The sequence below is a fragment of the Castor canadensis genome, chromosome 4 (genome assembly GCF_047511655.1).
Source record: "Castor canadensis chromosome 4, mCasCan1.hap1v2, whole genome shotgun sequence".
NCBI classification, from domain to species: domain Eukaryota; kingdom Metazoa; phylum Chordata; class Mammalia; order Rodentia; family Castoridae; genus Castor; species Castor canadensis.
Window position 1 is genome coordinate 105,086,244 of NC_133389.1, and position 288,358 is coordinate 105,374,601.

The 288,358-nt window shown below is 37.5% G+C and overlaps 3 long non-coding RNA genes, 1 other non-coding gene and 3 pseudogenes across 5 annotated transcripts in view; 3 read left to right on the plus strand and 4 right to left on the minus strand.

Annotated features, from left to right (window-relative positions):
• Positions 1–7,007: 7,007 nt before the first annotated feature.
• LOC109681096 (uncharacterized) lies at positions 7,008–37,294 on the minus strand. Its single transcript, XR_012447199.1, has 7 exons — positions 37,182–37,294; positions 36,927–36,983; positions 34,026–34,164; positions 29,805–31,049; positions 18,026–25,523; positions 13,530–13,666; positions 7,008–11,363 (listed from the first exon to the last, which is right to left on the minus strand). It is a non-coding gene; the product is annotated as an uncharacterized lncRNA (long non-coding RNA).
• Positions 24,701–24,810, plus strand: LOC141422839 (U6 spliceosomal RNA). The gene has a single exon (XR_012447559.1). It is a non-coding gene; the product is annotated as a U6 spliceosomal RNA (small nuclear RNA).
• Positions 37,295–75,348: 38,054 nt separating the features above from the next.
• LOC141422565 (uncharacterized) lies at positions 75,349–209,303 on the plus strand. Of its 2 annotated transcripts, XR_012447200.1 has the most exons (12): positions 75,349–76,277; positions 79,071–79,254; positions 137,847–137,907; positions 147,452–147,537; positions 154,750–154,925; positions 155,640–155,781; positions 160,034–160,098; positions 163,337–163,551; positions 165,246–165,276; positions 184,513–184,844; positions 185,867–187,754; positions 208,633–209,303. It is a non-coding gene; the product is annotated as an uncharacterized lncRNA (long non-coding RNA). The 2 variants fall into 2 exon arrangements; XR_012447201.1 differs by lacking the exons at positions 75,349–76,277; positions 79,071–79,254; positions 137,847–137,907 and adding an exon at positions 146,175–147,316.
• On the plus strand, positions 86,840–88,262 carry LOC141422374 (GSK3B-interacting protein pseudogene; annotated as a pseudogene).
• Positions 209,304–218,055: 8,752 nt separating the features above from the next.
• Positions 218,056–219,079, minus strand: LOC109677841 (peptidyl-prolyl cis-trans isomerase FKBP1A pseudogene; annotated as a pseudogene).
• Positions 219,080–254,915: 35,836 nt separating this feature from the next.
• On the minus strand, positions 254,916–255,609 carry LOC109677843 (gem-associated protein 8 pseudogene; annotated as a pseudogene).
• Positions 255,610–284,860: 29,251 nt separating this feature from the next.
• LOC109677842 (uncharacterized) overlaps positions 284,861–288,358 on the minus strand; it is a 5,733-nt gene continuing 2,235 nt past the window's right edge. Inside the window, exons 2-3 of the long non-coding RNA XR_002211636.2 lie at positions 286,221–286,307; positions 284,861–285,386 (exon numbers count right to left, since the gene is read on the minus strand). This is a non-coding gene — a long non-coding RNA (uncharacterized lncRNA). The remainder of the gene's footprint in view (positions 285,387–286,220; positions 286,308–288,358) is intronic.

Here is a 288,358-nt window from a genome sequence, read left to right on the forward strand (position 1 = left end):
ACTGGGTTGTGGGCACCAGAGGGAGCAGAAGCGCCAAGGTGGAAACCCTGAGAGATCAAGTTGGTGGTGGAAGTGGTGGTGGTGGTGGTCGTGGTGGTGGTGGTCGTGGTGGTGGTGATCTTGGTGGTGGTGGTCTTGGTGGTGGTGGTCTTGGTGGTGGTGGTAGAAATGGTGGTGGTAGAAGTGGTGGTGGTGGTGGTTTTGGTGGTGCTGGTTGTGGTGGAGGTAGTAGTGGTTGTTGAGGTGGTGCTCGCCACTCTGTTTACCCCCAAAGCACACATAGGTTGTGAAGAAGAAAGATTGGCTGGACCAGTGGTGGTGAGTGTGGCTGGACTAGTGATCATGGGGGTACTGGTAACTAAAGCAGTTGTCTGCATTAAACCATGGGCTGGCATGTGTAGGAAATTAGGGGGTCTAATGAGCCCACTTTGGGGCTTCATGGTCAGGTTGGTGGTTTTCATCACGGAGGGGGTTTTGTGTTGAGCAGAGGCTGGACCCGTGGTGGTGAGTGTGGCTGGACTAGTGATCATGGGGGTACTGGTAACTAAAGCAGTTGTCTGCATTAAACAGTGGGCTGGCATGTGTAGGAAATTAGGGGGTCTAATGAGCCCACTTTGGGGCTTGATGGTCAGGGTGTTGGTTTTGGTCATGGAGGCGGTTTTGTGTTGAGCAGAGGCTGGACCCGTGGTGAGTGTGGCTGGACTAGTGATCATGGGGGTACCAGTAACTAAAGCAGTTGTCTGCATTAAACGGGCTGGCATGTGTAGGAAATTAGGGGGTCTAATGAGCCCACTTTGGGGCTTGATGGTCAGGGTGGTGGTTTTGGTCATGGAGGCGGTTTTGTGTTGAGCAGAGGCTGGACCCGTGGTGAGTATGGCTGGACTAGTGATCATGGGGGTACTGGTAACTAAAGCAGTTGTCTGCATTAAACGGGCTGGCATGTGTAGGAAAGTAGGGGGTCTAATGAGCCCACTTTGGGGCTTGATGGTCAGGGTGGTGGTTTTGGTCATGGAGGCGGTTTTGTGTTGAGCAGAGGCTGGACCCGTGGTGAGTGTGGCTGGACTAGTGATCATGGGGGTACTGGTAACTAAAGCAGTTGTCTGCATTAAACCGTGGGCTGGCATGTGTAGGAAAGTAGGGGGCCTAATGAGCCCACTTTGGGGCTTGATGGGCAGGGTGTTGGTTTTGGTCATGGAGAGGATTTTGTGGTGAGAAGAGGCTGGGAATGTGCCCACCTGTGTGGAAAGAAAGGGGTTTTTTCCCTGGCTTTTAGTTGAGGTCACCCAGAGGCTGTTTGTCATGGAAATTGCAGAGGTCCGGCCAGGACCGGTAGGGCAGGAATGGTTGGTAGGCATGCTGCCAAGGGCCTTTGGGTTTTGAGTGGGGGCAGGCCAGAGGAGACCTTGTAGTTTGGATGATACTGCAACTTGAGGGCATGGAGGGGATGACGTATCCATGGGTACAACTGGGGATAAAGTAGGTGCCTGCCCCACAGAAGTTGCTGAAAATATAGGGGGGCCTTGTAGTTTCACTGAAACTGAAGCTTGAAGGGGTGGAGGGGATGATGTATCCATAGGTACAACTGGGGAAGAAGTAGGTGCCCTCCCCACAGAAGCTGCTGAAGATGTTCCTGCAAAGGTCACTGAATGTGACGAACTAAGAACAGCTGGAAGACCAGTTGCCTTTGGAGGTGCGGGAGCTGCAGTAGTAACCACACCAACCACCACTGGAAAGGATGGTGGGGCCTGTAGATTCTGCACCTTTTTCAAGTGCCCAACCAGTGGGATAGTGCTTAGGCCTGAGGTGGGGACAGAGGCTGGCAAGGAAGCTGGTCTTTTGGTGGTCAGGGTCAATGTGTGGCTGGGTGGCTTGGCAGGTGCAGGAGTTCCAGTGCTAACTCCATCGGCAGGTCCTGGTAAGGACAGTGCACAGCCAGAGTTCGGTATGGTCTTTGGGCTGACCAGCACTGGGGTAGCACCTGGGCCTGGTGCAGGCGTTGTAGTGCTAACTACATCGGCAGTTCCTGGTAAGGACAGTGCACAGTCAGGGTTCGGCATGGTCTTTGGGCTGACCAGCACTGGGGTAGCACCTGGGCCTGGTGCAGGCGTTGTAGTGCTAACTACATCGGCAGTTCCTGGTAAGGATGGTGTGCAGTCAGGGATCTCCACAGTCTTCGGACTGGCCAGCAGCAGGGTAGCACCTGGGCCTTGTGCAGGTGTGGGGAGCGAGGATGGCAAGGAAGTTGGCCCTGCTATAGGCAGGGTCAATGTGTGGCCGGGTGGCTTGGCAGGTGCAGGGGTTGCAGTATTAACTACATCATCAGTTCCTTGTAAGGACAGTGCACAGTCAGGGTTCGGCATGGTCTTTGGGTTGACCAGCACTGGGGTAGCACCTGGGCCTGGTGCAGGGGATGTAGTGCTAACTACATCAGCAGTTCCTGGTAAGGATGGTGTGCAGTCAGGGATCTCCACGGTCTTCGGACTGGCCAGCAGCGGGGTAGCACCTGGGCCTTGTGCAGGTGTGGGGAGGGAGGGTGGCAAGGAAGCTGGCCCTGTTGCAGTTAGGGTGAAAGTGAGGCAAGGCTCCTTAGTGACACAGTTAGAGGCCACATCAGTCTTGTCCTCCAGAGCCTTGCTAAACCACTCAAATCTGGCCTTCTTCTCTCTATGGACTTCAGGAGTGATAGGATAGGCAAGCAGGGGAGGTAAAGGGCAGGTCAGTGGGTCCCCACACCGCTTGCGTTTCCTGCTCCCAGAGCTGCCAGGTGGGGGTAGTGACATAGAGGACTTGTGTTCCTTCTTTGTGATGTCATCTGTAGCCCTTTGTCCATGGGACTCTGGCTGCTGGCAGTGGGAGGAAGCTGGTCTAGAGAAGAGGGGTGATGTGTGCCCCCTCCTCTTCCACAGCTGGGAGATGCCTCCAGTGGAGCTGTAGGAGCTCATGATTGCATTGCGCTTGGGCACTAGGATGCCACACGTGAACTTGCTTGGCGGGGAGCACCTAGAACACGTGCGTGCCCGCTTACTTAAGGGGTCATCAGAGGTCTCAGAAGCGAGACTTCTCTTCAGGGGTACAGGTTTCTGCACAAGACTAGCAGAAGACCCATCAGCCGGGAGGGGTTCAGATGTTGACGGGCTGCTCCCACTACTCTCATGGCCCTTTCTCTTGCTTTTCTGGCCATCTCTAAGTATTTGGGACTCTTCCTCCACCCTACTTTGCATTGTCTCTTTGAGAGTGGTGTCCTCTGCACCTGGCTGCTGGGCATTTCTTGCTGGGCAGGCCAGCGTGGAGTTGGTCATCTGCCCTGCTCCTCCTTTCTGCACTATCCCTTTATTCGAGCCTTTCAGGGGACTCACTGTGGTCTCCTTTTCACTTGGCTCCTGGACATTTCTTTCCCTGGAGGCCAGTGTCCAGCAGACCATCTGACATGGCACTCGAGGTGGCCTTTGGTTGTTACTGCTGGGGCAAATCTGCTTGGTCGCTGGGTTGCAGACCATCCTGCAGTTTCCCGCAGGGAACATGGGCCCTTGGGGGTGACTGATCCCGCAAGGGGTGAGCATACCCTGCTTGAGCCGGTACCGTCTTCCAGGTGCTTCCAGGAACCCTGGCATGAAATCCCCAGAATGGCAGGAGCAAGGTCTCCTATGAACTAGAAGAGGGGCGGGGAGTGAGGGGTGGTTGGGCTGGAGGAGCTGGACCAGGGAGGGGTGTGAGGGGCTGGCAGGCGGTGGCCGGGTCCGTCCTGGGTGGGGAGCATGAGGGCCCCGGCTTACCCTTGTATCTGTACATATCAGCAGTTCAGCAAGGTAGTTCTCCTGGAGCAGTGTCACGGACGGTCGCTCTACCTGTTTTGGTTTTCAGGGAACTTGTCCTAGGAGACTAGTAACATTCCATGACATAACAATTGCGGGTTCCAAATGCACGCACACGCCCAGACTTTGACAACATAATCCTTCTCTTACATTTGGCCTTTGTCCAACATAATTCATTCAAACCAATTGTGCAACTAAAACCTGTAACTAACACCTTTCAGGAACTGAAGGTAAACCCTTGTTCTCAGATCCTTTTCTATTGAAAGCCAAACAAAACCAAAAAAGGGGTGTGGGATGAGGGAACAAGGTAGAAAAAGAGAGCTGTAGTATCCCTTTGCTCACAGAAAGAGTCCAAAACTTGGAAATAAAGCAATAAAGCAAAGGGGAAGGTAACATGCTCTTTCAGCAGCACAATTAGGCGTTATTAAAAAAAAAAAAAAGGGCCTAGTCAATGATTGAGTCATTCTCTGGATGGAAGAGTGTTGTTCAATAAATAGTGCTTTCTATAATGATGGAAATATTCGTATCTCTGCTGTGCAATAAAGAAGCCAAACCAAAAGCATCTAGTGAGCACTTAACAAATGGCTAATATGACAGGGAAACTGAATCTTTAATTCCATCCCATTTTAGTTGATTTAAATTTAAATTTAAATAACACAAGTATCTTGTGCCTACTATGGATAATATACCTCCAGAAGAATGTACCTATGATTAATTTATGCATTTCGATCAGATTTGTGCACTGAAATTGCATGTTAATTTGTAAGCATTTGCCTGGTAGAAAGAATCTGAAAAGTTACATTTTTTATTTAACAATTATATTTAAACTGAAAAGATTAGCAAATAAAATTTAAACCAGAAATTATTCTTACTACGGTACTTGTCACCAAATGATTTTTTATTCCTCTTTCCCAAATTCCTTATTTGTTTCATCAAAATAATGTATATCAAGTAAAAAACACCAGTTCCCCAAAGGAAACACTGATTTCAAGTATATTTTATAATTTACTCATGTTGACAAGAGCATCATACTATCAAAGTTTCTGATTTGTAGGTAAAACAAACCTGCACAATATTATGATGTCTATATGGCACAGTGTGGGAATGTCAAGAATTTCCCACTCAGGTTTGTAAAATCTAACAAAAGAAGCAGATAGGTGAATCTAGACAAAAAATTAAATAAACCTAACTTTGAAAACAGTGATGTAAACGTTTTCTACAGGATCAAGCGCAATTTGGATGGGAGTATATATGTGTCTAGTACATACACAAAACATTTTAACAAATGTATAGAAAAAATGAATATAAGTTCCCATTTTTGTCAAGTCTTTACAACTTGACAAAAATACAGCTGAGCTAACAATAAATACAAATTTATAGAACAACAGAGTGGTAAGAGATTCTCCTGTTTCCGTTTTTGTTTTCTTGTTTAGGCATTTGGGAATGTCTTTTATGGTGATGTACTGATTGCAAATCCAAAGGAGTTATTTACTTCACTGTATAAATTCATTAAATATTATTGTAAAAATTAAGAAATTTAATGCTAATTAAATTAACATTAGCATTAAAAATTTAATGCTAATGTCTACCTACACCATTACAAGTGAGTAAATTATTAAGAAAAGGATTCTGAAAATTCTTAGGAAATGTGTTTTTCAGACCATCAACTTTGGTAATATTATCTATTTTAGACTTTCAATGGATTGTTTGGATTGTGTCCTCTCACTTAAAATTCCAGATACCAGCCAAAAAAATGTATTTTATTAGTTTTTTTCACAGACCTCTTTCCCCCAAACACCAAGTCATGTCACAGAAAAAAACCCGCTTTTTAATATTTCCACATAAATGAGCTAAATAGAAGTGGGGGAGCTTTTAAGAACTTTAGAGCTTAATAGAACATGTGTTTGCTTATAGAACAGCAGTTAAGAAAGGTACGTTTCGAAGTAGAGTTGTAATATCCTCATACAGGATGCACTATGGCAAGGAATAACATAAAAACAGTTACTGCAGCCAGGATTCTTGTGCAAAATTTGCTTCTCCACAAGATTTACTAATAAAAAATTCTGCATTCTAAACAGCTAAAATATCAAACAAAAATAACCCACCTTTTTTTGGGTGGGGGCAGGGAAAGGTCAGAACGATCAATTAAAAAGAAAAAATTTTTTGAAAATTTTCCCTAATTTAAAAAGGAAGGATCTGAGCATCAGTATATCTCCAGCTCTCCTTAGCTAGAAGCTGACTAACTTCTGAATATTTTCTAACACAATGCTGGGAACAATAATGAATTGTTGAACATGCTTTCTCTGGTGTGGAATTAAAAGTATATATTCCTAGGTTCAAGGCTGCTGAACTCAAGGGAAAAGTTTTGGGAAGAACACGGTATCTCAAAAACTGAAATGAGAGAACAAAGTGCACTGGAGGAAGTGTGAGTACTACTTCCTGGTGGAACATGAGACTTGCTTGCAGAATAAAAGGCAAGAGAGGTCAGCTGCCTGTAGCGAATCCAGATGATGATGGTGCATTGTATCTTAAGAGAAACTGGAAGCTATTAATTTTTTTGATTTTATGTAATGGAATATTATGATCATTTCAGCAGAATTTTTTTTTTTTTTAAAAATTCCTTTTTTTATTTATTTTTTTGCAGTACTGGGGTTTGAACTCAGGGCTTTCCACTTGCTAGGCAGGTGCTCTACCATTTGAGCCATGCCTCCAGCTTCAGCAGAATTTTAAAGATTGAAGTGGACAGTCCACATCAGAGTAAACAATTTCACTGGTAACCATGTACAAGCAAATTAAAACAATGTGAAATGGCTTTTGCCAGTCATGTGGAGAAAGATCATTGTAGAGGAAATCACGTAAAATGTCAATCTGTAAGCAAATGCCTTATGAATACAGTATGCCAAGTTTGTGGGGTGATCTCTCTACCATTATATGTCACTGGGTTATCTCAATTGTTATGAAGTTCTAAAGTGCAGAATCAACACACTTGATACAATAGCGGCTACTATTTGGGATTAGCAGCCCCAGGGACATTTTTTCCTACAACTGTGCTTACATTTACAATAAGGACACAGCCCTGTTATATTTGTCCAGCCATATTTCAGGAGAAAGTTTATGAAGCATTGAAGCCTATGAAATTTAGGATTATGCAAGTAAGATAGTTGAGAAGAAGAAATGTTGTTAATAAGCATCTGCTGAAATCAAGGGAAAAAACTTTATTAATTTGAAAATAGATTACACCTCTTTAAGCTCATTTTTCTTTAGAAACTGGCAATTATAAATAGTATCCATATTGTATGTTTTTTATGATTATAATGAGGTACTATACAGAACTGCAAACATACAATATATGTAGTAAGTAAATATCACTCCTAATATAATGTTATTAGAGTTATGTCCTCAAGAAAAAGATGAACAATAGAAGGCAGAAGTAAACTTTAAAGAATTAAAAAAGTTATCCATAATGGATTTAATTCAATATTAATTATCAATTAATAAATATCAATTAATTTAATTCAAATGGAAAATGAGGTAAGTTTGGCATAGAAACAGAATAAGAAGAGCAGATAAGTTAGTGTATTGGGTTCATTCAGGAATTAATGAAGCCCTGAAGAATAAGCAATCCTCTTTCTAGCTAGGGGTATTCTACTGGACTAGAACTGAGTTGGGCCATGAATGGATCAACACCAGCTTGATACTAGACTTTTCAAAGTGATGTTTAGAATTTTCAGAATATTGAAGACTCACACAGAGCAATAGAATGAAAGTACCTATGGTCTAGCTGGGAGAGGAAAATATGATTCCTAATCATTGTCTTTAATAAAAATTAACCCCGAATAACATTCTTATCTATCTATCACTGTGCACTTTGTCCTGAGGAATCAGAGGGAAATCGCCACTCTTGCAAATCTTACCATTTTTGTTGATTTGTGGTATCTATGTGTCTACCACATACTCTCTAAGGAAACTATTTGCTATTACAATATGTTTTGTGTGAAAATTTTATTGAAAAAATCAATTTTGCTTATAAAACACTTAATTCCAAAACTTTCTTCAAAGTATGTAACTTTCTGAATATATAAAATGCTAAATAATAAACACAAGCCATCTTCAAAACAAAGACTAAAATTCAGTAAGAAATATAGTCTCAGCGGGGAAGGGGGGCAGGAAGGAGAAATGACCCAAAGAATGTATGCACATGTGAATACATGAATAAAAAAAAAAGAAATATAGTCTCTATCATTTTCTTCACTGTCCCTTGGTCAATATAATTTTTAACATATCATCATTCACTTGACTTCATTCTTCCACAATATTGCTGAGGAATGATTCCCAAGGGTGAAGGCTCTTAAGAGGGCCATGGAAGATTCATTTGGTGGACCTTTTCAAATAACATAGCCTTCCATAACACACCTCTTCCATCACCTTTCCAAGATCCCTATCGAGAGAGCCTGTCTGAGCCTCTGTTATGAATATTAATGGTTTGCTAACATGAAAAATATGAGACTCAAAGTGGCATTTAGAAAAAAATCAGTGAAGTCTGATCCAAACCCAAACTGATAGCCAATACCTGTTTGTTATGACCTAACTTCCAAGAGTCTCAATTTTCTGTCAGTAGAGGGGGAATAATATTTCTCTATTGCAAGTAGTCATTTAGCACATTCAACAAAATCTCAGCATCACTTTTGGGGTAGAGTTGTCTTTTTAGAATAAAAGAACAGCAGCAGCAACAACACAGGGTTTAGATTTCCTTCTGTGTCTTCACTTTATCCATTCAAGGAGCTTCACCTACTACATCTAAGTTTTAAGTTAAACATTTATCTACTATAAAACAACAGGAAGGGCCAAGCTCTTTGCTCCCTCCACCGAGAAGTAGTGAGTATACACAGAGATGAGATCTGCAATAACCTGTTGGTATTGTAAAGAAAGCTTTACTGGTTTTTTATGGAAATAAATGCAAGCCAGTTTTATCTGTCATGGATGATTTTCTTGAAGTAATGCTTTGAAATAGTCCTTTTCAGGTGAGTTCAGAGAAAAGCACCTAACAAATACTGGGGTTCAAACTGCAGCTGTAATCCCTGGAACAGTGGAAAGTGAAAGATCTTCAAGCAGACTTCCATCAGCTCATTATGTTTTCTTACATGTTGTGACAGAGATTTTATGTAAATACATGCAAAGAACATTCACACTTCATTAACTGACAAATTGTTATGTAAATGTGGAGTCCATCATACCTAATGGCAGCTGTGACACGCTGAGAAAGCACATGGCTTATCAGCATGACAGCAGTTTAGTCCTGCCTACACCCCTGTCCCACACCCATGATTTAAATTAATTCCACATTTTTAAGCACTTTTTCTAAAATGACTGCAAAATCGCATGGACTGAACTTGACTTCATGAAAAAATATTAATTCTAATTAAAATATTTTCAGTACATTTATTTATTTGGTTCAAAAATGAGTATTCTATTCAGCATTTCAGTGAGTTGCTTAACAAAAACCAATCCATTTTTCTAGATTTTGTAAGAATTGAGATCTGAACTACAGACTGTTTTCAGCAAATATCCAAATGGGCAATTGCTTGCTTTTCCCTGGATTTACCAAATCATGTTTTTTGTGTATTTGTTTAAAGTGCATATCAAAGAAGACATTACTATCGTAAGTTGAGAGGAGACAATCCTTAATTAAGCTTGGAAATAACCATACCTGTCTAGGATACAGTCTAGCTATTTGACCACTCAGTATTCCATATGCTGGGAACAAATGCATTTGAATTAGTGAAGGTAATCACCAATGTGGTGAAGGACTAGTGTCTTGTGTTTAAACAATATCCAACTGCTGGCTAAGCCAATGTCTGAAATACATCACAAGGCAGCATTACTTTTGCTGCAGCTACTTTTTACCTCCTATTGTGAATGAGCATTCCTCCATAGCATGCTAGATGTAGCCAGTATCCACACGTGTCATTAGGATGTTTGGTTCATTTTCACAATAGATGACCTTATCAAAAAAATTTTTTGGTACTGGGGCTTGAACACAGGGCCTACATCTTGAGCCACTCCTCCACCAGCACATTTTTGTTGAGATTGGGTCTTGAGAACTATTCTCCTGGACTGGCTTCAAACTGCAGTCCTCCTGATCTCTGCCTCCTGAGTTGCTAGGATCATAGGCGTGAGCCACTTGCTCCAAGCTCAATTTTTTCATTGTAATCTTCAAAATGTTGGGTGTTGTTTTTAAACTTTTCTTTCCTGCTAAGTCAAATATATGAAGCTCATACTTTTATCTTCTACTTTTTTAGTTTTTGCTGATTTACTTAATCACAATGATCAAATATTATACGGCATTATTTTCTTATGGTTAATAAGGTTCGGGAACATCACTTTAACTAGATAGCTAAAATTTTAATAAAATACTATGATTAATTTCAAATTACCATTCTATGTCTGCAAGTTACATTTATTCCCTCACAGCATTCTGTTTTTCCTTTTGATTATACCTATTTTCATAATTTCTCTATGGATTGTTGTTTACAATAGATGTAAGAACAAGTTTTTTCTGTTAATCAGTGAATAAGTCAACAGAGATTAAAATTCTCAAGCATATATCTCCAGTCATGCTCAAATAAGGTTTTATACATTAGTGTGGAAGTGGGAAGAGAAAAAGAGAAGAATGGGCACGAGGTGTGTGTGTGTGTGTGCATAGCGATGAGATTGCTGTTTTTGTTAATATGCAGGAAGAGAAGGACTTGTTAGTCTGTCAAATTTCTGACATAAACAATCAAAGTTAATCATAAATCATTCACAACTCATAAACCACTCAATTGGAAAATGACATATAAAAACTCTGAATTGTTTTTAAAAAGTCAAAACACAATTACTACCAATTAGCATAAACTTAACCACTTTCAAGATATTTCAAGCCAATACTATAAGCAATGAACTTATAATTATCAACTGTTTTTTGTTTTCTTTTTCTTTTCTGAATCCCACCAGCACTATCATGTTGTGAGCGACTATTAAGAAAAAGTCACAATTCCGAGATAGGTGCCACTGCAATAAGCATTAAAGAAAGAATTCTAATTAACGCTGCAATATTCTGCTTACGTAAATAAATTTACTGAATATGTATGTGTGTGCATATACAAAATGTAGTGAATATAGTTTTTTAAGTGCATTCATATTTTTACATGTAGCTTTTGAACATTAATAAACAATGCTAGAAATCTTAGAATCCTGCCTACTGGTCTGTAAACAAAATTCCTAAATGGCGACACATAGTATTGCATTGAAATATTGAATCGACTGAAGAATATTGAATGTCCGTTCATCTGTTCAACTTCCTGTTTTTGTTATCTGGATATATTTGAATTGATTTGAAGAATCTCTTGATTCAGTCCAAAAAAATCACTTCTTCATTGTGAATAAAATCCAGAGTCTGAATTTCATTTCTGTTGACTGAGTCTGGAGTTGGCATTTGACTTCCATTAAGATAGAAAATTTCAATTGTTTCAGAACTTCCAACTAACAGCATAGGGGACCTGTTGGTAGGTTCTGGAATAGAAGACAGAGACAGAAACATGAGTTAAATGGGAGAATCACTTTTGTTTTTGTCACAGTCTATGAGTCATTAAATGCTATTCCTTTACTTTTAAATTAAAAAACAATTTCTTGCCCCAAATCCTTTGTAATAAATCATACAGTTGTTTCACTAGGTAATTTAGCTTATTCTTGGGGAAAATATGTTTCACTGAACACTTGTCTTCCTTATTCCCTTAGTCATAATGTGTTGTCTAAAGGTGATATAATGCTATTTACTTTCATTGGTGATAAGTAAAGGAGGTGCGGTGAGTTGTTTTTCTTGCAATGATGATGGATCTCAACTGACCATCTCCATATGGATTTCCAGGTTTCCCCTGTGAGCAAGGGCATGCTTTTTTGAAGTGAATGTATAAGGTTAGAAATAGATTCTCTAGGGTAGAACATACAGAGCTCAAACTCATAGAAGGTGTGCAACCTGTGACCTTGGCTTTATTGGCTCCTTGAGCGACTCAAAGAGCCAAGCCATCACACATTCTCTTAGTCTCTACATTATGAATCACTTCCTACCACATTCCTTCCTTAGAATCAGGAAGGGAAGAATGTAGATGTAAAAGAAACTTGTTCAATTCCATGTTTTTGAATAGTGCAGCTTTGCTGATGACTTTATATATAAACATGAATAAGTTGCCCAGATTTTAATTATTATATTTAATTATAATAACACATCCCATATAAAACCTGGTGTTGACTCTGGCTGTACAAATATGTTCAGAGAAGTTTTTCTGCTAATTAGAGAAGAGGAATATTGGAAATCCTCAATCCTCTTTTTTTTCATGAACCCCATTCAACATACCAATAAATCCCTTTGACTCTGATGTCAAACATAACAGGAATACTACAACTTCTTACTAACTACTGCTACCATACCATGTTTCACACTGCCATCATCTCACGTAGATTAGTCTAATGATCTTCTAACTGACATCCTTACTTCCATTTGTGCTCTGCTCCTTGTTAGTGTCTCCCACCACAATAGCCATAATTATGCCATTACATCATAGGGCAGATCAGGCCAGTCCTCCCCTCAGTCCCTCTATGGGCTCTCACTCCAATTGGGATAAAAGCCAAAGCCTGTGTAAAGATCTGTAGCTCTCTAAGGGGTATTCTCATTATAACTTTAGCTTAACTTGCTTCATGTTCTCATTACTCTTACCCTTGTTCATCTCACTCCAGAAACACTGTTCTCCTTATGGTTTTTTGAACAAGTAAAACAAGGTGCCACCTTCGAGGTCCCTCCTTCTGGTTTCACCCAGAAGAAGGAGGTATCAGACTGGTTGATTGCACACATCATTCAGGTCACTAATCAGATATCATTTTTCTGGTAAGGACTTCTCTTACCACTGGGTCTTCAAAAATTTTCAAGTCCCTGCACTGTTTACACATCTTTACCATTTTTTGCCTTTTATCACCTCAAAGTATTATATATTATATACGTATATGTATATATTTCTCATTATTTATCTACATCTCTTGCTACATTGTTAACATCTAGGAAAAAGCTAAGAGCCCAGTCATCAATCAATACAAAATCTCTGAATAAGTAAAAATGGTTCATGAAACTCTTACACAGAATGGTTCTTCAGAAACATTCTCTGAATTCTAACAAATTAAAAATTTAAATCATGAAGGGAATCTAGCAAATGACTTAGTATCCAGAAATTTTTCTAAATGTGGTAAAAATTCAACTAATGTTGAATATTGCAAGCTAAGTCAAAACAAATGCAAACACACTGACTATTGTAATTAAATAAACCTAAAGTTTCAAAGCACTGTTATTTAGTGGTCCTTATCATTTCGGTGGGAGTAGGGATATCATGTTCCTCATGTTTCCATCAGGTAGAAGAGCTCTCCAGTGGAGATGGTTTTGAATCGTCCCTCACAAACTTAAAACACCATGTCTAGAATGCATCCCAATGAATTCTAGTTTCCCAATGAAACTCTTATCCCTCCAAAAAGTACCTCAACCAAGCTATTGGATTCTGTAAGAAACTTCTACCTTCAAGAAGACACAAAGCATTTTGGCTTAATGAAATCAACAAAAACAGCAATGCAAACAACAACAAAGAAACAAACAAATGGCCTCAATGAGATCATAGGTCTAGCCCAACATTTTCTTACCAATGGATGCAAGAGACTATCTTGGACTGTCCGGGTGAGTATAAACCAACAAAGAAACCTCAAAACTGTTGAGATAGGTCTGGAAGCATGGCTAGATCACCTGCATGGCAAACAGGAGGCAATGTGTTCAAAGCCCACTACAGAAAAAAGCATTATAAGACCACTTCCACAAAAACAAACTCTCTTAGAAGCACCAGTAGAATTGTACAGCCTTTATGCTTAATGCAACCTTGTCATCTGACTGCATCTGGGCCAAGTTAGGCAGTTGGCTTCCACCCTGCATTTTTCAATCTATCATGAGACTATATTAAACTTCCCCTTGCCAATCCCTCATCCAGAGGTTCACTATGCCTCTCTTCTATGCTCCTAGCTTTGTCATTTTGCAGGTGACCTTGGCACTTTTGAACCTGTGAGATCATAAATTTCTCACTTAGAGAACAGTCTCGGAAGGTTATGTTATCAGGTTAACAAATATACAATGACACTAATGACAGTGCTTAATGTCTTCACCTGATAATGAAAGGAACCTTCAGTGTCAGTGCCTCTCACTCAGAATGAACAACTTTTGAAAGTTCCTTTGCTGCAAAGCTTTCTATGAAGTGCACATTTAGACAATCTTTCTTAGCTAGCTAGGAGTCAGTAAGCTTAAGAAAACCGTAACATTCTTTGGAGAGACGCTGGACTGTGAAGAAGTTCTAAGATTCCCCTGAGACTGTTCAAAGTGCAAAATGCTTATTTGACAAAATTAATTGATTTTTGTAGCTGGGTTTTACAATGAATTGGATAATTATTGCAATGAAAAATATACATTCCATTAACTTGCAAAGACTCAAAGAAGCAGACCACCAGGAAAGAGAAAGTCAAATGATTCATAATCTGTCATAATTTGATTTAATAATAGTGACTAAAAATTCACATGAATTTCAGATTTAGGTTTTGGGGAGAATGATGATGCCATTAAAATAAACAGGAAGGAAAGAAAGCCAAGTCAGTTTTAAGGGAAGGTGATGAGTTCAATACTGGCAAAACTGCCCAGTGCTTAAAAGTATTTCACAATCTTACTTTGATATTGAAAAACTCACTCTAGTAAACTATGGAAAAACCTGAATCTGCCATAACCATAACCAATTTAATCAGTTTTCTATTTACACCTTCCTAGTGAAATACTGGTTCATTGTTTTAAGGGATATTCCAATTTTAAATGTTATAATTGAAAAACAATGAAATGCATTCTCAGGAAGAAGATTGAAAACTCATTTTTATAAGAACAAAAATCAATAATATCATGCCATGAAAATGAAAGTAAAGACATCTTATTTTACTAATTAGCAGCACAATTTCCCTATTTCTTAGACAGATGGCTCGGCAGACCAAGAAGCTATGTCATTTATTATCTGAAGGCTTCCCTTGACATCTGGTTAAGCATTCAATAAATGAATGAAGCTTGGATGAATATTTCAATACGAACTTGCCAATGATTTTAGGGGTATTTCTCCGATATTCTAATTTTAAAAAGTATATCTTTCAATGAGTATAATGAAATAATATACTCGGATTATAATTAGGAAAATGATTAAATAAATTTAATTCATAACAAGTAAATTTCAGAGAATAATTCACTGAAATTTTAGGTTACTGAATGAGTATTTCAATTAGCAGAAACTCCAGGAATGGCTGATTCATTTTAGTTACAGAGTGACGGTCAATGGCTACTATAGAATCTCCCAGGCACCTTTTTGTTGTCAGCCGGAGCTCCTTTACTTATAGGAACACATTTCCCCAACTCATACATATTCACCTATGAGCTATTATACTTGGTAATATCTGAGTGTAAAATGACACAGATATTTTGACTTAATTGAAAATTGTTTCTAAGTAACCCTACTCATAAGATAGTTCATGTTCAAAATATTGGTCCTTAGAGAAGGCACATTTAATTTGGCTTCAAAAAAAAAAAATACTGCCACCTCATTTACATATTCATTTATTTATTCAACAACTATTTATAGAGCTTGAGTAGTGGCTGTCAGGCTCGCCTCTAGAAGTTACAGACAAAAGCAGTTTACAAAACTAACAAAATTTCTGCTTCCATACAGCTTACATTTTTAGTTGGCAATGCAGACAATAAGCAAAGTAAGCAAGCATTACTTCATACTGTTTAGCAGGGACAAATTCTATGAAGATAAGGAAAAGCATTAAGTATGTGGATGAGGCTGCTCTTTAGATAATCTAGTCCAATTCAGAATGAATTTAAGAGTAGAAACAAAAGAGTTTGAGGGAAATAGTGGTGTCAAGGATGACTCCGGTGGTTTGGCATGAAAAATTGTATGAAAGAAGGTGATATTGACCAACACAGGGAATACTGAAGAAAGAACATGGTTATGGGAGATAATAAAGAGACCATTTGGGAACCTACAGAATTTGGCATTTCTGTTAAATACTCAAAGGGAGATATTGAACATACAGTTGAATCTGAGTCTAGGGTTTAGCAGAGAGATCAGAATGGCTGATAAAAATTTAGAAGTCTCAGTCTCTTAATATATTTCAAAGCCGTGGAACAGGGTGTGTTTTAAAGACATGATATACAACAATTGGACCTACAGAATCAACAAGGAAAAAGAAGATAGAAGACTGAGTTCTGAATCATGCAAAGTTACTGGCAAAATGAGGAGAGTGGCAACAAAATAACCGGAGGAAAATGCAAAGTATGGTCTGGGCAAAAGTCCAAGAAAGTGGTGCTTGATTAAAAAAGGTATTCAAAGAGTAGAGAACTATCAGTTGTGTGCTGAGGTCAGTAACTTACTAACTAGGCGAATAGACGTCACTGGTGAAATTGCCAGTGGGTGTAGGTGAGTAGAATTATGTACAACCCATGGAAGTGGGATCAAGACAGAAGGGGAAAAAATGGGAGAAGAATACATCCTTCATGAGGATTTTTATTCTGGAAAGGGAAAAATGATGTGGTGGTTGGGAAAAAATGGAGTTGAAGAAAGTTGTTTTACATCATTTTTACTACATCTGAATGCTGAGGGGAAAGATCTAGAGAAAAGAAGGCATTAGTGATTTCAAAGAATAAAGATAATGGCATGAGACTAATCTTTAAACAGTGAGAGAAGTTGCAATTTGTATGAAATGGCAGGATTGATCTTTGGTAAGAGAAAACTTAGTTTGCTCTTCAATTCTAGTAAAAGGAAGGTAAAACGGTTAGTTCTAGATTCATAGACTGGTGAATTAATGAACTTGGAGTGAGAAAGTTCTGTTTTAATTGCTTGTATTTTCTCAGGGAAATGAAGTAAGATCAGCCTTAGAATAAGGAGGAGGAAGAGAGATATATGAAGACTCATCTAAAAAAGGAAGCAAAGAAAGGTCATTTAATCTATCTCACTCTTTCTAACAGGGCTGCCAAAAGAAGTAAATACACAACTTATATTTAAGATCACAATTTTCTACACTGTTGTAAGAAAGTCAGGTTAAGTAGTATAAGTACCCAATGATGATATATCAAACTTCTCCCTATATTACCAGATGTAGTCTTTGTAACTGAATTATGTATCGTTCTAAAATCCAAGGAGTATTAAGATATAATTTATCTAGTAACATGGTCAGGATTATATTTCATGGAAGGCACAGACAGTATGTGCACTATGTGACTGCTACTGCAAATGAAAACACTTAAACATATTTACGAATGAAATCAAGGCCACAGATTTTCCCTTCTCAGGACTACAAGGACTCTAGGCAGCTTGACTAAAAGGAATATGCAGAATGCCAGTCATTCCAGCCAGGGAAAACATGGATGCCAGGGGGAGGTGGGACCAAGGGGCTTTATCTAACTGTCACCACTCCATATTTTTTCAATCTCTGTTGGTTACAATTGATAAGATTCTCTGAAATATATTTTCTTATAAGAAAAAACAGCTATTCTGTCTACTTCTCAGGTTTTAAGCTGTTTCCCCCTCAAGATTTCAATAGCTATATGCTTCTACGTTTTTCCTCATAAATAAGGGAATAAATGTTATTTACATATGTGTATTTTGCCTCATCTATTTAATCACTTGCAATACCTATAAAATTTAAATGTGACTCACTTAATTTCATTTCTCATAAGATTTTTCTAATTTCAAGATAAGGAAAGAGACTCAAGTTTAGAGCATGATATAATTTCCTGAACATCCTAAACTGAGGATTTATTTACTAGTTTGGTAGCTATTCTACAAAAGTCATAAAGGATAAAGACTCTAAGTCTCCCCCAAAGTACATATGCCACCATGTGAATATAAACACAAAAGTTCAAGTGTATGTACAGGGCTGGCACTACCTAACTCTCCAGTATACCGGTCTCAAAGATTATAATTTAAATCCAAGCCCTAGTAAATTACAAAGGATTATGCTATGAGTCTTTGGCGTTTCTAAGTTAATTCATCTGTAAGAAGTCTGTAAATTCCAAATATGGGAATAAATGAAAATCCAAATGTGAACGAACAAAGGGAATTTACCGTCTCTATTTCTATGGGTTCTGTATCCATGGATGCAACCAACTGCAGACTGAAAATAATCAAGGAAAAAATTGCAGTGTAAAAATGACTTACATAGTATTTACTTTGTATTAGGTACTATCTAGAGATAATTCAGAGCATATGGGAAGATATATATGGGTTATGTGCAAATAGCATACCATTTTTATATGTGGTACTTTGGGTTTGCAAGGAGCATCTGGGAACCAATGCCCCAGGGTTTGTAGTCAGGGCTTGCTATAGTAAGACAGACAGTCACCATCACTTGAATTGGGCAGTGACTCAAGGGCAAACAGGGCAATGCAAAAGTTTTATAGTGGAACAAAGAAAAAGATCAGGGTATGCCCTTCATCCCTGACTGGAGGTAAGCCAGAGGCAAATTACAAAGCTAAGTGTTTGGTTAGGGAGGCATATTTGGCTTTCCCTACTTTAAGTTGGAAATGGAACAACTAGGGAGACTGGCAATTTTTGGTCACGTTCTGGCCATTTTGGGTTGACTGCTGCAGATGTTGTTACCTTTCTGGTCTGGTTGGTGCACATGTTATGGGTCACAGTTCTGTTTTCATATGTACTCTAGCTATTGCCTGTGTTCTCAATCAGTCTCTCCCACGTCTACTGTATAACTTCATATCTCTGTCATACTTACAAGGATGCTGGGCACACAATCGGCTTGATAAATATTTGTTCATTTGTTTTTTTTCCAAGACATAGTTAAATGGATTGAGATTCACAATTTTCAAAACGTTTGTACTGTGTATGAAAGACTTATTTTGAATTAGAAGCTTACTGTATTTTATGGAGTAAATCCTATGCTATAGTAGAAGTCATAAACTTGAGAAGTACTGAGATAGCTAAGGTATTAAGTATTATTATATGCAAAATCAGACCCTAGACTTCATGGGATTTATGAGCAAGTTAGAGGAGCAAGATAGCAGCAGCGATTTGAGTACAAGTTCCAAACATCTATACAACAGGCATCTCTAAGCAGTGCATGATTGATACCTATTCATTGTGATGGCTTGAGGACATGAACCAGAGTTCTCAGGGCACAAGTTCTTCCTGTAGACATATAGAGAAGACTTCAGAAAAGAAGAATCAATACTTATGTTGAAAATACTCTGGCTTGAGTGTCACTTCCTTTTTGATCTTTTATTGGAATCATAATTGGACAAGAAAGTATGAGGCCTATCTGATTGGTTCTTGAGCAATTTAAAATAACACTGTCCATGTCTACCTCTTGCCTTCAAGCAGCTGATCCGGCCATAAGCCAGCTGACTGGCTCATGTCAGAAAACTAAAGTATAGAAATGAGGAACTCATTTTCAGCCACTCCCATTTGCCAACATGCTGTTGTCTCCTCAGCTCCTAACTTGTTCACTCATCTCCATACACTCTTTTCCTGATACTACCCGGTACAACCTTGGCTCTGTTCTCATTGGATCAACACCTGAGCGCTTATCTGCTTGTAGTCCCTAAAAGAATAATCCAGCCTATGCCTGATAGTCCCTGGAACTTTTTCTACACCCACGTGGTCCAAGTACAGCCTGGATTGCTTCTTGCCCCAAAAGAGAAAAATTGGAAAAAAAAAAAAAAAGGACTGGGGCCATGATATATGCAACAGGTTGTCATTTGTGACTCTTCCTGTTGTGTCTTGCTTTGGGCCACAAAGCACACAAAAACATAGGTAGCAAAGGCAGTTATGGTCTAAGAGGAGGTATTAGACTATCCATGTGAGACTTACAAAGCAAGTGTGCCAATCTAGTTTTACCATCAGCACAACATTCATAACTAGGCTGTATGAGTAGATGAAGAATCCATGAAAGGGGTTGTAGAGATAGGCGAGTATGAATTTTGGGAAGAGTCATCTTGTGATATGACTAGCCTATCAGCATTTTTATAGGGATTTGGGAACTGTGCTCTCCCCCCATTTCTAAGGCCAAGGAAGCGGGGAGGTGGATACCTCAAAAGAGCATTCAAAGACCTTAGTATGTATTCCCTTGAGTTTAAGGATACAGAGTTGGTACCTGAGGTTGGGGGTGAGAGGATCTGGGAGCCACAGGAGGCTTGCTGCTCTGACAGAAAATAAGGAAAGGGAACTCTGATGGCAACGATGACCTGTACTTCTAAGCAGGACAAATCAAGATGAATTTCTCATTGTCCAGAAATGGACACCATAGGAAGGGAGCCATTTTAGGTTTCTTAACAGGAATTCTATCCAGTAGGGCTGCCTAGAGGGGTATGGTACCCTTAACAAAGAAATACTTAGAAAATTTTTAAGTAGCCAGATAAACAAAATAAGATCCCTGTTTCCCAGCAGAAACATTCCATGAAAACATAGATCTGCATTTGTTGCTCTGAATGGTTTAAAAACTCAGATTTGTAGTGTTTCTATGTTTTGAAGCATGATTCCATGGTTCCTGACTCCCAGTATGGCCAATTTCAGATTGCCAATGTGACATCCTGAACAGAGTTGGAAAAAGATGTGCAGTACAACACCATCATAGAGTATGCTCACCATGCGGATACACTAGACATAAATAACCTCAGGACAAGAACAGAGACAATAGTCAAATAATTAAAAAGTAACGAGTACTTATTACCTTTGAGTTTATTTAATTATAAGTTCATATATAATTTGATTTTTAGTGATGGCTGGATTTAACAACCCCATTGCAAAATTCCTGGTAATTTAGCCATCAGCTCTTATGAGTCAGTACAGGCAAATTTCAGCGGTACCACTGTACATTCCCAAAAGGCAAATTATCGCCAGACCAGTCCACTAAGACCACCCTTCTGCTCACTTGGCCTCCTTCCTCTACTCTATCCCCTACCTATGGAGGCATCAGATTTAGCCTAGTGAGCAAGGAAAAGGAACAGAACAAAACAGGGAATAAAGAAGTGAGCCAAGGTGGAGGGGCTCAAGCGGTAAGAGCACCTGCCTTGCAAGTGTGAGGCCCTGAGTTCAAACCCCACCAAGAAAAAAAATATCATTAAGAAGTGAACCAACTTTCCCTTTCAGCCACAGGTTTTCAGATCAGAACCAGGCCTAAAACTGACAGAGAAGTAAGGTTTACATGAGTGGTAGGAGTTATAAGATCATTCGATTAAAATGGACTTGCAAATATCTAAAAGTACCTGGTAAAGCTAAACAGCATGCTTACTCTTTCATAAGGTTGTAGTCAAGGTTTGGGCTGGGCTGCCACCCTCTGAAGGCTTAACTGAGGCTGGATGATCCATTTCCAAGAGTGTTCACATTGCTGTCAGTAGGAGGCCTCACACCATTGCTCATGTTAGGCAGGAGGCCTTAGTTTCTCCCCATTTGGGCCTCTCCACAGGCTTTGTTTTGGTGCGAGGGACCAAACCAAGGGTTTTATGAACGTTAAGCATGCATCCTGCCCCTCCACAGGCTTCTTAACTTCGTAACACACTGGCTTCTTGGCTTCCCCCACAAAAAGAAGTATGAGAGGGACAGTCAGCGGGAAACCATAAGCATCTTTTAAAAACAAACCTCAGAAGTCACACTATCACTTTCTTCATTCCTATTTATTAGAAGAAAGTCACTAAGCCCAGCTCACATACAACAGGAGGAAATTAGTCTCCACTTTTTTTTGTAAGGGAAAGTGTCAAATTTCTGGACATATTTTCTTGTATTTTGTGAAACTTGGGGTTTCAGTTTGAACTCAGGACTTCACACTTGCAAAGCAAGCACTCTATCACTTGAATCCACCATCAGTTCATTTTGTTCTGGTTATTTTGGAGATGGGGTCTCAAACTATTTGCTGGGCTGGCCTCAATCTGTGATCCTAACTCCTGCTTCTATTTTTCCCTTAAATTTATAATCACAATTCTTAAGCGAGTTAAGACTTGAACTCTCCTAATCCTAGCTTCTTTCAAATTGGACACGTGGTCTTGAGAAGTTCACTACACCTCTTGGGACTTTGTTTCCCTTACTCAGTGAAGGAACTGGATCAAGGTCTCTTCCAGCTCCAACCTCCAAGGTTTGGAGATTCTGTGGTGATGAGTCACTATATAAAACAGGAAATTCACCCAAGGTCACCTTTCCTTCTGGAAAGGACCTTGAAAATACCCAAAGACCCATCCCCCAAGAAGGACTCATGCTCCCTTTCTTGCTTCTTTCCTTGAACACTGAAGAATTTTGAATTTTATGATGTCTGTTTAATCTTTTGTCCACTTTTTAACTGGGTTGTTAGTTTTTTCTTAAAACCTTTTCTTTCTTTTTGTAAGTACTGGGGTTTGAACTCACAGCCTCATACGTGCTAGGCAGGTGTGCTACTGGTAGGCAGATGAGCCACTCCCTCTGCCCTGGGTTGTTTATTATTGAGTTGCGAGAGTTCCTTATGTATTCTAAATTCACATCTCTCATTTGATACAGGTTGTTTTTTTTTTACTTTCTTTATGGAGTACTTTGAATCACAAAAGCTTCGCGCTTTTAATTAAGTCCAATTAGTCTATTTTTCTTTTGTTGCTTGTGGTTTAGGTTCTTATCTAAGAAACAAATGCCTAATCAGAGCTGATAAAAACTTACGTCTATATTTTCTTCTAAGACTTTAATAGTTTTACCTCTTACATTGATGCCTCTAAGCATTTTGAGTTAATTTTTGTATATAGTATAAGGTAGGGGTTCAATTCCATTCCATTGCATTTACGTTTAGCTGCCCCATTACCCCACAACCATTTATGGACAGGCACAGTATTTTTTATCTTTGGATTTCTGTAAATAAAGTGTCTACTGGTCATAAGCTATAATTTCTTGTTGAATATCCTGAAGTCATTTATAATAGTGGTTGTCTTGTTTTTTCTGAAATTTCTAGAGAGTCATGAAACTGAGTAACTCTTTAAAAACTGAAATAGAATACAGAAATATCAGATGGCCCTATTGTAGTTAGAATACACACTATGCTGAAGAAAATTAATTTCAGTTTTATACGGGTGTGTGCTCACATATTCATGTATGAATGCATGTGTGGAATGAGTTGAGATACAGAGTGTAGTTTTTATATTTTACAGTTATAAACTTACAAATAAATTTGGAAAATATTAATCTGAAACAGGGTTCCCCTCAAAATAGCTGAAAAATGAGTTAGTAAAATGAACTAGCACAGACTGCTTTTTCTTTGCCCAGAAGTGTTTAGCTTTCCCTAAGAATGCCCTTCTTGGATAAACATGAAATGAGAGTTGCAAATATCAAGAGTCCCAGTGAACTCACCTCCTAAGTTCAGAGCAAACACTCTTGGGCCTCTGTCAGAGCAGGATTCTACTTGTTCTTGTCTTTAGCAATTTCAGGTGGTAATGAACATAAGGAAATGCTGACTCCCAATGGGGACATTGTCTTGCCTCTTGTTCCCACTCACGTGTAATTTGGATTCTACATATGCAGGCGGAATCACCGAGTTGACTTCTTTGACCTATAGAGTGAGTCCTGTCACTCCTCTCTTCTGGGCATAACCTCCCAATAACAATAACCCTCCCCAAAGAAAAACAGCCCTTTAATTAGTGAATGAACAATGTGAAGTTGTTGTTTAAAGTAGATACATAGGTACATACATGACTATAAAAAACCCCCAGGAAGAATATTTACAACAAAAAGAAAGTGCTATCATTTTAATTAACAAGTGACACTTGATAGAAAATAAACCAAAATTGAAATAGTTACCAATTCAACAGGATCTAACACAGGCCTTAGCATTTCATTGAAGAAATACGCTAACTATAACCAACGGCATCAGGTTTAGACCGTTTAAATGCACACATCTTAGAACTGCATCAACTGAATCTATAAGAACCTTCGATCAGAACTAGTCAGAAATGAGGACAAAGCGTATGTCATCAAGTCCTTGGATAGGACTTTAATTAGAACACAGACTTCAGAGAGGGAAAGATTTTTCGAGGTATTTAGGGACTTGCCCAAGGTTACACGTCACCTATTGAGGGCAAAGCTGAACACAGAGTCAGGCTCTCCAGACTCCTCCCTCCAGAGCACCTGCTACCCACTGCTCTCCACTTCTTTCCTTAAATTCATCTAGAAGCTACTTTAGCAAGGCCCCAATTATTCACTCTTAATTCATTCACTGAAAATGAGTCGAATGCTTACTGTACGTCTGACAGTCTTCTATGAAAGTGCCTTTCAGAACTTCACTTTTAGCAGAGGTGACAGAAAATTAATTATTAATGAAAAGTAATAAGGAAGATCTCACAAAGATTGTGCCTAATGTAGCAGGGATTTAAGTTTTTCATTAATAGGAAATTATGATCATGGTTACGCCTTTATACATAGAAAATGTAACTGGAGTGAAACATGAAAGTCCCAATACCTGATGAACCTGTCTTCCTCCATTCCAGGTGCTTAACTGCTCCCAAAGATTGGAAGACACTAAAAATACTTAGGCTCTTGTCTGCTCTGGGGCTTCTCTGCCTTTTTGAATTAAAGGAGTTAGGGAGAGAAATTACATCATAGAACATGAAATGCCTCAGATGAGCTGGAACCAAACTTCCCCTGTGATTAGATTTACTATGCTTTAAAACCCCAAAGAGGAGAAAGGTTCGCAAACAGACAAACAAACAAACACCTAATAACACCACCTCCCTCAACACACACATACACACAACCACCCATTTTCACTTTATAGTTAATGATATCATGCTCACTCTGACAGCACATAGACTAAAATGGGAACCATACAGAAAAGATTAGCATGGCCCCTGAGCAAGGACGACACGCAAATCTGTAAAGAGAATATTCAAAAATAACAGTCATATCAACAACTCCTAAGGAGAGGTAAATACTACTTGGAGATACTGTTGTGTGTACATAGCATCCTTTAGGAAACTATACAGTAATTTCAATTGATGTGAGCAAGCTCCAACACCAAAGGAAACAAGCAAAGGAAAAAGGCGAAAGAGGTCCAGTTCAAATTCCGAGTAAGGGTAGAGGTGAGAGGTTTACTGCCTGCCCCATAACTACCTCATGGAGGACAGGTGAGCAACCCAGGAACCAAGAAGCAGTCAAACTCAACATTGGAAGATCAGGATCCCAGAGGCAAAGACTTGCCTTCTTCCTATGGAACTAAAGTCATTGAGGCTAGCAGGGCAAATACTTTATTCAGAACTGGTTAACAGCAATTTTAGAACTTACAGAGAAACAAATCTTTTTTCAGCTCCAAATCCAAAGACAATCCCTTGGATACAAGTTCTTAAATTTGCTAAGCACAAGATTTTTATTTATAAAACAGAAGTAATATTCATAACACCTGCCTCACAGGTGTAGCACACGTAATTTAATATGTAGCTCCTTAACATGGTTCCTGGTACAGGAGTCAGTAACTTGTACCTTTTTTAGTTGCATCAGTACCAAAAATAAAAGAGATTCCCCGGTGGGGAACTGAATCATCCAAACTTCTTGAGAGCCACTCTGGGAAGGGCTTCTGAAAACTTCACCAGGCAGATTTCTTCCTTAAGAATAACTGTGATGTAAGAGATAACAGTTTCCGTGTACATAAATCTAGGCCATGGAAGTGCCTTTCTGACATCAAACTTTTTGTTTAAAGCAGCAGAAGCAAAATTTGGTGGGGGGAGTTTTCATTATTTCAACTTATGAATATAAAGGAAGATGTTAATAATACTTTTCATCTCTCACTGTTTTAAATTTGCTAATTCAAATTAGTATGAAATATAACTGCACTTTTTATTCAGAAGCCACTTAGTAGCAAACAGAGGCTATTATAAGAAATGAGGCAGAAGACAGTATATTATAGTAGCTCAAGATATATACTTCAAGTGAAGAGAAAACAGTAGGAACTGTAAAACCTGGAACACTCAAAAATTAAGTTATTGAAATTTCTTTTACAGTTGTGTAACCTATAAAAAGATAAAATTTTATCTGCAAAGAAACCTGCAGAGGTGCCTGGTGAAAAAACTACCCTTCTTCCCCCACTCCTAACACACTTCCTGTTATGGGAAGGGAGAATACAGAAGCTTGTCTGAAGCCCCCTAGCAACTGCCTAGGCAAAGGCCAAATTCCTTTTTTTTTTTTTTTTTAATTATTCATTTATTCACATGTGCATACATTGGGTCATTTCTTCCTCCTGTCCCCCCCTCCCACCCTGTCCCCCCTTCCTCCCTCAGTTCCAGGCAGGTCCTTTTCTGCCTGTATGACTAATTTTGGTGAAGAACAGAGACAAGCATAATAAGGAAGACAAAGTATTTTTGCTAGTTAAGGACAGCTATCCAGAAATATTCCTAGCATCGCTTTCGTGTACATGTGTTATGACCCATGTTGATTCACCTCTAACTGAATTTTACCCTGGTTTCCGATCCCCTTCTCATGATAGACTCTGTTGCTTTAAGACTTCTGTATTAGCTCCACAAGTCAAATTTCTAATGAAGATTTACAGGTGTGCCTGCAAGATGTGGATTCAGGCACTAAGGCTTCTGCCTTGTGGAGATGGACACCTGGTGACCTTGACTGCAGGTTCCATACTTAAAGCGAGATCTATAATCACATCCTTATCCAGTGATCACCGTGGGGCCGTAAGATTTTTGAAAACCAGAAATTTCTTCCAAATGAAATTTTAATATTTGCGGTTCTCCTACTTCTTTGTTCCTTCCTCTCTCTAGTCTTCCTTCATCTAGCAACTAGTTTACATATTCATAAACAGTAGGCATTTAACGGTTTCTCAGTTGACCAGACAAAAAAGTCATCCTGTCAGTAGTTAATAAAGAAATGTATTTTCAGTCTGTCCTGTGTACTATTACTGTACTAATCTCTGAAGAAAACACAGTTGATAAATATGTGTCCCACTCCTAAGGCAAATATAATACAATACAATTGTTCAAGGCTATGCATTTCTTTATACTAAAAGCATATGGTAGTTATGGTAGAAATAGAGAAGAGAGCAAGCTGGTGTTTAAAGGAAAACTTCAAAATAACTTCCGTTTAAAAAATGATGTGGATTTCCTTAGACTAAAAAAGGGGAGGGTATTTCAGTTTAATAAAATAGTATGCTAAAGGCATTGGGAGGACATACAGAGGTTTCATAGTTCAAGTAGTGAAATGGAGCAACAGTGTGTAAGGGCAAGTTTTGAGAGGTGAGTTTGAGAAGGTGCACTGGCAGGCTGAAAATGAAATAATTTTTATGTTAAATTAAAAAGCTATACATTACACAGAGACATTGGGAAATTCTTATCAGATGAATATAAATGACCTTTGCATTGTAAAGCTAAACAAACACAGATGGAAAATGGATTGGTAAATGTAAATAAGGGCTCCAATGCTAGTTTCAGAAAATAAGTTGATTTCAAGTCATTATTTTTTGAACTAAGACACCAGAAGCAGGAACGATAAAAGAGAATGGACTTAAAGATTTAAGGACAACAGATGGTATTTGAAAACTGCATGTGATGGCAGCAAGCAGTGGTTCAATTTTGAAATAGAGAAGGCAGGAAATATACCTTTGATGGAGATAACATGCATGGAAGGAGATAATGAGCCCTATTTGGTTATATTAGAATTGAGGCATACATGGGGCATCTTTGAGTTTCAGGCATCCAATTAGTCTCGGAGCCTATCTTTGTTAAACAAAGTTTATGGGAGGTCACTCTTTTTGTTCTGGGCACAAGCAGAACAGACCAAACCAGAATGTAGTCTTCATGCTACCTGCCACATAATCAGCTATCAAACTCTCTATGAAACAGGCCAGTTTTCAAAAAAGAAAAAAGGCCAGGAGATTGGTAGCAGTCAATCAGAGGGGCCAAATTTACCTGAGCCAGTATCATGAGAAAGTCCCATTTATTTTTACCTTAGAAGGAAAGGAACGTTGAAAGAGGAGGTTCTACGTTTCTACTTTCTTCAGACCTTTTCTACGTACACAGCCTAAATCCTCTGCTCAGCTTATGGGAGCATTCATTCTATTTTACAGAATGAGAAAGCCACCTAGATATGTAGACTGTTAAAACTGGCCTGAGGCTGCCTCCCTACCTCCAGTCTCAACATACTGCAATCAGACTTAGTACATAAGAAAGCCAAACATAGGAATACATTTTGTAACAACAAAAAAGCTAAGTGTTACCTAGTCACAGGCTGTTCAATGACTGTACAAATAAGGCAAGCTCAGAGTTGTTTCTGGATCTTACTGCTCCCTTCTGCCTCCCAAGGCACTGCAGATCTCTCTGAACTCATTCTAGTTGTGTGGGCTGCCCGTTTCTAAATCATCCTTTGTTCAAATAAACTTTGTTTAGTTTAATTTCTCAAAAGTTTTTCTTGTTATGAAACTAAATTTGTTGTAATTTTGACTTTTACTTTTTACAGAAAATACACTGACCCCTATTACAGAGGCACAACATCTACGTTAACGTATTTTTTTCCCTGCATCTACTGGTAAAGTAATGATTAACATGACACTAAATAAAACTGTATTCTGTAGGCTAATGCTCATATTATAACCTATTACTACACCTTATTAATCCTTGTAATTCTTAAAAATAAGAATAGTCATTAGAACATACTTCAATTTCATAAAAAGATGTGCTATACGTAAAAACTACAAGGAGAGCAGAACAATACAATCAAATATTTATAACGGTTGACTAAAAGAATATGAAATTATTACAAGAAGAATCAGTTTAAGTGTTTCTCTTCAGATTTATGTTCAACAGGAAATACTGACATGTGCTGGAAAAAATGCTAATAGGTTAAGCCATAAAAACAAATGTACTTGGAGAATTAGCTAGGGGGTGCTTCCAAAATAATCACTGAAATACTTCAACTGAATGCTTTTTTATAGAAACTGAAATGGTTTCAGTAAATATAACATTATAAATCTCAAGATTACACAGTTGCTATTTCAAAGCCCTACAACTTGTTAAAGAAAAATGAGAATTATACTGGAATCACTATATGGTCTTCCTAAAACTTCTTTGCCTGGATTGGCCAAAAACCTTCATCCTCTGTCTCTGCCTCCTGAGTAGCTGGGATCACAGGCATGCACCACCATGCCCAGTCCTACTATTGTACTATATACTATTACTACTTACTCCTTGGAGATAATTTGGAGTAATGCTATTTACTTGATATACTATAATGTGGGGAAGGTAAAGAGGTGGAAAGGAGGGGAGGAGAGAGAGAGAGGAGAAGGAAAGAGAGACGCTGAGAGAGAGAGAAAAACAAAGAGAAAGATGACAAACTTTAGAAAGATTCAGGAGAGTAATGAATGGAATCTAAGTTTTTCAAGGAAACTAAAAATTTTAGGAGCTTAAATTCTCAAACAAAATACTTACAATTTTCAGTATTTTGAAATACTTCACAAAGTGAATTGGAAAAAATTCATCATTTTAAAGCACTACTTAAAGGGTACTGAAATCAGATCGTAAAATTAGCAACTTTAAAAAATTACTTTTCTATAAACATTTCTCTTTCAAGTTCTACTTCTTCACTCCAAACAGTCATATCACCGTTAGTTTTCTGTGTAACAGAGTCATTAGTTTGCTATCAGCCACTTCAGGAAATAGTGATTCAAAATCTAAAAATGAAATACTTTGCTTTTTAGAAAGACACATACTTCATAAAAATAACCTTAGAAAATTAAGGACTAAGTTAAATTATTGTACTAAGTCATTTTTACAAATACACATTATATTTGAAAAGTAAAATGAACTCAGTTTGGTTGACAGACGCATTAAATATTAAGGTACAGAGCATCAGGATTACTACAGAGCACTTTACTTGGCAGATGAAAAATTAGTATTACCTACTGCATGTTTAATGTCTCCATGCGGAAAGTGTGACATACCTCTTCATAGCAATTCTGGGCATATTTGGATTGCACACTCAACTCTGGCACTTTCAAATAAATTTGGTAGGCAGAGGAGGAACAAAAAAACCAAGAAGACTGAGAAAGAATTATTTAAGGTATAAAGACAGGCAAAGTCAACTGGGTCCCAATGTCAGGTCATCTAATAAAATCATAGTAACTGTGAGGGATTATTGTTTCTAACAAAATGTCTTTGATCAAAAACTCTACCTGAAACTATATAGTGCAATTCCTAGTTACAAAATTTAAACAAAACGCGCCTGGCGCTGGTGGCTCATGTCTGCAGTCCTAGCTACTCAGGAGGCAGAGATAAATGAGCATGGGGAAATAGTTCCAGAGAACCTACCTCGAAAATACCCAACACAAAACAAAACAAAACAAAACAAAACAAAACAAAAAAAGGGGCTGGTGAATAGGCTCAAGGTGTAGGCTCTCAGTTCAAACCTACAATCAAACAAAAACAAAACTTAAAACTCAAAAAAAAAAACACTCCTCCAAACCACTAGAAATTGTTTAAAAAAATTGAAATATTTATTATGCTTCCCTTTTAGTTTACTAAAGCTGAACAATTTCAGAGACTTTAAAGTTTGTTAATGGCTTCAGGAGTTGGCTGGAATTAAGTCCATATACAAATTATAACAGCCATTTTCAAAAGTGAAAAACATGAAACTTAAATTTCCAGTAATACAAGAATAATCTGTCTACATTTGGAATAAATAGTTATCAAGGGACATATTTTTAAAGAACTGTTTAATTATCCAAAAGAGATTATAACCTAAAGTTAAGTAAAAGAAATTATGTGGCAAATAATGAACAACTTGGAGAATAAGTTTTTAAAAGCTGTCGATATTGCGATTAGACTTTTTTTGGTTTGTTTTTTACTTTTATAGGGAAAGTAATGTGCTTATCATAATCAAAAAGTAACATAACATGAATAAAAACATAATGCTGTTAATAATTTACCTGAAACTCATTCACATACTGTGTCATCACAAATTCATGTCTTTCAGCTGATAAAGGTTCTGCTAGAACATCAGGCAAAGTTTTATGAATCTGGTTTTTCTTCTGGGAAGCAGTTCCACTGAGGTGACAATCAAAACCTATGTTTCCAGGATGCTGGAATCTCTGATCCCGAGGGCCAAATAGTCCCACAGTTTCATCAGGCCACAACTGTTTGACAGCCTCAAGAGGAAGAGCAAAATTGATCATTTTCTTCTTAATAGGCAAGTGCACTGGTAGCTTGAAAGGATGCTCTTCTTACAATTACACATTTTTTAATCTAACATCTGTATCTTTGAAATCTGCTTTCTTGTGTGAATATAAATTAGTTTCATGTTGTTTCCAAAACTAGGTGTTTAAAACAACCAGTTGTTGGCTCAAGGAAAGTCCATTACTGGGGAAGTTAATACAGTACTTATAGATACACAGACTATTTGATAGTCATTAAAAAGAACGTAACAAAACTTCATAAAGTTCAGAATACAGTACATTAAAAAAAAGCAAAAAACCAAACCAAACCAAACCAAACCCTGGGCCAGGAGCAATGGCTCATGTCTGTAATCCCAGCTACTTAGGAGGTGGCGACTGGGAAGATAGCAGGCAAAAATTTCTCAAGATCCCATCTCAACCAATAGAAGTTGGGTGTAGTGGTGGTCATCTATTTCCCAGCTACGTATGAAGCATAAAAAGAAGGACCGTGATACAGGTAGGCCTGGCATAAATGTGAGACCCTATTCTAAAATAAATAAAGCAAAAAGGGCTGAGAGGGGGGTGGTTCAAGTAGTAGAACACCCGCTTAAGAACCCAAGACCCTGAATTCAAACCCTAGTAAAGCAACCACAAACCCACCTCAGAAAAGAAAAGTCAAAGAACAGCATGTATTACTGTAATTGCTTTCCAGCTTTTCTTTGTAGTCGAGGCTGGCCTCAAACTCAAAATCCTCCTGCCTCAGCCTCCCAAGTTCTGGGATTACAGACATGTACCACTGTACTCAGTACTTAAAAATATAGAACAGTCCATATTACTTTATTTAGGTAGCAATTTAAAAGTATCCTAACTTATAAAAAAAATTCAAAAAGATCCAGAGAAGAATAAAGTAGAAAATTAAACTTGTAAGTACTCAGGTATAGGTTTAGTTTAGAGAAAGCAAGGACATTACTTGACAATAAAATACTTATTTAATGTCATGCCACAGTTGAGTAACTAAAAATGGCCATGTCCACATAGTCCTCATCACTAGCTCAGTGCCACCATATTCCTCTTCTACATACAGTACCATCCATCACCCTCAGTCATGCAATTCTTTCCCACTGAACCTAGACACTGTCTCAAAATGCTCAACAAAACCCTTAGCCAATGCTTTTCAAAGGTTGAAGTACTTAGGAATCATCTGGGATCTTGTTAAACTGTAAATCCCCATTTAGTAAGTCTGCAGTTGAGGGTCAAGATTTTACATTTAGAACGAGTTCCTAGATGATTACTGATACAGAGCATGTGGGTAACAAAGGCAGTCACAATGCCAGACTGGAATGTGTCTTCAGGTGAAATCTGTGTCTGAACAAGATGAATTTAAAAAATTATTCAGGACTTGTTAGTTTTCTCTTTGGAGAAAACAAATGTTCCACATTAATAGTGGATTTCATCACATTTCACATGCTTCCTGCTCATTTCGGATTTCTCTCGTGAAAGGCCTGTTCCTATCCTGTTTGCTTTTCGGGTTTCCACTGGGCTGTCTCTTTCCTATCGGTCTATAGAATTTCCTTATATTCAGAATACTGACCCCTTACATACTCTGGAGGGCAAATGTTTCACTTACGATAAATGGTTAGTATTCAGGTGATATAAGTAGGGGAATAAGTTGAAGACGCTGTTATAAAAGAAAAGCGGGGAAGATGGAAGGCTTTGAATATTCAAGTGAGATTAAATTTCTTTGTTAGTAGTATTTTCAAGCAAAAAGGATTCCATGTGCAATACCTTTGGGAAGTGTTAGGTGAAATTTCTAACAGTCCTTAATATTTTGGTATGCATTATAAACTTCCCAGATAGGAGTATGGCCTGGCACGTAGCATGTCTCAAACGTACATAATCTCTCCTTCCTTTTCTTAAATAACCATGAGTAATGACTTAGATTGAGGATAGTTGGGAATTGCTGCTGAAAGCAATGAGAGCTAGTCAAAATTTAAAAACTGACATGATTAAATATTTTAGAATGACGAGCATGATACTGATGTGCAAAATGGATTAGAAACAGCACTTTGTAGATAGCAGGTAAATCATCAACTTAAATACATATTATACTTACAAAGTACCTGCTACATTTAAGAAATTTAGAAAAGCCAGGTGTGGTGATAATGCCTGTAATCTCAGCTACTCAGGAGGTGGAGACTGGGAGGACTGTGGCTTGAGACAGCCTGTGGCAAAAAAGTTAGGGAGATCCATCTCAACGGACAAGCTGAGCATGGTGGTATATGTCCCAGCTGCATATCCCAGCTATGCAGGAGGATCACTGGCTGAGGAGGCCAGTCCTGGACAAAAACTTGAGACTCTATCTGGAAAAATAACTAAAGCAAGAAGAGCTGGAGGCATGGCTCAAGTGCTAAAGCACCAGCCTAGCAAGTAAGGAGCCCTGAGTTTAAACCAAAGTACCACTATCACCACCAACAAAAAGCAGTAACGGGGATTAATAGGATCAAGAAGAGATTTGATTTGTTTCAGGTTGCACTGTGTGTAAGCGGGGACAGAAAGAACCAAAAGTTCAGAAATGAGAATGAAAACCAGGAAGACAGATGGTCCCCAACTTACGGTGGCTTGACTTAAGACTTTTTGACTTTATGATAGTGTGAAAGAAATACTCACCAAATTTTGATCTTTTCCCCAGTAGGCACATGCTATATAATAATCTCCCTTGAGGCTGGGCAGCGACTTACAATTCTAATCCAGCCATGTGATGTAATTCCATCATAAATCAAGGAGCATTTTTTAAAACATTATAACTTTCTGCTATAAATATTGAGAAAGAGCTGACTTATTTTCAATGGACCAAACACAACTTCAAACAAATCTGTAAAACCCCTGTAAGAGCCGTAAGAGGAAACACAACCCAACTCAGAATGTTTTGAAGCAATTGTAAGTAAAATAATAACTTTTACATATATGTACCTGGAGTTAAAGTAGCCACGTGAGCTTCATTAGAACCTGAAGATCCTACAGCTGAAAAGCATTTTGGACTGACCACTCTTTTAACTAAAGAGCAGTATCATGGGAGATAGCAAACCAGGCCGGCTCTTTAATAAAGCGCCTAAAAGTAACAGAGAAAAAGAAAAAAAAAATAAGATCTATTCTGGAAAAGTTAGCACCTCTGGCAAATCTTCACATCGTGGTGTCTTTAAAAGTCAACATTTATTCTACCTGTATTGAGCACGTATTATGTGACAAGCACAATGTATGTTTATAATTTTAAAAATAAGCACTATGAAAATTGTCAGAATCAAAATAGTCACTTATGTCAAACCTTGACATGGAGCCACAAGGCCATGGTGAGGGAGTCTTCATGCATATTTGCCTGGTAATAGGAACTGTAACAAAGGACTGCCAAAACAAAAGCCTGGCACAAAGGCCTCTGGAATGTTACACACACACAAAAAAAAACACTTCCATGAGGATGCCTACCTAGCAGCCATGTGTTCAGGCTTAGACTGATGGCACTCTGTTATTGATCCTTGTGGTTAAGGACTACTGTTTCAAAATAACTTAGGTAACTTTCCTCATTTTAATTTTAAAAACCTTTGCCTTCCTTTGTCTCTCTGATTGTGCCTATGGACTTATCAACCACTGTCTCCTTTCTGGATAAACTCTTTTCATAAGGAAACCTTTTTCTTTACCATTTCTTTTAGGTTGACAACATAAATATTTCAAGAAACAAGTTAATTTGGGTAAAAGTTTGTCTTCTTCAGTAAAAGACAGAATTCAAGAACACCACATAACAGAAAGAGAACTGTTTCAAAGTTGCACTTTTTAATGAAACACTAAAAAGCTAGCACAGCTAGTAAGATTCGGCATCCTTAAAACAGAGAAGTTGGAAAACATCTTGGACCACAATCTGTTTACTTTCTAATCCATTTCTTCTTTTACTACAATATATTATGACAATTGTCTCCTATGCTATGATTTCCGCTTGGTTTGATGGCAACATTCACTTTCCTTCATTTCAGCCCATACTTTTCCCGTACTTTTCTTTTTTAATCTTATGTTCATTTTCTAGACTTGTAACATCAGTTAGAAATGGATAAATACGAACAGGTGTACATGAAAGCAGTGCTAGGAATATTTCTGTACAGCTATCCTTAACTCAACCAGCAAAAACACTGACTTCCTTATTATGCTTGTCTCTTCTCTTCAAGAAAATTAGTGATAAAAGCAGAACAGGACTTGCCTGGAACTGAAGGGGGGGAGGGTGGAGGGTAGGAAGGGGGCAAGGGGGAGAAATGACCCAAACAATATACGCACATAAGAATAAATGAATAAAAAAATGGATGAATACGTAAGTAGTATTCATGGATAAACTTTCACTACAATACTTGAGTTAGAGTAAGGTAAAGCACAAGACAGCACATCATTTCTCAATATAGCCCGTTGCTTCAGTAAGTAAGGTTTTATTGCAACACAGCTACATTCATTCATTATGTACTGCATATGACTGCTTTCATAACATAATGGTAGCGTTATGTAGGTTTAGAACGTCTTCATCCACAGAGCTTAAAATATTTACTGTCTTGCTGTTTAGATAAACCAAACCAAAAGAAAAACCCCAACAGGTCTCAGTTTAGGGAAAGTCAGACAACTCCACATACATATTAAGAATCGTAAATGTCCACGCTTCAGAACGTAGACCAACTGAAATATGTCTTTCTGATATAAAAGCAGTAGTCTTCTTTCAGCTACAGTGATTTCTTGCTAACTAATGCCATTTGGATTTGTGAGTCTATTGTTGCCATAGCTTCTGAGATTTAAGGAGAAAAAGATTATGTGTGTCATCAATGATAGGTATCATACCATCTGAGAAATTTTACTAAAAAATTACTTTGAGGAGAAAATATAGTCATAAAATATATTCCAAAGCATGAGAAGTTTAGTTTGTCTAGATTCTAAAACATGGACATTTATGACTCTTAATATGTACCCCAAATTGTTCAAGACACATTATCTAGTTCAATTAATACGCAAATTTAAGTATACTGCAATACTAAAATATAACACGAACTACATTCCAAAATAATTTGTAAAAGTATCTTCTAACACATCACTGTACTGGACCCATTTTTTAATTTAGATCAAAGAAAATCAGCTCAAATATTAGCATTCCATTAGAGTTCAATTAAATTTCCCTCCTTTAGGAGTACCACATGCTTCTTTTGTAACACCCCTTTCCTGTGCCGCTAATAGCCAAGTAAAAACTCATCGTAAAATCTGGCCTAATCTTACTAGTACCCTACTCTTAGGACGTGTGTATATAATTACACCTTTAGCCTCTTTGCAATTACAGGATACCTACCACTCTGCTAACTGTTGCCACATTAATCTTCCTGACACAAGGCTCAGATTAAATCATCACGATTTAAAGAAAAAGTCTAAATCATTAGCTTGGCATTCAAGGCTCCCTGCTAGTTGGTTCTCACCTCGCAATCCCATCTTGTCTTCCACTAATCTTTCACATATCTTACCGTATGTGTGTGAAGCCTGAGAGTTTATTGGGATAGAAAACCGCCAGGATTAGAGCTTCCAGAGTTGGGAGGGGGTCCCAAGAGAGGGTGCCCAATACCTAAATTGTGATGGGGAGGGGAGTTCATTCCGTATCTCCCAACCCATGTCTTTAATGACCTAAACCCCACTCATCTTCCAAAAGCATTAAAGGCAGTTACAGACTTTTCCGATTAAGTGATTCCCAAACTGCCACTTTCCTTTCTGCCTGGCGCACAAAGATCACACTCTACATTGTGCCATTTGCTAGAGCTCCGCTTCTCTTGTCCCTCTACGCCCTAGTGCAACGGCAGACGGACTTACCTTGGCCATTTCCGGAGGAGCGGACAGACGCACACTCGTTCTCCGTGTGAAGGATTCCTGCGGAAAGAGAAACCACACGGCTGGTGACCTACGCTGCGGCCCTCCCGCCGCCCCCGGTCACGCAGGGGTCTCCACACCCGCCAGGGCTGTTAGGCGACGGCCGCGCGAAGTTCGGGCTCAGGTGAGGGGCGAGACGCGGACAAGCGCCCGAAGATGAACTCAGGACGGCGGGGCCCGTGGGAACAGGGACACTACCGCGAGCTGTGGCCCGAAGACGAGTGAATGTGGAGGGGCTACCGGGGCCGAAACCGTGCGTTCCAGTCGCCGCCGCCGCCCCCGGCCTCGCCACCGCCGCCGCCCCAGTCCTCGCCGCCGCCGCCGCCGCCCCGGACCTCGCCGTCGCCCCCGTCCTCACCGCCGCCGCCCCGGTCCTCGCCGCCGCCCCCGCCGCCCCCGTCCTCGCCGCCGCCGCCGCCCCGGACCTCGCCGTCGCCCCCGTCCTCACCGCCGCCGCCGCCGCCGCCACCCCTGGCCTCGCCGCCGCCGCCGCCGCCACCCCCGGCCTCGCCACCGCCGCCCCCGCCGCCCCGGTCCTCGCCGCCGACGCCCCCGTCCTCGCCACCATCGCCGCCGCCGCCGCCGCCGCCGTCCTCACCGCCGCCGCCCCGGTCATCGCCGCCGACGCCCCCGTCCTCACCGCCGCCGCCCCGGTCATCGCCGCCGACGCCATCCTCGCCGCCGCCCACGTCCTGGCCGCCGCCGCCTCAGCCACCGCCGTCTTCGCCGTCGTCGCCCCGGTCCTCGCCGCCGACGCCGTCTACGCCGCCGCCGCCTCAGCCACCGCCGTCCTCGCCGCTGCCGCCTCAGCCACCGCCGTCCTCGCCGTCGTCGCCCCGGTCCTCGCCGCCGATGCCGTCCTCGCCGCCGCCGCCCACGTCCAAGCCATCGTCCTCGCCGCCTCCGCCCCGGTCCTCGTCGACGTCGACGCCGCCGCCACCCTCGTCCTCGCCGACGCCGCCGCCCACCTGACTGTTCACGCCCGCAAGATGGCGGCGGCGGAAGCCGCAGATGAGCGTTGGCTCGGCCGCCTCCAGACCGAAGAGGTTGCTCCCGAGCGCATCGATGCACGGAGGGAGCGCCGGCCGTGGATGCGCACGCATCTCAGGTACGTCACGCGAGACGTCCTTGGATTGGCTAGGCCCGTATGGGGGTGGACCACTGGTGGGGGGACCAACTTGGGATGGGGGCGGGCTCCTGAGTTGGAGTAGGCGGGGCCTTTCATTCGGATAATTGACTCATTGATTCATTTGACAGATCTGTCTCCCGAAGCCTTCTTACTGCCTCCAGAAGACACAGTCTTTGTTCTTTGTTTGATGGTTGTTTAGTTTTCATGAATCATTGCGTTTGAGCATAGGGCACTTGTCTTTTTCTCTTTTTGTTCTCAGCGCTAGCCTCTCAATAGGCTTAGTTAATATAGCTGCCGCCTTATTTAGAAATAGCGTATTATTTTAATTCATCTAATATGCTTTTAAAATAGTAACTAAAGATTATACTTCGTTCACAATTCTTTAGTTTTTTATCTAATGTCCTTTCAGTTCCAGGATTCAGAATACCAGTCACATTTAGTCCCCATATGTCGTAAGCCTGTTACTATGTGCAGCCCAAATGATAGGAGTCCAAAGTTATGCTCCACCTCTTCCAGGGCAGAGATTCTTCACAGTTTAGTTGAAGTTCTACAAGGGAGATTTGTCTGTTCTCCATCATGTGTATTCGGCTCTTTATATTAATGTGGACTCGTGGATATTAATTTTACATTTGGGTCACAATCTAATACTACATTTTTGTTCAAAATGTTACAGTTTTGATAATTAGGATTTCTTTTACTTGGTATCTGTGCCTTTTTGACACACTGGCATAATTTTTTTCTTTTTTTTTTTTGTATTTTCTTTTCCTTGAGCATTTCCTTCATTTCTGACACTACAAGATGCCCTAGGATCATCTTGTATTTTGCCTGCCCCAGTCCTGGAATCAGTCATTTCCCAAGGAGTCATGAGTGAGAAACTACTCCACCCATCTGTACCCATGTACTTTCTTGATCAATTCCAGTTTACATGTACAGTGAGTTCAGAACTGTTAATCTATATTCAGTGTACGTGTATGGTGGATACAAAATTTTTACCAGTTACACCTTTGGGAAATAGATTTACCAACTAAAGCACAATGCTTTGTGTAGTGCTTTTGTTTTAGCCTTATAGACTCCACTCATTTCCAGAATTACTCAGGTCAGCAACCCCACTCCCTTCGATGAGATTGTTTCATACGTTTATAATATAACTGAGTGTCTTTTCTCATAGTTCTATCATGAGATTCTTTAAGCTTTTAAGATTTCTTAAAAAGTCTTCATCTTAAAGATGAAATTCTCCTTGTACACAATGTCATATATGCTCCATTATTACGATGTCCTTTGGAATACTTTTGCCTTTCTAAACAAAATCCCCTTTGCTTCCCCTATTAAACCTTCTCATCCCCACCCTGCAAGCACCCAACAACCACTGATGTATTAACTCTCTCTGCAGTTTTGACTGTTCCAGAATGTTGTACAAATGGAATCATACGATATGAAACATTGCAAGACTGATTTGTTTTGTTTATAATTCTCACTGTTTTGGCTTCATGAAGCTCAGTCCTGTCTTTCTTAACCCTGACTAATATCCTAACTTAATCCTGACTAATATGGATGTTTCCCTATTTGCTTTTTTGTGTACTGGGGTTTGAATATAGGGCCTTCATCTTGAGCAACTCCACCAGTCCTATTTTTGTGATGGGTTTTTTTGAAATAAGGTCACTTGAAATGTTTGCTGGGGCTGGGTTCGAACTGTTATCCTCCTGATCTCTGCCTCCTGAGTAGCTAGGATTACAGGTGTGACCACCAGCACATGGCAGTGTTTTATTTTCATTTATTAAAGACATTTCAGTTTCTTGTAGTTTTTGATGATTGTGTACAGGTTTTTCTGTGGACATGAGAATACCTAGGAACACAATTACTGGCATATGTATTTTTATAAGATATTTGAAAACAAAACAGTTCTGCTAGATATCTTGAGCATTGTCCCTACAATCATATAAATAGTAAATGCAAGGAATCCTCTTCTGTGTTGGTAACCTAGAGCCAACTTCATTCTACCCCTGTCCAATGACTATAATTAGTAATTTCTAAATTTATGCTTTTACAAACGATATGCTGTCTGACACCCCTGCAGCTGTTCAAATCAGTGCATACTCAATCCCAGATAAAGAACAACATCCTACTGTCTTAGCTAAGGAAATGCAGGGAAGGACATTCTGACTTTCCTGGGAAATGCCATCTGATGTCTTAAAACCCCTCACTTTCAGGAAATTATCACTGCCCCAGACTCCTTATGCTACATGTTTAATTTTTTTTCTTTTCCTTTTCACTGTTGGTCAATATTGGGATGGAAAACAAAAATTCTTAACTTCAAATTGTGTGTTTTTTAAACTGTTGCTATTTAAAACTGAGAATGTATAACTGTAAAAATAGGCCAGTGACTAATGTCATTAGCCTACACTGAGATTTGAAGTCAAAGGAGAACTGCTTATTTTCTCAGAAGAAATATAACAGGTATTTAAATGCCTTTTACTGAAAAGCACTGACTCCTCACTTGGGCCTATGAATTAACTTCAAACAGAAAAAAGTTTGGCATCTCTGTCTCCATTTTGTACCTATCGTCCTTTGATCTGAGCCATTCTCTCTTCTAGCCACCTTGGAATCAAGGAAAGGCAGGAATGATCAATAACATCTTCATGACAAGCGACTGAAGCTTTCTGTAAGAACTAGTGGAGGATTGTAGGACAGACCACCCCTCCAAATGAGGACAATTACCTAGAATGATAAGGCCTCAAACTGGAGTAGGAATCCATGTCTTGGGAACCACATTGCTCCCGTCAAGTGATGACAGTGACAGTAACTCCTCTGGAACCCTTTTCTGAATCCTCAGACTGAAATAATTACTAACCAGATCACACTTGTGACTGTGTTGTCCTGGTTGAGAATTCTGATCAGAAGATATCCAGCTCTTGTGTTATGGAATGTTTGAATCCAAGCAGAGCACATGGATATAGTGAGGGAAATAACCAAGTTTATTATAGCTGAAGGGAGAAGGTAATTACAGGTATGGTCTCTGCCAGGTGGAATGGAGGAGCTGTGCACAATTTGAAAAGAGAGCAATTTTTGTTTTAAGACATTTTAAATACCATCCTCAACTTGAAAAACCCGTGCTGTTCCTGTTCTGCAATGGCCTTTGCTGTTGTGGGGGAGTGGGAGAATTTGTGCTGACTTGCACACACATTTGTGCTAATTTTCAGGTACATTAAGTCCATATGGGAGGAAGTTTCCACAATTCTCTCCTATAGCTCTGCAGTTAATGAAGAATTTGCAATTGAAAAGGAGCATCTTTTCAAGTTCAGGTTAGAGCTGAGACGCTCTGACTTAAGCTATATAGGTTTAAGAGTCTTGATCTTTCCCTAATTTCTGTTTGCCTCAACTAGGACTATTCAGCTATGCACACTTTTTGTCCCCTGCCCCCAAGTTCTTTTGTCTACTTAAACCTGTAGCTCATGTTTGTACTCTGAAGATCGCTGAAGATGGGCTGAATGCTCACTTTGCCTCTTCCCATTGAATATCCTGAGCCATGTAATCAGTTTTCTTTCTCTGCCTGCATTTTGCCTCCTTATTTGGTGCATAGGCATGGCATGTGGAATCCCAGGAATTTTGGTCTTGGGTCCAAAACTCTGGTTTCAGAACACTGGATATGAAGCAAGACAGTTAAGGAACAGGTGGGAACTGTCCTTCTCTGTTGGGACTTCCAGTGCCCAGTCAAAGTCTAGATGTCCAGCTTCGGGGCTGGAACATTCAGGAACGCTCCAAAGAAGTTGGTGATTTGAGGCTTTTGCATTGCAAGCATGAGTAATATGAAAGGAAATTCTCTATTTAAGAAGAGAATTGTATCTTTTCAATTTGTCTAAGGGTTACCAGTTTGAACACCTCAGCTACCTCCCATAGGTGTATAGTTATAGACTGATACCACAGGGATTGGGTTAGGTTCTTGAACTGATTATTTCTAGTTGGTTCATGTTGGGCAGATCACTTAGTCTTTTACGCTTAATTTTTCTCACTTCTCTCAGAGTTTTTGGATGAGTTAATATAGTTAATACATAGCCAGCCTTAGTTCAGAGACGGAGAGAGAGAGAGAGAGAGGAGAGAGAGAGAGAGCGAGAGAGAGAACACTTGCAGTAGGCTAGAGCACAAAAGGCTTCAGAGAAGAGATCACTAATTTGAGTGTTGAAGCTATTTACAACTCATTAGTTTCTTGTGACTCATAATTACTTTTCCCATTTGTCTTACTATATAGCAAAATTTCTGGTTGAATGACGATAGCAAGATTTTTGGCACCAGGAACCATATGTTATTAATCTTTGCTGTGATAGGAAATCAAACATAAGAGCAAAAAGGCAGTGATAACAGTATGGCAGGAGGCTTATTATCAGGAATAACTTCACAGTGAAAGTGATGCTTGAACTGTGCTTTGGAAGCTGGGTAGGTGTTTACAAAAGCTAAGAAGAATTGTAGAAGGTTGAGGACTTCTAGGCAGTGAAAGCAGCATGAATAGAGGTGTGGACACTATAGATAGTGTGGACACTGTGGGCAGTCACCTTTCAGTGTAATACTAAAGTAGATGTAATACAGAACCAATGAGAAGCCAACGGGCAGACTTATGCAAAGTCATGGCATCAGATTTGTCTTTTGAGAAGATCTTCTGGCTTTAGTATAGAGAATGGACTGGGAAGTTGTGGGACTACAATTGGATCAACTAAGTAGGAGACTTTTGCTGTACTATAAGAAAGATAAGACACTGAACTAAGGGCAGGAGGAAAGAGGAATCAACACAGCATAGACATCTACTAGTTAGATGGAGAAAAGGGGATAGGTTGAAGATGACTTCTAAATTTGTAGATTAAAGTACTTTGTGAATGGAGTTGCTTTTACTGAGATTGAGAATCAGCAATATTAAAATTTATAGAATATATGCTATGTGGCAGGCACTTGCCTATTTCATTCGACATAACAATGCAGAAAAGGGAAGGTATTATTATCTTTACATTATAAATGGCGAAATTAAGGCCCAAAGAGGTTAAGTATATTACTGAGTTTTCCAGGGCTGGATTTAAATCCACATCTTTTGGTTTAAAATAGTGTTTTCTTTCCCACAGGATACTGTCTCCCAGGAGGAGAATAAGTTTAGAAAGAAAGATAATGAGTTTGGTGTGGGATATTTAAGATGCATGATGGACAGTCATGTGGACTTGTCCAATTAATTGTTTGAAAGCAGGCCTGTTGCTCAGGAAGTGGATTATGTGGGAAATGGGGATTTGAGGGTCATTAGCACAAGGGTAGTGGTAAAGCCACAAGGAGTCTCTTAGTCTGGAGAACAGTGAGAGGTTTTGAGGGCTTGTAAAGTTTGTGAAACTCGTGAGATGTGTGTGAATTTGTCTGTATTTTTAAGTAGATCCATTTTTCCCTCTAAGAAGAAAGTGCATAGTTTCTTCAGAAACTATGAGTCTGCCCATGAAAAGATCAAGGGCCACTACTGGAGAGTGTAAAAGGAAAACACAAAAGTTAGAACTATTAAAGGGGTGACCAAAGAAGGAAAACTTGCAAGAGAGACTGAGAAGTTTATCAGAGAATATAAGGAAATCAGAGAGAGAAAGAGAACTCTAGACATCAAGATTACTGCACAATATTATTAGATGGAACACAGAAGTCTTATTGAGGACCAAGAAAAGTCCTCAATAAGAGTCCTGTCTGTTTGATATGTAGGGCAATGATGAGTTACTGAAGGAGTTTCAGTGGAGTAGTGGAGTATAGAAATTTGGTTACTGTGATATTCAGAGGATGAAACATGAACCTCTGAAGACAAAGATTGTGTTCATTTCCTCTCTGTTCTTCAGACTTCACTGTATTCTTACAACAGGTGATCAATAAATGTGTTGGAAGTTGACAGATGAAGACATGGTGGTGGCTACCATTAAAAACAGTTCTTTGTTACTTTATTTCCAGGCTCCATACTTACTTAGCATCTATCTTCCCAACAACTCTGCCAGATAAATAGTTTATACATTTCACAGACAAAGAAACTGAGCAGGTGTCAGATGTTAAGTAAACTGCTTGATGCAGTAGAACAGATATAGTGATAGGTGTGAGATTCGAAGTTTGATTTGTGTGGCTCCAAAATCTATTCTTTCATGACACCAAAGCTGAAAAGAAGAGAGAGGTGACTAGCTGCCTTTCAAATGTAATTCCAATTTAACCTTATGCACTTGCTTTCTTCCTTTTACTCCCTCTTGTCTTGTTCTTATTCTTCAGAGCCAAAGCAGAAACTTCATAGAGCTGTAAAGGTTGATCAAAGTCCCAGATTATGAGATTATTCAGAGGCCAATATGTAATCCTTAGGGTTTTCTCTCTCACTCTCACAGCTGCCTGCATTAATGCCTTCTGATAAACATATGGGCTTCCTTTTATTCTAAATACCAGTAGTTTTCTTCAACAAATGATGCACACTTAAGCAAACTAAGGAATATGTAGTCATCTTTAAGTGCTCAACCTGTAAAGACTATTGTATTGCAGTCTGATATTCTGTAAAGACAATTATATTATAAAAGCAGAAGAGACAAGAGGAAATATTTTCTGCTCAGCTAAGCACAGCTAAAGCATATTAGCATAGCAATTTAAAGACAATATTCTGTGCTATTTTAAGGAAAGGTTTCTAGAGCTATTACTTGTTTGCAATAAAATAACATGTAAAGCAAGGTTAATAATAGGAATTAAAAAGTGTATGGGTAAAAAAGTAACAGTTTTGTTCTTCGACTTGATCACAAAACTCAACATCTGTTACGTTGCCTGCATGGATGCTCCAATAGCTTTTTAGTGTGTGATACATAGAGACAGGCATATGCTCTGACCATTTCTAGAACACTGAAGGTTGTTCTGGAAACCCCTTTGTATGTTCTAGTCATTCATTGCTAGATGGCAGCACAGGAATGTTGGAGAGAAATGTTCTAGTGAATGTTAATACCTTTGGAACACAATGGAAGAGGAATTCTTGATTTAATATTTTACTTTGTAGTTTGAATGTGACTTGTACAGTCTGAAACTCAGCTTTAATTGATATATTAGATATTAACTATTATCTGACTTATTTCTCTTCATGTCTCTTTTCATCATTTGAAATGGAGATAATGGTATAATCTATTTCAGGGATATTTTGAGAAGTACATGAAATAATCCATTTGAAGAATTTATCCCAGTAAATGTCTCTTAGCAAGTGTCAAGTAAATGTTAGCCAATATCCTTTTCATTGATGGTATCATTATTGTCATCATTGAACTCCTTTGAACCCCTTTCTTATCGACAGGTGATAATGCAGTAAGGAGATTTGGTTCTCATGCATGTGCATAGCACTCATAGGAGATGATGCTGTCCTTTCTGTCTGTTTGGGACAGAAAACTGTCTTGAGAGGAGCAGGAGTGGATTTAGGTGGGACTCACATCAGGATATTGGCCCGCTTTGTTTCTAGCTACATGGACTCTTAAGTGTTCAGAGAGAATAGAGAACAAGGGGAGGAGATTTAAACTAAATATCTTTAACTACTGGAGGGAGAAATGTCAGTCAGTCACAATTTTGAAAGCTCAGAGAATTCAGTCTCTGGGGTTCTAGCTACATAAAGAAGTGGAAATACTTAGGTTTAAAAATAAGAATACAAAGCTACTCAGGAGCTTGTGAAACTGCACAATCTCTGACCCCATCCCCAAAGTACTATCCCAGAATCTATATTTGAACAAGATTCCTTGCACTTTACACAGTAAAGTTGGAGAAGCATTGTGACACTCTGGGATGAGATTGAGCAGGTGAGAAAAGGGATAGTACCAGTGGGGCTAATGATATGTACATGGTCTCCAGGTATATGTAGAAGCAGACTCTATGAGAGTGAAGGCTTAGGAGTATGCGTCTTAAGATCCTTGGGAATTTTTATGAACACTAGAATTTGTGGATCAAATGTAAGACATAAAAACTGTACTAAAGTGAGAAGAGGTAATATGTGCTCTGAACACCAGCTGTCACTAGTCTACAGTTTAGTAGTTCCCAAAGAAGAGAATTATTACATGAACATTTTCTACATGTGAGGGAAAATTAATTCTAAATTAACACATTTATGTCATTTTGAGCTCCTACTAAAGATTTCTAGAACATATAAACGGGCTACAAAGAATAGTAGCTACAGAGTTAGAGAGGTTGGGTGTATGTGAAAAGGCCTCTGTCAGAAGAATAATGTCAAACTGTACTTGGAGAAATAAAGCAAATACTTTGGGGCTTAAAACCCAAACTGGACTAAAATGTTTGAATGTATATGGGGCAGATCAGAGGGTAACTTTTTTATTTTCCTGCCACAATGTTAGTTTTATAATGAGTTTGCCAGATGCTTAATGTTCATCTGCAGCTAGGGATTACAAGTCTTTTGTAGAGTTCACACTCTTTTTCTTTCTTTGTGGATACTGTACCTCCTGAGAGAGGTGGATTCAAGTTCTGGCTTTTCCATACAACGCTATGTGGATCATATGGCTAGAGGTGTGGCTCAAATGGTAGAGTGCCTGCTTAGCAAACACGAAGCCCTGAGTTCAAATCCCAATCCCACCAAAACAAACAAACAAAAACAGCTCTATGTGGATCATAGTGATAATTCCTTGAAGTGGTCATAGAAATGCCACACAAGGATCCAGAAAATAAAATAAATCTGAAATGCTTTATCAATCCTAAATGATTAAATAAGTGCAAAGTATTTTGATGCTTGGGACTTGGCTTTCATAGTTAATCTTGGAATTCCATGAAAGCAACATTTTCATGCATAAAAATGTCTCTGACTCTGTCAGCCTCATTATTTTTCCCAGTAGCATTTGTTCCACTCCAAACAGGATTGTCCAGTAAAATATAGGACATTCAGTTATATTTGAATTGTAAATAAACAGTGAATAGTTTTTAAGTATAAGAATATCCCAAATAGTGCATGACAATACAGCACATATAACTCCAAGACCAATTTAAGAATGCTGTCTTATGCTTATGCTTTACAAATCAACTTCATTTAAAGATTCACATCTTCTGTGTTACATGATCATGAAAAAACAATAACTTGACGATGAGAATGTAGGTGTAAAAATGCTTTCAGGGAAATTGTTGCTATCTGAAAGCTTAATCTCCAAAAGATTTTCACAATTTCTCTCTAGAAGTGGCTCAAATGTATCTTCAAAGTTGCTTAGAAAGAAATGAGGGGGAGAAGGGGAGAGGGTGGGGGTGGGGGGCAGGAGGGAGAAATGAGCCAAACAATGTATGCACATGTGAATAAGTGAATAATAATAAAAAAAGAAAAATTGTAACCACCAGACCACTGAAAGCATCTTCTCTTGTCGTATTTGGAAAATTTATGTCGTAAATAATTAAATAATTGTATTAAGATTAAGTAAATTTCATTCTAGAGGATGAATTAAATTAAATTTATTTAATTTTGTTTTATTTTTAAGCCTATGAAATCCCCAAAATTGTCATTTTAAATTGAAATAGTGATCTACTTAATCATATGCTAAAGTCAAACATACTATACTATGAAGTGATTTTGAATTAAATCCTTTAGTTGAACAAAAAAAGAAATAGGGCCTCTTAAGTTATGAAGATTTGGGATAATTTTTATTTCTGTTGTATTCTGTTATTCTGCTTATTCCTTCTCTGTCTCATTCTGAGATTGAGGGAATAAGAGGGAAAAGGTGAACTTCAAAATGAAACAATTGTAAAGCCTCTCAAATGTTGGTGCTATGAACAATTCTCGTGCATTTCTTATACAGACTTTCTTTTAAGTTATTTTTCATGTAGAAAGCTAAAATTAAAATGATCAACTTTATATAGAGATATGATAATAATGGAGGAAAGTAAAGAAAAGGAAAGATGGGAGTTTAATGCATGCCAAATGGAATAATCATCCTGAGGAACAGTTTGTAATATCACGGTACTTGAAGATAATCCATCAAACGCAAGTTTAGCTACAATAAATAAGTCTCTAATTACACTTTCACAGATATATCCTGAGGTAGGGTGAGAAACCAGACTAAGGATCCTGACAGAGGATGTAGTGAATGGGCAAGTCTAACAGGAAATCTTTGGTGCATGACTGAGGAAAACTGTCCTAAGAAAAAGACCCTAAAGACTCCACCAAAAACTCCTAGATCTGATTAACACCTTTGACAAAATAGCAGGTGATAAAATTGATACACAGAAAATCAGTACCTTTTCTACATATCAACAATGAACAGGCAGAGAATGAGATTAGGAAAGCAATTCCATTCACAATAGCCTAAAAAATACGTATGAATATATTTAACTGAAGAGTTGAAAGCTCTTTACAATGAAAACTCCAAAACACTGAAGAGAGAAGCTGAAGAATCTCATTGTTGGCAGAATTCATATTGGGAAAAATTTGTGCTGAAAGCAATCTACAGATTCAACACAATCCCTATCAAAATCCCAATGTCATTCTTCACACATACAGAAAATTCAGTCCTAAAATTAATATGGATGCATAAAAGACCCTAAATAACCAATGCAATCTTGAGCAAAAACAACGTTGAAAGTATCTCAAAACAGGACTTCAAATTATATTACACAGCCATAGAAACAAAAACAGCATGATACTGGCAAAAAATCAGACATAAGACAAAGGTAACAAAATAGAAATAAATTCATAAAGCTACAGACATTTGATTTTTGACAAAAAGAGCCTAAAACATACCTTGGAGAAAAGACTGTATTTTCAACAAATGCTTCTGGGAAGACTGGTTATCTATCTGCATGTAAAAGACTGAAAATAAACTCCTATTTCTTCTTGTGTACAAAAATCAATTCAAAATGGAGCAAAGATCTTAATGTAAGACCTTATACTTTAAAGCTATGATTGGAAAATTCTTGAAGATATTAGGCATAGGTAAGTATTTTCTGAATAGGACTCCAATCACCCAGAAAATAAGAACAAGAATTAACAAATGGTACTGCATCAAATGAAAACATTTCTGCACATCAAAGGAAATAATTATTTTAATTTAAAAATTAAAAATATAATTTATTTTAAAAGGGAGGGAGGGGAATTAAGGGAATAAAATAGAGGGTATGAAATTTCTTAAAATACATTGTATACATCTATGGGATTGTTACGTGAAACCCACTTGTGCCATTAATGAATCCTTTATAATAAAAATAAAGGGAAAAAAGAAAAAGAAATGTCACTATTGGGCTTACCTACTCTGGCCACTAGATGTCGACATATGATTTTAAAACTTAGGATGGTTGAACTGAGCTAGTGGGAGAAGTCTCAGGAGATAAGGTTTTGTTTCCTGCTGTTAACACAGCAACTTATGGTAGAATGTTCTTTCAGCTGTGATTTTATGAATCTTCAGTAGAGACAGGAAATATTTCAGGCTCTGTTTGGATTTTATTCTCTTTTCCTTTTCTTTCATTCTAAGACTGGTCACTGCACATTTCCTCAAAGGACTTAATCAGTCTCATCCAGAGATGGTGAGATTGTTTAATTGGCAGTTGGGACCATTAGAAGGAGCCAGGAGAGCAGAGGGACACTGAGCGGAGGTGATTTGAGCATGAGGGTAAGATTATATTCCTAGCCTATACGCCATCAGCAAGAACATTTGCTAATTTGCTGACAAATTGCAATGGGAATATCCCGGAAACATTGAAGGCCTGGTGACTTGCCATTTGAGGAGAATAGGCACTTCTGTAGCCCACAGGAGTATTAATGATCATGCTACTCTTTTGTATAAAGTTCTTGCTTTCTATGTAACTTGATAATGGTTATTAATTGCTTAAAGAAGCTCTTGGCTTTAAAAAAAATTATAATCTTGTATCAGGTAAAGTGTTTTAATTTTTGCTGGCATTTCTAAGTTCTAAGGAAATTATATGCATATCAAATGAACTTTGAAACTTTTTTTCTTATTGTTTTGGGCATTTTCTATATTTCCTCATGTATTTTACCCTTCTCCTACATAAGTAAAGTGGAATTATTTAGTTAGACTTTGCAGATGGAAATTGTCAAGCCTATATTCTCAGAAATAGCCTTGGATGCAAGTTAACTTTTGTGATGCAATTGGTGTATACCTCCTGCTTTTGTTTGCTTGGTTTTATCTTTACCCATCTTCTCACATTATCTACCCACAGCCAAACTGAAAATACTTATTCACAATTCAGTATTTCTTACTTTTTAAAAAAATCACCAGCTGGTATGCCCTTTCTCCCTCCTTTACTTATAGTAAATGTGGCCCTTTCAAAATTTTGCTGTCTCTGGGTAAGTCACAAAAGTCTCCTGCTGCCTGGAACTTGTATACAATTTTTCCTTAATATCTTCAGAGGTTTGTTCCAGGATCCCTGTGAATAACAGTCAATGGATGCTCAAGTCCCTTGTACAAAATATATGTGTAGTACTTTCATGTATTCTATATACATCCTTGCCTGTATTTTAAATCATCTCTATATTACTTATAATATCTAATACCATGTTAATGTCATGTAAATAGTTGTTATACTATCTTGTTTAGGGAATGACTAGAAAAAATGTCTGTACATGTTCAGTACAGATACAATCTTTTTCAAAATATTTTCTATTCATTGTTGAATCCATGCATGTGGTACCCATGGATAAGGACCAAATGTAACGTGCTCACTTTAACTTGTGATTGTAACCTAATCTTTGTTGCTTTTTTTTTTCTTTTTGGTTTTTACACATATGTTCATAATTATACCCCTAGCTGTTTGAGGGTAGGGACTATACCACAATGACATCAAGCAATTGGTATTTATTGTATGTACATTCTTAAGATAACCATGTTTTATTCATTTAGTATAGAAGATATTCAAGAAATGCATGTTGGGATAGTTGAGGAACTGATTTAAAGTACTCAGCTGAAGTTTTAGGTCTTTGATAATATTAGAATGTGACACCTATTCTGAAAAACCTGGTAGTCATCAGCAAATATCTTATAAGAACTAGCTCAAGCCTTATCACTTCCATGACAGTTTCTCTTAGTCAACACAATACTTATTTCTACTCTACAACTGATTCTCCTGATTCCAAATTACTAAAGTGTCTCATTATATGGACATTGCAGAAGTACTTTAGGATTATATCTGTAGGTTGAGGATAATAACATATTACCTACCTACTTAGGGCTATGGTGATTAATGACTTAATATATATAAAATACTTTGAATTATTCTTTCATATAATAAGTGATTGATTGATGTTTCTAATTATTACTATTGGTATGATTAAATAACATTGTTCAATTGTTTCCTTCCTACCAACTACATTCTAAATTCTTTGGTGGCATAGATCTTCTTTCTAATGTGTGTGAATCTGTTGTGAGGTCCTCTTTTTATTCCCAATGTAGGTGATTTGTGCCTCCTTTTTTTTTCTTTTTCCATTTACTCTAATTAGAGATTTATCATTTCATGATTTTCATCATAGTATTAGCTTTTGGTTTTGTTTATTTTCTACTGTTTTGTTATTTTCATTACATTGATATCTACTCATTATTACTTTCTTCTGTATACTTGCTTTGGTTTTAAATTTCCATTCTTTTTGTAGTTTCTTTTTTCAAATGTAAGAATTTACTATAATTTCTCCTCTAAACTATCATTTAGATGCATTATACCCAGTCTGATGTGTTATGTTTTCATTTAGTTCAAACATTTTCCATTTCCTCTTGTCATTTCTTCTTCAGCCATGAGTTATTTATAAATGTGTTTAATTTTCAAATATTTGGAGATTTCCCAACTACCTATTGATTTCTAGTTTAACTCTTTTGGAGAAAGGGAACAGATGTTGTATAATGTCACTTTTCCAAAATTTATTAAGACTTGTGTTGTGATACTGAATTTCATGAATGCTTAATATGTTCTTAAAATATCTGTGTATTCTTTTTGCTGGGATAGTGTTTTGTAAGTATCAATTAGGTCAAGTGAGTTGACACTGTTTTTCAAGTCTTTTATATCCTTCAGAACTTTGGATTCCTTACTCTATCAACTACTGAGAGAGAAGCATCAGTCTCCATGCACAGTAGTTCCCCCACCTTAGCCACAGAGGATATGCTCAAAGAGTCCTACTCAATGCCTAAGACTGCAGATAGTCTCAAACCCTATGTATACTGTGCTTTTTCCTATCATGCATGCCTCTTAAACACTTTCATCTTTTCACTTTGTGGCTTTTCTTTGTCATGTTCAAATGGCCAGCATCACTTTGGGCCATTATCAAGTAAAATAGGTCTTACTTGAACCCAAGCATTGCAATCCCTGGCAGTCTGATAAACAAGATGGCTATTGCGTGACTAATGCATGGGTAGTGCATTCAGCATGGGTATGCTGGACAAAGGGATTCCTATATTGGACACAACAGAGTGGGGCAGTGTGAGATGTCCTCATGTCACTCAGAACGTTGTGCTATTTAAAGCCCCTGAGTTGTTTCTTTCTGGAATTTTTCATTTACTATTTTCACACCATGGCTGACTGTGGGTAACTGAAACTGAAGATAGAGAGACCACAGATAAGGGGGAAATTCTCTATAATGGAATATTTGCCTATGTCTTCTTTCAAGTCTGTCAGTTTTACATTTTGTATTTTTGGTTTGGGTACTATGGCCTGAACTCAGAGCCTTGTGCTTGCTAGGCATGCATTCAGCCACTTGAACAATGCCCCCAGCCCTACATTTTGTATTTTGAAGTACTTTATGTAAGAATTATGTTAGTTATTCAAACTGACATAACACAATAATATAGACTAGGTTGCTTAAATACCATAAACATATGTTGTCACAGGTCTGGAGGCTGGAAAGTCCAGGAGCACAGTGCCAGTTTAGTCAGTTTCTGTTGAGGGCTGTCTTCCAGCTGGTGGATGGCTGCCTTCTTACTGTGCCGTCATACAGCAAAGAAAGAAAGGTGTCATGTTTCTTCCTCTTTTATATGAGTACCAGTTCTAGGGACTGGGAAAGTAGTTCAGTGGTAGAGTGCTTGCCTAGCTCTGGGTTCCATACCCATCACAGACCCCCCTGAAAAAAAACCAAAAAAAAAAAAAAAGAAAAAGAAATAACAGGTCTAACAGAACAAGGCTCAACACTCATGACCTCACTTAATCCTGATCACTTTTTTAAAAGCCCTGATCAGTATAGTCACACAAATGGGTACATGATTTCAACATATGAACTTTTGGTGGGGGGGGGGTCACAATTCAGTACATTGCAGGTGTATAAACAGAATTAATTATATGTCCTTGATGAATTAACTTCTTAATTGCAATGAAATATCCTTCATGATATCATTCCTCGTTCTGAGGTACTTTGTCTAATATGAATATGGTCACTGAAATTTTCTTTTGACATTTAATAGTATATATATTTTCCATCATTTTGCTTTTATGTCTTATAGTCATTTTTGGAGGTGTCCAATGTGCAATCTCTGTCTTTTAATTAGAATCTTTAGATTATTTATAGTTAATAGTTAGTGTCATTATTCATACGGTTGGAGTTAAATCTACCAACTTGCTGTTTGTTTTCTGTTTGCCTTACTTGTTTGTTACCGTTCTTTTCTTGTTCCCCATCATTTTCCCAAAGGGGGAGAATTAATGGAATACTTTTATAATTGCATTCTATTTATGGTATTGGCATATATTTCTTTGTTTTCTTCTTCATTGACTTCCTTGTGGTTGACAGTATATACCTTTGATTGAACACTGTCTGCCTTCAAATATTATACCTCTTCATATGTAGTATAAGAAGTTAACATTATATTTTTATCTATACTATATGTTTATATATAATTGTATAAATTTATATATAAATATAGTAAATATATTATGCTATGTAAGTACTATAATATATTTTATTAATATAGTATAATATTGAACATTATATTACAAGTATATGTTGTACTATTTTACTTTTGTGCTATTGTTGCCACATATTTTGCTTCCACATATGCTATAAATCCTATACTTCATTGTTCTCATTGATACTTTAAGTACTCACTTATATTTTGAAAAAAATGGGCAATTTTTAAATGTTTCCCTGAGTATTTAACATGTCTTGTATTCTTCAGTCTTTTGTGAAGGTTTAACTTTCTATCTGGTGTCAGCTTAGCTCTGCCCAAGGAACTTCCTTCAACATTGTTGAAGTATAGTTCTGTTGGTAATGAATTTTCCTCATTTGTCTATTGAGAAATAGGAATTTCTTTTCATTTTGAAAGATAATTTTTCTTGGCAAACAATTCTAGGTAAAGGCCAGGCCTAGTGGCTTACACTGTAATGCTAGCTACTTAGGAGGTGGATCTCGGGAAGATTGCTATTTGAGGTTAGCCCAAGCAAAAAATTAGTGTGATCCCATGTCCACTAGTAAACCTGGGCGTGGTGGCTCATGCCTGTTACTCTAGCTACATGGGAAGTGTAAACAGGAGGATCATGCTCCAGGCTGGCTCGGGCATAAATGCAAGACTGTATTTAAAAAAACTGTACCTAAAAGCACAGAGGGCTGGGGGAATGGCTCAAATGCTAGCGTGCTTGCCTGGCAAGTGCAAGGTCTTGAGTTCAAACCCTGGTACTGTGAAGGGGGGAGGGGAGGGAAGAGGGGAGGGAGGAGGGGAAGGAGGAGGGGAAGGGAAGGGGGAGTGGGGAGAATTGTAGATAGACAGTGGAATCTGATTATTTTTCCTCTGTTGCTCTGTGTGTGTAATGTATTGCAATGTATCTTATTTTTCTGGATGATTTTAAGATTTTCTTTTTATCACTAGTTTTCAGCAATTTTATTATATAGTGCTTTGACATGCAATTTGCTTCTGAGACCTTTAACTTGGGTGAGAAGAGAAACTGTTCCTAGCCCTTTGTGAGTTCTAGAGATTTTTCCAGCTTGGGCCATTTGCTGTTATGAACTCACAGCTCAGAGCCGTGCCAAGGAGCTCATGGGGGATCCCATGGTAGAGCTCTGGAAGTCTTATTGTGGAGGTCCTTCCTCTGGGATTCTATGCTTTGCTTGGTTTCCCTGAATTCCAATCTCAGTTTCTTCAACTCTGAAAGACACCCAACTGTGTTGTTGCATGGACATTGTCACCAGGAAGTAAGCTAGCATATGTTGGGTTTTCATCCTCTGTGTTCTTTCTCTTAGACTATGATCTTGCAGTGCTTCTCTGGTTTGTGGAAACTACTGTTTCCTACATATTGGTGGATTTTCTAGTTGTTTATAATGTGTGGTGAGTTGACAATGGAAAATTCATCTTTCTTATTCCTATTTTGGCTTGAAGCAGAAGTCTCTGTGGAAATACTGATGGTGCTGGTAGGTGACTCTTCTAGATACCTTGCTTCTAAAGACCAAAGTACTATCCCAGAGTTTATGACAAAAAATAAATGAAGAAACCAGTGTATATGTGAGTATTCCGGTAATTCCATGGTAATGATGAGTGTAAGGATCACAAAGATCTGCAGAATTTAAAAGCTATTTGAAGTATGCATCAGCTGTGATGGAATAATATCATAAAATGCAGAGTCCTGTTGTTCTAGAGTCTCTGAAAACTCAGAACTTAAAGTACTGCTCTCAGTATTTCAGATGCAGTAACTGAAGTTCAGTCAGGTTATTACATTTGTGTCTGGCAGGCGAATGGCAGGAAGGGACAAAGTACAATTCTTTTGCCAAGTGCCTCAATAGTTTGTGTAGTGGGATAGGTAAATGAAAGGCAACTTTAATTTTCTGACTTCAGATTACAAGAATTTATGTTTAAATTCCTAATAGATAAACACATAATTCCTTTTAACTCATTTTTGTTTAAAGACCGTTTCTCCTTCTCTTACAGTTTTGCTTTGGTACATTGCTTTAGCTTTGATACAAATCCCTAGATGAGAATTCCAAGATGGCGGCTAGAGGTAGGAAGCAGAAAGCGACCCTCCTATAGTGAAATCTTGGAGAGATGCTGGAGACACACTTTGCAGGCATAATCACCGAGAAAAGGCATAACATTGACTCCTCCACATCTCCAGCCGGCGCAGAGAATCTGCACTTCACGTTAAACGGAGAACCGAGGAGGGCCTCCGGGGCCGCCAGTGGCCGGCGCCCATACAGCTTGGGAAGACGTGGACCAGGTGAGCTTCGTGGTACCGCAGTAGCCCCACAGACAAGCCTGGGCCAGAGCAGCATAGCCCCCTGGACAGACTGACCTCCACCCGGGAAAAAAAGAGAAACTGAGTACTAAGCAATAAGAACAGTTAAGACATGCTGGAAAGAGGGTGGGGCACCCTGAGCGCTGAAGACTGGGGGAAGGGAATCCTTCCTGGGACTGTAAATAAACAAGCCGGGCGGGCCGGAGAGGCTCTGGCGGGAGCGGGGCGCGCGCCCAGCAACCAGGAGCAGGGAAGCTTGTGAGAGGAGGGGAGACCCACTTCCCACGTGAACTGTAAATAAACACGCAGGCCTGACAACGTGGGGCAGTGTCACCTTTCCCAGTGCTTGGAAAGGGGAAAGCCTGTAGCAGAGGCCCCGGCACAGGAGAACTCTGAGCAAACAAAGCCTGTGGGACCAGGTGAGTGCTAGCTCACCCCAGAGATCTGCATAAATAACGCCGCCAGCTACAGGCTGAGAGCAGCAGGCAGGCAAGCCACAGTTGCAGATACCACTCTCAGAACTGCCTCCAGACACTTTTTTTTCTTTTTCTCCCTACCTTTGATGAGAGAACAACCGAATTACACCTGCAAGCCGAAAAACTTACTGAAACTGTATTGCATTTAAACTGGGGACACTTGGTGGGGCTTTTTTTTTTTTTCTTCTGTGTGTGTGTGAGTGTAGTTTTGTTCTACTTTATGCATCCCCTTTGATGAGACAACTACAGAACAACATCTGAGGCACCAACTCCAGGACTGGAGATTGAGACGGACATCCAAATTATTAAGACTGAAATTGCATTGCATATAAACTTGGAAGTTTTTTGGTTTTTTTTTTTTTTAATTTTCTATTTTCCATTTTATTTTAATTCATTTTTATAAATAGATATTACTTTCATATACTTATTTTTTATTTTTTTTCTTGATTTTCAATCCTCTCTCTGTCTCTCTATTGTCTGTTCAGCTTACTGTCGATTAGTACACTAACACTCCCTGTTTATACCTTTGAAACTCTCTTGTCTGATACCTTCTTCTGCTTTCTCCCTCTTGTCTGTATATTTGTTTTCCCCTTTTCTTTAGCTTCTTGCTTTCCATCTCAGCTCACTCTTCCATTCTCAATATTACCATTGTTATTATTACAAGCTAGAAAATACTTAATTACACACAGTACAGGGACAGTAACAACACCAAGGACAATGACGGGAAGACAGAAAAAACAGGGAAACCAGTTTCCCCACAGCAAAAAATTAGTACAGGAACCTGAGGGGAATGAAGAGAACAGAAACTCAGATCCAGACTCCAACAAAATGAAGATAAACTATGCCAAAGGACCCAGTGAAGCCCACAAGAATAATTTAAAAGAAGACATACTACAAGTACTCAATGAGAATTTTATAGAGATGATACTGGATAGGGTCAACCAAAATGTACAGGAGACACTCAAGAAATTCCAAGACAATAAAAATAGAGAATTTGAAAAAGCAAAAGAAGAAATAAAGGAAACCATAGAAGCACTGTATAAACACCAAAGTGAAAGAGAGAACACAATGAATAAATGGATAAATGAACTCAGGACAAAAATAGACAACAATAAAGAAGAAAACTGCCAGGATATGGAAAACCTCAGAAAAAAGAATGAAACAGAACTGCAAAACAAAACAGAAGGCCAATCCAGCAGAATAGAACAAACAGAAGACAGAATCTCAGGACTTGAAGATGAAATGGTAATTAAAGGAAAAACCGAAGAACTATTAATTAAACAACTCAAGACCTGTGAAAAGAAAATGCAAGAACTCACTGACTCCATCAAAAGACCAAACTTGAGAATCATGGGCATCGAAGAAGGAGAAGAGGTGCAAGCGAAGGGAATGCGTAATATATTCAACAAAATAATAACAGAAAATTTCCCAAATCTAGAGAAAGATATTCCCATACAAATGCAAGAGGCCTCCAGGACACCAAACAGACCAGATCAAAATAGAACTACTCCACGACATATCATCATTAAAACAACAAGTTCAGAAACTAAGGAAAGAATATTGAAGGCTGTAAGAGAGAAAAAACAAGTAACATACAAAGGTAAACCCATCAAAATCACGGCAGACTTCTCAACAGAAACATTAAAAGCAAGAAGAGCGTGGGGTGAGATCTTCCGGGCACTGAATGAAAATAACTTCAACCCCAGGATACTCTACCCAGCAAAGCTATCATTCAAAATAGATGGAGCAATAAAAGTCTTCCATGATAAGCAGAAACTAAAACAATATGTGACCACAAAGCCACCATTACAAAAGATTCTGCAAGGGATCCTGCACACAGAAAGTGACACCCAACTTAACCATGAAAAGGCAGGCAGCACCAAACCACAGGATAAGAAAAAGCAAGACAGTAGAGAGTAACATCAAGTTAGGTACACACAATCAAACCTTCAAACAACTAAGATAACTAAATGGCAGGAATCACCACATACCTATCAGTACTAACGCTTAATGTTAATGGACTTAATTCACCCATCAAAAGACACCGTTTGACAAAATGGATTAAAAAGGAAGATCCAACAATTTGTTGCTTACAGGAGACTCATCTCACCGACAGAAATAAGCATATGCTTAGGATGAAAGGCTGGAAGAAGATTTATCAAGCCAATGGCCCCCGAAAATAAGCAGGAGTAGCAATACTTTTCTCTGACAAAGTAGACTTCAAACCTACATTGATCAAACGAGATAAAGAAGGACATTCCATACTAATAAAAGGGGAAAGAGACCAAAAGGAAATAATAATTATCAACCTATATGCACCCAATGTCAATGCACCCAATTTCATCAAACATACCCTGAAAGACCTAAAAGCATATATAAACGTAAACACAGTGGTTGTGGGAGACTTTAACACTCCATTATCATCAATAGATAGGTCATCCAAACAAAAACTCAATAAAGAAATCCAAGATCTAAAATATGCAATAGATCAAGTGGACCTAGTAGATGTCTACAGAACATTTCATCCAACCTCTACACAATATACATTCTTCTCAGCAGCCCATGGAACCTTCTCCAAAATAGATCATATCCTAGGGCACAAAGCAAGCCTCAGAAAATATAAGAAAATAGAAATAATACCATGCATACTATCTGACCACAATGCAGTAAAAGTAGAACTCAACAACAAAAGTAAAGACAAAAAACATGCAAACAGCTGGAAACTAAATAACTCATTACTTAATGAAGAGTGGATCATCGATGCAATAAAAGAGGAAATTAAAAAGTTCCTAGAAGTCAATGAAAATGAAAACACAACCTACCGGAACCTATGGGACACAGCTAAGGCAGTCTTGAGAGGAAAGTTTATAGCCATGAGTGCATATATTAAAAAGATTGAAAGATCCCAAATCAATGACCTAATGATACATCTCAAACTCCTAGAAAAACAAGAACAAGCAAATCCCAAAACAAATAGAAGGAGAGAAATAATAAAAATAAGAGCTGAAATCAACAAAATAGAAACCAAAAAAACCATAAAAAGAATTAATGAAAAGTTGCTTCTTTGAAAAAATAAACAAGATCGATAGACCCCTGGCAAACCTGACTAAAATGAGGAGAGAAAAAACCCAAATTAGTAGAATTAGGAATGCAAAAGGGGAGATAACAACAAACACCATGGAAGTCCAGGAAATCATCAGAGACTACTTTGAGAACCTATATTCAAATAGATGCAGAAAAAGCCTTTGATAAGATCCAACATCATTTCATGATAAAAGCTCTAAGAAAACTAGGAATACAAGGAAAGTTCCTCAACATTATAAAAGCTATATATGACAAACCTACAGCCAGCATTATACTTAACGGAGAAAAATTAAAACCATTCCCTCTAAAATCAGGAACCAGACAAGGATGCCCACTATCTCCACTCCTATTCAACATAGTACTGGAATTCCTAGCCAGAGCAATTAGGCAAGAAGAAGAAATAAAAGGAATACAAATAGGTAAAGAAACTGTCAAAATATCTCTATTTGCAGATGACATGATCCTATACCTTAAAGACCCGAAAAACTCTACTCAGAAGCTTCTAGACATCATCAATAGCTATAGCAAGGTAGCAGGATATAAAATCAACATAGAAAAATCATTAGCATTTCTATACACTAACAATGAGCAAACGGAAAAAGAATGTATGAAAACAATTCCATTTACAATAGCCTCAAACAAAATCAAATACCTAGGTGTAAACCTAACAAAAGATGTGAAAGACCTCTACAAGGAAAACTATACACTTCTGAAGAAAGAGATTGAGGAAGACTATAGAAAGTGGAGAGATCTCCCATGCTCATGGATTGGTAGAATCAACATAGTAAAAATGTCGATACTCCCCAAAGTAATCTACATGTTTAATGCAATTCCCATCAAAATTCCAATGATATTCATTAAAGAGATTGAAAAATCTACTGTTAAATTTATATGGAAACACAAGAGGCCACGAATAGCCAAGGCAATACTCAGTCAAAAGAACAATGCAGGAGGTATCACAATACCTGACTTCAAACTATATTACAAAGCAATAACAATAAAAACAGCATGGTACTGGCACAAAAACAGACATGAAGACCAGTGGAACAGAATAGAGGATCTAGATATGAAGCCACACAACTATGAGCAACTTATCTTTGACAAAGGAGCTAAAAATATACGATGGAGAAATAGCAGCCTCTTCAACAAAAACTGCTGGGAAAACTGGTTAGCAGTCTGCAAAAAACTGAAACTAGATCCATGTATATCACCCTATACCAAGATTAACTCAAAATGGATCAAGGATCTTAATATCAGACCCCAAACTCTTAAGTTGATACAAGAAAGAGTAGGAAATACTCTGGAGTTAGTAGGTATAGGTAAGAACTTTCTCAATGAAACCCCAGCAGCACAGCAACTAAGAGATAGCATAGATAAATGGGACCTCATGAAACTAAAAAGCTTCTGTTCATCAAAAGAAATGGTCTCTAAACTGAAGAGAACACCCACAGAGTGGGAGAAAATATTTGCCAACTATACATCAGACAAAGGCCTGATAACCAGAATATACAGGGAACTTAAAAAACTAAATTCTCCCAAAACTAATGAACCAATAAAGAAATGGGCACGTGAACTAAACAGAACTTTCTCAAAAGAAGAAATTCAAATGGCCAGAAAACACATGAAAAAATGCTCACCATCTCTAGCAATAAAGGAAATGCAAATTAAAACCACACTAAGATTCCACCTCACCCCTGTTAGAATAGCCATCATCAGCAACACCACCAACAACAGGTGTTGGCGAGGATGCGTGGAAAAAGGAACCCTCTTACACTGTTGGTGGGAATGTAGACTAGTACAACCACTCTGGAAAAAAATTTGGAGGCTACTTAAAAAGCTGAACATCGATCTACCATTTGATCCAGCAATACCACTCTTGGGGATATACCCAAAAGACTGTTACTCCAGAGGCACCTGCACATCCATGTTTATTGCGGCACTATTCACAATAGCCAAGTTATGGAAACAGCCAAGATGCCCCAGCACTGACGAATGGATTAAGAAAATGTGGTATCTATACACAATGGAATTTTATGCAGCCATGAAGAAGAACGAAATGTTATCATTCGCTGGTAAATGGATGGAATTGGAGAACATCATTCTGAGTGAGGTTAGCCTGGCCCAAAAGACCAAAAATCGTATGTTCTCCCTCATATGTGGACATTAGATCAAGGGCAAACACAACAAGGGGATTGGACTATGAGCACATGATAAAAGCGAGAGCACACAAGGGAGGGGTGAGGATAGGTAAGACATCTAAAAAATTAGCTAGCATTTGTTGCCCTTAATGCAGAGAAATTAAAGCAGATACCTTAAAGCAACTGAGGCCAATAGGAAAAGGGGACCAGGAACTAGAGAAAAGGTTAAATCAAAAAGAATTAACCTAGAAGGTAACACCCACGCACAGGAAATCAATGTGAGTCAATGCCCTGTACAGCTATCCTTATCTCAACCAGCAAAAACCCTTGATCCTTCCTATTATTGCTTATACTCTCTCTACAACAAAATTAGAAATAAGGGCAAAATAGTTTCTGCTGGGTCTTGAGGGGATGGGGGGGATAGGGAGGGGCCAGAGTGGGTGGTAAGGGAGGGGGTGGGGGCAGGGGGAGAAATGACCCAAGCCTTTTATGCACATATGAATAATAAAAGAAAAAAAAAATCCCTAGAGATTCATTGCAGAATTTAGTATCTAAATCTTCCTTTAAAAGAGTATAGCATTTTTAGGAGCATAGTAATACCATTCAGAAATGAAATAAATGTACACACATGAATATGTGTATATAGCTTCAATTTCTATAAAGGATTATAATTTTAATATTTGTCTTTTAACGTGTCTTGAATTTTCAGATAAAACTACTTTCTATCATTGTGCACTTAAAGATATTTTTCTAAGAAATAATATGTAAAAACTCTGCTGTTTCAGAGTTTGCTATGGTTTTCCAATGTTACAGGGAATATATTGCAAGAAAATTTCTCTTTTGTGGCAGTTTAAACTATCTTTAAAAACTGTTTTTATATCTCTGATTACTATATCTTACTGTTAAATAATTTAAAAAAATTCTATAGGAAAATATTCAGGATTAGTAGAAAATTTTCTTATATTGGCCAATTACAGATTCTAACCATAATTCTTAATAAATGTTTCTTTGACATGAATTTTCAAATAGGAATGAATTATAATGAATCTGCTTCTCTAAACTGAAGAAGCATTTAAAGCCAAATGATCCAATTACAGGTTTATTTTAAAAATGAATGAGTTTGAAAGCTTTTTTAGCTCTTTAGATGCTATTGTTCCCTTTACAGAATGTCAGGAAGGTAATCAATCTTACTTTGATTAGCCTTGTACCTTTTCTTCTCTTTCTATCAAATCTCTGAAGACTTTTTATTTGGCAGGGAAAAGTAAGAAAGTTACAGAGCAGTGAGAGATAACAGCCAGGGATTTTCACCGAATTTGAGGATGGAGCAACAGAAATGACTCAGCTGGCTGTTGCACTCTGAATTTCATTGTGCAGGATGTGCTTCTATAGCATTATCATGATTCATGCTGGATTCCAGGCTTGCACAAAAGCAAAGGTGAAGACATTCTGGTGTGTTTAATAAAAAAAATTCTTATAAGCAGAAAGAGCTGTGAGATTTTCCATGGCCTTTGTACTGATTTCTGTTTACTTTAATTGACCACCCACCAGAAAATATAGTGAGATGATATAATCAGAGACAACAATGATGTAAGGGAGACAAACATATGGACAGTTCCTGTGGCTTCATGGGACAACTCTGCATACCATACTCAAATGATGTGTTCTTTTTAATTATATTCAAAGCTTATGTTTTTCATATATTGTAATGCTTCTGTTAAGATAATGGCATAAGCTGAATGCAAAAGATAGTTCAAATTTTTGATACGTACTTTTGAATTTTTTTCACTACAAAACTATTTCTGGGGAAACTTGTAGGTAAAATTAGAGTCAAATATTTTCATATTTTCTGTCAATAAATAATCCATCTTCAACTAAATAATTAACTGATTGATTAATATTAAAGTATTTTATTAAACACATTATATTTTCAACATTGTTTTGTAGACTATAGAAATACATGGAATACAGAGGGCTGTGAGAATTTACAGTCAATGAAGAGAGACATTTAAGTGGAAAAGATTTTTAACATTGTATTTTGCCTTACAACCATGGAGGAGGATTTAACTCTTTTCAGGTTCTTTCCTCAGTCACACTTGGTACACTTCTGCTCTCAACCAACTCTCTGGATGGCTGTATGACAATTTAATTAGTTCAGCGGAGTTTATATATGTATATTATAATACACAAATGTGTAGTATAGAAACATAATATATAAATTTATTCACATAAATATAAACTTACACAATATATTTATTATAGTGTACATAAATATATAAGTATGTTTATATGTATAATTTTCTGTCAGTGCTAGGGTTTGTTGAACTCAGGACACAGGACCTTGAACTTGCTAGGCAAGTGTTCTATTACTTGAGCCACCCCTGCAGCCCTTTCTGGTTTAGTTACTTTTAGAACAAGGTCTTGCATTTTTGCCTGGGGTGAGCCTGAACCAGAATCCTCCTTTTTAAGTCTTCCCCATAGCTGGGATGAAATGTGTATGCCACCACACCCAGATTTATTGATTGAGAAGGGGGTCTAGTTAACTTTTTGCCTGGGCTGGATTTGAACTGTGATCCTCCTGATCCCCACCTCCCAGGTTGTTGGGTTTACATGTGTGATCCCTCATACCTGGCCCAGTGTTAATATTTTTATGGTTATGCAATTAGTCATGGAGAATTAGGTACTATGCCATAATCATTTTTTTTCTTGAGCAATATTTTGTTCTTCTTGAGGTTAATAAGTATTTAGTTTCATTATTGTTTTTCTTAGTTTTCTATGATTATCACTACCTCAGACCAATTGTAGAAATATCTTCTCAAAATCTTTTGGGTACATTAATTTTTATGTTTTCTTTTTTGTAGTACTGGGGATTGAATTCAGGGGCTCACACATGCTAAGCAGCACTGTACCACTGAGCTGTGTGCTCAGATTTTATTTGAGACAGGAACTCAGTAAGTTGACCAGACTTGTCTTGAACTTGTGATCCTCCTGCTTAAGGCTGTACATTAGGTATTTGACCAGCTTCATCTTTTTTTGGAGGTGTCTGAGCACTTGCTCTAACACTAGAACCAGAGTTTTTTTTTCATTTGTTTGGTTTTGAGATAGGTTTTCACCAACTTTGACCAGATTGGAAGTCATGTTCATCCTGCCTCTGCCTCTAGAACAGCTGGGATTATAGGTGTGGACCACCACACCTGGCTCAGCTTCATCTTCTTTAAAAAAATCTTTTCTGCTACATTGATCTGCTCTAGTTTTGGACCTCAAGCTCCCTAGCTAGTGTGGTACACATTTTCCTTCATGAGCTTCCTACTTCCCGTGTCACATCTCTTGTTTTCTGAATTTCATACATTCCCCCTTCTTAGTTACTCTCTTGTGTTGTGGAAGCACATTTTCTAGTAGTTCCTTGAGAATGTTTACACAGGATGTAAAATGTTTGATATTTATGTACCTCTGAAAATGTTGCTATTTTACCTACACATATGATTATGATTTTTACTGCATTTAAAATTCTGGTTGAAAAAAATTTGTCCTAAAACCTTTTGAAGGCATACTTTCATTGTTCTCTGATTTCAGTACTAGAAATAGAGCGATCTCTGCCATTGTGATTCTTGAAGTTCTGTATGAAATTTTCTTTTCTCTCCTCTCTGGACTCTGAATTGTCTGGTCCTCTGCTCCCATGCCTTCTAAAATTTCACAGGGATAGTATTTGTTGCAGGCCTAATTTCATTCATTGTGCCTAGCATTCCTTTTACCCTTTCAATGTAGAAACTCATGTTTTTTTTCAACACTGAAAAATTTTCTTGTTTTTGATGAAATTCTCCTCTCTGTTTTCTCTGAAATGCTAATATTAAAATGTTTAAGCATTTGTATTGTTCTAATTTTATTATTTTTTCCTGTACTCCATACTCCACATATTTGCCTTTTTGTCCATTTACACTGTTTTTTGTATACTGACCAATCGAAATTTTAAGTAGTTTTTCTTAAGGATTCTACATAAATATATTTATACATACACACACTTAAACAGTTCTTAAAAAGAAGTACAATAAGCATATGAAAAAATCTTTATACTTGGCTAGTCAAAGAAATAGAGATTAATTTAAGATATAATTTCTTATGTGATGGTTGATTTAGATTTAAATGAATCCTAAAGCCAAGTGTTGGTAAGGGTAGAGGATAATCAATTTGCTAACATACACAGCTGGTAGTGTTATGAATTGTTACAAAACTTCTGTAGAGGGCAATTTTGTGATATGTAATGAAAGTTTTAATCTCTTTTAGAACTATATTTTTAAAATGTTGGTGCAAGTGCAAAACTATATGTATATATATATGTGCAAGATCTACATTATAATATTTTTTATGATTCAAACACATTGAACATTATCTAGCTACCTAGCAAAAAGACATACATACATTCTATACAATAAGAAATATCTATAAGATGATTAGGTAGCATCTTTATTAATGTGAAAAGATAGTCACAAAATATTGCTAGGAGGAATAATGTAAATAACATTATATATTTACATAGCAATATAAAACATATTCATGTGACATAAAAACAGAGAAGAATCTGGAGTAACATACAATAGATTAATGATAGCTGATTCAGTGCCAAAATTATCAGTAGTAATTTTCTCTTTATTGTTAGCTATATTTCACACTACTTTACAAAACACATAGATTACTCACAAAAACCACACATTTTGTAGCTGGCCATTCTCAGCTCACAGGTGTCTGTTTTGAACTTGTGTATACTGTACACAGCACAGAGTTGGCTGAAAACAAGTACTAAACAGTGAGTATAGAGAGTCCATCCCATTTGCTTTCTTCCATTTAATGTTTTCTCCTTCATCCAGTGAAATCTCCTTTACTTGGATATTCCTGTTTCCTTTTTCTCCTTCATTAGTTGTGAATGCTAAGGGATGTGTGAATGTAATTTGTTAAAGTGGTCTGAGAAAACAGACATTAAGAAAAATTATAGAGATTTGAGCAAGATGGCAGATTGCTGACAGTCACTATGTTCTTAAGTCTTCAGGAGCCTGAACAAAAGCTTCAGGTTTATGGTTGCAAGGGTGGGTGAGCAAGTTAGTATACAAAAAAAGAGGGTTCCAGTATAAGGATAGATTGTAGCTAGAGTTACCAACCTCTAACTAAGCAACCAAAAGCACAAGTCCACTGCAAGTGCATGGGACCTGTACCATCCCATGCCCTTGTCTGAGTTTTGTTGGCTGTTTTTTCTTTTCTTTTCTTTTTTTTTTTTTCCTTTCTGGACCTGACTTGCTTCCCACTCACAAGGACCACCTACATGCAAAACATCAACAGGGAAGGCTAACAGCCTTGCTTGAGCCATGGGACAGTAGTTGACTGCTGACCTGTGGTTCCCTCTGATGCCAGAGAGGAGCCTGCAAGCCAGTCAGGTGTGCTAACTGTTTTCAGTCCCAAGGGCTACAGCACAGGTTAGCTCAGCTCACAGGAAATAATCCATCTGACTCCCAAGAAATCTGGTGGTTAAGTGGGCTGAATCTGACTTCTTACCTCCTGAGAAAACCTTTGTTTAAGTGGACTGATTGAGGTTTCCTAGACCTGCCTGGTGGGGAGGGATGAAGCCACTCAGCCCAGGGTCTCTATCCAAAGGAGAGGCAGGGAGCCTGGCTAGGTCTCTATCCTAAAACAAGGAGCATGCCTAGGTAAGCCAGCCAGCTAGCTAGAGCCTTTAACCTACTACCCAACCAACATTCTACACATATGTACCAGTGACAGAAGCAATATTCCCCTCACTTCTCAAAGAGAACATTAACCTGGAGGCTCAGTGGGGAAGGTGGAAAAGAAATATGCTCATCTTGGACAAGCCAGCACAGCCATTGAATTCCCTGAACATGGAAAAGTTCAGGCTCTGAACATGGCAGAGTGCTTTCTAACCCAACTGTGCTTCAAGGAGAACCCACCACTGATCCACAATGCCTGCCTCACCTGCCTGGAACTGCCCAACCCCATGCCAGAAGCTGCCCTAATCCAATCCTCTCCTCTTCCCCCAGGTTACCACCTGGGCAACCCAGGGTCCTGAGGGGACACATGAGTAAATACAACAGGAGAACTGCAGACTGAAAGTTTTGTCTATTCTTACATTGCCAATTTTTCCACTTTATTTTTTCATTTCTTCCCCTTTTTTCTTTTCTTAAAATTTTTTTCTTTTCTCCTTTTCCCCCTCACTTTTCCTATCTCTGACTTATAAACCATTCAACTAATGGTTTATTCTACCTCCTTCTTATATTACTCTCTCTTTTTTTTATTGTTGTGCCTTGCTGGGGGTAGATTGTGGCATTTATAAAAGTTCTTATAGCATATCAAATGGTGGAGTTTACCCCCTCCACCATTCTCCTTTATCTCCCCCCATTCCCGGAATAGTTTCAACAGGTAACATTTTTCCATTTACATACATGTATACACAGTATTTATACTATTTCACCCTCCCAGACCTATTCATCACCTCCTCCCCCCTCTTACTGGTACCAACCCCTCCAGAAAAGACCTGTTCCACCCTCCTGTTCACTGATTTTATAAATCAAAAAAAAAAATGACATTTTTGTTTGTTTAAGACAGCTGTACACAATAGGACAATGTTAACAGTTAGCATTTATTTTTGATGTGCCATGAAATATGCCTGGTATAAAAGAAAAAAAAATTAGCTACACAGGGAGTTTCCTTGTGACATTTCTGAGTATATATGTATCATAACTCAAATTGGTTCATCCCCTCTATTTTTCTTCTTTCTGCTTTAGTCCCCTTCTTATGGTGGCTTTAACAGGTTTAAAAATTATATATCATTTTTGTATAGAGAGTACATCAACCATATTCACCTTTTTAACTTCCTTCTTTTACCCTCCTCCTCTCTTAGGTGACCTCCCCTTAGTGTGACCTGTTTTTCATAATATTACTGCATTTGCATTAGGTCTACATTCCACATATGAGAGAAAACATGTGGCTTTTGGCCTTCTGAACCTGGCTAACTTCACTTAAGATGATGTTCTCCAGTTTCATCCATTTACCTGCAAACGACAAAATTTCACTCTTCTTCTCGCTGATTAAACTTGTATTACTCACAATGTTTCTATCCTTCTGCAATTCCTGAAAATAGCACCCTTCTCTGATTTCATCCATGGGTGCGGAGATGTTTCAACATATGCAAATCAGAATAAATATCACTTGATCATCTCAATGAATGCAGAAAAGGATTTTGAAAAAATTCAGCATCCTTTAGGAGTAAAAGGAATGTACCTGAACATAATAAAGACTAAAAGGGGAAAAAAACGCACCCATTTCCTCTAAAGCCAGGAATGACACAGGGTGTCCACTCTCCCCCACTGTTATTCAGTATGGTTTTGGAATTCCTTGTCAGAGTAATGAGGAAGAAACAAAAGTGATTCAAATAGGGAAAGAAGTCAACTTATCCCTCTTTGCAGTTGATATGATCTTATACTTACCTAAAATACCCTAAACACTCCACCAAAAAAAAAAAAATTTACAGAAATTATAAACACTTTCAGCAAAATAGCAGGAAAACAATTCCAGTTACAATACCCTCAAAAAATACCTAGGAATAAATTTAATGAAGGAAATGAAAGAGCTCCCCAATGAAAACTATAAATCACTAAAGCAAGAAATCAAAGAAGACTTGAGAGATAAGAACATCCTCATGGATCAGCAAAATTAGTGCTGTGAAAATGGCTACCCTACCAAAAACTGTATGTTCAATACAATCCCCATCAAAGTTCCAATGACATTCTTCACTGAGAAAGAAAAACCAATCCTAAAGTTCTGTGGAAGCACAAAAAACCTCAAAGAGTCAAGACAATATTAAGCAAAAATAACAATACCGGAGGTATAACAATTCCTAACTTGAAACTATACTATAGAACAATATGAATAAAAACAGCACAGCAGTGGCACAAAACAGCCACAAAGACCATTGGACCAGAATAAAAGACACAGCCATAAATGCACACAGCTATAGTCATCTAATTTTTGAAAAATTAGCTCAATGCATCTTTGAGAATAGATAGCCTTTTCAACAAATGGCCCTGGGAAAATGGGATAATCTGCATGTGGATGATTGAAACTAGAGCCCTATCTTTCACCCTGTACCAATATCAATTAAAAAAGAATAAAAAAATCTTAATAGAAGGTCTGAAACTTTGAAAGTACTACTGGAAAGAATAGGGGAAACACTGGAATGTATAGTCATAGGTAGTAGCCTCCTGACTAGAACTCTAATATCTCAGCCATTAAGAGAAAGGATTGACAAATGGGACTACATGAAACTAGCTTCTGCACAGTAAAGGAAACAATCACTAGACTGAAGAGATAGTCTACAGAATAGGAGAAAATCTTTGCCAGCTATACATCTGACAAGGGAATGATAACCAGGATTTACAGGGAACTGAAAAAAAAAACCCTAAACTCCCAAAGAATCAATGACCCAATGAAGAAATGGGCAAATGAACAGACATTTTTCAAAGAAGATGTACAAATGGCCAATGAAGAAATGCTGAAAGTTTCTGGTCATAAAGGAAATGCAAATAAAAACGACATTAAGATTGCACCTTACTCCAGTCAGAATGGCTATCATCAAGAACACAAACAGTTTTTAGGATCTTTTTGGTAGGTATTAGGTAAGGATGCAGAGTGTGGGGGAGAGGAACCCTTATACACTGTTGGAGGGAATGTAACTTCATACAACCTCTATAGAAAGCAGTATGGAGGTTCCTAAAAAGCTGAAAACAGAAATACCATATGATTCAGCAATACCATGCTTCTGGCATATATCTGAAGTAATGTAGGACACTTGCACACCCATGTTTATTGCAGCACTACTCACAATAGCTAGGCTGTGGAAACACATGGCCTACAACTGATGAAATGGGTTAAGAAAATTTGTATAAATATAAACATAATATATTATATTATATATACGTAATAATGTACATATTATATATACATGTATATATGCATATTATATAAACATAACAATGTACATATACATTATCATATATACAACAGAATGTTATTCAGCCATATAGAATGAAAATATGTTGTTTGCAGATAAATGGATGGAATGGGAGATCATGTTAAGCAACGTAAACCAGGATCAGAAAGAAAAAGGTCATATTTTCCCCTCTTATGTAGAGGATAGATTCAAAATATAAACATATGCATAAATACAAATGTGTTATCTATGAATGTATGCCTACATATATATAATATGTTTGCAATATTGGGATGGGGGGTTGTTTGAAGGGACTAGGGAGAGCTGGAGAGGAAAAGAGAATGATAGTGAATAGAATTGAAATACCTTGCATCTCTGTAGGAAAAAGGTGTACTGAAAGCTGTTGAATAATAAGGGGTGGGGGAAAATGATAAGGAAGAGTAATAGAGGGGGCTAGACTGATTAAAGTACAATATATTCACAGGTGACATGCCATGGCTAAACCCTCTTGAACAATAAATATGTTCCTAAATAATGAAAAACAGGAATGTAAAACAAGTGCTGTTAAGGGGTGAGTAGTAGTGGGAGGGGATGGGTGAATAGAAGGGGTAGAGGATGAATATGCTCGATGTGCTTTATGCTTCTGTGAAAAAAGAGCACTGAAACCTGTTCAAATCATTTTAAATAGGAGGGAGGGGGATGAGGGTGAATGATGGTGGGGATGAACCTAACCAACGTACATTGTACGTATACTTTGAAATGCTACAATGAAACTCTCTGTTCAACTAACATGTGCTAATAAATGCTTTAAAAAGGAAAATTGTATACTAATTTTAAATGGTATAGCAATGTGTTAAATTTATAAATGAGAGGAAAGGAGTTCTTTTCACAAACTTTATTGGTTTAGCACCTGGGCTGCTCTTTAATAAGCCCCAGACTGCCTTGGAGACCATGGGGTGAGAAGATGCCTTGGCCACATTATTCTCCACAGATGGTGAAGGAGCTTGAAGGACCATAATGGGTCTTTGAATAGGAAGCAGACCTGTGGCAGGAAGGGATACTTGTCAGGAACTATAGCTTCTACATGCATCATAGGACACAGAAGAAGATATGGGGAAAAGCTCTAGCTGTTTTCTTCCATGTTCTCCCCATTTCCCAGCAGTTTTTCCCATATGCTTAAGCCAGAGGGTGAGAGTCTAGAAGAGTCAGACCCTAAGTTTAAGAGCAGAGCAGGGCAAAGCAGGCACAAAGACAGGCACAGACTGGCAAAAGACAGGCACATTGAATACATTTTATAAAATTAAGATTATGCAGATTAATTTCTTATTTTCCCCACATGCTTATTCACTACATTCTCAGGGAATGTATGTACATGCATTATTTGCCTATGCATATCTGAGATCTTTGCTGAGTTTATATCCTATTCATAAGAAAAGTGTACCTGCTCATTGTAAGGCTATGCAAATGACAGCTAACATTCCTGTTCCAATTGACACTGAGAATCTACATAACACTAAAATATCTGGTCATTTCCATCAATCCAGTCATGAAGTTCATCCAGTTGATTGCTTGGCATTTTGTACAGAAACCAGCTGACTGCTTCATTGGATCTTTGATTATGGCTGAACTGGCTGAATGTTTAGTATTGTGTAGACTGATGTTATAACTGGTTAAAGATGAAACAGAGCCAGTCACAGGGAAACAAATTTGAAATGGAACTTTTGTATGGAATTTCACTGGACAACATGGTTATTTGTTTCCAAGATGGATTCTCAGAAGCAGTTAGACTAGCCATGTTCATGTCTTAGGTCTCTCCTTCCTGTTTTAGCATTCTGTGACCAGGTGTCTCCTGTCTGTGGACCAAATACCCGCAGGCTGCCCTTGGCCATTCACTCTGCAGGCACTTGGTCTTATCTTCCTGGTTCTTTACTCCCTGAGCAGGACCTCCAAACTCCCAATATTTTAGCCTTTATCTCTTTCTCCCTCTCATCAAATCACATTTGTCCTGTTGTTCAGAGATCTGCTCTCTGTTCAGGGCATCGCTGATCTCTAATCTAATTCTCATGAAGATGTTTATGGATGATACTGGGTCAATATTTAACTTTTCATCTCCCATATATGGATATGGTCTCAACTGAGACTTTAGTTCAGGCATACTTGGCAAATTTTTATCTTGTGCTTGCCAGAAGCATGCTTATACAAGCTAAGGAATTTCTTGGAAGAAGGTGGAGCCAGGTCAGTGCACTCTCTGCAAACAGCCTTGGCATTCAAAGGTATCATGGTTTAGTCACCTAAAGCTATCTGCTGGCTCTGCTGGAATATACTTAAGAGAGAAGCAGGATGATAACCAAAACTTTAAGGGATGCTGTGGGGAGGACCCTGTAAGATCTGGGACTAAGATAATAGGAATACCTTTCCTAAGCAAAAGTAGAAGTGAGCTATTCTTTGCTGTAACACAGTTGCTTGCACAGATTTGATTTCCAGAGGGCTCTATCACTGACTAGGATACTATGGGTGGGCCTAGCGATGGTTAACATAGAAGCTGGTGGGAATGATATTATTTAGGAACAGGTGTGAGATGCCCTCTGAAGACCCACTAACATTGGAAGGAAGTTTGTGGGGGATGGAAGAGTGAGGGGAATGGCTGAAGACCTAAGAGCCTGGCAGCACAAGTGAATGTACAAGGCAGGAATATTTAAATTATTCCCTTAAATGAAGCTTTTTTTGTTGTTATTTGGTCTTTGTGTGACAAGGTCTTGCTGTGTAGCCCAGGATGAACTCAGACTCATGATCCTCCTGCCTTAGCCTCCTGAGTATGAAACTTCATATTAACCCACATGTGTTAAGGCCTAAGAAAATTCAGATTCTGGCTGTAACATATTTGCCTTTTACCAGAACCTTTGAATGCTTCAAGTCCAATAAGTAGACAATAGTGGCAATTTCAGATCAGACTAATGGTAAATTGGTGAAGGAAAAATACTTTTAGGCAATTCCTTAAGTATTCCTCAAATAATACTTCATGTTTGTTTCTTAGCCTCCTGGCTTTATTTGTTGTCTTAAGACATGAGGACCTGAAGTATTGCTAAGTGATTATTGACAGAGGCTTGGTGACTGCCAGGGAAGATGGTGAAATCTGAACATATTTATGAAATCTAAGTGTATTTTTTTTTGTGGCACTGGGGTTTGAACTTAGGGGCTACACCTTGAACCACTTGCCCTTTTTCTGTGATGGGTTTTTTCAAGATAGGGTCTCATGAGCTGTTTGCCCTGGCTGACATCAAACCTCGATCCTCCTGATCTCTGCACGTGAGTAGCTAGGATTACAGGCATTAGCCACCAGCACCTTGCTTGTTTTTTTTTCCTTTTTTTGGTAGCTGAAGCTGGCCCCACACTCACTATGTTGTCCAGATTGACCTCAAGCCTCTCAGCTTGTAGAGTGCTAGGTTTATAGTCATGTGCCACCATACCCAGCTCTGTAAATAGATGTTTACTAGCTCATAACTAGCAGTATTGCAGTGAAAATTATTTTAGTTTATGCAAATAATGAAAGTAAGACTGCTAAATGATGGGTTTGCTGATTGGTGTGATAATATTTGTCAATTCATTTAACAAAAATTTGCTTAATGCTTACTATGTATACTGCACTCTGCTGGGCTCAGGGTAGACTGGTGAATTCAGCAGGTTAAAAATCTAATGTTTGTAAATCAGGCTGATTTCCTTTGCTGTCTAGCTGAGGTACCAGCTGAAAAATGTTAGACAAACCTATGTCATATTTATAAACCAAAAAAGAAAATTCTCCCTTAGAAGGATTATACTTTGTACCATTGGACAGTAACTTCCTTTCCCCAGATCTGGATAAATGAGCGTGTCTCGGTGTTCAGTATGTGTGTGCATGTGTGCACACACATGTGTAGTATTACTTGTGCCCCTATCTACCGGAGCCTTATATGGCTAAAGACAGGTTTCAGAAATGCAAACATCAAATATATAGGTTTCATCTGTTGAGAAAAATTTCAGCTTTTCTTTAAAACACCAAAATTGCAGTCAGCTGCTAGGAGAAGACTAAAGGCAAAGACCTGTTTACAAGGCACCTAGAATTCATCCATCACATGGTTTTAAGATGTGGTTCTCTTCATGCTGATGTTTCTATAATACAACTTTTGTGAATTGGTAATTACGGGTGAGGGCTTTCCAGTTACAGGGAGTATTATAAAGTCACAAGACAGTGGGGTGTAAATACAATACCCAGGAGGATGAATTACCCAGTTTGGAGCATAAGGAACAGAATGAACCAAGGGCTTGAGGTAGGCTGTGTTAAACCTGCTTAACAATGGGACTTTTGGGTTTCAATGGCCCAATGTTTTATTCTTTTTCATGTTTGAACAGTGCTTTTATAATACTTTGTTTTAACAGTCTTAACTGAAAATTTACTCATTTGCAACATTTCTGCAATTTATTGCATTGCATTCTACAATGGGCAAACCTCTGTGTGTGTGTGTGTGTGTGTATGTATATTTTCCATTGCTTCTTTGGGGCTCTTTCTGTCCATCACTCACTTCTACCAGCAAGGAGCTGATATTAAACATTTACCCCACCAAGTTCTTAAGGATTTAAGCTTATAACGGACCTGTCCTCTGTGCCTTGTCTACACTTTCCTGGAGTGAGATTCATTCAAAAGTTTACTCATTTTAAGTAATCTCTCCCTGCCTCGGATGACTAGGTGATAAATCATCTCATGCCAAGCTAATATTCTGTCCTATGGGAAGTGTGCTAGGGTGAGATAGACCCCATCACATCAAAGGTGAGCGAATCAAGCTGTCTGTTCACAAAAGGGTCAGAGCTCTCCCATATATGTGTGCCAGGACTTGCAGATAGGGAAACAGTCTTGAGTTTTCACTCAAGTGCAACTCCTTGAGCTGCACTGCATCCACAATGTCACCACTGCTAGAAGCATTCATTGAAAATCTTTTTGATTGACTGCTCCCACAATGGCAGGTTTTGGTTCCTCAGTGGGTTTGCATTTAAACCTCTTGTCCTCATTGTCTAAACATAAGAACCCTCAGGCACCAATTGCCTTCCAAGGAACCCAGTAGACCCACTTGTGAATTTTTTTTTGCACATTCCCTTTATTAAAAAATATATTTTGTTTCTAAAAGTAAAGTCACTCAAAACATTTACATTCATTTATGGTTTCAATGTAGAAAAAAATTCCTCTATGATGTTGCAATTGTTTATCCACTCCATAATTCTGCTTTTAATCATCCCCTCTGAAGCTGACCTTGATCATTCTGGATCACAGTTGAGAAGTACTGCCCACTTTCCAGCTGAAAAATGTTACCGGATTATGGAAGAAAGGTAAAGAAGCCCCAGTTCACCATCCTTGGCTCTTTTAGTGGAGAGATGGAAGAGAAAGGTGGAAAAAAATCCAAACTCTTGTGTACTATTTCCTAATCTCTTTTTCTAGAGTCATCAGGATTAACTGAAATAAACCTATCTGTTCATTAAAAAGTCATATTTGTCTATTTTGGCACATCCATTTGTTTTATTTCTCATAAGCTCTGAAGATTACTTGATAGAAAAATCCATTTACTTTTTCTTAGTTTATGAATAATTCAAAGAAACTCTGCAGAACATCATTATGCTCTAGCTTGAGATTTTGTGCAGAACCAAGTGTTATATGTCCTTTGGGATGCATTGTGTAAATATTTAGTTATAATCATCACTTGCTTCATACTTTGGGCTCTTTTGACAGTAGGCATTTTTTTTGTTAGAGCTGAATTGGCTAACAAATAGAATGGTAACTCAAGAATTTTCACTACATGTGTTCCCCAATATTTGTAATATGACATTTTACTGAAATAGTGCTTTATAAAACTTCATTATCTTCTCTGAGTCTCAGCTGAATGTACACTAAGGATTAAAATGGGTGCCATAGTCATCCAATTGAGAAGCAGAAAGTATTCTTGACTTGTTTGATGTCATACATTAGGTAGTGACAGAAGATAGTATCAAGCTTAGAATTTTTACCACAAAGGTTGGCCAACTTAGTCAAGTATGTCAGGGAGTAGAGTCTGGACTTTGACTTGGCTAGACCTTATATATTGCTAAAAGTACAATTGTGCTCTGCTTGCTCATGGAAACATGAGTCTTGTCTATCTTGTTTACAGTCTCAGCTCCATCAACTTGCACAGCACTTGGAATGCAATAGTTAATTCGTACTTGTAAATGAATGAATAATTGAATGAAGTGAATAAATGATGCATGGACAGATACTGAGGGTCCACTCTAAATAACAATGTAATGTGACTCTTGTCCCTTTTCCCTATGCTTCTCTTCTTATGCCTTGAAACAATATTTGAAATTTGAGACAATGGAGTTAGATACTGACTAGGGAAAATGTTTTTCATTTAAACCCCTTATTTCTTGATTTACACTGCTACAGTATTAAATCAAATTAATTTCTCTGCTAAGCCTTTGTATCCATGTAGAACCTGGCTAGAATCTGAGAATGTTTTGTGACCTGGTTCTTTCTTTGCATTTGGGAAACTGCTTTAGAAGGCTGTAAATGTATCTTCACACACACACACACACACACACACACACACACACACACACACACATAGACAGAGAGAGAGATAGAGATAGAGATAGAGATAGAGAGAGAGAGAGAGAGAGAGAGAGAGAGAGAGAGAGAGAGAGAGAACATTCTCCATCATAAGGTTTTAGTTTAGAGCATTCTCTACTTCCCAGTCCCATAGCTGTGGATAACTTTAGGCAGGCAGGAGATCCTTTTTTGGAGGTTTTCTTGAATGCTTAGCATGTCCTTAGAAGAGAGGAAGCAGCCAAGGACACAATCTGCTGGACCTTGAAGACACCATGGAAACAAGCAGACACTAGATTATTATTTCTATCACTTTTCCTACCTCTCTAAATGTAGTTAATGTTTTGATAAAGAGAGCTCTCAAAGAAGAGAGGACAACTGTCTTCTTTCTCTCTTACCTCACCTTTCTACCCTACAAAAGTTTTGTAGCCTCAAAAACCAAACTTGTTGGCTGGCAGTCTAAAAGGATTCCTCATATGGCAGGCTGTCATATCATTTTTGTGATACCCAGGGAAGTGTTTCTTTTGTTTGGAAACCTAGGTATGTGAAATAGAGGTCTGGGGTTGGAATTAATGCCTACTTGTCATGTGAGAAGAAATAATTGGTATAAAATGTAGTAAAAAATGGCTGTTCACCTGACAGTATTGTGTCTTTTTTTTGGCTATTGGTTTTGGCTGCTATTTTGAGAAAAACATCATGGGCAAGTTCATATTTCTTAGACTACATCTTTATCACCTCAGTCAATCAAACTCCCAAGAGATAGTTAGCCTGGAAGTCTTCGCTTGTGCCATTCTTCTGCTGAGTACATGACTGTACATATCATGACAAGTTAGCACAGATGTAATAATGAGTCTCCCTTATCCCCAAGACCAGATCTTCTGGGAAAACATCTATATCTTTTGAAGGATTGGAGATTGGTATAATGAGTTTTAGTTGGGGGTTATCATTTTGAATAAAGACTTTTATAAGTACAGTTACTCTTAGTGCATAACTTATAGGGGAATGTAGTTGCCAAATGGGTTGCATTGTAATCATTGATTTTGGAATGTTGAGCATATTTTCCTTCATAAAGAATATTACAAGTAGTGTTTTAGATACTAGTTCTAGCCTATTTAAAAAATCTAAGGGAGTAGAAATAATCTGTGTATTTTCAGTGAAAAGCAATAGAAAACACAGTTTTAAGCACTACTAAGGAAGTGAAATAGAGGGCCAACACAATTGAAGGAGATAAAGTTTTACTTAGCTTGGTTAGGAGCAAGTGAATGGGCAGATGAACTGATCCCTCCAGGCATTTTTAAGTGGCCTTGAAAACATTCAACAAACTGTGGACTTATTAGAAAAAGTTCCTAAAATAGCCTTGCTTTTTTTCCCTCTCTGTCCCATTAACCATTATGTTGAGTAGTTTTCCACTAACTGTTGGATGAAATTTTGTGAAGATCTCAGGCATTTTAAGTTACTCTTTATTCTCTAGTACTAGTCTTCTAAGTCAAGTCCATGATGATAATCTAAACCTGCTGTTCTCCTTACATTTTTCTCCCATTACCTAGCCAGAGCCGGACCAAGGAATGGAAGCTTGGAGTGTGTGTGTTTCCTTCCAATTTCTCTCTCTGCTTGATTGCCAGAAGCTGAGCAGCCTCCTCTGCCACGTGCTCCTACTGCCACCATGTTCTGCTTTGCTACAGCAATGGAGTCAGCCAACCATGGGCCAAACCTCTGACACTGTGAGCCAAAGTAAGTATTCCCTCCTTTAAATTGTTTCTCTCAGGTTTGTAACAGTGATGTAAAGTTTAACATGGATTCTGTTCTCAATTTCTGGACTTCACTCATCTCTCCAGTCACTTTGTCCTTTGTAGCAATACTATCAAGAAACCCCTAGGTTTATTCCCAACTTTGTGGTACACACCTTCTCTACATAAATCCTAATTCCTACCTTTTTTTTTTCTGTATTGTTTCTGTGGACCAATCTAGCCATGGTGTCTTATATCAGCCTTTAACTTCCCTTAAATTCTGGGGGATACTTGTCAAACTCTCCAACTATTCCCTTGACAGCCCTCTCACTTGGCTTAAGGCAAAAACAGTCTTTCTCTGTTGAGGAAGCCGTACCTCCAATTACTCTCTACATAATTCTCTAATTCTTCCAATTCCAGAGTTCTTACTGGTTGGAGATCATTAACGCTGGTGGACCTGTTTTTTACATTTCTAGCAGTTCTGCACAATGCTCTTCTTGCCTCATGGTTACATAGTATTTAGGCCTTAAAGTCATGGCCAAAACTGAAATAGAAAGAATTCCATTTGTTACTCTGTTGAATGTCCAGTTTTACTTTGGTATATAAAGTCTTCTTGACCTTTCCTTTATGGTATTAATAATAGTGCCCAAATAAGCCAAAATTCAGTTTCTTTATGTTCACAAGTGGCATATGAGAAAAATGGAAAGAAAGAAATTGGTACCCAAAAAAAAGAAACTCCTTTCTCTGAGATAAATGTGACAATGCTATATGATGGGGAAAATGCAAATGGCATAGAAATGCTAAAAATGCAAGCAGTTGTGAGCTTGGAAGTAGAAAAAAGCTGAGGAAGAGAAGTTTCCACTAGAAGGTGAAAATGAAGAGGAAGTGAGCTTTAGAAAGTTATTCAGTATGCTTTTGTTATTTTATAGAAGAGAAAGTAAGACCCAGAGTGATTAATGGGCTTTAGGGTCACCTGGTTGTATAATGGAAGAATTAGAGCTAGAACTACATTCTCTTTACTTCTACTCAGTATTGCTTCTATTAAAGTATCTCTTCTCTCTTAAAAATACAATGCTTTAGCTGGTCACTGGTGGCGTATCCTGTAATTGTAGCTACTCAGGAGATAGAGATCAAGAGGATCATTGTTTGAGGCCAGCCTGAGAAAAAAGTTCTTGTGTTTCTGTCTCAAAACTACCCAACACAAAAAAGGGCTGGTGGAGTGGCTCAAATGTTAGACTATCTGCCTAGCAAGTGTGAGGGCCTGAGTTCAAACTCCAGTGCGGCCTTCCCAACCCTAAGTGCAATGGCTTGAGACAGTGTTACAGTGCTTTGGACTGTTTCTTCCTATTACATACTGGAGACAGCTTTCACCAACTTTTGAGAGCAAGATTGTGGAGCTTTTACTGTCTCCAAGTTTTGAAATTGGCTGCAGTAGGAGAACTGATACCACAGGAATAAGAAAAAAACTGCAGTTCAGAAATCCTCTTCTCATTCAAGGTGAGCCAGTTATTAAAGGTTTACTAGTACACCATTGCTTGTAAGTAATAAATGTATTTCATTTAGGTATACTTTCTTGAAGCATGTGAACAGGTTCCCTGGATAAGGCAGAGAGGAAATGAGGGGGGCTATCTTAGAGTGGGCTAACAATGTGAATAGGATATGGGATATGGTTCTGGGATGGGAAGTAGAGTAGTTTGTCTGGGTAGGGGAAATGTAGGACATGCCTGCAGTGGCCAGGCTGAACAAAAAAGATATATTATAAATTTGGGTGGCATATGTATACTAGGGCATGATGGAATCTGTGGGGAAAAGTGGAAAGGCCTCCCTAAAGATGTGAAAAACTTGCTAACCATTTTCAATTTCCTATAAAGAATGAATAGCCTAGAAAGCAGAATCAAATAGGCCCAGGGAAGGAGCTATTAGTTTCCTTCTTAAGCTAGCTCCAGTTTCCTTGACATAATGAAGGCAAAATTTAGCATGATAATTTATTTCCCTCTTCCTTCTTACCTTGCTTCCATGTTCTCACCAGGAAATACCTGTAAATTATTAGTATTTTGTGTGTGTGTGTGTGTGTGTGTGTGTGTTTAAAAAGTTATTCAACCAGTATTTTTCTTGTTAGTGAGGGCTATTTATACTTAATTTATGGTATCATTATCAGTTTGATCATCTTGTTACAAGGATAATGAGACTCTTAAAGAAACAAAGACTTGGTTGTATTTCTAAACATATTTGTTCACATCTCTAGGTAGCTGAAAAAATTCCACCAGAAAATATAGAAAGGTCTTGAAACATATCATTTAATATAATATAATCATTTTTCCTTTGAGAAATATCCTCCAATTATTTTCAAACAGTCTTTTGAAAATGTTTCCTTTTTATACTATCTTTTTATTATTATTATTCATTTATTCACATGTACATATATTGTTTGGGTCATTTCTCCCTATACTAATCTTTTAAATATGTTTCTTTTCTACATTAATCTGTCAGGATAACTCCACATTGATCACAGCTGTTTTTAAAAAAATACATAGTGTCCCCTTCAGAGATATATTTATTTCAGGATATTAAATCCATGATAATATGTTAAAAATGGGGAAAAAAATCAATAAAATGAATAATCATGACAAACATCGTTGTATATAAAGAAAATCCTTTAATTCTTACCTAAAAAGTCCTAAAGCCTTTCAACTCCTAAATCCTTTCAACCCCAAAGAATCCCAACAAAAGCTGTTAAATAACTCCTTGCAAATGTTTTACATGCCCCTCCAATGGTAATGACATCTGTCATAGCTGAGACACTGATGTCCACTGCCAGCAGTCCATGTTATCTTTTGTCTAACAGAAGGATTTAACTTGGGTGCCCCCAGGGACAAGCTGATCAGGAATAGGGCAAAGGAGGGGTTTAGATAGATTTTGGTCTTTAGACATTGCACAGTAAATGACAATCTAATCATGACAATCTAGTCTACAACTTTGACCTCCTTAGCTGAAATGGACTGAATGGCACACCATATAAGAGAACTTTTCAGCTTCTGGCTTACTTGCTCCTGCAAGTCTACCAGAGATATTAAGAGAAAAGTATGTTCTCAATAAATATTTCCTGAAAAAGTTAGGAAAGGAGTGGTCAGGTGTCACAGGTTCTCTCATAATTTTAGGTCCACTTCAGCCTAGACTCCCAGCCCTCAATTTCCACCTGGATCTCTATTGCAGAGGAAGTCAGCACCCACTGAAGTTGGTGCAGCAGGCCAAGAAAATGCCATGATAATGAGCTAAATTTTGAGTGCAAAATGACTTCTGGAGTCTGGAGGTATTCAAATTTTCCTGAGAGGAAAGAGCAGTCCTGAAGAGAAGCTTCAAAATAGACTCCTGCCTCAAAGATTCTGAATAGTGTACTTCTCAACAGTACATTGAGAAGTACTCCAGGATGTATAATGGCTGGTCAGATAAAGATGCACCCAAAGGCCCAAGGTGTGCCCGTGTACCTTTGGAGAAGGCCCGATAGCACCATATGTTTCTTGCTTACATACACCAAGATAAAATTAGTTGAGTTGAGATGTGTACCACACCCTTCAAGCCAAAGTTTGGGCTTTGTTTGTGACTGCCAGCATTTCTAATCTAACAAAAAATCTTAGCCTTCTGCTTTCTATGCTCATATTTCTTTCATGTATTACTTTTACCCTTGAGAATCAATTCTGTCACAAGGCATGATTTACTTTTTAGCTCCTATTTTTTCAGTTTGATTTAGTTTTGGGCACCCTGAAACATATACCAGTGCCCATACTTCTCATCCTGCTGGTCAGTTAGTGGGTGCCCACTAATTTCCATCTCAGCATTGGCATTTTTGATGTGTGATTCCTTTTTCCCCAGAACCATCTATGCCCATTATCCATGATCAGGTGGCCACAAGTGGTAGGGAATTAACAAACCCTGGGGGCAGCCTCAACTGTGACCCCAGGAGCTGGGATATAAATACCTCAGCTCCTCTGCCCCATGGACGCAGTAGCTGGAAGATATGTGTTTTGTACTGGCTGTCAGAGTTTCTCAGTAAGGTTAAGCTCAAGTCACCTAGAGTGATAGATAGTGGAAAAGCCACTCTTCTTTGTATCTCATATCTATTTCCTTACATTTCTTTAAAAACAAAAAGCTATTTGCACTCAAATCCTTGTATCAGTGTCCTTCTGGGAGAACACCAACTAAATCCCAGCTCTAACAGGGGGCTCCAACTCTACTCTCTTACCATTTCTGTCTTTTTAAAAACCTTCTAGCAAACCACCTAGATTCTTTTGTGCTAAGGAATAAGCAACAGGTTAGAGATAAAAAGGAAGTTGTATAAGTATACCAAGAATTTATACTTACGATAGATATTCAGTAGTCTTGTACAGTATAAACTAAGGTTGTTGAAATTCCAAATCAATGAATTTCAAAGAAACAAAGATGAAGGCAGCAAAGGATCTCAGTACCTTTTAAAGAATGATAATGGCTAATCATTTTGGACAATTTTGTGCTGAGATGATGCTAATACTGTATATACATATAATATTATTTAAATTGACTTCCATAATAAAACTGTGGAGTAACTATAATTATTCCATTTTTTACTGATGATGTAAATTAGTTATCTAATTTTCCCCAAATCAGTCAGCCCATAAAGGGCAAAATCCAAATTCAGATTCTTGCTAAAGTCCATTCTGTTAGTCATTGTTTTCCTCTGAAGTTTTCTTTGAAAATCATGGTTAATATATAATCAATCCTGGTGCATATTGACAGGCTATTGATTGATTTAGATAAGCAATTGATTAAATCATAATTATACATTTGCACAATTACATTTTTTCTTTAAAATATTGAGTTGGGTATAAATCATGGGCTCAATTCAGATTTTTTCTGATGTAAATTTCCATTCCTGGAAGAGACTACTCATAATCTCTTTTAGTAATGGTATTTTTGCATTAAGAAAAGCTAGAAAAATAGGCCAAAGTTTTATTTCTGGTAAAACATTTTGCTGTTGGTCTAAAAGATTATGGCAGATCATTATCTTTAAATCGTGTTGCAACTTGAGACTCAAATTTGTTGATTCTGGGAAAGCTGAAATTTAGTGCTCTTTTTTTGAGATTAAACTATGGTTACAAGTAATTTGCAGATGTGAAAAAAAAAAAGGAAAGAGAAAACAAATTGGATTGATTTATCAGGTTTCTCCAGATTTCAAAAATCCTAATTCAGTGTGTACTTGGAGATGAAGGCAGATAGGAAGAAAGAAAAGATAGGAAAGAGAAGGAATTTACCAAGAAAAATGGATAAATTGCTTATAGTGATCATCCTTCAGCATTTACAGAAGTCTAACTTCCACTTGCTGTTTTCCCTTAATTTGGAGTTCACTCTACCTGGTAGATTTGAAGTTGTTTCAATATTATTACATATAGTCTAGATTGTACCAATTTGTTAAAATATTTTCTTTTCATTAAGACTGAGATGTTATGAAGTGTAATTTGTACTGGACCCCTCAGTGTGATCACATGGCTAAATGTGCCTGAAGATTGCCATGGAAATTGACATTCTTATTGTGTATATTAAGGACAATATTTTTTCACAGATGGCATCAGGAAAGACTGGTTAAGCAAGATTGTAGAGAATAAAAGATGTAAGAGAAAATGTACACTCTACTTTGATTTGTCAAAAATATTTTAATGGAGCAAAAATTGAGATATATTTTTCTTCTCCTGTCAAGCATCATTAAAACAGTTGATAACTCTCAGTGTTTATGAGTTTATGAGAAGCCATCTCATTTATTTCTTGTGGAATTATAAATTTGTCCAACTGATTTGGACTGTGATTTTTACAATCATCTGTCAAAGGCACCAAGAGATGTCATAATTTTTGACTCAGAAATTCCACCTCTAGGAATTTATCCTAATGAAATCCTCACATAAGTTTCAAAATATGAGCCAAAGAACATCCCTGTACTGTTCTTGGTAGTAGTGAAAAACCGTATGTGCCCTAAGTAAGTAGTGATTGATAAAGTGGTGAGTAAAAAAACTAAGGGACATCCATAGAGTGGAAAACTATGTCAATAAAAAAGGCAGTAAAGTATTGAAAAGGAAAAGTGTCTGTGGTATATTGAAAGTGAAAAGTTTAGAATATTATATATAACCTAAACTCATTTTAATAAAAAAGAAAGATATTTGGTTGTATCCATTTTATAAAAAATTTGAACTTGATTCATGAACTATCTATCTAGTAAAGGCTCTAGGAGAATGATGGAGAGGAAAATTCAACTACGATATATTGTAAGAACTTTCATAAATGTACAATGTACTACCAATACAAAAATAATATGATAAAAAAAGGAGTAACTTTTTCATGTTAAATCTCTGAAAAGCTATTCATCTGGTCAGAATAGCAAATTTCACTGTTAGGATGTGTAGGGAAATAATTATCTGAGAAATTAGTGAAAAGGGAGCTGGAAATTAATTACTCCTCATTCTGTTCTTTTTACAGGCAGTTTATTAGTTTTGACAAAGTCAACTAAATTCAGTGCTTCAGTTTGTGTATCTGGAAAACTAGAAGTTTAAAAAAAACCACAATAATATTAAGTTCCTCTGAACAGTAGTGTTGAGCATTCTTTAGTTGACTCTCCATTTTCTACTTTGTGAGTTGTTTTCAAAATACAGGTCTATTTAAGATTAAATAGAAATTAAGATTAAGATTAAATTAAAATTAAATCCAGAGGCTACTTTATTGGAAAGTAGAGGACTAGATTTTTAAGGCTCAAGTTAGAATACTAGTTCATTTTTAATTTGTCTTGATGAGAGATGTAGAATGGATGGCATATTATTATAGTTAGAATAATTAATAGATGTTTAAAATGACAACCAAATCTAAGAACATACAGCAAACCACCACTTAATCTTAAAATAGGAAATGTAATGAATATGTAGTTGATTGAATGCCAGGGAATAAGGAAAATACAAGCTGTTAGTGCCTTCTATAATGTAACAAATAAAATCATAACCCACAAATCCAAAGGGAAAAGTAAAACTAATGAGCTTTGGTTGGAATAAAGCCAATGGTGGAACCAGTTTGACCACACAAGCATTTCCTGTAGTCTCTTGTGGAATAGATTTAAGGGCCACACTCTGGGACTGAGGGCAGAGAGCCAAAGGTCAAAACCCACATTTTCCAAATGTCAACTTTTATATGTTGCCCATCTGTTATTCTCTTAATGAAGCTTGGTGAAATGACAGGCTGGCTGGTAGGGTGTACGGTAGGGCTATTGTAGTATCATGCTCCAGGTTATGGTAGGAATATCATGCATTTATGCAGCATTAGGTTTTCAAAGGGCATTTTCATTTATTCTTCCACAACTTAAAAAAATTTGCATATATTATTTGTACAGTAGGGTTTCATGGTGACATTTCCATATGTGCTTACAATGTAACTTAATTAAACTCACCCCCTCCCACAACTTTCTAAAGCAAGTTTTACTAATTATGGCATACTAAACATGATGTGGTCAAAAATTTCTTTTCAACAGATGATTACTGAACAATCACTAATCAAGGAATTATGTTGGGCTTCAAGAGATAATGGTAATTGTTACTTGAGATGTTAGGTATATATCTCACATAAATAAATCCTGAAGATAACCATTTAAATCATTGGATTTCAAAGTGGTGTATTGGGGCAGGGGAGGGGGCAGTGCCGCGGGTCCGCTCCAGATGCCTCGGGAGGAGGAAGAGCAGGACGCCGGGCTTGCGCAGAATGGAATCAAACTGTAACCCCATGGAGCTAAGCAGCATGGCAGGATTTGAGGAAGGTTCAGAGCTCAATGGTTTTGAAGGAGCCAATGTGAAGGACATGAGGCTAGAAGCTGAAGCAGTAGTAAATGACGTTCTTTTTGCCATTAACATGTTTGTCTCGAAAAGCCTGCTCTGTGCAGATGATGTGGCCTATATCAATGTGGAGACCAAGGAGAGGAACAGATACTGCCTGGAGCTCACTGAAGCAGGGCTTAGGGTGGTAGGCTATGCTTTCGACCACTCCCTACCACAAAACCATCTACTCCCTGTTGGATACGCTCAGCCCTGCCTACCGAGAAGCATTTGGAAATGCATTTCTTCAGAGACTGGAAGCTTTGAAAAGGGATGGGCAGTCCTGACTGAGCTCTTCCTTTTAAAGGGGGATGCTGCTGGGCTTTGATGCTGCCAGCACTGTCTTTTACATAGGAAATTCTAGATTTGCACAGTAATACAGGAATTAGAATTCCCTAACTCCAAACTTGGACTCAGCCTGCTAAATCAGAGCTTTTCTTCTCGCTTGGACTGATTTTGAAGTGATTATTTTGCTACTGGCCTTATTGGAAACAAACTACCATCTAGTTTCCCCTGCATAAATTTTGAAATTTACTGCTTCATTTAATCTATTTATATTACTCATATGGATTGATAAAGGTGAATTATATATTACTTAACTAGTGTTAAATGAAAAACGAACTGCAATAGTTCAATATTCCTCATTTTGCAACAGCCAGCCAACTAAGCAGAGGACAAACCGTTAGCAAATGAATGTAATGATTACTCGTTTCCAAGATATCTAAGCACATAAGCAAATACAGGAACATACTCCATTCTCAACAAAAAGCATCCTTGATGTGTATGATTTAAAAGGAAGAAGTTTCTGGTTTCCTGGAAAATAATATTTTGGCCTGTGTTGATTCTTATTCTGAATGTTTGTTTATACAATGTACAGTATATCTATCTATCTATCTATCTATCTATCTATCTATCTATTCAGAAAGTATTTTTGCTTCAATGTTTATTTTCTATAATGTAGTGCTTTGGTATTCCTGTGGCAGCCCTCCTTCCCTAGCAGATGGACAGTGTTCTGTCTCAGTGCTAAATGTGCAATGTAATTGAGTGCATTGTATGGGTTTGAAACCAAAGGATGAATGAAGCATTCAGAGACTTACTATTTGAAAAAAGAGATACTCTGTATTTTATATTTTATTACAAGTACTGATATTTATAAATTTATAAATTTATAAATAAACTGTACCATGCTGCTGCATGTTTTCAAGTACATGAACAGTAAAGATGGGGGAGTTGTTTTGTAATAGTGACCTAAAGCAGCTGCTATAGAAATGTTAAACTAAAATTCTGCATCTGGATGCACCTTCATAAACTTGTCATTCACTAATTCTTTTTGGTCATTATTTTTAAAACGGGCATCTTTTGGCTTGAGCTTATGAAATGGCTCAGCCTGTAGCTTAGTGGTAGAGCACTTTCTCCCCTCACATGAGTGAAGCCCTGGGTTCGATCCCTTGGACCAGAAAAGTGAGGAAAAACAAAACATGTGGACCATAGCTGATTAAAGTTGCATCATGTCACAATTCCTGTCCAGTTTCCTTGGAATGCTGTCGTTGTGTTTAACAATGCACATTCATCCTCAGCATTTTATTTTCAGATGCTTAACTGTTTGGGCAATGAAGTCTAACTTCAGGTTGAACTTTCTCATGCTTAATCTCAGGCTAAATGTAAATGATATTTGTAAAGTTTGAATAAAATTGTGTTTACTCCCTTTTGGAAAAAAAAAAAAACAACAAAGTGATGTATTCAGGTCTGCTTCCAGGAAAAGGCATAAATCTTGCTTAGTCTGCTCCTTCATCCTTGATGTCTCCAGTTTGAGACATTGCTTCTTTTTATCTTGAATGAGAACAATGGGCAATTTTACCCATATTATAAATGTACCATTTTTATTGCTCCCAGAAACTTCTGAAATGTGTCATGTAATTACTTAATTTAGTAGCAAATTCATCCTGAAATCATATAAAATGGCCCAAAATTCAACCTTCTCATATTTATTCTCTAACATTATGTTTAGCTATTGTTTAAACCAAATTTACAAGTGTGAGTTATCTCCTTTTTGGACCACAATTTATTGCAACAATTTTTTCTCAAAATACAATATTAGTAGTGTAGGCAGTTCAATATGAACACCCTCAACTGAATTGGTTTCTTTCTCATTCAGCTCTGCTTGCTAGCCTATATTCCTTTTCTCAATGAATGGCATCATTATCCAATAATATGCCTAAATTTAAACTGACCCATTTCATACTAAAATTACAAAATGTGTTTGTTATAAGACATCAAGCATTCTTAGTTAAAGTGAAAATGAATTCAATAGCCTTGTGTAATTTTTTGAAAACTCTTTGGAGGTCAGAAAACTATAATATTAAAAAAAATTTCCTCAAATCCTATCTTAATTTTTTCACTTTCTTTTCTCTATCCTGACCACTGCTGACACAGCTCAGGCCACCAGTCACTTAATCATCAATATGTGTACTTGTCTGTGAATTTCATCTCATTTCATTTGCCCTCCTGTCTCCCTCCCCCAATTCATCTGTCTCACTTCTGCCAAAATGACCTAATTCAAATGAAAATGTGATCATATTACTGCCCTACTCAAATTCTTTTAATGACTGCCTATAGCCTCAGAAGTAAAATCTTTTTGTGGCATGCAAAACCTTCATGATATAGTCATTGTCTACCTTTCCTATTCTATTCCTGCTATTGTCCCTTTTTAAAATCCAGAAATAATGAGCTAGTTGGTAGATTCCAAAACAGGCTTTGTTATGTTTTTGCCATATGGGTGGCCAGCCCACCTAAAACACTGTCCATCTTCAGGTCTTATCTCCGTGTCTTTTTTCTTTAAGTTTCTCTCAAATTCAAGTCCTTTATTTACAGAAAGTGCGAGATAATAAATGCTGTTATCAGCGTCTCTGTGTTGTTGTGGTTGTATGCTAAGCTGCAGTAGATGACCAATATGAAAAACTATGCCAGTATTCTTATATGATGTGTGTTGTCACTTTCAACACCACATGGCTTAATCCCCATGTTTCTCGAAACTAGGTTGAAGCTATTTTTCAGCTCAGTGTCTTTCACTGAAGCCTACCTTGCCTTTACCAGGCAGCCTGAGGCAGCTCCTTTGTTAAAGCCACCGCCATTCTTTAGAACATCTTTCCATTGACTTATTTTTCATTCTACTAATTACATGTCTCTAACCCAACTAGACTACTTGCTTCTTGAAGGTTGAAAGAATGAAGCTTTAAATTATGTTTGGATTTAATCTTTGGATAAAGTCATTCATAGTTTGAGTCTGCTAGAGAAAACTAGTGTAACTAGCAATAGAATCTCGCCAATACCTTATGGCTGAATTAAATTAACATGAGGCTAGTGAGGTCATTACAAGCAATAAATTCAATTTCCTGCAATAAACATATCTTTTACTATTACTATTCTTATTTAATATACTAACAACGTAAACATTTTGTAAACTAAATGAGTATGCACATTTTGATCTGAGAAGTGCTGTCTTGATTTAGTGTTTTTAAAAAAGGCTTTATTGAGATATAATCCATGTATCATATAATTTACCCATTTACCATGTACAATCCAATAATTCTTAGTATGTACATGGTACAACCATCACCACAATCAGTTTTAGAACATTTTTGTCACATATAAAAGAAGCTATATAACCATATAGTAATTATCTTCATCCCCCTATTCCCATTCCTTTTTCCCCACGCCCTGATCTCAGATAGTCATGAATGTCTACTTTCTGTCTATCTATATTTACCTTCCTGGATTCATTTAGAAACATATTTTCTATTTAATCACAATTATATATATCTTTGACCAACATCTACCCTGCCCCCCTTAACCTGATCTGGCCACCCAAGCCTCTTATATAGCCTCTACTTCTATGAGATTAACTTATTTAGATTCCACACATGAGTGAGATCATTCAGCATTTGCCTTTCTTTGCCTGGCTTATTTCACTTAATATATTAGTCTATTGACATGATCTAAGCTTCATGGTCATCTATTTCAAAATGTACTTGCTAACTTCACCAAACCCCTTAAGTCATTTATTGAATATGTACATAGAAAGTGAAGGATATTAACAAAAGTTTTCTCCTTGTGTGATCTGCAAGCATTTAGGCTTTGTGTATGCTTATCCCAATTGATCTTCATAACAGCACTGACAGGAAGGTCTATCATCTTTGTCTTGTAAATGAGGGTATTTCAAAATGGTATTTATCATTTCAACTGACTTAAAACCCTGGTGAATATAAAATGTGTAAGCCTTATTATTTTGGAGATTTTCTTGTGCTTTACAAATGTGTTTCTTAAACACATAAATCACTCTTGTTAATGTCAGGGGTGGGGCTGAGATTCTGTTTATCTACTGGACTTTGAAATGTCATTCAATGAGCTTATGAACCACAGTTAGTATATAGCAAAGGTTTAGAACCGATGAGCTCCACTATGTCAAGCATTGCTCCTTTATTTATTGAGTCTTCTTTTTGTCTAAAATAGCTGAGTAATGGGTTAGATCTTCATCATCTTACAACAATCTATTTTGTCTTGCTTACTGAGGGTTATTTTTATATGTCTTTTAGCTTTGTTTCCCAAATTAGATTATAAATTCCATAATGGCAGGGACCATAAGCCCTTCAAACTGTTGCCATAATCTTGCACATCAAATACAAGTAAATAACACAAACTTTATTTACAATAGAATCTAAGTGTGTCACTAGAACTATACTCCATCTTCTATATACATTTTCTCATTTAATCCTTCCCAAAACCTGTGAAATTCTTTCCATTTTGCAAATCCACAATCTGAAATCAAGAGTTTGTTAATTAAATAAAATAATTTGAATCTAGGATTATCTCAGAGTCCATATTCTTTTCTTTCTGACATTCCCCATTGTTCTCTATTACAGTGGGCACATAGTTATTAAATTAGTGGACTAATCCCACGAGATAATTATTGTTTGAACCAGAATTGAGTTAAGACAATTTATTTTTACTTTGTTTTATCTTTTTTTTTTTTTTTTTTTTAATAGTGGAAACATCTACTGGGGCCACGAGGAGAATTTCGGGAAAGGATTCAGGTCTTTATGGTTGTTTTTGGTCAGGCTAGTGCTGGATTAGGTAGCTCTCAGGTGGGCATGCCATGAGATTCCTGAAGCTTTGAAAAGGCTGTAAGCTCCCATGAGGCTGTTGGTACTGCTTCTACCCATCAGCAAGCTATGTGGTTATCTAGTCCTCACCATCACTTCTCTACTTCTCCTCTGAATTTCTGTGCTTTCAAACTGAAGAAGTCTACGTGGTGGTACATATTTATTCTACCATAGCTCTTATGGAAGTAGTTGGCTTATAGTTCAGCTTGTTTTTATGATTCACAGCCTGTCTCTTTTAATTTCACCTACAAGAGGAAGTATACTTATGTAGAGATACACTGCAAAGCAGCCTGGGTTTAATGATGCTCAATGGACCCATTACTTTCAAGTTAAATATAGAGGTGGATAACTTAAGTAAAATTTTAGGAGAAATTTTTACTTACTTACTTTCTCCTATTCACTTTTTCTGTTTCTCTAGAGTACCACATTCACTGTCAGAAGGTGGCTCAAGCCTCCCATGGCTCTTGGCCTAGAGTTAGAAATCCTCTGGGCCTTTCTCGTTAGCATAAATTAGTTGTAAAAAAGGGTTTTATTGTGATATTTCTGTACATGTTTATAGTGTACTTTGATCAAATTCAGTCCTTCTTTTACTCTTTCTTAGCACCCTTCCTCCCTTCGTCTTTAAAAGCACTCTCTCTTTCTCTCCCTCTCTTCTTTGCTGGTTGCCCCCCTGAAATAGTCCTCTTTTTACAATCATGTTGTATTATGGAATCTTAGTGTCATTTTGATTTGCATTTCCTTTATGGAAGGACATTGGCTATTTTTTCATGTATTGATCTGTACTTCTTCTATAGAGAATTGTCTGTTAAGTCATTTTCCCATTGATTAAGTGAATTATTTGTTCTTTCATTGCTTAATTTTTTGAGCTCTTTATATATTCTGAATATTAATCTTTTATCCAACAAAGAGCTTTCAAAGATTTTCTCCCATTGTGTCTGCTGTCTGTTTATTCTGATAATCATTTTGTTTGATGTGCAGAAGCTTCTCATTTGATTCAATCGTGTTTGTCAATTCTCACTCTTATTTGATGAGCAGAGTTCTGTTCAGAAAGGCGTTGCCTATGCCTTTGGTTTCAAGTGTTCTCTGTATGTTTTCCTTTAGTCGTTTCAAAGTTTTGTGTCTTACATGAAGATCTTTGATCCATTTTGAATTGATTTTTGTACTGGGTGAGAGACAGAGATGAACTTTCAGTCTGCTCCATATAGATATCTAACTTTCCAACATCATTTGTTGAAGAGACTGTCGTTACTCCAATGTTTGTTTTTGGCACCTTTGTTAAATATCAGATGGCTCTAGCTGTGAGGGTTTATGTCTGGATGTTCTATTCTATTCCATTGGTCTATGTGTCTATTTTTGTGCCAGTACCATGCTGTTTTTGTTACTATGGCTCTGTAGCATGCTTTGAAGTCAGATATTGTGATACTTCTGCTTTACTCTTGGCTCAGGATTACTTTGACTATTCAGGGTCTTTGGTGCTTCCAAATGATTTTTTGGATTGATTTTTATATCTCTGTGAAAAAAATGACATATATGTCTGAAGGAAGGCATTGGGATTTTGGTGAAGATCATATTGAATATATAGATTACTTTTGGTAATATAGCATTTTCACAGTATTAATTCTCTGATCCATAAACATGGGTGGTTTTTCCATCTTCTTCAGTTTCTTTCTTCAGCAGTTCATAATTTTTATTGTTGCATTGATCAGATCTAAGTGCTTTTTGCAGGAGTCTTTATGTATAAGGTCATATTATCTGTAAACAGGGATAATCTGAATTATTCATTTTCTTTTATGTTTTTCTCTTGCATTATTGCTCTGGTTAAGAATTCAAGCACTATATTAAATAAGAGTTGAGAGAGATGATACCCTTGGCTCATTCCTAACTTTAGAGGAAATTATTGCAGTTTTTTCTCCACTTAGTATGATGTTGACTACAGGTTTGCCATGTATAGCCTTTATTATGTTGAGGTGCATTTCTTCTATTACTGGTTTGTTTAGGGCTTTTATCATGAAGAGATGTTCAGTTTTGTAAGAATCATTCAGTATTATTATGTTGGGGTCTATCCCTGGCTTTAGGTCCAATAGTGTTTGTTTTATGAAATTGGGCTCACCGATGGTGTGTATATGTTTACAAATGTTGTCTTCTTTATGGATTATTCTCTTTATCAATGTGAAATGACATTCTTTTTCTCTTCTAACTAATTTTTGTTTGAACTCTGCTTTATCACTTATGAGTATAGCTACTCTTTCATGCTTTGTACTCCATTTGCTTGGAATATCTTTTTCCAACCTTTCACTTTAAGACTGGTTTGTCTTTGCTAGTGAAGTGCATTTCTTATAGGCAACAAATGATTGGGTCTTGCTTTTTAATTCAATCTGCCAGTCTTTATTTTTTTATTGGAGAATTGAGACCATTAACATTCAGACTTGTTATTGAAAAGTACATGGTAATTTCTGTCATTCTGTTGTTTTTTTTATAAAGTTTAATACTTTCCTAATTCTCATTTACTTAGCTTCTCATCTAATGAGATTTATTCTTTCTCTTATTTCCCTGGTTGCATTTATCTTCCTCTTCTATGTATATAATTCCTTTAAGTATCTTCTGCAATGCTGGCTTAGTGATTATAAACTCCTGTAGTTTTTGTTTATTATGGAAAGTTTTTATTTCTCCTTTAATTATTATGTATAGCAATCTAAGTTGACACTTACTTTCTTTCAGTGGTTGAAATACTTTCACTCCATGCCTTCATTGCTTTTAGAGTTTCTACTGAGAAATCTGTTATTTTGATCAGTTTGCCTTTAAATGTTTTTTTGGTGCTTCTTTTCAGCTTTCAGTGTTCTTTTCTTATTACCTGTATGAAGTGTTTTAATTATAATATGCTTTGGAGAAGTTCTTTTCTGGTCCTGTTTGTCTGGAGTCCTAAAAGCTTTCTATCCCTGGATGACCATCTCTCTTTCAACATTTGGGAAACTTTCTGCTATTATTTTATTGAATATGTTTTTGATGATTTTAGTTTAGACCTCTTCTTCTAAGATGCCCATGTTTTATAGGAATTGTCTTTTAATAATGTCCCAGTGGTTTTCCATATTCTGTTTGTACTTTCTTAATGTTTTTACCTTTACCTGAATGTTTTATTTCCTCTACTTTATTTTCAACTCCTAATACTCTATCCTCAACTTGGTCTACTCTATTAGTGAACCTTTCAACTAAGATTTTTATTTGTGATATTGAGTTTATGATTTCCAAAATTTTGATTTACTTTTTGTTCAGTACTTATTTTTATTGAATTCCTTGTTCATACCCTGCATTGTGTTCCTTATTTCATTTAGCTATTTATTTGTTTTCTCTTTGAATTCATTCAGGTGTTTATACATGTCTTCTTTAATTCACCAACCATTCTTATCATGATTCCTTTGAGTTCATTACTTGAGATTTCATCCATTTCACTCATTCAATTCCTTTATTTTAGAATTGTTGACTTTTCTTTTTTTTTTTTTCATTATTCTTTTATTATTCATATGTGCATACAAGGCTTAGTTCATTTCTCCCCCCTGCCCTCACCCCCTCCCTTACCACCCACTCTGCCCCTTCCCTCTCCCCCCCCTCAATACCCAGCAGAAACTATTTTGGCCTTATTTCTGATTTTGTTGTAGAGAGAGTATAAGCAATAATAGGAAGGATCAAGGGTTTTTGCTGGTTGAGATAAGGATAGCTATACAGGGCATTGACTCACATTGATTTCCTGTGCGTGGGTGTTACCTTCGAGGTTAATTCTTTTTGATCTAACCTTTTCTCTAGTACCTGTTCCCCTTTTCCTATTGGTCTCAGTTGCTTTAAGGTATCTGCTGTAGTTTCTCTGTGTTAAGGGCAACAAATGCTAGCTAGTTTTTTAGGTGTCTTACCTATCCTCACCCCTCCCTTGTGTGCTCTCGCTTTTATCATGTGCTCATAGTCCAATCCCCTTGTTGTGTTTGCCCTTGATCTAATGTCCACATATGAGGGAGAACATACGATTTTTGGTCTTTTGGGCCAGGCTAACCTCACTCAGAATGATGTTCTCCAGTTCCATCCATTTACCAGTGAATGATAACATTTCGTTCTTCTTCATGGCTGCATAGAATTCCATTGTGTATAGATACCACATTTTCTTTTTTTTTTTTTTTCATTTTTCTTTTATTCATATGTGCATACAAGGCTTGGTTTATTTCTCCCCCCTGCCCCCACCCCCTCCCTTACCACCCACTCCACCCCCTCCCTCTCCCCCCCACCCCCTCAATACCCAGCAGAAACTATTTTGCCCTTATCTCTAATTTTGTTGTAGAGAGAATATAAGCAATAATAGGAAGGAACAAGGGGTTTTGCTGGTTGAGATAAGGATAGCTATACAGGGCATTGACTCACATTGATTTCCTGTGCGTGGGTGTTACCTTCTAGGTTAATTCTTTTTGATCTAACCTTTTCTCTAGTTCCTGGTCTCCTTTTCCTATTGGCCTCAGTTGCTTTAAGGTATCTGCTTTAGTTTCTCTGCATTAAGGGCAACAAATGCTAGCTAGTTTTTTAGGTGTCTTACCTATCCTCACCCCTCCCTTGTGTGCTCTCGCTTTTATCATGTGCTCATAGTCCAATCCCCTTGTTGTGTTTGCCCTTGATCTAATGTCCACATATGAGGGAGAACATACGATTTTTGGTCTTTTGAGCCAGGCTAACCTCACTCAGAATGATGTTCTCCAATTCCATCCATTTACCAGCGAATGATAACATTTCATTCTTCTTCATGGCTGCATAAAATTCCATTGTGTATAGATACCACATTTTCTTAATCCATTCGTCAGTGCTGGGGCATCTTGGCTGTTTCCATAACTTGGCTATTGTGAATAGTGCCGCAATAAACATGGATGTGCAGGTGCCTCTGGAGTAACAGTCTTTTGGGTATATCCCCAAGAGTGGTATTGCTGGATCAAATGTTAGATCGATGTCCAGCTTTTTAAGTAGCCTCCAAATTTTTTTCCAGAGTGGTTGTACTAGTCTACATTCCCACCAACAGTGTAAGAGGGTTCCTTTTTCCCCGCATCCTCGCCAACACCTGTTGTTGGTGGTGTTGCTGATGATGGCTATTCTAACAGGGGTGAGGTGGAATCTTAGTGTGGTTGAGCATTTTTTCATGTGTTTTCTGGCCATTTGAATTTCTTCTTTTGAGAAAGTTCTGTTTAGTTCACATGCCCATTTCTTTATTGGTTCATTAGTTTTGGGAGAATTTAGTTTTTTAAGTTCCCTGTATATTCTGGTTATCAGTCCTTTGTCTGATGTATAATTGGCAAATATTTTCTCCCACTCTGTAGGTGTTCTCTTCAGTTTAGAGACCATTTCTTTTGATGAACAGAAGCTTTTTAGTTTTATGAGGTCCCATTTATCTATGCTATCTCTTAGTTGCTGTGCTGCTGGGGTTTCATTGAGAAAGTTCTTACCTATACCTACTAACTCCAGAGTATTTCCTACTCTTTCTTGTATCAACTTAAGAGTTTGGGGTCTGATATTAAGATCCTTGATCCATTTTGAGTTAATCTTGGTATAGGGGTGATATACATGGATCTAGTTTCAGTTTTTTGCAGACTGCTAACCAGTTTTCCCAGCAGTTTTTGTTGAAGAGGCTGCTATTTCTCCATCGTATATTTTTAGCTCCTTTGTCAAAGATAAGTTGCTCATAGTTGTGTGGCTTCATATCTAGATCCTCTATTCTGTTCCACTGGTCTTCATGTCTGTTTTTGTGCCAGTACCATGCTGTTTTTATTGTTATTGCTTTGTAATATAGTTTGAAGTCAGGTATTGTGATACCTCCTGCATTGTTCTTTTGACTGAGTATTGCCTTGGCTATTCGTGGCCTCTTGTGTTTCCATATAAATTTAACAGTAGATTTTTCAATCTCTTTAATGAATGTCATTGGAATTTTGATGGGAATTGCATTAAACATGTAGATTACTTTGGGGAGTATCGACATTTTTACTATGTTGATTCTACCAATCCATGAGCATGGGAGATCTCTCCACTTTCTATAGTCTTCCTCAATCTCTTTCTTCAGAAGTGTATAGTTTTCCTTGTAGAGGTCTTTCACATCTTTTGTTAGGTTTACACCTAGGTATTTGATTTTGTTTGAGGCTATTGTAAATGGAATTGTTTTCATACATTCTTTTTCCGTTTGCTCATTGTTAGTGTATAGAAATGCTAATGATTTTTCTATGTTGATATTATATCCTGCTACCTTGCTATAGCTATTGATGATGTCTAGAAGCTTCTGAGTAGAGTTTTTTGGGTCTTTAAGGTATAGGATCATGTCGTCTGCAAATAGGGACATTTTGACAGTTTCTTTACCTATTTGTATTCCTTTTATTCCTTCTTCTTGCCTAATTGCTCTGGCTAGGAATTCCAGTACTATGTTGAATAGGAGTGGAGATAGTGGGCATCCTTGTCTGGTTCCTGATTTTAGAGGGAATGGTTTTAATTTTTCTCCATTAAGTATAATGCTGGCTGTAGGTTTGTCATATATAGCTTTTATAATGTTGAGGAACTTTCCTTCTATTCCTAGTTTTCTTAGAGCTTTTATCATGAAATGCTGTTGGATCTTATCAAAGGCTTTTTCTGCATCTATTGAGATGATTAAGTGGTTTTTGTCTTTGCTTCTGTTAATGTGGTTTATTACGTTTATTGATTTTCGTATGTTGAACCACCCCTGCATCCCTGGGATGAAGCCTAACTGGTTGTGGTGAATAACCTTTTTGATGTGTTGCTGAATTCGGTTTGCCATTATTTTGTTGAGGATTTTTGCATCAATGTTCATTAAGGACATTGGCCTATAGTTCTCCTTTTTGGAGGTATCTTTGCCTGGTTTTGGGATGAGTGTAATACTGGCTTCATAAAATGTGTTTGGCAGTTTTCCTTCCCTTTCTATTTCATGGAACAGTTTAAGGAGGGTTGGTATCAGTTCTTCTTTAAAGGTCTGATAGAATTCAGCAGAGACTCCATCAGGTCCTGGACTTTTCTTTTTGGGGAGACTCTTGATTGCTGCTTCAATTTCATTTTGTGTTATAGGTCTATTCAGGTGATTAATTTCCTCTTGGTTCAGTTTTGGATGATCATATGTATCTAGAAATCTGTCCATTTCTTTTAGATTTTCAAATTTATTTGAATATAGGTTCTCAAAGTAGTCTCTGATGATTTCCTGGACTTCCATGGTGTTTGTTGTTATCTCCCCTTTTGCATTCGTAATTCTACTAATTTGGGTTTTTTCTCTCCTCATTTTAGTCAGGTTTGCCAGGGGTCTATCGATCTTGTTTATTTTTTCAAAGAAGCAACTTTTTGTTTCATTAATTCTTTGTATGGTTTTTTTGGTTTCTATTTCGTTGATTTCAGTTCTTATTTTTATTATTTCTCTCCTATTTTTTTTGGGATTTGCTTGTTCTTGTTTTTCTAGGAGTTTGAGATGTATTATTAGGTCATTGATTTGGGATCTTTCAATCTTTTTAATATATGCACTCATGGCTATAAACTTTCCTCTCAAGACTGCCTTAGCTGTGTCCCATAGGTTCCGGTAGGTTGTGTTTTCATTTTCATTGACTTCCAGGAACTTTTTAATTTCCTCTTTTATTGCATCGATGATCCACTCTTCATTAAGTAATGAGTTATTTAGTTTCCAGCTGTTTGCATGTTTTTTTGTCTTTACTTTTGTTGTTGAGTTCTACTTTTACTGCATAGTGGTCAGATAGTATGCACGGTATTATTTCTATTTTCTGATATTTGCTGAGGCTTGCTTTGTGCCCTACGATATGATCTATTTTGGAGAAGGTTCCATGGGCTGCTGAGAAGAATGTATATTGTGTAGAGGTTGGATGAAATGTTCTGTAGACATCTACTAGGTCCACTTGATCTATTGCATATTTTAGATCTTGGATTTCTTTATTGAGTTTTTGTTTGGATGACCTATCTATTGATGATAATGGAGTGTTAAAGTCTCCCACAACCACTGTGTTTACATTTATATATGCTTTTAGGTCTTTCAGGGTGTGTTTGATGAAATTGGGTGCATTGACATTGGGTGCGTACAGATTGATGATTATTATTTCCTGTTGGTCTCTTTCCCCTTTTATTAGTATGGAATGTCCTTCTTTATCTCGTTTGATCAATGTAGGTTTGAAGTCTACTTTGTCAGAGATAAGTATTGGTACTCCTGCTTATTTTCGGGGGCCATTGGCTTGATAAATCTTCTTCCAGCCTTTCATCCTAAGCATATGCTTATTTCTGTCAGTGAGATGAGTCTCCTGTAAGCAACAAATTGTTGGATCTTCCTTTTTAATCCATTTTGTCAAACGGTGTCTTTTGATGGGTGAATTAAGTCCATTAACATTAAGCGTTAGTACTGATAGGTATGTGGTGATTCCTGCCATTTAGTTATCTTAGTTGTTTGAAGGTTTGATTGTGTGTACCTAACTTGATGTTACTCTCTACTGTCTTGCTTTTTCTTATCCTGTGGTTTGGTGCTGCCTGCCTTTTCATGGTTAAGTTGGGTGTCACTTTCTGTGTGCAGGATCCCTTGCAGAATCTTTTGTAATGGTGGCTTTGTGGTCACATATTGTTTTAGTTTCTGCTTATCATGGAAGACTTTTATTGCTCCATCTATTTTGAATGATAGCTTTGCTGGGTAGAGTATCCTGGGGTTGAAGTTATTTTCATTCAGTGCCCGGAAGATCTCACCCCACGCTCTTCTTGCTTTTAATGTTTCTGTTGAGAAGTCTGCCGTGATTTTGATGGGTTTACCTTTGTATGTTACTTGTTTTTTCTCTCTTACAGCCTTCAATATTCTTTCCTTAGTTTCTGAACTTGTTGTTTTAATGATGATATGTCGTGGAGTAGTTCTATTTTGATCTGGTCTGTTTGGTGTCCTGGAGGCCTCTTGCATTTGTATGGGAATATCTTTCTCTAGATTTGGGAAATTTTCCGTTATTATTTTGTTGAATATATTACGCATTCCCTTCGCTTGCACCTCTTCTCCTTCTTCGATGCCCATGATTCTCAAGTTTGGTCTGTTGATGGAGTCGGTGAGTTCTTGCATTTTCTTTTCACAGGTCTTGAGTTGTTTAATTAATAGTTCTTCGGTTTTTCCTTTAATTACCATTTCATCTTCAAGTTCTGAGATTCTGTCTTCTGTTTGTTCTATTCTGCTGGATTGGCCTTCTGTTTTGTTTTGCAGTTCTGTTTCATTCTTTTTTCTGAGGTTTTCCATATCCTGGCAGTTTTCTTCTTTATTGTTGTCTATTTTTGTCCTGAGTTCATTTATCCATTTATTCATTGTGTTCTCTCTTTCACTTTGGTGTTTATACAGTGCTTCTATGGTTTCCTTTATTTCTTCTTTTGCTTTTTCAAATTCTCTATTTTTATTGTCTTGGAATTTCTTGAGTGTCTCCTGTACATTTTGGTTGACCCTATCCAGTATCATCTCTATAAAATTCTCATTGAGTACTTGTAGTATGTCTTCTTTTAAATTATTCTTGTGGGCTTCACTGGGTCCTTTGGCATAGTTTATCTTCATTTTGTTGGAGTCTGGATCTGAGTTTCTGTTCTCTTCATTCCCCTCAGGTTCCTGTACTAATTTTTTGCTGTGGGGAAACTGGTTTCCCTGTTTTTTCTGTCTTCCCGTCATTGTCCTTGGTGTTGTTACTGTCCCTGTACTGTGTGTAATTAAGTATTTTCTAGCTTGTAATAATAACAATGGTAATATTGAGAATGGAAGAGTGAGCTGAGATGGAAAGCAAGAAGTTAAAGAAAAGGGGAAAACAAATATACAGACAAGAGGGAGAAAGCAGAACAAGGTGTCAGACAAGGGAGTTTCAAAGGTATAAACAGGGAGTGTTAGTGTACTAATCGACAGTAAGCTGAACAGACAATAGAGAGACAGAGAGAGGATTGAAAATCAAAGATAAAAAAATAAAAAATAAGTATATGAAAGTAATATCTATATATAAAAATGAATTAAAATAAAATGGAAAATAGAAAATTAAAAAAAAAAAAAACCAAAAAACTTCCAAGTTTATATGCAATGCAATTTCAGTCTTAATAATTTGGATGTCCGTCTCAATCTCCAGTCCTGGAGTTGGTGCCTCAGATGTTGTTCTGTAGTTGTCTCATCAAAGGGGATGCATAAAGTAGAACAAAACTACACTCACACACACACAGAGGAAAAAAAAAAAAAAAGCCCCACCAAGTGTCCCCAGTTCAAATGCAATACAGTTTCAGTAAGTTTTTCGGCTTGCAGGTGTAATTCGGTTGTTCTCTCATCAAAGGTAGGGAGAAAAAGAAAAAAAAGCGTCTGGAGGCAGTTCTGAGAGTGGTATCTGCAACTGTGGCTTGCCTGCCTGCTGCTCTCAGCCTGTAGCTGGCGGCGTTATTTATGCAGATCTCTGTGGTGAGCTAGCACTCATCTCGTCCCACAGGCTTTGTTTGCTCAGAGTTCTCCTGTGTGGGAGCCTCTGCTACAGGCTTTCCCCTTCCCAAGCACTGGGAAAGGTGACACTGCCCCCGCATTGTCAGGCCTGCGTGTTTATTTACAGTTCATGTGGGAGGTGGGTCTTCCCCCCTCTCCTCTGAAGTTTTCCTCCCACTGCCACTTTCAGAAGCTTTCCTGCTCCTGCTTACTGGGTGGTGCTGCTGGTCCTGCCAGCCGCCATGTTTGTTTACAGTTCATGTGGGAAGTGGGTCTTTCCTCCTCCACTCTCACAAGCTTCCCTGCTCCTGGTTGCTGGGCATGTGCCCCGCTCCTGCCAGAGCCTCTCCGGCCCGCCTGGCTTGTTTATTTACAGTCCCAGGAAGGATTCCCTTCCCCCAATCTTCAGCGCTCAGGGAGCCCCACCCTCTTTCCAGCGTGTCTTAACTGTTCTTATTGCTTATTACTCAGTTTCTCTTTTTTTTTTTTTCCCGGGTGGAGGTCAGTCTGTCCAGGGGGCTGTGCTGCTCTGGCCCAGGCTTGTCTGTGGGAGTACCGCGGTACCGCGAAGCTCACCTGGTCCGCGTCTTCCCAAGCCGTATGGGCGCCGGCCACTGGCGGCCCCGGGGGCCCTCTTCGTTTCTCTGTTAAACGTGAAGTGGAGATTCTCTGCACCGGCTGGAGATGTGGAGGGGTCAAAGTTATGCCTTTTCTCGGTGATTATGCCTGCAAAGTGTGTCTCCAGTGTCTCTCCAAGATTTCACTATAGGAGGGTCACTTTCTGCTTCCTACCTCTAGCCGCCATCTTGGAATTCCCCTCCTGTACTAGCCAATTGTTGACTTTTCAAGGAATAATGTTGTCTTATTTTTTTTTTAAATATTTTTTGTGTTTTTGCATTAGGATTTGTGCAACTGAGATCAAAGTAATTGGTTGGAGGTTTTATTCATCTGTAGTCTTTCAGTTGCAATATTCTCAGTGTTCTGGCAGGACTGAGTATTGGCAGGGTCGAAGTGCAATTTCCCACTACTGGCCTAGGGGTATAGCTCAACAATAACAAAACCAATTCAAAACTAAACCAGATATTTAAATGAAGTAAGGAATAATTGGAAACTTCACCTACACTCCCCATTAAGTTATGTATAAATGGATCTAGGGTTCTTATAGGGTACATTAGGAGGTTAAAAAATATTAATGTTATAGGATTTAAGGAGTAGTGAAAATGAGAGTGGTAAGGGGAGCACAAAAGAAAAAGAAAGATGTAGGAAGGTGAAGTGCATGGGATGAGAATATAGGAAATAATAGTGTGTGGAAATAAAATATAATCATGGTGAAGAAAGATAATATAGCCAGGAAGATTAAAAATTCAGGAAAAATTAAGAATGATTAAAAAAAGAAAGTAAATGAAATGAAAATCAGAAAAATAAAATTAAAACTAAAAGTCAGTACTTCTTTGCTCAGGAGGAGAGTGTATACCAGCTATGCACCATCAGCGCAGCTGACGTTCTCCTCCAGCCTCTCACCCTCAGTGTTCTATCTTTGTTTGTCCCCATGCGTTCACTGCCAGTTCCTTCCTAGACCTGGGATTGTCTGAGAGTCCGCTGAAGGTCAGCCTGAGTATATGGCTGTCAGTGGTTGATTAGGTCTCTGGGCCATTGGTAGTGAGTAGAGGTGGTTTGGGGCAGGTCCTGTGGAGTAGCAGCAATTCCACAGGATGGGGCTGCTCTGGGGTATGGCTGCTTGGTGGTTGTGGTGGGGGTTGCTCAGCTCAAGCCATGTGTGGCAGCAACTGAGGGGGGCAGCCTCCATGTGCAGGTAATGGGTCAAGGTGCACCCTGCTAATATGCCCCCTTCTTGAGTCCATCCATATGCCTGCTCCTTGCCCTGGATGGGTAACTCAGCACTCTGGAAAGCTCTTGATCATTTGAAAGTGAAGTTTGTCATCTTTCACCTATCCTGCCAGGCTAGTGCTCTTTTTACAGCTTGGTGAACAGCTAGCTCTTGCTCTGTGGGGTGGTGGGTCTAGGGATAAAACAGGTTTGGATGTTCTCCATAGACTTTGGCCTCTTCTGTAGCTTGCCCTATATCTGCAATGCTTTGCCGTGGACAGGGGATTCAGGCTCTGCTTAGTGCCATGCCAGCAGTGAAGTTTGGCATCTTCCCCCAACCACTGAGCTAATGCTTTATTTATTTATTTATTTTGGTGGTACTGAGGTTTGAACTCAGGGCTTTGCACTTGCTAGGCAAGTGTTGCATCACTTGAGCCATGCCTCTAGCCTAATGCTTTGTTTACAACATGGCATGCTGCCAAGTCTTGCCCCATAAGGCAGCAGGTCTAGGAATTAAGTGTCTTAGAGTGCTCTCCACTGTGTTTGCCCACTCCTTTGGCTTTCCCTGTGCACATGGCTCTTTGCCCTGTTCAGGAGACTAAGGCTCATGTTGGCTTTGGGATGTCTGTTTGCTATCTTTCCCTTATCCTGCCAGGTTAGCACTCTGTTTACAACATGCCAACTGGTGTGTGACTATCTCTAGCCACACAAATACATAGTGGGTCCAGGTATGGAGTTGGTTAGATGCTGCTTGGTAGAGATTGCCTGCTCCTGGGCTAACCTGTGTAGGGGGCAGGAATCAGGATTCAGGGCTACTCTAGGCTCCAACCAATTGAGGCCTTCCCTTTGTTTCTTTTATAGGTCAAAAGTTCCATATTTTTTTACTTCTTCTGGTCTATCCTATCAACTAGTGGCCTCCCCTGCCTTTTTAAATTGCCCACCTTTCCTTATATCCATATGTCTTAGGTTTTATTTCAGGTCTGTGGAAACACTGGAATGCGGTAAATATTTTTATCTGCTATCATCTCTCTCCATGGATTCTTATTAGTGCATTTATCAGTGAAAATAAACAAGAGTTTTGCATGCCTCATGGAATTTATCCATACAAAAACACTCAGACTTCATTGGGATTTTTCAGTAGTTTTTAATAATCCAACAACCAGTTTCTTAAAATAGCTGTTGTTTTGGAAGAATGAACTTGCTTCCTAGGGTGGCAGTCATGATAATGGTTTTGACAGTGGATTCTGAAGATGATAGACTAGGTTCACTGTTCACTGTCTGAGTGGGCTTGGAAAATTCACATAAACTACCCCGTGTCTTCCCCCCCATTACCTGAAAAATAGGAAAAATAATGCTCTTATGAGAGAAATTAAGTAACTTGGAAAAGCAGTTTTTTTCTTGACCACTCCAAGCAGAAGTGAAATTCTGAAAAGGTATGAGCATTAAATTGCTAATTGGTTTGCATAATCATTAGAGTTATGTTCAAAATAGATTATTTGTGTGAAAAATTAATATTTTGGAGCTACAATAAGATTTATGAATATATGTTGATTTTCTTTTTCAATTTTTGTACTTGTTATTCATGAGTCTTTGTTATTTAGGTATATTTTTCTCTCATGAACAGTTATTTAATTATGGTCACACAACCAACCTCATTGTATACTGACTTGTAATATTTTAGGATCTGACATTTTTACTAGGGAGAGAATTTTGCATTATTACCACTTTCACTTTTAGCTTCCCACAACAGAAGAGACCAGTACAATAAATTAGAAATACATCAGCATGAAAAGGGCTAGAATAATGACAAAATAATGAAAACATGAATAAGAAACTAGCAATAATACTTGCTAGTTTTTTTATAAACTTTTCTTCCACATAGATTAGGAGTATCTCAGCCTATGCTATATTTGCTCAGAACTTAAAAAGTAACTGCCTCAGGAAATGTATATCTTTTCAGTATATATTTCAGTATATATTTTTTTCTTGGACCCAAGATTATCTATATAGCACTTAAGTTAAACGCTATTCTTTATGTGCATACTTAGACACTGAAGCATAGACTATTTATTCTTGTGGGTCACAACCCTGTAAAAGTTTAATGAGATGTGTCAGAATAATGCCTTTGGGGATGACAAAACTGGTGGTGCTGGAATACAGGGCAGGTTCTGCCAGTGGAGGGTATGACCAGCTTTCTTCAGTAGGCAAAGCTTTTCAGCTCTGAAGAACCTTTTTTTATGGCTTGTTCATAAGGACAAACAGCACATTTTAAACTATAAACTGGGATAACTAATGATATAATGTTATGTTAAAATATTTTTTCTTTTGTTAGAGATATTTTAGACTCCTTCTAAGTTGTTCCAAGCTCCTTTCTAAAGTAGTTCTCTTTTGAGGAGTATCATTACAAAACCTAAATATAAAGAATGAGCAGTTTATGTTACCAAAGGAGTTTTTGTTCACTGAAATATTTTATGTATGATTTAAATGAAGACTCACAAAACCAAGTGCTTCTAGGGTCAGGCAGGATATATAAATGAATAAAGTGGATTAGTTGGAGAAGCAGAGAATTCAACCTACTGCCTAGAACTAGTTTTCCCATTCATTTATCTATCTTTAGCTGGCATGGTTAAAAATAATGGACTCAAGAGTCTATAAATTTGGAGTTTTAATCTGGGCTTTTTTTGCTGATTGGTTTTATAACCATGGACATCAGTAGCTTCTTTAGCAAAATATGGAGTTGAAATAAATAATAACTAAGGTGAATTCTAGCTTTAAGTGGACACTAATTACTTCAACACTCCACCCTAGAGAGTTCTAAGTTATAGTTAAGAAACATGAGGAGCCAAATTGAATCATATCATCAGCTTTATTCAGAACTCTCTGATAATGGATAGGGAAGAGTCTTCCTGCATCTCTCTCTCCTAATGAGAACCTCAAGAATTATTCCTGTAGACTTATTCCCTAGCCATTCTTCCAACATCACCATCATCAACTGTAACAAACAGAATAAGCTAAAAGGAAGAAGCTGGGGAGGTCCTGCTTGGTAACTATAAGCATGTCTATAAAGCTTCAATATAGGCAGGGAGAAGGAAAAAATAGCGAAAGATAAATTGTGCTGTGCCTGAAGAATGATCCCTTAATCTTACCCAGAAGAGGACTATCATTCACCCACTGCATGCTGGGATCTCACAAATTGGATATGACAGGGACAATATCTTCCACATTAAGTTACAGCATTTGTCATCTACCCCCATAATCCATTCTTGTTCACATCCTAGTCAGGATTCTTTTTTTTTTTGGAAAAAATCTGCTTCTTTCTAGGCAGTTCAGTGTCAGCCAATGCTGTATGCCAGTGCATTAGGACAGAAGCTCATCCAAAAGCCTGGCTGCAAGGGAATCTGGAAAATGTAGATTTTAGGTTTTCAATAGCTAACATTAGAAGGCAGCTGAAATGGGATTTTATGAATCAATCCATCATTCAGTAAATCATGTTTCCCATTAGCCTTCTATCTCAGAAGAATACAAGAAACCAGCAGAAGAGAGCAGGGAACACAGAGGACACTGTATAGGTATGAGGAGTCCTTTATCCCCAAGGCCCTAATGCTTCCTATCCCTGTATATGATCTTGATGGGATCCTGGAGTGGGGATTAGGAAAATCTGATAAACTGACTGCCTTCTACTGAAACAGACAATGTTTTATTTAAAGAAGTGCTTAAAATATTGCATAAGATGATTATTGAATTGGACTAAATGTTACTCAGTATTACTGTTTATGTCTTAAAATCTGGACAATTGTAACCCAAACACAACATACGTTTTCTTTGCATGTCTGGGTTTTGGTGGGAATGAACTGTGACTCAGCTTCACAAATATATCTCTCTTTTTCTTTCTCTCTTTTTTTTTTATTCATATGTGCATACAATGTTTGGGTCATTTCTCCCCCCTCCCCCACCCCTCCCTAACCCCTTTACCCCCTCCCTCTCCCCCCAAACTCCTCTATACCTAGCAGAAACTATTTTGCCCTTATCTCTAATTTTGTTGTAGAGAGAGTATAAGCAATAATAGGAAGGAACAAGGGTTTTTGCTAGTTGAGATAAGAATAGCTATACAGGGAGTTCACTCACATTGATTTCCTGTGCATGTGTGTTATCTTCTAGGTTAATTCTTCTTGATCTAACCTTTTCTCTAGTTTCTGGTCCCCTTCTCCTATTGGCCTCAGTTGCTTTTAAGGTATCTGCTTTAGTTTCTCTGTGTTGAGGGCAACAAATGCTATCTAGTTTTTTAGGTGTCTCATCTATCCTCAGACCTCCCTTGTGTGCTCTTGCTTTTATCATGTGATTAAAGTCCAATCCCCTTGTTGTGTTTACCCTTGATCTAATGTCCACAATGAGGGAGAACATACCACTTCTGGCCTTTTGGGCCAGGCTAACCTCACTCAGAATGATGTTCTCCAATTCCATCCATTTACCAGCGAATGATAACATTTCGTTCTTCTTCAAGGCTGCATAAAATTCCATTGTGTATAAAAACCACATTTTCTTAATCCATTTGTTAGTAGTGGGGCATCTTGGCTGTTTCCCTAACTTGGCTATTGTGAATAGTGCTGCAATAAACATGGGTGTGCAGGTGCCTCTGGAGTAACCTGTGTCACAGTCTTTTGGGTATATCCCCAAGAGTGGTTTTGCTGGATCAAATGGTAGATCGATGTCCAGCTTTTTAAGTAGCCTCCAAATTTTTTTCCAGAGTGGTTGTACTAGTCTACATTCCCACCAACAGTGTAAGAGGGTTCCTTTTTCCCCGCATCCTCGCCAACACCTGTTGTTGGTGGTGTTGCTGATGATGGCTATTCTAACAGGGGTGAGGTGGAATCTTAGCGTGGTTTTAATTTGCATTTCCTTTATTGCTAGAGATGGTGAGCATTTTTTCATGTGTTTTTTGGCCATTTGAATTTCTTCTTTTGAGAAAGTTCTGTTTAGTTCATTTGCCCATTTCTTTATTGGTTCATTAGTTTTGGGAGAATTTAGTTTTTTAAGTTCCCTATATATTCTGGTTATCAGTCCTTTGTCTGATGTATAATTGGCAAATATTTTCTCCCACTCTGTGGGTGTTGTCTTCAGTTTAGAGACCATTTCTTTTGTTGAGCAGAAGCTTTTTAATTTTATGAAGTCCCATTTAACTATGCTATCTCTTAATTGCTGTGCTGCTGGGGTTCCATTGAGAGTGTTCTTACCTATACCTACTAATTCCACAGTATTTCCTACTCTTTCCTGTATCAACTTTAGAGTTTGTGGTCTGATATTAAGATCCTTGATCCATTTTGAGTTAATATTGGTATAGGGTGATATACATGGATCTAGTTTCAGTTTTTTGCAGACTGCTAACCAGTTTTCCCAGCAGTTTTTGTTGAAGAGGCTGCTTTTTCTCCATCACATATTTTTAGCGCCTTTGTCAAAGACAAGTTGGTTATACCTGTATGGCTTCATATCTAGGTCCTCTATTCTGTTCCACTGGTCTTCATGTCTGTTTTTGTGCCATACCATGCTGTTTTTATTGTTATTCCTTTGTAATATAGTTTGAAGTCAGGTATCGTGATACATCCAGCATTGTTCTTTTTACTGAGTATTGCCTTAGCTATTCATGGCCTCTTGTGTTTCCATATAGATTTAATAATGGTAGATTTTTCAATGTCTTTAATGAAAGTCATTGGAATTTAATGGGAATTGCATTAAACATGTAGATTACTTTTGGGAGTATCGACATTTTTACTATGTTGATTCTACCAATCCATGAGCACTTTCTATAGTCTTCCTCAATCTCTTTCTTCAGAAGTTGATAGTTTTCCTTGAAGAGGTCATTCACATCTTTTGTTAGGTTTACACCTAGGTATTTGATTTTTTTTGAGGCTATTGTAAATGGACTTGTTTTCATATATTCTTTTTCAGTTTGTTCATTATTAGTGTATAGAAATGCTAATGATTTTTCTATATTGATTTTATATCCTGCTACCTTGCTGTAGCTATTGGTGGTGTCTAGGAGCTTCTGAGTAGAGTTTTTTGGGTCTTTAAGGTGTAGGATCATGTCGTCTGCAAATAGGGATATTTTGAGTTTCTTTACCTATTCGTATTCCTTTTATTCCTTCTTCTTGCCTACTTGCTCTGGCTAGGAATTCCAGTACTATGTTGAATAGGAGTGGAGATAGTGGGCATCCTTGTCTGGTTCCTGATTTTAGAGGGAATGGTTTCAGTTTTTCTCCATTAAGTATAATGCAGGCTGTAGGTTTGTCATATATAGCTTTTATAATGTTGATGTGCTTTCCTTCTATTCCTAGTTTTCTTAGTGCTTTTATCATGGTGTTGGATCTTATCAAAGGCTTTTTGTGCATCTATTGAGATGATCAAGTGGTTTTTGTCTTTGCTTCTGTTAATGTGGTTTATTACGTTTACTGATTTTTATAAGTTGAACCACCTCTGCATTCCTGAGATGAAGCCTACTTGGTCGTGGTGAATGATTTTTTTGATGTGTTGTTGAATTTGGTTTGCCATTATTTTGTTGAGGATTTTTGCGTCAATGTTCATTAAGGACATTGGCTTATAGTTCTCCTTTTTGGAGGTGTCTTTGCCTGGTTTTGGGATAAGTGTAATACTGGCTTCATAAAATGTGTTAGGTAGTTTTTCTTTCCTTTCTATTTCATGGAACAATGTAAGGAGGGTTGGTATCAGTTCTTCTTTAAAGGTCTGATAGAATTCAGCAGAGAATCCATCAGGTCCTGGACTTTTCTTTTTGGGGAGACTCTTGATTGCTGCTTCAATTTCATTTTGTGTTATAGATCTATTCATGTAATTAATATCATCTTGATTCAGTTTTGGATGATCATATGTATCTAGAAATCTGTCCATTTCTTTAAGATTTTCAAATTTATTTGAATATAGGTTCTTGAAGTAGTCTCTGATGATTTCCTGGACTTTGATGGTGTTTGTTGTTATCTCCCCTTTTACATTCCTGATTCTACTCATTTGGGTTTTCTCTCTCCTCATTTAGTCAGCTTTGCCAGGGGTCTCTCGATTTGAATGAACCAACTTTTTGTTTCATTAATTCTTTGTATGGTTTTTTTGGTTTCTATTTCGTTGATTTCAGCTCTTATTTTTGTTATTTCTCTCCTTCTATTTGTTTTGGGATTTGCTTGTTCTTGTTTTTCTAGGAGTTTGAGATGTATCATTAGGTCATTGATTTGGGATCTTTCAATCTTTTTAATATATGCACTCATGGCTATAAACTTTCCTCTCAGGACTGCCTTTGCTGTGTCTCATATGTTCCAGTAGGTTGTGTTTTCATTTTCATTGACTTCCAGGAACTTTTTAATTTCCTCTTTTATTTCATCAATGACCCATTGTTCATTAAGTAATGAGTTATTCAGTTTCCAGCTGTTTGCATGTTTTTTGTCTTTACTTTTGTTGTTGAGTTCTAGTTTTATTGCATTGTGATTAGATAGAATGCATGGTATTATTTCTGTTTTCTTCTATTTGCTGAGGCTTGCTTTTTTCCCTATGATATGATCCATTTTGGAGAAGATTCTGTGGGCTGCTGAGAAGAATGTATATTGTGTAGCAGTTGGAAGAAATGTTCTGGAAACATCAAGTAGGTCCATTTGATCTATTGTGTATTTTAGATCTAGGATTTCTTTATTGATTTTTTTGTTTGGATGACCTATCTATTGATGATAATGGGTTGTTCAAGTCTCCCACAACCACTGTGTTTACGTTTATATATGCTTTTAGGTGTTTCAGGGTATGTTTGATGAAATTGGGTTCATTGACATTGGGTGCATATAGGTTGATAATTATTATTTCCTTTTGGTCTATTTCCCCTTTTATTAGTATGGAATGTCCTTCTTTATCTCGTTTGATCAGTGTAGGCTTGAAGTCTACTTTGTCAGACGTAAGTATTGCTACTCCTGCCTGTTTTCAGGGGCCATTGGCTTGGTAAATCTTCCAGCCTTTCATGCTAAGCCTATGCTTATTTCTGCCAGTGAGATGGGTCTCCTGTAAGCAACAAATTGTTGGATCTTCCTTTTTAATCCATTTTGTCAAATGGTGCCTTTTATTGGGGGAATTAAGTCCATTAACATTAAGTATTAGTACTGATAGGTATGTGGTGATTTCTGTCATTTAGTTATCTTAGTTGTTTGAAGGTTTGATTGTGTATACCTAAGTTGAGGTTACTCTCTACTTTCTTGCTTTTCCTTTTCCTGTAGTTTGGTGCTGCCTGCCCTTTCATGGTTATGTTGGGTTTCACTTTCTGTGTGCAGAATCCCTTGAAGAATCTTTTGTAGTGATGGCTTTGTGGTCACATATTATTTTAGTTTCTGCTTATGGTGGAAGACTTTTATTGTTCCATCTATTTTGAATGATAGTTTTGTGGGTAGAGTATCTTGGGGTTGAAGTTATTTTTGTTCAGTGCCCTCCTCTTACCCCAAGCTCTTCTTGCTTTTAATGTTTCTGTTGAGAAGTCTGCTGTGATTTTGATGGGTTTGCCTTTGTATGTTATTTGTTTTTTCTCTCTTACAGCCTTCAGTATTCTTTCCCTAGTTTCTGTACTTGTTGTTTTAATGATAATATGCCATGGTGTCATTCTATTTTGATCTGGTCTGTCCGTGTTCTGGAGGCCTCTTGCATCTGTATGGGAATAACTTTCTCTAGATTTGGGAAATTTTCTGTTATTATTTTGTTGAATATATTATGCATTCCCTTTGTTTGCACCTCTTCTCCTTCATTGATGCCCATGATTCTTAGGTTTGGTCTTTTGATGGAGTTGGTGAGTTCTTGCATTTTCTCTTCACAGGCCTTGAGTTGTTTAACTAATAGTTCTTCGGTTTTTCCTTTCTTTTCCATTTCATCTTTGAATTCTGAGATTCTGTCTTCTGTTTGTTCTGTTCCGCTGGATTGGTCTTCCGTTTTGTTTTGCAATTCTGTTTCATTCTTTTTTCTGAGGTTTTCCATATCCTGGGTCACTTCCTCTTTAATGTTGTCTATTTTTGTCCTGAATTCATTTATCTCTTTATTAATCATGTTCTCTGTTTCACTTTGATGTTTATACAGTGCTTCTATAGTTTCTTTTATTTCTTCTTGTGCTTTTTCAAATTCTCTATTTTTGTTGTCTTGGAATTTCTTGAGTGTCTCCTGTACATTTTGGTTGACCATATCCAGTATCATCTCTATAAAAGTCTCATTGAAACAAAAGATGTGAAAGACCTCTACAAGGAAAACTATACACTTTTGAAGAAAGAGATTGAGGAAGACTATAGAAAGTGGAGAGATCTCCATGCTCATGGATTGGTAGAATCAACATAGTAAAAATGTCTATACTCCCAAAAGTAATCTACATGTTTAATGCAATTCCCATCAAAATTCCAATGACATTCATCAAAGAGATTGAAAAATCTACTGTTAAATTTATATGGAAACACAAGAGGCCACGAATAGCCAAGGCAATACTCAGTCAAAAGAACAATGCAGGAGGTATCACAATACCTGACTTCAAACTATATTACAAAGCAATAATAATAAAAACAGCATGGTACTGGCACAAAAACAGACATGAAGACCAGTGGAACAGAATAGAGGATCCAGATATGAAGCCACACAACTATAAGCAACTTATCTTTGACAAAGGAGCTAAAAATATACGATGGAGAAATAGCAGCCTCTTCAACAAAAACTGCTGGGAAAACTGGTTAGCAGTCTGCAAAAAACTGAAACTAGATCCATGTATATCACCCTATACCAAGATTAACTCAAAATGGATTGAGGATCTTAATATCAGACCCCAAACTCTTAAGTTGATACAAGAAAGAGTAGGAAATACTCTGGAGTTAGTAGGTATAGGTAAGAACTTTCTCAATGAAACCCCAGCAGCACAGCAACTAAGAGATAGCATAGATAAATGGGACCTCATAAAACTAAAAAGCTTCTGTTCATCAAAAGAAATGGTCTCTAAACTGAAGAGAACACCTACAGAGTGGGAGAAAATATTTGCCAATTATACATCAGACAAAGGACTGATAACCAGAATATACAGGGAACTTAAAAAACTAAATTCTCCCAAAACTAATGAACCAATAAAGAAATGGGCATGTGAACTAAACAGAACTTTCTCAAAAGAAGAAATTCACATGGCCAGAAAACACATGAAAAAATGCTCACCATCTCTAGCAATAAAGGAAATGCAAATTAAAACCACACTAAGATTCCACCTCACCCCTGTTAGAATAGCCATCATCAGCAACACCACCAACAACAGGTGTTGGCGAGGATGCGGGGAAAAAGGAACCCTCTTACACTGTTGGTGGGAATGTAGACTAGTACAACCACTCTGGAAAAAAATTTGGAGGCTACTTAAAAAGCTGGACATCGATCTACCATTTGATCCAGCAATACCACTCTTGGGGATATACCCAAAAGACTGTTACTCCAGAGGCACCTGCACATCCATGTTTATTGCGGCACTATTCACAATAGCCAAGTTATGGAAACAGCCAAGATGCCCCAGCACTGACGAATGGATTAAGAAAATGTGGTATCTATACACAATGGAATTTTATGCAGCCATGAAGAAGAACGAAATGTTATCATTTGCTGGTAAATGGATGGAATTGGAGAACATCATTCTGAGTGAGGTTAGCCTGGCTCAAAAGACCAAAAATCGTATGTTCTCCCTCATATGTGGACATTAGATCAAGGGCAAACACAACAAGGGGATTGGACTATGAGCACATGATAAAAGCGAGAGCACACAAGGGAGGGGTGAGGATAGGTAAGACACCTAAAAAACTAGCTAGCATTTGTTGCCCTTAATGCAGAGAAACTAAAGCAGATACCTTAAAGCAACTGAGGCCAATAGGAAAAGGGGACCAGGAACTAGAGAAAAGGTTAGATTAAAAAGAATTAACCTAGAAGGTAACACCCACGCACAGGAAATCAATGTGAGTCAATGCCCTGTATAGCTATCCTTATCTCAACCAGCAAAACCCCTTGTTCCTTCCTATTATTGCTTATACTCTCTCTACAACAAAATTAGAGATAATGGCAAAATAGTTTCTGCTGGGTATTGAGGGGGGGAGCGGGAGGGGGTGGAGTGGGTGGTAAGGGAGGGGGTGGGGGCAGGGGGGAGAAATAAACCAAGCCTTGTATGCACATATGAATAATAAAAGAAAAATGAAAAAAAAAAAAAGAGACTTGGAAGCACAGTGGGGAAAGCAAAAAAATTTAATTGAAAGAAGAATAACTTTTCTAGCTTAAATGCTACCATAAAAAAAAAAAAAGTCTCATTGATTACCTGTAGTATTCTTCTTTTAGATTGTTCTTGTGGGCTTCATTGGGTTCTTTGGCATAGTTTATCTTCATTTTTTTGGAGTCTGGATCTGAGTATCTGTTTTCTTCATTTCCCTCTTGTTCCTGTACTAATTTTTTGCTGTGGAGAAACTGGTTTCCCTGTTTTTTCTGTCTTCCCATCATTGCCCTTGGTGTTGTTATTGTCCCTGTACTGTGTGCAATTAAGTATTTTTTAGCTTGTAAGAATAACAATGGTGATATTTAGAATGGAAGTGTGAGAAGAGATGGAAAGCAAAGAAGTTAAAGAAAAAGGGAAAAACAAACAAGTAAAAAAAACAAACATCAAAAAAAGTTTCAAAGATATGAACAGGGAGATATATTGTACTAATCAACAGTAAGCTGAACAGGCATTAGAGAGACAGAAAGAGGATTGAAAATAAAAAATAAAAATAAAGAAATAAATAATAAATATTTTAAAAACTCCAAGTTCAAATGCAATAAAATTTCAGTCTTAATAATTTTGGTGTTTGTCCCTCAGCCTCCAATCCTGGAGATGGTGTCTCAGAAGTATTTCTGTCATTGTCTCATCAAAGGGGAAAAAAACAAAACAAAACAAAACAGCACAAAAAAAAAAAAAAAAACCACAAAGTGTCCCAAGTTCAAATGCAATACAATTTCAGTAAGTTTTTCAGCATGCAGATTTGTTCGGTTGTTGTCTCTTCAAAGGTAGGGAGAGAAAAAAAGAGTCTGGAGACAGTTTGTGAATGCCTATCTGAGGCTGTGGCTCACCTGCCCGCTACTGTCACCCTGCTGTTGCTGGAGGCTTTATTTATGCATATCTTGGGTGTGAGCTTAGCACTTACCTGGCCCCTCAGGCTTTGTTTACTCTGAGTTTTCCTGGGCCTGATGCCACTGCTACAAGCTTTCCCCTTTCCAAGCACACTGAGGGTGGTGACACTGCACCTGCTTTCTTAGGCCAGTGTGTTTATTTACAGTTCACATGGGAAGTGGGTCTTCCCCCCTCTTCTGTGGAGTTTTCCTCCCACTGCCACTTTTACAAGCTTTCCTGCTCCTGGTTGCTGGGTGTGTGCTGCTGCTCTTGACTTCTCTGGCCAGCTTGTGAGGGATTTCCCCTCCCTCTGTCTTCGGTGCTCAGGGTGCCCTGCCCTCTTTGCTATGTATCTTTTTTGTTGTTATTTCTTATTATTCAGTTTTTTTTCTTTTTTCCCTGGGTGGGGTCAGTCTGTCCAGGGGGCTATGCTGATCTGTCACAGGGTTGTCTGTGGAAGTACCACATGCTGCTTAGCTCACCTTGTGGTCTGCGTCTTCCCAAGCTGTCTGGGCGCAGCTGTCTGACAGTGGCGTGGAAGCCCTCCTGGTTTCTCCATTTAACATGAAGTGGAGATGCTGTGCGCAGGCTGGAGGCATGGAGGAGTCAAAGTTTTGCCTCTTCTTGGTGGTTTTTTCTGTAAGGTGTATGTCCAGTCTTTCTCTGAGATTTTACTTTAGGAGGCATGCTTTCTGCTTCCTCCCTCTAGCCGCCATCTTGGAATCCCCTCTCTTTTTCTTGCAGGAAAGTCTTCTTTACTTCTATAGAAAGTGGAAGCATTAATTTCTTGCTCTAAGGCAGGGATGTTGTAAGAGTAGAAGATGGGTCTATACCCCAATGCTCAAAAAAATGTGTAATTAATGAGATATGCTTTATTTTATGCAACATAATGGATTAAACCAAAGAGGAGAGCAAAGCAAAAGTATAACCTTACCCACACAGTAGATGTCAACAACCTACAGTCTGTGGGACAAACCCATCTTACCATCTAATGTTCCATTGAAAGAAATATAATAGTGTTCATTCATTTATGTATTGTCTGTGGCTACTTTGTTAGACTTGAATAGGTATAACAGAGACTGTATGATTCACAACACCTAAAATATTTCCTTGCTACTCCTTTTCAGAAAAAATAAAAGCATTTCAGTTCTTCCCATAGAGAATAAAAAGTTAAGTACATGTTAGTGAAATTCATTTTATATAGGAGAAACCAAAGGAATACAGGACTGTGGGAATCCCAGACATGATTTTCTAGAAGAGCAGGATATGCCTGACTGAGCTGGCAATCCAAGCATCAGAGGCTGAATGAAAAATGTCCCAGAGGCAGAGCTCTGAGATGTCATATTGGCTTAGCTACTTTTTGGCTTGGGTATAAAGTAACTGGGTAGTACTGAATAGTAGTTAATAATAAGATTAATAATGTAACTAACAGTTATGCATTGTAGCAGAGACAGCTTTTATTAAACTTGTTCTCACTCACATTCTTAACCACTCCCTCTCTGGCCAATTGCAGAGGAGCATGATGAGTCTGGAGCAAATGTAAAGATGATGCAAGCATAGGTGCAATGACTTGCAATCCTGAGTCACTGCAGAGAGGAAAGCCTCCTACTTTTAGGGAATACTTATTGTGGATTTTTTTGAAATTTGTGAAAAAAAGAACAACTTTTACTATGATCCCTATGTCCACCTGCTCCATTCTCCAACTCCTACTCACTATATTCCTTACCCTATGTGCATGCTTCCCATCTTCTCTCTGCCTCATAGTTCCTACTTACCAATTATTTCTACATATTTTTAGGTTTGTTACATCAACTGATGTTACTCTAGTACCTGAAATAGATACTAGAAGTGGAGTCCTATTTAAAAATAGAAACCAATCCAGAAAAAAAACTAAAATGTGTTTTAGTTTTAGTAGGATTGGTGAGGAAGTAGATAACAAGCCTGGAAAATGAAAATCCATGTTATGCAGTTTCAAAACATTTTGAAAGTCTGTTAAAACAGGTTTTTGGTTTGATTTGAATGTCAGACCTTGTGCATATTGAGCCTATAGCTTGAAGTGATGAGAAATTGCCAGGATGATAATGTATATTGAGTTTAATTTCTTTTAGAATTCATATGCAAGAAATGTATGTAGTTAGGAGACAATTGGATGGTCACAAGGATAAACACAATAAAGAATGCATAGTGAGGTTGACATGGCTCAAGTGGTGGAGCATTTGCCTAACAAGTACAAATCCCTGAGTCAAACCCTTGTACCCAAACCAAAACAAAGCTAAAAATAAACAAAAGGTCTGAAGATGTAGTTCAAGTGGTAGAGTGCCTGTCTAGCAAGCACGAGTCCCTGAGTTCAAACCCCAGGGCTGCCAAAGAAATAAGTAAAATAAACAGGCTATAGCTACTCTGCAAGGCTATACATAACATTACAGGAAAAAAGAATGTCTAGAGGAGACTGAGGCTGGAGAATTCTGAGTTCTAGGCCAACATGGGCTATATAGTAAGACCTTGTTTTAGAAATAAATAAATAATAAAGTGTCCAGAAATTTGAAGTCTAAAAAAATTGGAAAAGCCAACTACTAGAAGCTACTGGGTTTCTATCCAATTCAGGCATTTACCATATGTCAAGCACTGAGAGGCTTGCAGAGATTCCAATCCTGCTCTACAGCTTATTGTTTGTATAAAATTAGGTGTGCTATTTTGCAGGTCAAATGGGGAAAGGCCCTGAGGAGGAGGGGTGCCATGGAGGTTAAGGGAAATTCAGTAAGTTGAGACCTTGAGGTAAGTAGGAACCGTGAAGCAGAGAGAAGATGTGCACATGCATACATGGTGGAGAATGCAGTGTGTGGTGACTGGAGAATGGGACAGGTGGGCATGTGGGGAGTAGAGAATCTGGTCAATGATAGAGGTGCCCTCTGTGGGCTCCCCCAGCAAAGGTGTTGAGAAACTCTGTGACTGTAGAGTCCCCATATTTTGGAGGCCTCACCCTCCTATAGTTTGTCTTCTTATGTCCTTTAAAATTTGCTATCCCTCATTTTTCTTTTTCTTCTAAAATAACTCCACCTGTTATTTGAATGAACCTAACACAGATTAAACAAATATTTAACTTCTATGCATGTGTGTATATACATAGAAGTGTGTGTATATATTATATATATATGGTTTTGAATATTAATTTTGTGGAAAAGTTTTAAGAAGAAAGTACATAATGAAAATAAAAGCATGTAATGAAAGTTAAAATGAAGTTTAATAGACACATGGGAAAACTCAATTATTATTTTGAGTGTAGAAGGTATGTCAAAATTCCCTAAAAGGAAAATCTCCATGCTCCACAAAGAATTACAGTAGAGCCTTGGTATTGTAGCACATTTCCAAGGTAACTACCATTGAGGGAAAACCACACATGGTCCGGGTGCTTTGTGTTCTGTGCAGTACTGCAAACACTCAATTGATTTTCCAAGAGCACCGCCCAACTTCCTCTAAGGACATGCCACCTTTCAACAAATCTAAGAATTTCACTTTATCAGTTACATTAAGCACATTCACTTTAACCTTTATTTTAGGCACCATTTGCTTTTTGGGAGACAGATTTTCACAACGTTAAGGGCAGGGAAAGCAGGGAAATGTTCAGCACATCACACAATGATTTAAACACAACTGAGATAATGTTGGATAGACAGAGCTTCTTTGCATCAACTGAGCTGTGTAAGGTTCCCATGGGAATTTAAATTTTTGTTTCTGAAATTTCTTTTGATTAAGTTTATTATTATTACTGTTATTATTATTTGTTGTGCTTGGTCAAAACTGTGTGTTATCTCTGTGGATAAGATGGTTTACTGTTATCGAATAATTGTATAAAACTCCCCTTGTTTCCTTTCTTATTTGTTGTTAGATTTGACCTTTTGCTTTATATGGGGATAGTTTTTGATGTAGGAAAGTAGAAAATTACAATGTGAGTTTGTAGAAGAAAGATTCTGCTGGGAGCATGTTGTGGGTTTAACCAACTCCTGCTCCTGGCCTGCCCCAGCCTATTGTGGGTGACAACGGCACAGAATGTTGTCTGTAGCTTCACACGCATGGATGTTTTCCACCTGCTCCTCATCTGCCCCTCTTCTGCCCCAGTATGACTGACTTGTTTTGCGTGTCTAGGTACTTTAGTTGGAGCTTTTGATGTGTTAGCAGAATCACCTAAGGCAGGAAAAGAAGAACACTTCTCACATCTTCACTCAGTTCTGACACATTCTAACCCATCCCCTCAGCTCATACACACAGAGGCCCTTGTCACCATCTCTGCCTTGCACATGAGACAAATGAAGCTTAGAAAAATACAGTGACTTGCTCAATAGACTAGTTTTAAAATAAGTAGACTTTCAGATTACAGGCCTCATTCTCTTCCCACTTGATCATGTTATCTCTTAAGCAAGTTGTTTGGGAGGCCAGAAACACTATTGAGAAAGCCAGAGGACTCAGATCTTTCTGGAGTCTCATTTTAGGTAATACATAGCAATTATTATTCCATGAAGACTACAGTGAATCTAATCTAAAATACATATGTGTTATCTAGAAATCTTTAGCACTGAAGGAAGTTCAGAAGAGAAGGGAAGGGGTCACACATTCTCTTTTTGGTGATCTTCTTGCTCCTTTGCATATTTTGGTAGTAGGCCTCCTAACAGTTTGGGCCATGGCAAGTCCATAGAGCTCCAGGTTCAGGCTATCGTGCTAATGACCATGCTCATTAGGGAAACAAGCCGTCAGAGACCTTAAAACAGTTCCCCATGCACTGTTTCATATGAATTCCTTCATACCAATTTACCTGTGCCAGCAGGTAAATTGAAGTAGAGCCCTCACTCTACTTCAATAGCTTCTGAAAATGAAAACAAGCCATCTACTTTAAAACATCCCTTTTATAAGTATGAATAGAAGACAGGGAAACTATCAGGGAATTTTTCAATCAAGAAAAAGTGAGGATTTCAGATTGAACTTTTCCAGCCGAACTCTCCTTCCTTACTGCACAAAATGAGGTTTCTGAAGAGACAATTTTTTTTTGTTCATTTTACATTTCTAAGACTATGGGCTGTTGAGGGCCCAAGCTACCTCAGTCATGACTTATAATGCACAGTCATACCACCAAACACCCCATGGCCGATGCTCTTTGAATGATGAACTCATTCATTCACCAGATACTTTTTGCGTGCCATTTGTGTGCCTGGTACTGTTATGTAGGCACTTGAATTATAGCAGAAAATAAGACGGCCAACCTCCCTGCCCTCCTGTTCTGTTGGAGGAGAGAGAAAATAGACAAGTAGATAGATAAATACAGAAAATAATTATGTCAGTAATGACTGCTCTGAAAAGTATAACATTAGTAATGGATTGAGGTGGGGACATAAATAAGGTGAGAAGGGAGTGTAGGGTGATGGGAGGGGGGTTTTATAAGAATTGCAGTCAAAAATGTGAGATTTGACCTCTCAGGTGAATGAATGACGGGCTTGTCTCTGACTGGCATCACCTTACAACTCTGTCACTGTGACACCCTCTTTACTGCCTCCACACCCCCAGCCTCTCCCATCTCTGGTCTGCCCCACTCATGCTGTCAGATCATCATCTAAAACTCCATGTGATCATGCCCTCTGCCCTAGCCTGACTTAAACTTCAGAATTCTGTTGTGTCGAGGGGACAGTGTTAAAGCCTTGTGATGGAATACGTGTGAGGCTTTTTGATCTTACTTCCCAGTATATGTTCAGCCTCGTTTTTCATCACTGGAGATAAAGAAGACATTCATCCAGCCTTTGGCCATGCCCTGTATCCAGTTGTCCCTGGCTTGGTTCAGGGGACTATGTCTGCCTGGGCTGTGAAGCCACACTTGGCTCCTGATGTGCTCCACCTGCTTCCTATCTGTTGAAATCCCAGGTGAGATAGCACTGCCTTCGTGAATTCCTTTCTATCCTTCTTTTCTCCATCATCGCCTAGCCTTTCAGGTGGTGTGATTTCTTTCTGGGTCAGAGTCTCATTGCCGTTGGGCATACTTTGTTATGCCTTGTCATGAGATACTGTGATGACTTCTGTGTCCGTCTCTTCTACTAAGTTGTGACTGCTTTAAGAAGTGAGGTCCAGTATCAATGTTCACAGTGCTGTGCACATTTTCTTTCATACAGTAGTGTCCCAAATATTATTTGTGTAATGAGTTAAGACACATTTATCCTGTGTGTAGTTATACATGGCCTTCACTGTGCTATGACTCAGTTTAGGTAATGTTTTTGAGGCAAGATATGGGATATGATCATGGAAACTTAGAATACAGGTATGGAATCATACTAATATACATAACCAGTCAATAAGAGTGAGCAACTGGAAAGAGCAGGAATGTGGGGGAAAAGGAAAAAATAAAAAGAACTAAATTGCTGGAAAAATATTTGTGTTTCTTTCTGTTCTTGTTTTCACAAACCTTTTTAAGAGTGAAAAATGGAATTATATCTTTATTTTTATTTTAAATCATATACTTAATTTTAAATGTATTCTAACTGTTAATTTTAGGTTCTACATACAAAAATGCTAACATCATCTTTGGCCTCTGTGGTAGGCAGAATAATGACCTCCCCAAAGATGTTCACATTTTGCTCCCTGGATCCTGTACACACATTACATGGTAAAGAAACTTGGCTAAAGATCTTGAGATGGGGAGACTATCAAGGTGGACCCACAGCAATGACAAAGGTCCTTATGAGAGGGAGGTCCTTATGATCAGGGCTAGTAGGAGGAAATGTGATGATGGAATTAAGAGATTGGAGTCAAACCAGGAGGGGCCCCAAGCCAAGGAATGCTAACTTCCAAATGAAAAAGGCATAGAAATAGATTTCTTCTGTCTTAGTCTATTTTGTTCAACTGTAACAGAATTCCTGAGCTGGGTAAATTGTAATAAAAAGAAATTTATTGGCTCATGGCTCTAGAGGCTGCGAAGTCTGAGAGGGCCAGCTGCTGGGCCTTCTTGCTGTGTCATCTCATGGCACATGGGCAAAGACAGGATGAGAGAGAGCAAGAGATTGAACTCACACCCTCTAGCCCACTTACAACCCACAGCAATCCATTCATGAGGGTGGAGCCCTTAACACCTAACATCTTCCACTAGGCTCCACCTCCCAGCACTGTTGCACTGGGAATCAAAAATTGAACTTGACTTTCGACTATTAACTTCTAGAACTATAAAATAATAAATCCATGAGTTTTTTTTTTTTTTAGAGCCACCAAGTTTGTGGCAAATTGTTTCAACAGCAATAGGAAACTTATGCAGCCTCTTAATCTTACTCCCTGTACCACAGGTCACCAATATTATTAATGGAGTGTGTGTCCTTTCAGACTTTTACATATGCATCAATATAGATAACTGTGAATGTGTAATGTGTGAATGTATTAACTTTCAACTTTTAAAATATCTTTGATGCATATATCATTCTGGAATTTGCTCTTTTCACTTATCATTGTAATTTGTGACTTTTTATAAAATCAGTACATCTAAATATATTCTTTACAGCTAATCTATAATTTTTCTATTCTATGGGTCTTCCACAATTTTTATTGCCATTCCACTAAATTATTTTATCTAATAAAATATTGAAATTTACCTTCCTGATTTGAAAAGCCTAGTCAAGTTCATGCTTCAGAATATTAAATGAAAACCCAGATTTTACTGTACATTCTCATCATTGGAAATACTTTATTTCTCTCAAATGAATGATTATAACTGAATATTGGAGAAAGTGGTATTAACAAATCCTGCCTAACCCAAGATTCTTTTTAATTCTTCAAATTTTGTGAACAACTGCAAGTTTCATTCTCAGAGAGATTATAGCTTTAACCAATTAAAAATGATAGTAAAAATATCCTGCCCTACAAAGCAGTCTTTTTTTTGATGCAGACTTGTCAGAGGAGATTGCAACACATAATGAGATGTTACAGCCTTGAGACATGCAAAGCAAGTTTAAAAACCTGTCAATACTGCATAATGACTTTAATACCAAGGATAGGAAATCTGGGAAAAAGAAATCCATTTGTTGCCATTCTATTTATTGACTGAAAATATGTAGTTATCAGAGTCCCAATAAATGTCCCCTGTAGGTCAAAGTTCTTTTTTTTTTAAGGACACAGTTTTATAGAATCTCTTTGGAAACAGAATGTACTTCACTACCCAACCTCTGCTCAAAACACTTACTGACAATCAGTAGAAAAGATTTGGCACCACCTTGGTGTTAAATATAAATGTAGTCTAAGGGTTTAATGGATTAAAATTGTGCAATTTACTTTGAAATGGAATTTCCCATCATCCTAGCTTAGGTAGTTAGGATTCTGTGGCTCTGCTTTTCATTCCAGCCTGGTTTATAGGCATACTAAAGAAAAGGCAACTATGAGTTTAGAAGGCAAGTGTGTCAAATCGAGGAGACAGGGCTCCTTCTGGTCGCAGAAGAAGTGTAACACCCCATTAACTCCAACTTGTTAATATTTACCAAGTTTCTATAGTTCGTTAGCCTTTTTCCCTTCTCTTCCTACAAAAGAGTAGATGAAAGGTAAGCATCACCAAGACATATTATATGTAGAAGTGAACATGATGCGACAGAGTCTTCTTTTAATAACAAACAGTGTTAGCTGTCTAGGAGGTAGACAGTATGAAGTGCAACAAAAACTGTAATTATGCTATCAGCAGGAGACCTGTGTTTAGAGTGACAGTAAGAGTGTCTCTAAAAACCTGTTAGGTTAAGGCTGGTAGTCTTAATTATATGTATTAAGAGTTGTGTCTTCACTTTTTTCCTTTTAAAATTCAAAGAAGAAACCTAATTATAACTTGGACCCTAGTAAATTGGACCATATTTAAACAATGAGCATTTGTCTATCCCCTCATGCACCATGATGCCTCTGACTGGTACAGCTGGTGTGGAAGCCAAACTGGCTCCCCAAATAATTTGTTTTTGCTGTCTCCATGACAGAGGAAAAACAAACAAAAGCTAAACAGGAGAAATTATCATTTTTTTTCCCAATCAGATACCCAGGCCTCCTAGAGGGGAGAGCATTACTTGGTTTGATTCTTGCACACAGAATTACAGACTATATGCTGTTAATACATATTTTAGCTAAATGACGGTGGGATAAATCATCTTGGTTTGTCTTTTGCCTCTATTTTGGCCCTAGCTATAGTAATAGCTTAGAATTACTTCTAGTTGGCTTTAATGGAATAGTATGGGGCTCACCTGGAGTGAGTAGCATGTGTTATAAGTAAGCAACACACTTCAGAGTTACAGGGACTAATCTTGCTGCATTAGTTGTAAAGATTTCCTCCAACACGGAGCTGGCTACAATTTAAGTTTTCCATATCTGATATGTATTTCACTTGATTTATTTCATACCAGTTTTCCAGTTTCTTATGCTTCTATACAGTCTTTACTGAACAACAAAAAAGGAAAGCTTAATCATTCTATTATCCTTAGATTTTAGCCATTTAAATACAGGAATATGGTGATTATGATTTCCTATTAGTGGCATCATTATCATTAAGATGACACATAATTTTTCTAGGTACTCAATAAGCTTGTTCATTGATAATTTTTCATTGAGTATAAGTAAATCAAAAACAGCCAAGCATGACAAAGTTGTGGAGTGCACTAATCAAAATTTGTTGAATTTGATGGGCAAAAGTCATATTCACATGACTGAACTAATGAATCAAGCTCTATAAAAGTGAATTGAATTTATTTTGAAACTACTCTTCTTTATGTCTTTGTTTTCCGAAGTTCTCAGGGCTTTCATGGCCCAAGTGATTTTAAGATGGTCTGCACAACATTATGGTGGCCAAATTGTTGATCTTGAATCATGTGTTTTCTCTGTGGCCCCAGGCAGAAATAGAATTTAGAGCTAATACATTTTCTTCTGTTTAGAATTTATATCTACTAAACTGAATTTTTATTACCTGCCTTCATATAGCCATCAGAGTAAATTAAGAATGGTTTCAAAGAATTTAATCAAATGCTGAAAAAGTTGGAAACCATTTGGTAACACCATTGAAGTTTGTAGCTTGGGTTGCCCAACTTTCAATTTTATTGAAATACGAATTTGGTTTTCATTATGGTTGCCTGAAATATGAATTTGGTTTTCATTATGGTTGCCTTGTGGGAAACAATCACTGGTTCTAAAGTTAATAGCAGTTTTATAGTAGAGTCTCATGGATTTTTACAATGATAGGGATCAGTAGTCTGAGTAATGGCATTTTTCTAATTAAGCAGCAATTGAGTAAACAATAAAAATCAAGGATGAGCTTTTTATTTATTTTGATGTGTTTAGTTCAATTTAGATTATACTTCTTACAATATTTGTTATTTCTCTGTTGAATAATTTATAAAAGTAATGAGTAACATGAGTCATTGGGACAGTTTTGTACATTTTATCAAAATAAATTATTTGGCGATAAATGGAGTAAGGTTTACAGAGGCAGCCTGAAATATTATTGGATGTAACCAAGAACAAACAGTTGTGTGGTGAGCAATAATTTTTCATATAATTTATCCTTAAAGTGTGAGCCATTCAATTGAAAACTTAGTATTATAATTAGAAGATGACCAATAGCCATAAAGGTAGAAATGGTGGCAAAAATATAATGGAAACATCTACAATCCTAGCTACTCAGGAGGCAGAGATCAGGGGGAACATGGTTCAAAATCAGCCAGGGTAAAATAGTTGATAGGAGCCTATCTCAAAAATACCTAGCACAAAAGAAGGCTGGAAGAGAGGCTCAAGAGGTAGAGTACCTGTTTAGCTAACATGAAGCCTGAGTTCAAACTCCAATAATACTGGAAAAAAAAATACAAAGGGAACAGAGTCTCACTACATTAAGTGTGAATTTTAAAAATGCCACTAAAAGGCGTTAGTCTTTGTGTATGTATTAATCATGATATTGTGCAGAAAATCTTAAAATCATTATTTTAAATGTTCCAGAATTTGGCCATATGATAGTGAAAGAAAAATCACAGATCTGCATAACAGTATTTTCCCTTTTTTTATAGAAGTGAAATGACAGAAAAGAAATTTTTTGGGAAACCTAAACAAATAATGCATATACTGGTGTGAAGGAAGTCTTAGAAATGAAAGTCAATGCATGTGTTTCTATTGTTTATCTGTTAGTAATGGTGCTCAGTGACCAACCACTGTGTGGAATCTCAGAAAACACATTATCATCTATTTTCAGAATCTTGAATGACCATCTCATTAATTTCCCATTCTGTAAGCAGAGTCACATTAAAGTTAATTCATATCAGTGAGCTATTACCCAATTTTGAATTTTATGGCGCAAAGACCTTCCTTCTATCACCCACTTCAAGTGAGTTTAGCAAACCTCACTGCATTTCAATAAGATCCATTTTCTGGTTCTGTCCTCTATGTTAATGAATGACAAATGGTTAAAGTATGTTTATTTGATTCTTGACTTTCTTTTGACCATTTTAATATAATATCCATATACATTTAAGATATTTTGTTTTACTTTCTCTTTTTATTTCTGTGAAAAACACTGTGTTCCTTTTTAATCTTTAAGTGGAGTGCCTTCATCTTGAGTGGGATTTGACAGTGTTGGGACAATGTTTGAGATACATTGAGACCTATGGTGCTTATATTTGAGTTTAGAAACCATTTTTTAATATATAGTAATATTTTAAGTTCTTGTCAGTGACACCTCATGTCTTACCCTTAGCCACATTTCCTTGTTCTGGCCTAACATTTTCCATAAGTACATAATACCTGTAGATATTACAATATAAGTGGGGTACATATTGTCAATATGAAAACACAGACTAATATTTATCTCTAAAGAATTGTCAGACTAAAAGCATTTGTAGGTTTATAGGTTTAGGTAATTAAATACAAGAGTAGTATTACTAAAAAGTAAATACATTACACTTCACAGCAGTAGATCATCAGCATATTTTAATTTCATTTATTTTTCAAACTTAGTTTCAGAATGTTAATGCCAAGGAATTTGATCTTAAAATATTGTAATTAAAAATATTGTAATTAGTTGAAAAAATATTTTATGTCATATAATGGAATTCAGCATTTTTCTAACAATTGTTGTTGCTCTGGGTCCCATGATTAATAGCATTTAAAAAAATGTACTTACTTTCTTATTACAAGGGAAGTCTGGGTAGTATGTCACTAAATGAAATTGTTCCAAATATGTAATACATTCTATTTTTCACTTTATGGCTTATTTTTGACTCCTGTAACATTGCTTTGAAAAAGATTTAATCTATCAAATTTGTTAATTTTTTAAAGACTGGATCTTGGCAGCCCACTCCTTTGAGTCTTACCCTTGAGCTCAACCCAGGAATTCAATTTTCATAGAAAAGACCTAAGGACAGAGAGGAGTTGTGAAAACCTTGTGGAAAACAAGTAAAGCTGGAATCATCACTTGTCCTGTTTTGCCTCAAATTCCTTCAGTGCTTCTTTTTTCTGTCTTCCCCCTTCCCAAATTATGCTTAAAGCAAAAGTCCAAATCTAGATTTAGGATACTTTCTTAGTTTCTGAAGATCAGGTCTGCATTTTCCATCACAGACAGCATTTATAAGAAAGCTGGGGCAGTGCCACTTGACTAGAGGAGTTTCTTAGCTCTGATATTTATGAGTCTTCTGTCTATTAGAAGAAAAATATGAAATTTTCTTTCCTTAAGACATGTTTTTATTGGGACAGCCAATTTGCCGTTCCTTCTCAAAACTGATCCCAAAGAGGAAAACCTCATGAATCATTGGTTTGCTTGCCTTGGAGCAAGGCCAGCAGCCATATGTTCCAAGGTAAACAGTGCTCAGGCTGAAAGAATGACACAGATTTCTCAGGTGGGGTGTTCCTACTTTCCTTTTGGCATGTGCTGTATTGCACAGTGTCTTACAGGTAAGGCTTGAGGGAAATTCAGTGTTAAATAACTTTATTTCATGATACTTATTTCCTGGAGATTTTATCAAAATGTGTCCTGAATAGCCCAAAGAGCATGATTCTGAATATTGGAACTTTTTGGTGGAAACTTACTTTCACATCCATCTCTACACTAGTTTAACCAGGAGTCCAGCGACCTGTTTTGTTCACTGATGTAGCCTGATTTTAGCATAGAGCCTTGCCAGGTGTTCAATTAATAGTGGATGGATATATGTTGTGTGGAGGAAATCAGGTTCACATCATCAAAATTTGATGAGAAACGTAAGGGTAAGATTGTGCAAATGTAGCTAAATTATACCAGACTGGAACATTTGGTCTCTATATTGGTCATGTTTATGTTTTCTAAATAACCATCTACACAATCTACTCATTCTCACTTGCTTACTCACCCAAAAGATATTTGTTGACTATTTTGATCACAGTATTATTCTAGAAGTTAAGGTACATTGGTCAGTTATATCAGTCCCCTAAGATATATCAGCATTCATAGGAATTTGCCCTGTCCTCCTAGTCTTTCCATTCTGTGTTTGGTTTGGGGCATGCACAAAGATAATTTAAAAAGAAGGTGAATAATGTGGAAACTAAAATGATCAGAGTGGGCAGAAATTGTGCAGTGCTAAGGGATTGAAAAAAAAGACTTTGCAGAGATTGCTAGGATACAAGAATGGATAGAATTTTAGAAGGTAAAGCTGGTGACAGTTTCCTAGTATTGTGTGAATAGTGTGTGTGTGTCTATCTTCACACCATTGATTAGGGAGAAGAAGAAATGAGGAGGGAGGGAGGGTAGGAAAGAGAAAACAAGAGATGAAAGAGACAAAGAGAGGGAGAGAGAGACAAATGTGACCCAAAAGAAAATTTAAAAATATATTTCCTGTGTGCTCAGGTCATGTGTCTGGAGGTTAAAGGCAAACTTATTCTGACTGAGAGTGTATCAGCTAGCAAGGTATAATAACACATTGTTTGAGAGAACCAGGTTAAAGGCATTCATTGTTTCTGCTTTCTTTCATAACCTAAATCATCTGTTAATCAGTACTCAGTTCAGTTTTAGTAAGAATGTTACTTCTGGCAAATATTTGTGGACCTTATGTTCTTAGAGCACAAAAGTATCATTGAAAGCATAGAATTTACAGGAGATAATTTTGTGGTTTGCAAGAGTTAATGCACTTGCAAGGAAACAGCATGCATCCCATGAACTTTCAAAAAGGAGTACAATTTATTTGTCCATATGATTGTTTCCAAATCAGTTTTACTAATACTTGTTCATGGGCCATTTATTTTAGGAATTTTGTTGACGTTCTCTTTATTAGTTAAACTGCTGAATTACCATAATGAGCTTATGCAGGTGATCTTCCAATATTGAGGAGCCTATCTGTGAAATGAATTGATGTAGATCAGGCATTTAAGACAATGAGTGAACTTGATGTAGCCTATACATTCTCTGCAACTAATTAAAACCTCATATACACACAGTTGATCCTTGACGTTCATAGGTTACATACATGCAACCTTTCCTACTCACTAATATTTATTGGTAACCCCTAAGTAAGTATTTGTGGTACTTTTGCAGTCATTTGTAGATATGCAGAAAGCAGTGAAAAATGTGAGTGGCCTGACACACATGTTACTAGGTGATGTCAAGCAAGATTATGCTCTGCCTTCTTGTTTCAGCTCACATACTGTACACAGTGTACCATGTATTCTAGTTAGTGCCAGGTTTTTCTCTTTTTTGTGCTTTTTTTTTGTTGTCTCACTGTTGGAAATGACCCCCAAGTGTAGCACTCAAATGTTGTCTGGTGTGCCTGAGCACATGAAGGCTATACTGTGTCTTATGGAGACGATACATGTGTGAGATAAGCTTTGTTTAGACATGAGTTACAGTATTGCTGGCACCAAGTTCCATGTTGATGAATCAGCAACATATGTTAAATAAGGCATCTTTAAACAGGAACACATATAAAGCAAGACTATGTATTGATTGATGAAAATCTTGTGACCAGAGGCTCACAGGAACCTGTCCCTGTATTTCCTCTAACGGCAATGATTCAGTACTAACTGCTTCGTGTTCATGGTGACTTTATAAACACAACTACCATGAATACCCAGGATTGAATACACATATATTTTTCTCAGCAAGCAATCATAATACTCATCATATTCTTGAGGGAATTGCAATCCCCTCAGGGTTTAAGAAATCTTATTTCTGCTTAACAGTCCTTCCAATTCTAATGTTTTCTGCATGGAAGTGTTAAAGAGAGTGACACAGAGGCCTGAAAAACAGAGTCATGTCTTTATTTTTTCACTTACTGAATAATCTTATCATTACTGTCTTTGCAGCTAACACAACTAGTTTGTATCCTGATTTTTTCAGTTTACCAGCTGTGTGATTTTGGCCAAAGTTTCTTAGCCCCTCTGTTTGTATGTGTAAAGAAGATAGAATAGTTATTTTGAAGATTAGATTAGATGATGGGTTTAAAGCACCATGTAAAGTGCCTGGGAACCATCAAAATTGTATAAATACTAGTATGGCAGACACTTGATAGAAAATTGCTATTTCCTTTAGTTTTCCTTTCCCACATCAGAAATATGTGCTCCATTTTCTTATTTGTAGATGAATTCTATGAATTCACCATAGAATTGCCTCTTTCCTGAATGATTAGTGTAGAAAGTTAGGACTCACTCCCAGGGCCTCTGGTTTTCTTCCTACTTATCCCTCTGTCCTGGAGCTCTGTGGCAGGAATGAAGAATGGCTGGAGGTCCGTAGCACTGTGGGAGCAGTCTGCTGTGTTTGGGGTTTGAGGGGAACCACCTGTTCCCAGTTCTGTACCAAGGACCGAGGACTCCTGCATCAGCACTCTCCCAGGTGCTCATATCCCAAAGGGATTATCAGGTTGACTCCAGCAATTCAGAGCCCTATAAATGACACCCAAGTACCCTCTTCATTCCCTGTCAAGGGAACTCTTACAACTTCACTTTCCTAATTTGAAAACCTGAAACTCCAGTTTTCAAGAATTTCTTAGACTAATCATTTCCCTTAGCCTCTCAGAATTCCCCTGATTTATCCTAAATATGTATAATAAGTAAGTACAGTGATACATCTCTGAAGAATGAGGTGTTTAATATTAATGGATTTTCCATGTGAAAATGGCATCTTGCCATGTTTTGCATTAATAATTTCATAGAAATGGTCATAACTTGTAGTAGACATACTTTCAAGGTCTTAGCTGTATTTATATAATGTGGTAATTTAAACTTTTCTTGATTAATTATGAATCAACTGCTGTACTATGGTACAGAACATAGCAACTCCCTCAGAGCCTGCTAGCATTAACATAAATAGATGAATTAGCTTCATAAATTAATAATCCTAGTTTCCTTACATTATATGTTCATTGTTCTTATTGTTGGATTTTTGTTACTAGAAGACATTAAGTAGGTGAGAAATTATACTAGCTATGACTATATATTGTTTGTGGCATTATAGTATTACATTTGATTATTTTTAACATATGAATAAAAATATATTTGAATGCAGTGATGTATGTATAAAGACTTCCCAATATATTTGACTCTCTTTCTTGTAAACTCTTGCTCTGGGTGAACTTATGTAATGGTCACATTATAAATGTAAATATATATAGATATCTATACATGCATATATTTATATACATATGCATGTGTTTGTGACCCAGGATAAGTTGCAAAATAGCCCACATCACAAAAAAATACATTTTTGTTGTAGTTATGTTTCCATAGAACATAGTGTTCATGCAATAATTATTTTTTAGTTTCAAGCTTCCTGGGTTTGACCTTTCACCATGTCTAGAGCTAATATTATTTCCAAAGAGTCCTAGAATGCAAGTCACTCCTTTCAGTTCTGGCAAACATGATCTATTATCTGAAACATATCTTCACTCAGTTAACAAAGCACCAGAATATAAACAAACATCAGGCCTTATTCTCCTGAGTCTCTACTCTACCCTGCGTGGAAATTACCCAAACCAAGGACTTTGTGCCTTGGTTTACTTTGCTGCCAGTTGAGGTGGCCAGTGAAGCTGGGGCATGTGGTCATTCTCTTTGTTTCTCCAAGAACCCCAAAGTAGCAATTCTGCATCATTTGAAAACTATTCATCCAGTAAAATGAAGACAAAGAAATGTGTTACTTTGAAATAAAATGACATAGGGAGAGATCAAATATGAGAGAAGTGCATTTAATGTAACAACCCAGCTGGTATGCCATTCTTTTTCAGAACAAATGAAGTGGAGGTGCACATGTAGTGCATGAAATGAAGGTACCCAATTTTGGAAAGTGGTTTTTAAAATGCTGCAGCAGAATGCTATCTAAAGTCTCTTAGGTAAAGGTGAAATCTCAGTAGGAAACTTTTTAAAAAAAGCATCTTTTCCCCCGGCTTTAAATAAGATCTCATATGAACTTGCTGTTCATCATCTTGGCACAGAATTCAGTGATTCATTATTTTTGACCACTTTCAAAGGAACAAAGGCTTGTTATTAATGATTTGCCAATTGTTGCAAGATGTAATCGAGGTATTTATGGAACTCTGCCTCATATTTATTTGTTGCATAAAGTTGTGTGATCTAAGGGATTTCACAGCCCCCTGATGCTCAATTTAGCAAATCTCTTCTCAAGTGATTAGTGTGGAACAAACAATTGATGTTGGGTACCAGGTTTCTGCTCCTAGTGAAGTTTCACTGAAATCTTTTCTCCTCAAGAGGGAAAGTTTTGTTTTTGGATAAAGAAGGCTTTTCTCTTTGGTGATTTGTGTATAGATTCCTTCCTTCCATCTGGTGAAAATACAGCCTTTCATAGGATTCTTTTTTAACTTATATTTTTATTGATTATAGTTAAGGTAGCATTTTGATACACATGTACATATTGAAATGTTTACTGAAGGCAAACAATTCAGCATATCTATCACCTCAATTACTTCTTTATTTTTTTTCTTTTGTGATGAGAACACCTGAAATCTACTCTCTGAGCAAATTTCCAGTATCCAATGTGATACTATTGACTGTGGCTGTCATACTGTATATTAGAGCTCTGGACTTACTCATTCTATATAATTACAACTTTGTGCCATTTGACCTAAGTCTCCCTATTCCTCCTTCACTCCCCTCATTCCCATCTTTTGCTGGTAACCACCACTCTACTCTTTGTTCCCATGAGTTCACCTTTTTTAGATTTCATATATAAATGAGGTCATGAAGCACTTTTCATTTAGCATAGTGCCTTCCAGTTTAGTTTGTGTGGTTGCAAATTGCAGTAACTGTTGCTAGGGATTGAACCAGAGCCTTGAAATGCTAAGCAAGTGCTCTTCTACTGAGCTACATCCCCAGCCTGGGATTTCCTTTTTAAAGGTTGAACAGTATTCCATTGTACATATATATCAAAACTTCTTTATCTGTTTACCTGATGATAGGTACTTAGGTGGTTTCTAAATCTTGGCTGTTGAAAATTATGCTACAATGCATATGTAAATGTAGATATGTCTGTGAGGTGCTGATTTCATGTGTTTTGTGTATGTTGCAAGTAGAGGAATTGTTGAGTAGTAGGGTAACTATTGTTTCAGTTTTTTTTTAAAAGAAACACCTAACTTGTTTCTTTATATTATTCATATAAAGAAACAGTGTGTGAGTTTCCCTTTTCTCTGCACCCTCACTAATATTTGTTATGTCTTAACTTTTTGTTAAAAATCCAAATGGGCATGAAATGGTTTTGATTCACATTTCTCTGATAGTGATATTGAGCAACATGCTTGTTGGTCATTGGTATCTTCTTTTAAAAAATGCCTATTTCAGTCCTTTGCCCATTTTTAAATTGGGTTATTGGGTTTTTTGTTGTTGTTGTTGTTTTGTTTTTGCTGTTGAACTGTGTGAGTTGGGAAAACTAGATATCCACATTCAAAAGAATGAAAGTGGACCCTTATCTTATATCATACATAAAAATCAACCCAAAATGTATTGAAAACTTAAATGTAAAACCCCAAACTGCAAAATTCCTAGAACAAAAGGGGAAAAGCTGCTTGAAGTGGGCTTGCCAGTGGGTTTTTGGATGTCACACACAAAAAACTTAGGTAACAAAAGAAAAAAGAAACAAGTGGAACTATATGAGACAAAAAAAGCCTTTGCACGAGAGAAGCAATCAGCACAATGAAAATGTCTGAGAGCAAATGTTTGTGAGCAACATATCTGAGAGGGGATTAATAAAAAGACCTTTTTAAGTAATTAGGTCTCATGTCAACCACTGTTAGAGGTGCTGTGCAATACATGGTCCCTGCCATATTACTTTTCTGAAGTCCAAAATTATGGTGGGATTATGGACAATAGGGTGAGTAGAACACAATATGTTTCATAAGAGATAAAAACTGCTTCATGCATGCAGAGAGGAAGAAGTCTTGTTCACAGACAGCAGGCAATCTTGATGTAAGAAATGCCCTCTGGTAAGACAATGGGTATAATTTTATGTGAAGAAATTGTAAGGTGTTGTAGGATAGAGTTTGCTGTTGTCTGAATATTGGTGTCTCCCCAAAATTCATATGTTGAGAACTGGCCCAAAATGAGATGAGACAATATTCAGAGGTGGGGACTTTAGGAGGTGATTAGCTCATGCAATGATATTATTGCTTGTTGTGGTTTGTATTTGGAATGTTCTCTAAGACTTGTGTGAAGATTTGATCTTCAGCTAGTGACACTATTGAAAGGTGATTGGATCATAGGGTGCTGCCTCATCAATGGATACATCCATTGATGAATTCATAGCTGAATGGTCATTAGGAAATACAGCCCAGTTGGGGACTGTAGGTCACTGGAGATGTGCCTTTAAAGAGTATATCTCCTCCCTTGCAGCACCCCTCTTCTGCTTTCTGTCCACCATGGGGTAAGCGGTTTGCTCTGCCACATGCTGCCAATGGTGGTGTTTGTCCTCATTTCAGGCCTAAAGCAATGGAGCCAAGTGACCATGAACTGAAACTGTGAGCCAAAATAAATCCTTCATCCTTTAAAATCATTTTCATAAGTATTTTGGGACAGAGATGTGTGGCATATATATATATATATATATATATATATATATATATATATATATATATATATATATATATATATACTGCTGCTGCTATAGGTCCCTCTATGAGAGAGGCAATTTGACTCATGCTTCTAAGGTAGTTCTCACAATACTATAAATATTATCATAATTCTAAGTTTACAGATACAAATCTTGAAATCCAAGAGCACAACATGGTTTTCACAAGGTCAAACAGACCCAAGAGTCATAGCCAGGACTTCAACTTTGACCTTGCAATTCCAAGTCTCCAAAGCAGAGTAGCAATAAATTCAGTTGTTCCCTTTTTCTCTCTTTTCTTCTCTCCATTCCCTTCCTTCTCCCTGCAGGTCTATTTCTTTCAACTTTTTGGAATAGCTTTGTTTTAAAGGGTTAATAATGATGACATACCAAATCAGGTGGAATGAAACAATATTTTCACTTAGTAAATTAAAATATGCATGATATCATCATTGTACTCCTTAAAAAATATAGCTCATTCTTAATTTGTTAATGTGCACTCAAGTAGTGTATACTAACTGTAGAAACATTAAGAAACAGAAATAAGGACTGGAAATGTTGCTCAAGCAGTAGAATTCCTCTTTTGCAAGTGCAAAGCCCTGAGTTGAAACCCTCATCCTACCAAAAAAAAAAAAAAAAAACAAAACCCAGAAATAAGCATATACCACCTGAATACCCAGTATTCAAAGACAATCACAGATAACATTTGAATGTATATCTCTGTGTTCATAACTACTTCTACTCAGTTTTTCTCTCCTAACAGTATTATATGAAAAATTGATTTATAATGGGCTTTTGGTCAATGAACAATCATTCAAAATATGATTCCATGTTAGCACTGTGCATCTATGTAGTCATTACTATCATCTATCTATCATTTAATCATAAAAAAAGATTTGTTTAAAATAACTCAGTATTGGATACTTCTGTTGCTTTAATTTTTTTTTTTTTTACTGTTAAAAATGATAGAGTCTTTGTATCTTTGGCTAAGCATTTTAGGATAATTCCTGAGAAACACAATTTATAAGCTAGTGTTTATACACTTCTCTACTAATTTCTAAATCACCAAATTCCTTCCCTTACAGAGAGGACCCATTACACTCCCTTCAAGTGATGTATGGGAATTTCCATGTGCCTACTCCGACGGTAATTATTATCATTCCTTTCAATCCTAGAGACATCCATTAGATAGAAAAGGAGGACTTTATTGCTTTCTTTGCATTCTTATGTCTATCTATTCTATAAAACAATCACATTTCTAAGACTACTATCTAAACAAAATGGGACCTTGCTTAGGTCAAAGACGAAATCTCCAAATACATAAATATTCATACCCTCTATCCTTCTGAAGTAGACTAACCCCTAATGAGGCCTTTGAGATACTTCTTGGCAGAAAACTAGAGATTAATAGGATATAAACTTAATAAGACTGTCCTTGAATTTTATTTTTAAACCTTAAGTTCATTGGTCTAAGAACTCATCTAGTAAGGTGACCTTGGCCTAACTATTTGAGAGTGGGCAACACTCCTATAGGCCGAATCTCAAAACAGAGGAAAGGAAAAGTGTAGAATAATTAAGCCTGGTCCCACTTGACCGTGGGTTCCAGTCTGAACCAATGGGGAATGGGGCCCAGGCTACAGCAAGAAGGTGCCTTTAGGGTTTGATAGTTTTTCTTAATCTGGAAATTGAGCTAGTACAAAATATGTTTGGTTCCACAAGATTTGTCATTTTATTTGATCTTTCCTCTCTCTTATTTGAACCAACACAAATCCAAATTTTACATCAAAATTAATTTATACTTTACTCCAGAAGCATTTTATTTACTAAGAGGCACATACTGTTTAAAGGAACTTCCTTACAATAGGAAGTTTCATTTAACTAAATGTAAGAAAACAAAAATTGGCAGCTTGAATCTGTGATCGCAACCTGGGATCTCATGTTGTCTGAGAGTTCCTTGACTGAACAAGACATAGTTTAATGATTGGTCAAACCAGGTTTAAGAGAAAAGTACCACTCTGTTATTAAAAGGAGACTTTAACGATTGCGTTGCCATTGGGAACAGCACAGAATTCATAATGAAGTTCACTTTATGCACTGATTACAAGGTACTTCAACTTGGCATTCAGCAGTGTTTCACATCATTTAAAGTTGAAAGTAAAGTGCAACTCATTCAACAAGATTCATGAGTGTGTCCTGGAATGAGAGATGGCTTTACTTTGTAAGCCACCAAAAAGAATCAGATTATCATCAAGATGATAGGTGTTGGTGGTTTGATTTTTGTTTTACTATATAAAAGAAGTTGTCTCTTATAATTGCTCCCTCTGTGAATACTCAAAATGAATGGGAGGGAGTATACAATATGTATGCTATGAGAAAGCCAAGTACTATAACATACCTAGGGTGTATGAAGAAACAAAATGTGGTAACACAGAGTGATGCCCCAGGTTGACTGAAAAATGTGAGAAGGGAACGGAAGGAGTACTATGAACTAACAGCCACTGTTTAAGTGCTTCTACCTTATTAATACTTCCAACCTCATGACAGACCCCTAGTGGCTTTATTTTACAGAAAAGTGCTTCTACCTTATTAATACTTCCAACATCATGACAGACCCCTAGTGGCTTTATTTTACAGAAAAGAATGTTAAGGAGTTAAACAACTTGTGAAGGGTTACAGAGCAAAGTGTTAGAGCTTTAATTTGCATTTTATTTTTGATTCAAGACAGTAAATCTAGATGTCCAGGTGACACTAGCTTTGCCAAGTAGGCCTCAAGGAAATGATACAACCTCCCTAAGGGTTTCATTTTTGGCTTCTGAAGATGGTGAATCTGTAAATATCATCATAGATTCAAATGCATTCCTAAGAATGTGGCAGCTTGGTAGCTGGTGGGAAGATACTGCTCTGGTTTCAGAAAACTAGTTTTTACATCTGTGTCTAGCACTAAATATCTGTGGAATCTGAGTCAAAATATGTCATGTTCTAGGGCTCAGTGGTTTCCTTTTTTGTAAAACAAAAGATGAATGGCTTTCTCAAAAGAAATTGTCCAATTCTTTTGGGTGGCAAATATGGACATTGAAGTCTAGTGGACAAATCTTCCTTTCTATAAAAACCCCATCAAGGGAACAGTGATAATGTTGTCTCCATTAAATGGTTATATTGAGACACTTCTGCATTGTCACCTTTTCTAAATCCTTCACCAGTGAGAAAGCAAAATGGTAGCCGGGTGTGGTGGTACATGCCTGTAATCCCAGGACTCAGAAAACTAAGGCTTAAGAATTGTGAGTTTGAGGGCAGCCTGGGCTCCAGAGTGAGACCCTGTCTCCAAAAACAATACATAATAAAAGGAAAACAGACCAAAAAAGAAATTGAAGTTGCAATGTAGGTTCAGAACTCAGTGAGTCAAGCCTTGTTGTTTCTTTTGGGAATAAGCTTCAGTGAGGAGGGAGAGGCCATTCATGCAGGCAATCGAACACAAAATTGTACCCTTCAGAGGAGTCTCTAGCAATGAGTGTTCTAGCAGCAGGAAGCTGCAAACAGAACCCAGTCATTAATTCTAAACATCAGGCTTTGCCCATACTATTGCCCCAAACCTAGATTTAAAAATCTTTTCTGATGAAGACAACAAAAGCCTACTTTTGTTGTCCTGTGCTCTGACCCTCCATCACAGCACAGAGACAGGGTTGGTGTTAACTACATAAAATGGAGCAGCCTCACAAGTCATGCTTTACTATATTGCATGGTGGAAACACCAAGGTTAAAAGGTAACTCTGTGGCATAACCATATTGATTAATTGATGGAAGAAAGATCAGGCTAATCTTTATATTGCCTGAAAGACTTGAATTCTACATGGCAGGTATGTGGAAATTGTTCCTGTGTAAAAAGATAAAAAGAAAATGGATCCCTATGCAAAGAATGTGGGGGAAATCTCACAGTGGATCACTCAGATGAGGGTCAGTCAAAGGAGTTCTCATGCAAAGAAAATGGAGAAATCTTGTCCAACAATCACTAAGAGACTTCAAGCCCTGAAACAGGAACTGGAAGGCACAAGTTATTTAGACTTCCTTTGATTTTTCAGTACAGTTTGTTGGAAACACCTCCACCAGGGAAATAATCATAGAAGTGCCATGGTACAAGTAGTGACTTTGGATAACAGCCTCATCCCCAACCCCAAGAAGACCAGAAACAGGGCCCCATTCCTCTCTCTTCTAAGCAAGACTGGGCTCTGTTAAAGCAGAAGTCCTGACTTTACCCTCAAGTCTGGCCAGGTTGAAAACAGACACACAGCCTTCCACAAGATGGTCTCCATATGATCAGGGCATGATGGGAAGAAGGAATGATCCCCCAAGACATGGAGGGGCATAGACATCTAAGAAGAGCTTTCTCAGTGCCACTTTTTCTGGTTCAAGAGAGTTAATAATGAGATTTAAGAGCTGAAATTTAGAACCCTGAGAAGATAGAAAAACATAAGTACAAATGAGGAAGGAGTAAAAGCTGAATCCTGTGGAGAGAGGAAAAAAAATCTAGATACCATGAGGACAGAATGTGAAACCCATTTACAGGGTTGATTGAGTGAAAATGGCCTGGGCTGCAGGATGGAAGGGGGGAGATGTGGGAATGAATGTTCACACATACTCATATCTGAAAGACTCCCACCAGAAAGTGTTTAAAACTGAAAAGGCTACACTTTGATGTAATCACAAGCATACTTTGGGGGCTTTCTACAATAAAAGTTTATTTTTGACTCATGCAAAGTCCCACACAGTAGGGTGATACTTCTCTCTGGGGTTTGGGACTTGTGGCCTTGCCACATCTATGAGATGCCTGGAGAACTGCATGAGTTGTTTTGAAGGACAGATCTGGGAGTGGATTCTATTTTTCTTATACTCTACTGGCCTGGTTGCAGTCACATGTCCTTCAACAAAATGGAAGGGAGTCTGGGAAAGATGCCATAAAAGGTGACTTGTCCAGATTTACCATAGAACAAACACTAGGGATTTGGGTTTCCACAAAGTAAATTTTCTAACTGCTTTGTTAAATTTTAGAAGAAGTTATAAGAGGATGTTTGGAGAACTTCATTGGTGTTTTCTTTGATACTTGAAATAGGAGATTGGATTCACTTTTCTTTAAGTTCCATTCTTCATATAATTTCATGCTTTTTAATAAGTGCATAAGCTTTTCATTTGTAGACAAAGCACAAAATAAGATGACTATTTGGAATTATTTATTAATCATGTCCTTTTTTTTTTTTTACTAACCATGTCCACTTTCTTATGTTAAGGATGCAAAAAAAGTGGCAAAGCAATGGAATTGGAAATGAAATTTATATTATTCACAAATGTATCCATTTGTCACCCAAGCCAATGTTATTAATAAGAAACCTGTAAAAACATTAATCATACTTTGCTATTAATTCATGTGTAAAAATATATGATCTAACCTTAACACCATCGTCACTGGGATTCTGATAGGTTGTATGAGACACATCTTGCATTTTGGTGTTATTTGCTTCAATGTATGTTAATAAATGATAATTGTATGCTTTTCATGTAGACAGCCCTTACCCAAAAGTGGTTTAATATTCATATGTCTAAGTGGTTGCCCAGAGCTATTGATCATTTGGATCAGAGTTCAATTTGAACTGCTGCAGGTTAGATTAGAAATTGTAATCATAGTGAAAGATAAATTACAAGTCTCTGCAGATTAGTTCTGTGTTCAGATTAGATGAAATGCCAAACAGGGAACTTAGAGAGATCTGTGGTGGTATCATTATGTGGGCTTTCTATGAAATGCTTGCAAAGATACTCTAACTTCTCCACCATTGTGTCATTAATGTGACATTTGTAGGGAATGACATGTTATTACAGTGAAGATGGTGACAAACATCCATAAATTACATGTGACTTTTATGTTAGGGACTAAAGGCAAAAAACATAGTTCATAAATATACATATTGTTATAACAAAATAAATGTTGTGCTGTTTAAATTATGTGGTTTTTAATATGTAGATATTTGATTTGGCTTAGAAAGCTTCTAAATGAAGATTAATTTAGATGAAAGGTGTCTGATGGCTTTCATTATTGAAAGGGTTTTATCTTTGCTTTAAAATTATTTTTAATCTAATTGCAAAAGTAATACATTGTTATTGTACAAAACTTGGAAAATTTGAAAAACTTTATTTAAGAAAACACAGGACCACTATCCACCACCACCTGTCAGCCCAGATATTCCTGTGGAGGATGGGTGCCAGGACCCCCTCTGGATATCAAGATCAGGGATGCTCAAGTCTCTTGTGTACAATGCCGTAGTATTTGCATATAACCTGTACACATCTGCTGTATACTTAAGTCATATCTAGATTACACATAATGCCTAATGAAATTTAAATGTTCTGTACATTGCTGTTCTGCTGTATTGTTTAGGGAATAATGACAAGAAAAAACATCCGTGCCTGTTCAATACAGGCACAATTATTTTTTCCTGCATATTTTCAGTCCACATCTGAGTGGAAATAGAACTCATGAATGGATCAAGAAAATGACAGAAAACTACCACACCTATCAGATAGATTGAAATGTTAACTTTTTGCTTTATTTGCTTCTGATCTGTCTTATTCACAAGTAAGTATACAGATTCAGATTCTCCACTTCTTTCTCATATCTTCTTTATTCTTGATCAGCTATTGTTATTACTAGTAATTTAACTATGTATTATCTATCAATAATATGTAATATTATTTTGATGTTTAAAAAGCATATAAATGTTAACATTACCATCATTTATCAACATTTATTAAGTACTTCCTATATTTTTGGCACTTCTAAAATATATTTATACATATTAATTTCAGGAGGTGAGTGCTATTATTTTCATCACTTTTTACACAGAGACTGAGTCACAGACAGGTTAATAAATTTGCTTATGGCATTCCACTTACTCTTTAGTGATTCCCTTTTTCATTTAACACTGTGTTTTGAAAAATACTCATGTTGATAATATGGCACTTAATTCTTTCAATTTAACCATTGTATAGTATTCCATTAATAAAGTCATAGTTTTTCTGCTCTCCTAATAATTCATAGAACTTCAAATATCCTTTTTGTATCTCCTTCTGGATATTTGTGGGACTTTCTTTAGGGAAGTTATATAGAAACTAAATTACTACATTATAAGTAATGTACATTTAAAACCACATGATCATGGAAAATTTTATGTATTTTATAGACATTTTTAAACTTAATTATTTGTAAGGTGATAGTTTTCTTTGACAGCTTAGTGACTAGTAACATATTTTTTTCTTTTTGTTGTAGTCTTTATATATTCCACTTCTTTTTCTTTTACTGTATTGGTGAGGATATCCAGTTCAATGTAGGGCAGGTGGTAGTGACAGGGAGAAGGTTGTGACAGGTTTATACAGGGAAATCATTATTAAATGTGTGCTTATGATAGCTATGCAGTGAGTACCCTTTTCAGAGGAAAGATTTCTCTATTTAGAGTGTGTTAAAGATTTGTTAAATTTTTTTTTTGTTTTATCTTCTTGAGTCAGGTCTTGTTATGTAGGCCAGGCTGAACTGGAACTTGTTCTGTAGCCCAGGCTGGCCTTGAACTCACCATTTTCCTCCCAAATGCTGAGATTACAGGCATATCCTACCATGTACAGAGCTGTAAAACTTTATCAGATGTTTTCTGCACATTTGAGAGGATTACATGGTTTTTCTTTTATAACCTGCTTATGTGGAAAATTACATTAGTACAATTTCTAAAGTTTAATAGTCCATATGTTCCTGGAACAATAGATATTTAGTCATGATACATTATTTTTATAACATTAGTGATATTGTTTTCTAATATTCAATTTAGAGTTTTTATATCTGTATTCAAAAGTGAGATTTTCTAAAATTTTCTTTCTTGAATTATCTTATACCTTGTTGTTATAGCTTTATGGCATGAAGTTAATTAAGTTGGGAAGTTCATTATTTCTATTTCTTTGGGACAATTTGCATATTAGAATTATCTGTTACCTAAATTTGGTAGAACTTACATAAAAAACTATTAGGGAAAAGTTTTTTGAGGGACACTAGTGGAGATTTTTAATTAATGATTTTGGCAAGTGGTTATAAGGTAATTAAATGTTAAATTTTATTACTGATTCAGCAATGGTAAGCTATAGTTTCCTAGCTGATTTTCTGTTTTATCTGGGTTTTCAAATTTAGGAACCAAAATTTTTCATAGTACCTTATTAGAGAATTACTATTGCATCTGAGACTATCCCCCATTTTTTATTCCTAAAATCAAAGACTTTTTCCTTTTCTTAAGGATTGTCTGCTTTCTTATCCTCAGATATAGCAACCCACTAATAACTATTTGTGTGATTAAAAGCTCCTCCCATATGATGAGTTGAGATTTGAATTTTGCCTCCACAAGTTTCATAGCCTTTTTCCCATTCACATTTCCTAGTAAGTTCACAAACTCCTGGTCCCTAGTGAAGGAGAGACTTGATACTATGAACATAAGTGTTGTGGCAAGTTGGTTTTTCCAGAAACAGCCATAGCTCTCAACCCATGTGCTCTTCTGCAGTATGACCTCCCTCAAGAGGATACTCCTCCAGCAAGAAAGAAAGTGTATTTCTTGAACCCCTTGAAAAATAGTGTATGATGTAAGTGTCCATGGGCCAGTATTGGTGAGCCCCTCACAGCCCAGGTTTTTTGCCTCTTGGAAGTCAGAAATGTGACTAATCTGAGATCATCATGCTATGAAAAAAACCATCAACATAAAGGGAGAGAGAGTTGAGAGAGCAGGTAGGTGCCAGTCTGTAAGTGAAAAGTCCTTTTGGCTATCCAACCAAGTTAAGTTTTCTAATGACTCCAGCCTCAGCTCCATTTCACTATAATGCATGAGACTCTTGAGAAAGGACTACCCACTGGAGCTCATTCAAACTATAGAAATATGAGAAATAATAATAAGTTTGGTGTCCAAAATTTTGGGGGTGTTTTGCAGCCATAGATACCTAGATATTACGAAGCACTTTATCTCACTCCACCCCTACTCAGAGAAAACTCCTATGTTTCACAGAATAAATATTCATATGACAGATATCCAGATCATTAAGAGCTTATTTGATATCTGCTCTGAGGTAACACTATTTCACGAAGGACTTAGGATGCCCCCGGGAGACCCTGCTAGAGTCAGCTACATGGACATGGGCTAAACATGGGGCATTGACTCAAATCTACCTAACAATGCCCCATGCATCTGAAACTACCTCATAGTTAGTCCTTGAGATTTTTGTATCAGTGGTCAGGTATATTGTTTCAAGACAATACATCAAGTAACAGATGTAATTATATCACATTATACTATAAAAATATATTATTTAAAGGTATCAAGAACATGATAACAACCAAAGTCAAGGAAGAAAAAGGACAGTTGCCTGAAAGTAGAATGATGGGAATTTCCTATAATTTATAAGAGCAAGTAAATATTGATTAAAGAAATAGAAGAGTAAGCTAATATGTGTATTCGGTGAAAAATAAAAGTTAATACTTATGATGTAGTGTTAACTCGATTCAGTGCTCTCTAAAAGTGTTTTACAAATATTACCTCATTTGATCTGCATAAAAACTTTTTATGTAGATACTATTATTTACCCTTATTTTATAGATGAGAAAGCTGAGACAAAGAACAGGCTGAATATAATAAGTCAAAGTCACACAGGCAGGATTCAAATAGAAATAATGGTACTTCTACAAAAGGCTGAAAAATGACCATAATCCTCTCAAACCAAGTTCTTGGTTTCTGGATAAGCCTGTAACATGATGGTGACTGGCAGTCAAGAACCTCTGGAGTCCCTGATTCTGCATGCTCTTCAGTCACACTCTTCTTTCCCTGAAAGTTTGAAGCCAACATCCTAGGCATGCCACACAAACGACTGTCCAGTTCCTTCCAAGAGCAGCTATTCCTCTCTGTGCATATTCAGTCTACCCCATGTTGAGGGATGGAGAGTTATTTAGAAATGAAGAGTGGGAGTGTTGATGGAGTATTGATGTCCATTTGGGGAGGAGACTGGAGAACTAATTCCATTGGTAAGTAGGAGACATAAACAAAACAATGGTGATATCAAGCAATGCTGAGTTTGTGACCAGACCTTTGACACTGCCATGACCAAAGTAAGGAATTGTTCCCTCTCTTCTCAGAGTTTTAAAAAGGTTTCTAGCTATGGTGCAGTGAGAGCTTTGCTTTCCACCCCTGACATTAACGTGGTAAAGAAGAATATGTGCTGGTGCTAATCCTTGGGTTGATCTTTTAAAAGTCTCTCTAATTGAAGTGAGGTTACTAGCCCTGGGGAAAATGTCCTGGGAAACAAAAAATTCTTGACTTTGCAAAAAATTTTTTTTTGCAAAAAATTCTTGACTTTTCTTGAGTTGATACCAATTATTGTGTTCCTCTTCCTGGGCAGAGTGGAATGTAATGGAAGCCAGAGGAACCTACCAACTCAATCTGTTTTATCAACACATTAACTCAGCCAGTGGAAGTAACTTCATTTACAGTGTTAATTTGTGAGTTTGGATAATAAATAGTTTTTTCTTTCTTTTTTGCATCATAGTTTGGTCACAAATTAATTAGTTTGACTTAATTGACTTGTCACTTCATTGTTGCTATACTTTTTTTTCTTCCTTTCCTTCATTTCCCAGGCAATGACTCTTTCCACCACTTGCTGGTGCAGATCGGGTCCTCCTGTATGATTTTTTTAAAGACCTCTGTGGACACAGCTGCTTTGGTAAGTCAGGAATCAAACTGACAGCTCATTGGAAAGGCGTACCTTCTCACAAGTCTAAAGAGATATGGAATGACAGTTCACAGGCTCGAGTGCAAGGCCTGCCTCTCAATCTTCTTCAGCTGGCTAGGATCTTGGCTGATGCAGGGCACTGATGCAAGACAGCAAAGAGCCTGGAGAAACAGACACAAGCCCACCAAGATAATTAGGATTGACAGAATGTTTGCTTATCTCACAGACTTCTTTGCAACAGGCAACCAAATTGTATATATCCCATGAGAATCTGAGCACACACACTTTTTTGTGTACTCTCTGTTGAGATTCTTTCACCATCATTATTTTTTTTTAATTATTTTTGGTAGTTTTCTTAGTCCTCTCTGTGGATTTTTGACTAGAAGGGCAGCATGGCAATCATCTAGTTTTCTTTTCTCTTATGGTATAGCTGATCAAGAACCATCAAAGCAGGAAGAACACACAGAAATCCAGACTCAATCAGAACTGAAGAGGTGGGAGTGCTTTTGGGCATTTTTGAGGGTCATCCACAATCACTGTGCTTAGTGGTTATTATTGTTGGATGTTCTGCTAAATGAGGTAGGCAGCCTTCAAACTTTGATTAGGGTCCTCTAAACTTTGTGGTTATCTGGACATACAATTTACTGAAAAGTGATGATACCAGATCTCAAAAATAAAGAGTAAGAGTGATTTCTCAGAGGGAATCGTCTGGACAAAGAATAATATTATGAGCTGGAGGTATTTTTTAAGTGCCTGCTTTGCAACTGCAAAGCCCTGAGTTCAAACCCCAGTTTCACCAAAAAAGGAACAATACTGTTTAAACCAGTAGTGGGAGAGAGGCCATACAAGAAGGTAATTTAGAATTCAATAAATTTCCAGAAATATGCTTGTATTTCTTTATTTTTTAAAAGTTAAGGTTTATTTTTACCTATCAAAATCTATACTATAAGTCAGAATCCATCACTAGATCTTATATAGGCAGGAAAATGAAGCCCGTGGAGGGCTGTGTCTAATTTTCTAGAAAAGGTAAGAGGCCCAAGGGGGCTATGATAATGGAAACCATGATTTCCTGGTTTTATTGATGACAAAACCTATGCCAGTACCTGCGACAAACATGGCAGCTGGATTTCAGAATGGTGAGAGGAGGTCACGTGTAATGGTTGTTATATACAATTGCCCTTGCTTTAATCTGAAATTCTTTGTGGCAGTTTATTAAACAACTACTTCCTTTACTTCTTCCTTTCACAGTTTTTTAATTTGGCCCAGTGGTCAGATGGTCAGGACCACTAGAGAAGGTGACCTTTCCATGTGTTTAGAGAATGAGTTTTGATAAATCTAAGCATGTCATGGTAAGTCTGTCAACTTGGCAGTGATCAATTTCAGAATGGGGCATGTGACAGAATTCTCACCCATAAGGCTTTTTAGTTGAAAGAGTTTGGGAGAAAGATTTTTTAGATCTTTAACATAGACTCAGGAGAAAGTTCAGGTGCTAATCCATCTGTGGTTACAGCTAGGTGAGACAATGATGCAGGACCTTCTGAATCTGTCCTGCAATAGGGAAAAGAGCATAGGCAGGTTCTGGGGAGGATGTCGAAGGCAACAGGGTGGACAAGCAGAAAGAAGATGATACTTGGAGGATGTCACCAAAGAGGGAAAGTAACCAGCCCTATTGTCACTCTGCCATCTAGTTTCTTATTATGTGGATAATACATTTTTACCATATTTTTAAGTTGACTTTTACTTGGGTTTTCTTCATCTTTTAGACAAGTTTACATAGTTCTATTGGAGAAAATGATATGTTCTATTGACTCTGCCACTTATTTCTTAGAAGTCCAGAGATCAATTTAACTGATCTAATTTTGCTTGCAAAATTGTCTATGATTACATTACCGATCATATACGTGTTTATGGAGGATGAAATGAGATAGTACAGTTAAAGCATTTAGGCAAGTGTCTGGCATATGGCAGCTCAGTGAATGGTAACCACACTCTGAGATTAGGCACCTGTATCACAAGCCAGGAATCAGTAAGCCTCACAAGAGCTAGAGGAACATTGAGGCATGGATATAGAGGAAGGCGCCTCTGGGAAGAGAATAGGAGTCATTTGCAGGAACCACTGGACCTGTGCTATCTTAGTCTTGCCTTGAGGTTTGGCTTTCCTTTCTGTTTTTGTTAATCCTCTGTTAGAACCTGCATCCAGCTTTTCAAGGGGGATAACTCCATCTTGATGGGGACCAGGCAGCTTTCCTTTGTTCACTGATGGATCCAGGGACTCCAGGTAGTCACTGCCTTAAAGCCAGGCCTTGGTCACTGAATAGAGATGGAAGGCAACAAGGTTGTATATCCCACTACTAGGAAAGCATATGTTTTCTCACAGATGGATCTACTGACAATTGCTAAATCAAAATCCTGTGATTTCAAAGAGCTATGTGAAATCACACTGAGGATTATTTTCCCTTGACCCTAATTCACTCATATGTAAAGACAGACAGGGGGACAAACAATCTGCAGAAGAGATGCTATGACAAGGACTAATGGGACAGAGCACACAATATACTTAGCACAGTTCTTTGAACCCAGTAGGCACACTGAGTGCACCATTTAAATATTTATAATGATACATGCTATAATTCATATTGTATTAGTTTTCTATTGCTGCTATAACAATCACCATAAAATTTATTATCTTATATTTCTAATTTTATTTTTACTTATTTATAGTTTTGGGAGTTGAAATTAGGATATCAGGGTTGGTAGGCAAGCACTTTACCACTGAGCTATATCTTCATCCCCATATTATCTTATTTTTCTTTAGATTTCTGGATCTCAGCAGGCTTAAATCATAGTGTTAATGGAGGGGCTGTGTTCCTGTATGAGGAGGATCTGCTTTGCACTCATTCAGATATCTGTTTTTTGCTACTGCAGTTAAATACCTGAGGCTGGGTACTTTATAAAGACAAAAAAATTATCTAGCTCATAATTCTAGAGAATGAAGGAGTTGGTGCTAGCATTGACTCAGTTTTCATGAGGCCCTCACAATGGATGGAAACATAATGGTGGAAGTGTGAGCAGAGGAAGGGATCATATGGCAAGATAGGTAGCCATAGACTAGAGACTACTATCAGAATTGATGTATTATAATAACTGACTCTAATGAAACTAACTCAGAGCCCCACAAAAGCTATTTTAATCACTTTTGAGAGAAGCACTTCGAATGACTCTCATTAGGCCCACTTCTTAAAGGTTCTACTGCCTCTCACCATTGCCACATTGGGGACCAAACATCCAACACAGGAACCCTTGGAGGACACACTCAAACAATTTCTAAATCATACTAAGTGATTGGCAGAATCCAGTTCCTTGTAGCTGTAGGAATGACACTCCCTTTTCTCATGGGCTGTCAGCTAATGGCTCTTCTCAGCTTCTAAGGGACACCCATACGTTCCTTGGCTCTTTGGTTTCATAGTCCATCTTCAAGACCAGTTCCTTGGGTCAAATCCTTCCTTTACCTCAAGCTTCTCTTCCTTCTTTCTAACTCAGCATTGAAAACCTCTGCAATTGAAAATTGATGGGATTAGATTGGACTTACCCAGAAAGTCCAAGGTAATGTTTCCATCTTAACATCTATAACCTTAATTACATTCACAAAATACTTTTTCTAGAGAACAGAACACATCATAGGTTCCAAATGACTCATGCATGTGCAGCTTTGGAGAGGAGCATTAGTCTGCCACACTTACCTTTTCACATTAAATGAAGCACATTATTGAGGTCTTTTTAAATTTTGGAATTCTCATTCTCCATTTCTTTTCCTATCCTCAGCATATCAAACACTTCAACAGATTTTTGTTTCTATGCAACAATCCTTATAGCTGACTGTGATTTTCATACATACTTTTCTTCATTTCAACTTTTTTCTCCTCTTCCTTTAAGTTAATGACTTTCATTCTTACCCAATCAATCATAGATATTATTCCAATATCTTATCTATTTGGTTTAACTTTTGCTCCTACTCTTTTGTCATTTGGTTTTGCCATCCAGATTTTCTGTTTTCATTGGTGTATGGCTTCTGCAATCTAGCATTTTAGAGGAATCATTATTTTCAGGCTATTAAGAAATGGTTTAAGAAAAAGATGAGAAATGCAATAATTTAAGAAATTTTCTCTTTCCAGCAATGTGGTTTATTTAAGTTTTCATTACAGTTTTTATTAGATTTTTAATTACAAAGTTAATGCCTACTCATTGTAATATTTAATGCAATATCAAATGTATAATAAAATAGATAATAACTACTTCTTAAACCCAGCTAATTCCACAGCCAGTAAATGAAACTTAAGTTTCTTAATGCTGGGCATCCTTCTACTCCTTTCTCTACATACATATGACTGTATAGAAATAAAGTCTTTTTCTTTTTCATTTGCTTTAATAGGTTGGATTGTATCCCTCTAAAATTTGTACATTGACGTGCTGACTCTTTGCATTTTAGAATGTGATCTTGTTTGGATATAGAATTGTAGATAGAATTAATTAAGATGTAGTCTTTAGACTGGGTTCTAAACCAATATGCCTGCTGCACTTATAAAGAGGAGAAATTCGAACACAGAGACATTCTCATAGGCTGAATGCCTATGTATTTAAAGATGAAGGTAAATATTGGGGTGCTGTTTCTATAAACAAAGGAATGCCAAAGATTGTCAGTAAACAACCAGAAGCTAGGCAAGAAGCCTGGAACAGATTGTCTCACACTCTTAGAAGGAATCAACCTTCTCAATACCTTGATCTTGAACTTCTAGCTTCCAGAGCTAGGTGATGATAAATTTCTATTGCTTCAGCCACTCAGATGGTGTTGCTTTGTCAAGGTAGCCCTAGGTAATGAATACATCTGCTTTATAAATATAGGATCACATTGTACAATTTATTTTGTGACATGCTTTCTCTTAACATGCTATGGTAGAGTGTATTAAAGAAGTGTAGTGTTACCCTATGGGCAGGAATGTGGAGCTGGAGCTGCTTGAGGCTCCTTTCCTTGGGTTGGGGATGGGTATAGGAAGCTGTAGAGCCCCTAGTGTGAGTCTGACTATGGGTAGTGGACCAGTATGGGTGCTGACAGCAGGTGGGACTCTGTCCGTTCATGTATGAGCTCATATGCAGTTGACTCAGGAAGAAAGCATTTTTCCTTCACACTTCATGTGCATGTGCGTGTGCAACAGAAGCCCTGGCCGAATAGGTAGGTCACTGCTCAGTTCTTAGGAAATCTAGAATCAACTAAACAAGCAAACATGTGTGAGGAGTGGAGCAGGTTTGGAACTCTAGGACTTCTTCTGAGCTTCTGCTGCTTCACATAATGCCAGCCCTCCAGGGTAAGGATGAACAGTTTCTAGCTGTGGGGATTCTTGATCTGGAGAAACTAAAATCCAATTTAAATGACTAAGGAATTTATCCACAGGAGTGTTTTAAAAGCAGTGTGAGTATGCAGGGCTTGGGTGTGGTGGTTTATACTCACAGGGGACATGACACTATCCATGTAATTTCTTCTAACCATAATTTCCATGGTGTCTAAATAATGAATTCCAGACAACAGCAAATAGATCACCACTTTCAGAGCATTTCATATGCTTTCCAGGTCCACACTTGCAAAAGTGTAAAAAGTTCACACGATAACGTACATGCCAGGAATTCTCTACATATTTATGCCATTCATGGGATGATTTATCAATGAAATGAAACAGCAAAGCAAAACCTGTCAGATACTGCTTCCTTTTAAGGTCACTAGAAGCAGAGTGCAGTGTGTATGGAGATTGAAATAGGAAGGTTTATTTAGGGAGAAAACATGGTTGTTTTGGTAGACTATCAGGTGGTATTTTATTTTGTCCAAAAATGGTAGGAAGATGGTCCTATTAAATTATCCACAAGATTGAGACTATCTAAGATATGCCGATGTTGAGTTATAGTTCTTAGACTGACTTGATACTGTTGCCAACTCCATTAACTTTTTGGCTTTAAGTTTATCTTCCAAATCTTTAATTTTGTCTTTCAGAGTTTTCCAAATCCCAAATGATAATAATCACTTCATAAACAGAATAGGCCCATTAGTGTCAATCTTTTTTTGGTAAGATTTAATGATATCTTCTAAACAGTGGCATAAAACTCCAATGATAATACACATTTGGACACATGAACAGAATAAAATAAAAATAGGAAATTATACTTATTTAAATCATATGATAGGCCCCAAACAAAACAACTTATTTTCCTTTTTTCATTTCCTCAGGATACTGTGTGAGAGACAATTTATTACATAGGGACTCCAAACTAATACTTGTGACTTCTGAACTATGGATCTGATTTGCCACAGGAGAACAGATAAGGGTGATCATTGTCATGCCAAGGGGCTAAGGGACATTGGGTGGGTCAGTGCCTAAGCCAAACTCAAGCTTTTGCAGCCTAAGAGTTTGCCCAATCTATGCTTATGTTCATTTTCTTTCTTAGATCATCAACCCATAATGATGGGAAAGAGAAGATAGGTAATAATTTGTGCAGTGTTAGAGTAATCCCTACTTTGTCTCCAAAACTATGTAAATGTATAATTCTTGTTTTTTGACTCACTTAGTCTGTGGAGATGTTATTTCATGATCAGTTCTAAGAAATGGAATTCGAGCAATTTTAGGAAATGAGTTTAACCATTTTGCTTAGTCTTAGAATTTGATAGTGGCACCTGGGCCATGAATCTTACTTTAGGCATAAAATTTGTTACTATGGAACCAGTTGGAAAGAAAATAAAATTCTTCCTACAGATAAGTATGGATATGAAGGCAGGTATATGATGGGATAGTATGAAGGAAACTTTCAGGCAAAGGAATCCTATTTTGCTTTGGAGAATAATGGGAGAACCCAAAGCTGTAAAATCCATTGTGAGAGTATTTTCTTCCCTTTGCCTGGTCTGTAAGCCTGGAATGAAGTTGCAAGCACCCACTTGGGCTTCATCACTTCTAAGATTAGTAACGTTCACTACTTTTCTCTTCAAAAAGCATTGGCCTTTTTAGCAGAATGTAACATTGGCCTTATTTATTCAGAATGTAACATCTGACTAAATAATTTACTTCATTTAGGTGTATTACTAATGTAAGGTAGTTGATATAACAAATAGCCCCCAGGTTGAAATGGTTTAACGTGACAGAAGTTTATTTTTCTTTTGTTTCATAGTGCTATACAAATAAATGTAGGGCAAAGTTCCATGTAGTCCTTCAGCGACCCAGGCAATCCCATGTGTGGCTCCATCATCTTCCAGGTGCGAATCCTCCTCTACATTCAGCTGCACACAGAGGAGAGGGAGGCAGTGTGGAGAGGGCATATCTCCCCTTCTCTGCCATGCACCAGAGGTAAGGCCTTTTATTTCTATGCATGTTCCATTGTCTAGAACTCAGTCCAGTGACTGTCTACTTCCACGGGTCTGGGAATTATCACTTGGCAGTGGGTTAGAGAAAGGGAACCTCTGTCCCTTTGTGTGACAATTTTCAAACTAATCGAATGGTATCACATGGGCTTATGTGAAAAACACTATGAAGGATACTTAGTATCTATCTTGCTTACAGTGCTTTCTCTATACAAAATAGGTTCATTTAATTATCCCACAGATGTTATGAATGCCTACCATGTGCTGCTGTGTCGAGCCCTGGGAGTACAGTGGTGAGCTAGAGACCCACAGTTTAGTGCTAGAAACACGTGCTGATTGATGTACGATTTCAAACTTTGCAGATGCGATTTTTCAGTATTCTGAGGAGTACAATGTCACATACAGAATGTAAACTCAATTTCTTTTTAGGTCTGCTTTTGTCATGTCTCGGAACAATTACTATTTTACTGAATTAAGTTGGTATTTCTTTACACTCAGGAGCAATCACTTTCAAAGCTTCTAGTGTATCAATGTCATTCCCTACAGGGACCAACTGTGAAAACAGAGGATTGTCTTTACTTAGAGTTGGGTTAAGCCAATTTATCATTGTGTGCCCTTTGACAAGTGGTTCAAATAAAAAACTTTTTATTCCATTACATCCCATAATATGGGTCTCTTCTCCCAAAAAAATCTCTCTCAGGAAGTGAATAAGTTGACTTCTGGAACAGCCTACTGGAGTATCCAACAGAACAAAACCTGTCTCAGCCTCTCACCCAGGACAGGCTCTGAGAAGCCTCCCATGGCAGAGTCGGCCTGGTCACAAGCAGCCACAACAGCTATAGGTGAGGCCATCTCAAGGTCAGTATGAGAAAGGAAGCATTCTTCCATAGCCTGTGAACCTCCTGGATGCTTGCACTGTCAGAGTGGGGAAGGCTATATTGGCCCAGTTGCATACACAAGTTTGGGAGTGTGTGAATGGTTCAAGTATCTGGAGCCTCTTATTTTCACAGACACACAGATGTGAGAAGGCATCCTCTGTTACTATGTAATAAGCCAAAGGTTTCTTTTTCCCACACGCTGAAGGCCCAAGCTCTCTCAGGGCACAGGAGCTTAGAATAGGGGTGGAGGAAGCTGTAATGTGGAATTCAAAGTTAAGCGAATCTCTCTTGAGACCCCAGTAGCATGGTGTTAAAATTGGAAACTACGGAGATTGCTAAGGAATAGTATATCCAGAAACAAATGAGAATCTAAATTTGTAATAATCCTGTAAGAAGAAAAATGATTCCAGAGTCTTTCATCTGATCATGTACAATTAGAACCACCATGAAACAAAAAATCTTAAGTGTGAGAATTCAGTGACCCTAAACTTTGCTGGTGTTCATGGCTGACGTTGAATTCAAGTAAAATAAGCAAACCTTAGAAAAAAGCAGACCTCTGTCTGCACAAATGACCTCAGGATAGTGCTGAGCTACTTTATCCAGAAAAAGGGCCAGAAATGATTTAAGCTATCATGTACTAGTAGCATTTCATCATGAGTTTTGCCTCTTTAACATATGGCAAGTACATTTCTAAAAAGATGCTCATCTATAAGGAATGAGATGAAGGACCCATGGAATATTAAAGATGATAAGACTATGTCTAGCATTAATTGATACTTTTAACTTTGAGTCAGGGTCTTGCTGGCCTGGAACTCTAGACCTTCCTGCCTCTGCCTCCTTTGTGTTGGGATTACAGGCACATACTATGATGCCCAGCTAACTAAAACATTTGGGAATCATTTCCAGAGAAATGATTTCTTTTTGTAGTTCCTAGAGTTGTAGCTCACCTTTATCACTTACATGTTCCCATTCTCTCTTTCTTTCTGATTGCTAGAAGTGGAAAATCTAGGACTATGAGTGGAAGATGTTTCCAATGAAAAATTTAAATTCCTTAGCTATTTCTTAGGTGTTTGGGAAGAAATCAGTCATATGATAAATTGTTTTGTACTGGAATAATATAATGGTTGGCAACAATTAAATGATAAAACTTTTCCATTAGAATTTTTTGCTGTTTTTTGTCACAAGGGGTTTTCCATTTTCTATTTGCGATGAATAGCTCTTTATGAAATCTAAAGTAAAATTCAGAATAAAATCCTTCTGAGAGCCAAGAGACTAAATTTCCTTTGGAATAAATATAGTTTCAGTTATTGTTTAAATATAGAATATTAAAACTTACCTTTATTCAATATTTGTGAGCCTTTTGAGGTGGGAGTTTTTAATCATACTATAGATTATCACTATCCCATCCATCAACATCATTGTCTATTGGCAGAAACAAGCAAAATTAAGCAGAATGATAGGGGATTGTTGATTTTTGTTTGTTTGTTTTCTTAACTTTTTTTTTTTTTAGCATAATTGGCTCTTTGGTTTATTGAATGGTTTTTCCTTCCTTCCTTCCTTCCTTCCTCCCTCCCTCCTTTCCTTCCTCTTTCCCTCCCTCTCTCCTTCCTTCCTTCCTTCCTTTCTTCCTTCCTTCCTTCCCACTCTTCCTCCCTCCCTTCCTTCTTTCTTCTTCCCTCCCTCCCTCCTTCCTTTCGTCTCTCCCTCCCTCTTTCATTCCTTCCTTTCCTCCTTCCCTCCCTCCCTTCCTTTTGGAGGTGCCCATTATTGATTTTAAGCTTCCTTACAAAATTTTGTTACTTAAATGATTCAAAGAATTCATTTGCTATAATTTTTCTTACCAGATATGTTTGTCTCTATAGAAAATATTTTGTAGAAAAATATGTCTGATATGTTCTATAGAGTGTATGTATGTGCTTGTATTTTTATTCTGTATAGTATATGTGTGTGTGTGTGTGTATGTGTGTGTGTGTGTGATTTTCTGTGACTTCCATTGACTAAAACCTAGAAGTGGAAAATTAAAGTTTTATTTGTTGATACCTAAAGGTCAACAACTGGATAGTCAAGTTTTTTAAATTGTGAACTTTTTTTTCTGGGTGGTACTGGTGTTTGAACTGAGGGCCTTGTGATTGGTAGGCAGTTGCTCTACCTGGTGCTTTTTTGTTAATTTTTACTGTAGTTATTTTTTTCAGAAAACAACGTGCATTTTTGTTGGTGACCATCCTAGACAATCATCCTTTTACCTATGCCTCCCAGGTATATGCTACCATGCTCAGTTTGCCTAAAATCACTATTTTTGTGATCTCTAGTTCTCATGCAGCTGAGATTATAGGAGTAAGCCACTGCATCTGGTTGAATTGTGGACTTTGGTATATAAATTAAAGATATTTGTCAAAGAGTATGGAGCCTTTTCTTAAGTTACCTGTTCTTTGGGGTTTCTGCTTGCTGATTACTCACCAGCTAATGTAGTTGGAAAGGTCCCAGAGTTTCCTGGATGGAAACTGTGCTGTATACCCTGCTGGTGGACCTGACCATAAGAGCTTACCTCTGTCTGGTACTCTGCTGATCTCAGTTTCAGGTAGAATTGTCCATTTTTCACCAGCTCCTTAGAGGAATGGAGACTTAGAGTTGGTTTGGAACTGATATCTATATTTTCATTATATAGATATCTGTTATTTCATTATATAGATAGCTGTTAGTTTTTGTTTTGAAGTTGAATATAACCTGTTCCATTTTCCTGTCCTTCAGTTCCTATGTATTCACTAAGCAGAGATAGATGACTCTCTAGTGAGTGTCAAAACCTGGGCAGAGACCTGGCTGAGGTGGTTCCTCCCCATCTAGAGCTCATGTCCAGTGGGAAGTCTGACTTTATAGAAACACATCAGTAAACACATAATCATGCATGGTGTAGACACTGATGTGGAAAAGCTCATTTGTAAGAAAGGGTGGAATAGAAACTAATTTGGATTGGGCATCAGGGCAGGCCTGCTTAAAGAACTAACATCCCCCATTTGATGATGGATTTTGAGGAAGGGTGCTGAAAAAATCCAGTAATTGCTAGGCCAATGTGACTGAAGGGCAGTGAATTGGCAGGCCTGGGGGAGTTGGGTAGCTGAAAGACAGGGGATAAGTCTGTAAGGTAGTCACAGCTAGACTGTATAAAGATTTGGGGGGTAGGGTTGCCAGATCCCTTGGAGGCCACTAGAGTGTCTGGTGCAGGTGATTGAGATGAGCAGATTTATGCTTCAAAAAGTGCAAATCTACAATATAGGCCATACCATCAGGCATGCCTGTAACAGTGATTTTTCATAGCTTAATGATACTTTTGAAATGTAGATATTCATCATAAATATTCACATAATTTGTGAAATCCACAAAGGAAAGCAAAATTCATTGTGAATGTCAACATTCAGAGAAAATGACTCAACATTTGTAGGTGAACTTTCCTTTATGCAGTATGCACATATGTTTATGAGTTTATGTTTACATGATCAAACAATATTGTGTTTTTTATCCAGTGGCTTTAAAAACGCAACACATTGGTGTCATTCCATGGCAAAAGGGTTGTACATCAACATCCTTGATGTGTTTGTCTTAGTGATGTCCCATTGATGACTTTTAGCAATTTTTAACTAACTTGCAGATATGATGCGGCATCCACATGTACATTTCATGTCTGTGATTATTTTATTGAAGAAAATGTCTAAAAGAGAAAATGCTGAATCGAAGAATTTGTATGCCTTACACTTCACACACATTGCTAGTCATCTGGAATTTACTTTAGGGAATCATGTGAAGAAGAATGGAATAGCCAATTACTTACTCACTCAAAAAACAGGATGGGATTTTAAAAGCAAAACAAATAATAATTTTACCCTTTGCAAATTTCCCACTCCTTCATTTTATATATGTCCATGTCTATTTCTCTCTCTGCACTGTAAACTTTTTTTTTAGTGACAGTAATTTTGGCTTCAGGCCAACCCTAAGTTCCCATCCCAGCTACAAGGCTAAAGGCAATTGGTGGTTGAGGTGTCTGTAATTTACCTTTAGAATACTCCAGTGGAGATGTTATGATATGAAGATTTATATGAGAGAGTGTAAATTAGTTTTAATCCATGCCTAGCTAACATTTTGAAGTATTCTAATCCAGAGCACATACCAGAAGGGTGCTTAGTTAGCATTTGAAAGAATCTAACCAGGACTTTTCTTTTTGAAGGTCTTGACTACAAGAGTTAAATGACTGCTATCTCAATCTGCACAAGAAGATTTTTAATTGACATAGTAAGTAGTAGAAATTATATTTCATTAGTGACAGGAGTTCTGTACAGATATGTGGAGTGGTTAGAGATATTGTGAAGACCCCTGGCCTCCTCACCCTTGATGTGGTGTTAGAGGCACCCTGGCTCCTTTGAGTCTTTTCTGTATCTTCCATTGTTCCAAATTCCCAGTTCAAACCTGATGCACCGGATTCAAACAGAATCTTACTTGAATCTGGGTGTGCTGTTGGAGAGAATATTGGGACCCTCAGCCCCTTTCTCTCTCTCTCTTTGCTTTCTGTCATAAGGTGAGCAGTTTTGCTGCACTATGCTTTGCTTCCCATGTTGTTCTGTCCTGCCCTCCACAAATAATGGAATTAGTCCACCACAGACTGAAACCTTTGAAACCATGAGGCAAAATAAACTTTTCCTCTGTGTAAGGTGTTTGTTTCAGATATTTTGACACATCAGTGGAAGGCTCACTGACATGTAATTTTTTGAAAGTACAGGTGGTCCCACGTTTACCACGGTTCTACTTCTGATTTTTGACTTTATGATGGTACTATGATATTTATTCAGTAACAACCGTAATTCAAATTTTGAATTTTGAAGTGTTCCCAGATGGTATGTTTCTCTTTCAATGGTTGGCAGTGGCAGTGCACTTCAGTCTCTAGTCAGCCACATGATCATGAGAGTAAACAATTCATATTCTATTGTGCACTGTGTCGCTAAGCAGTGGTGTTTGCTAGGGTAGGCATATTAAGTTAATTGTCAGCTCACAATGTTTTCATCTTATGATGGGGTTATTGGGGTATAACTGTAGTGTAAGTTGAGTAGAATCTGTAGTTTCAAATTTGGTCTGAGGCTTGCTTTCTTAGTACTGTATAGTAATCTGGAAGAAGATACCTACCAGAAAGAACCTGCTTACCTGTGCAGCCTAGTTCACAATGCTAGGAATGCCCTGGAAGTCACTTTCTTGCTTTCTTTTTATAGAGAAATACAGCCAGGAGATTTTCAGGACCCCCTTGCAGCCTCGGGCAGCCTCTAGGCCGAAATAAAGTTGGTCACAGAACTCTCTCCATGCCCCTACCTTTCTCAAAATAAAAAGCCCATACCAAAATCAGTGTCAAGTAGTGAAAATGTTACTGCAGTTTTCATGGAAAAATAGGAGATTGTCAAATCATAGGCAAAGCTTAAGTTCATTAAACTTAGTTCTCTCATCAGTTTTGTTTCCTTTCCTCTTCCCTTCTCTCTCTCTCTCTCTCTCTGTCTTTCTTTTGCTCTCCCATTTTTTTCTTCTCTTCCCATTTCTCCACTTTTACAAGGTCTCTAAAATCCATTTACTTTTTAGCCACACTCTTGCAGCAAAACAAAATTGTTCTTCATATATGTCCTGTGGCACTGTAAACTGTAGCACTGTCCTTCTTATAAAAAAGAAGGGCTGGAGCTGTTCCATCTATCAACCCTCAGACAACTTTCAGAAGGATCAAGAATGCCTACCATTCTTGCCCCAACCCTGCTACCCCCTATCTTAGGGCAACTAAAGCCTTTCAGCAATGCTAAAAACAGGGTAAGGCACATGTGTATGCAGAGTGTGTTCCAAGGAGAAGAAGTATTTCCCAGAGTATTGAGTCTGCATTTCATTTTCTTCAGAGTGGTGTCAGCTAACAGTTCCAAGTGTGAAAAAGACATCTTGGATCATGTTTACAGGGCCCTTGGAGGCACTTCATTTTTAGAGGTATAAGCTTAACTATTGTTAAGATCTTTTCACTTGTATAGGGAGTCTGTGCCACTTTAGGCTTGCCCTGGCATTGTTCTATAAAGAACCGACTGAAGTATGAATGTTTCTTTCTCAACTTCTGTGGTATGCTTTAACTTTTTAATCCCTGCACTCCTCACACTCACTGTTTCTGAGAAATCCTTAAGCTTGTAATGAAATGCATTTTGGTTTGCAATTTAATAATGATTGTTATCTTTCTTGATTACTTAGGTTATTTTAACATCTTTCTAACCTCACAAGATAGATAGCATGTAGCGTGGAAAGGCCATATGATCAAGTGGCCAAGGTTAAAGGAAAGAATCTTGATTTTGCCACTCACCAACTCTGTATCTTTTGATAATTCCAAATGCCATTAGACCCAAGTTGCCTCATCTGTAAAAGAGGTGTAAAACAAAACAAGGCTTACATTGTAGAATGGTTGTAAATATAAGTGAGATAATGAAGTGTCTGATTAGTAATTTGATAAATGTAGTTATCAGCTTCATCATTTAAGATTACAGTTTGAAGGTAGAGTTGCTAGGTTTCAAATCCAGACCTGACTTCTAAGTTTATGCATGATTTTGTTTTGTAACAAAGATAACAGTTACTCAGAGCTAAGACTTTATATGAAGTTCTAAAAACACTTGCTCAGTGCTATTCTAAGTACTTATATCTATTCACTTCTTATATAGCCCTGACAACTCTAGGAGGTTGATATGATTATTACACTTATCCACATTTGGATACAGAGAAACCAAGGCCCAGGGAGGTGAAGTTGCTCAAGATTTCTGCTGGTTGGTGGCTATGATGACCATCATCTGCCTGGAGAGTCAGGCTCTGAACCCGGGCTGAGTACTCAGTCACCTATGTGTCCCCATTCTTGACTAGATACTTTATTGCTTAGAAGGCTTTTCTAAATTAGCTATGGCTCCCATCCAGTGCCAAGTAAGCAAACCACAAAATTGGCTGGGATGGTGTGCCAGAGCTCTCTTAGCAAATAGAAGGAATTTATCTTTCTGCTGAAAGAATGGAAAAATGGGAGAATTTATGGAATATGAGTTGGGTCCAAAGCTTGTAACCATTAGGGAAAGACAATTTTTAGTAGGCTTACTGGGTCAAATAAGCCAGATTTTTCCCCAGACAGCTCAGGGAAACAAGGGCTATAAGAGACAGTGGTGTGAATCATTTCACATTTATTAGGCCTCCATATAAATTATCTTATTTATAAGATAATTATCATGAAGGTCATTTGAAGTAGATACTATGTTTATATATATTTATCAGATGAGAAATCTGAGGTATAGAGAAGGTTAAAAATTGTGTTACCGGTCACAGTGCTGCTAGTGAGGCTAAATGTCAACCTTTAGACTCCAGGGCCTGCCCATCCTATGTGGACACATGCACAATGAGTGTTGGGAAATTTTGTATATTGAGGTCTTGTTGGTAAGAGAAATAACTAAATGAACTGAATAAAATGATTGCTTTGTTTCTCTTCTGTTCCCAGATGATGTAGCCTGATGTAACATGTCAGAGAAGACATGACTCAGTCAGAGGTTATGGATGGAGGATCAAACTTTTGTTTTCCTTAAGAAGCCCATGCCATCAGTGAGTGAAGCACTTTAAAGAAGGCATGTCCTGTAAATCTTTCTGCTTTGTGGAAGACACATTTTCTGAGAGCAGTAAGATGGACATTTGATAACGGAGGTTGGATTCTCCATTGTAAGTGGGAAAGGGAAGTAATTCAGTGATGTGGCTATAAGGACCGTGTTTCTTTTCTCTAGGACATCATTCTGACTTCAGTAGGGGTAATTCTAAATTATTCAGATAATGTTAGACCCACAAGTCGGCTGGCCCTAGTGGGACCATTAATTATTCTATCAGAAAGCTTGAAATCATTTGCTTCTTGTGATTTCACATCAAATAAAATTTTACCGATCACGTGTTTTAAATAATGTAGTTTCCAAGACTTACATACAATGTTTTCTTTATGCTACATTAGTTTGTTTAAGAAAGGTCTCCAAAATAGGTAAAGTGCAAAGCATTGCTCCCAAGAATGAAACCAACACAACCATATAAGCCCTAATAAAAGTGTATTTGGCTAAGAAAGTGAATAGGACCTCATTATTCTGGTGAAAATTTAGTTTGTATTTTATTTCACTTAGCTTTGTCTTCCAATGAATCATAAATAAGAAATGCAAAGTAATAAATGCACTACACGAAATATATTTTAATAATCCTAAAGGGTTTCATTACTGTGGCTATAAGCTGGAAATGTGAATTATGTCTGATAGCCTGACCTTCATTTATCGACTTCAGAGGCTCTGGTTTTACTGGTGTAAATGTTACAAGATTATGCTAAACTATTTACAGAACAAATTAACTTGGTGCAGCTAAATGGAATGCCCTGGCTTTTGGAGATCTGTGAGGAATGTATTGTGATGTATAATGTTATATTGCTCTGAATTTTTAAATAAAAATAATCCATACTTCAAGATAATAGATTGAAAAATTGCCCAAGAGAAACCAAACAGCTGTTTTCAATAACGCAGGTAAATGTTAGTCATGGGAAAAATTTCTATTACTGCCTGAGCAGCCAGAAAAGTACTGTGCATTAAAAGACCTTGGAACCAGCAGAGAGATCCCTTATACAATCTGTACTCAGTCCATTGTGATTTTTTTGTTAGATTGTTGGTTCTCCATTTTCATCTTCCATTCCAGTGAATCTAGAATTTGGAAATAGTTAGTGCTTCAGGAAAAAATAATATACCAATGTGCATTTTTATTTATGCCTTGCTATTACTCTCCAATGCCCTTTAAAAAAAAAGTTATAGAGCAAATGCTGTTATGTCTTCCATGAAGCTATCTGGCTAAGTGATTATGGGAACCCTTCTCTAAAGTCCTTTCTAAATGGTTCACTTGGATTTGTAGGCAACAGACATTGTATAGACTTTTTATTTGTTGTACCTGCACACAATTCTGATCTTCTGAACAATGTCAAATTTCTATGGTGATAGAGATCTTGCTTTACCCTTCCACACATTTCCTGAATGGCTTAGCACATGCCTTATTTGCACTGGGATTCAAGAAATATTTATTGAATGTATAAATGAGTGGGTTTGTAATGAACTGGTGTGGTTCAGCAGATCATTGTTGCTAAGTTTGTTCTGGTGTTGTGGCTATAAATGCCAAAGTTACTAACAGGTTATGCTAGCTACTAATGGAGTAAATAAACACGCAACACAATTGCAGTGGTTTTAAAATAAAATCCTACAATATTCTGGAATTGCTTAATGATGTTTATATCCCATGTTTCAAGTCTGTTTCACTTCTTTCCTAAAAATATTGTGTATGTATTGTGTATTTTTTTCAGTGCAGAATAGTAACTTTTATTATCTGCTATCTTTATGTCATAGTGTCCTGCTTCAAGTGGAGTGGAGATTTTTGGTAAGTGCAGAGCTATATACTTAGCATATTCTGCTTAGTGCTTTTTCCCATTGATACTGTGTTTCTCTCTTGGAATGCTATTCATGCTCCATACTAATCCAGGGCCACCATTTTATTTAGCAATCACCTCACAAGTTACCTCTGCCTAAATGCTTTACCTGACCAAGACTACTTCAGCCTGTTCACATATGTGCTGAAAGTTCCTTCAGTGTTTATGTGAGTCATATATAGTCTACTACTTCAATATTCATGCATTTACTTATTCATTCAGCAAATATTTACTGTATTCAAGCCCTGTATTAGTCAAGTTACAAAGATCCTGCAGATAGATGCATCATGTTCTCAAGAAATGAATAGCTTAGAAGGGAATTTTGCACATAGTGAGACGTTTCAAAATAATTTTCAGTCATCATATGCATATTCCATCTCTCAGTTACATTCTAACTCCTTCATGGGTTAGAACACACCTTCCATCTCTGTCTTCTTTTCTAGTACCTGGAATGGTACTGCACTGAAGGCTGCAAGAGAGGGAAGTAAGTCTTTTCACACTGTGCAGGGCTCTGATACTCTGGCACCATTCTACCAGTGAGTAACCACCAACTAAATGGTGTTTTTGCCACTAACATAACAGCTGATGTCCCAGTCCCTAAGAAGAGTTTGTTTCTGGTAACTTTGGAGACCCTGAGAAGCAGAAGATTCTTCTGGTATCTGACACTACAAAGCAAGCTTGAAAAGAATGTAACTCTGTATTCTTAGAGAATTATCATGAAAGAACTGGAGGCCGGAAAAGGTATGATAAGGACAATTTCATCTGTGGCTGTAAGATGTCATCCAATGTTAGCCAGAGCTAATATTTATTATGGCAATTTGACTCTTCCAAATCTGAAAAGAAAGCATTGTGACAAAACCTATTCATGAACTCCAGTGGTACATGCTAACACATGACAAGCAAATATTTTCACCATCATTGTCAGAATTTATTTCCATGTGTTATATTTTATAGACATAATAAATGTACATGTGGTTTGCTTCCCTCTTTATGGTCTAGTTGCTAAAAATAGCCTAGAGCTCTTTTAACTGTATAGTGTATTGAGCTATCATGTTTTATAAGGATGTTTATTCCTGTCTTCTGAAGAAACACATGGGATTAAAAAGAATGTGGAACTGAGAATCCAGCATTCATGAAAACAATACTGTAAACATAGCCTATACCTAACATTAGCAGAATAGAAAAACATACATCTTGACCTCTAGCCATATAGGAATAAATGTCTAGCATTTGATGTTCTTTCCTGGATTAAAACATATTTGACAATTGAAGGAAAAATTACAACTATTCAAATTAGGTCTACCATCCATAGCCAGAGGAAACTATAAGAAATACTCTTCAAAAATTACTCATTTTTACATTTACTTAAAATGTAAAAATCTTCATACAGATATGAAGCTCTAGGTCTTTAGTTCCCAGAGGCAACCAAATAAGCAACAACAGCAAAATAAAGTAAGAAAAAATGTAAAAGAAAAATTAAGTAAGGTGAGAGTATTTGAGAGTTATTTAGGGGGTTAATTTTTCAAAAACCAGAAAGATGCACTGGTTAGTTCAAAGTCTGAATGAGCTTTGTGTCAGGTACTTCTTAGCTGTATAAAGCAATTCAGAGCTAGAGGTTCTTCTTGGTCACTAAAAACAGTGATATTATGTGACTCATAAGACTAATTACTGGCAAAGCTGAGTCTAATAATTTTGTCTCTATTAACCCGCAATGCTGTCTATCCTTGCTATCCAACATTCATCTTAACATTTCCTGTTAAAGAAAACCATTTTTGTGATGGTCATTTGTACAATAAATGTGATCTTCCTCATGGTTAGCAAAATTTGCCTGTCTCTAACCACTCAGATAGTCTCATTCTGTCTGCCTAAGCATCATAGTCTCTTTTCTTCCTCTTTCACACAACTACCATTCAGATAGTTGCATTGAAAGTAATGGCAGGATTAAGATGCCATGAGTTACACTTTCATCCAGGGTTTTAGGCATACCCAGATACAGCCTTGAACCACTCAGTCTTCCTCCCAGTGTAATCTCTCAAGAGATAAATGCATAGGAAAAAAGAACAGAGAGCTTCTTTATTATTAGCTTGACTTTTGCCAAAACACTTTTGAAAGGCCTAATAATTTGGTTCAAAGGCCTAAGAGGATCTTTACCTACTTCCCAATCCCCATACACTAATCTTTACTACTAGCAAACAAAAAACAGAGGAGGTGATATGAAAGAACATGAATGAGGAAGGAGAATTGGCAGGGTTGGGGGGGGGGTGTGGGTGGGGCAGTGTTGGAAAACAGGGTGGTCCCAAGTGTTTTTAGCCACTTAGAGCAGGATGATGCTAAAAGACCATCATAGAACACCAAGGAACCACAACTGTTTTTCTTGCATCCTCATGGGTAATGTACAGCTTTGTTAGCAGAGGCATGAGGAAGGATATACACAGGGCATGAACTCAACTATGTTCCAATCTCTACCACACCCACTTCTCTCACTTCCAGTTCCTTAATTTAACCTGTGTATTCAAGTTTGTGTTTGAGATGTGTCCACAGTGTTGCTATCATCTAGCAAATATGGCTCAATCAGGGTGATATCATCCTTTTACCAATTAGTTTATTATTCCTCCTGTGGATGATGAGGACACAGCAACATGTGGTAGAAAAGTTGAGAGTAAGCCCTGCCTCTGTTTTAGACGTAGCCACTGTTTTGCATGCCTGACTTAAATTCCCATAGTTACTGGATATGTTCTCCACATCTTTGAGCATTCTGGTTATCCTACTCAGAATATGCTTTTTTACTCAGTGTTCACCAGAATGTGTGAGAGTCTCCAGACATGGTCTGACAATTTCACTCTCCTGCTAACATCCCCTCAGTTTTTCTCACTGCAGCTAGAACACAGTACAAGTTCCTTTTGCTTATCTTGCCAGAATGTCATCTAGCCCCAAGGATTATTCTACTTGTCTTGGGCTCTTCATATTCAGCACAATGAACAGCTTGTAACACTCAATACATACTAGCTTTCTTTTACACCCCACCTCCATGTCTTTGCTTAATGCTCTATCTTGAATATCTTCCCTCACTTTTGTTGCTGTAGATTGAAATGAGATAATTCACATAGAGTATGTAGACTAGAAGTGAGTACATCATGCATGCACAGTGGCTGTTAGCTCTGGATGAGCCTGCTGTAAAGGGGCAAACTCTTATATGGAAGGATACATGTCACTTAACATCTCTTTGCCTTCATTTCCTCTTCTGCAAAAAGAACATAATTGTGCTAATATGTAGGTTGTTATGAAGATTAAATTTTATAATACATACAAAATACTTAGAGTGTTGCTTGAGAATAGGTTCACAATTAGCATTAGTTAATATTATTGTTGTTCTTTTAGACTTAGGCCAGGTATCATCACCTTGGCCTATTGCAAAGTGAGTGAGTGTTAGGTGCCATTCTTCAGTGTTTATTGCACCTACTTCATTCATTCATTTATTCTTCTCTAAGTAAAATATATTTATAGATCTCTTAGTGGAAGTCATGCCTTCTGATAGAAATGGGTAAACAAATAAGACTACTTTCAAGGAAATCCCAGGTTAGTGGAGAAGGTGAATGCATTAATATCAAGCACAGAGCTACAAATGGAAAGACCCAGTAGTCACACACAAGCACTAATGTCCTCAGGTCCCTACTCCTGCTTTGCCTGTCTTCCACTTTGACAATGGGAATTAGAAAATGAACTTCATTTCCTGTTTGACTGTACTTTTTCAAGCAATTCATTTAGGTTCAACTCTTTTTTTTTTTTTCAGGTCCACCAATGTTCTTTATAGAACCACTTCTTTCAGCCTCATGCTATGTAGAAGTCAACTACAAACTCAGATATGAAGGCTAAATTAAGGTACTGGAAGTGAAGGAAGCAGGCCTGGTAGAAACTGTGGAACATGGCTCTGAGTTCATTCCTATATGCAGAGTCAAGAGGTGATTCCTCTTCAGCCAGCTATTACCATAAGGGAAGGCACACAAATCACTCAATACTTCAAAATAACCCCTAGATTGTGATTTTCATGTGAAAGCTCCTGGTTTTTTAAAATATGAAATTAATTCATTAAAAAGAGCCAAAAATATTGTATAATTTGAACAAAATTAGCTTGTAAACTGGGAACTGTCTTTAGGAACTTGTACTGGTAACTATAGGTGACTATTTTTTCCCTTAATGTTTATTCTTTCTTTTTTTTTTTTTTTTCCTGATGGTACTGGGGTTTGAACTCCAGGCCTCTCACTTGCTAGGCCTACCACTTGAGCTACTCTGCCAGCCCTACATTTATTCTTAAAAATTTCAATTTTGCAAAAAATAAAAAGTTGAAACATGCACATACCCTTTATGTACATTCATCAATTGTTTCCATATTGAATTTTTTCTGTCCTCCTCAAAGAACTTTCCTGCAATATATTTTTAGAGATCAGTATTTTTAGTATTCTCAAACTGCAGAAATAGAAAGCAAAGCAAATCTAGGTTAAATGATTTCAACATCCAGATTAGAACTTGGGCTTTATTTTTTGACATTTTCATACATATATATAAAATCTACTTTGCTCATCTTCACCCTTCTTTAACCCTCTCTTGTCTTCTTTGCCCCTCCTGATGGTCCCCTTCCTCTTCTCAAATAGTCCCCCTTCTACTTCCATGATTTTTGGTTTAAATCTAGATTCTGTATATGAGAGAAAACATTTAATATTGGTCTTTCTGAGTCTGGCTTATTTCACTCAACACAGTGATCTCCAGTTCCACTCATTTTCCTGCAAATGGCATTTATTGCTGAATAATACTCCATTGTGTACATATACTACATTTTCTTTATCCATTCCTCCACTGGTGCATACTAGGCTGATTTGATGACTTGATTATTGTGAATAGTACTGCAATAAACATGGGTGTGCAGGTATATCTATTATGTGCTGACTTTGATACTTTTGGTATATACCCAGGAGTAGTATAGCTGGATCATATAGTACTTCTATTTTTAGCTTTTTGAGAAACCTCCATAAAAGTTTTTATAGTGGCTACAATAATTTGCATTCCCTTCTACAATGTATAGGGTTTCTTTCTCCCGCACAACCTCTCTAGCATTTATTATTTGTTGTTTTGATGCTACCCATTCTGACTAGGGTGAGATGGAATCTTAGTGAGGTTTTGATTTGCTTTTCCTTGATGGATAAGGATGTTGAACATTTTTTTGTGTATTGATTGAGCTTGTTTTGAGCACAACAAGTTCATTGCAGTTACCTATCTATGTTTGGATTATTTGTTCTTTTGGTGCTTGATTTTTTTGAGTAATTAATATCAATGCAATGATATGTTTCTTCTTTGCATCAGCATATTTGTTACTTTTTTCATTTCTCACAATATGTGCAGAAGAATATGTACGGGTGTCACGGGCATTATTCTGAATCCTTGTTTCTATCATTTCTTCCATACAATCTTCTTTTTGTGACAATTTTTTTTTCTTCCCCAGAAAGACCTGTTTTTATCATTTTGTTTGACCTTTCCTCTCCCTTCTGTTTAGATTTCATTGTAAATCTTTTGTGAACAGCTCCATCAAAATGTTTTGCTTATTTACCCACTATGTTTTTTAAGTTCAGTGCCAACATCTTAAGGAAAGAAAGAAAACTTAGATGAATATTTCCATGGGTGCTTGTGAAGAGAAATCTCCAGGCAATTTTCCCTGTATAGATATTGATTAGAGTGAGAATGGTTAATAAAGGTCTAAGTCTTTGCAAAAATATTCAGTGTACAATTGGAAATGTGCCCATCAGTAAAGGAGTTTTCAGGAGAGCAGACTTCACTCATCACTTGGCACAGCCTGAGTCATATTGGACAAAGTGCCTGAAGGACGTCTTCTGCATAGTTGTGGATCTGTCAGTGCTTAGAAAACACACCGGGGGTTGAATTGCAGAAGAATACCAATATTGTAAGAAAAGCCATTGCCCATTTAGGTTCTGCCCTTTTGCTGTCCACGTTTTGAGAATTGAAAGAAATATAGCAAGAAACTCATTTGCTAAGTTAGATACCACTTTTGCACACATGTGTGCTCCACCCAAAACAACTGAAACTCTCCATAAATAGTTTTGAGACCAAATGGAAACCTCTTTAAATTGCACTTCCATGAGTAATAAATATTCGTAGGATCTTCCTGATTTTTCTGAATCACAAAAAACTTAATTACAGTTTATTATTATGTGTGCTATGTTATAATTTTGAAGACTAGAAATACTTTGTTTAGGAAATTTTCTGTGTATTAACCTCCCAATGTTTGATTTATGAAAACATGCTTTTCCCTGTCCTTGTGTAATCAAAGTCATTATCATCACCTTCTCTTTCTTCATCACCATCATCATTATAGCTTTTACGATGTAGTGCTTACAATTTTGTATAAACTCTTTTGCATAAAAACCAGATTTGATTCTCATATGGCCTTTTTTAGGTAAACAATGAGGGTAACTTCCCTAATGCTTAGTTTTCTTTCCTGTAAAATGTGGATATTCATCCTTATGTGGGTATTAGGGCCAACTACATGTGACACCTGCCAAACTATTCATGGTTCGATGTTGTTTGGTTGATTGGTTTTGTTTGTTTTGAAACAGGGTCTTACTATGCATCCCAGGTTGGCCTCAGACTGGCTATATAGCCCAGGCAGGCCTTGAACTCATGATCCTCATGCCTCAGCCTTCTAATACTGGGATTACATGGGCCATGAATGAATCATGGTTAGCACTTTTTTTTTGGGGGGGTGGTACTGAGGTTGAACTCTGGGCCTTGTGCTTTCTAGGCAGCTGCTCTACCACTTAAACCATACCCCCACGCCTTTTTGCTTTTAGTTATTTTTCAGATAGAATCTTGCATTTTTTTCCCCTGGCTGGCCCAGACCACAGCCTTCCTATTTACACCTCCCACATAGTTGGGATGACAGTCAGAAGCCACCACTCTCAATTTTTTGGTTGAGATGATGTCTTACTAATTTTTTGCCTGGGCTGGCCTCAAACCGAGATCTTCCAAATCTCTAACTCCCAAGTAGCTGAGATTACAGTTGTGAGCCAATCTGTCTGGCAATGATTATTTCTTATAACATTGATTGTGTTAATTTCCTTTAGCTTTGATAACAAATTATCACAGATCAATAATTTAAAATAACAGAAATTTATCTACTCAAATTTGGGAAGTCGGAAGTATGATGTCAGATTACCGTTAGGTTTGTGCTTCCTCCACAGCATCAAGGGAAATTCCATTATTTGTTTCTTTCTGGTGGCTGTCTGCCTCTCTTTCCTTGAGGCTACATGCCAGTCTCTTTCTCCAGGAGGCTTCCTCTTCTTTGTTTCTCTGTTCTGAGTCTCTTCTGGGGACACTTGCCTTTGGATTTAGAGCCCACCTGAGTAATTTAGAGTGGTTTTTTTTTTGCCCCTCTTCTTGAGATTCTTAAGTGTTGGGATTACAAGTACAATTTAGCACTACAAAGCCTTTTTCTCAAATGAGGTTATAGTCACAAATTCCAGGGATTAGGACATGGACACTATTTAGGGGGCTATTTTTCACCCTACCACATAGAGTTCAGATGATTTGCATGGAACTTATGCACTAAACAGAGTTCTGATGCATGGGCTACATTCAGCAGATTTTGAGTTCCCTTGAATACTCCTTTTCTACTTCACAATCATGCCCCTAATTTTTCTGACTTTATACTTGTTTAACTTCCTTGGTGTACACAAATAATTTTCTTAGGTCACAAAACAGTGAAATCAGATCTTTGGTAATTTGATTTTTTGGTCCAGTGCTCTTTTCAATAACTATATTTTTAATACAATTTATTCTAAGAACAAAATATGATATTTAAGAGCTCTGCACATAGACACCGAGCAATGTCACGCATTGGGATGGTTTGTGTAGCTATGTTTCCTATGGAAACAGTGAATAGCTGGATAGGTTCAGGGTAACTGGCTAAAAACCTGGACTGGACTCAATGTATGGCCCAGCTGCTTGGGTTTAAATCTCAGTTATCCCACTGGTTAGGTTGTGGCCTTGGATGATGCTCTACATGTGTTCTTATCCTCATCCATAAGAAGGGCTGAACAATAACATACTTCTGACCATTAAATGAGTTACATGCAAAAGTACTTTGGAGGATGCCTGACCTAAGGAAGTATGAATGTTAGCTTCCATCACTGCCATCATCGTCACCGCTGGTATTGCTGTTGTTTTATGAATACTCAGTGGGAAATAAGTTGGTTTTGGAAAGTAAGGTTTGCTATGGCATAGTGAGGAACATACAAACTAGAAATTTAGGGATAAATCATTCTATTCAGATCCCAAGAAACAAATCTAATAGGTGCTAAAGAAAGAATCCAGAAACTAAAAATGGTATTTTCTGTGTCTTTGAAAAGCTTAGTAACTCAGCTGCTTTTAAGTTTTAATTTTGACAGTTTAATAAACTGTCAAATTTTGCATTTGGCTGTCTGCTCTGATCAAGGATTTGGAAAAGTGGTTGTAAAGACAACTGGTTGTCAAATAAAACTTTACAAATGCTTTATTTTTCTCTTTCTCCACACATATGGGGTGTATTACCCAATAGAAGCTCTGAGATATCCCTCTTCTTTTGATTCACTGTAGAAATCAAACCAAAATGTTAGACAGAGAAGAGGAGAATGCCAGTGCTAAAATGGTGCTAAAATGGAAGGTGCAGTAATGCTAGAGAATTCAAAGAATCCTAAGCATTCACCTAACTTAGAAGCTCAGTGAGGGGCTGATTCAGGACTTCCTTGCAGAGGTACCCTGGCCTGTTTCCTGTTCATCTGAAACCCATTAATAGGGCATCCTGGAAACATTGGCAGCCAGGCTGTAAGGGAGCTGCTGTGGTATGGAAGGGACTCACAGATCTCTTTGCAACTTTTGGAGAAGGTTTGCAACTCCTAGCTCTTGGCAAGGTGGTGTAACTTGTCAATGGGCCCACAGACAGCACTGCCCAGATCTAGTTCTTTTCTGAAAGTCAACAATGCTCTGAAAAAATGATATTTTTCCCTCCTCACCCATTTGGGGGTGTAGAACCTGACCCTAGCTGACAGGAGATTATTTATCATCTTTACTTAGTGTAAGTATACATTTTCTGCGGCTGCTATCATACTGCAGTTTGGGAGGCTGAAACAGTGGAACTTTTTATCTGTTCACAATTCTGGAGACTGAAATCCCAATATGGTGCTAAAATTGGGTTCTTCTGATACCTCTCTTATTGATTTATAGATGACAAACTTTTCCCTTTATTTTTATGTGGTTTTCTCTCTTGCCTATCTGTGTCCTAATTTTCTCTTCTTGTAAGGATACCATCATATCAAATTAGAACCCAACCTAGGATGCCCTCATTTTAACGTAATTACTTCTTGAAAGACCCTATCTCCAAAGATAGTCACCCAAAGTACTGGAGGTTAGGACTGAACATAACAACTTTTGAGGGGATACAATTAAGCCCAGAACAATGTGAATATTAGTGTGTTTCTTACAGAGGTATTGTGTTTACTATGGGGTTTTTCCCAAGCCTATTCTTGGCATGTGATATCTTCAATGTTATATACACCCTATTACCTTTCGAATGTGCCTCTGGTTCTGAGCTTGAAAATATATCTTCCTAAAAGGGTTTAGGAAAGGAGTTGTGGGCCTCTCACAGAGCTGACTTTTAAGTAAATTCCTACCTCCTAAAAATTGCTAGTTGACTGATTCTTCTAAGTGAGCTTGCCTAATTGGACAATTGTCATGACAAGGCTGCAATATATGGTCACAGAAACAGGCTCTGTCTATTTGGGCAAGGAATTGTGGAGTCCTATGGGGTCAGTACCAGAAAGCCTGCATACCTCCCTTGCTCTATGAAGAGGGCCACAATGGAGTCTTCTGGAACACAGCCCAAAAGCATCAACGTTGCCTGCCCAACAACCAGGTAGGCATTCGTTTTAGGGGTTGCCTGAGGAAGGTAGAATAGAAGAAATACCACTGGACAAGAAATAGGTTGAATCTCAAAACTTGTGGGGCACCGAGAGCTGTTTTTCCCTTTTTTGCTCTTGCTTATGAAGAACGCTTTGCCCTGGAGAACCAGTCCTCAGAACATACAAGAGACACAAAAATCTGCCACTGTTTCTAAGTTGGCATAGAATTCAAAATAAAGCATAAAAAACTGTTAACATTTATTTTAGTCAGCTTTGAAGAACTGGCCAATGCCATGTGAGTTCTAAAGTTTTTAGACTTTTCAGGGAAAAAGCTTAGCTTTTTAAAATAGTAATGGCTGTTCTGGAATCTGAGACTTTGAAAGTATGTTTTGATAAAAAAATGTTTCATTAAAAATAAAATCTAAGGCGGAATATCTAAGAGAGTGATGCTAACTTGTGTTTGATGTCTTTTTGTAAGTGGAGATAAAAGAAATGTTTCCCCAAGTTTTGTAAAGAGTTCTGTTTGACAAAAGTACTGGTAGTTTCATTATGTTATGCATTTCTGAGGACTCTCCAAACATGTGGTCAGATAGCTCTTAAGAGGATCCCACGGGGAAGATGTTGGGTCTTAGCATAAAATATGGTATTTACACTGTTTTCTTATTTTTCATGGTCTTGAGTTACTCTTCTCAGTGGGTAGCACTTGATTAATGAAAACACAACCATCAAAGTTTCAGGATCAAGTTGAAGACCACAAAGGTTCAGGGCAGGGAGCTTATCTGTCTGCAGGGTGGCATGTCTCTTTAGCTGAATGACAAACACAAACTTTAGTTTCAGGGGTGGCTGTGGATGATGACCAGGACTTGGCCAACCTTACTTTTGCTTCTGTTTATTCTGGAGCCAGTAAACAAGCAGTGTTAAGGATGAGTATCCAATGAGAACACAAGTGAGTGTCACGAAGACATATTCAGCATGCCGTGGCCTACTCAGAGGAATCTGCTATATGAGAAAAGTTCAGAACCAAGACTTAGCTGCAGTTCATGTCACACCAAGAATTTATCCTTTCCAGTAAGGAAGCTTACTGTGCCACACTTCTGTATTCCATTTCTTTCAGTCATCAGGCCAGCAACAGGCCTGGTCACCATGCTCTGGGAAACAGGGGAGGGGCCTGTGGTATGGCCAAGCCAATTCTCTGTCCTTCCTTGTGTCATAGGAGCACCATGATGATGAGGTTGAAGCAAAGCAAACTTTTGGCAAGTGTGAATCTTGCTCACAGATACCTCTATTTCTGACCTCATGAAGGCCTCCCTCTTTCACCTTCTCTGCTAGTCCTACCACATCCAGAGATCCAAAGCTGATTCTGATTGGCTCCTCGAGGGAAATCAAATTCAATGATGGACAGAAGAGCAGAGGCTGACATAGCTTCCCTTCTATTCTTCTTTTTAATATCACAAGAGGCCTATGGTTAGCTCAATTCATTGGTGTACCAAAGAAGACACTACACTGAGGACATTTATATAACTATGCTCCTTAATCCAAAGGAGATTCAATACTTTACTTCATGACTTCAAAGTAATATTTGTTACTGTATAGTAGAAGCTAGCAAATACAGGAGGGCCAAAGTCTGTGCTACTGAACCAACACAGTGCAATTATGCAGTTAACATATGGTTATAAAATTACTGTTATCATGCTTTATGGAGTATTTGAGACATATGAATGGCAGATAATAGGTGATATGGAGGCTGAAAGGGGAAGAGGGAATGAGACTGCAGTCATTGAGGGAAGCACTTTGGACATGCCGAGGTTTGTTTTGAGCATTGAAAGTGGGGGAAGGAGTGCTTTGGATGGACAGAACAGCATGGGCCAAGGTGAGGGTTAGACTGAATAGTGCTTCCAGGGAGCCAGTGATTGACCAGCCAGACTGTGAAAGTCTTTATCATTAGAACTCTGTAATGTAGTCAATCTCCCTTCAGGCACAGTGAGAGTCTGTTGGTTTGTCTTTTGAAGTATTTTCAAGCAATTTTCCTTCGCCAAAATTCTTATAATTCCATAACTACCTCCTCTGGCCACAAGATCAGTCAAGCCTCTTTGCTGCAGAGCAGGAGAACGGACTCCACTGACTCCTGTGTTGTTTGTTCAATTTCTGCTCTAACCTCTAATCCATGCCATGCCCCAAGGGCTGCCTTTGGAAGACAGCTATCCTGTTGGCTCCAAGAGAGAACCCTGACAACAGTCAGCTACATATGGTAGGGGGAGAAGGGAGATGCAGAGACAGATTGAGAGAGAGAGAGAGAGAGAGAGAGAGAGAGAGAGAGAGAGATCATACCATTTTTCACATGCAATAACTTTTTCTATGCCCTAAAAAGCACATTTCTTTGGTTACCTAATAGTATTGGGATTTATTTGAAGGCTTTGCAGTTCACAACAATGATAAGTGCAGTACCATGTTAGCTGATCCTGAGTGTCTAATTGAGTGAGGGGCAGTGAAGTCACTTGGGAAGAGATGCGTCCTTAGATGAGTTACTTCAACTCAGTTACATTATCTTTTTAATGTGATAGTAAACAACTTTGACTTCAGTGTCCTAAAGATCCTTTTTAAGTGCACTATGCTTCTAAATAGAATCCTGAATTTACTATTTATTCTGCTGAAAAATATCTCAAAACCAATAGAAACCAGTCATTTCTTTATTAGCAGAAATTAGATGAATCGAATATGTATCACTGCCTTCATATTTGAAGGGATATTGTAAAAATGCTGCAAGTCACATGTACAAAGAGAACATAGCAAGTTTCCTGGGTCAAACATCCTTTTTACATGCATCATTTCAATGCTGCTTCCCAGTGTCTCCATGGAGCTTTGTTTCTTAAGTACCAATACAACATTTGTGCCTAAGCTGTCAGGGAGAGGTATAATCAGTGTTTAGTGAGGAAGTTTCTGCCTGGCCACAGCAAGCAGGCCCCATTGGTAATGCCTGTTGAGATGTTTGAGGAAGAACTGGGGAGTGTTCCCTCTGATGAACCTGGACACACAGAGCTGGTCTATCTCATAAAGAAGGAGATATATTTCTTGAGCCTGAATCTGTACTTCTAGGAAAGATGACTTGACCTTACATGCACCAACCACTCCCATTACTCTTATTTAGAAACTGTCTGGCCATCTGCTTCTGTGGGGCCTCACTAACTGCCTTTTCCAGAAGGACCTCCATGCTAAGAATTTCAGCAATGCTCTTGTTTTCACTTTTGGTCTCCCTGACCTATGACCTTCTGTTATTCCCACAAGTTACAAGTTACAAGGGACGTGGGGAAACAGCCTCGCTCAGTAGCTAACTCTGCCTTTTTACTTTGGGTATTTTCCCTCTTGTTCACAGCTGCTGATAATCCACAGAGGAAGTGACACAGCAAAGCCCAGATGTGAAATGTAAACATGTTGCAGATACAACATGTGCAACGGGGTCTTCCATGCTGATGGGCAGGACTCTTAACCCATTCCTCTTGAGTTCCTCTACTATTCTGCTGAGTGTTGGTTCTAAACTAACTCACATTGTTCTGCCAGCTGTCCGAGCCTGGCCACTATCCTCTGACTCTTGAGATATCTTGAGCCACTCTGCCATGGTAAGTGAAGGAAATCTCTCTTCTTGGATATGTCAGTATTCACCCATTTTATGCTCTCATCTTTTAATCCCACGGAAAGGGACTTCCCTCTACTTCTTCCCAATCTCATTCTCTCCCACTTCCCTTGGGTTCTTGCCCTGCCAGTTATTCCCTTTAAAATTTACTTCAATGTATTCATCAGAGTCACTGGACTCTTCCCGCTACCTAACAAACACACTCAAGTTCCCATTAACTTAAGACACACACACCCCCCAAAGAAATGAGTCTCCCTGGACCCCTTGCTTCAGATGCCACCTCTGTCCTTGTCTTTTGCTGACAAACACCCTGGTCTGTAACTACCCTCATCACCCTCTTATCACTCACTCTTCCCTTGAAATTTGGCTTTCAACTCTCAGTTCTGCTCAAATTCTTTTGTCTAGACCACTGAGGTTCTCATGGTCGGTAGTTTCCATGACATTATCTCCATCTCCTGCCTCTCTCAAATTGGCCATTGTTCTTCAAAATTTCAGGTGAACTTTGGATGTCAGATGATTCTTGTTCTCCTTTCACTCTTCTGACTACTACCAAAACTTGTACTCTGGTCTTTGTTCTTCTCCCCAAATGAAGAAGACCCTTCTCTTCTCTGTCCTCCTTGTTTCTGGCCCTAGCTATAGTCTTTCTAAAGTGAAATACTCACAGGAATGAGCACATTACTTCTCTGAAAATGTCCCCAAACTGTATGTCATAGCACTGACTTGTCATAGACTTATGCTTTTAATTGTTTATTACATGTGTCTTCACCTGATAGATGAAATATTGACTCAAATTCAAACTTAACACAATCAAAACTGAACTTACCCCCGTTCTGATTATCACTTTAATTCAGGCCTTTATCACTTCTTATCGAGGATACAGTAATATCTTCCTAGCTGGTTGCTTTAACTTCTAGATTATTTGTTAACAATTCACACATGTGTGAGTAAGTTTAATAATGGCGGATACTCTTCAAACTTTGGCTCTGTTTAAAAACTTTCAGTAGTAGCTATTGCCTATTGAATTAAATGTACCCAGTTTTGCTTTTAAGGTTTCTCTACAACATCAACTCTCTTCAGGCTTATTTTTCCTAAACACTACATTTTCACTAAACCACAGATAATCTGACAACTCATGGGTCCATGAATTGTCCTTTCTTGCCTCCATTTCAATAAGCTGACATGCAAGAATGGTAAATAATAGTTTACTTAAAAACGGTCAGTGGATTCACTCTTAGTAATTGAATTCATGAGCCAGAGATGATATGTAATTCTAAACTGTCTCTCAATGTAGGTTAAAAAAAAGTTAAGTGGAGAGATGTATAAGTTGTTAAAAATTGTTTGTTTTTGATATAACTAGATTTTTTTCTGTTTTGTCTTCTTTTCCTCAAAAGATTGTAAGTTCCTTGGGATATCATATGAATTTACTTTTCTTTATATCTTCCAAAACGCATAGGACACGTGATAATTTACATGTGTTGTTGAAAGGATACATGAGTATTTAAAAAGTGGACATCGTGCACACTATCCTTTGAGACACAATGTCTATAATTTATCATGCAAGCTTAGTTTCCCATTCCCCAATGAACATTCTATGGTAAACATCTGAAAGCCTAGACAAATGGAAATTAAGCTGTTCCCAAATATATAGAGAGATTACATGGTACTTTGTGAAGCTTTTCCCATTTTATCTTCCAGCTTAATTTTTATCTGGAAAGCAATATCCTATGAATGACTCTAGCAAGTTGCAGATGCCAACTGGGGGATTTTGTTTGCCATTTATAGCTTGAGCCATTAAGCTTTTCCACAGAATTTCTGGGGGTTTTGAAGCTGGTGATAAATGGCAAGGATAATACACATTCTCTGTGCCAGAAGATGTAAATTAATGAGGTAAAGGAAGCATTTATCTCTTGCAAATGATCAGATAACTCTTGCCAAATCTCTTCAAGTTGTCTCTTTTCTCTTGGTATCTTCTTGGAAAGACTACATCCTGGTAATGTGAATCACATAGGATTAAAGAGACCTTTATGAACTGATGCAGCCTTACATGGCCACAGTTACTGGTTTGGGGGACATTGGTAGTTGACATAGCCTGTAAGACATACCCAGAATGTTCACTAAAATGTGATAAATAAAAAATATCCTAGCTAGGTGGTTCATGCTGATAATCCCATGACTCAGGAGACTGAAGCAGGAGGATCATGAGTTTGAGGCCAGCCTGGGCTACATAGCAAGGCTGGTCACAAAAAAACAATTAAAAAAAAAGTCCAACCTGTACACATCCAATGCAAAGTCACGTGTGTGTGTGTGTGTGTGTAGCCAAATTCATTATATGAAAATTATAAGTGTATGATTTCATGATCCTCTGATTCTCATTCAGTATCCTCCAGATGGGATGTTGGAGAGAGTGATTGTTGGTGTTTGTCTCTATGTGAAATTGGCCTAATTGAAATGCTGAAAATAAGGAAAAATTATAGAGCACACCATATTCTGGTGAAAATTGACAAGGCTGATATTGTTAAACTAAAATTCCTGGGAGGCTGTGGATGTAATAGCCATTTTGTCCGGGTATTTCTTACTCTTATAACAAGAAATAGTAAAATGCCATGGGGTTATGCTCTCTACCATGAGTGGTTTCTACATACTTAATAGATAATAGACTCTACTTGAGATTCATGTGATTTCCTTATGCTCCAGTTTGCCTTCAGCTTTTAACATATTCATGACAATGTGGAAATACTTTTCACTCTTATTTCCTAGAACAATACAGTTGGCCTACAGAATCCATGGTGGATTCGTTCCAGTACCGCCAGCAGATAGCAAAATTCTTCGATACTCAAGTCCTTTTTATAAACTGGTATAGCATTTGAATATAACCTATGTACATCATCCTATGTACTGTAAACCATCTCTGTATTACTTACAATACCTACTACAATGTAAATGCTACATAAATAATTTTTACACTATATTGCTCAGGGTATCATGAAACAAAAAGAGTCTGTATATGTTTAGTACAGGTGAATTTTTTTTTCTAAATATTTTGACTCATGGTGGTTGAATTGCAGATGTTAAACCAGTTAAGCAAATTGGTTTCTGGCCAGAAGGATATGGGGGCAAAGAATTCTTTAGGTGGTTTTGTTTGGGACCATCTTTCCTTGGTAGCTAGAAGGCATTTTTTTATTCTCCTTTGGACTGAATTTTGCTTTTACCTACTTTTATTTGGTCTGTATCAGATGTTTCTTTTCTAGTCTTTACCTTTTCTTCTCTCTCCTGTTACTGATTCTACAATTCTAGATGTCTAGTAGTTAATGTGGTTCACTAAATGTTCCTTGCACAGAGCTTGAGCTCTTTGGTGGACAAGTGCTAGATATGTCATGCACATAATAAGAAATAAAATTCTGCTCTGTGCTTTTGCCACTTTCTGGTAGTAAGTTATGTAATAATGTACTAAATGATCAATTGGCATCCTGATAGCATGAATGCATTTCTCTAAGTGCCTCAAGAACACCGTGGGAGCAGCTTGGCTCTTGTCAAGAATAAAACCCAATAACCCATGTCAGCACTGATCCACTTGAGAATTTATGTCTTGAGAAATTTCAGTGGGAAAAATCTAATTTCACATCCATTATGGCATTTGATTTGTATTCAAAAAGGAATATTATTCAGGTTTGGTTGTTCAGGGAGGGAACGAAAGACTCAGGAAACCTTTTAAATGCTTATATTTTGTTCATTTCTCATTTACCATTGACACTAAGTTCATGGCACTGTTTCCAAGGAAAACCCAGGTAAGAGTAATAATGGTTTGGTTGGTGCCTCTGAGACCTTTATAATCTAGTGTCACCTAAAATGTCCCTCATCTGGAATACAGCTAAAGAGTTCCCTCAAGCAGCTAATATACTAATCTTTCAACCTATGTGGATGAAAAAAAGAAAACCCTTTTTCTTATTATGCATTGGCAATCCAAAATCTCAATATAAGGTAAAATTTTGTTCACAAATGGTTTACTATTAGTTGCAGAAATATACATGCACATTTCAAGACAGCTGGTAAAATGTCAATCTATAACCAAGTTCAGAAGGGGAATAGACAATGGAAAGCAAAGAAAAGAGCTCCACAGGCTGCAGCTATCAAGGGAAAACCTCATGAGGATGGTAATATTTGAGCTTGGCCTTGAAATCAAAAGTGACAGTGTGGTATACTGGAAAAAGCAGGGACATAGGGAAAAAATTGGTTTTGTTACAATTTTGCTTGACTGCTTTCTAACTGTATCACCCCAGACTAATTGCTAAACCTGTCTGAATCATGATTTTTACTGAGAAAACCATGGATCATAGGTTCTGTGTAAATCATAGTTAGTTGGATGGAACAGAGTAGAGAGAGGCAAGTGAAAGAGCTGAGCAAAGGTGCAGAGCATAGGAAACATCCTGGGGATTGGCTAATCTGGAGAGAAGTCCAAATAAGGTAAGATTAGGAGAGGGAACAGAAAATGTGTAGGTCAGATGTTCTTGGTTTATACAGTTAATCAGAAAATTAAGTTAATTCGACCACTCAATTTTTTGGTGTGAAGGAATTTATCATAAACATTGGCATCCTTGGGATTATTCTACAGGTCTCGGTTTTGATGCCATCTCCTGAGTGTGCCTTCTCTGGTTTTCCAAGTCTAGGTTGCATGTGTTCTCCTGTCACAGTGTACTGCAGTTGTTTTTTCCCCCGTGATCACCTCCTGATCTTGAGGATGGCTTATGCTGTGCCTTCTTTGTTCATTGTTGGATTCCCAGCATTTAGCCCAGAACTTGGCACAGAGTAGCTGCTTAATAAATATTGAAGGGTAAGAAAAAGGAAGATGAGAGGAAAAGGAGAAGAAGGGAGATGGAAGAAAGGAAGAGGCAAATAATGAATAAACTATAAGTGAGGAGACGCTGGCCCAATGAAGACAAATGCTTTGAGAGCTGGTTTGTGAACTCAGAGTGAAAGCTGACTTTTGCATGGACTGACTTTGGATTTTTTCAGACCACAAAGAATCTTACTTTGATTCAAGGTCACTTTGCAGCTACTAGAGAGAAGTGCATTTTTCTTAAAATCCCTGCTCCTCTCTTCTGCATTTATTTTCAATTGCTTGAATGCAACTACAAAGAGAAAGGAAGTCAACAATTCAAACAGACATTTCTTGAGAAGAGTAAGCAACCAGAAAAGACCCTTCCAGAAACATCTCTTTTGCTAAGCCTCTACTGCTCAATTATATCACTTATTACTGATACTAATATGTAGAGTTTTCTTTCAGATTTAACATCTTTGCAGTCAGAATGCAAAACATTGGCATATTGCAGGTATAAATAGCTGTGAGGTTTTTTTTTCTCTCCTGGTGGTAAATAAAAGAGTTGTGTATATTTCAATCAATTCTATCTTATATAAGATGAAGAAATGGAGGCCTCAGGTAATGTAGTGATTTGCCAAAGGCTGCCCTGTAATTTGGTAATGGAATTCATTTGGCAATGAAAACCCTGATCTTTTATACCCAGGGCATGGCTCTGCTCCTGATTATGCTTCCTCCTCTCTATTAAAATTCCACATGATTAAAACTGCAAATCCTTCATGGAAATACTGCTTTTTTCTTTCAGATACAGTTTATACCTAAGTTTGGGACAAGGAACATCCACTCTACATCTGTGTTCTGTGAAATGTGGGCAGAAGATATTTGTCACCAAATTGGTTCAAAGAGATGCAATTCCACTCTTGTGAAGCCAGGGGATACAGCAGGGACACCATGGCAACACACATTTTCATCACTGTTCTTCAGCCTCTTCTCAGCCCTGAGGGCCTGTGTAATGAGACCTTGACTCGCCTGGACTGGATCGAATTGTCACACATATTATTGTTCAGTGACTGTTTGGATTTTAATCCCATCATGCCCTGGATGGCCTTGCCTGACAATCCGGAAGCCTGGGGGGAAGTAAGTCTCTTCGTATTATGCATGATTTGAGGGTTCCACAGTCCAGTCAGTCCCTATTCCAAATAATGAATGGGCAGATACATGTCTCTGCAGGGAAGGAAAGTTTGGAACCCTGAGGTGTGGGCCGGGCTCTTCATAGTGATTATCTTGCTGCAGAACACTTACTCAGTTTCATTTAGCTGTTTCCCATATGTGTGCATTGTGTTGGCCTTACAAAAGAGAGTTTATTTCTCATTCTAGAAGTTTCCACAAGAACTGTCCTCTTGTCATTTTCTCTTTGCTCCTCATTGTGGAATTTATCATGCTAATATATGTGAGACAAGGTCAGAAACAAATTCCTCTAATTTGTGTGGAATTTGTCATTAGGTTGCTGGGATATTTTCATGGGGCTGTTATAAAACTCTTTGCTTATGAGGTCTTGAAAATATCACAATGGCTGCTTCTTATCCCACATCAGCAATCTGTGAATCTTGCTCTCTGGTTGTAGCTACCATGCTGAAATTCTCTGATTCTCTGGAGAATTCAATAATTCTCCCAGCATTGGACTTCAAAATTAAATTAGCCATTAATCAATCAGCTAATTTCCAAAGGAAATAAAAAAGCAAATTGAATTAGGGGCAGGATTTAAAGACATTTTTTCCCCAAATAAGCTGTTGAGATGTAGTCACAGATAAGTGAACTTCTGATCATTCATTAACTCTGTCATCACCTGCATACATTTATTAAGTGACTACTTCTCATAAATGATAGCAATAGCTAACATCTGAGTATATCTATGTGCAAGAGATAAATTGTTGGGACTTGAGCCTATGAATTGGAAATTAGAGAACTGAGTAAGTGTATGAGCATAGGTATTATACTGGATTCCCTTTTTGGTTGTGTCTGATTTTTTTTCCCCTGGGTAATTCCTCTTGTAATTTTTGAATGCAAATAATCAAAATTTTTACTTGGTATTGTTTCTCTGTTCACAACCTGGGGTTACCAGAAGACTCAAGTTGTGTCCACTTGTATCTTTTCCTTAGGAAATTTGGAAAGAGGATCAAGAAACTCAGTCTATTTCTGGGTGACAATGCTGCAATATGTGAACTTGACACCTGCTGGCCACCTATTTTTCCCTCACAGGGTTGTTTGAAGAAGAGATGGAGATAGAGAGGCAGAGATGAAAAGGTTTATGTGTAAATGGGAACAGAGAAGGGAGATAAGGGATCTTCATGATGGCGTCAAAGACCCAAGCCTTATAATCTTTCAGTGATTTCCAATTTTACTGCAAAGAGCAGTAAAAATTAAAAAAAAAAAGTGTAATCCTATACTGCCTATTCTTAAGACCTTATAATCTATTTGAGAGAAAAAATACAGATTCACCTTATATATGATTTCACTTTTTGCAGTTTCAGTTACCCTCAATCAACTGCAGCTCAAAAATATAAAAACTGAAAACCCCCAGAAATAAATGACTAATCAATTTTAAACTGTTCACATTCTAAGTAGCAAGATGAAGTCTTGCAGCATATTTTATCGAGTGTGTGCATGCTATATACACTACCTACCCCGTAGTCACATAGTAGCTGTCTCATCAGATAAACTGTCTTGGTATCACAGTACTTTTCTTCAAGTAACTCAAGTAAATCTTAATAGCAGCCGCAAAGCTGGTAATTTAGATCTGCCAGAAAAAAGCCACAAAGGGCTTCCTTTGAGAGAAAGGTGAAAGTGCTCAACTTAATAAGAGAAGACAAAAAAATCAAATGCTGAGGTTGCTAAGATGTACTGTACAATGAAATATTTTCAGAGATGCCACATTCACATAACTTTTATTACAGCATATTGTTATAATTATTTTATTTCTAGTTATCTGTTGTTAATCTCTTACTGTGGCTAATTTATAAAATAAACTTTTCCATAGGTCTATAGGTATAGGAACACATAGTATTTATATAGGGTTCAGTACTATCCACAGTTTCAGACCTCACTGGGAGTCCTCGAACACATTCCCTGTGGATAAGGGGGGACTGCTGTATAAAACAAAGATTTGTAAGTATACCATCAATGTAGCAACTGTGTAAATACAAATTAAACAGAGGAGAATAATTGCATAGATACTGAGGGGTGAAAGAGTAATGAGCAGGTCAAAGAAATGATCTTTAAGGTGCATTTTAGCTACAAAATGCCACAAGGTTGTATATGGCTGATAAATAGAAAAGACAACAATTGTCAGTAACTGTCAGCCTTAGGGAGCTTGAAAAAATCAGGCCAAAGAGTAGCAAAGATTTGAATGAAACTTGAATGTTAGGGATGCATGCTTGTTTGTGTATGACACAACAAAGCTTCTGTCATAAACGTCTGATAAGTGTTTAGAATCTACCTCAAAGCAAGCAAAGTCAAATCCTCTTGCAAGAAGTCTGGCCAGAGAGCAAGAGGAAGGCCTCTCTTGTCAGACTGTTCTTATGACTGCTTCCTAGGTTTGCCAAGACAGTGCCAACTGGCCAGCCTTCTAGATTATTTCAATTTGTGCTTCAAGTTAGGATATGTACATTGTTTAATTATCTTATTTCCTGTCATTCATTTATAATATCTTCTCTACTGATCCTTGCTTTAAATTAATTTTATAGACAGAGAATTCCTGGTATCATGTATTAAGAGATTTTGATATGAATTATGGCAACACAAACAATTGCATTTCTGGATATATGAGACTCAGTTACAATGAGATGCTCCTTAACTGTTTTCCCTTCCTAAACTCTAAGTGCCTTGGCCACCAGTTTACAGCCAGTAAAAAATATCTTGTTCTCTCTTGTTCTTGGCACAACATCTGACACCTGAAGGGCCCTGACAGTACTGAGGAGTTAAGAGCCTGGTCTGTGAAGTCAGAGATTTGGGTTCATGCATTGACTCAAAGTGAATGTGGAACCAGCGGTGAGTGAACATCATGCTTCGTCATCTTATCTGCAGGTTGAGTAATACCAGTATGCGCCATGTATGGTTGCTACAGGGAATGAAAGGCATGAGAGAAAGCACCTGGCACAGTGCCTGGTAAATAGTAAGGTCTCAAATGGCAGCTATTTATTTTATGCATTAGTATCTTGCTGAAAAGATAGATGAATAGATGAATTGTTTGGTATCTTTCTATGAGATTGATCTCAAATATTTTGGTGTAGAAAAATAATCAGAAACTAAAACAACAATTAGTATAGTTACAGGCTGTGAGCTTAAGTTTGTCCTCTATCCTGCAGAGGGTTACATTTTTACCAGCATTGTTACAAAGAAGGGGATCAGGACTGCATATTTTTAATTCTCATAAATTTGTGTATAGCTGGAAACACTCATGCCTATGGACATGTCAGTTATAATGAAGAGCTGGATCAGATTGTTGCAGGAAGCATCTGAGAAACCTAGAGATATCCCCTACTCTCTTGTGGACATAGTGACAAGCAGATCTACAGATACAAGATGGCAAAGGCAGAGGCTGGGCTGTCAACCAAATAATAAGTCTCCTGTCATTTCAACTCCCACTCATTTGAAGGGCAGTGAAGGAAAGAGGAAGAATTGACTTCTGTGGGAGAAAGTTATAGTGCCAAGGCATGAATGGGTAGCGCTTCCGTGTATCTTATCACTGAACTTCCTTAGGTCTGGCAATATCAAGTAGGCATTTCTTTAACAGGACACTCCTTTTTTACAGCTTCATTTGCTGCAGCAGCCAACTAAGATTAAATTCCATCTTTGAAGCCAAAAGAAGATAATTTGCCAAAAGAGAAAAATGAGAAGTTATTCAGCTACAGCTAGTGAAATGTAGGAAATAATAATAGGAGAAAAAAAGAAGGAAAGCCAATGGAGGTCTGGTTAAGGTATTAGTTTGTTCAGGCTGCCATAACAAAGTAGGTGTTTAAAACAAAAGAAGCTAATTTATTTCAAAATTCTGGAAGCCAGAGGCCTGAAATCAAGATATCATTAGTGCCACACTCCCTCTGAAATCTTCAGGGGAATCCTTCCTGTAGCTTCTGAAAGGCTGCCAGCAGTCTTTGGCGTTTCTTGGCTTAGAGATGGATCACAGGATGTGATCCCCATTTTCTTTTTTTTTTTAAATTGCTTTATTATTCATATGTGCATACAAGGCTTGGGTCATTTCTCCCCCCTACCCCCACCCCCTCCCTTACCACCCACTCTGTCCCCTCCCTCTCCTCCCCACCTCCTCAATACCCAGCAGAAACTATTTTGCCCTTATCTCTAATTTTGTTGAAGAGAGAGTATAGGCAATAATAAGAAGGAACAAGTGTTCCTGGTTGAGATAAGGATAGCTATACAGGGAGTTGACTCACATTAATTTCCTGTGCGTGTGTGTTACCTTCTAGTTAATTCTTTTTGATTTAACCTTTTTTCTAGTTCCTGGTCCCCTTTTCCTATTGGCCTCAGTTGCTTTTAAGGTATCTGCTTTAGTTTCTCTGCGTTAAGGGCAACAAATGCTAGCTAATTTTTTAGGTGTCTTACCTATCCTCACCCCTCCCTTGTGTGCTCTCGCTTTTATCATGTGCTCAAAGTCCAATCCCCTTGTTGTGTTTGCCCTTGATCTAATGTCCGCATATGAGGGAGAACATATGATTTTTGGTCTTTTGGGCCAGGCTAACCTCACTCAGAATTATGTTCTCCAATTCCATCCATTTGCCAGTGAATGATAACATTTCATTCTTCTTCATGGCTGCACAAAATTCCATTGTGTATAGATACGACATTTTCTTAATTCATTCATCAGTGGTGGGGCATCTTGGCTGTTTCCATAACTTGGCTATTGTGAATAGTGCTGCAATAAACATGGGTGTGCAGGTGCCTCTGGAGTAACCTGTGTCACAGTCTTTTGGGTATATCCCTGAGAGTGGTATTGCTGGGTGATCCCCATTTTCATATGGCCTTCTCCCTGTGTGTCTTTAAATCATTTTTTTCTCCGTATGTGTTTGTTCAGATTTCCCTCTTTTAAGAGTGCTAGTCATAACTGGATTAGAACCCACCCTAGTGACCTCTTATTAACTTACTTTTAAAGATTCCATTTCAGAATAAAGTCACATTCTGAACTATTGGGGCTTAAACTTTCCACACATCTTGGTGGGGGCAATTCAACTCATAGCAGCTAATAAGACAATGCTTAAGCTTTTGTGTATTGAGGAGGGTCATGCTTACTGTGCTAAGCACAATGCTTATGTTGCAAAATGTTTCCTTCTATTTAAGTGTTTGAGTAGTGAGAAAGCATAAAAGAAGTCATTAATTTAGAGACCATTTCTTTTGTTGAGCAGAAGCTTTTTAGTTTTATGAAGTCCTATTTTTCTATGCTATCTCTTTTTACTGAGCTGCTGGGGTTCCATTGAGAAAGTCCTTGCCTATACCTACTAACTTCAGAGTATTTCCTACTCTTTCTTGTATCAACTTTAGACCACCCACAGAGTGGGAGAAAATATTTGCCAGCAAAGGGTTGCAAAGCAAAGGATCAAACAAAGGATTGATAACTAGAATATGCAGGGAACTAAAAAAACTAAATTCTCCCAAAATTAATGAACCAATAAAGAAATGGGCAAATGAACTAAACAGAACTTTCTCAAAAGAAGAAATTCAAATTGCCAAAAAACACAGGAAAAAATGCTCACCATCACTAGCCATAAAGGAAATGCAAATTAAAACTACACTAAGATTCCACCTCACCTGTTAGAATAGCCATCATTAGCAACACCACTAACAACAAGGTTTTGGCAAGAATGGGGGTGGGGGGGAGGTACCCTCTTACACTGCTGGTGGGAATGCAAACTAGTACAACCACTCTGGAAAAACATCTGGAGGCTTCTTAAAAATCTAAACATAGATCTACCCTATGATCCAACAATACCACTCTTGGGGATATACCCAAAAGAATGTGACACAGGTGACTCCAGAGGCACCTGCACACCCATGTTTATTGCAGCACTATTCACAATAGCCAAGTTATGGAAACAGCCAAGATGCCCCACTACTGATGAATGGATTAAGAAAATGTGGTATTTATACACAATGGAATTTTTTGCAGCCATGAAGAAGAATGAAATCTTATCATTCGCAAGTAAATAGATGGAACTGGAGAACATCATTCTGAGTGAGGTTAGCCTGGCCCAAAAGATCAAAAATCTTATGTTCTCCCTCATATGCGGACATTAGATCAAGGGCAAACACAACAAAGGGACCAGATTCTGATCACACAATAAAGCGGGAGCACACAAGGGAGGTATGAGGATAGGTAAGACACTGAAACAACTAGATAGCATTTGTTGCCCTCAATGCAGAAAAAGTAAAGCAGATACTTTAAAGTGACAGAGGCCAATAGGAGAAGGGTACCAGGAACTAGAGAAAAGGTTAGTTAGAGAAGAATTAATTTAGAAGGTAACACACATGTACAGGAAAGCAATGCAAGTCCACTCCCTGTATAGCTATCCTTATCTCAACTAGCAAAACCCTCATTCCTTCCTATTATTGCTTATACTCTCTCTTCAACAAAATTAGAGATAAGGGCAAAATTGTTTCTGCCGGGTATCGAGGGGGTGGGGGGAAGAGGGAGGAGACGGGGTGGGTGGTAAGGGAGGGGGTGGGGGCAGGGGGAAGAAATGACCCAAGCAGTGTATTCACATATGAATAATAATAATAATAAAAAAAAGAAAGTTAGTCTTTCTTTGGGTGTCATTGTCCAAGCGGAGCATGGTGACCATCTGCCTAAAGGATATGTATAGCCCATGAGCATGGAGCAGCTGAGTGGCACTGTGGGGGCAGGTGTGCCCTCCTGGTCATGCAGTAGGACTTCCTACCACTTCGCATTTCAGTCTTTTTCATGAGTATGTGTGAGATAATGGGTGTGGAGGTCTTATGGGATTGTTCTTGATTACCCTATATGCAAATATATAAAATAGTGTGGAAGAGTGTAAAATTTTTACAAGTAAAGGTTAAAATAACAACTATTCTTAGCCACATTAGATTTTTTTTTTTGCCATATCATACTCCTTTTCAGTTAAGTAAGGAGACTTGAATTAATGTTTTTTCCCCAGATAAAAAGCATTGAATCCATATCATTATTTAGAGAAAAATAACATTTATTTGATATTTAAAGTAGTTCATTTATAGATTAACTGCTGACTAATTCCATATGGAATGTTACTTTAAAACACCAGAAAGATATAGGAAATGAGAAATGAAGATAGTAAAATAAGAAAAAGAAAGATGAATCCAGGGAGTGAGCCAAGGGAAATTCTCTCATTTAAAATGCTCTGCAGGTTCCTGCCCCAGGGGCTGCACTTTTATCTCTGTAGTTCTGTTTTCTGTAATTTGACTTAGCATTTGTATGGTAGATTTTAAAGCATTGTTTCCTTTGGTCTACAGCATTGAGGCTTTGCCTCCCGCCACCCCCAGGAATTCTGCCCATAAATCACTGCTTACAGTCACTTTCAGAGACTGAGTCTAACTTCATGTCTTTATTTACCTGACCTTTCAATCACAAAATGGGAACTTTTAGTAATATTTTCTCCTATTACTCAAAGAAGCAAATTGAGATAAAATTTTAGCTTCTCGGGTCATAAGTAAAGAAAAAATTCTTTAATCTCTCTAATTTAAATGCTAAATATCAATAAAAGTTTGCAAGTGCTAGAACAGTGACTGGGTTATGTGCTGAAAGGTGCGGGAAATTTCTACTCTTGGTAGTAGAAATTGATAAAGCCAATAGCAATATCCCTTGTCTTTGCCCCTTCTCCTGAAATCCCTGTCCTAACCATACTTCCCGTAATTCTTCCTCTTGTGACACTTTAACTTCCGGTCAACATAGCACAACACAATCCTTTCATACCTTAGCTTATGGTGTTAATTACTAAAGGGGCCAGAGCAAGCTGGTGGTGAAATGCTGTCTGTTAAAGTGAAAACCTAGGATCTTTAATGCGCCATTCCCATTTCCTGTGTCTCTTATAGTGGGCCTCTCAAGCTTAAACCTATATCCTGTCAGTTATGACTTTAAAGGGTACACCTGCAGTTTTGGGGGATGGCCCAGGAGATGCCTGAAAGGATGGAGAACAGCAGAGTGGAGGGCTATTTTAGAAAATTAATTGAAACTCCTGATCCTGTTGCACAAATTTTATTTCTGCCTTCCAGTGACTCTTTTTTTCTTCCTGAGGCAGGCCTGACCCTGGGTGAAAAAGTATGCAGTCCTTTGATGTTCATGGTAACTTTTAGTGATAAAATACCTTAATGGCCAACACATAAAACACAGGCTCTAATAAGTAAGTATAATGCGCATTCTAATATAATTATCAAAATTCCCAACTTTATTTTAAGTTGAGGTGTCTTCTCTTTGTTCCAGCTTGGCACTGATGTAAGTAGAGAGTCTTTGGTCTGAAAAGGGAGGTATGTTCACTTATTTTCATAAGCTAGTGGTTCTAATCTCCATATTTCTGTGGAGTTTGGAATTGGGTGAGGTGTGAGAGAAGAGAAGAGCATGCTTTTACTGGTGTATAATCCTGTGATTGGTGCCAGGGTGTTGTGGGCTTGGTAGATGTTTAAGTAGACTCAAATTTGGGGTCCTTTTTGAAGACTCTTTAGAAATCAACTCCCTTTTAAGAAAAGAAAGAATGGAAGAATAGAAAAAGAAAAGAGAGAGAGAGAAAGAAAAGAAATTTACTCTCCTCAGGCATTTGATCTAAGTTCCAGTTTTATTTTTCCTTTTGTATTCTTAACTTTGCATTCTTTCATGCCTTTCTTCCTTTTATTTACACATAATATAAATGGAATTATGTTTTTAAAAAGTTACTCAGCTTAAGCTGTCAGAAAATAATCCAGCCTCTGGGCACACTCCAGATAATTTCTCAGTACATTTATTTGTCTTGTGTTCACATGAAAACTGATGGTATTATTGCCCTGAAGGCTGTGGACTTCAGTATGTGGAGAGTAAACAGGGCATCAAAAGTGACCATTGGAATTCTTTTGGCTCCATCACAAATTAATGTAGATTAAAGCATGATCAGCCCCATGAACTGTGGCATTTTTCAGACAGTTGAAATCTTACTAACTATAAATTTTTAAAGTTAATATTCATATGAAAATCATCTCAGGAAACTTAATAATGACATCTTGTAAATTAGGTATCATAATTCCATTTAATAGATGATGACATTGAGGCTCATAGAGGCCAATGACAAGTGATGTTGCAATATTGAGAGGCTGAACTAAAATTCACATCCATATTGTTCTTATCCCAAATTACATAATATTAACATTGTACCCTGCAGTGTCCTGGAATATATCAAATTCACAAAAAGATTTTAAGAAAGTGGTGCTGGTCAATAATTTCAAAAATTTGAGAAATAATGATACAGGCCTAGAGAAGCTATGGTAATGTTTTTCCAGTGAGAGGATCTTCCATTGTGACCATCCTATGGTCACCAATTCAGTCCACCTGACCTTGTAGACAGGTGGCAGCTTCCTCCCTTCATACTTTTTCTGTCTTTCCTTGGTAAACGAGGACCATTGTTTGCTCAAAGACCTGGGATCCCTGCTCAATCCTTGAATTAAGCTCTCAATAACTTTCTATAGAAGAACATAGAAAACAGGGCATTTGTTGTGGCATTGTCATTGGGCATCTTTAAGAAACCAATTAACCAGTTTCACTGGTGTTGATTTTTTGGGGTGACACATAAGCTACAGCACACCATCATACATTAAAAGCTAACAAACAAGTGAGGCCATTATCATTCTTCTGTCAGACTCTCTTCAGGACACCTTGCAAACTGGGTGTGTATGTCTTTACCTGATTTGGACTAAAATGATCCTACTAAGAAGGCACAGGTCAAGAATAAATATAAATAAGGATTTTAATGTCCTCTTTATGTACCACGACAGGTTGTCTTGCCCATGTTTGGGGATGCGGGCATGGGCTTCGCTATCATGTAGACCTTGATTCAAATCTTAGTTCTAATGCTTAGAAGCTATGTGGTCTTGGGAAAGTTGCTTCATCTCTCTGAAAATCAGCTATTTGCTATAAAATGGTGATACTGTTTGACCCAGTTATTTTGCGTGTTGTTTTTGTTTTTGTATTAGAAAATGGGCATGGGGAACTTGCCCCAGATTCTTATATATCACATATTTACCTAGGACTTATCAGCTAGAACAACACATGAGGCCACATTAACAGTAACAGTCCAAATTTTTTGTTTGCTTGCATCCTGTATCTATTACCAAGGGACTTTCAGTCTCTTGCCAGCCCACCCACCAGTATTTCTGAGCCTCTCTAAAGTGTGTGACAACCTTGAGGCACTCATCAACACTGCTCAAGTTCATTTTCCATTTTCTCTTTTTGGCACTGTGTCTTTCTGTCACTGCTTTGTATCACTTTCCTGTCCTTTCAGTCTGTGTTCTTCATGCTCTTTCACTGGCCACTTAGTTCCATTCACTTTCTCTGCTCAGCATGGTTGATAGCTGGATTGATTCACCATCAAGGAAGGCCTGATCATCACAGCAAACCTGCCTGGAGGGTTGTGACAGGAATGGGAAGGGTGGAGGAGAGACTCACCACAGATACATTACACAATTTACTAAACATAGTTATTTTAATTTACAACTACATCTCCAGCTCTCTCTCCTGGGTTATGCATGTGGCCAGGAGTCTGGGGAACAGATAATTCTGAGATATGTTTATTATGGTGTACTCAGGATCCCTTGCCCATTCTGATAACTAAGTCTTTGTATCCTGACCAGCTCATAATCTTGACTTCTTCCCTGAAGGCAAGTTCCCTATGAATAGGCTTCTCAGCTTCTGTCCAAAAAACTTCTGGGCTATCAAATTATCTAGCTGTCCTGACATATGTCTAAGTCCCAGAATAAAGCATGACTTGAACTCTGGTTCCAAGAATCTTCTTGGTGCCCAGCAGGTGGACACAGTTGAAGTCTAAGATGTCAGATTCCTTTGATTGTCCAAGACATTGTCAACACACTCCATGCTTGTGAGACCTGGGGCTTCCAATGAGGAAGTAGAGGCCACAGAGGTACAGACTAGGGTAATCATAACTTGTGTAGATTTAAGCCACCAAGAACACTTTAGAAAGGAGACTAAAAAAATACATTTTTAACTTCGAATGATGAAGCCTTCACTTGCACTATAATTTTCACAAGTTGTTTATTTTTCCTCCATTGGGCATTTTAATGAAATGCCCTAGAAGCATCAGCATCTCCTTATCTTTCCCTTTCTTGGAAAGAGCCAGATGTAATGAGTACACTGACATTGAAATGAATAATTAACATGCAGCTTATTTAGTCAGTATGAATCAGCGTTTTGCGATGTCTTGTGAGGATAGGATTATAATTGGCAAGATTCCTGCCTTACAGGTGATAATTTTGGATTCCAGAAGGAACAAATGCATTATACAGTTCTGTTAATTTGTCTTATAAAGCATACAGGCTTACCAGGAACAAGTAAAATTTATAGAGACAAATTAATAAAAATGAGTTAAAAATATTCTAGCTTTGAAATATTCAGGTCATTAAAATTTGTGGGAATGCAAATTATTCAGAACAATCATTTAAAACCACCAACTCATGAATTTTTTCTATGGTATGTTATCTTTAAAATTAGTGTTCTTCATGAAATGTTATCATTTGCTGGTAAATGGATGGAATTGGAGAACATCATTCTGAGTGAGGTTAGCCTGGCCCAAAAGACCAAAAATCATATGTTCTCCCTCATATGTGGACATTAGATCAAGGGCAAACACAACAATGGGATTGGACTTTGAGCACATGATAAAAGCGAGAGCACACAAGGGAGGGGTGAGGATAGGTAAGACACCTAAAAAATTAGCTAGCATTTGTTGCCCTTAACGCAGAGAAACTAAAGCAGATACCTTAAAAGCAACTGAGGCCAATAGGAAAAGGGGACCAGGAACTAGAGAAAAGGTTAGATCAAAAAGAATTAACCTAGAAGGTAACACCCACGCACAGGAAATCAATGTAGGTCAATGCCCTGTATAGCTATCCTTATCTCAACCAGCAAAAACCCTTGTTCCTTCCTATTATTGCTTATACTCTCTCTACAACAAAATTAGAAATAAGGGCAAAATAGTTTCTGCTGGGTATTGAGGAGGGGGGGAGGGAGGGGGCAGAGTGGGTGGTAAGTGAGGGGGTGGGGGTAGGGGGGAGAAATGACCCAAGCCTTGTATGCACATATGAATAATAAAAGAAAAAAAAATTAGTGTTCTTCAAGATTTACCATCTATATAAGTTCTCATTGACCTTTTAGCAATTATAATTCAAAGAGCTGGTTATCTTTTTCAGTTACCTGATTTTCTTGGACTTCAGTATTTGTAGAGAAAGCACATTCACCCAAGCCTAGTATGGAATCTGTGTTTCTCCTGTAAACACAGATCTTTCTTGCCCTTGGTTCAACCTCCCAGCCATGGTGTGGTTGATCTATCAGTCTTACATGGCTTCCTTTTAGGTCTCTGTCATGTTTTTACCTTTTTATTTTAAAACTCCTCTTCAATTTCCACAAAACTGTTTCTTGATTTATCTTATGTGATCATAATCTCTCCTGCAAGGATGCAGCAAGTGTGTTCTTTTTGGAGCATAAGTCTTCTGAGATGCTCTAGGTAAAAAGGGTTTTGGAACAAAGAATTTAGGAAAATGTTGCTTTTATTATACCCCTCTGAGAGATTTACAGTGTGATTAAAAGTTCTGTTTCAAGAAGTTTATCTTCATTAACTTATTTGATCCTACATTTAGATTCCTAGGAATTGTTGTTCTATGGAATGTGCTCTAGTAACTATGAAGTGCATTAAGATCAGGTCTGTTTATATCATTTTTAGAGCAGTTCTCCCTTACTTTATATAAACTGCTTCCACATTTTTGTCCCGGTCTACATTTACCCACATCCTCAAAGGTGGGCTTTTAATTGACATGGAAAGAATAAAAAAGTGTAAGTTATTATGATTGACCTAAAAGTTGCCTTCCTATTTGATTCAAAAAGATGTCATATATATATATATATATATATATATATATATATATATATATAAAACCTAGCAACTTTGCCTTTTACTAGCCCTGTCTGTCCTTTCTTTAATTCTCTAGTCACCACCTTCATTAAAAATGCTGCTAAACACATTCAACTTCAAAGCCTTGTCACGGGCCTTTGATTTTAGTACTTATTGCTAAGTCTGGCCTTTCCCGGGTGTGCAAGTCACAGCTGGTAATGATGGGGACCAGATGATGCCCTAGCAACACTTAGAGGTTTTTTACCAGGATGTGGTTTGATGGTTTTGCTTGGGTATTTTGTTGTTGTTATTCTTTCCTTTGGAATGTGAGTTGTGGCCAAGGATTATTTCCCCGATTGCATTTTTACTCTCCCACTGCATTTAGAGTTGGGAAGTATACATAAATGTAAGAAACATGCTTGTGAACAACTTTTCAAGATAATTTGTAGGTTCTTAAAGAGTGACTTTTAGAGCTGACTGTCTGTATATTTAATAAATAAGCTTCTATTATGTCCAAGGTAACATGCTGTGGTATTGGTCTCATCACTTATACTAAAGCACTATTAGTCTAGAGTTTAAAAAAGCACCTAGTTTATAAACATATTTTTTGATTATTGTAGGAAAAATTCTTACCTTTGCACTATATGTTTATATCATAATGTGTTGGAATGTGATGGGCTTTATGAAAGCTGGTTGAAATGCACTGTGTAAAGGCTATTGCTATTTTAAATAGTTACTGTATTGTCCTCATTATAAAATTATTATGTGTTCATTGGAAAAAATTTAAACAGTAAAGATGAGAATAAAGAAAAATTAAAAATCATAATCTTACTATTTCATGGTATCATTCTTTTATTTATGGTTGGGAAAAAACAATGAGTTTGGTAAAATTAACACTCTTAGCTATTAGTTTCAGCATCCTTCCTAGAAAATCTGCCTGTTAGTAATACTGACAAGACTCAGAACTTGTTAATGTTTTCATAATTGAAAGTTCTAAATGTTGGAATTACCACATCCTGTGATTCCTTTTCTCCTGTATTCACTCTTTCTTTAGGTCTTTAACAATCCTCAGACTTAGGACTAGTTCTCTCTCACAAATGTGTTTCTCTCCAATTCTGGTTGCTACCTGGAACCTAAACTCCAAATGCCCAGCTGCCATCTTGGCACCTCAGTTCAGTTGTGCACCAGGCATCTCAAATTAACAAGGCCATATAGGATCTCTGATATTCCTCCATTGAGACTTTGTTTTCCAGGTATTTTTTTTTTCATATTTTAATAAGGAGTGTGACATCTTCCCAGATACTCGGGTCAAAATCTCCCTCCCCTTGCATATGTGGGAGCCACACTGGAGGACATTCAGTATCTAGTCGAAAAAGCCAGAAGTGTCTGGAAAGAAAGATCTAGAGTAATGGCAGATTTCTATTGATTTAACCACAAATGTCTTTACAGATTTCTCTGGGTAAGAAGTAGTCTCAACTTCTCCAGTATTTCTCTTTTGAGAGAATCTGTTAAGAAAGTAGATTTGAAGGAAAGATGAAGAGAGAACAGTAGAGTGCAGTGCCCTTCCCGGGGTGGTCAGACTTAGAGGTACAGAGAAACTCATTGGGTCAAGAGCATTCTGTGTTTCCCTGCTTCAGGCTGCTCATAGACTCCTCAGACAGAACAGAACATCTATCGCCATGGTCTTATGGGAGAAATCCATCTTGCTCTGACAGGGAGTTCTGAGGTCCAGCCAAGATTGGATTTGTTTTGCTACATGAATCTGAAATCCTATTGAGTAGGATTCTGTTACAAACCCTTAAATAACCACAATGCATGACACACAGCACATCTGTGATGTCATTTTTCTATGTGATACATTCCACCAGCCTGAGTAATGCTCCCTAAAAAACATGCTGTAGGTCCCTGTAGCCTGTGCTTAGGGCCAGGAGTAATGCACTGATCTCACTTATCTAGAGATTTGGATAAAAGGTCAATATTATTTGAGACCCAAACCTGTAATGAGTAATTTTATCAATACACCAACATGCAATGTGCCCTGAGGCAATTTATTTCACTTCTCTGAACCTCAATTTTTCTATCAGTAAGGATAATGACACCTGCTTTACAATATTTTAGCAAAGAATGGGTAAGATAATTATGTGAAATGTCCAATACACATTTCATGGGTCAATACATGTTAATTCCCAGTCTAGTCAGACAGAACAGAGTAAGGAAAATACTTTTTGACTAAATTACCTTATGAAGTTTTAGGAAGAAGTTATATAATGTTGCCAGTCTTCCCCTTGACCTTCTCACAAGTGGAAGAATGACTACTTGCATCCTGGTAGGTTACATACCACAGTAATGTATAAGCTGGAACATCAAACATACGGGCATGTAAGCAGGACAAGGGCTTCTGTAGTTTTTATAAAGCCAAAGGAGAGAAGTGGTATACATCTCAGTCTGGCATCTAATGGCAGTTTTATTCTGACAAATTGGCAGAAACAAAGAGGAAGAAAAACAAACCCCAGTCGGAACTGTTTTGTGATGCCGGCATCACCAGCATTTCTGCTCTCATTGCATGACTAAGCAGTTGTTTGCTGTCATGTAATAGAAACCTTACTGCCAAATATGTTTAAGTACTGCAAAAACTCAAGTAATTGAAGAGATTCCTTAAGAGGCATGCAAAAGTTACAGAAGTCAGGGATGTCACTCACAATACAAACATTGAGAGCATAAGAATGAAGTTGGGAAACATAGTCAGCCATCAAAATGGAACAGGCTGTTAACGGTGCTTCCTTATGCTGTTCTTTCTTCAAGACATCCTGTCTTATTCAGGCAACTTCATCTCTTTTTAACTAATCCCTTTCTTTTCAGCTTCTTCCTCATTTATCAGCAACATAGTCCCCATACTTCTTCCCTCTCCCTGAAATGCTTCTTGAACTCTACTAACATTCCAGTTATCTTTCATCAGAGAATGATATTATGAGGCATCTCTATATGTTTATGTAGTACATGAACCTAAACAAAATAATTACAAACATTGTTTAACTCGGGCTGGTAGAATGGCTCAAGCAGTAGAGTGCCTGCCTGGCAAGTATGAGGCCCTGGGCTCAAACCCCAGTATAGCCACAAAAAAAAAAATTGCTTGAGTAAAAATTGCAGTCAAGTCACAATGTGCTCATTTACTAATCAATCACACAAAGACAAACTTTCCCAAACTGCATTCATTTCATTTCATAATACCCAAATTAATGAACTATTCAACTAATTCACCTTGACTTGAGTCTCAAGCCATGGTACTTAGCTCTGACAAGAAGTACTTTTATTTTTTTAATAGAAAAAGAAAAACTGGGAAATGAGCCAATGACTTCTGCTTCTCTTCCAATATCTCCTGTCTTAGCCCCAAGGTTAAATATACTCATCTCAGACACAAGCACAGACATAGGTGACCTCATAGTGGCTGAAAAAGAAATTAGAATCAGCAAGAGAGGCAAAAAATGAGCAACAGGTCATCGCTGAGATTTGTGTCATATTTGAGCAAAGTAATAGCTGAGCAATAATTGGGCACTTACTAAATATATGTGGGTTTGCATGCCAAATGCTTCATCGGCATTATTTATCTAATCCTCATGCAACTCTCAAAGGTAGGCAATGATGGTAATAGCAAACATCCAAGTAGCATTTATTACATGTTAGGTAGAGTATTAAGCTCTTTCTAAATGCTGATATATTTAATCTTTGTAAAAAATCACATGAAATATTAATGTTCTTGTTTTATAGATGAGGAAATTGCAGTACAGAGACCTTTAGACACTTCCCTAAGATCACAGACAGTAAGTTATGGACCTAGGTACCAAACAGTGCAATGAGCACTAAGCTATAGTGTTACAAGCCTAAATTCTTCTGGGTTAAAAGGATGACTGGCACTTTATGCAAAGTGTTTGCAGACATTATTACCAAAGGTTTTATGTTACCCATTCATTTATATTTTGTCTTCTTGGCTGCTGTGATTAGTATTGCTGAGGAGATAGGAGAAACCAAGATGATTCAAACTAAGCAGGTATGGGAGGGGGTGAGAATGTGCTCTGTGGAGGCAAACACATGGAAGGTAGAGAAAACCAGCAAACATGCTCCCTGAGGACCCACCCTGCTGATTTTTAGTGAGAGATGCATTTCATGCTCTTACAATGTGCTTAGCTGTGGACCCCCAGGAATTCATTTTCAGCTACCTAGTGGCAACAGCTGTGTTGCACTAGCTAGCTACTATCTTTTATCTAGACTAGACCCCCTAACTGCCATTTTTATCCTACTGTCATCCTTCTCCATCTAATAGCCAAAAGGAAGCTTTTAAAAGTATAAATCAGTTATGAGGCTCTTCTGCTGGAAGCCATCCAAAGCCTTCCAACTCACTTGGAATAAAACACAGACTCCTCTCAATGCCCTTCAGGGCCGTGTGTGACCTGCCCTTTGCCTAACTAGGTGGAAAATTTCAGTCTTGAAAAGGACAATCTGATGTCCCATATTTGGCTAAAAGTGTTTTCCTTGATAGTATATTCTGCACTATCAAACATGATGAGGAAATTTACAGTCATGTGCTCAATAATTTTCTAAGATAACATTAGCTAAAAAGTCATTTCATCTTTTACTGAATAACTATTTAGTTATATTTTAATACTTTGTCCCAGTCTACTGCCATACAACTGTAAGGGTCATGGTTGTAAAATTATAACTTTGTTTCAATGTGCTAAGCTCAAAATACTTATTAAGTCCTTGTTGGAAAGGCAGTGATGATCACTGTATTTGAATATCTAGAGTAGCCTCTGAACAAATTATATGCTGAAAGTGAAGGGCATCGAATATACCACCTGAAAAAAAAATGTCACATTGGCTTAAGGGTTATTTTGAGCTGAAGGCAATTAAGAATCAATGGATATAGGAAGAATTCTCTAACCTTTCCTTGTCTGTTTAATTGTTGGGAAAAATTTCCCTTTGTGCAGGAGCTTTTCCTACCCCTTCCCCCCCAATGAGTCAGCAAAGAATGCCTCATTACCAAATTGGGGAGTTGACACCAAGATGAATGTGAATAAACAGATTTTACTAAAATAGTCCTTATCTTTCATCAATTTCTCCTTATATTTCCTAGTCACTTGTGTGTTCACCATGACACACAATTTATGATACTGTGAAGCCCAATCCCCTTTTCTCTTGTTAAAAGTTTACATAAGACTCTGAATCTAACCCCTTCTTTGACTTTCATTTCTTTTTGTGTGAAGTACCATTCATGTCAATATTAGTAAAAATAATGTACTTTTTCTCCTGTTTGTCTTTTGCTAACTTAATTCACATACCTTCATTTATAGAAATTAAAACAGTAGAGGAAAAGTTTTTCCTCCTTGACAACTGCATTTATGATTGTAACAGGATTTTTAAATGACACCAAGACACATTAAATACCATGTTCCAAGAAGTATTCAAACCCATAGTAGAGTTTAAAAAGCCTTGGTGGAAAAACTTTTCATCCACATTGAGGGCATACCTGGAAGATTTTCATCATAGTTAGAGCTGTGGGTAAACTGCTGAAGCTGCTCCTACCATTTTCTGGGGACACCCACCTTTGTAGTGCATGTTGACAGCTTCTTACTGCCCACTCTATATCTCTGCCTGAGACCTCTCTTTAGCCAATAGGACATGCTCTGGAAGTATTCAGGGTAAGGTTGTAGGAGCCAGGGAGTGGATGCCCCTGAGTGTAGCCTCAATCAGTGACAAATAGGGACTTTCTCAGCCATCAGGTAGGATGACTCCAGGGTGTGTTCTATACCACCTTCTGGAGATAGCCAGCAAGACTAGGATTCAGATACCAATACTGGTTGATGCTTGTTAACTTACCCTACATTGGTTTTCTTCCCTTTCCTGCCTCATTTCTCTATTCCCCTGATGAGTGATTCTGGGATCACTTCCCAAATAATATACTTACACTCACATCCAACCTTAGACAATGAGCAAGTACAAGGCATGTTAAATAACCAGCAAACTGTCCAGCTTGTTTAAAGAGAAGAAGGCATATAGGACAAAATAACCGAGGAGGCAGGAAAGTTTTTGGCATTTTACTCTATGCCAGGGATTATATAAAGCATGATTGTACATTTTAACACATCTCACAATCAGAAAATCCTATGAGTTGGGTATTTCTATAAATCAGAGGCACAGAGAGGTTAACTAACTTACGAAGATCTCACATCTGTTGAATGGAGAAACCAGAATTCAAGTACATTTCTCTGAGATGCAGAAAGCAGACCTTGAAATCCAATGCTTTTCTCCTCCCTAACATTGCTTAATTGTACTGAATGGCAACCTGGAGAAGTTCTACTGCCCCGTCAACTCTGTTGTCAAGTTGACCCCTCTGTCTTACGTAGTTCAGGAAAGATTTTCTGAAGGAAGCATCTCTAGACTCTTTAGATGGATCCTCTACAATACACACTCACAAAGCATGCTAGACCTCACTGTCATAAGACTCAACTTTAAGTTATGCACACCTATTTATCTGACTATTTAATGCTGTTTCCTACTGCACTGTGAACACAAAGAGGAAACAAGATATGTCTGTTTTGCCGTTCATTGTATCTCCTGCCTATAGCACAGTTCCTGGAAAATAATAGAGATCTTTTGGATTAATGGACAGTTGAGTGGATGAATTGGTGAGTGAGTAATAAAAAATTTGCTGACAAGACATCAGATCAAATTAATATCTACTTTCTTATTATTATCAAGTTTGAGGTTTAGTAGATACTTGCTTTATTTAAGGCTTTACTATGTCTCTTTTCAGCCACTTAGCTTATTTTTAGAATGTATGTTGAAAAACCAATTCTCCACCCACCCTTATCTTTTATTCCTCTGAGTCTAGGTTGTTTTAAAAATCAAGACAGAAAAGTAAACACTCCAATTTTATGGTTCAATTCACATTTCAGTTTTTCTCTTTTATTCTGAATATTGTAAATGGTTTGAAAGACCAAACTTTTGCATTTATATTGCTCTTTTCATCAGCTGATTTCCAAGAGCTTCAAAATATGTATTAATGCTTATAGTAGCATCTGACCTACAAAATACGTGCATATTAAAGCCAGAAATAAAGACTATACTTTCAGGGATCATTTCTATAGTACATTAAAGCCAGAAATATGCTACAATAGGTTCACAATTCAGCAACAATAATTTTAAATGCAAATTAGAAGTTTCAATTAAGCCCTCCCAATTGACTTAGTGTGATTTTCTACAGAAAGCACCCACCATTCTGAATCTCACAACAGCCTTTCTTCATAACTATGGAAAGCTCTTTTTTTTAAAATCAAGCACTTGAAAAACTTGCAAAAAGAGAAGGGTAAGGTAACATTGACTTTGCCATTTCTAATGTGATTAGATCTTTAGTCCTACATTTATTCCAGATAGGTGCATATAAAGCTACAATTTTCTTGTAAGCACAAGTTTTTGTTGTAGCCTATAAATATTAATATTCTATATTTTGTTCATTTTCACTTCAAAAACATTTTAAAATTTTCCTCAGAACATTTTCTTTGACCCTTGGGTTCTTTTAAAATGTAGTACTTACTTTACAAAGTTGATCATTTTCTAGTTACCTTTTAAAATTGATTTCAGCTTTAGTTCCCCTGTGATGAGAGAGTATTCTCTGTTAGATTTCAAGCCTTTGCAGTTTCTTAAGACTGGCTACAAAGTTCATATACAAAAACTTGCCAAAAAGAAAAAAAATGTTTTTGAATCAGAGTCTTTTGTAGCCCAGGCTGCCCTCAAACTTTTAGTACTTCTGCTTTTGTCTCCTGAGTGCTGGGATTACACACAGGTGCTACCATGCCTGGCTTGCTAAATTTGCAATTTTTGTCAATGCTTCATGTGCATAGATACATACATTCTTCATGTGCATGTAATGTTAGTATGTAGTGTCTCTTCTAAGCAGCATATAGATTTTTAAAATCCATTCTTACAGTCCTTGTCTTTTAATTGTAATATTTGTTATATTTATATTTAATGTACTTGTTGATACATTTGAGTTTCCTTCTGTCTCACCTGATATTCATCCCAGGTTTCTCTTTTCTACTCACCTTTGCATCAATGTAGTGTTTTTTTTTCCTTTTCCTTTAATCTGTTAACCACATATTTTTCCATTATCCATTTAATGATTATACTGAAATTACTAATATGCATCTTTAGCTTTTGTTAGGGTCATATGTAATTTAGTATTTTTAAAACTTCCACGCAGTGCAAAGGTATTAAAACACTAAGACTCCATTTAATTCCTACCTTTTTGGGCTATTCTTCATGTGCATTTCAATTCTTTGCATATTTTAAGTCCATCATATCATTTTATAGTAATATAAAGTTAATATCATCATCAATTTTCCTCTTTTTTTTTTTGTTGTTGCAGTAGTGGTGTTTGAACTCAGGGCCTCATGCTGATTAGGTGCTCTTATGCTTGAGCCACTTCACCAGCCCTTTTTGGTGTTAGGTATTTTCAAGATAGGGTCTCACAAACTATTTGCCCTAGCTGGCTTTGAACCACACTCCTCCTGATCTCTGCTTCCTGAGTAGCTAGGATCATAGGTGTGAGCCACTGGCACCTGGCTTCTCATATGTTTATCCTTTCAGTATTCTACATTTCCTAATTCCATATCTCCAAATGAAATAATTTTTCTTCTACCTGAAGGGTCTTCCTTAGAATTTCTCTTAGTATCTTCTGGTGACAGAAAATACTTTTTGATGGAAAATATATTTATATTGCTTTTATTTTTTCTTTTGTGCATTAAAAGATTTTATCTTAAAATAATTATAAATTCATAAGAAACTGCAAAAATGTTAGAGAGGTATCAAGTAAACTTTATCTAATTTGCCTTAAGGACTACATACATTTTGCATAATCGTGACAGGCAGAATTCTAAAGCTAACACCCCAAGATTCTTGTTTTCTGAGTATTGAATCAAATACTAATTTAGGTACTCCAGTGAAGGAGCTCTGAAGATATCTTAAAAGTTATGACCTGAAAATAAAGAGATTATTCTGGATTATCCAGGTGGGTATAATGTGATCCACTGAGCCCTTGGAAGTAGAAAAATGTCTTTAATTTATGTCACAGAGTAGTGAAAGAGAACAGCAGAAAAGAGATGAAACAGAGGGAGAGATCAGAGAGATCCAAAGCATGGGAAGAACCTGATCTGCTATTGCTGGCATTGCAGATGAAGGGAGGATGCCATGAGCCAAGGAATGCAGATAATCTCTAAAAGCTAAGAATTAACTCAGTCAACAGCCAAAAAGGAACCAGAGACTATAGATCTACAACCACATGTAATTGGAATCTGAATGACCTTGGAAGCAGATTTGACCCTAGAGCCTTCTGAAAGTAATGTGGTCCTGCTGAGACCTTGGATTTGACTGTGGAACCAAGAGCAAACAATCAGCTGAGCCACTCTGTGCCTAGAACTGTGAGAAAATACACATGCCTTGTTTAAGGACACTACATTTATGGAATTTATTACTAAAACATTTAAGAATGAATATACTATTTATAGTACAATATCAAATAGGAAAGTGATGTTGGTACAGTGTACAACATGTAGATTCACAGAACCAATACAATCAACATACAGAACTCTATTGCCACAAAGATCATGCTACATTTTTATAGTGGTATCTACCCCACACACTTCCTTCCTAATCTTTGGAAATTTTTCATCTCTTTTCCAACTCTGTAAACATTTAACTTTTGAAATTTTCTACAAACGTAACTACACAGTGTGTGACTATTTGAGGATGGTTTTTTCATTCACCATGATCCCTTTGAGATCTATCCCAGATGCTAGATGTGTCAATCATTCTCTCCTCCCCCTTGTTATTGTTACTATGGTAAAAACATAACAAAATGTACTGTCTTAAGCCCTTGAAGAGTATAATTCAGTAATGTTAAGAATACTAACATTGTCCTGAAACGAATTCCTGTGCAAATCTGAATCTGTATACCTGTGCAACAAAACCTCTCTTTTCTCTACTACCCCCAGGGCATGGCAATCTTCATTCCACTTTGCTTCAACAAATTTCACTACTTAGATACTTTATGGAGATGGAGTATTTGCATTTTGAGACTGAGTTATTTCACTTTACTTGATGTCCATAAGGTTCATCCATGTCATAAATTATTTCCATTTTATTGCTCAGTAGTACTCTCTAGTACACAGTTTAGCTATGTACCTATTGAGGGATATTTTGGTTGTTTCTAGTTCTTAGTTAGAAATAAAGCTGATACAAACATTTGTGTACAGGTGTTTGTGTGAACGTATGTTTCATTTTCTCTGGGATAAATGCTCAGAAGTACAGTTGCTAGGTTAGATGGTAAATATGTGTTTTGCTTTGATGAAAGTGCCAAACTGTTTTCCAGAGAGCTTTATATTTTATATGCCTAACAGCAATGTAGAAAGATCCAGAATCTCTACACACTTACCATATCCAGTATGGTCACTTTTTTGTGTTTTAAATTTGAGCTTTTCAAATAGTTGCTTACTGATAATTCATTGTGGTCTTATTTGCATTTCCCAAGTGACTCGTGATGCTGAATATTTTTATGTGCTTATTTGCCTGTCCTGTTTTTGTACATTTGATTACTTTTTTGTGAGATGCTTGTGTGTAAATATTTCCTTCTAGTCTTTAGTTTATCCTTTCAGACTTGTAATAAGGTATCATTAAGAGCAAAATGCTTAGTTTTGATGTCATCCAATTTATCGAGTTTTTTTTTTTTTGCTTTACAGATGCTGCTTTTGACATCACATCTAACAACTCTCAAGTAAATGTCCTGGACACTTTCTCTGCTTTATTGTAATATTTTACAGTTTTACATTTTCCACTTAAAATTATAATCTATATTGAGCTAATTTTTGTGTACTGTGGTTCAGGCTGAAGTTTTTGTTTTTCCAGTGGACACCCATTATTTCTTCTAATAGTTTTCTAGCCATGCCCTCATTCTCCTCTACTTCTGAAGCTCTAACGCCATGTGTTTAATTTTTTGCTTTGGTTCTGTAAGTTTCTGAGCCTCTGCTCATTTGGTTGCATTCTGGCTGATTTTTTAGGTTTTTCATTTTACCTATTCCCATAAACTAGTCATCTATTCAAATCCTAAATGTTTAGAACATAGACTGCCAAAAGTTGAGATTAAAAAGTAATATACAAATGTCATTATGGAAGGCTAGGGAAAACATTTTCAAGACTGTGACCTATCTTAATTATTTCAGAGCCAAAATTGTACTAATGATGAAATGCTGCTTTTTTGTGTTCTTGATGGATACAATCTTTCATTATGATGATTTCAGGTCAAATATTGCCATACTTCACATTTCCCCTTATTAAAACATAGAATAATGTGCAATGTACAAAAGAAATTATATTTGTATGTGTGGTATTTCAGAAATGAGGGCAACATACAACTGAGCAATAAAAACCTTCTTGAATTTATTAGATATTTAAAGCTACATAAATTATTTTTATGTAACATTTACAATAGAACTCTACTATCATATGGATGAAAATGCAGCAAAAACAAGAGTGGAAAGACATAACATATTACTTCATACCATTTTCAAAAGAATTCTTTTGGCAAAATATTCTCAGTTACAGATTGCAGGTTTTTCAGGTATTTGCTTGTACTTGATTTTCAGATAGGTAAGGTTCTGGAGTAAGGTAGCTAATCTTAGCATTGTCTTAATAATTACATCATCCAGGATTTGTTCAAACAAGAGACAGGTAATAATTACTTAAGAGATTATTCTTTGAAGTAGGGGAAAAAAGGTGTTAGACTCCAGATTCAGCTAGCTAGTACCCTTCTCCTTTTACTAGAATCCTCCTAGAGTAATTGCCATATAGGGTCATAGATGGATGAAAAGTGACTCATTTTAGTGCTGTTAGAGCTTTACAGATTAATGATTTGGGGTGTGGGCTTTGGAATCAGACAGAACCTTTTTTGATTCTGAGCCCTGCCTTTTATAATATACTTGACTTCTGCTACTTGTTTAATCTTTCAAAACCCATTTTTTTCATCTAAAATGGGGCCTACATATGTAATTAGAGGTTGCAACAATTAACTAGAGCATGCAAACATTAGCAGTTAGCATACTATGTTATATATACACACTTTATCATTTTATTTATTATTATAAAGAGAAAACAGAAACAAGCACCTCACTTAGAATTTGTCTTTCTTTGGACTTAACAGCAGATAAAAGAAAAGTGGTCCCTACAGAGTGGCTTCTGGGAATTTTTATTGACGTTGAACCTTCTTTATTTAAATGGCTTCATCCACTTGATAAAATAGTGGTGTGATATAGCATTGTAGTTTAAAATGTGGAAAGTAGACAGGAATGATGCACACACCTGCAATCCCAATGCTGGGGAGGCTGAGGCAGGAGGATCTTAAGGTTGAGACCATTCTGCCTACAGAGCAAGTTTGAAGTCAACATGAGTTTCATAGTGAGCCCTGTCTCAAACAAAAACAATAACCCCCTTCCCAAAGCCAGAAAACAAACAAAACAAAGCAAAATGTGAAAAGTGGGGATAGACTATCTGAGTTTGGATCCTTTACCAACTGCTAGCTGTACAACTTCAGAACAGTGTTTTATCCCACTCTCCACATTCCAGTTTCTACATATGAAAAATGATGCTAGTAATCAAATCTACCTCTTGCTGTTGTGCATATCAGAAACATTTAATAGATATAAGGATTGCAAGGCACTCAGTTAATATTGGTTGCTGTATAACTTTGACCACACAGAAAAGCATGATATAGCAAACCTTAGGCTGTTCTGTTCCTACCAGAATAGAACTAGGGGAGGGATAAAAGAGTGATTTTCTGCAGTCTTTCTGTTTTATACTATGAAAAGGTAACTTTTGCAGGTTTTTTTATTTCATTGTATCTGCATTAGAGAACAGGAGAAGCTTGCCTCTTAATATTCAAAGTAAAAAAGAAAAATTTTGTAATTGGATGTCATCACTGTTAATTATTTTGATTTTTTATATTTGTTTTTATTAATAGAAAAAGTGACAATTGGGGAATTGGATAGAGTCTCCTAGGGGTGTACCTGTTTTGGTCCATTTAAGGTGGGAGTTGGGGTTGACTTTCAACACTGCCCACTATTTTCTACAATTTGAGGGAAGACGTCTCTCTTGTATTAATGCTGGGAAACTAGTGTGTGTTTCATCTGATTATTACTTAATAAGGTCTTGAGCAGAAAATGAAGGACAGACTCTGCCTGATAGCAATCTCTGGAAGTTCTGGCTTTTCCAATCCTCTTTACAAAAGAGCTATTCATCTAGTCAGAGCCTGGAAGGAGGAAGAGGGCCTCCCTAGCTTTTGGAGAAAAACTTTTATGTATCCACATAGAATAACACCCACCACAAGCAATATATATTACTTCTCTTTCAGTGTAAACAATCCTCAATCCTCTCATGTCCCTTTTGTTGTTATAGCCACAATCTTACACAGCTACTGTCCCCAGGAATCCACTGATCTCTTTTCTCTTATTATAGGTTTTATTTTCTTCTTAAAATTCATGTAAATGGAACATCATTTGTACTCTTTTATGTCCACACAAAACACTGAGGTTAAGATTTAGTGTGATTGCATATACCAGTAGTTTTGCTCCTCTATTTTTCTTTTGGCTTCTGTAGTGTATCATTCTGTGGATGTATTGTAATTTGTTTATCCGTGTACCTACTGAAGAACATGTGGGTTGTATGCAGTTTGGGATATTCTGAATGAAGCTGCTATGAGCATTTACTCACAAATCCTTTTGCTATCGCATTTTTCCTCACTGACATTGACATACATTTTACATTAGCTTGAAATACTTCCTAGAACTATGAGAGGTGATATGCATGAGGGAGTTACCACACCCTTGCTTTGGTTATTTAAACTTTTTTTCTGTTTCTAAAATGTGTGATGTTGTCCTTTCAGCATCTGGAATATGGCAATGAGTAATTTGTTTGGTTACTGTGTTACCAGTTACCCAGGACACATGGGAGTGGCTAAGTATCTTTGGTGGTTATTTCCATTCTTTTTTTGCACTTTTCTGTCTCTTTCTGTGAGCTGGCTGGTAATATTATGCCCAAGAGGAGGTGGAAGGTAGAGTGTATTCAGTACTTTGACGACCAGATTTTAATATTTTTCACTGAAAGATTTTCTTTTCTTCTTTTTGGTCTCTGTTGAGATTTTGTGCTTACAAGGTTTCACTTACTGACCCCCTTGTGTTTTCTCAGCCCTAAGTCTTAATGCTGAAGCAATTGGGAGAAGAGCCAAGAACCAGTTAGGTAGAGTTATGTTTCAAACCTCTGCTGCTTTTACCTTAACCCACGAAATATGTGCTATCAGGTTATCATCTACATAATAAATGATTTAATTCCAAGAACCACACTCAATGTTTTCTTTACCTCTCTCTCTCTCTCTCTCTTTCTCTGTCTTTCTTTCTCTTGTGCGTGTGCTCTCTCTCTCTCTCCAAACTATGGTGAAATTACAACCTTTTGTCAAACTTGGGCTTTCCCTTCACCTAGTTCCTTTGTGCTTTTTCAATCACTTCTCTTCTTTTACTTAAATTCCGACTACCATGAATATCTCCCTGAAATGCCTTCATATTCAGTTAGCTAAAATTCAAATACAGTAGTTCTTGGAAATGATCCAAAACTTCAATAATACAAACCCTGGGAATCAAAGACGAGTAGATGTAGTGGCATCCAGACCTTCAGCTCTGCTTCTTGTGAAAGATTCAGTGTTCAAAGAAGTATATTCCACCAAGGTAGTAATTACTAACCTTAACAGCAATTGTTAAGATATTAAATTAAGGCCAAATAAGATACCTAACCAAACTGCCTCTTAAAAACAGTGACTCAGAGCCTAATGGATGTGAGAATCAAATAAATATTATGGAACTCCTTAAGGGGGAGGAATTCCTTTTCATTTAAGTTCCATTTTAATGGAATTCATTGAACCTCTTTAAAAATTTCCATAAAATGTCCAATAAAAAGCACAAAGTCTTGAAAGAGTTTAAATCATCTTTTAAAAAGGGATGGTGAAACTCTTTTCCTTTCCCTCCCAGTACATGAGAGCAGGAATGTGATGCTGTGAATTCCCCTGTAATTTTACTTTGGGGACCTGGATCTGGAGGAGGATGTCTTCTTAAAGAGTTCAAGCTGACATAAAGCAACAGAAAGCGTGGAAGGCACTGGGCATTCCATAATTCTCATAGGGTGCAGTTAAGTGAAGGCTGTTGACTATAATCCTTTAAAGAAATCAGTCCCAGAGACAATGTTCATTCAGCCAGCCTGTGGTTTTATTTTCCTGTGTCTGAATATTGGTTTGGTGTCTTCTTTTGTCCTAAATTACTCTCTAGGTTTTACTTTGCTTGTAGATTTTACTTATAAGTTGCTTACTGTTATAAATAGGCAACTGAGAAGGATTTCTATGTAAATATTGGGGAATCCTGAAGTCTTTCACTATAATTGAATCCTTCTAATCACGTTGGCAGAAGGTTAGCGTAGATCTGATCATAACATGGCCCAACAGAGTGCTTGGTATCACAGAAAAGAATTGCAATTCCTTCTCTGTTATGTACTTTTTAAAATGATAACAAGGGAGGAGGGGGCAGGGGGCGGGGGGGATGTGTGTGTGTGAAAAATGGCCCAAACAATGTATGCACATATGAATAAATGAATAAATAAACCAAAAAATGGTAACATTTTGATTTTCTTTCTCTTCTGGAGTAAGACCATAAAATACTTAGAGGAATATTCTGTGATTAAAAGAAATAATATACATGGAGTAAGGTATACAGCAGGTGATCAAAAGTTTACTTCTATCATTATTTAGATGAACATTTCTAGCCTTCTCCTCTTTGAAAATTGTTGATTTCAGATTGAAAGTGCCCATAGTTACCTGCCAGCAGAAAGAGAATATTGCATGCAGGGCACAACTCTCAATTGAAACTAAAAGTCATAAGATATGATAATATAGCCAGAAATAAAAATATTTTAAAAATCAGAAAATACAAGGAGACACACTTGACTTTAAATAATGGAAAAATCAGACATATCACTTAAAAATAACTACTTGTAATGTATGCAAGATGAAAGACCAGACTGGAAATTTTGAGAGAGAGGTCTTGTAACTCAAAAAAAAAAAAAAAAAGTTATAAAATTGGACAATGTTGTACCTGAAATTAAGAAATCACTGGGGTTTTTAATCAGGTTTTATTAGGAGTCAAAGCAGCTTTGACACAGCTGGAGAATAACTGGAAAATAGACCTGAATAAATATAGCTAGGATGAGAGTTAAAGAAGCAAAAGAAAGTGCTGCAATTAGAGGCATGTATTTTAAAAGTTGGCAGAATTAAGAGGAGAAATAGCCAGATATATAATCATTTCTGGCATATTTTAAAATACTGCTCTCAATAATTAACAAATCAAAAAAAGACCCCCCAAAATAATTAACAAATCAAGCAGATAAAATTACGCTGTTTATATAATTTACAAATGAAGGAAAGATTCTAAATGTAAGTTATAAAGATTAACTCCTCTGATCCCACTTTGAAAAACTTTATAAATCCTGAGGATGCTATCTGATCAGAAATTATTTTGTATGTTGACCCTTTTTAACTAAGTGACAATAAAAACACTTAAATATTATAATACACAGAGAGGACATACTTAAAAAGAAATTTATAGCCTTAAATAGACAATTTAAAAATCACAGTTCAGAGTCAGCCAGGGCAAATAGTTTGGAGGCCCTATCTGGAATATTCTTAACATAAAAAAGGGCTGAAAGCAATCAAAATTTGAAACATTTAGAAAAAAAAGAAGGAAAGCACAAACATTCTATAAAAAACAGTAGGCACAAAAATGAGTATCAGGAAAGAAAAATGGATATTATTAATTTGTCATTCTATATTAAAAATATAATAGGAAACTCTCAAGAACCCTTATATTCTAATATATTTAAAAATATACAATACATATATTCCTAGAAAAATCACAATTTACCAAAATTGACACAAAAAAGAAAATATATGTTCTAAATATGTAAGTTCTAAATATTAGCTCTAAAGCTATTAATTACATTGAATTTCTAATTTAAAATAAAAAATTTTTCCACATATCAAACAGCAAGCCAAGTGGGCTTCACCACTTAATTTTTGCAAGTATTTAGAATAAGAAATCAAAAGGCTTACATAAATATCTCCAAATGAAAAAGGAACATCTTACAATCTGTTTTTGAAGACAACTTTGATACCAGTATCTGGCAATGAAGAAAAATTACAGATTAATCTCTTCTAACACAGATGACATCGTAAAGAAAGCACTAGAAAGTAATATCTACCAGTTATGATACAGATATCCCATCAGGTGACTTCTTTAACTTCTGAAAAATAGCCACTAAAAACTACCATGTTAATAGAGTACAAAAGAAAAAAATAGGGTCAACACACAAAATAATTTCTGATCAGATAGCATCCTCAGGATTTATAAAGTTTTTCATAGTGGGATCAGAGGAGTTAATCTTTAATTTCATAAATAGTGTCACACAGAACCGTTAGACAAATTTGTTAGGCAAGATAATTATTCTGACTCTTGCTATTTGACCATGTATGGAAGAGTCCATTCAATGAATAAATGAAGAAAAAAGAGTAAAATATATAAGGTGGAGAAAACTTGAAATAAAACTATCATTATTCTCAGATAACATAATTTGCATACATAGAAAATCTAGTAGTTTTGTAAGTGAATGGATAGGTGAGTTCAGCTATGTATTTATTTTCCTAGATCATTAAAAACAATTAGAAAATACAATTTAATAAAGATGCCTTTTGTTGTAAAATTAAAACTACAGTTTATCTAGAAATAGTTTAAAATGAGCAAGATTACTTCAAAGACAACTATAAAACATTATTTATAGAAATTAAAGTGTAAATAAGTCTAGTAATATACTATTATAAAACTTGACAGCGTAAAGATACCAGTTCTTGGAAAATGATTTATAACATTTATGTATTCTTTTGAAATACCTCAAGAAATTCTGTGTCTGTATGTGTATGTATGTATGTCACTGAACATGTTAATTCTAAAATGTAGCTGGAAACAATGAACTAAGAGTAGCTGACACCTCTATAAAGAATAAGATGGAAGGACTTCGTTTGCAAGATATTAAGAATCAGCATACAATTTCAGAAATTAGACTATACAACTATAAATAAACAGATTAGTAGAATAAAATGGATATCTGGACCTGCTAGTTCCTGTCTGTAATTCTAGCACTAGGGAGCCTGAAGGAGGAGGATCATAAATTAGACCTTGTCTAAATAAGTAAATATCTCAGAAAATGATTGAAACACATATGGGTACTTAATTATGACAAATTTGTCAGGACAGGACAGTACAGAAAAGTTTTTTTTCTATAATGGTGCTAGGTAAACCAAATATTAATATAGAAAAGATAAATTTGGCCTCTGACATACAATATATAATACATCACACACAAATATTAATTCCAGAGAAAATAATTTATTAATTTATTTTTGTTAGTACTGGGATTTGAACTCAGTGCCATGAGCTTGCTAAGGAAGGTGCTCTAAACCCTGAGCCATGTTCCTTCTTCCTCTCATTCTTTTTTGCTTTAGTTATTGTTTGGACAGGATCTTGCTTTTTTGCTCAGGGCCGGACTCAAACCATGATTCTCCTATGCATGCCTCCCACATAGTTTTGATTATAGATATATCACCATAGCCAATGTATTTGTTTGAGATGGGGTCTCACAAACTTGCCCTGGCTGACCTCAAGCCACAATCCTCTAGGATAACTGGGTCTACAGGCATGAGCACCATGCCCAGTCCCAGAGAGAGTAAATTTAAATGTAAAAACCAAACTAAATAATCTTCTCAAAGATAATTGGAGAGAATGTTTATTCACTTCAGTGGGGAAATATTATAAGAAAAGATCTGATAAAGGGAAGATATATAAATTTTACTATGTTAAAATTAATCTTTAATGAAACAATATAAAAATGCAAGTTACAGAGTGGAGGAAAGTTACTTGCAACATGTATTAATGATAATGGGTTTTAAAAAGCCTCAAATATACAAAGAACTAGTACAAAGTGGTAAGCAAAATATGGATAATTGAAAAAAATGGAAACACTGGGAAAAAGTATTTCACAAAAAATGTACAAATGAAAAACAAATCTAAAATCTCATTAGTTTTAAGAAATGTGGATTAACACTGATGATACATCACTACATATCTGAAGAGTGGATCAAAATCAACATATCAATGATGTGGAACGTTGGTGAGGATGTAGAGTAAGAGAACTCCTTGTGAGTGGAAGTGTGCACTGTTTGATATTACCTCCAGAAGGTAGATACTACACAGATCTTATGACCCATCACTTCCATTGTTATATCAACTCACAACACAAAGAAATATCAACAGACAAGTGCAAGTGTGTTTATAGTAGCATGACTCTTAAAATCCCCCAACTGGAAACAAGTCAAATATCAATCAACAGTAGAATAAATCAACTGTGGGATATGATTAAAAGAAATGTTGTGCAGCAATAAAGTGTTGAGTGAATGAATAATGAATGGGATAGCAAATGAACCATAGCTATACACAGCAATGGACATCAATTTTTCTTTTCTTTTTTTTTTTTTTGAGAAAAGCCAGCATAAAGCACTTTTATTGCAATAATAAAACTTGAAACTCATGTGTGGTGCAGGTGGGGAGGGGAGGAACAAAGCAACAGTCTCTCTCACCAAATCACTACACAGGACAGCAAAGGGTGAGAAGGAGCCAAGGGAGGAAAAAGCCAGGAAACTGCTATCAGCAGAGTGCCAAGCATCAAAACCCAGGAGATGCTGAAGCTGCGATGACCAGCATCATTTTCATAGACAACACTCAAGGATTTGTCATGATGGCTGGACTTTCACTGGGTGGTAAGTCTACAAACAGCACCTTCAACTTAAACTTTCAATTAAAATTATTAAAATTTAGGAAGTGGAACTTGGATAATTATGAGATTATAAAAGTCCTGAAAATTCATTAGAAAAACCATGATGGAAAAAGAAAAAACAAAATCAAGTCAGGTCATGAAGGCTTCAGAGTCCCTGCTGGCCCAAGGACAGATACCTGTAGTGTCCTACATTGCAGTGAAAATGATCTGCTTTAAAAGGCAGAGGGTTTCAGGGGCGGGGGAGGGGCTGATGGAGGCAAAGGCTCTCCCCCTCCCCACTTCAGTTTTGGGTAGGGCTTTTAATTTAACCAAAGAATATCTCACACATTAGAATTCAGCCCTCAATAGCGTCTCAAATCTGCTATGGCTTTGCAGAGCAGCAGCAAGAATGTTTTAATATATAATAAAAATTTCATTCAAAAAAATAAAATAAAGATTCTTGCAACCCCCACCCCCCAACACCAATTCCTATTCTAAAGTTAACCCATCACTTGTGCTGTTAATACTTGACAATATACTTAATTGGAAACCTAGATCCAAAAGACTGAAACTGAATCTTCACCCCAAAATGAAGACAAAATAAAACGAGTAAGTTGAGGTTTATGGCCTATAGTTCAGGTAAACACACGTACACAGAGGGGGAGAAGAAACGGAGGTGTCAGAGCGAAGCTGAGTGACAGACACATTCAGGCAGGGTAGGTGTTTATACAGTGTTGTGGGACGGCAGGAGAGCTCCGCATGGATTTGTGTGCGCACGTCTGGAGGCACCAGATCCCTCCATGGCAGATCCATGAGCCGGGAGCTAAGGGAGGAGGCCACTTCTGTCATTCCAGTTTTAGAAGCTCCACGTCAAATACGAGAGTGGCGTTTGGTGGGATGATGCCTGGGTGCCCAGTGGCTCCGTACGCATAGTCTGGAGAGATAGTTTGGCTCTCTGATCCACACTCATCTGGGCCACCCCTTCTTCCCAGCCTCGGATCACCTCCTGCTTGCCTAGTACAAATTTAAAGGGCTTGTTTCTGTCCCGGGAAGAATCGAATTTCTTTCCGTCTTCAAGCATCCCGGTGTAGTGCACCACGCAGGTCTGGCCGCGCCTCGGGAAGGTGCGCCCGTCTCGGGGAGATGGTCTCCACCTGCACTCCCATGGCGGCGGGGCGGACGCGGGGCGGGCGGCGGGGCTAGCGGCGTGGACCGGAGAGCGGACCTGGCGGCGATTCCGCGGTTCTGCATTTTTCGACATCAATTTTTCTAAATACAACCTTGAGAGAAAAATGCCAACTATAAAGGAAAATATCCCATATGATTCCATTTGTGTAACACACAAATACGGGTAAAACTAAATTACAATGTTAGAATTCAGGGTAATAATTACTTTCCAGGAGGAAAAAAGAGTAAGTGTGGAGATGGGAGCTCTGAGGGGAATTTTCTGTAGTGCCCATGACTTCCTATTCCTTTGACCAGAGTAATGTTTACTACATTGGTGTTCACTTCATAAAAATTTACTGGATGTGGAATTTCTTGAATATCACAATACAAATTAATACCACATTGAAAATAGTTTTCCATTTTTTCAACAAATATGAAGGGACAATTTTTGTTTCCATGTACTTTCCATGTTTCATGTTTTTCTTGTAATTGGAATTAATGTAAGTAAGTAAGGTATAGCTGGGATTGTGGAAATAGCCTAATTCAGCAACCTGCTATGTGTTCTGAGACAAGCTGAGGTGGAGCCTTGGAACACCGGAAATGAGAATCTCAGACACTGAGGATAAAAATTGGTGGTGCCAGGGCTCAGGTGAACTGTTCACTGGTGGGGGACAGAGTTTCCTCAACATCAGCAGCGGTAAGAAGCCAAGGCAGTGCCCAACAGGCACCGTGTTAGGAGCTGTTCAGGTCACTAGTTATTCTAACTCTCAGTGCACACCTTCATACCAATGGTATCTCCACTTCAAGGATGAAGAAAGTGAGGTTCAGGAAAGCTAAGTGATTCCTTTACTGCACCCCACAGTGGGACCTGAGTATGTTGTAGAAAAGCCAAAGCATAAAATATACACTTAAATAAACAAGAAATAATGGCAACGTCATCCTTAGTCCACTACTTGTGCCCTGTTGCCTAAGTGCATAGTATTTTAAAAACAAAATATGCATATATTTTCTTCTTTACAAATACAATTTGAGTCTGTTTTCTAAAAATATCTCCCTTGTCTCTATAATCTCAAGTTTTCTGTCTCTCTCTCTCTTCTTAATACCCTGAACAACACACCACTTACTTTCTTATTTTTCTTTATTCATTTATTCATATGTGCATATATTGTTTGGGCCATTTTTTCTCCCTGCTCCCACTCTCTCCCTCTCCCCCCACCCCCTAGCTTCCAGACAGAACCTGTTCTGCCCTTTTCTCCAATTTTGTTGAAGAGAAGACATAAGCAATAATAAGAAAGACACAGCGTTTTTGCTAGTTGAGATAAGAATAGCTATACAGAGAGATTCCTAGCATTGCTTCTATGCACAAGTGTGTTACAATCTGAATTCATCTCTACCTGACCTTTTCATTACATCCTGGTCACCTTCCCATATTGACCACTGTCATTTTAAGGTTACTGTATTAGCTCCTCTGCAGTGGGCACATCAAACACTTTCAAGCTTTGGGTTTCCTACCTTTCCCCATTCCTCCCATATGTGTCCTTCCCTTAGCATGTGACCCAAGTCTAATAATACTACTGCATTTGTTTTAGATCTAAAGTCAACATATGAGGGAGAACATTTGGTTTTTGGCTTTCTGAGCCTGGCTAACTTCACTTAAGATGATGTTCTTCAGTTCCATCCATTTACTTGCAAATGATAAGATTTCATTCTTCTTCATGGCTGAGTAAAATTCCATTGGGTATAAATGCATTTTCTTAATCCATTCGTCAGTAGTGGGGCATCTTGGCTGTTTCCAAAACTTGGCTATTGTGAATAGCACTGCAATAAACATGGGTGTGCAGGTGCCTCTGGAGTTATCTGAGTCACATTCCTTTGGGTATATCCCTAGGAGTGGGATTGCTGGATCATATGGCAGATCTATGTTTAGCTTTTTAAGAAGCTTCCATATTGTTTTCCAGAATGGTTGTACTAGCTTGCATTCTCACTAGCAGTGTATAAGGGTTCCTTTTTCCCCACATCCTCACCAACATTTGTTGTTGGCAGTGTTTTTGATAATGGCTATTCTAACAGGTGAGGTGGAATCTTAGTGTGGTTTTGATTTGTCATGTGTTTTTTGGCCATTTGAATTTCTCTTTTTGAAAAAGGTCGGTTTAGTTCACTTGCCCATTTCCTTAATGGTTCATTGATTTTGGGAGAGTTTAGTTTTTTGAGTTCCCTGTATATTCTGGTTATCTTTGTCTGATATATAGCTGGCAAATATTTTCTCCCACTCTGTGGGTGGTCTCTTCAGTTTAGAGACCATTTCTTTTCTTTGGCAGAAGCTTTTTAATTTTATGAAGTCCCATTTGTCCATCCTTTCTCTCAGTTGCTGAGCTGCTGGGTTTCTATTGAGGAAGTCCTTGCCTACACCTATTGATTCCAGAGTATTCCCTGCTCTTTCCTGTACTAACTTCAGAGCTTTGGGTCTGACATTAAGGTCCTTGATCCATTTTGAGTTGATACTAGTACAGGGTGATAAGCATGGATCTAGTTTCAGTTTTTTGCAGGCAGATAACCTCTTTTTCCAGCAACATTTGTTGAAGAGGCTGTTTTTTCTCCAGTCTATGTTTTTGGCACCTTTATCAAAAATAAGGTAAGCATAGCTGTGTGGATTCATATCTGGGACCTCTATTCTGTTCCACTGGTCTTCATATCTGTTTTTGTGCCAGTACCATGCAGATTTTATTGCTCTTGCTTTGTAATATAGTTTGAAGTCTGCTATTGTGATACCTCCAGCATTGCTCTTTTTGCTGAGTATTTCCTTGGCTATTCGTGGTCTCTCATGTTTCCAAATGAACTTTAGGGTAGATTCTTCAATCTCTGAGATGAATGTCAGTGGGATTTTGATGGGAATTGCATTAAACGTGTAGATTGCTTTTGGTAGTATAGCCATTTTTACTATGTTGATTCTACCAATCCATAAGCATGGGAGATCTACCTTCTGTAGTCTTCCTTGATCTCTTTCTTCAAGGGTTTGTAATTCTCCTCGTAGAGGTCATTTATATCCTTCGTTAAGCACAAACACTTTCAAGAAGGGAAATAATTCTATTAGAGAAGTAGATAAAGAACATAAGTATAAATGGCTGATAAATATATACCTAAAGTGCAAATAAACTCAAAATGCCAATGAAAAGAAAACGTTTGGCCTATGAGTTTTCTAAAGATGAAATGTATTGACAAAACTACTTTTGGTGAGGGTTGGGGCAATGACACTGTCATGTACTCTGTTGATGGGAATATAAATTAGTGAAATGGTGAATAAATTGTGAAATATCCTTAGCGTTGGTAAGGCAATTCCTACGAATCTATCCTAAGAAGAAACTTATGCAACAAATGGATATTCATTTATTCATTCAGCAGGTATTCAGGGTGACAGAAGATGAAAAGTGCTGCTTCTACAGCTGATTAAGAATGGCTTCTCCATTGAGCAGAGATGTGAAGTAGGAGCAGGGCTTATAGATACCTGTGGACAGAAGACTCCAGAGAGACCAGCATGCTGGTGATTTTAGGCAATAGCAAGGAGGCCTGGGAGACTGAAGCAGAGTGAGTGAGAGAGGAAGGTGTGGAAGTTGAGGTTAGAGGGGCTAGGGTGGGAGCGCTCTGAGGCCTTGCAGAGTGTCCTCAGCTTTGGTAAGGACAATGGAGAGGGATTACAGGTAAACCAGAGCAGTGATGGGCTATGACATGAGTTTGTAAAGTCCCATCAGGCTACTGGCTGGAAAGCAGGCTGAAGATGAGCAAGAGCGTGAGCAGTAAACCCTCTTGGGAAGTGATAGCAATCATCCAGTTGAGATATGTGGGAGGAGGCAGGAGAGATGATTGAAAGTGGTTAAATTCTCACTGTGTCCTGCAAGTACAGTTATGAGTATTTACTGATGTGACAGATATTAATCATAAACAAAAGGAATTAAAGATGACTGAGATTTATGATGGAGTACCATAATATTTATTGGGATGCGAAAACCAATAAGAAGAGAAGTTGGGCAAGGTGAAGTCAGAGAAATCAAGGGCTTTCCATCTGTCAAGTCTGAAATATCTGTTAGACATCCAGGCAGAGAGGTCAGGTAAGCAGCTGGCTTATGAATCAGATTAAGGAGAGGTCTAGGCTGTAGATATGTGTACATTTGGGAGTATGTGGATGGTATTTAGTCCAGAGATCAGATAAAATCAACTAAGGAATGGATGTAGATGGGGAAGAGAAGAGGCCTGAGAACTGAACCTTGTGATAGCCTGAAATTTGGAGATCTGGAAGGTGGAGGTTAAGTAGAAGGGACTGAATATTAGTAACCAGTAAAACAGGGCAAAACCCCAGAGAATGGAAGTCTGGAAGGCAAGTGACAAAGTCCAGGGAACAGAGGAGCAACCAAAGTGCCAAATAATGTTCAAAGGTGAAGATGGAAGACAGAGCACTGGGCTTCCCAACACAGAGGTCACTGGTGATCTTGTGAAGTTCTGTTTGTGGAGGAATGGGAATGCAAACCTGATTCCACTGGGCATGAGAGGAGCAAGAGGGGAGAAAGTGAACATGGTAGGAGGGAAACCAGGTTCTTTGTCTTCTTCAACATACAGAATGCAGTTTAAATAAATTTTCTAATGTCCTTTACTAATTTTCTTGTCTGTGCTATCTCTTGCTTAGTTTAAATTGCTTGGTTTTTCTCCTCACTGTGGGTGGAATTTTCCAGCTTCTTTGGATTCTTTGAAATGTTTATTATATGTCAGACATTATAATTTTTTCCTTTCTGGGAAGTAGAATTCCTTTATTTCTGTAAGCATTTTAAACATTCTCTGGAACACCATTAAGTTTGATTCATTAGAAGCTTGCTTTTACATTTTGTTAGACAGGACCAAAGTAGTCTTCAATCTAATCTTCTTCAAGTACTTAGACAAAACCTTCTGAGTACTCCATCTAATGTTCCATGGGTTAGAGATTTTCTCACTCTGACTGATGGAATTGCAGAGATGTGTACAGATAATTTCTGTTCCTGTTTGGACTTCAAAGATATCTTCTATTCTCCTTTTGGATGATTACTTAACTTTCCTGGTTATGGGAAATTTCCTGATATATATGCTCTGATGAATGCATAGTTCAAGACCAAGGGGATACCTGTAGCTTTCTCCATACGCAGGTTTTTCGTCTCCAGTGTTCTGCTCTATAAATTACAGTGTTTTGGTCTTTCAGCACTTCCAATTCTGTCATTTCAGCTCAAGGAGACTGTTTTCCCCCTCCCCTCCCCACCATGCATCTACTGAAGCCTGAAACTCCACACAGTAAGTTAGGGTAATTACAGGGCTCTTTTCTCATGTTTTCCTTCTTTAAGGATGATTGTTATGCACTGTCTAAGATCCAGTATCTGAAAATCATTGTTTCATATATTTTTTGTATCTTTTGTTATTTATTTTTGTTGCTTAGGGCTGGCACATAAATCTGATTCCTGTTACTCCTTTTTGGCTGGATGTAAATATCAAATGTTTTTATTTTTATTGCACCTTTTTTCTGTTTTCTACAAGTGAAATAAATCTAACATATGTCTCTGTGTTGTACTAACTTGGAATCATCTATTCACCTATTAACTAATGGAAGGTATTCTAAGTAAAGTCATAGTTCCCCCGGAGGTATGGAAAAGTCCTCATAAAACTGAGCTGTAACATATATTTTCTATATTAAGAACAGAAATTTCCTTTCATTTCTTCTCCTCCACTTCTCCAAAATATTCTATTATTCTTGGGCAAATCCATGGAACTTGAGCTTCATTTGATTCACCATTGAACCATTGGTTCATTCATTGATTAACATTGATCAATTAAACTATTACACAGTACCAAATTCTAGCCATAAAACAAGCAAAACTTATAAAACTTATTTTTAAAAAGCTAATATTTATCACCTAATGTCTGTTATGAACAGTACCAGGAACTCTTACATAAATTATTTTTTTTATTGGGGTACTGGTGCTTGAACTCAGGGCCTTGCACTTGCTAGATAGGTGCTCTATCACGTGAGCCATTCTTCTAGCTCTTTTTGTGTGTTGGATATTTTTGAGATAGGATCTCATGAACTATTTGCATGGGCTGGCTTCGAACTGCGATCCTCCTGATCACTGCCTCCTGAGTTGCTAGGATTAAAGACGTGAGCCACCAGTGCCCGGCTATATTACCTATTGATATTTAATGATAACCCTGTTAGGTGGGCAGCATTACCCCTATTTTATTTAATAATATATTCATGTCAAATCCTGAAGTAGAGAATAAATGGTCCCAAAATGGTAATTATCATTGCAATTCTTGGTATCTAGTTAATACTAAATAAAGAAAGTCATGGCTGTGTCTTTGCATGTTTTGATTTTCCATATGAGAGAAGTAACAATGATGACATGAACATTCTTCAATGATGATTTGAGATGACAAATCATAAGATTAAAAAATGTTGGTGTGCAGCGATGCTCTAACCATTTGGATCCTGCTTACACCATGCCTTGCTGCTGTCTTGCTGTGAAGTTTGTTGCAGGAAGGCGTTAATCCTTCTTCTAAGAGAGTTACTTCTTTCTTTACATTTTTCTCCTTTTTAGTGCAGAAACAGGCCCATTAATCCTCATTTTAAATCAAGATTATTCAAGAACAAGCAGTTCCAACTTGCACACTGATGAAGTTTGGCAAACCCACCCCAATTTCTGGGACAGCTTTAAGCACAGCACACCTGCCTGGACCTTCACCTGAACTCTCCAGTTGCCAAGATCACTCGCTCAAACTTTTCAGGGCTGAGAGCCAAGCCTGGGATGCCTCAAATAGGAAACAGGCCTCCCTGCTCACAGAACTCTCTGCATGCACACTTGTAGGTGTCAACACAGGCACAGGTAGTCCTTGAGTGAAACTGATAAATGATTCTTTCTTCTATGTTACTCTTTCTTAACATGTTAGTCATGTTAAGCATGCTATCCATCCCTTCCTTCAGTGCCCATGGCTCTCTCCTGCTGCTTGTCTGTCACAGTTTTTAATTTAGCTAAACTATAGCAAGTGGAGATGGATTCATTATGGAGAAATACCTAATCCCTGTTTGTAGATTACCTAGGTAATAGATTACTTTTATCAGGGACACTTGACTGTATTAAATTAAAGGGACTGTTAAAGAGACAAGAGGCAGGCTAAAATCTCTCTCCTATCCCACTTCATCAAGGAAGCTACCATTTCTGTCGTTGCAGTATGTAAGACCAGTCTTGGTCATATTTGTAGTGTTTAGAGTATGATCTGATATCTTACATGCATTTCCTTTCTGGATTAAATTTAAAATTAATTAGCATTTATTGTGGGTTTATTTTGTGCTTACACTGAGTAAGTAGTTTCACATTGTTCATATCTCACTTAACCACAAAGGCAACTTTGTGGAGTAAATATTTTAATCCTCACTTTATAGATAAGAAAACTGACACTCTTAATAGGTTAAGTGTCTGTTGTAGTCCTCCCAGTAAGTTGTAGAGCCAAGATTCTAACCTCCACCTAGTTCTTTTCACTATACACAGTTTGGGAGCAAAGGTAATTCATATGAAGATTCGCAGGCTGTGTGCATTAAGCTGCCCACTTATGCTCAGCAGGTTTATTATAAGATCATTATATTAATAAAGTATGGGATTATGCACACAGTTTGCAATCAGATCCATACAGAGATCAAACTACTTAGTTTGTAGTGCTTTGATCTGAGCAAAGGAAAATCCTTCTGAATCCATGGAGCAAATTGTGTGACATAATCCATGAAGGTAAATATGGGGAAAAGATATTTGATGATATAGTTTGACTTCAGTAAAAATATAGCTTCTCTTTTGACAAGTATATGATATCTTTACTGCATGAAATCTTGGTACCATCTGAACCTTCTCAAGTCCCACTGCCTTTCATGTCTATTTTATTTGGGGGTTGATGTTTGATAGAGGTGAAGTCAGATGGAAAAGTTGTATATATTGCATGGATTTTGGTTGTGTAATCTGTATAGCAGTGTACAGCTTAAGGAAACTCCTGAGAATATCTGTAAGCAAAATGTTTTAGGAAAATATTATTTAACTTATTTAGAAGATCATGTTACGTTTTTCTTAAGTTGAAATAAAAAAAATCAAGACCTACAAATATTTTACCCTTCTTTATAGTGCTATAAAACTTAGAAAACTAATGTTATAAAACAATTCAAATAAATCAGAAGTATATCTTAGAAGCTATATCCCCCATCACCCCTTCCCTCTTTTTAGCCAACTTCACATCTTCCCCAGAGGTCACCTTTATTAACCATGTGAAAGCACAACATTCTAGATGTTATTTTCCAAGCAAAGCATGTACACGTGCACACACGCATGCTCGCCTCCCACACACCCCTGATGCAATCAGAAGTTATTATTAATTAATAAAGTATCAACATTGTTGACTTTTTATACATTTTACTGTAAAATCTAACTGGCCATCTCCCTGTCAGAGAAAACTCTTAATAGAGTTCTGATGATCAAAACTCCTGAGAGATCTGCTAATAGCACAGGCCTGGATTATTTGGACCATTTGCTTTCATGACTCAGCAGATGAGTGAACAGGCCACGTAGTATCTTATTCAGTTGTGGCATTGGTTTCTCTTTAGACCTTTGGTTTTAGCAATTTGTAGGTTTTCTTGTTGTCATTGGTGTTGCTGATTTAGGGAAAATGAAGATACAATTGTACAAAGCATAGCTTAATGTGTGTGTTTCTGTAGAGATGAGATCAAAAGGTAAATCTGTCTTCTGGGTATTTTCCCACAGTGTGGACCACTTCTTGAAGGCAACTGTGATGAAACTGTGACCAGCTGGGACTATGTCATCAGAGTCAGCCTGTCTGTCCAATCATATGTGGCTCAGTTATTTCATTTGCTTATGCCAAAAACCTTAGAATTACCGTGACTTCTCTCTTCTCCTCACACCACACACCAACCCATCTGGAAATCCCTGTGGCTTTAGTTTCCTGTATGAAGCTAGAGTTTGTACACTTCTTGGCACCATCAGAGTCATCATCTTTACCTGCATTTCTCCCACTGCTTCCTAGCTGGCCACTTGCTTCTCCTAGAGCCTGGTCTCCATCCAGCCCCAGAGGGATTCTCCCATTACCACTGCATGGACTAGCAACATCAGCTGTGGCTGGAAGTTTTGAGAGCATCTCAGACCCTGCTCTGGACCTTCAGAATGAGATTCTGCATCTGAACAAGATCCCCAGGCACACAGGCCACCTGTGTTGAAAAATCACTAGGAAAAAAAAAAACATCACATACCAAAACTTTTGTTAAATGCAGTAAAAATGAATTTCTTTAAAATAAAACTAAAACACAAAAAAAGGATATGAAAATGTAAACCCCCATTACTCTGTCAAACTGCTAGAGAAGTTTCTGTATGTTTATTGCCAACATCACGACTAAGTGTTTTGCAGACCAGTTTGTGGCTTGGTCCCTGCTCAAGGACCACTCTCTCCTCTGCTCAGCTGTTCCACATCACGGAGTGCTTTGTCCCCAGGAGTTGTTCTGACTCTTCTCCCTGCCTGGATCTCTCTTCCCTAGTTATGTATATGGTTAAATCTATCACCTCTTCAAGTCTTTGCACAGTTGTCACCTTCTTATGGCCTTTGTGATGTTTTTCCTACTATTTAAAACATTCTGGTGCTTTTTCTTCAATGGATTCTCTGGTCTCTTTGTTCAAATCTTTGCTTCAATGTTATTGACTCACTTTCTCTGAAATGAAAATAATAATGTTATCAACAACATAGGGTTGTTGTAAGGATTAAGTGACATTGTATCTGTAAGGTACTTCACCAGAGCCTGATACATTACAAAGTACTGTATCAAAGTACTCCAATGTACTAAATATTATTAAGAAGTAGTTTAATTCAAATTATTGGCCTGCTAACTGAGGCTGACCCCAGGGAGGGGGTGATATTGATGGTAGCCTGGAGAAAATATTAGTACATTTTACAATGGATATTGTTACTTAATACAATAAGAGGATGAAGGAAGAACATTTTGTTGTTGTTGCTCTGATACTTCTATAAAGGGACATATATTCTAAAGTAAATGGTGGTAACTATAACCATCAAACAGCACTAATATTAGTAATAATTTATACAGTATGTCTAATATGCCTGGCTTCATGTCAAGTGCTTTACATTCATTATTTTTATTCTAGATTTCATTCATTCTTTTTTATTGATTCTATGGAAAGTAAAGAATAAGTTATGTAAAGTATTATGCCAGTCATCAATTTATTGCACCTCAATTCCAAAGTCACTCTTTGACACTTGTTCTGAGATAACAAATGGAGGTCCTTTCAGTATTTCTGCTGTGAGCTGGAGATAAAGCTCATTTAGAGGAACCCTATGGGAGAAGGAGCTCTTGCATGGTTCTGTCTGTGGCACAGAAGCTTTCAATATGTAGCACCAGAGTGACTTTCTGCCTGCCCGTGGCTACACACTAGTTCTGGCCCTGAAAACCAGTCAACTTCTCTGTCATCCTGTGGGTTCAAATGTACCTTCTCCAACAGTGTCTGAATCTGGGAAAAAGTCCCCGTCACTTCTGTTCTTCATTGGATGATAAGTCCCTTAGCTCTAGGATATCATGAAGTTTTCTTATAGTCTACTGCTCACTTAGCAGAGTGCAGCAGTTTCTCATCTTAAACTTCTCTGTTTAAACCATCATCTGGTTTCTATCTCTTGATTGGATATAAATTGTTTAGTATTTTATTTTTCTTGTTTCTTTCTTCTGTTATAATTTACATGAAGGAAAGTACACAAATATTAAGTATACAGTTCAACAAATTTGTTTTTTACAGTTCAACAAATTTATATGTTAATTAATCTTAATCTATACTATGTCCTCCCCAAAAAGGTAATGATAATCTGATTTCTATTACTATACATTAGTTTTTTTTCCCTTAAGATTCATATAAATCGAATCATGGCCTGCATGCTTTTATGTCTCAGTTTTTTCTCTCACTACGTTTTTAAGACTCTTTTGTGCTTGTGACTATCAGTAGGTTGTTCTTTTAATTGCTGTGGGCTACTTAATGTATGAATGATTCATAGTTTATCAATTTTTTTGGTGGATCTTTGAGTGGTTTCTCATTTTTGATTATTATGAATAAAGCTGCTTTGATCATTGTGGCAAAAGCTCGTGGTGAACATATGATGCCATATGTTTTAGGAATATAGGAATTACATTTTTGAGTCATAACATAGGCTTAATATTGACCAATGGTTTTCCAAATCGATTGAACCAATTTGTACTCCACAACTAATGTTAAAAAATTTAAGTGGCTTCACATATTTACTAATCCTTCATGTTATCTGTCCATTTTGTAAACAAAACAATGCTATTTTGGAACGGCTTTAGATTTATAGAAAAATCACAGTTTCCATAAACCCCATACCCAGTACTTCTATTATTAACATTTTAAACTATAGAATATGAACCAACATTGATACATTATTATTGACTAAAGTGCATTCTTTTTCAGGTTTCGTTAACTTTTACCTAATGTCCTTTCTTCTGCTCCAAGCTCCCTTCCAGGACATCACACTGTGTTTAGTAGTGATGCCTCCTTTGTCTCCTCTAGGTCTTCTCTGGCCTACCTTGATTTGATGAACGTGTTGGTTTTGAGGAAAAGATCTTTTGTGTAGATCTTTTGTTAAACATCCTTTTTGGTGGAACTTATTTGTTTTTTCACTCATGATTGGATTTAGGTTTTGGGTTTGGAGGAGGAAGTCCATGGAGATAAAACACCACTTTCTTTACATCATCTCAAGGCTACATATTACTTACAGGACTTACACCTGCTGATCTTAACCTTGAGCTCTTGGTTGTAGTAGTGTGTCAGACTTCTCCCCATAGTTACTCTCTTAACTACCCACTTACCTCCTTTCAATGCTACACTCTTTGGAAGGACCTCACTATGCACAGAACAAAGAGTTAGGCTGTACCTCCATGAGCATAAGGTACCTACATAAATTATATGCAATTCTTCAGCATGGGAGCCTGTCTCTCCTCCCCTATTTGCTTATTTATTGAATCACTTATTTATACCACCATGGGCTCATAGATATTTGTTTTAGGTTTTGAGTTATAATTCAATTCTACATTATTTTGTTGTCCAAATTGTTCTAGTTTTGGCCATTAACAGCTCATTGAAGCTGTCACCTGTACCCTTTTGACATATCTTCATATTGTGTGGCTTTTGGTTGGTTGTTTCTTTGTTTCTTGAGACATTGTCTCACTATGTAGCTCAGACTGGCCTTGTGTTTGCTATATAACCAAAATTGGCCATGAATTTGTAATCCTCCTGCCTTAATCTTCTGAATGATGGGATTACAGGGGTGCACCGCCATGTCTGGCTTTTTTTTTTTTTAAAAGCAGTTCCTTATTTTGTGGCATTGTGAGTACTCCAGACTCATTTCCTGTCCCAGTCTAAGAATCAGCCCTTTCTCTAAGAAGTCCTGGTTCCTTTTAATGGAGAATCATGTTAGAAACCAAGATCTGGATGCTAGGCATGTGAATTGTTATTGGAATGATGTCAGGCTTTTTGATTTTAGCTCTCCTTGTGGGTGGTTATTGTTATCTCATTGGGATTTTCATTTTCTTTTCCCTAATGAGTACTGAGGTTGAATACCATTTTAAAATCTGTTTTACAGCTTTTGTGTATTCTTATTTGTAAAATGTCTGTTCAAACCTTTTGCCCATTTTTATTGCATTTTTTGTTTTTGATGGTACTGGGGTTTGAACTAAGGGCTTCACACTTGGAAGGTAGGTGCTCTACCATTTGAGCCACTCTGCCAGCCCTTTATTGCATATCTTAGTTCTTAAGATTGAGTTATCTGACTCATTTCTATTCTGAAATGATGAATATAAGTCTTTTTTAAATATATACACAGGCATATATCAGGTTATTTCACTTATTTTCTGTAAGTCTTATCTTCGCTTTTAAATTAATTAATTAACATTATTATTATGGTCGTACTGGGGGTTGAACTCAGGGAGTCATGTTTGCTAGACAGGTACTCTGCTGCTTGAGCTACACCTCCAGTTCTTTTTTCCACTGATTATTTTTGAGATAGGGTCACGCTTTTTTCCCAGGCAGGCTTGGACTACAATCCTTCTATTTTATTCCTAGTGTAGCTGGGATGGCACACACTTGCTACCATGACCAGCTTTTTTTCCATTGAGATGGGGGTGTCTCACAGACTTTTCCCCCAGGCTGGCCTGGAACCACGATCTTCAAGGTCTAGTCATCCATGTAGTTGAGATGACAGGCCCATATCACGACGCCAATCTATTGGTTGAACTTTTTGCCTAGGCTAGCCTTGAATCATGATTCTCTTAATCTCAGCCTCCCAAGTGGCTAGGATTACAGGCATATAGTAAAACTGACTTATTTTGATGTATATGTAATCATTGTTATTTTAAGGCTTAAGTCTGCCACTTCATTGTTTTGTTTTTTCTATCTCATGTTCCTTGGTTTCTCTTCTGTTACTTTCCTTGGAGGTTCATGAATGTATTTTGGAGTTCACTGTCATTTGTATTGCCTCTAAGAAAGCTACTGGTTGCTGTAGATATTACAACATAGATGTCCAATTTATTAGTTAACTGAGAACAGTATTTTACTATTTCAAGTGAAGTGTAGAATGGTACTTCTATTTAATTCACTTTACATTCCCACTTTAAAATATAGTTGTCCTAAGAATTTATCTCTATATGCATTGAGCACCCCAGCAAATAATGTTATAATTTTTCTTTTATTATTTTGTGTGTTTATATAATTCCTATTAGCTGTTCTTTGAGGTAGATTTACTAGTCAACAAATTACTTTAGTTTTCTAATGCCTAAGTACACTTTTAACTTCCTTTTTATTCCTGAAGGATAATTTTGGCCAGATATAAAATTTATGATTGACAGTTCTTTTCATTGATTTCTTGAAAAATGTGGTTCTGCTTTTTTCAGGCCTTATGGTTTCAGATAAGAAAATATTTGAATTGGTGGGCTTCAGTAAGTAATTTGTCATTTAAATAATATCTTTGTCTTCGATTTTCAAAAGCTAAGTTATGATATGTCTTGGAATAATTTGAGATTTCTCTCAGTCTCTGAGATCTGTAAGTTTATGTGTTATCCAAATTAGGTTTTTTTTAGTCATTATTTTCTTTGAATACATTTTCTTTTTCAGTTCCATCAATTCTCTTATTTACCTCTGAAGCTGATATCAATGTTAGCTCTTTTGTTTTTATCCCATAGGTTCTTGAACCCTGCATTGTTCTGGATAGATATGTTCATGTTTGCTGGTTCTATCCTCTTTACTTTCTAATATTGAGTCACTTCAGTGATTTTTTTTTTAAAATTAGTTTTTATATTTTATAGTTCTATAATTTTTATTTGGCTCTTTTTTATAACTTCTGTTTTTTGTTGGCCTTTTCTATTTTTTCATTTGTTTCTGAAGAATTCCAAAATGCTTCTTGAGGAATATTTTTATTTATTCAGGTCCTTTTAACATCCTTGTCAGATAATTCCAACATCTGATTCATTTTAATTCTGGTGTCTGTTTATTGTCTCTTCTCATTGTAGTCACAAGTTTCCTGGTTCTTGTTATGGTGAGTAGCATTTGAGAATCGTGGAAATTTTGGATGCTATATTATGAAACTCTAGTTTCTGCTTAATCTTTTAAAATATGTATCTCCCCATGGAGATATATCAGAGGGGCTGGGTAGGTATGTTTGTTGAACTTCCTACTGTGAAAATATGGGGCACTGATCCATGATGCTTTGTGGTGGATAGCTGGAATAGTTCAGCTTCTCTCTTGCCCCTACTCTATACTTTGCCAGTACAAGTGGGACATTGGCTCAGACCAAGTTTTGGTACGGTGAGAAAGGTTAAGGTCAGCTCTCCCTGGTTCTACTGATGCCTAGGGAGGAAAGAGGTGGCAGTGAAGTGCAGATTAATGCTACCTCCCTCTATTTCCCACTTATTGATGCCAGGTGTAGGTAAATGGGTCCCAACGATACTGAGGTTGGGGTTGTAATGAAGATTGGTGGTGAGCCCCATTCTTCATGGTTTCATTAAATCTCTGTTCCCAAGTAGAAGTGGAGGCTCAGCCCACTTCTAGAGCTACTGACACTACCTGGGCAGGGCAATCAAGGCATTTTCATTTCTGCTGGTTAAGAAAGGGAGTTTCAATTCCCCACTGAGCCTTGCTGTCATTAATCTGGTAGGTGAAGGAGAGGTCTGCCTGCTTTATTCAAGTAGGAGGTAGAAAACAGTTATTTCCTGGCACCACTGGATTGGGGAAACTGGAGCACCACAGTCTGATTTTAAAGAGAAGGGAAGGGAAGCAGTGAGTTGGTGGGGAGGAGAGGATACATCAACCTCTTTCTTGAAGCTGATATAGGAGTGTGTATAGTGTAGACCAATTTCCCATTGGTACTTGATTTGAGTAGGGGAGATATTGTCAAAAAGGTATTTAGTTCTGTTAGCTACCCTTTTCCTGGTATTTTGAACAGAAGAATAGGCTTTTCTTGGGGCTTTTTTCCTTGCCCCTATAGCAATAGCCTATAGCAATTCTGGACTGAAGGCTTTAAAGTACCCTGTCTGGCATATATGGGAGGCAGTGAGCAAACCACAGAACTTACCAGCCAGCTTCTCCTTAAGTCCCAGAGTCCCTATGGAGTCCTTCTTTCTGCCATTCAGAGCATATCTATGGTTGTTGTGTTATGCCAATGACAAGAAGGAAGGCCTGGGAGGAGTGCAGCTAATTTGATCAGAACTGGAGTAACCAAGGATATGTTTTGAAGAGTCAAAAAAGTTTTTAAATTTTGTGAGATCTGAGTTTTCGTTAATTTCCTTTCATGGATCATGATCTAATTATAAATTAGATGCTTTGATTTTTCATAAATATCTGTACCAAGTTGGAGAAGTTTTCTTCATTGCTAGATTTTTAAACTGTTTTTTTTTTTGAGAAATTAGGCTTTTGTGTTGAATTCTGTCAAATGTTTTTTCAATATCTGTTGAGATGGTTACATGATTATTTTTAGTTTTTTGATCTGCCAAAGGACTTTGATTTGGTTTTGCATGTTAAACCAACCTTTCATTTCTGGCATAAACCCTCTTACTTAGTCATCATGTATTATTATACTTTTCATATTGATCGGGTTCAATGTATTAATATTTTGCTTAGAGTTTTGTCTACATTTTCATTAAGGATTTCTCTAGTTTATTTTTTTCTTTTAAATTTTATGTCAAGTTTTCGTATTGTTACCAGAAAGTTAGGGAAGCTATCTGGGTCTTGTATCCCTGAAAGAAGAATTCTGGCAAGATGGGAAAGTACTGAGAGTGCAGAAAAATTTTTTAGGAAAAGAATATAATTTCAATACACTGAAAAGGAGTTCTCTCTAGAGTGAGAACAACAATTATTTTTGCCACAGTTTATGGAAGTTTAGGAGCTTGGAGCTTTAAATCCCTCCCCAGGACCAGACCTCCAGGATTAAGTAATGTGTTTTCTTTGGTTACAGTGTCAGAAGGCTAAGGGAGGTTTACAGAATTACAATGTACAAGTGAGTATCAGGCCCAACTCATCACTAGAATGTGGTTATGGACCCGAGTCTTTGTTTTGTTAAGTTAAAGGTCTATTTTTCCCTGCAATGTTGTTAACCCAATTTAGGCTTGAATAAAGCTTTTCTTAATGTTGATCTGAATAGCAGACTCAAAACCATCTTGAGGCATACCATGACCCTGGTGGGCTATTTTGACCTTAACAGAGGCTGGTCATCATGAGTTCAAAAGTTTAATTACAATGTTTGCTCCTCAGCAACCTTTTGATCTTTTCCTCCCATTGTCACCACTTGTATCTACCTACCCCGCCCCCCCAGGACTGGAGACCTTGAATAATTCTCCATTTTAGATTCTCTACAAATCCCCATCACTCATGGCTAGCTGTTACTTGCCAGTGTCAAGGTATCCTTGAGTATATTGCTTGGTTATACATTAACCATCTCTTCTAGACCTTCTAAGTGTAAGCTTCATTTCTATTTCTTGTTTCAGCAGGTTTTCTTTTGATATATTCCCATTTTGCCAATAACAATGAAAGCATCTGATGGTTTGTAATTAACTTCAAGGTCAAAAATAAATTAGTGTACATTTAAATTATAATCTCTTGATTTATGGTGGCTCCAAAGTGAAGGTAATTAAATGTTATAGTCTTAAATTGCTATAAAATCTTTAAGGATATATATTTAGGTAGTTCATTTAAATAAAAATTTGAAGTAAAGAGCTAACATGTTTGTAGGCATTCTAACTACCATTTCAACAACTTTTTTTTCTTCAGTTTTTCCCTACTGAAACACTTTCAAGAATATGAAGAATATAAACACAGAACATATATAAACGTGTTCCTATCTTTTCTTCTTCTTTACCTTCATTAAACTATTGTGAATTGATTATCCAAAGTGATAATAACTTATTTGCATCTTTAGACATGTGAAAGCTTTTAAAAAGGATAGTTATTAAATGTTTAGTATCTCTAAGGAGGTTATAAAAGAAATAAGTCCTCAACATCAGAAGAAATAAGGTATTTGCAGAAGAAAAGAATGCAAATGCTAATTTTTGACCCTGACTTTGTCACCACAAGGAAATTCTTATGTCTTCTCCCTTGGCCTGGTTGAAGTGGTACAGTTCCCTGTCCTTAAACACAATAGTTCCTTGGTATTTAAATCATGTGATCATTGGGGATTCAAGTTTTATCTAAAAGTAAAAACTGTAACACAACCTGATAAAATAGTAGGAAGTTTACATAGCGTTTAATATTTTTGTTTTCCTTTGCTCAGAAAATGCTTTGATGCTGTTTTTAAATGTTTCAGGTAGCTTTAATAACATTGATGATTTCAGGGTTACTTTTTTAGAAGCATTTTAAAATGTTTACATTTTCCAGGAACTGTATTTTAATTTCCATTTTATGTCTTGAAATGTGACATATACTTAATGAGATCTAAAATGCTTTTATGGACTGGAAGTGTGGCTCAAGTGGTAAAGTACCTGCATTGCAAGCATAAGACCCTGAGTTCAAACCCTAGTACCACACACACACACAAAAATGCTTTTATGCAAGGTAGTATAGGGTAACTCAAGTGAATAGACTGTCATTGAACTGCATCTCCATGGACTTTCTCAGGTATTTTAATGGAAAGACAAAGAGATAAGATGTTTTCTAAGAATCTTTCCTATTCTTGCCATATACCAACTCTGAGTTAGAGTACCCTTGGTGTTTCCTCAGACTAAGCTCAGTAAGCTTTCATTTTTCAAGACTAACTAAAAATTTGAGGTTTACTTATTAAATTCTTTGATTTTTAATTATCTTTCAATCTTTAGAAAATGTATTTTCTATCGCTTCTTGCCTGTTTGGCTAAGAGCAAGTGTAGAAGATGTATTTTCTGTCTTTTCATGCTATTTGAAAAGAAGAGTTGCTATATGTCCTGTCTTGATCATATATTTACAAAATATTTCTGGATGGTAGGTAAAGTTATTCATACTTTATTTTTAATAAAGGATGAAGCTCAGACTTGGAGATATTAAGTGATATATGCAAGATCACAAAACTGCTAGATAGAAGAGCACATACTAAATCCCAGATATACTTGGATCCACAACCATGATCTAACATTCAGTTGTAGTTAGGATGACCTTAGAAGAATATTTAGCTGAGGCGGTATCATGATTTAGCAGTAGGAGTTTATTTAAGCATTTAAAGCACTATGAGAATTTATTCATAAATCCTTCATGACATTGCATGAAATGATGATTGTTCAACTATGGCAGATGTACACTTGACTATAAAATGAGTGTTTTTTTTTACCTCCACCAATTAACTTCTTTGTCGAAACTTGAGAAATTAGTTGAAATTCTTGCTGTCTTTTCCACTAAATTAAAATTCCATAAATAATTAATATTTTGAGTTTTTTATGTGAAAAGGTAGTAAAATTAGAATGGAATTAGAATATTCTGAAATCTTGGAGAATAGTAAGAGTTACTCCCAAATATTACCTATAACTTCCCTTTCTTGACCAAAATTATAGCTACTGTGACTAACAGTAAAAAATGGTTTTCTAACTGGTTAGCAGTCTGCAAAAAACTGAAACTAGATCCATGTATATCACCCTATACCAAGATTAACTCAAAATGGATCAAGGATCTTAATATCAGACCCCAAACTCTTAAGTTGATACAAGAAAGAGTAGGAAATACTCTGGAGTTAGTAGGTATAGGTAAGAACTTTCTCAATGAAACCCCAGCAGCACAGCAACTAAGAGATAGCATAGATAAATGGGACCTCATAAAACTAAAAAGCTTCTGTTCATCAAAAGAAATGGTCTCTAAACTGAAGAGAACACCCACAGAGTGGGAGAAAATATTTGCCAATTATACATCAGACAAAGGACTGATAACCAGAATATACAAGGGACTTAAAAAACTAAATTCTCCCAAAACTAATGAACCAATAAAGAAATGGGCATGTGAACTAAACAGAACTTTCTCAAAAGAAGAAATTCAAATGGCCAGAAAACACATGAAAAAATGCTCACCATCTCTAGCAATAAAGGAAATGCAAATTAAAACCACACTAAGATTCCACCTCACCCCTGTTAGAATAGCCATCATCAGCAACACCACCAACAACAGGTGTTGGCGAGGATGCGGGGAAAAAGGAACCCTCTTACACTGTTGGTGGGAATGTAGACTAGTACAACCACTCTGGAAAAAAATTTGGAGGCTACTTAAAAAGCTGGACATCGATCTACCATTTGATCCAGCAATACCACTCTTGGGGATATACCCAAAAGACTGTTACTCCAGAGGCACCTGCACACCCATGTTTATTGCGGCACTATTCACAATAGCCAAGTTATGGAAACAGCCAAGATGCCCTAGCACTGACGAATGGATTAAGAAAATGTGGTATCTATACACAATGGAATTTTATGCAGCCATGAAGAAGAATGAAATGTTATCATTCGCTGGTAAATGGATGGAATTGGAGAACATCATTCTGAGTGAGGTTAGCCTGGCTCAAAAGACCAAAAATCGTATGTTCTCCCTCATATGTGGACATTAGATCAAGGGCAAACAGAACAGTGGATTGGACTATGAGCACATGATAAAAGCGAGAGCACACAAGGGAGGGGTGAGGATAGGTAAGACACCTAAAAAACTAGCTAGCATTTGTTGCCCTTAATGCAGAGAAACTAAAGCAGATACCTTAAAGCAACTGAGGCCAATAGGAAAAGGGGACCAGGAACTAGAGAAAAGGTTAGATCAAAAAGAATTAACCTAGAAGGTAACACCCACGCACAGGAAATAAATGTGAGTCAATGCCCTGTATAGCTATCCTTATCTCAACCAGCAAAACCCCTTGTTCCTTCCTATTATTGCTTATACTCTCTCTACAACAAAATTAGAGATAAGGGCAAAATAGTTTCTGCTGGGTATTGAGGGGTGGGAGCGGGAGGGGGTGGAGTGGGTGGTAAGGGAGGGGGTGGGGGCAGGGGGGAGAAATGAACCAAGCCTTGTATGCACATATGAATAATAAAAGAAAAATGAAAAAAAAATGGTTTTCTATTTCTTATACTTAAAGCATCTATTTTGTTATCTTTGCTGAAAGAAAGCACTACAGTTATTTATTAATCATTAGAAATTTTGCTTTTGTTACCTATCATCTTGTAGAAAAGTAGGATTATCAATGGGATTGGTGGTATCATCAACAAAATTACAATCTATCTTTTATCTCTACACAAGTCTTAATGGCCTAAAGGTTGTCATTGGCCTTTAGGTTTACCAGACTGTTATAAACTTTTGTTTCATTGGCAATTGAACACTGGTTCTTAGGAAATGTCATGAAAACATCACAGTTTAGCACGCTTTGTTGATGTTTCTCTTAGAACCCCTGATCCTTTCCTAGCCTGCTGATATTGCTACTGATAATGAATGACTCATACTTGAAATGCTTCTGGAAATGGAGCTACTTCTTTTCTTTTTTTTGGGTCATTTCTGGGGCTATTTCTTGATTGGTGGGAGCACCAAATAGGTACTTCCTTGTCTCCAGGAGGGATATAGCAGTCTGGAACAATTCTATAGGACCAGGCTATAGCTAGGTATGCCAGAACTCAATTCCTTGCTTAGTTTTTCAGCTTTTGCATCTTGCTTTCTTCATTCCTATTGGTCTATCCTGAGAGCAATCCCTTCAAAAAAATTGCTTGCAGAAGAATCCTGGACTCAATCTCTCTCTCTCCCTCTCTCTTTTTTTTTTAGGAAAGTGAACCTAAAACATGTCATGATTTAACCCTCAAAAACAATGTCCCATGCCTGTAGAGTGTGCCTGGGTTCTATTTTGAGACACACAGATGTTTGTGTATTCATTAACTTTGCTGGTTGTGTTACTTGAACCTGTGCTTTCTTTCTCTTTTAGCTCCTTCCAGTGGTAGAAGAATGATGAGGTTATATACTGTAAATATTATACTACAATGAATTTTGAAAGATATGAGTATGGAAAGATGTGTTATATTATTGATTTTCTGAGGAAATTGCTAAAATTATAATACACAGCAATGCCACATTTAATAATAATCTTGTATGTTTTAGAAATAATTTTTTTCTTTTTATTTTCTTTTTTTATTCATTTATTCACATGTGCATAACTTATATGTCTGCTTGTTCCAGATTTTATTGTCTCTCACCTATCTCTTCTGCTGGCAGCCTCTTGCTGTGTTTTATGTGTTTGTCAATTATACCAGACTGGAAATACAGCAGATATAAAACAGAAACTGATTTTCCCCTTATCTGATGTGGACACTGTTAATTTATAACAAAACTGTTTTACCATTGCTGGGGGAAAAAAAAGCAAACAGCTGGTTTGCTGGAAAAGCTTCCCTAATCCCTGGAGAATGGCAAGTTCAGATGTGATATAAGCTGACAGAGGGTAAAAACTAATCTTCAGGCTGATAAGTTACTGCAGCTATGCTGGGCAGGGCCGGATGGCATTTGCCTGAGCAGAGAACACAGGGTAACCTGCAGTTATGCAGTGCACCTTAGGAAAGGTGACATTAGGAAAAGATAATCAGCTTGCCAGTGTTTACAGTAATGAAAAAGTGATAAAAAATGTAGAACTGAGATTTTGGAATGATGTTCACATTGAAAGGAGGTTTGCCTAGATTCTTTTAAAGATTATTGTTCAGTCTCCATTGATGTTTTTCTAAACACCAGTAGAGGCCTCCAGACACTTCATTAAGTAAACAAACACACCATAATATAGACACCACTGGCTGAAGGGGAGAGCATCCACTGACATGGGGAGGAATTAATGAAGCCTTGATTTCAGTGAAAGTCAGCTGGAATTAGAGGACATGCTAAATTTTACAATACAAGCTGCCCAAGTGCACATTAAAAAAACCCAAAACTTGGCCTAGAATGGAAGAAGTTCATAAGTGTGATTATTATTATTTTTTTTTAGGTCTCATTGGCCAATTATTATGAGGTGGGCATTTTGCTGTTAGTAAGATGTTTCTCTTAAGCCTCTTAATTTGTGCAGTATTTGCAGAATCAAAACACCACAGTTGGAGAAAAACAGAAGCAAGATAATTCACAGACCCCCAACCTGAGTTATCTGTCAAGGACCACTTTTCTGTCCTTTCAACATCTTGAGTTTTGAACAGAGCACAGTCCTAGAGGAAGAGATTGCTGAATAGTTACTAGCTATGAAAGCTTTACAGAGAAGATAACTAAACTAACTCATAAGGACCTTGGAAGCAGTCTAATGTACCTATTTCATTGGTAAGTCTGTGTGCATTTGTATGTGTAGCTTCAAGGAAACACCAAGATGTGCATGACCATTATTGGTTAATTGCATGTGCCTCTCTTTGAAGTCTCTCCTCCCCCACTATGGCTTGAACTTAGGGCTTTTTGCTTGTTTAGCAGATGTTCTATCACTTGAGCCACACCTCTGGTGCTTTTTGCTCTGGTTATTGTCAGGATAGAGTATTGTGTTTTGCCTGGGCCAGCCTGGACTGCTATCCTCCTATTTTCTACTTGCCACCATAGCTGGGCTGGCAGGTATATGCCACCACACTCAGCTTTTTTTACACTGTGGTAGGGTCTCCTGAGCTTTGTTGCCTGGGATGTCATGGACTGGCATCTTCCCAATCTCAGCCTCCGATATAGCTAGGATTATAGACTGAGCCACCTCAATAGCTTCCCCTCCCAGAGTTTTAGTGACTAATCATAGATAGAATCACCTAAGTGCTAGCACACTGTAGAAGTGTCTGATGATGCAGTACAGAGGCTGCTTCTTAGGTAAAAGTCCTTCAGATTCTGGAATCGTTGATAGACTCTTGTGTTCCATCAGCTTCTTTAAATGTGATCTTCTTGTCCACCTGTAACTTTAGCTGATAGTGTAAATCCATTCATTTGGCTGTCACATTAATTGATTTTAGCTAATTAGGAGCATTTTGAGCCCTAAGTTGATAAGGAAGTGTGAATTTGTTTTTCCCCCACAGCAGGTTTGTTATTTGCTGGGGTTTTAGGACAGTGTTAATTAGGCTTAATTCTCTTGTCACAGTGATGGTTTTTAAGCAATCTTCACTCTATAAACTAAAGTGGTTAGAGAGAAAGCTGGATTTTTGCCATTTGTATGTGAAATTAGATTCAATGCCTCTGGAATAGAGATCTGAAAGAGTAAATATGAGTTTGGCAAAGAAGGGACACAAGTGCCCCTCACAGTTCCACATCCATCCCCTGTCTCAGAACCTCTCAGGAGGTTGCAGAAAGATGTGGGTCTCTTTAGTCATTGTCATCCTCTCTCACCCCTCCACCACCCCATTTAGTGTTCTTCCTGACCCTTTTTAATTTTAAAACCAAAGCCACAGGATTTGAAAATTCACCATCATGAAGTATTTACAGAAGATCTTTTGAGCAATTTGGCCCTGGGATTTCTTTGTGCAGTCTCTTCTGCTGAAGGCAACACTGGGCTGACTGCTGTCTGCTTGGAGCAGGGAAACAATGGGAAATGAGAGAGCAGTGGTTAGAAATTCCTGCTAGGAGCTTGTTTGTGGATGGAATCTCTACAGTGGCTTTTTGTTTATCTGCAGAGATTTTCATAGGAAAGGGCTGTGGTGTGCATGAAAAGAAGCTTGGAACCGGGGACCACTTAAAAAGGAGGAAAAGTAATGTTTGGTAATAACATTTTTAATGTTGAGGCTTCAAGAAATGCTTATTTCTGTAACTTGAGTTTTCTATGAAGATCCAGTTGCTCTCTAAGGGATATGCTTTGTTTTCCCTTGTTTTTCTTGTAGTTTTATACTACTCATTTACACATTTTCCTCCCATCCTGCTTATGACCAGACAATAAATAATAGAAGTATATAAAATTATCTTTGTACATCCTCTGATAATTACATTCTTTCATTTTGATTCCACAAATCAAGTCTTGATTGTTAGTCTTACTAACAGGCCATTTGAATTGTTCCAATGTACACTGGAAATATCTCCTGTGGTTTGCTGTTTGCAAGTATCTTTGAGTCATATAACATAGTAAGAGGGACAGACAAAGCCTTTATAGAATACATGGCTCTCTGAATGAAGTGTTGATGAAATGGACAGAATATGATATTGAAAGACTCCATACATTCCTTGCTTATGAATTTATTTGATCTTTGTTAGTCTTTGTAGAATGCAGATAATAATGCCAATTTTCTAGCACAGTTAAATATTAAGTGCTTTTTGACATCTGGATATTCATCCTGGCTCTTCTTAGTTTAAAACAAAAGTCACAATCAAGTAATCCTCTTTGGCAAATAGTGGACACCCAATACTAGCATCACCTCATGTCTTTGCTTCTTTATGTGATTATTGTCTACAACCCCCCACCCCCAATAATAGAAGCTTCAGGAGAACAAAATACGTGTTTCATTCACCACTATGTCACTGGCTTCTTGTCTGTGGTTGAAATTCAGTGAACAATTGATGTATAGTTCAAAAAGTATCAGTTTTTAGGGCAACTAACATTAAAATTATTGCTATTTTTGTGACTCAAATTTACTCAATGGAGCAATTGTTCTAAAATTTTAAAATAATCTTTGTACACATTTAACCTAAGTATTGTCATATTTTCATTTTGTGAGCATTATTTAAATTCTTAGTGATGCCCCAGTTTTAAAATTTTTCTTATTCAACTAGAACCAAATTCAAGAGAAAGAGGGAGAGAGAGAGAGTGAAAGAGAGAGAGAAACAGAATTGTTCTGGAAATATGGATTCCTCATTTTTTCTCAACAGTGTATTTTCATCTAAGTGAATGCAGATTAGATTTTCAAAGCAATAGGTAGATGATCATAATTTATTAGTCTATAGTTCAAAGTCAAATGCAAAATATGTTTGTGTCACCATATATGTAAATGAGGGAAAAGAGCATAATTCTGACTTTATTGGAGTGAGATTATTCACAAAAGGGAAACAAAATGACCTTTCTTCCCATGAGATGCATGGGAATGCAGCTTTCTCATCATAGCTTTATAGGGCAGAAAAATCCATCCAGTGAGCTGCATAAAGCAAACCTGGCCAAGGACTCGAACTCTGTAAAATTTGATTTGGGTCAAGCAGAGTGAGAAACTTCCTCCCAATATATAAGGTAGATGGTATTTTCATCCTTTAAAATGTTTCAGTAAGATAAGTCAATTCAAAGCAACATACATTTCTCTTTCCCAGAAAAATATGTCTTTAGAAATGATCAATTCAGTTGTCTTTTGATAAATAAACTTAAGGGGTCTTGCATCCATTTCATTCCTTTTAGTCTGTCATTTTACTCCAACTTGTAGTGAATCCAGTCTGCTTGGAGGCTTCAGAAAAAGTCATAAGAATAAAAGAAATAGAATGAAGAATGTGCCATCATTGTTTTCATTTTCTTGCCTTTGAGAAAAGTTCTGACTGTGCTCTAATCCCAGAGTATCATTTAGTAGCCATCATTTGGGATGAATTTGTGCTGGTGAACACTGACCTGAGGTATTTGCTTAAATGTGTTTTATTTGTTTTCTTCCTTCAAAATTGATAAACCACATTAGGCTTCCTATAAGGTAGAGAGGGAGCTGCTTCAAATCCAAATGAAGGTGACAACATAGGACATAAATGCAATTTTTGTTCTTCAAATAAAATCTCTGAAAAAAAATTTAAATGAACATCTGTTTGGGGGATGGAGCTATTAAAGAGAATGTTCTGCACAAACAATATGCTATGCAGAATATTGTACAAATAATGCTGTGAAATTGTTTAATTAACTCATAAAAGAGGGAATCTAGTAAAAGAAATATATGTAGTGCACTCTGGAGATGTTTGACAGTCTTCAAGAGCAGATGTGATTATGATTATAATTATTTTAGTAAATTGAGCCATAATTTCTCTTTCTGTTGTAAAATAAAGTATAATATGAATCCTAAATAAGATAAACCTTTAAGCATAAATAATTCATGCAAATCCTGACTTTGCTGGAGCTTTGGCTTTGCTATCATTTCTTTCATTTCATTGAGGTGTACTTTTGTAAATACAACTGAGAAGAGTAAGTATTCAATGTTTGACTTTAAAGTAAAGAGGTTCCATTTTATGTGGCTTTGTGGAAATTGGTTTCAATTTTTTATAGCTATGCCTTTCACCATAGATTTGTATATCCACAAAGCAATATGTCTTTTCCCCTAGGAATTACCAATTATTTATAAGATCATGGTGTGCAGTGGATGTGGAATTTTATTTTATTTTCTTAATACCAGAGAAACACAATCAGATACCACACAGTATTGAACATGAAGGCCACAACAGCATTTGTTGTGTGTGAGGTCAATTCGCTTTATTTGAAGTAGATTCATTGACCATACATTATGCATTAAGTTTGTTTAATATTATTATGCAAATTTGCTAAATCTATGCTGGTCTATTATTTTTCATTCTTCTCTATTTTGGCAATTGCATATTTTTATATTCATAACCTTAGTTAGTAATTATAGGAATGTTACATTTTGTGTATATTGCCTTTATCACTCTTATTAGCTGAAATTATTGCTGGAAGGAAATTAATCAGACAAATTAGTATGCTTATTCATGAAACCTAGATTACAGTAAACCACAAGATTAAGACTAATGAAACAATTACTTATTTAATCATTATTGAAAATGGGAACATTGCTCAGACATCTGACAGTAACTGTAGCAAGCTTTGGAAGGAGACAAATGAATGTGTTTTTCTTGACTGCTCATTCATGAAAGTAAGATTATTATCACCTGCTGGGAGTTTTGCTTTCATGTTCAACACTTTTACTGGCAAAAGGTCTCTTCTTATAAAGAAAAGAGAAATCCAATTTCCCCAGTAAACTTCTTTCCTTGAAACTTAAGTTATTCTGACTCTGACATTTCAAAAGTTAAGATGTAATAAGTCAAGGCTATAGAAACTTAATATGGTCATGATACCTTTCCTTTTATTTTTTTAAAAAAGAATAAACATGGTATTAGAAGTAAAATGATTTACCTAATTTTTTAAATAAAAATTTTAATATAACTTAAAATTTTAAAAATCAAAAGGTATAAGCTTATATGAAAATGCATAAACTTCTCCATGTCATTGTACCAGCTACCTGGTTCTCAGAGATAATTGTTCTACTTTTCCATTTTCTAGAAGTTGCTCATGTTGGATGCTTTTTTATTTCTCAACTTTAGATGTTAGTACATTGTCAGTGATTTTTCTGCTGTAATAGCTGAAGGTATTAGTTGCATTACTTCCTACATCCTATTCTCTTTCCTAAAACATTTTGATTAATAACTTTATTACTTACCTTTGAAAATAGGAATATTATATTTGAAGTCTTAAGTTTTGTACCATCAAACCCATATACTGTCTCCTGATTTTCCACATTTGTAAGGTAGGAATATCAACATTCCTAACATTTTCTTACCCTGCTTTCCTCTGTATCTGGGTTGTGGGATAAAATATAGGACACCCAATTAAATTTGAACTTCAAATATACAGCAAAGAATTTCTTTAGTGAAAGTGTGTACCAGAGTTGCATGATGAATATTTATATTTAAATTTTTTTCATTTGTAAAATAGAAAACAGATGTTACTTAATTACTCATGAGTAAGAAGAATTTGTTGAGGTGATACTAAAAATAAGTCCATCAATTCATTCTGTATAACCCCAAAAGTCCTAAGAATCTAGATATCTCTAGGTTTGGCTTAGGGAGTATAGTTGAAATTAGGAAGATTTCTAGAAAGTTCTATTTAAGGGGCAGGTAGACATCTAGATCATTTTTCCTAAGCCTGGGGAGAATTTTGTGTGTCACTTCGGCAAAGAAGAAGTTCCCATTTCTTTCTTGCAAAGTCAATGGAGGGAGGTTAATCAGGAAAAATCCTCTGTTCTGTTTTGGGGGTTTTCTGACCTGTCCTCTCCTGCTTTGGGGCTCTCAGAATGCAGATCACAGGCCAAATTTGGCAGGAGCCTAGAAGGTTACTTTTTTTGGGTCAAAATACTGGCCCAGAAGAAAAGGCTTTATAAAAACTTTCATGAGGATACTTCAAGCCAAATAGTGTGATCCATCCCTACCTTATCATTCATCATTAGGGCTATCAACCCACAGCTGCTGTTACCCAGAGTTTTAATTCTATTTTAGGATGGCAGGGAAAATCAGGAATTTGAAGTCCCTAATATAAAAAAGGAAGAGACAAAGGGAAAAAGTGGGAATGGAAAACCTAGAGGAAGCCAAGTGGAAAAAGAAAGTACATAAAACTTGAAATTTCACTTCAAGTTCTCACTAAGATAAGACATTGTATTTGAAACAAGAACAGGGTCCTTTAACAAACAAGCATCTCTCAAACAAGAAAGAACATTTGCCAACTATAAACAGAATAACAGAAACCTTATGATCAATCAAACATTTAGAAAATATATATTCCGAAGGCAATATTTCCAGAAGTATCACTGAAAGACAAAAAGATGAAAACCTATTTCCAAAAGACATAAGTGAATATTTTGAGCTCCCAAAAGGAAAACTGAATGAAGTGGAAAAGTTATTCTAGAACTGATAGATCATAAGTTTTCAGATCGAGTTCACCAAGAGCCTAGAAAATTCATGAAAAACATCAGTGCATGAACAATGGATCATGAAATTTCATCAGAACATCAGAAATGAGGAAAAGAAAATCTGAGAATGTGAGAGGCAAAGAAAAAGAAGAGGAGAAGGGAAAGAAGAGCAGGATAAAAGAAACAGAAAAGCAGTGGCTTATGCAACAGAATCCAATCCTCTTTTCTCATTATTGGAAGACTTTAAACAATCTAAAAAACTAAAGAATCAAAAAACATCATCCATTAAGTACTTTGAGAGAGGATTCCCATATTAGAATAGAGGTAGAGTCAACTGAGATTTCTAGGTGCTAAGAAATGTCAATCTTGAGATTCAGTCACCAAATATATATTAATCAATAAATAAATGTTGGTCATCTTCTATGTATCAGTAAAAAAATACACTTTGTTCCTGCCTCTTGAAATGATACATCCAACAGAAGTGCTAAGACTTAAGCAGATAATTGCATAAATAACTGGTTTAATTACTAAATTTAATTGTAATAAGAATTCAGAAAAAGAAATGGTAAAGGAGGGGGTGGGGGCAGGGGGGAGAAATGAACCAAGCCTTGTATGCACATATGAATAATAAAAGAAGAAAAAAAAATCAGCATTAATAAATATTTATTCTTCAAGAAAAAAAAAAGAAAATGTTTTTATGACAATATAATTCAGAGTCTATTGGAGGGTAAGGGAAGGAAGTGAGTTGGTTTTTTGTTTGTTTTTGGTGGGACACTAGAGTTTCAACTCAGGGCTTTGCCAAGCAGTCACATGGAAAGCAGGCATTCTCCAGTCCATTTTGTTCAGGTTATTTTTGGAGATGGGGTCTTATGAATTGTTTTCCCTGCTGGCCTCAAACTGCTATCCTCCTGATTTCAGACTCTCAAGTGACTAAGTTTATAGGTATGAACCACCCACTCCCAGGTGAAAGTTCTTCCTTAGCACTCAACATCCCTTAAAACCTTTTTGATTCATTGGTGTGCTATGGATATTGGTTGAGGATTGATTTTTTTTTTCTCATTGAAAAGTTCTCCCTGAGCCACATATTATTTGATTAAATTTGGGTTCATACTTTGGCTCTTTTATTTTGTTTGATTCATTTTTGTTGGCTCTGACACCAGAGCCCACTGCTCAATACTCTGAGCTATACCATAGAAGTGAAATTCCTTCCTTACCCTTGACTTTAAAGCTCAAAATACTATTATTTAAATGTCACCTCTAAAACCATGGAGTGGAAGAACAATGACTCTAGAAGTAAATGCACCCATCCTTCTGAATGTATTACAGAATCTACAGAGTAAAATCTTTTATCTAAATTAAAGATGGACTCTCACAAAGCTTCAAAGCGCTGATGATCTGAAAGGAGTAGCCAGTGCTTATGAAATGCTGTGAATAATTACATTCTGAGATTTATTGGTGACCACTCTTGTGTCTGTAAAAGATTGGCTGACCAGATAAAACCAGGCAGTGACTGGAGGGATGACTCGAGCCATTCAATCTTTTGAAATTTCTAAGGAGTTTTCCAAGTGGAAAATCTACATTCACATGCTATATAGGCAGATCTTTACATAGGATGCATGAATTTAGCTGGCCCAAGCTGCTCCATTTGACAATGACCAATTCAGTGTCTGAGAAACATCGGCATGTTTCAGATCTCAGGGATATCCATCATGCCTGCCCAGAGTCAAACTGAACACGTCTATGTCTGTGAGGTAAGTTATTGAATCTATAATGTTGGTTAGCTTTGAATCAGTTAAGAAATACAACATTGTGCAATAGCATTCAGCATGGAATCAAAGGAGGACCATGCAATCAGAAGGGGTCACCTAAACCATTCTTGAATGAGGGTGTAGTTTCCATAGTGTGACTTGTGGTGAGACACTTAAATGATAACTTTTGTTTAACACCTGTGTATAGTGCAGCTGCTGTGAGCATATGGCAATTGCTTGGACTTTCTTAATAAGAGAATTTACAAAATAGTCTCTAACTTAAACTGAGAGTTGTGCATTTGTCACTGAAAGCTTTTATATTCAAAGTCTTGGTTTTAATTTTATAAAGAATTATTTGGCTACAAAATACTGGCCTAGCAAAGATGTTTCATGAATGAAACAAAGGAGTCTCTTTAATTTATCCTGAATTATATAAATAAGGCAAAATGAGAGATAGGAAGAAGCAAATATGAAGATTTATTTATCTCCCAGTGATTCCACATTCCATATTTGGTCTTTGAGCAAACATTATCTATAAATGCCACAAGAACTCTTCTATAACAGACTTCAGAATAAAATACTTTTGAAAATAAACAAAATTTGATTAAAATGACATCAAACTCAATAAAGAATTTATTATAGAAATTATACAACTTCTGAACATGAAATATGTATAAACTACATAAATTAGTCTCAGTTTCAATCATTTATCCTATATCCAAGAATGTATTTCTCAGCAAATATTAGGCATATTCTTGAAAAATGAAAATAGTGCACATTGAGGGTTTACTATGTTCTTGGCACAATTAAACTCTTTATCTCTCTCATCTCATTTAACATTGCCAAGAACCCTCTGAAGTAGGTGCTACTATGATTCCCATTATGGATAACAAAACTGACTCTTAGAGAAGTAAATAGACCAAGTTTTTTTTTTTTTTAAGATAGTTCATGTGTATATAAAATAGAATTTGACTTAAGTTATTTTGAGTTTAAAGCCTGGATGTTAATTACAAACTATTAGTATTTATAAAGCGGCACAACTAATTGACTGGAAAGCAATAAATTTAAGCTTGTCTTTGAACAAATCTCAAGCAAAGATTTGTTTGAAGTGGTTAATGACAAACAACAGTTACTTTGCTTTTGAGGTTTTATTTTTATCATTTTAAAAATAAATTTATGTATTAGGTGGCTTGAAATTGTATAGACATTGTTACAAATCATAATTATCATTTACTAAAGTAATGTCCTGTGTAAGTCGGGTGTGCTGAGAATTTGGAGGTCACATCTGAATTTTCATGTGACATTGGCAGGTAACTGGGATGGGTGCTATAATTTCTTGTCTTAATTGCTGTCCTCTCTTGATATTAGATCAGTAGACCTGGTTGCCGGTGACTTGTGACAGGTAAATGGATGAATTTAGGGATGAAAACCACAAGCGTACTTTTCAGGAACAATTACGTCACCAAGGTTAAAGTGTTCAGGATGGAGATTTTCCTTTTTCAACATTACTCTCCCCTGAAATGTGTCATTCCTCAAGGTCTTATACTTTTGATAAATGTGGAATAATTTCTTTCCTAAAGATCTATCTGCTGTGTTACATGGGGTAACAGAGTTTGGGGAGTGAGGATGACATTCATGATAGAGGGAGACAAAAATCTGTCAAGCAACAGCAATGTCATTGTACCAATTAATAAATTGAGTGACACTACATACCTTAAGTTCTTCATTTTCTGAATAGGCTTTTCTTTTCCATTGGATTATTTTATACTTTTGACTTTTTAACATGTTATATTCAAGTGTCTGATTGTAAGTGTGCCCATCTGTGTCTAATATTATTGACATTTGTATTTTTATGCATAGCATTGAGGTTTATTATTCACTGATTAACTCTTCAGACTTAAATGAATAGCTGAAAGAATAAGGCAAATTGTTCTTGTTTCTTTCTTCTTTTTCAGGACATTCTTTCCATTGTGGTAATATGTGGCATAATAAATCTGAGTTTTAAAGGAAATGTTTTGCCTTGTTATTTCACAAAACAATTTCAGATTAGTTCTTACTTTTTTTCTCAGTGTCTTTAGGGAATGTAAACGCCACTTGTGAATGAAGTGGTGAATGACAAGAATATTTTGATGCTCTTGCATCAATGAGGTTTCTGATACAAAAACTAGGTTTACACAATGTTCATTATTTTGTCAGTTTATCATTGCAGTGTCCAAATTAATAACATAGAATTCAGACTGAAAAATAAAAGTTCTGTGCTTATTTCTAGGTAGAGCACATGTCAGTAGCTCAGTGTCTGCAATGTGGAAAGACCGAGACAGTTTCTTCATCAAAACTTCTATGAATGTTTGATATCTGCTCATTTATTTTCTGCAGAAAGCAGCCTCTTGGTGTTTGATGCCCCAGAAGCAACTCTATTGAGTTTGATTACAGAGAGAGCTCCTCAAAAGAAGCCCAGCTGGATGCATCCTGCTTGTTGCCTTGCTCTTTTTCATAGAAAGAAAGGAGAAAGAAGAGCACTTTGTGGACTTGGTAATTGTTTGTAGCACTGCCAGAACCTCAAATGATATTTGTTCTGTTACAGTGACTTCCAACAGGAGCCTTCATTTTTGCTTCAGATGAAAGTTGGACAACATGCAAAGGCTTGGACTAAACACAGTCAGATGCTTTGAAATCCTAGTCATTGGTCTTTGTTTGTAAATACATTTTGCTGCTGTTACACTAGTGTTTAATTAGAATAATTGTAGTTCCCTATTAAACATTTAAATAGAGAGCAGGTGATTATTAGAGGGGAAGGAAAAAGTGCAAAAGTTTAGGATTAGCCTTGTTTGAATAACTATTAAGTTTTAATGATTCTGGTAATGTGCTCAGTCTCTTAAAGGTTATGAGGCTGATATTTCTTCACTTTTTTGTGGTGAGAGAATTAGTTTAATCATTAGGGGATGTCACTGGGGAGCTCTTGCTCAAGGGTTTCTTTTGAGTTTATTCCTGGAAAGGAATGAAACTGGCAGGAAGAAGGGCAGTTTTCTGATGTGTCTGATGACCATTTCCAGGAAAGTTTGGATAGTCAAACCACAAGGATTCCTGGGCTCTATTGTAAACATCCCCCAACCCCCCCCAAAAAAAAAAAACCAAAAAAGTTCACCCATAACAATTGTTACACTCTTTTATAATATTGTGATATACTAAAATCTTTATACAAGGAGTAAAATCCTGAGGATGCTAAAAAGAAATAAATCCTAATATTTGGCAAGTGAAAAACACTGTCTTGCACAAGTATAAGCTCATTCTGCCCCATTCAGTAGACTAGATGGTAGGGGAAACCATGCTAGATGTGAGAGAGCCTTTTTAACAAATTGTCTCTGATGTGATGGGACTGAATTTTTATTCCTATATTCTGATTTCAATGATATTCTTAAAAATCAGTAATTTATATAGTCATTAAATACCTGAGACATTAAGTTAGAACAATGATTGTCTTGTTCATTTATTTATTTGGTTGTTTATCCATGCCACAAGCATTTGCTGGGCATCTTATTAGAGACAGACACAAGGTATTTGTGGAATAAGTGAGCAAAATAGAAATATTTGTACTTTCATGGAATTTTCAACCTTAATGAAAAGGTTAAGGTTAATGAAAAGGTTTCAACCTTAATGGAAAAGGTTTTCTTGAATGTGGTACTTCAAATGACAGAAGTAAAACATTTGGACAACTCTCAGAACTCACTCAATCAAGATGTTTTTCTCTTGGTTAGAATGTGCTCATGTTAGTACACATGTGCTCTCTCTTCTGATTCACGTGTGAAAACATTATCTTTTTAAAACACTCGGCAGGTTCTGCCTCCTTTTGAGCCTTGATAACTTATGAAAGATTGAACTCTGGGCAGTGACTTTGTTGCCTTAATACCTATAGTAAGCAGTTATAGTACCTATTAGATTCCTTTCCTGGCCCTGTAGAATTTGGAATTTACTCATGATTGCATAAAAGTATATCATCAGCCTGCTTTTTAAAAATTTATTGTCCCTTTATGAAAAAACAATCAGGTATTTTGCATGAATTCATTGTGGAAATTCTTACTAATGAATCTGGAACTTATTAGTCAAATACTTGATATAATTGATCCACTTGAGGTCTCAAAAGAAAGATAGTTTTGATAGTTTGCAAAGTATTATAACACTGTTCTCATTTTATTATCAGATGTTACTGTGGAATGTACATGTGATCATGATCATTGGCATATAACATATTGCACTTTCTAGTTTATTTTTGTGATGATGTTTAAAAAACATATGTTGTACCTATACGTTCAAAGTGACATAGCATTCTAACAATTACACGGATTAATGTATAATTGATATGCAGTGAGTATAACCAGAAACTCTCCATAAATCAGTGAGTCTTTGATTACTTGTTACCTCTGACACAAGTAATTATTTTATTAAAATAACATATCAAAAGTTATGACCTAATTTAAGACAAATTAGATGTTGGATTTTTTTCATCTCTTGAGATGATCATGTGATTTTTGTCACTAATTCTGTTTATGGGCAGTATTACATTTACTGATTTGCATTTGTTGAACCATTCCTGAATCTCTGGAGTGAAATCAGCTTGATCTTGGTGTGTGACATTTTTATTTTTTATTTTTTTTCACTATCTCTGGAAGAACTTTAATGAATAGTCGTACTGACATCAGAAATGGGTAGAATGTATGCAAAATTATTACTGCATGTCAAGGGAAAATTTCTCATGTTGGCAACAGTATACATCCTGCTGACAGAATTCCAAGCGGCTGACATATTCCGTCCACCCCACAAGGGGCCCACCGGGACTTTGGTGAACATGTTTATATCTCAGCACAGAGCCCTCTTTCCCCGAGAAATGCACAAGGGAGATGGAAACATCAAACCTAAAAGGAAGGAGGTGAGATGGGGACCTTGTGCCCAGGGCTCAGAACTTCAGAGGAATGACAGGCCAGTACTTGGGCTGCTTTCTGTCACAGTGCTTGTTAACGCTCAGCTGAACTGCCGCCTCCATCGCCCGTCGCCGGGATTCTGGCGGCGCTCTCACTGTACAAGTGCTTCATCTCGGCCTGGCGCCCCTCGCCTGGCCGCTCACTTGGGGGCTCCACTGTGCGGTGAGTGTCGTAGTACAGGCCATGGTCAGCGTTTATCTGGTCCTCCAGGCGCTCTGCATCCAGCTGCTGCCGCCGCCTTCGCTCTTCTCTGTGCCTCTCAGTCTCTGCAAAGTATTGGCGGAGCTCATCGGTGATTTCCATATTGCTCAGGTCACATTCTATCTCCTCATCTGACTCCGTCTCCATCTCTTCTTCCTCTTCGGACAAAGCTTGGTCTTCTCTTTTGGATGTCTGGGTCCTCCTGGTGTCACGTGCAGGGTGCCCGGACTTCCCGAAACGTGAGTAACTGTAGTGAGAACCTTGCCAGGCCATATAATGGTCATCAGGACTTTGGGGCAAAAATGTAGGAGGTAAGGACCATGGGAAACTATAATAGGATGCCACAGCTTTCCTGTAGGCATTCTGGTGGCTTTGCATCCAAGCCATTGCTTGATAGTAATGTTGCCAGTATCTTGCATACATCGGATGAGAATACCAGGACGAGACAGCTTTCGATGTAGATGCCTGTGCTGCCATCTCGGATTGGGAAAGTCCAGGTGGGCACTGAAACTCGTAGCCACACGGCTTGCTGTGGGCCTGCAGGGAACTATTTTCGGTGGGCAAACGAGGGGGCAGTGTATGATATTTTTAATGTGGTGTTGAATTCAGTTTCAAGTATTTTATTGAGGAATTTGGGGTCTATTTTCAGTAAGGAAATTGGTCTATACTTCTTTTGTTGTGCCTTTAGCTGGTTTTGGTACCAGATTAATGTTGGCTTTGTAGAATGAGTTTGGTGGCATTCTTTACCTTTGTATTTTATAGAATATTTTGAGAAGCCTTGGTGTTCTTTAAAGGTTTGGTAGAATTCAGGATTTAATCCATCCAATTTTTGGCTTTTGTTTGTTGTGATACTATTATTATTGCTTTGATCACATTCTCATTATTTGTTAAGGATATATTTAGGGTATTTATATCCTCTAGTTTGGGTTTGTCCATTTCATATGTCTTTCATTTCTGCATTGTGCTCTGTGCATCTGTTGGGGTGTTTATTTCATTCAATTTATTTATATTATGGAGATCTTCTTGCTAGGCACCCTTGTCTTGGGGTCATAATCCTATAGAGTGCTGTACTTAAATAAGTGGATATAACTTCTAAGTCTAAAATGCTGGAATGACCATCTGTGAAGGCTCATCATTCCAAGTAGAATTGTCCTTAGACTAATGTAGCCAAACACCTCTCTAACATTTTCAGAAAAAAAAAAATTGACACAATTTTCCTGAGTAATCCATTCTCTGGGCTTTTTACTCACATGACCAATGCTATATTAAAAATTGAATGAATAAAACTGTAAGTTTTCCTCATGAAAAAAAAGATATTAAAGAGAAAGTGTATGGGATAAAGGTATAAGAAATAGTAAGGGAGAACACAAAATAGGTACAGAGTATGACAAAGCAATTAAAAATGATTTTAAAAAAGAAAAAGAAAAGCCAGGCACCATTGTATGCCTGTAATCCTAGCTATTTAAGAGGCTGAGATTAGGAAGATTGTGATTTGAGACCAATTTGGGCAAAAAGCAAGACTTCGTGTCAACCAATGGCTTGGCATGCTTATCATCCCAAACTGCACGGGATGCTGACATTGGGAGACTCAAGATTCCAGACTGGCCTGGGCAAAAAGTGAGACTGTACCTTCAAAATAACCAGAACAAAAAGGTAGATATGTGGCTTAAGTGGTTGAGTTCCTGCCTCACAAGCACCTGTACCTCAAAACTAGATAATAATATTGAATATTAATAATTAAAAAAACCCCACCAATCAATATTTCTCCCTTGCTGAGGAGAAGAGCATAGATTTTGCCTCCCCAGGCTTGTCTTTTGCAGTTCCCTTTGTTTAGGGGGCAACTGTATTTCTCTAAAGTTAGACCAGGAAAGGCTCTTTGCAGGCTGGGCCCAGTGCTGCCTTCCCTGCTGGGCTGAATTCCTCTCAGTGTTTGTGCATGCCTACCAATGCAGGGAGAACCACAGCTGCCCTCCACCTGAGGACATCCTTTCTACCAGAGCTCCCCAGGGTTTGATGATCCAGAGGTGCTCCCCACCATGTGGGGTTGGGGGCAGAAATCCCCGAGTTGGGGCTGCTTTCTGCTAAATCTCCCTGGCCCCCTGAGTGTGACCAAAGCCATTAGGCCAAAGCAATCTGCACTGGCAGACAAGGCATCGATCTCTGATTGATCTTGTGTGCCCTGACCACACAGTTCTTGGTTCTAGCACCCCCTTTGACACAGAACAGAGAATAGCAAGAGTGAGAAATGCATTTGTAAGCACACAGGACAAAGAAGAAGAAGGAGGTCACGTAATCAATACAAATCATCTTTTATTCATATTCACAGCATTCTTTCTTGAAAATAAACTGACTGCAAATTTTTAAAAAGCACTGTTTTCCATAATTAGCTTTTCTGAAAGTTTGGATGAATCTCATTTTCCCCACTGTTTTATTTATTTTTAAATTGACACAAAGTAACTGTGTGTATGAGTTCAGTGAGCTAAATCAATACTTGTATACAATGAATAATGTATAATGATAAAATCAGAGTAATTAACATTTCCTTCTTCTTAAACATTTATCATTTCTTTGCTTTGGGAACCCCCAGATTTATCTGTCTTAGAACTTTATGAAATATATAATAAATTGTTGGGAATCAGACTCACCCTATTGGGCTGAGAGGAAAGTGTGTAATGGATACCAAAATATCATTAGGCAGGAAGAATAAGTCCTTGACTAGATTTCAACAGTTTTATAGTCTTAATTTATCATGAGGAGAACTTGCAGTTTTATTCATTTAGTTTTTAATATAGCATTGGTCATGTATGTACAAAGCCCAGAGAGTGGATTACTCAGGAAAATTGTGTGAATTTTTTTTCTTTCTGAAAATGTTGGAGAGGTGTTTGGCTACATTAGTCTAAGGACAATTCTACTTGGAATGATGAGCCTTCACAGATGGTCATTCCATCATTTTAGACTTAGAAGTTATATCCACTTATTTAAGTGCAGCACTCCATGGTTATTAGACATTTATTTTCAGAAAGCAGTCAACAACTTGGACCTAAAGGAGTTAGGTATTTTGGAAAGTAGAGAGTTATGTATGAAACATGTCTAGATGGTGGACTTCTTAACACAATGTAACATGCTTAGAGATTTCCAGACATGAATGCAGAGGGTGGAGATGACTCTCAGAACTCATTTATAAGAAGAATATGCCTCCTATCACTTTAACAATAGAAAATATCTCCTACAAAATACTTGTGCTATTTAGAGTTTTGGTGAAATCTGAGTGACTAAAATTCAGCTGTGAGTGGATTACATCGAATTCAATGTGAAGCTTTGAATAGTTTTTCTCCTAGCTAATATCCTTGGTGAGAAGTGCTTCTTATCCACACAGAATTCCAGGATTTTTCAACTTACTGAAAGAAGATGTTATACTCATGCCTTTACCAATAGAATAAAGCATGTGCACATTCTCAGGAAGAGGAATCTTTATTAGAATTAATCTATTTCATTTACTTTCAGAGGTGTAGCTCAGTGGGGAGTGCTTGACTGGCATGTACAAGGCCCTGGATTCAATTCCGAGCACTGCACAGCAAAACAATATCCCCTACCCTATTTTATGTAGGATTGTATTAAGCAAAATTTAAATCACAGTTGACATATAAAATGGTATTGTTCTGTTCCCTTTTGAGTTTTCTTCCACCTCCCTTTGTGTAGCCTTCATACATATAACAATTATAATACCTAATTTCAAAGTAGTAGACAGCAAATTTGATATTCTTTGCAAAGAAGCATTCATCTTGACATTTAGAAATTTTCTATTGACTATAGAATCCCCTGAAAGATCATTCAATAGAAACTACAGTCAGCTTATACTATGAAGTAAGGAATGACATTAATGCGTATCTTAAAGTCTTGTTATGATAGTCAATATTTGTGAAGAACTCAGGCTAGTGTTTGACATGGTAATTGCTAAAGAATTGCTTGATGAATGAATAAATCTTCTATCCATGCCATGTTAAGTCCATTCTCCATGTTAGGACTTACGATATTCCTTCTGCCTGGATTCCCACTTTTCTTTCTATTCAGCTAAGTACTGTGGTTCTTCAAGAACCAATCAGATTTTACATTCCAAAGCTTTTCATGACACCTCCAGTCTCTACTGATTTCACCTTTCTTCTATATTCTATTGCACTTAGACACAAATACGGAATTTGATTTATTTATCCCTAACCACTGGTTCTTAAAAATGGTAGGGCATTGGAATTCCCTGGAGAGCTTTCCTAAAATATACATCCCTTAGCCCAGCTCCCAAAATTTCAGACTCAGTCAGTCCTGGCTGGCAGCAAAACATGTACATTTTTAGAAAGCTCCCGAGAAAAGTTGACACATGCCCCTCGTCAAGAAACACTAATAACAATTACCTCTTGCATGGTTTTGTGAAAGTTTTAATCAGCAAAGTTGTAACATTCTTGAGTATTTAGAGTATGCTTTTGTTTATCTTGTGTATCACCCCACAAGTGCTGAAGATATGGCCCCTACTGAATAACATTTCTCTTCTTTTACTGCAGGATCTCTGAGAGCAGTGTCCAGGACATACATTGCCAAGGAATATGAAGGGGCAAAAAGATCCATGAATGGGTCACTCAACTATTGCCAGAGTTATACTCTGTCATGAGTAATCACAGTAATCACTTATTGAAATAAATAAGCACTTATTATTTATATTTCTGGAGTCAGCAGGGATAGGCTTCTTTATCTGTTGATGGGTCTACTGGCTTCTGGCGGGGTCCATGTGCCTGCAGCTCAACAGCTTATTCTTGTGTCTGTGAACTGAATCTGTTTCACCTGATTTCGACCCCCTTCTCTCTTGAGGCAAGCAGGCTAGTGAGTGCAAGAATTCTCACAGCACCAACAGGAGCAAGAGGACATCTCAGATGTGCAGTTCCATTTCAAGCCTCTATCTGCATTGCATCAGTCAAATCAGCCAAAATGAGGTGCATGGAGGAAGTTTATCATGGAAAGAGGGTACCACATATTACAGGATGAAAGCTATGAACACAGAAAAGTGGGAAGAATTGGTGTCATTTTTCCAACTACCACAATGAAGCTCTTCTTAATATTTCTTTTTTGCATGGAACCCTTTCTGATGCTTTACAGAAGGTCAATTCTTATTGTATATAACCCCGATTAAAATGTCATTAAAACAACCTGACCACCTCTGAGAAGGCAAGCAAGTAATCTTGTTCAGAGAAAAAAAAAAGTTATAAGTAAACAATCATAAATGCCATTTCATTTGCCATTAAATAGAAAAATATCCCCTTGTATTTCACAGACTCCCTGTCACTCAGATGATATGTCACACTTCATTAAACTAGAACATCAAATACAGAAAATAATATATCTGCTGCTCAATAAGATTATCTGTTCCTTGAACAAGGTTTGAGGAAATGTCAACATGATGTGTTTGAATACAGGAAATTAAGCCAAGAACTGCAACTAGAAAAATCTTAAAAGTACCCCAAATTTTCTTTGAAACAATACAGCATCTTTTTGTCACCTGTGATTTGACCATTGGTTCAATCTCTATTACCCCATGGTGTTGCTTTGTGATCTGTTATAAAGCAATTTAGAATTGCCAGAAAATCAGCTTGGGGATGATAGAGGGTTTGTATGAAGCTCCTTAGTTTTCAGGAAGGCCATGCCATCTCTTTGTCTACAGGTCTTTATTTCCTAAAAAATGAGAACATTATTAAGTAACATGGCATAACCAACTATGAATATATAACATATATGTTTATTACCAAAATGATAGATACATTACTATGACTTTTTGTGTGTGGTACTGAAGAATGAAACCCAGGGCCTTGTGTCTGCTAGGCAAGTCCTCTACCACTGCAGCCATGCCCACAGCCCCATTACTGTGACATTTTTCTCTAAATGAATGTGATCATTTTCTGTATTTGATTTTTTAAAAACTTGCTCTCAAGGTAGGTACTTCAGTGATTCCTGGTGAGACATTGGTCAGATATACAAATATTACATGAAATATTATAATAGAATTGTTTTGTATTCTTGTTTCATCATTTTTTTTGTGCAATTGTATTTTAAGCAAATCTTCTAACTACTCAATATTCATATCTATAAAAGAAGACAATTTGTATAAATAAATAGCAGGAGCATTTGAATATGTGGCCAAGTAATAGATAAAGGACCTGAGGCAATTTCTAGGTCTGCCAGATACACGTAGTCATTCCTTTATATCCAAGGGCGATTTGATGCCAAAAATCCATGCATGCCCAAGCTCCTTATATAAAATGTGCAGTATTTGCATGTATCCTCGTGTATACTGCAAATCACCTCCATATTACTTAAAATATCTAAGACAGTGTAAATTCTATGTACATAGTTATCATACTGTATTGTTTAGGGAATAATGATAAGGAAAAAAGTCCACACATGTTTAGCACAGACAATTGTTTCCTGAAACTTTTCAGTTCACAGTTGGTTGAATCCACAGATATGTAACTCTCAGATACGAAGTAATGACTATACTTTCATTTGTGTAGGTTGTGTAGAATCACTGTCCTAGTAGATTTATCTTTGTTAACAGTGTTATTTTAAGTTTTGCTTGGTTTCTCTTTCTAAGAAGAAGGACTTTAACCCATAGGATCAAGAAAATAATAGGCAGCCTAGACATGTACATTCAGATGTGGGCTTATACACCATACCCAGGAGACTTGAGTCTTTACCACCTTGCATTGATGGCAAGATTTTTCAGTCATAGCTACAGAAGTAAAGAAGGTAAGTTGAGATTTCAATATAACAGAAAAGTTTCTCTTGAGACTTTTTAAATTGTTAGAGAAGAGAGAAACTCAGAGAGGCATGATAAGGTCTTTCTCTGAGAAGTGGTGACATTTCAAAATATATATGATTACATAGGAGCCAGAGGACAGGTCCATTTTCCTAGCAAGTTAGAAATGATAATACTCCACAGCATTAAGAACTCTCACCCTCTTGTCCAAATACACATTTGTATGCCCACTTTGTCTCTAGGCAACACAACAACAGTAAGAGCAGACTGCTAGAAAAGCTAGGTCCTCAGGAGAGTGGAGGTTAAAGGCCATTTTTCTATTTCTAATGGAGAATCCTGAGGAACTAATGTTGTAATTTCTCTTTCAGTCAGAAGGAAGAAATAATAGCTTAGGAATTTGATTCCCTTGTGAACTCTTTGATGGGCCAATATAGCTAGTGGCACTTGCAGCAAAGAAAGTCTAGAAAGCACTTGGGCAAGCTAAGCTGACTTAAGGACACCATGCAATTAAGAGATGCTAGCAGAGCAATTCCACCCAGGATGAAGGGAACAACAGCTGACTCTGGCTTGGGATCAGCCCACACTCACCTTGAGGAAGTAAAGACTATAATATGAGTAATGCCAGTGGCAGAAAATGAATTATTTCAAATTATTTGTTTTCAACAGTTGGACTTGTGGTACCTTTGTGAAAAACACAGTGAAATAAATGTTTAATAGCCTAATGATATCTTGATGTCAACAGCACTAGTAAGCACTTGTATTTTCAGCTTTATTTTACTGATTGATGGGACAAGCTAGAATTGAAGAACAGTGATTTTCAGTATGTAAAAGCTGCATGCTATTGCTTTAAGATGGAGAAGTGAGGACAATGTCATTTCTGAAATGGCAAGAGAGAAAGCACAGAAAAATGGATAACTAATGTCTAGATTTATAATTTGATATTAATATACATCAAAGGTTATCAACATATTCAACTAGACAAGACAATAAAAGATTAAAACAGATTGGTTTTTAGGGACCAATCTGCATATGAGGAAAAATGTTCTGATTAATTTGCATATAGAAAATTTTGAGTCCTTCATTTGATAAAAAGAAAAGTTGTGAATGAATATGGAATTGGTGGTGCTAGCAAGGACTTTCATGGTGTGAAAACCATTTCCCTATCAACTAGGGTGAGACCCTTGTACTGCTGAAAATGCATTCAATCAAGTGACAGGCTTTAATTAGATAGGACCATTCAGTTTTCATACTCACCATCTCTATCTTTCCGTGATCCATTTCCTCATCTGAGGGAGGCATGAACAAAAATTATTCCAGTCATCCTAAAGAGAAGGTTTTAAAGTATAGAGTTAGCTGTCAAAAACAGAGGCTGGTTTCCAATTATGAGAAGATTTGCCCATTTGTCTTTCATTCTGGAAGACATATTTGTGCCTAGCTTATTGGGCTCCATTTTCTTATACTTAGAGAGCTCAGATCTATCATAACTATTTCAAATTCAAGGACTTGCTCAATTTTAGAAAACTTTCTAGATGTTTTACCTGTAGCCAAATTGTCTACTATGTGTAAATAAGTTTTATAAAAATTTCACATGCAGTAAAGATGTCCAGCAAAAGCTTAAAGGATCCAAATAATTTGGAAGAGTTTTTTGGAATATGTGGATTTTAGAAACTAGATGTAAAATAAAAAATTAAATGGCCAAGTATTTGGACAACTTTGGGCTAAATGAGCAGACTTCATTTCTTTAGTAATTATTGGAGTGTTTTCAGATATACATAAATTTACTGGCATCAGACTTCCAGGTTTTTCCACCTCCATGGCTTTTCATGAGGGGAGGAAGCCTGAAGCAGGGAGTTTTGTCATTTGAGTAACTAGAAATATTAACTTTTATTTTGATTTCTTTGAAATTAGCATGTGACTATATGCATACTTTATGCTCCCCCCTTAACAAGTTTGAAAATATTTCTATGATGTCTACTATAAAATAGAATGGAGACCCAATTTCATATGACTCCCAGTATGTGCTGCACCTTAATTACTTGCCCAAATGAGCAAGACACATGAAATGTATGATCTCTGTTTTGGACCCTCATCCTTTATCTTTTAAATACTTTGATGATAGAGTTAGATATAGCCTGATAGGCTAAGAATTATTGGTTAACTTTCATCATTTTTAGAGGATTACATACAAAAATACATTTGCTTATTTGATATTGTTTTCAAAGCTAGAGTATATATTTTTAAACTGTTCATTATTTGGTGGGTATATACTAAAAATTATAATCCATACAAATATTTGGCTTTAAATATGCTACTTTTTTATTTTCTTACCTTTAGTTTAAACTACCATTATTTCTTTCCTGAGCAATTATAATTGCTTCCTATTGGTCTCCATGTTTCTACACATATCCCATGACAGACTTCTTTACCCAGCAGACAGAATGATTACTTTAAAACATTAACTAGACTATATTCCAATGATGTGCCACATCACTGAATGGTTTCCTCTGGTAGGTAGATTTCTAAGGTGTCTTCCAAGATTCCCATCCCTCCATGTATGCATAACATGATTATTTGGAAGGACAATCCTTTGAATGTGAACAAGGCTTGTAAAGTAAACATGATGTCATTTTGTGCTTGAGATTGTTATGTTATTTGACAAAATGGATTTTGCAGATGTAATTAATGTTTGCAGATTAGACCAAAGGGAAATTATCCTGAGCAAGCCTGAGCTAATCTGGTGAACCCTTTTAAGGGATCTAAGGCTTTCCAGAAGTTGGAGAGATTTGTTATCACCCAGATTGTCTCCTGTTGTCCTGGAAGGAAACAACCTTGTATGCCTAGGAGACATCTGAACTCTTGTGTTTGTTGCAGCATAATTCTCAAGAGCCAAGATAAGGAAATGATTGAAGTGTCTGCCGACAGATGAATGAATGAAGAAAAATTTGGTATCTGTACACACAATGGAATACTATTCAGCTTTTAAAAAATTACACATGTCATTTGTGACATGGGTGAACCTAGATCACATTACATTAAGTGAAATAAATGCAGAAACAATTACCATATGACCTCACAAATACTGGGAAAGGGGTGACATTGGCCAATGGGTACAAACTTACAGTTAGTTAGAAGAATAAATTCTGGTGTTGTATTGCATAGCAATGACTATAGTCAATAATGATATATTGTGTATCTTAAAATAAGTTAAAAAAATTTAAATGCTTTCACCACAAAGAAATGACAAATATTTGAGTAGAGAAATATACTAATTAGCCTTATTTGATCATCCTGTAATGTATACATGAATCAAAACATCACATTGTACTCCATAAATACATACAATTATTTGTTAATTAAAAATAAAAGTATAAAAAATAAATGAACAGTTGGTCTGGTTGAATATCCAATAAACTTGGTAGAAAGGATTGTCTTACCGGGCTTAAGAATTTAATATTTGTATTTGAATTTTGTAGATTAAAAAACAAAATTTGAAAGAAATAAAACCAAAGAAGGAAGAAAGGAAGGAAGGAAGAAAAGAAGGAAGGAAAGAATGAAGGAAAGAAGAAAGGAAACTTTACTGCAGGGGAAGGTAGCAAAGTATTTCCAATTTTTCTTCCTCATCTGTACAATTTTACTAGGGTTTATTTGCTTATCTATTACCTATAATTACCAAATATATTTTTGTTATTATTTTGAACAATTTATTATCTGTTACATCAATTTATAATAAGAAAAATAAAACATTTGATTCTTACCTTCATTTATTCTTTCTCTAATTCTCTTTTCTTTCAGCAGTCTTGAATTTCTGACATATTTCCTTCTTTCTGAAGAATTTCTTCAGAAGAATTTCTATTTTGTATTTCTTAGAAAATAGGTCTAATGGTGACAAATTTCCTTAATTTTTATTTGGGAAAGTTTATATTTCTCCTTCATTATTTTTTTTTTTTTTGGTGGTGCTGTGGCTGGAACTTGGAACCTCATACTTGCTAAGCAGGTGCTCTGTTACTTTAGCCATTTCAACAGCTCTTTTTGTATTGGCTTTTTGAGATAGGGTCTCACATTTTATACTCAGACTGGTGTAGACAATGATTCTTCTAGTCGTGCCTCTTCAGATAGCTGGGATGACAAGCATGCCACCTTACCCAGCTATTGGTTGAGAAGGGGTCTCACAAACTTTTTGTCTGGGTTGGTTTGGACCATAATCCTCCTGACCACAGCCTCCTAAGTGGCTAGGATTACAGGTTTGAGCCACAGTAACTGGCCTCTCTTTCATTTTGAATGCTGATTTCACTGAACATAGAATTCTAGTATGTTTAATTTTTATTTTGCTTTGTTTTCCCTCATTTTAAATAAATATTTCATTCCCCTCTCTTCTTGCTTACATGATTTCTGATGTGAAGTCCAATGTAATTCTTATCCTTGCTGCTTTGTAGTTAGGTGTTATTTCCTGTAGCTTCATTCAAGATTTTCTCTTTGTCTTTGATTATCTGCAGTTTCAGTTCAATATGCCTGGGTGTATTACATACATACATATGATATTAATATATCATATGTAAGTCTCATGTTTGGTGTATTCTGAACTTCCTGGATCTTTGATTTCATCTGTTCTTTTTGCCTTTTCTTCTCCTAATATTTTCATTATAAAAACTTAGACATTTTGTAATTGTTTCATAGTTCTTGGATATTATGTTGTATTTCTAAACAATTTTTTCTCTTTCATGTCAATTTTGCAAGTTTCCACTGATATTTCTTCATGTTCACTTATTCTTCCCTTACCCAATCCAGTCTATGAAGAGCCCATGAAAAACGTTTCATTTCTAATGTTTTTCATTTATAGCATTTTATTCTGATTTTTTCTTAGAGTTTTCATCTCTCTGCTTTCATTACCTATCTGTCGTTGCATGTAGTAAACTTTTTATATGATAGCCCCTATTCATTGCTTAAAATTTTTTATTTGATATTCCAATATATCTGCCATGTCTTTGTCTGTTTTTATTCTTTCTGTATCTCTTCAAACTGTGGTGGTGAATGGGGCATTGTTTTGCTTTTGTGTCTTTTTGTATGCCATGTAATTTTTTGTTTAAGCCATACGTGAAGTACCACATCAATGTCACCGAGGTAAACTGACTTTAGTGTCAGGTTTGTTTATCTGGCTAGGACATTAGGCTGTGTTTACTCTGTTATATCGGTAGGTGGCAGAGACTAAAACTTCTGGTCTTTTTGTCTCCCTTGTTGTCATTGGCTTTTCCTAGAGAATTCTTCTTAATGTCTGAGCCATTAAGTTATTTTCATCATACTCCCTTCTGTTGTATAGGGAATCTGTGGATCTGGTAAAATATCTGAGGAGGGCAAATGTTCTGTAGTATGCTTTGGTTGCAGGCATTAGTGAGAGTCTGTGCCTATGCCACTAGTACTTCTCAGTCTCCTCCCACATTTGAGGCACAAAGTTAGAGGAGGCTGGAGTTCAGTATTCTCTTTTTCCAAGTCACTTAGTTTGTGATAAAATTCCAGTCCATTAGGCCCTGATAAAATAGTTTTTTGGAGTGCAGGTCTTGGGCACGTTCTGGGCATACTTTAACATGGCTACTTTTTCTCTTTTCCAACCAGAAACATCAAAGGACTTTTTCTTCGATCTTCAATATAAGAATTTGTTAGGGCTCTTGTAGATGAAACTCTAATACTCTGGAACTTTTAACTTTCCAATTTTTTCCACTTGGAGATGCCAACAATTCCATCAATTACCATTACAGTTTTCTGACCCTAGTACTGGTTCCTATATGGGTTTCTACTTGTTTCTGCTCCAGTAAGTTGTCACATTCTGTATCCACCCATCTTCTCTCCAAATTTGGAGGGCAGTTTTTAACCTTGGTACCTTAGTTCTCTCAGCAATCTAATAAGACTTGTTTTCATTTTGATCAGTTTTTTTCTTGTTGTGTGGGCAGGAGTATGATTTCCAAGATCTTTGCCTGGTAGATCAGAAACTGGAGGTGGTAATGCCATATTTAATCATCAGACACAAGGGAGAAAGGCCTGGGAGAATTGCCCATTGGCTCCTAAAATTCTTCAGCCTGATAGTGACATACCACTTTTATCCACAATAATTGGCAAAAGTCATATGGTAATGCCTAAGTTTTAAAACCTAAGTTAATGCAACACTGCTGCACTTGTGCATGAATAGAAGGGCCAGGATCATTGTTTATGGAGAACAGAGCACTCTATTTAAGATAGTATTTCCAGCATCACCTACCACTCTACTCTGTTACTACATATTTTCTCTCTAGCACTTTACACCATACTATGCCATAGTATATCATAATGAAACATGTTATTCTGAAGGCTCTGTTTGTCTCTCCCCTCACATCTCCACCAATGGAGCATCATGGGAACAGAGGCTTTGTCTATTCTGTTCACTTTTAATCAGCTGAAGACAGAATTCTAGGGCTCAGTACATAGTTGGTTAATGAATTAGTGAATGCTCCTTTGTTTAAATACTGAAAAGTCTGAAAAACAAATTCTTGTTTGAACCCTTTATGTCAACCAAACTGAATTCAGAAACTGCCTCTTCAGCAGAGAAGCGGTATAAACCTTGTGCAGAGACTTTGTCAGAGTGGTTGTGTGCATCCTTATCTATCAGACAGCAAAGAAAGAATGAAAAAGTCTCAGGAGCTCCCTCAGGAATGTGCCACTATTTTAAGGCAAGGGTATACACAGCCTGAGGGAACATGAGTTTGGAAATGAGTGTAGGCTTTTAAACAATGCAGGTAAATGATATCAATTATTTCAAAAGCAGAAAAATTCTCTATTTAAGAATCTTCATGTCAGATTTGTTTGTAATCAAGGGTATGCAATTCTCATTCCTCCCTGAAAAGTAAAATGATCAATCACCTCTTGCATGTGAAATGTAGGTGCAATCCTTGGAATGTTTTCCTTCTCAGGGAACAGACCTGCCAGGTCCTGGGGTGGTTGAAATGTGTGCTTCCTGCTGGTTCAGTTGCATGGTCAGTGTTTGGGCTGTTTCAGGCTTATCATTCTCTCTGAGATTGTAATAAGTGTACTCAAGCATGTAATGAAGAACAACACCATCACATAAACAATTCATTGAAGTCTACAGATATGGTGATTTTATCAATTATATTATTTGGTAGAGTAAATTTGCAATTTATTACAAAATACATAGATCCAGGGACATCAGGAGCACTGGTATATTGACATTCATTAGTAGCAAGCATGCTGTAAAGCAAAATCTTAAGTTGATGGCATTTTGTTACAGTAGTTATATAGCTTTTGTCTTTCTAATTACTGGAGAAAAGAGATGAGAGCTCTGAAATTGTATATCCTGGGTCCCTCTGGCATAAAATTCATACTAACTAACCTTAAAATGTTTGACAGCCAAAGACATGAGTTTCCATAGAAAATGGTTTTCATTTTCACCTCCACTAGCCTTGGTTAATGAAGGCCGATGAGCATTCCACTATGGAAGGCAAGCCCTGACAGTTATCCAAGAGTTACCTAATCTAAGCAAATCACTTGTCTTTTGCTCTTTCTTTTTAATGTAAGGGTTTGCATAGCATGTTTCTGCACATTTCATTTGGCTCTTACGTCTCAGTGAGGTTACTTGGTTAAGGATTCTCACTTCCATTTCTAGATTTGGTCCTTGGAACGCTGACTGGGAAGGAGGTCAGGAACTTTGACTCTACATCCAATGATTTACTTCATGTAGCAGCAATGATACTGTCACAGGGCCTTGGTTTTCTCATTTCAAACCAAGAACAAATATACCTATATTGACAGCTACAATGACAAGGGATAGTCGAAGCCATATCCAGTTGTAAAATAATTGTCCTGCTTTTGCTAAGTCCAAGGGCTCTGCTCCTAGAACAACAATGACAACCAAAGACTTCTCTACTTTATTCAACAGAAAATGACCAACACACTCTACCTGTGTACAGAACCCTATATTGTTCATGTAAGATATATTTAGGAATGTACTTTCTTAAAGAAGAAGGAGATGGTCATTAAAAAGGTAGCCAAAATGTAACTAATCAAATTTAGAATTTTAATGACATTAATTTTCTTCAATGTTCTAATTTTTGCTCATTTATAAAGATAGTCCTTTTATGTTTGATTAACTTATGTCAAATTGATAGAAATGTGATTTTCAAGACAGAAGTACAAATATTCCAAAATATATTAGGACTAGATGCTTTATAAATATATAAAGCATGGATAGAGCAATTTTTCTGTAAAGGATGAGGATTTGGAGAACATATGGCCTTCCATCATAAATATTTAACTCTACCATTTTACATAGCACAGAAATAGCCATAGACAATACATGAGGAGTGACTCTTTCCAATAAAACTTTATTTATGGACACTGACCTATCAATTTCATATAATTTGGCATATCATCAAGTACTATTCATTTTTGTTTTTTCAAAAGTTTTAGTGCACGGCCATACAAAAACAGATGGTGGAGTAGGTTTGGCCCATGGCCATGTTCAATACTGACCTGGAGCACAGAACAGACATTCATTGCTGCTGTAGACTCTGCATGGTCCAAATGATTCTTTGAACTGAAAAGGTAATTCCAAGTAGGCTTGTTTCTCCTTACAGTATAGTTTTTCAGTACTGATGTCAGCAATGTTAATCCCTTATAGTAGGGTTCTAGTAGTTCATCCTGGCATAGGAAAAGTAGCAGTACTTCATCATTAGGAAGTTAGAGACTCCTGCTTTATCTTCAAGGGAGGGAAATCAATTAGCACAGTTTGGCATAAAGCTTGCAAGCCCTTTTAATAAAGACTAACAATCTCACAGTGGTTAGTACATTACTACTCTAAATGTGGTGCTCAATAAATACCTGTTGAATTAATTGGAATTCTCACAAAATTCCCAAGTTCTTCCTCATTATGTAGAATGAACTGAACATAGACTGTAGCCCTCTATTTAGAAGACAAGGGGTTAATAAAATGAACTTTCTAGTAGCACACTAATTGCCACTTGATGAAAGCTGATTAAGAAAGACTTAAATGACAATGCTAGGCAGTAGGGCAAGATGCACACAATATCTAAATAAATAGCCATCATGACCTTGATAATATCCATGACAAAGCTAATCTCTGACTATAGATTGGAAATCTATATAGTCTGACAAATTCTTTCAGATCTCCAGTGTGCAGTTTAAGCACATGAACCTGCTAATTATTGGTGTGTCCTATTATCTTAGAAGTTCATACATATTCTAAACTCCTTTGCCTCCTAGTCAACACCATGACATCGTAAAGTAAAATCTTTAGGGTTTTTTCCTTCCCCATGGATTCTACTTTTATTTGTTTATTTAAATCATAAGTTTCTTTGGGTCAAGATCACATTACATCAATAGGAGCAGAATAATGGTTATGAACAAGACTGTGCAGTTAGACTTCTGGGGTTAAAGTTCTGCTTTAGAATTTACTAGCAATGAATGCTGGGGCATACTACATGGTGTCTCTTTGCTCTAAGTTTATATACAGTACCTGCAAACAACAATAATGACAGTATAATTGATTGGACTGGATCACTATGAAAGCTAAATAAGCCTATGAACTCAGAACAACTGCCATCATACAGTAAGTCTTCAATTAATGCTGGTAAAAATATACCTTTGCTCCTAGTTTGATGCTATAACATTCTACTTAATATCTGATGACCTCTCCAGTCTTGAGATCCATATAAATTATCCTTTTGGAATACTTACATGTCTCCACTTGGAAATTGAATACACTAAATTATTATTATACCCACACTACACACTTATTCTCTCCCCCACAAACTATTCTCCCTTTGCCTTTTCCATTCCAATACAAAAGGTAATTTTATTGTTCCAATTTTTAAGACTAGCATCAAATCTTGAAGTTATTGAACTCTTTCTTTTTCATCCACATTTCACATCCTGTTACTGTAGTCTAGAAGTTCTACAGATATGTCTAAATCCCACAAATGCACCACTTTACCTATCATGCTGGTCAGTATCATAGCTATCTTTTGCTTACATGACTAGTGGAATTGCCTTCTAACTAGTTGCCCTTCCTCTATCCACAACCTCCTCCCATCTATTCTGTAAATACCAGTCAGCTGTATCCACAGCACCTGCACAGTTGCCTGCACATAGTAATTATTCAATAATTTAACTAAGGAATGTTTTACTGAAATATTTGGAAACTACTTGACCTACAACCTTATGATAGGCACTGAGAAAATTTCATTACAGTGATGTAAAATACTAAATAGTCTCTGATTTTTAAAATTGCCATAATAAATAATTCCTTCAGAAGTGGGCACAGAATGAGCAGATAGGACTGTATAAGTTTGAAGGATCCTTCAAACTATAAAATTCTATGAGTCCATGACTTTTTAAAAGCCATAAGGCCAAGAATAAAGCAGACAAATCAACGTAGATGAGCACTTTATTGGAATATTCTTGAAAAATGTACCAGACTGGGAAAGTTCAGTTTTATAAGCCCTGTATTTGATTTGTGGGTCCTACACTTGTCCCAGACATGCCTGTTTTATATTCACACCACATTAGTCAGGACATATTATTGAAAAAGAGAATAATAAACTTATTAATTAGCTCTTTAGCTAGAAAGTTAAGGTAGAAAAATACTTTATGTCAAATTACGAATCTCTTAATTTTTTTTTTTTTGGAGTATTGCTTTAGACTATATATATTTTACTTAAGGATCATAAAATGAGTTAAAGTGGATGTTATGTCTTTAACTGCAAAATCAATTTATTCTTAAGTTTATTTTATCATCAGGCTTATGACATTTTAAAAAACATTAAGTCCTAGTTCCTCATGTTTCTCTGAAGTATCTGTGACCAGATGCTACAAAGGACAGTTGCCAGGATCAACATCCCTCATTTTTTTGGCCAGAGAACAAGGTACTTGATGGGTCACAGCATGTTGCTGATTGCTGGTGGGTCTGTATTTCTTCCTGGGACACTTCTGCTCTTCATCATCTCTTTGTTTTGGCAGTACTGGGGTTTGAATTCAGAGCCTTGCACTTTCTAGGCATATATGTGCTACACCACTTGAACCATGTCTCCAACCCTTCTTACTTTTGGTTTTTTTTTTTTAGATAAACTCTTATAGTTCTACCCAGGATGGCTGGGGTCACAATATACTTGCTGTGTAGCTGGAATGACAGGCAGCACTGCCATGCCTACCTTTTATTGGTTGAGATGGGGTCTTGTGAACTTTTTACTCATGTTTGCCTTGAACCATGATCTTCCCAATCTCCATTTACTGAGTAGCTAGGATTATAGATGGAGCCACTGAGCCTGCCTAGCCCCTCTCTTACCTATTCCATTTTTCCTTCAGTGTAGAAAAGAAGTATACAAATTTTGTATCAAGAAAATTCTCAGGCTCTTTCTCTTGACTACAAGTAAAGAAACTGTAATTAAAGAAGAAAAATAAAGGAAGGAAGGGAAAAGACAGAGAATCACAGCTAGAAGACAAACAAGGAAAAAAAGGAGAAAAGAAAGGAAGAAAGGAAATTATTTCTAAATGTTTGAATGATGTAGAAGAGAATAATTCTATCTCTATATATACATGAGTACTTGTGTATGTGCATATATACATATACACAGATATACATAACACACATACTACATGCATATATCTATCTATATGCATAGTGTGTGTGGGGGTGTGTGTGCATGCATTAGTATATTTCACTGTTGTTTGCTGAGATGCCTTTAAACAAAACTACACACATAGGAAAGTGCATATAGTATACAAATGATCTTGATCTCTAATCACAGCCTCCACCAAAAGGAACCAGGACCAAGGCTTCTTGGAGGAATGCCTGATTCTAGAAGTTGAGCAGTTAAGACCAAGAAGAGTCTGAAACATCTCATTGGGGCAGGAAGCATGAAAGTGTCTACTATGGTTAGAATGAGTGTTCCCCATAGGTCAATGTGTTAAAGACTTGGTCCCCAGAGAGGAACTTGTTGTCCCATCAGAGGCCCAAGGATGTGAGACTTCTCAGTCATAGACTAGAACCACCAGAACTATGAGACTAAATAAGTTAATTTATCAGGTGCTTTGTTATAGTGATGGAAATCTATTAACTCACTGTCCAAAGAATGACAAAAACATGCCAAAAAGACAGAGAAGTCAGCTGGGAGGGTATTTCACTGGTCAGATTTAGGAATAATATGAGCATAAAACATAGCAACAAAAATGATAACAATACTTGTAATCCATTAAATAAAAACAAGAATTCATGAGCCCATTCTTGTATTAATTTTCAAAACAGAGAAATGAGGAAGGAAGAGCAGCTTTTCTTGGCAATGGAATGCCAATCAACAAATGGAGAAAGAATGGTAGAGTTAAAAGTTCTTAATGGAGGCTCAAACTGGTAGGTAGAATTTTAATGAGGACCAAGATATCTGCATATCCTTAAAGTATCCCAAATAAGTTACTAATTACAAAGAGAGAAACAGTGGCAAAGCCCAGTGGGTACTAACATAAACATTACTGGTACTGGGACCACCAATACTAAATACTTCCAGGTATTGCAGAGAAGGATAAGACTATACTTCATTAGTCCTCCCAAAGCCACCTGAATTGAATCATGTGGAAACATGAGACACACCCAAATCAAGGGCCAGTATATGGAGTAATTTACCTGTAATCTTCAGAATCTTTAAGGTCATAAAAGATAAAGACAGTGGAAAGGTACCAGATTAAATGAGAATAAAAAGATATGACAAGTAAATAAAATATATGTTCATGGGTTAATCCTGAACTGAGGGAAATAAAATAAAAGATGTTGTTGGGACAATGAAAACATTTTAATATGGACTATGGATGAGTGTCCTAGTCTTACTGCCATACAAAAGACTATAGATTAGTTGATTTAAATAACAGATACTTGATTTCTCACAGTGCTAGAGGTGAGCTCAGAGTGCCAGAAGAATTAATTTCTGAAGATAGCTCTTTCCTTGGGTTGTATACAGCCATGTCCTGCTGTGTGCTCACATGACCTTTCCATTGTATGGAGAGAGAAAGAGAGAAAGAAAGGAAGAGAGAGAGAGAAGGAGAGAGAGAGAGAGAGGGAGTTACATGGACAACAGGAGGCCAATATGTGTTTCCAGAATGTCCAGGCTGCCAGAGGTTACACAATGAAGAGAGAGTGGTGGATGCAGCATTGGAGCAGGCTCTGGGGGGTTCAGAGAGAAGCCCAGATCCAGCAACCTTAGTAATTGGCATTGGAATGGTGAACTGTTACTTCTGTGGGGCACATGATGTTTTAGTAAAGAATGATATGAAATGGGCAGTGCATTTTACAATGATAACATGGTAGTGTGCTTCTACCACATGATGCTTAAATTGCGCCATTTTTATTTCTATTGTAAAATTTTCTATTTTTTTCATTTTTGATACTCTTTTTACTAGGTGTAGATATCAAAGTTAAACCTTTATCAAAAAATTAAGCCAATCATTGAGATTGTGGTCTTTTTATTAATAATATCATGTTTGATTGCTAAATCATTATTATATATGCATTTATGAGATGCGACATGATGTTTTAATACACACACATACATATTCTGGGGCAAGATTAAATCAGACTGGCATATGCATCAACTGGATTGCCTATCATTTCTTATGGTGAGACATTTAGGGTGTAATTATTCAGTGTGCCAGCTTATTTGCAAGCCTGCTATGGAAACAAGGTTCTTTTAGTACATAAACTAGTTTTTCCTCAGAGAGACAGACCGTTTTCCTTCTTGAAAATGTGCCAGAAATTTCCAAGCAATTTAAAAAGTGCTAAAGGCTGGATGCAGTAAGCAAATTGATCTAGAGTCTTCCCTTGCAGAACCTTGCACCTCAGCTCCCTGGCATTTCCATGTGGCTGCTTCTCCCAGCCCTCATTCCCAGGTACAAGCTGTTGCATATTACTACATCCGTGCACTTCTTCCTGACAGCTCACTGGAGTCTTCCCTACATTTTCAGGGATGTGGATAAAAAGTTTTTCTTAAGAGCACTGTAAGGAAGCTGGCAGGGTATGGTTACATACACAGACATCTCTCAGCACCTGATGAGTATTGCAATGTTCCAGGTCCTCCCACCCCCACTGTAGATACCAAAATTCACAGATGCTCAAGCCCCTTAAATAAAATGGTGTAGTATTTGTATATAATCTGTGCACATCCTTTTACACACTTTAAATCATCTCTAATTTGCTTGTAATACCTAATATAATATGAATGCTATGTAAATAAGTTATATTGTTTAGGAAATAATGACATGAAAAAAATCTGTGTATGTTCAGTACAGACATAACTCAAATCCATGAATGAGAAACTTATGGATACAGGTGAATAGGGAGGGCCAACTAGAAAGGGTACATTCTATTATATCTGGATGCCTGTGGTCACAGCAAGCCAAAGCCAGACAAGGACATAAGGAAAGCTTTGATGTTAAGAAGGCTATATACAAAGTATTCCCTAAAGATCTGAAGGGATCCAGGGAAAAGTTTGGGATATTTCATTTTCCTCTTTCATTGAAAACAAAATCTACTGTATCTAGATTTTTGGGAAAGAGAGCAGATTAGGAGGTTCAGGTCCAGATGCATGAATATTGTAACTGTTAATCCCAAAACACAATAAATATACTGCTATTGGTATACAAATAAAGTAGGGACTATCCAAATACAGCTAAATATAAACTATAATCTAGTTTCCCTTTTTTATTACAGCCATTATCCACTAGACAGAGACAAGAAACAAGGTAACATTTAAACAAGAGGGCTAGCTTCCTGCCTTAGCCATCTATTCATGATGTAATAATGAGTTGAGTTTTCCAAATTAAGATAGAATAACTGAAGTGGGCCACTATTTTCTTCCCTTATTTATTTTTTATTCCACAATTTTATAATGCTGGAAATTTTGTTGGAGTAAGCATTCAATTTAGAGAATACGGTATTGCATATTGAATTATAAAATCCCCCTGTTGTGAGGCATTGCTAAGAATTCATTTCGATCTGTGATGAGAAATCTCAGGATTATGACAAGTTTGACAAGACAAGTTGTGGTGACCTTACCTCATGTGGACACACAGCCAAGTACACCAAGAGGTTCTCAAGAGCTGATAAGGCAGATGAGGAGTGACTCTCTGGAGACAAATGCTGATCTGCTATAACCTAGGCAGAAAAAATAAATCTGGGACATTTAAGGCATTGTTTAATAAGTGAAATAATGTGATTTCAAGGATGACGGAGGACAGGCAGACACTTGGGTTCTTTTAATTTCTCTAAAATCCATGTAATGAAGATTATAAATTATTACATTATACATAAAAATCAGATGTATTTTTAAAAATTGTATTGGGGAAGGAGAATGGAAGAAAATAAAATGGGTCAAAAGGTGTATTTATTAAGTGTTTATTGGCCAACTCTTTCTCATGAGCCACTGACATCACTTTAATATACAGACAAAGAAAATCCTTAAAGAGAATGTTCCATGAGATCTTTGCAATATTTCTCACTCAGGGACTAATTCTTATGAAAGGAAGTTTGTTTTAATATAAAATAAACTATAAAATAATGAGATATAAAATGTACATTGTTATCAGGCACATTTGCACAGATAGTTTGAACTGTTTCCTAGGTGAAAAACAGAATCCCAGTGGTATTGGTGGTGGAGAGGGGTGGATAGAGGGGCACAGTTCAATTGCAGTCAAGACTCTGAAAATTTGTTGGATCCCAGATTTGTGTGAAAGTGAGCCTGCATAAGGCTCAGCTATTCCTCATGAGTCAAAGCCTGTGATCTGAAAAGAGAAAACAGCCAAGGTAGAAGGAATTGAGACCAGCAGTGCTTCATAAACACTCTGTCCAGAAAGAAGCCCATTCTTCTACTTGCTCAATCATAACCTTAAAAGCATAGTTCAGTTAGGTACAAGCTTGTTTCCAAGTTGAGAACAAGTTCTATGATTATGAACAAAGGGAGAGAGATGTTGACTTTCAGTATCTGAAAACACATTGTGGTTATTTGTGTGGAGAGAAGAACTCTCTGCATATGGAAACAGAGAGGTTGTAAGAAAAACAATGTAGTGGTGGGCAGTGTAAAGAGCAGAGAGGAGGGTAGGGAGTTCACAGAGGTGAGAAACGAGGAGGGAAAAGCTCTGAAATTAATGGTTTCGAACTCCTTGTCTGTTTCTTCCTTGATCCTGTCTTCTCTCTACCTACTCCTCCATGATTGCTGCAGGTTCATAGATGTAGTAATTTGTGACCATCTGTTCATTCAATTTGAATTCTGTGGTCTCTAGGGGAAATTCTGTGAGGCACAATGGGTATAAAATGAGTTCCAGAAGCATTAGTAGCAGCAGAGGTGGGGAGAGGGCCTCTTACCTGAGGTGCTGCTTTGAAAATGTCCTCTCACACTCCTGGCTTTCCTAATTAAATGCCATCACCCCTGCAGATGGTAAAAGGATGTATATATGTTGCAGAATTCTCTAAGAAAGGAAGCTTTCATTCAGGGACTTAAATAAGACTGATAGTCTTTGAAAAAATGTAAGGTCCCAGTGGAAGCTCTAAAATAATCCAAAGTAAAAATCACCTGAAAATTATTTTACAGTCACTATAAATATTTTAGTTATGCTAAAAATGACAATCATACAGAGGAAAGATGTTTTTAAGTATCTTAAAAGGAAGACAAATTTTCTAGTTCAACTCTAAACTCCAATCCTTCCCCATAATCAATGCATTGAGAACAATCCAAAAATGGATCATTCCTAATGATTTTCAGGAAAGAAAAATAACAACCCATACTATAGTTTTATAATTTACCATCTAGATTGGAACATTTAAAAACAAAATGAATTATATTAAAACATAATCATAACCTAGGATTACTCTAAATATACTACACAACTAGAGGGAAACTACCCTGCCCATATCTCCATGCTACACAAGTGTACAATTCATGCTGGAAGTGTTCCTGAAACTCGTTCTCCTGATTAGTGGAGAGGTCATCATGGAGCTGGCAACTTATATCTTTCCACATCTCATTTCTCATCATCTAAATACATCCCTACATTTTCAGATCACACGGTCTAGACCCTGGTAAGCTAAGTGACTTTCTCACAGTCTCACATCAATCTACATACTGTATATCTCTGGTCTCCCAGAAGGATCCTTCTTATAATTCCTGGATCCTCAGGAATGCTTCCTATGGCCTCCCTGAGGCAAATTACACTGCAGTAACACCCCAGACATACAGTTTAAAGGGTGTGATTTTGTTTCTCTAGCATTCAGAGCTTATAAATTATACTAATTTTCTAGACCTCGAGACAAGGACTATTATATTCAGAGTGGCATTCAATTGTAAAGTTACAGGATTTCTTTCTTAATAATACAGTATAAACTGAATATGCCTTTGAATATGCCCATGGAGAAGTTTTTGAACAAGCCCAAATTAAGAAATTGTTGTCAACTCACAACTGTTTCTGGATGATGACTTCTTTTTCTACTTCTTGAATGGAATTTAATTTTGTTAGTATGCACAGGGAAAGAGAAAGTTCTAACATTTAAGTCTCTTGATACTGCTAAACTTCCTTATCTTAGAAGCCAATTTTACATATGAAGTCTGGAGGCCAGAGGGGCAAACTAGCAGTAAAGGCACAAGGAGCAATGCTTAACCTGAGTTAGAATAGAAATACAAAGCTCCTAAGATTTGGTCCAAACTTTGCTCTATTCAGATATTCATTTTCTATTTGTGTCCCTTTTATTTTTTTTTCTGTGCTCATTAGTCTGGCTAGGAAGTCACCTGCTTCATATATTTTGATGCTGTTAGGTGGAGTATAAAATTTCATGGCATTTCTATTTCAACTGCCCATAGTAAGCCCTTCTTATACTCAGATTCAATATATATGATTATGACCAAACAGCAAATTAAAAAAGCAATTAACACTAAAAATGAGGCAAGGTGCTGATCTGTCCAGGGACTTCTGGCATTTCCTAGAGAGTGTGAGAGAGGGCCCAGGCTTTGGTGAGACAGCAGGGCAGTCAGTGGTGCATATCCTGTCTCTGCTGAGCCTCAGGCCCTTCCAGGTGTCCCCGGGACTTTGATCACCAGTGGGGCCACCATGGACCTGTGGAATCTGAAGCTCGAGACCAAGGTTGGCGCGCCTGCTCCTCGCTCCTCCAGAACGCGCGAGCGTGAAGCTCTCGCGGGCCTGCGCGTGCATTTGGAACCCGCAACTGTCATGTCATGGAATGTTACTAGTCTCCTAGGACAAGTTCCCTGAAAACCAAAACTGGTAGAGCGACCGTCCGCGACACTGCTTCAGGAGAACTACCTTGCTGAACTGCTGATATGTACAGATACAAGGGTAAGCCGGGTCCCTCATGCTCCCCGCCCAGGACGGACCCGGCCACCGCCCGCCGGCCCCTCACACCCCTTCCTGGTCCAGCTCCTCCAGCCCAACCACCCCTCACTCCCCACCCCTCTTCTAGCCCATAGGAGACCTTGCTCCTGCCATTCTGGGGATTTCATGCCAGGGTTCCTGGAAGCACCTGGAAGATGGTACCTGCTCAAGCAGGGTATGCTCACCCCTTGCGGGATCAGTCACCCCCAAGGGCCCATGTTCCCTGCGGGAAACTGCAGGATGGTCTGCAACCCAGCGACCAAGCAGATTTGCCCCAGCAGTAACAACCAAAGGCCACCTCGAGTGCCATGTCAGATGGTCTGCTGGACACTGGCCTCCAGGGAAAGAAATGTCCAGGAGCCAAGTGAAAAGGAGACCACAGTGAGTCCCCTGAAAGGCTCAAATAAAGGGATAGTGCAGAAAGGAGGAGCAGGGCAGATGACCAACTCCACGCTGGCCTGCCCAGCAAGAAATGCCCAGCAGCCAGGTGCAGAGGACACCACTCTCAAAGAGACAATGCAAAGTAGGGTGGAGGAAGAATCCCAAATACTTAGAGATGGCCAGAAAAGCAAGAGAAAAGGCCATGAGAGTAGTGGGAGCAGCCCGTCAACATCTGAACCCCTCCCGACTGATGGGTCTTCTGCTAGTCTTGTACAGAAACCTGTACCCCTGAAGAGAAGTCTCGCATCTGAGACCTTGGATGACCCCTTAAGTAAGCGGGCACGCACGTGTTCTAGGTGCTCCCCGCCAAGCAAGGTCACGTGTGGCATCCCAGTGCCCAAGCGCAATGCAATCACGAGTTCCTACAGCTCCACTGGAGGCATCTCCCAGATGTGGAAGAGGAGGGGGCACACCTCACCCCTCTTCTCTAGACCAGCTTCCTCCCACTGCCAGCAGCCAGAGTCCCATGGAGAAAGGGCTACAGATGACACCACAGGAAGGAACACAAGTCCTCCATGTCACTACCCACACCTTGCAGCTCTGGGAGCAGGAAACGCAAGCGGTGTGGGGACCCACTGACCTGCCCTTTACCTCCCCTGCTTGCCTATCCTATCACTCCTGAAGTCCATAGAGAGAAGAAGGCCAGATTTGAGTGGTTTACCAAGGCTCTGGAGGACAAGACTGTTGTGGCCTCTAACTGTGTCACTAAGGAGCCTTGCCTCACTTTCACCCTGCCTGCAGCAGGGCCAGCTTCCTTAACATCCTCGCTCCCCACACCTGCACAAGGCCCAGGTGTTACCCCGCTGCTGGCCAGTCCGAAGACCGTGGAGATCCCTGACTGCACACCATCCTTACCAGGAACTGCCGATGTAGTTAGCACTACAACCCCTGCACAAGGCCCAGGTGCTACCCCAGTGCTGGTCAGCCCAAAGACCATGCTGAACCCTGACTGCACACCATCCTTACAAGGACCTGCCAATGGAGTTAGCACTGGAACTCCTGCACCTGCCAAGCGACCCGGCCACAGATTGACCCTGACCACAGAAAGGCCAGCTTCCTTGCCAGCCTCCATCCCCACCTCAGGCCTAAGCACTATCCCACTGGTTGGGCACTTGAAAAAGGTGCAGAATTTACAGGCCCCACCATCCTTTCCAGTGGCGGTTGGTGTGGTTACTACTGTAGCTCCCGCACCTCCAAAGGCAACTGGTCTTCCAGCTGTTCTTAGTTCGTCACATTCAGTGACCTTTGCAGGAACATCTTCAGCAGCTTCTGTGGGGAGGGCACCTACTTCCTCCCCAGTTGTACCTATGGATACATCATCCCCTCCACCCTTCAAGCTTCAGTTTCAGTGAAACTACAAGGCCCCCCTATATTTTCAGCAACTTCTGTGGGGCGGGCACCTACTTTATCCCCAGTTGTACCCATGGATACGTCATCCCCTCCATGCCCTCAAGTTGCAGTATCATCCAAACTACAAGGTCTCCTCTGGCCTGCCCCCACTCAAAACCCAAAGGCCCTTGGCAGCATGCCTACCAACCATTCCTCCCCTACCGGTCCTGGCTGGACCTCTGCAATTTCCATGACAAACAGCCTCTGGGTGACCTCAACTAAAAGCCAGGGAAAAAACCCTTTCTTTCCACACAGGTGGGCACATTCCCAGCCTCTTCTCACCACAAAATCCTCTCCATGACCAAAACCAACACCCTGCCCATCAAGCCCCAAAGTGGGCTCATTAGACCCCCTACTTTCCTACACATGCCAGCCCACTGTTTAATGCAGACAACTACTTTAGTTACCGGTACCCCCATGATCACTAGTCCAGCCACACTCACCACCACTGTTCCAGCCTCTGCTCACCACAAAACCCCCTCCATGACCAAAACCACCACCCTGCCCATCAAGCCCCAAAGTGGGCTCATTAGACCCCCTAATTTCCTATACATGCCAGCCCACCATTTAATGCAGAGAACTGCTTTAGTTACTGGTACCCCCATGATCACTAGTCCAGCCACACTCACCACCACTCGTCCAGCCAATCTATCTTCCTCACAGCCTATGAGTGGTTTGGGGGTAAACAGAGTGGCCAGCACCACCTCAACAACCACCACTACCACCACCACCAATACCACCACCACCACCACTTCCACCACCACCACCACCACCACCACCACCACCACCACTTCCACCACCACCTTGACCTCTCAAGGCTTCCACTTGGGGGCTTCTCCTCCCTCTGGTGACCACAACTCAGTGGCCCCAAGCTCCTTCCAGATCCCCCAGCCCTCTACCCTGTCCATATCTGCACCACCCACCTCTGTTGGTCAGCCCCTACCCAGTACTAATCCCAGCACCCCTGGCATCAGTGGCCTTAACCACCCACTCACTACTGCTACCAGCCTGGGAACACTGAGAGTCGGAGACACCACCAACCCTTCCTCCAACACCCATCCCATTCCCCCACCCTACATAGGACCCAAATCCCAGCCCACCAATGGAGACTCAAAGCAGGAGGAGAGGGTCAAGATGTCAGCCCTTATTGAAGCATTCACTGCTCTTTCACTGGCCGATTCTGTGCCACTCCAGGCACACAAGCATCAGAGTCAACAGAAACTGGGCAAATCCATGAGCTCTCTGGTGGCTAAGTTTTCTAATCTTTCCTTTGTTTGAGAGGCACTGCCTCAGTTGTGCATTATTATTATGTATACATTGTTATAGATATATTTCCATTTGTTTAAAAATAAAGATACATTTCTGTATTTTAAAACAAGCAGAGTAAATACATTAATTTCATGTGTTCATGGGGCATCAGACACAGATATCTGGAAACTTTGCAAGTATTATCAACCCCAGTGCCCTTTTTTAAATAGGTCAGGATTCTAAGACTGAGAAGAATGAAGCAAACTCAGGGAGATCTCTGACAGAGATAAATTGAAACATGGAGCTCCTAAGTTTTGGTCCAAACTTTGAGTCTTCATCTGAGCTAAAGCTTACCGTGTCTTACTGTTTATTTGGTTAGTTGGTGGAGTTAATGCCAAAATTTTAATTCCTGGAAGGACTTTGCCTGAGATGTTGCATTTTTTTTTTGTCTAAATCATTGGCTTGTATTTTAGTATCAATAGTCTGCATGAAAAAAACTATAAATCTTGCTTTTGGAATAAAGTTCTATAAGGAAGATGACACATCTGTGTGATAATAGGTGGTATCATAGGTTATTGAGAGGGTTTCCTAACAGCTTTGGCTGAAGACAGTTATTCAGCCTGGGTGTCCCCGTTTCCTCTTTTTGCAGCAATGTTGCAAGGAGAGGAAGTAACCAAGTGGATCTGGTTTAGAACCATTCTCCATCTTCTCTCTCTCCAGCATCTGTACTGCTCTGGGGTGATTCAAATAGCCCTTGGTCAAAGCTAACTGCCTGCTTTTCTTCTGAGAAACACCCTTTTGCCTAATGTGGGTTTTAAAACTTTCTCATCAAAAGGTGGAAATGTGTGTCACTCATTGGCCTGCACTGGTAGGAGGACTATTACCAGTTCCTCCAAATGAAGGCAGATGTTTGCAGAACTGAGTCAACACCAAGAAAGTTTTTAAGATCACATAAAATTTTATTAATACAAGACTGTTATTTTTTTAAAATAGAAATCCCACAGCCTATCTTTAAGGCCTCAGTAAGGGTCTTCTGTAGCACTTGAATATTTCTCGCAGATTTTCTACCTCTAGGGTTCTCATATGGTATTTACTTAAAGTTGTAGTGGCCCAATAAAACTTGTTCAGTTCTTTTGCTTGAAGGTTATTAGATTGTGGAAACAACTTGGAGTGTAAGGCTGAATTTTAGTCAAGGGTATATTTGCATGGTCCCATTTTTGTAAGGTGGAGGCTGACTCCTTGCAGTGGCTTTGTTCATGTTGGATTAGCCAGACAAGACTGCTGCATTTTAAGTTGCTGCTTGTGATTTTTACCTTGGATTCCCTTTGTCTCTAGATAAGTACCATCAATCACTGCAGAACCATGAAAAATTGAATATTTGGGGATTTGGGTATATGTGTATATTGATATTGTTGCTGGATTTTGCTTTACTTTGTCGCTATAGTTAAGAAAAAGCTAGATGCTTATGTTTATGTTTATTCATTCCACAATCTTGTTGGCTTTGGGAATTTCTTTAGCTGAACCTTGTACTCCTCACCAAGCACACACACACACACACACACACACACACTCACACACGCTCACTGGGTGACAAGTGTCTGCTACAGGGGATACAGTTTTGATCTGTCACAAGTCCTTCATCTTGACACATTCAGGTTATTCATCTCACAATCAGTGTAATCAAGAAGTTCCCTGTGATGTGTGGCAGGGCCTAGTGTTTAGGATTTTATCTGTATATAAGCTCCACTGTGAGCACTGTAATTGCCAAAATGTGCATGAGTGACTCTGACCTCCTTGGTTACATGAAGGAAGAGCAGGGGCAAGAGAGAGAATGCTCTGTAAATATCTGATTCCCATGGAAGCTTTGCTTGTTTTGTTGCTGGAGCACTGCAAGGCAAATGCTACTCACTTGTTTTAAGAAATCCCAGCTGCTTAAGGAGTTGCTGACCACAGTAGGGACTGTTGCCAAAACATTCTGTTGGAGCACTGCTGTGGCAATGAGCAGACATTCTCTGAAAAAAGGAAAATAAAAGGTCATGGAAATATTTAAGATAAAGGAGACTTATCTATGACTATATCTACATAAACACAGTTTGGGATTTGGGGACCAAGTTCACACTATTATTAATACTGTCAAGGCTCTTTTGTTCTAGGTGGATTTAAGAAATTTTTGTCTTGCTTTAGATGACATCAGGTCTCAACTGGTGGATCTGAAGTATATTATTGTTTTTTACATGAATTTTCTCTCTCTCTCTTTTTTGTTTTTTTTGGTGCTGGGATTGAACTGAAGGCTTTGCTCATGCTAGGTAAGCACTCTACTACTGAGCTGCATCCCCAGCCCTGTATAAATTATTCTAAAAAGTCACAAGTATAAAAATGTAAACTACTGCTGGATACAGTGGCATATACTATAATCTCAGAACTCAGGAGACTGAGGCAGGAGAATTGCCAGGTTCCAAGCCAACTTGTACTAAATGGTGAGTTCAAGGCCATCCAGGCCTGCATAACAAGACATTCCTCAAAAATGTAACCTCAATTAATAATTTGGTTAGAGAAAGTAAATTTGGATATGATAGCTGTGGGCAGAAGGCACAGGTTGCTCAGCTGCTTTTGCTCCATTCCATGATAGTCAGTCTCTGTGTCCATGAGAAAATTCCTCCACATCCTTTGTTTTCAGTTTACTATGATTTTGTCATTAATCTCAGGCCACAAATAACATGTGGCAATAAGGAGGAAAAACCATATGGATGAATGTATCACTACTATTGCTTGAAGATGCAAGTGTGACTTGGGGTGATGACACACATAAAGATAAGGATGAAAGCTTCCTCCATAGAACAACTTACAGTCAGGAGGAAGTTTTTGGTCAATCACTGCTTGGGGCTTTTAGGAAATCAAATCACATCCTCTTTCCCCCATTCTGAGTTTGGAACCTGTTGAAATATGAGATAAAAGTGAAACAAAGGGAGAGAAAAATATTACTACCATTAATGATACAAACTGGATCAAGGAATACAGTTTAATTTGTGGTCAAGTAGGCATATAATATCTTCTCTACTATCTATAGTGGATTAAATCTTACACTCATTCCTCTTGCAGGAAACATCTCACCTAGTTGAGAGCAGAATGCAATGCTTCTCTGTATAGACAACCATCTCTGTAAGGTGCCACAGCCCACAGAACCTTCCCTCAAGCTCACATCACATTGAACTCATCCTTCCATAAGGAAGTACAGGAAAGGAATGAGGAGAGAGGCCAGATGGTAGTAGAAAGTCCTCCATAGAAATGTGAGACAAGAGAAGGCAAAATTTTCTTAACATCTATTAGCAGCACAAAGACTGAAAGTCTGAACTAGCTTCACTGTGAGTGCCATACTTGCAAAAATGTGCAGTAGTGACTCTGACTCTGACATCTTTGGTCACATGAAGGAAGGGCAGGGGAGAGAGGAGGAAGCACTGTGAGAATCTGATTCCCATGGGAGTTTTGCTTCTTTTGCTTCAGGGGCACTGTATGGCAAAGGCTTTGTAGTTGATGAAGGGAGAGAACAGTCAGTACCTTAAGAGTTCAAGGAGTGAAGTAGACAATGAGCCCATGAAGTAAGGGGATTGAAAATAGAGGACAGCAAGATGATGAATAGAGATCAGTGATTAAGGCCAATTTTTCTAGCTCAGCTGAACAGGTAAGAGGCTGAACAGCCCATCTGACAGGTTTAGAGGGCTAAGAATACAAAAACTACACTTCAAGTTTTGAGAAAGGTAAAATATTGGTGGGCCTTGTTTTCCTAGGGTTTGGGATTCCTAAAGAGCAAGGGGAAAGTGTAAATGAAAAGTAAAAATATTCTCAAAGAAATGGAAGCTCATTTTAGAATCTTCTTAATCTCCATAGTTAAATTGAGGAGATCCCAGATTTCAGATACCCATAGATGTTTAGTAGAAATGAACACAATTACTTCCTAATGAGTGACAATACCATCCTAGTCCTCACTTCATTTCTATAAAAAATATTACAAAACCCATCTGGCACATAAGGGAAAAATCCTTACACACAATTAGACAAGGTCGCATGGATGAAATGAATGGAAACACTAGAGTAGAAACATTGGGAAGGTTACAGATATTGTTGTTGTCAGGCATAGACCCTTAGAATAACTGTACTTTGTGTTATTCAAGGAGAAAAGAGACAGTATGAAAGCAAAAAATAAAAACTTTATACTGCAATTATAAAGTTCTAAAGTTAAAGTTCTAAATTAAAAAAATACCCTAACCAAAATTAATAACTCAATGGATAGGTTTAGTAGCAGTTCACATATAGCTAAAGAAAGAATTGATAAAGTAGATTATAGGTCAGACGAAAATATTCAAAATAAATTTTTCCTTTACCCAGCAGGCCAATAATGAAAGAAATGTTAAAAGAACTTTTTTTTTTTTTTGAGACAAGGTCTCACTCTGTAGTTCAGGCTGTCCTCATATTCTAGATCATCCTGTCTCAGCTTCCTGAGTGCTGGGATTACCACACACTCAACAAAGTGCCACCACACCCAGCAAAGAGCATTGTTTAAGTAAAAAATAAATGAGACCATGTGGAAGCTAAGAGAGTCATGTAAATGGAAAAATGAGACCTGTTAAAGCTATTCCAGAAATGGGTGAAGGGAGAATAAAGGAGAATGATGGATGGGGAGAATTCAACTATGATATATTGTGATAAGTTTTGTAAATGTCACAATGTATCCCCAGTACAACAATAATAAAAAAATGAACAAACAAATGGAATAGCAACAACAATATATATTGTCTGCATAAAATAAAAATAAACCATCATATAAGTTAGGAGAATAAAATAAATTATTTTAAGATTGTCTAGGAAGAGGGTAGAGGCAAAAGTGAAGTTAAGATTTTTATAAGCTCTAAGTAAAGTGCTAAAAGAAGAGTAAAATATCATGTATTTCCAAGCTAATGGGAGGAGACAATAAAGAAATGTAAATAAT